Here is a 288,358-nt window from a genome sequence, read left to right as displayed (position 1 = left end):
AAAACAAATCAGCCAGTATCATAATGCCCCTGTATAAATCGATGGTGCGGTCTCATTTGGAGTACTGTGTGCAGTTCTGGTCGCCGCACCTCAAAAAGGATATTATAGCTTTAGAGAAGGTGCAGAGAAGGGCAACTAGAATGATTAAAGGGCTGGAGCACTTTCCCTATGAAGAAAGGTTGAAACGCTTGGGACTCTTTAGCTTGGAGAAACGTCGACTGCGGGGTGACATGATAGAGGTTTACAAGATAATGCATGGAATGGAGAAAGTAGAGAAAGAAGTACTTTTCTCCCTTTCTCACAATACAAGAACTCGTGGGCATTCGATGAAATTGCTGAGCAGACAGGTTAAGACGGATAAAAGGAAGTACTTCTTCACCCAAAGGGTGATTAACATGTGGAATTCACTGCCACAGGAGGTGGTGGCGGCCACAAGTATAGCCACCTTCAAGAGGGGTTTAGATAAAAATATGGAGCACAGGTCCATCAGTGGCTATTAGCCACAGTGTAATGGAGCACAGGTCCATCAGTGGCTATTAGCCACAGTGTATGTGTGTATATAACATTTTTTGCCACTGTGTGACACAGAGTGTTGGACTTGATGGGCCGTTGGCCTGATCCAACATGGCTTCTCTTATGTTCTTATGTTCTTATGAACCTCTATTTCCCCAGTTTGTGCCCATCCTTAACTGCCAGTGTCCAAGAGTCTAGCTGCAAGGAGCATCTCCATTCCAGAGAGCCACTGCAAGACCATCACTGCAACCAAGGAGACTTGGCTGCTTGCAGTTTGCATTGGGCGGATGAATTGACCTGGCAGCTAGGGGGGCATGAGTTTTTAAAAAAACACAAAACAAAAACAAAATATAGATATGGTTAGTAATAACAACAACAACAAAAGGGATTGTAATACTCAGGGCTTCTTTTGTAGAAAAATCCCAACAGGAACTTATTCCCATATTAGGACATACCCCCTGACATCACCATTGTGTCACACAGGGATTTTATGTAGAAAAAGCCCAGCAGGAACTCATTTGCATATTAGGTCCCACACCCTGACACCAAGCCAGCCAGAACTGCATTCCTGTGCATTCCTGCTCAAAAAAAGCCCTGGAAATACTGTGGGCGTTGGTCTTTAAGCTACAGCTGATGACTTTGTGCTGTTTATGGTGGGCTTTTTGTCAGGTTTTACAAAGATTATTTGCTTGGCTTATTATTAATTCTTGTTGACTAGTGCTTAGTGTTTGTTTATACTACCAGTTAGTTACCCTCCTGATCTTGTCTCTGGGATCTGGTTATTATAATTGTGAGCAGTTACTTTTTCCATAGGCTCCTATGGGGTCTCCAAGGATCTCTAATTCCTTCCCCCCCCTCAGTTTTAGATAAATTGTGCATTCTGTTGGTGGCAGCGTATATATAGTCTGTTACAAGTAGTGATAAATATTTTATTCAAGCTTCATATATCTAACCGTTGGATTGCTGTAAATTCAGTTGGCAATATGCATTCAAAATGAGCTGCCCCACTGGCAAAAACAATGCAAATTTATGGCAAGTGCCCTCTGCAAGGAATGCTACTAAAGACAAGTAAGGAACAGCTGCCGTTCAAGACTGGGTCTGTTTTGGCTTGTTGGATTGGCTCAGCCTGTAAGTCATGGCAGACCTTTGGATGGCTCATTTCTTAATTACATCTGGCTGCAGGCTTTGCCTTTTCAAGACAATCATAATAATATAATAATAATAATAAATTTTATTTATATCCCGCCCTCCCGCCTAGGCAGGCTCAGGGCGGCTAACAACAGTTCAATAAAATTATACAATATAAGGTAAATTAAAACAACAATTAAATTATACAGTAGTTTAAAAACAACAATCTAAAACCAGTTCCAGTTGTCTGGGTCGTTCCATAATTTAGACGGCAGTGATCTTCTTGATGTTATTCTGTATATTTATATTATGGCAGGGGTCACTAGATAAAATCGTTGGTGGATTAAACAGCCATCCTATCAATGGTCTACAAAGGCCTGCTTGAAAAGAGTGGTCTTACAGGCCCTGCGGAATTGGTCCAAATTCCGCAGGGCCCGTACCTCCTCCGGGAGTTGATTCCAAAGGCACGGGGCTATAACAGAGAAGGCCCGTGCCCGGGTACTCTGTAATTTTGCCTCCTTTGGCCCAGGGATAGTCAGCATGTTCTTCCCTGCTGACCTCAGTGCTCTCTGGGGCTCATATGGGGAGAGACGGTCCCTCAGGTAGGCAGGTCCTCGGCCATATAGGGCTTTAAAGGTGATAACCAGCACTTTGTATCGGACCCGGTATGTAACTGGCAGCCAGTGCAGTTCACGCAGCCCCGGCTGTATATGCTCCCTTGACAATCATCCTTGACTGTCTCCCTAATTTTTCTCAGATTCTTCATGTTTGTTGGCTGATCTGGTTCCCCAGAATGTGTCTTTTGCCTGACCACTTTTCAAGTTTTGGCAGCTGAACTAGGGGTTCCCTTCGCTGAGGGGAAAACCGAGAGTCCTACCATTCAGCTCACAAATCTGGGAATATTACTGGACTCCAACCTAGGCGTTTCACATCTTCCAGATTAAACTTTCTGCTCTTTGTTCTTTATCACACCATAGGATTTTTTTTAATGCACTCTTAAGGAGGTGCTGTCCCTATTAGGTCATCTCCATTTCACGTGCAAGGTAGTTGCACCTGGCAGGGCCTTTTCATTGTGTGGAGATGATGGGAGGCTTTTCATTGTTTGGAAATCTGCGCTCCTTCATGCTGCAGTTCTGACAATCACCTCCTTTCCTTCAAGGGCATCGGTGTTGTTTCCAGCAAGTACCACATAATGCTGCACTGCTCTAAAACTGACCAACGGGTCCTTAATTTCATCATGCCAGCCCCTCTGGAACCCCATGCCTAGTACAATACACGATTCAATTCATCTCTGTTAGACTGCCCATGCTTGGCACATTTTTCCATCGTACCAAAGGTTTCTACCTCTGTAGATTTCAGTTTGCCAGCATGCTGTATAGGTGTGTGGCAATTTGGTACCCATTCCTTCTGTATAGGCATGGCCACCCCTGCATTCAAACTGGGGGTCCCATCCCAAAAATCCAGGCCATTGGCCGCTGGCACTCTGCTAGTTTTTGCTCTGACATTTGGCCATGGTTATTCTAAAATTCTGTCTTATTCCAGTCCATACAGGTCAGCCCAGAACAGTCTGGGTTGTTGGTCATAATATTGTTTATTGGTCACAGTATGCATCTTCCGGAGTGGGAGGGATTGCTGGGTGTTGGTGATCACCTGCATGTCACCTGGCTGTACCAGAAGAGAATGTACTGGGCTTCCCTGTTGGAAACTGTGTCACAACAGCTCATTTACTGTGGCTGCCTGATACCTTAATCATCCAACTGGGAGAGAATGATCTAGTAATAATGTTGGTCACCAGGCAATTCTACCTAGGATAAAGTGAACCATGCACTCCAGATACCTGATCCCTATTCTATCTAAGTTCCTAGGTAGATCAGATCAATTTTACACATCCCTCTTCCTTGCAGACCATTCAAATGAAAGCTCCATTAAAGTGGCCAAGTTCTGTGCTAAGGTTTTATTTATAAAGAAGATGATAATCCAAACTTTTAACACCTACTAGGTATAAGAAGTTTTTAAAACTTTTTAAATTCTAATTTTCCTTAATGTTTATGCCTGTATGCAGTGTGTACTAGATGCAGACTCTATCATTATAATGCTGTTTGATATCTGGGTTGTAAATAACGTATGTAATGTAAAGATCGTATGTAGAAAATGTGTTCTGTTGCCCAAAGATGGCATTGCATCAAACCCAGGGTATGACAAAACTCATTTGCTAGAAAATATTTTGATAAAGCTGCATTACCCCCAAACCTGCTGTCCCTACTCATTATTGATATAATTAAATACTATATTTTTCCTCCTATACCTGCCCATACATGCATTAGGCTGCTTCAGCTTCTTTCCATCTGTACAGATACCTTGTGAAAGAGGCTATTCTTTATACAGTTGGAAGTACCAAAAGCAGAGTCTATATATAGCCTTTGAATGATAGCTTTCCATGATCTGCAGCCAATTCAAGTATAGCAAGTATCTTTGCAAGCATCAGGAATCCGTGTCCATCAGTGCTAGCTTGTCTGACAGTTTCTTGTCCCATTATTAATGCTTACTGCAATTGTTTGGCCATCTGAGGTTGTCATGCTCCATCACAAATGACAGTGTCCCATAACTCCTCATGGGAAATTTTAGCATTCTTGAAGACTTGATGTATCTGAAATTTCAAGGCTGTAGTCTATCATTTTGTAGCCAAGGGACAGTCAATCTCAGGTCTTTATGATGCAGTTTTTGTATTATGAAGCTATTTGATATTCCAGCCTTGGAATAGCATTAGTTGCCAATCTTCAGCACAACTTTTAACTACTTAGACAAACTGATAATGAAAACAATTCAAAATGAATCTGGTCAAGTCTGAAATAAAGATGGTCGGCACAGCAGTATACCTAGAATATTTGAAACCCGGAGCAAATAATTTTTAACACCCCTCTTCTCTATATGACAAAATTATTTTCAGTAATCATCATGAAATAAATGACAGTACCTACAATGCCTCTAGTACACAAAACCAACAAGTGTAACTTTTTAGCATAGATTGAAACTTAAATATGAGACAGTCGCAAAGTCCCACAGATGAGCTCTTCTGTCTTGTTAGCATCATTTTAAAACTGGTCTCCATGCAGAGTGGCTCTCGTGGGGGTAAAGAAACATGCCAATCTGAGCCCATGCTACAAAACAAGATCATAGCACAGTGTATTATAAAAGTATATGCTTTAGGATTGTTGCCAGATGCAACCCAAGGAATTTAAAGCATTTGTGGAATTTCTTTGGGGAAAGGATCTTTAAAAAAAATTGCAAGGGAGAAGGAGAGGGAGAAAGACAGAAATGGTTACGGATATGATGTAGGAGGGAGACTGCCTTTTGGATACGTCTCTTCCTGCAAGCACAACATAAGAACATAAGAGAAGCCATGTTGGATCACGCCAATGGCCCATCCAGTCCAACACTCTGTGTCACACAGTGGCCAAATTTATATACACACACACATACACACACACACTGTGGCTAATAGCCACTGATGGACCTCTGCTCCATATTTTTATCTAAACCCCTCTTGAAGGTGGCCATGCTTGTGGCCGCCACCACCTCCTGTGGCAGTGAATTCCACGTGTTAATCACCCTTTGGGTGAAGTACTTCCTTTTATCCATTTTAACCTGTCTGCTCAGCAATTTCATCGAATGCCCACAAGTTTTTGTATTGTGAGAAAGGGAGAAAAGTACCTCTTTCTCTACTTTTTCCATCCCATGCATTATCTTGTAAACCTCTATCATGTCACCCCGCAGTCGACGTTTCTCCAAGCTAAAATTGCAAGGGAGAAGGAGAGGGAGAAAGACAGAAATGGTTACGGATATGATGTAGGAGGGAGACTGCCTTTTGGATACGTCTCTTCCTGCAAGCACAACATAAGAACATAAGAGAAGCCATGTTGGATCACGCCAATGGCCCATCCAGTCCAACACTCTGTGTCACACAGTGGCCAAATTTATATACACACACACATACACACACACACTGTGGCTAATAGCCACTGATGGACCTCTGCTCCATATTTTTATCTAAACCCCTCTTGAAGGTGGCCATGCTTGTGGCCGCCACCACCTCCTGTGGCAGTGAATTCCACGTGTTAATCACCCTTTGGGTGAAGTACTTCCTTTTATCCATTTTAACCTGTCTGCTCAGCAATTTCATCGAATGCCCACAAGTTTTTGTATTGTGAGAAAGGGAGAAAAGTACCTCTTTCTCTACTTTTTCCATCCCATGCATTATCTTGTAAACCTCTATCATGTCACCCCGCAGTCGACGTTTCTCCAAGCTAAAGAGTCCCAAGCGTTTCAACCTTTCTTCAAAGGGAAAGTGTTCCAGCCCTTTAATAATAATAATATAATAATAATAATAATAACTTTATTTTTATATCCCGCCCTCCCCCGCCGAAGCGGGCTCAGGGCGGCTAACAGACATGGAGATCCCATGATTCATATAAAACAATGTAAACAATTTTAAATATATCAATTGCATAATAAATTATTTAAAATAGATAAAATGTATAAAATGGGTGCTAAATTCTGTAATCATAATATCCACAAGATGGCTAGATGTCCACATGTCAGATTAATCGGGTTCTATCTCGAAAGCAAGCTGGAAAAGAAATGTTTTGCAAGCCCTGCGGAATTGGTTCAGGTCCCGCAGGGCTCGCACCATCTCTGGAAGGTGGTTCCACCAACGAGGGGCCATCACTGAGAAGGCCTGCTCCCTAGTAGCCTTCAACCTAGCATCTCTTGGCCCAGGGATTGTTAGTAAGTTCTGAGAGCTAGATCTCAGTGCTCTCTGGGGCACATATGGGGAGAGGCGGTCCCAGAGGCACCCACTTCATTGTGGTGTGCCCCAGGGAGCAGTTCTCTCCCCGATGTTGTTTAACATCTTTATGCACCCCCTTGCCCAGATTGCACGGAGGTATGGGCTGGGTTGTCATCAATAGGCAGATGACACCCAGCTCTATCTATTGATGGACGGCCGGGCTGGTGATGTCCTCGGCCATATAGGGCTTTAAAGGTAATAACCAGCACTTTATAGCGAACACGGTACACAACCGGCAGCCAATGCAGATCCCGCAGCCCAGGCCGCACAGGTTCCCACCGTGGTAGTCCCTCCAGCAGCCTGGCCGCCGCGTTCTGGACTACCTGAAGTCTCCGTGTTCGGTATAAGGGCAGCCCCATGTAGAGGGCATTGCAGTAGTCTAGTCTCGAAGTGACCGTTGCGTGGATCACAGTTGCTAGGTCGCTGCGCTCCAAGAAGGGAGCCAGCTGCCTCGCCCTCTTGAGATGGAAGAAGGCGGATCTAGCAGTGGTGGCTATCTGGGCCTCCATTGATAGAGAGGATTCCAGTAGCACTCCCAGGCTTTTGACTTTGCGCACTGGTACCAGTGGCGCACCGTCAAAAGCCAGTAGGGTAATCTCCCCTCCCGGTCCGCCGCGGCCCACGCAAAGGACCTCAGTCTTCGCCGGATTCAACTTCAGCCCGCTCAGCCTGAGCCAGTCAGCCACGGCTTGTAATGCCTGGTCCAAATTTATAGGGACATCACCAGCCCGGCCGCCCATCAATAGATAGAGCTGGGTGTCATCTGCATATTGATGACAACCCAGCCCATACCTCCGTGCAATCTGGGCAAGGGGGCGCATAAAGATGTTAAACAACATCGGGGAGAGAACTGCTCCCTGGGGCACACCACAATGAAGTGGGTGCCTCTGAGACAGCTCCCCCCCAATTGCCACCCTTTGTCCCCGACCATCAAGAAAGGAGGAGAGCCACTGTAAGGCTGCGTCGGCGAGGCGGCGGGTCAGCAGCCGATGGTCGACCATATCGAACGCAGCCGATAGGTCTAGCAACAGCAATACCGCCGAGCCGCCTCGATCCAGTTGTCATCGGAGGTCATCCATGAGGGCGACCAGGACTGTTTCCGTCCCATGGCCCGGGCGGAAGCCGGACTGGCATGGGTCTAAGATGGAAGCGTCCTCCAGAAATTCCTGTAACTGCAGTACAACAGCCCTCTCGATAATTTTGCCCAAAAAGGGCAAATTTGAGACCGGCCGGTAGTGCGCCAATTCGGCCGGGTCTGATGACGGTTTTTTCAAGAGAGGGTGGACCAATGCCTCTTTCAGGGGTGTTGGAAAAACACCCTCTGAAAGGGATCGATTTATAATATCCCGTATAGGATATCTTAATTCCTCCTGGCAGGCCTTAATTAGCCAGGAGGGGCATGGGTCCAGGTCACAAGTCGTGGATCGTGCAGTACCAAGAATTCTGTCGACCTCCTCCAAGCTGAGCGTGTCAAAGCAATCCAGAGTTAAATCAGAAGACACGCATTGGGCTTCGAGTTCACTTACTGCCTCCAAATTGGCAGGGCAGTCATGGCGGAGCGATTGGACCTTATCCGCAAAAAATTTCGCAAAAGCCTCACAGCCAATCTTCAATTCCTTAGCTTTTAAGTTGCCTTGAGGCAATGTAGTCAGGTTCCGAATTATTCTAAATAATTGGGCTGGGCGCGAATTTGCAGATGCAATCTTAGCCGCAAAGTATGTTTTCTTTGCGGCCTTGATTGCCATCTCATAGGACTTCATAAACTTCCTATAAGATGTTCTAGTCGCCTCGTCACGAGTACGCCACCATTGCCTCTCTAGCCGTCTAAGGCCTTGTTTCAGCTGGCGTAATTCCGAGGTATACCACGGAGCCAGCTTAGTCCGAGGCCGCAGAGGGCGCCGAGGTGCGATCTCCTCGATGGCCCTAGAGAGCCGGCTATTCCAGGTCTCAATCAGGCCATCGAGGGAGTTGCCAGAGGGCCAGGGGTCCCGCAGAGCCATCTGGAACTGTTCCGGGTCCATTTGGCTCCGCGGGCGAGCCATAATCGGCTCCTCGCCTAAACAGGTTTGGGGAGGCATATCTACACGGGCCTTGAGGGCGAAGTGATCCGACCATGGCACTACCTCTGCAGTTATGTCGCTCACTACAATCCCAGCCGCAAAGATCAGGTCTAACATGTGTCCGGCCTGGTGGGTGGGGGTTGCAACAAATTGAGAGAGTCCCAGTGTCGCCATGGAAGACACTAGGTCCGCCGCCTGACTGGAGGACGGATCATCAGCATGGACATTGAAGTCACCCAGGATTATCAGCCTTGGGTGCTCCAACGCCCAGCCTGTCGCCGCCTCGAGCAGGGACGGTAAGGCGTTGGCTGGTGCGTTAGGCGTACGGTACACCAGCCAAATCGCCAACCCCTCTCCATCCCCCCACGCCAGACCGGCACATTCAATGCCCTCAATCTTTGGGGCCAGGAGCGCCCTGAAGGAGTAAGCCTCCCGTGCAAATAATGCCACTCCTCCCCCCTGCCCGCTAGTCCGCGATTGGTGGAAGACTGAGTAACCTGGGGGAGCTGTTTGCGAGAGGGCTACTGTATCACCCTCCCGGATCCAGGTCTCAGTCACGCAAGCCAGGTCCATATTCTGCTCGAGCATAAACTCTCGGAGAATTGAGGTCTTATTATTAATGGACCTGGCGTTGCATAACACCAATGACGGAGGCGGGTTACACCTGGCCCTACTACCTGTCACCCTTGGGATGGGCCGCAGATTGGAGGGGGGCCGAGCACCAACTTATCTCTGTCCTCCTCCCTTATAATATCTGCTCCCACCGCCATACCTCCCCCTCCCCAGGAGCACTGGAATCCCTGAGCCGGCCATTCCTCGCTGGCAGCAGCTGCTATAAGCCACTATCAAGGCTGGTATCTAATCGCTCTCTCCTCACTCCGTCTAACTAGACCCTAATTCTAATCAACCCAAGAACCCCCCCCCCCCCCAATTCCTTATATATATTTGATATAAATTAATTCCAGTAGCAATCAATTTAACTCCCTCGCTAATTCCAATCAATTTGCTAAAAATATTTATATAGTCCGATTCAAATATATAGTAATAAATAATCAATGAGTTAATTAGTAATAAATGAATTTTAAACTAGTAAATTCCGGAGTGGAGTTAGCAGTTATTAAAGTGCGATGTAAGTGCAGCTTTAGACGCTCCTTGTGAGGCAGCAGACACCAATGAAGTATAATGGGGTGTTGCCGATGAAACTACAATCAGCATGGAGTAAAGTGCACAGTGCAGAGTCCAGAACCGAGTCTCAGTAGTTTGCCCAGAAGGGCCGTGTGAATGCGCCAGATAGTTCCGAGAGGTTGCAGGCTCTGGGTGCAAGTGTAGGTCTCGTGGTTGGGGACTTACTCGTTGTATCTTGCGCAGGCTGGTGAGCCCGCGGTGGGTAGAAACCCCCCTCGTAATCATTCTAGTTGCCCTTTTCTGGACTTTCTCCAATGCTATAATATCCTTTTTGAGGTGCGGCGACCAGAACTGCACACAGTACTCCAAATGAGACCGCACCATCGATTTATACAGGGGCATTATGATACTGGCTGATTTGTTTTCAATTCCCTTCCTAATAATTCCCAGCATGGTGTTGGCCTTTTTTATTGCAAACGCACACTGTCTTGACATTTTCAGTGAGTTATCTACCACGACCCCAAGATCTTTCTCTTGGTCAGTCTCTGCCAGTTCACACCCCATCAACTTGTATTTGTAGCTGGGATTCTTGACCCCAATGTGCATTACTTTGCACTTGGCCACACTGAACTGCATCTGCCACATTGATGCCCACTCACCCAGCCTCAACAGGTTCCTTTGGAGTTCCTCACAATCCTCTCTGGTTCTCACTACCCTGAACAATTTAATGTCATCCACAAACGTGGCCACTTCACTGCTCACTCCCAACTCTAAATCACAACATTTCTTCCCTGGTCCAGCACAACTTTTCTCGATCTGTTGCTTTCCCCACTAGACTATGCTTCCCACAGAATTAACTAAGCATCACCAACCTCAAAGACTGGAGTTCTTCCAGAGTTATAATGGATCTCCAGACTACAGACATCAGTTCTCCTGTTGGAAGGTGGACTCTATGGCATCACATCCCTCCTGAGCTCCCCCTCCCTGGACTCTGCTCTCTCCAGGTATTGCCCCCAAATCTCTAGGGATTTTCCAAACTAGAGTTGGCAACCCAAGAGGCAATTAACCTGGGGCCTCCTAAAACCTTCTGATGCATACCTAGGAGAAAAAACAAACAAGTAGAAAGGAGTTGAAGCCAAAAGAAATACCAAATTGAAAAGCAGTTGAGGACAAAAACCACCCTTGGGAGATTCTTATCGTCTAATAAATTTTGCCCTTCAAAAAGGCCTGATTCAATTTATTCATGAAATAGAAAGCAAATTCTGTATTGAATATCACCTAAAAAGCAGCAACCATAGTGGTTTCACAAGGAAGTTGCTGGCATGTTAATGCTGTTTAACAGTGTAAAAGTTGTGGCAACTCAAGTCAGAGCTGGGTCCCCTAGAACCCCAAAACTTTGTGGTGGTCTCCATGTGTTTCTTTTCAGGCTCAGCCTGGGCAAGCAGTCCCCCCCCCCCGCCGCTCCACACACAGCTGCTCCCTCACACTGGCTGCAGTAAGCCAAAGGCAAGTGAATGGCAATTTAAAATGTCTGTGGTTCTGAGGAGCAATGGGCAGTGGTGAGTCTCTAGCCACAAGAGTAGTCTGGCCTACATGGCACTCAGATTTACCACATTGGCCATGTCCAGCCAGAGCAAAGGATGGCTAGCACACACACCCCTCTTCCAATAGCATGAGCCTTAAAACTGTGTGGCCAGAATGGCATTGGTGTAGTCCAGGCTCCCTGCAGGACATGGACCTGCATCAGCCTCAGCTCCTAGCCTCCCACTAGCAGTCAGCAGTTTTGCACTCCTCTTTGTGGGTAGCTAGCCACATGTGAGAAATAATTCAGGCACTAGTGTATGTGTGTGTGTGTGTGTGGGGGGGGTGTTTGGCTCAGCCTTAGGTAGCTCTAGTATTTTTAGCTGAGAGACAGGAGTTTCTGGGAGGTTTCTAGGTTCATTTATATTGATATGGAGATTGAGCTTCTGGGCACCCCCCTTATTGCCTGCACCTGGGGCAGAGGGCTACTACCACCACACCTTTAGAACACCTCTGAGTCAGCAGTTATTATTGAAGACAATGTAGTATAGTTTTGGATTTATCCCTGACTTGTTATTTATTGACTATCACCGCGTAAGAGTAAACTGCTGAAGCAGTTTCCCTGATACAGTCCAGAATAGCTTTCCCTCATGAGTGTGCATACATATTCAGTATGCTGTGATATTTTGGCATGTAACAGGCAGGGCTGTTTTTGTAGTAGGCCACACACCCCTGATGTAGCCAATCCTCCTGGAGCTTACAGTAGGCCCTGTACTAAGAGCCCTGTGAGTTCTTGGAGGATTGGCTACAACAGGGGTGTGTGATCTTATAAGCAAAGGAGTTCCTGCTACAAAAAAATCCCTGTAACAAGGTAATGTGAATCCATCCTAAAAAATCAACACTGGAACAGAATTAATCAGAAATTAATGATTGCATCTAGGAGTCATCCAGGTTTTGGAACATTCATAAGGTACAGTAGTTCTGGAAATATGTATAAAAGTGATCTCTTCAGTTTCTCAAATCTGTGCCAGTATGAAAACCTAATTTTCAATATGAAATATTTGTAACCTAGCCTTGTCCTTGATATGAATCAAGATTTTGACTGCATTCAGACGTCATGGCAAAGTACAATGAAACTCAGTTCAGACAGAAACATATTTGAATTCTACCCTTATTCTTCTTTTTTATGTAGAAATTCATGGAAAATTCTTCAGTGTGAACAAGTTCTAGTTTGCTTTGCCATATGAATACAGGAGCTGGAGTTTACTTCACTGTCTGGAGTTTATTTCACTGTCAACTGAAATTTTGAACAGGGATTAATGTATGCATGCTAGAAGAAGACAGAGGTGGGAAAGTAGAGGAAAATGTCCAAGCATAGCAACCTGCTGCGTTCATGTCTGATCAGAGTTTAGTTGCATCTTGCCATGACATCTGAATACAGTCTTTGACAGGGAAGCACATTCATACAACAGTGAGAGACCTATATTATTTATAACAGCTCTTGCATATGTGAGGAAAAGCATCAAAACTTGAAAATTTCAGGTGGCTCCCTAATTTACCAGACCAATTAATTATGTCTGAGCTCTTGCTATTGTCATCTGCAAAATGGGATTCACTCAAATCCCTTAACATAGTTTCCATTAAAAGGTAGCAGCTTATTATTGTCATTGTAAATGTTCTAGTTTCTCAAATGTTTCCTTCATCTTGAAGGTGCCACTAAGAACAGTTTGCCTATGATTCACAGGAGCTCCTTACTTAAAATCACAGCTGCTGAAGTTTACAAGGCAGAAACTACAGAGCTGCAAGAAAGCTGGGGCCTTTTCCTGGTGCCAGAGACAGTTTCAAAGTAGGAGTTTCCTGGTTGTTGTGTGTGACAAGTTACAGGGGAATGAGCTGGTGATAACAGTTGCATGTCAATATCACAAAGATCCCACAAGATCAGCTAAAATGTCATCTAAAGTTTCACCTGCAGATCCATAAGTATTTTAACATTCTGCAGTTTCAATTTGATTGATAGGGTCTTAACTTTCAAAATATTTATTTTTAATATGAGCATTTCTCAGTCTCCTCCAAATTAGATCTTGGCAAATAAAGAAGTGACTGCTTTCTGCAGCTTTTATTGAAAAGAACTGGGAAAATCTCATAAAGACTTAATGTGCATGTTAAATGCAAGGGGTGGGAGAGACCTTTCTTCATTTTCTTATAAAACAAAGCAATCATATAAAATCTTTCATATGTTTTTTCCAGCAAGCAGAAAAATACAGCCAGAGAGTCAGCCTTGCTCATATATTTTTCCGTGGATGTGTTTTGTTGATGTGTGTGCTGTAGTTAAAATAATCAAAAGTCCTATTGAATTAAAACATAGTTGAATCATCCAGGGGTTTTTATACTGATGGACAGGGAATATTACTTCTACTTAATGGTCTGATATCCTGAGCTACAGAGTGTCTGAAGTTGCAGGAGGCAAATATCGGTTGTATTCCAAAACTATTATTTCTAACAAATGGGTCAGGGCTTTCTCAGCTCCAAAGAACACTTTGGGAATCTATCATTCATTATCCAGATGGCTGTGGCTGATATAGCTAGTTTAATGTACTGCTAATTAACACAATTTTTACAAAAGTTGCAAGAACGTGTATTTTACCTTCCCAAGGTTAAAAAGGATTATTGAGAAAGCACGGGAGTATCAGAAAAACGTATATTTCTGTTTCATTGACTATGCTAAAGCCTTTGATTGTGTGGATCACAACAAACTGTGGCAAGTCCTTAAAGAGATGGGAGTACCAGACCACCTTGCATGTCCCCTGAGAAACCTATATAAGATCAAGAAGCAACTGTCAGAACGGGATATGGAACAACTGATTGGTTTAGAATAGGAAAAGGAGTTTGACAAGGATGCATATTGTCACCTTGCTTATTTAATTTATATGTGGAATGCTGGCCTGGATGAAGCACAAGCCGGAATTAAGATTGCCGGGAAAAACATCAACAACTCAGATATGCAGATGACACCGCTCTAATGGCAGAAAGTGAGGAGGACCTAAAGAACTTCTTGTTGAGGGTGAAAGAGGAGAGCACAAAAGTAGGCTTGAAACTCAACATCAAAAAAACTAAGATCATGGCATCCGGCCCCATCACACCATGGCAAATAGAAGGGGAAGACATGGAAGCAGTGACAGACTTCACATTTCTGGGATCCAAGATCACTGCAGACGGTGAATGTAGCCATGAAATTAAAAGACATTTGCTCCTTGGGAGGACAGCTATGGTGAACCTGGGCAGTATAATAAAAAGTAGAGACATCACCCTGCCAACAAAAGTCCGTATAGTCAAAGCGACGGTATTCCCCGTAGTAATGTATGGCTGTGAGAGCTGGACTATAAGGAAGGCCGAGTGCAGAAGAATAGATGCTTTTGAGCTGTGGTGCTGGAGAAGAATCTTGTGAGTTTCTTGGACTGCAAGAAGATCAAATCAGTCAGTCCTAAGGGAAATCAACCCAGACTGTTCCCTGGAAAGTCAGATGCTGAAGCTGAAGCTCAAATACTTTGGCCACCAAATGAGAAGGGAGCACTCACTGGAGAAGATCCTGATGCTGGGAAAGACAGAAGGCAAAAGAAGGAGGGGACGGCAAAAGATGAGATGGCTGGACAGCATTACTGATGTAACAAACACGAATTTCAGCAGATTTCGGAGGATGGTGGAAGACAGGAGGGCCTGGCGTGACTTTGTCCATGGGGTCGCAAAGAGTCGGACTTGACGGTGCAACTGAACAACAACAAGGTTAAAAAACCCCAAACTATACTACTTCAGCATAGGGATCAAAGTGACCCCACCTTACAGCAAAAAGCAATGGAAACCTGATAACTCTCTCAGTCATAGCATTAGCTACAAAGAAAAAAAAATCAGGTCTCAAGAATAATTTTCTTCAGAAATGCAGGACAAAGGAGTGACAAATTTGGAATTGGCATCAAAAATACCCCTCATTGAAAACATCAAAAACTCCCCAAAATGTAAATGGGATTATTTAAAACAGAAGACACAGTTGGGAATCTATAAAGCAATCATTGTAACCTCTCTCACTCTCTCTCTCACCCTCCCCCCAATATATAAGGTTGAGAAAGTGACTCAATTCAGTTTGCAAAGACTGTTTTCCCTTGGAGTCACTGCAACCCCAAATTTGGGAGCCCAATTTAAATCCACATAAATAAATAAATAATTCCAAAAGTGTTCTAAATCCTCAAAGCCAAAAAAAGTCTATAGATGTAAATTATGAGATTTATTTTCATGGTTTGCTTCACCTTTCTGTAAAATGGAGATAATAGATATTGGTCCATCTATTTAAACATAGGAACAGTGCTAAAATAATTTTTCCAATATTTTTGGAGTCAATAGAATCCCAAATTATGATTATGCATAGTGCTTTCATTTTGAAGCCGAGTCTATTGGGGCCAGATTGACCACGTTCCCTTTTGATGAAACTCAGAATTAAAAAAGGGAAGGTAGTAGGGAGGGGAGAGAGGGACTTTAGGACAGTGCAGTTCAGTGAGGAGAAGGCATAATAGGAAGTTGGTACCTGTAGAAAGCTTTAAATGAGTTAATCCCATTTCCCATGTCTCTGGGGGCAAAAAATACCCCGATTCCTTGAGAGTGTTAAACCCTTGCCTGGCAAACATACATCAATAGGATTCCAGGCCTGGCCTGGTGACCAGCAGGGGACTGGTTGTGTGTAGAGGGGGTGGCGAAGGAAACAAGTGGGCACATGGCAGCCCTAATCACAAGGCAAGGGAGATCAAGGATGAACATCTGACAAGAGACAAATCCTATCACTCTCAAAGTTTTTTCAGCCAGTTGAAGTACATGAGAAATGCTTGATCTTGGTAATTACAAGCATCCCAAAATCTTAAGATAGCTATGCAGTCATTTCAAGATCTGAGATACAATAAAAGCTGTGATCTGGCTAAAGCTAAGCACATTTATGTACAGTTGATTTCAATTAGATAGTTAAGCAGTTCAGTCTCAGAGCAGGGTCTGAAGGCGATTTGTGGAAGCTTGCCTTCAGACCATGCCCTGAGATTTAATTGCTTGAGATATTCTGAATGTTTGAATGGAATATGTCCTTGTTTTCCACAGAAGAAAGGTACATGCCATCAATAAATAAATTCATGTAACTACTACAGTAAAATCAATTTACTTTTTAAAATACTTAATGATTGGACTGTATCCACACACACATACACAACCCCTGAGAGTAGATTTCTGCTATTATTTACACAGACAGAACCATTGCAAACATAGCAATTCTGGCAAAGAACTGCAAGGGATGATGCAGTTAAGAAGGAGTTAATACTTGAAGGAGAAGCCTCTGTTTCCTGGGAAGAAAAGACTGAGCTGTTGTTAACTTGGCTGTTGGAGTTCTTGCAGTTAAAGTCTCTGAGCCCAACTTGTATAATAGGAAAATACACCCATTAGTTCATAAAATCATAGAATCATAGAGTTGGAAGGCACCTCCAGGTCATCTAGTCCAACCCCCTGCACAATGCAGGACACTCACAAATACCTCCCCCTAAATTCACAGGATCTTCATTGCTGTCAGATGGCCATCTAGCCTCGGTTTAAAAACCTCCAAAGAAGAAGAGCTCACCACCTCCCGAGGAAGCCTGTTCCACTGAGGAATCGCTCTAATGGTCTTCCTAATGTTGAGCTGGAAACTCTTTTGATTTAATTTCAATCCATTGGTTTTCTGGGGCCACAGAAAACAATTCCACACCATCCTCTAGATGACAGCCCTTCAAGTACTAGAAGATGGTGATCATATCACCTCTCAGCCGCCTCCTCTCCAGGCTGAACATTCCCAGCTCCTTCAACCTTTCCTCATAGGACTTGGTCTCCAGACCCCTCACCATCTTTGTCGCCTTCCTCTGGACCCGTTCCAGCTTGTCTATATCCTTCTTAAAGGGCACAGGTGACTGGGATCTATGGTTGCCAACCTCCAGGTAGTGGCTGAAGATCTTCCACTATTACAACTAATCTCCAGGCAACAGACTTCAGTTCACCTGGAGAAAATAGCCACTTTGGAAGGTGGACTCTATGATATTATACTCAATTGAAGTTTCTCCCCCCTCCAAACCCCACTCTTTGAAGGTGCTACACCCAAAATCTCCAGGTATTTCCTAGCTCAGGGCTGGCAACCCTACTCAGATTAGTTCTTGGAAGAACCTGGAAGATCTTAAGTTCCCATTATAATATGAACATGCCTGCATAGACCTCATAAGGTACTCAACATATCACCAATTAGCTGTTTGACAGAGAGCAGACAGGAGGGAAAACAACTCCACTCTTTTCCCCATCTCAATCAGCTGATAGCATTTGTAGTATCTAAGTTTAGATTCTTACACACAAGGACCTATGTGTTGCACATGTCACTATGTGAAGCACTTTTTTGGACTATATAGACATAATAATAGCAACAATAATTTATTATAGTTAGTATAATTAGCATATCAATATGGCCAGAGATCTGCAGTGTGATTGATTGAGCCTCACAAACTTAATCAACACAGCAGAGCTATAGAGCCAAGCTCCTTCACTGGCTGAGGCTCCTCCTCTCTCCTCCTCCCTTTGGGAAAAAGGAGGGGGAAGAGGGAAAGAGCAAAGAGAGGCTGTTTTGCTGGCTGGTTTAGCACAGGGGAGAACCACCAAATGGCAATTGAAGAAAGCAGGCAAGGAAGAAGGAAGCAGACAATGGCCAGTTGCTGGTGGGCCAGCAACTGGACCCCTCTGGGGATGGATCAGGCCCATGGGCCATATGTTTGACACCCCTGCCCTACCTGATGTGTCACTGGCAACCATGATTAAGATCATTCATACTACAGTATTCCCTGTTACTATGTACTGGTGTCAAAGTTAAACAACGAGGAAAGCTAACAGGAAGAAAGTTGATTCATTTGAAATATGGTTGTGGAGGAGAATTTTATGGGTACCGTGGAACACCAAAAAGACAAATAAGTGAGTTCTAGGCTATTTTACTTTGGTCACATTATGAGTAGACCAGACTCACTGGAAATGATCAAAATAGTAGGAAAAGTTGAAGGCAGCAGGAAAAGAGGAATACCCAACATGAGAAGGATTGATTCTATAAAGGAAACCATGGTCCTCAGTTTGCAAGATGTAAGTGAGGCTGTTGACAATAGAATGTTTTGGAGGACAATAATTCATAGGGTCACCATGAGTGGAAGGTAACTTGTTGGCACCTAACAGACACACAATCATTATATTCTAAATTAAATCTGACCACATTTGGAGGACAGCTATGGCGAACCTAGGCAGTATAATATAAAGTAGAGACATCACCCTGCCAACAAAAGTCCATATAGTCAAAGCTATGGTATTCCCAGTAGTAATGCATGGCTGTGGGAGTTGGACCATAAGGAAGGCCGAGCACAGAAGAATAGATGCTTTTGAGTTGTGGCACTGGAGAAGAATCTTGAGAGTCCCTTGGACTGCAAGAAGAACAAATCAGTCAGCCCTAAGGGAAATCAACCCTGACTGTTCCCTGGAAGGTCAGATGCTGAAGCTGAAGCTTTGGCCACCAAATGAGAAGGAAGCACTCACTGGAGAAGATCCCGAAGCTGGGAAAGACAGAAGGTAAAAGAAGAAGGGGACGGCAAAAGATGAGATGACTGGACAGCATTACTGATGTAACTGACACAAATTTGAGCAGACTTTGGATGATGGTGAAAGACAAGAGGCCTGGCGTCCATGGGGTTGCAAAGAGTCGGACTCGACTGCGTGACTGAATAACAACAACAAAAAACATTAATTAATCAATCTCTAAACCAGGGGTGGCCAAACTTGCTTAATGTAAGAGTCACATAAAATAAATGTCAGAAGTTTGAGAGCCGCAAGACATGAGCACAGCCAGACTCACTCTGGCCTACCAGCTCCCAAGATGCCAACCACAACCCATCCAATTCACTGTAAAATTATATATTATTACACATTTGGTGGGGGGTGGGCAGAGATGGGGAAAAAATGAAAAAAGAATGAAGAGAAAGAGAAAATAGATGGAGAGGGAGGGAGGGGAAAAGAGAGAAAGAAACAAAGAAAGCAAATAGATATGGGGAGGAAGGGAAGAAAGAGAGAGAGAGGAAAGAAGGAAGGAAGAGAGAGAGAGAAAGGTAGAAAAAAAGCAAATTCCAGGCAATGCCCAGGGAAATGCTGATTGATATTTTGGGGTCAGTCAGCAATTTTTCTCCAAGCCAGTTTGGCCAAGGATCTGGGAAGTTTTTTCTATCTTCTGGGCATGGAGCAGGGGTCACTGGGGATTTATGTGTGTGGAGGAGGTATTTCTGAAATTCCTTCAGTTGTGTAGAGGGCTGGACTAGATAATCCTGGAGTTCCCTTCCAACTCTCTGATTCTATGAAATAGATGGGGGAGGGAGGGAGGGGGGAAAGAGAGAGAAAGAAAGGTGGAAAGAAAGCAAATAGATGAGGGGGAGAAGTAGAGGTAGAAAGAAAGCATCTTTAACTTTGTGTTCTCCAAGCCCCCCATCCCCATGCCAGTTAGCTTAGCTTGAAGAAATTTAAAGAGACAAATGCCTTCTCTGGGCCAAGCCAGCACAGCAATAGGGAATGACTTGGAGAACACACATGGCCAGTCCTTCCACTAGGCAAATTAGGCATTTGCCCCTGGTGCTCTAGGCAAATGCCCTGCTTGGTTGCACAACAGTTGGGTAGCTTCGCTTCACCTCCCTTCTGATTGGAAGGGAGGTAGAGTAAAGTCAGCAGTCAGTTGTGCACCAGCCTGCTGCATAGCCATTAGCTTTGTTCCACCTCCCTTCTGATTGGATGGGAGGCAGAACAAAGCTAGCAGTTGTGCATTGGCTGGCTTGGCTTTGCTTCCTGAAAGGAAGCAAAGCAAATCTAAGCTGCCAGTGCGGAACTGCTGGCTTCACTCCAACTCCCTTCCGATCAGAAGGGAAGAGGAGCGAAGCCAGCAGGTGCAGACTTTCACTTCCCAGTCCCTTCCCGGGTGCTCTCCCCACCATACCTTGCCAAGGGGAATGGCGGGGGGAGGGGCAGTGGGTGGTGAGTCTGCCTGGGCTGCCGTGCACCCTAGGGTCAGCCCTGAGAACACATATAACTTTGGGGGGGGAGGGAGGGGAGGGAGAAAAGAGAAGAAGAGGAGGAGGAGGAGATTGGATTTATACCCTGCCCTTCACTAAAGGTCTCAGAGCGATTTACAATCTCCTTTCCCTTCCCCTCCCTACAACAGACACCCTGTGAGGTAGGTGGGTCTGAGAAAGCTCTTTCCAGAACTGCTCTTGAGAGAGCAGTCCATTCATGAACTACTCTTGAGAGACTGACACAAGGTCACTTAGCAGGTGCATGTGAAGGAGTGGGGAATCAAACCCGGTTGTCCCAGATTAGAGTCTGTGCACTTAACCACTACACCAAACTGGCTCTGAAAGGAAGGTGGAAAGAAAGCAAATAGACAGGGGGGGAAGGGAGGGAGAGTTGGAAAGAAAGCAACTTTAACTTTAAAAGCATTCTCCAAGCCCCCTACACTGACCAGCTTGTCTTGGCAAAGGGTTTAAAGAGACAAATGCCTTCCAACCACCCAACAAGGCCATGGGTGATATCCAGGAAGACACCCCTGTACTTATTCCCAAGCCATGCACCCCTGGAATGTGATATTGCAATGTAACCCTAGAATATTAATATGACACAGCAATGCCCATTTGAATTGGGATGGTCTTTCTTGCACATAAGGGAGAAAAATCCAATTCCTTCTTGGCCCAAGGCAGGCTGGAATGTGGTTCTGGTTCACAAGCCAGACAACCATGATGGCCAGCTGAAAAGTTAAGAAGCAGCCATCTTTCTGCTCCTGGAAATGAAGAATTCCAGGCCCAGAGAGGGACAGATGTGGGCAGAGCTGTAAAAAGTTCCTTCATGCTTTGTCAACCCTTTAAGTTCTGTTATCAAAGCATAAAGAAATAAGTAGACCAGGGACCCCGCAACACAAATAAATGGCTTGTGTGTGTGTGTGTGTGTATATATATATATATATATGTATGTATGTATGTATGTTCTGGTATTCTTCAGGGCAAGACAGCAGAAACACAAAGGATAAAGGTTAAGTGCTCATCTTGTTGTGAATGTGTGGTATAACTGCAAACTGATCTCACAATTTTGACTTTTAACAAAGTTTCTGTTTTCCTTTAATTAACTGCTAAGGCCATCAAAGTCAACCAGTCTCCTGAATACCTGATGGATGCCTATCCATGTTTGACACTAAGGGAGAAATCTATCACTTTTGGGGAGCTTCAAAGGAATCAGTTTTGGGAAAACAGGGCCATAAAAAGTCATGTGGCCATTGTAATTAAAATTCCTATGTTGGGGTGTGGATGTATGACATGAATGATCTCTGATTGGATATTCCACATATGATATTCTGATTTTCTATTGGTGTGACACTCTGCCCCCTCATTGGGTAATTGAATTGCTTGATGTGACGTAATTTACCCTAGAAAACAGGCCACCCCACCTGTCAGGTTAGGAGCAGGGTTGAGAGAAAAGAGAAGGAAAGCCATCCCTCCTACCCTCACCCCCCCCTTCTTCTCAAGAGAAATCTCCCTCCAGAGGCCTTGCATTTCCTCTGACTGAGCCTACCCTGCAAGATCTAGGTATTGTATCACCTTCCCCCATCCTGCTTATTCAGCTAACCAATTGTATTCCTCTTGTATGCTTGAAATTGTTTGATTGGGATGTAACTATTTGAACCCTTATTCCTATAATAAAACCCATTATTAACCGAAGGATTTTCAGTGGTCTATCTCCGTAGACATAGACAGAGATCCTGTTCACCTCACCTCTCGTAGGCCTACCATTTTGAGCTAAGAAATATTAATATTCCCCAATAAAAAGTTAGTTGAGGTGTAACATGGGGACTTCAAGAGCCACACAATATGTGTGAAAGAGCTGTATGTGGCTCCTGATTCACAGTTTGGCCACCCCTGCTCTAAACTCACTAAGAAAACTATACAAAAAAAGGCTCAAAATGGAAAAAGTGCTGCAGAATTTCAGTGTTGTTTTTTAAAGGGTGATTAAAGAGAGAAGAAAAAAGAAGCAATGAAACAAACAGAACTTCCGCTAGTGCCAAAGCACATAAGTGACCTGCCACAATCAGATACCCTGTTGGCTCTTTTGAAAGGTCAAATAAAATTGTATTGAAAGCCATGTAGAGATATTTTAAAGTAGTGATTTAAGGTAGTGGGGTGCCTTTTGGAGGTAGCGCCCTGACAATGCTTCACTGTGGTTTTTAATCAGACTTAATTTGTTTAATGCTAGTATTTGGAGTGACTCTGCTTGGAAGCATTAATCGAAAATGTTCAGCTATTCATAGTTTTAAGGGTGGGTTGGGTTGGTTTTTTTGGGGAGGGGGGGATAACCACTGATTCCTTATCATTGATGCTAATAAAAGAGAAACCTTTATGTTTCCAGGTTGCTCTGGTTCCTCCGGCCTAATTGCTGGCTTCGACAATTACAGAATGCTTGCTATGGGCTAGTGAAGCTATGGAGAAAATCTGTGAGGAGAGAGCTTTGCAAGCATTCACTGGGCCAAATTCAACCATAGTACATACCCTTTTGATAAGCTGTTTGTTTCAACTACAAGGTAACCCATATTTGAGCCTTTGAACTGTTGCTTGCAGCTTGGTCTGCAATCCAGCTGAATTGGGGGTAACCTTCTAAAGACTCACAAATGGATATAACTTTACCTTTTTAACATAACCATATGGTTATTCTTGTAAGACAGGACCAGTTTTCTAACTCACTTATATTAGGATTGTTATGAGGTTCCACTGTCAGTATTAACCTAATTTCTCAAAGGCTGGCATTGTTGCTACAACATGATCACACTCTTCTCACATTGTTTGGGACTTCTCATGCCATGGCAGCATAGGAAGCCACTGCATTAAAGCAGTCCCCTTACCACTGAGTTAAAGTGAGTATGAACATATATGTGAAGCTGCCTTAACCTGAATCAGACCCTTGGTCCATCGAAGTCAGTATTGTCTACTCAGACTGGCAGTGGCTCTCCAGGGTCTCAAGCTGAGGTTTTTCACACCTATTTGCCTGGATCCTTTTTAGTTGGAGATGCCGGGGATTGAACCTGGGACCTTCTGCTTACCAAGCAGATGCTCTACCACTGAGCCACAGTCCCTCTGAGTCACTATACCAGGCATAAACATTGACTTTCAGGCCTATAATATGAATATCATCCATGTAGAAATGCGCTTCCCTCGTGTAATTGATCCTCCTTTTAGAAGGCCTTGGATCGATGCTGTGCAGTGTTTGAGTCAGATTGCTAGATAGTAAGTATCTTTTGATTGCTACCAGATACGTGTTAGCTACAAGTGCTGTGAAGGCTAGCATCAGAACCTTGGCTACCCTTAACAATTGATTTTTCAAAAAGTAGGTTCCTGGGAGGAACTTTCTAATCTGTTCTGCAGAGTAGTCAAAATGTACCTTGCTTTTCACAAAGTGATATTTCATGGGTAGCAGCATTATTAGCTGGCAAATTTAATTTATTCTGTAAAACAAGTTTAAATTCTATTGGGGGTGTGCCCTGGATGTATGTCATCTTTGAATGAGAATGCCACTGCCCTGCAGTTCAGCACTAGGCAACGATTATGTTCTGCTTAGTGACATACATATAAGGCTAGTGACAGTGGCTAGTTTTTTTTTTTAATGGATATTAGAAGGCTGAATGGCAGAATCCAAGCAAGAGTCTTGAAAAAAGTATTAGCAATATTAGTCCTTGCCGTTACATATAATTTAATATCATACATGACTAACTTAAAAATAATTTCATGGTTATTTTATTCTGCACTGTTTATTTTGAATCTGTTTTTTCTGGTTCACTTTATCAATATTTAAATACTATGTATTTACCCTTACCCTTTTAAGTATATTAAATATGAGTTGCAAGTGCCTGACTTTGAAAGGTGCTCCTTCATAACTGTGCAAAAGTAGTCATTCCTGCTGAACATCTTTGACCTATAAAACATAGCATCAGTTTCTGAAACCAGAGTAGGACATTCTTGCATTAAACATATGTCAAGAATTCAGTGTTATAACTAGGATTGTTGTCAGAATTTAAATTTATCACATTTCAATGCTCTGATATTTCTTATCTCAGTCCCTCAGTTTTGTTGACTAATCTGCAAATAAAATGTGTCAAATTAATTGATGGTATTTTCTTGATCTTCACCAGCTCTTCTGCATTCTTGTGTTCACATATCTTAGGCTGCTGTCAGACAAGCAGTTTGATCTGATGATGTTGCGGTTCCCATCCAGATTTAAAGGGCATGATCAGACAGTGACATCTGCCTCCCATTCCCCTGTTGTTGGCACCCTGTTCTAACCCACCTTTGAATTGGCATTATTAGGCACCAGAGAAAGTACAGTCTTTACAGATGTCTACGCTTTCACCTTGCATTTCTGGGTGTCTGAACTCCCCTGTTGTGAACTTAAACTGATTGAGAAGTGTGAATCTTCCTGTCCATTTCTGCCCCCTCCTTTTGCCCAGATAGCAACATGCACAAAAGCCTGGGTCATCAATCACCACTTGTGTGCTTATTTTCTACAGACACTTTACAGACATCTCTCTCTCACACACACAGGGGCTTCTTGACTGTGTTTTTCTTAAGAAAACCTCTAAAGCAAAGTTTCAAAACCATTTTTCCCATGCTGTGCTACATATTCCAGACAAACCAAAAGCCCAAAGGGCACACAACCTATAATGCTGCAAACACTTATATACACAAACTTATAAAAACCAATAGAACCTGTCCCTAAGTTGCTCTAGTGTCCTTTCAATTCCCAAATGTCCTAAATCATCATGTAAAGCACGCATCGCAGTCCATCGATACTGACTGGGCAAGATCAGTTGCTTGCGCTGCCCTCTTACTGATTCAGATATGACTCGATATATATCCCATTAATGATCTTTAATTTCCTTCTTTCTCTCCACAAGAGGGTGGCCCCAGCTGACAGGGTCACATTGTTTGATAGATCCTGTTCATTCCTTTTCACAAGAAAGAAAATGTCTCTAATATCAGGATCTCTCTGCTGAGCCTCACTCCTGTCTATAGCATTTAAGTGTGGTAATGGTGACTGTTGTAGTGCAACGTAGTTGACAGACACAGAAGGTATAGTTTCAGGTGGCAAACCAGTGGTGGGATTGAAATAAATTAACAACAGGTTCTATGTCCTACGTGCCTGGAACCTTTTTAGTGGGAGAAGCCGGGGTTTGAACCTGGGACCTTCTGCTTAACAAGCAGATGTTCTACCGCTGAGCCACCAGCCCTCCCCTAAAATATCATATATATGAACATCTGAAGCTGCCTTCTACTGAACCCCCCTTTGGTCCCTCAAAGTCAGTCTTGTCTACTCAGACTGGCAGCGGGACCTTCTGCTTAACAAGCAGATGCTCTGCTACTGAGCCACCATCCCTCTCCCAAAATTGAAACTACAAATGCAGCCCACGCTACTCAGAGCAACAAAACGAGGGCTGCAATCCCCTCTTAAAGCTGGCTATGCTTGTAGCCGCCACCACCTCCTGTGGCAGTGAATTCCACATGTTAATCACCCTTTGGGTGAAGAAGGACTTCTTTTTATCCGTTTTAACCTGACTGCTCAGCAATTTTACTAAATGCCCACGAGTTCTTGTATTGTGAGAAAGGGAGAAAAGTACTTCTTTCTCTACTTTCTCCACTCCATGCATAATCTTGTAAACCTCTATCATGTCACCCCGCAGTCGATGTTTCTCCAAACTAAAGAGCCCCAAGCGTTTTAACCTTTCTTCGTAGGGAAAGTGTTCCAACCCTTTAATCATTCTAGTTGCCCTTTTCTGGACTTTTCCCAATGCTATAATATCTTTTTTGAGGTTCAGTGACCAGAATTGCACACAGTACTCCAAATGAGGTCGCACCGTTGATCTATACAGGGGCATGATGATACTGATTGATTTGTTTTCAAGTCCCTTCCTAATAATTCCCAGCATAGCATTGGCCTTTTCTATTGCAGTCACACACTGTCTCGACATTTTTCAATGAGTTATCTACCACACACACACACTCACAAAATAATGCACTTTCAATGCATTTCCCAACTGGATTTTACTGTGTGAACAGGCGAAATTCAGATGGAAAGTGCATTGAAAGAGGATCGAAAGTGCATTGTTTAGCGTGTGTGTGACCGCAGCCTCAGTTAGACCCTTCCAGGTGGACAGCCGCGTTGGTCTGAAGCAGCAGAACAAACCAGGAGTCAAGTTCCACCTTGAAGATCACTCTCTCTATATTTAGGACTGCTGGTCATTGCATCCTATGAAGTGCGCTTGGAGCACACGGAAGCTTACATTCTGAATAAAAACTCGTTGGTCTTAAATGTGCCACTTGACTCCCACTTTGTTCTTCAGTTAGACTGTGAAAAGGCAGCTCCTCTTTAAGGGAGAATTAAGTTCCAGGAGAAGCCCGACAGCCGAAAGGCAGGGGGAGGCCGAGGATTCGGTCGATCGCGGCAGGAAAGCTTCGCGCCCCCATCCCGCTCCGGTTTATGCATCGCTGATCCCTCTCCGTAGACTCTGAGCTGTCAAGTCAAGGCGGAGAGGTGGTTTTCAAAAGCATGGGCTTTCCTGATCCCGGGCGCTTCGGTCCCGCGTGGATAGGGAAGGAGAACTGGGAATGGCGAGGGGCCGGGGAGGGGGGGCAGGGAAGGGGCTTTCACGGCCACGCAGCCACACCTGGATCGCGGCAGGGGGCGCCCAGCGGGAGTGCGGCTTCCTCCGCCCACCTGAGGCCTGGGTCCATCGGCAGAGAAGCCAAGTGCTCCGGGGCCGCTCTCGCTCCAGTGTGGGAAGAACCACCAGAGCCCAGTGGGCTCTGCTTTGGGGCCCATGCAAAGGAGGTCCCCCAGGTGCGTCTCAGGGAGTCCCTCGCTTCAATGTCGTTTTCAGCCAAAAGAGGAGCGAAGCTTCATCTGCTTTCATCTGCACGCCGCTTTTAACACAGAGCGGAGGCTTCTGAAGGAACACAGAAGCCCCGCCCCTTGCAAACGCGCCAAAAGCGCACTAGATTGGCCGCTCTCTCCTCTGGAGGCGGGAAAATCTCCCTGGCAGCCGCGCCGCGATGCGGCGGGCTGCTGGAGGCGCCTTCGTGGACAAACAAAGTAATAAAAATTAAAAGCAGGCACCTGGCCAACAACCGGTTCTGCAGAACCGGTGCGAACCGGCTGAATCCCACCACTGTGGCAAACCCAGATTCTCTGCAACAATACCCTCTAGGGCTCCTGCTGATTGCAGCCCATCTTCTCCACACAAAGTCTTTATGCCTTCAGCAGGAATTACTACCAGCCTGTCATCTTGCTGCCATTGGGATAAGGCATCTGCATCCCTGTTAGCCTTTCCAACTTGATAGTGAATGCTGAAGTCATAGTTGGACAGGGCAGCCACCCATCTGTGACTAGTAGCATCTAACTTGGCAGTTGTGAGCACATAGGCAAGTGGATTATTGTCAGTCCAGACCTGAAATTTATCCCCATATAAGTAGTCTTGGAATTTCTCAGTGGTAGCCCACTGTAGAGCAAGAAACTCCAGTTTATGTATATGGTGTCTGGTCTCACTATGGGTGAGTCCCCTGCTTGCAAAAGCAACCAGCTGTTTCTTCCCATCAGTCCCTTGATATAATACTGCACCCAGTTCATTTATGCTGGTATCTGTATGCAGAATGAATGGTTTACTGGGGTCTGCATATGCTAAGACTGTGGCTTCTCTTAGACATTTGATAATCTCTTTAAATGCCCTCTCAAAATGTTCCCCCAAAGGTTCTAAAGGGTCGTGATAAAATTCCTCTATGATCCCTTTCATGAACCTCTTTTTATTGCCACTTTGAGGGGTCATCTTAGTTGACTGGTAACCTCTAGTTAAATCATTTAGGGGTTTCATAATAGCAGAGTAGCCACGGACAAACTGCCTATAATAACCAGTAAACCCTAAAAAGGTCTTCAGATCTTTATAATGCCAAGGACATGGCCATTGAGTGAGCACACTTATTTTTTCTGGATCTGTACTAACCCCCTCCTGTGACACTATATGCCCTACATATTTGACAGGTGTCCTGCAAAAACAACATTTCTCAAGTGACAACTTAAGTCTATAGGCTTCCAATCGGTCCAAAGCCTTTAAAAGCTATTCCTCATGTTCTTCAAGTGTTTTCCCAAACACTATGAGATCATCTGAATAAATCAATACTTGCAGCAGATTCATGTCCCCCACAGCTTTTTCCACGAGCCGCTGAAAGGTGGCAGGGGCCCCAGAGATATATATGTTACAGTAAAGTAGCACCATGGTCAAGACCATTTAATTTTTATTTTAAAAGCAAACAAAATACTTCTTTTGGCTTTAATATCAGTTAGTAAAAAGCCTTTTTCCTGTGCTGGAGGAATAGTATTAATGTAATAGAAAAGTGTGGTAGAAGAGACAGGAGATAAAAAGTGGGAATATAGCCACTGTTTGCAAAAGCTTACAAATGGGGAGGGGGGGAACCCTGTCAGTGGAGGATTTTACTATACTGATAATGGTCCCCATCGTACCAACCGGCTAGTCTTTGATTTATTATCATAAGGAGCACAATAGCTTGGAAGTAAAATACTCTAATTATAAGAGAAACTGTTCTGCAAATCTGAAGATTAGAACAGGATAGCTGGCACCTCATGCTTCCTTCCCAACAAGCCGTAGCAAAGACTTTTAGTAGCGAGTATTAAATGTTGCCTGATGGTTCCAAACTCCACAAAATTTGAGACTGATTGCATTGGATGTTCCCTCCTTTTCCACATCAACCGCCTTTTCTGAGTGACCTCTTTTCCCCTTTAGTTTATGGTGATTGATTTCTGCCATAAACTGGTTAGTGATGCTCTGTATGAAGGACATAGTATATAAAAATTGTGCCCTATCCAAGTGTCAATTGCCTTAAAATTAAACTCCAGGTAAAACAAAACAAAACAAAACTCCCAACATTTAGTGCTGTAATTGGCCCACCAAATGCCCTATTTGTTATTATAAGGGCTAGGGAATTATTGCCATCCTAAATAAATACATGTTATTCTTTCAAAACACAATTTTGCTTTCTTAGCCACACATTTGCATACAATGATGCTTGGATGGATGAGGCTTTTGCATAATGCACATACAGCAGAAGTGGTTTCATTTCTAAATATGGCCTGAATTTGCACTGCTTCCAGTAGGCATCATCACAGGAGAACATACGCATACAGAAAGAGAGAGAGAGAGGTAGAAAATAAACCTTTATTTAAACTACTGAGGATGGTGCCTAGAAATGGGCTCCTTCTACTATACAGAGAATATTACTTTACTCCTTGCAAACCTCAGAATATCCAATTAAAGTAAATCTTTGACACAAAAATAACCATTCTGCTAAATTTGCTAGAGATAAGCTGCCATGCCATCAGCCAATGCAACTTTGCATCGGGCAGCCCAACACCGTGACAAAACCTTTAATTGTCCGATTAGACTGCAAAAAACCCCCCCACCCTTTTTGCCATATTGAATTTTGCATATAGCAGATGCATTGCCTGAGCATATTGGCTGGCATGTATTCTTCCCTCATGCACATAAGTGAGAGAGGGAAAGCAGATTGGCAGGATATTGGCTTTTCAATTATTAATTTTTTTTTCAAATACTATTGATGCTTTCATCATGTTACTCTAAACAAAAAACACAACAGATTTCAGGAGCAGGCAAGAACAGGATGGACATTAGTGTGACAAGCCAGACTTTTCCTTTTGCTGGTGTTCAGTGCACTTTCATGTCTCAGCTCTTCGTGAGGTCAGTGGGGAACAAGAAACAAGGAAATTTGTATCCAAATAATAAAATTTCCATGTTGGAAAGTACCTGAAAATAATAAGAGCATCTGGGTAAACAAACTATGCCAAAGAAAGTCCAATCTAAGTTAGGACATGACTGTGTATCTTGGGCACAGTGTGTCTTTCAGCAGTCATGCTAGAATATGGGATTATCCCCATACTGGTATCTCCAGGCCACAAGGGCACTGGGTTCAGCTGCTGGGCAGTAGTTGGTAGGGTTGTGCCACTGGGCTGGTTACTGGCACAGGGCTCTGCTGCTTAGCATACTGTACTAGGATACTGTACTATCCTACTGCGCTGTTTTGCTGCATCGTATTGTTATGTCATCTGGTCCTGCTGAACTATTCTGTTGGACTAAAGATTGAAATTGGTTTTTACTGTTATGCTGTTTTATTGTTATGTTGATTTCATTGTGATTTTATTATTCATGCTGTGCTCCATTCTGAGCCCCTATGGGGAATGGACGAAATATAAATAAACAGATAACAATAATAATAATATTATATTTCCCCAGGATTTATTTATTTGTATTTGATTTTATTATATTTATATCCTGCCCTCCCCTAGTGGACTCAGATAACATTTAAGATTTTCAAGCTGTTCACCAATAATATGCTTGCATGATTCTGCAACCAGTCCTTCCCTGCAATCACTATTCAGTGCTCACAAACATTTATGGCCCCCAGCTCCTCTGATCACCTTCTAATGCCAACTCCACCTACTGCCTTACTCACTGGAGTGGTTCTTACCCCTATCCTACCACTCCATTGACCAAAATTTATTTATGTACTGAAATATTTATACCCAGTCTTTGCTTTTGGCTTCCAATCTAAAGAGACTTCTTCCAAATTACCAGTGTAATTTCTAAAGAGAGTTAATCCAGTCTAAACCCATACATGTCAATGGGTTTAGGTTGGAGTAACTCTGCATAGGATTGCATTGTAAGTGGCTCTTCCGTTAGAGAAAAAGCTACTTAAATTGGAAGAAAACTCCTTAGGCTGGAGGAAGGTGGACTGTGAAGCCTCCAGGTTGTTGTTCAGTTGCACAGTCGAGTCCGACTCTTTGCAACCCCATGGACAAAGTCATGCCAGGCCCTCCTGTCTTCCACCATCCTCCAAAGTCTGCTGAAATTCGTATTTATACATCAGTAACGCTGTCCAGCCATCTCATCTTTTGCCGTCCTCTCCTTCTTTTGCTTTCTGTCTTTCCCAGCATCAGGATTTCCTCCAGTGAGTGCTTCCTTCTCATTTGGTGGCCAAAGTATTTGAGCTTCAGCTTTAGCATCTGACCTTCCAGGGAACAGTCTGGGTTGATTTCCCTTAGGACTGACTGAATTGTTCTTCTTGCAGTCCAAGGGACTCTCAAGATTCTTCTCCAGCACCACAGCTCAAAAGCATCTATTCTTCTGCGCTTGGCCTTCCTTATGGTCCAGCTCTCACAGCCATACATTACTACGGGGAATACCGTCGCTTTGACTATACGGACTTTTGTTGGCAGGGTGATGTCTCTACTTTTTATTATACTGCCCAGGTTCACCATAGCTGTCCTCCCAAGGAGCAAATGTCTTTTAATTTCATGGCTACATTTACCGTTTGCAGTGATCTTTGATCCCAGAAATGTGAAGTCTGTCACTGCTTCCATATCTTCCCCTTCTATTTGCCATGGTGTGATGGGGCTGGATGCCATGATCTTAGTTTTTTTGATGTTGAGTTTCAAGCCTACTTTTATGCTTTCCTTTTTCACCCTCAACAAGAGGTTCTTTAGGTAGATCTCTTTAAATTGTATGACTGTGCAAACATCCGGCAAATGAAATTCAACATGGGTAATTGTAAATTGATACATACTGGAACAAAAAAAAAATCCTAATTTTAAATATATGCTGATGGGATTTGAATTGGTTTAGGATGAGATTGAAAGAGAACTTGAAATTGTTGTCGAAAGATCAATGAAAATTGCTTAATTACAATCTTTACACTCATTACAAAACTCAGGGCAATGGATCCCGGAAATCTCCTGCTCCAGTCTGTTTCTGAAATGGTGTTGCAGTAAAACAGGTTGCTCATCTTTGTGAATCTTGATTTCAGATGTGTGTCCATTCATCTTTTGGTATCCCCAAGCCACAAGGGCGCTAGGTTCAGCTGGTGGGCAGTAGTTGGTAGGGTTGTGCCACTGGACTGGTTACTGGCACAGGGCTCTGCTGCTTAGCACCTGTGCATTCAATGCACTGTTTCTGTACTGCAGTCCTTGCAGAAGACACCCCGCTATGTTTGTAATGCAGAGAGATTCTCAGATTTGAACTAAAGTCCTGTGTGTGTGTGGCACTGGCACTACCTCAGTGGCACTCATTCTGCTTGGGCACATAGCACTGTTATGCTCCTTGCAAACAAGCATCCTCACCACAGTTGACATTGCACTGCAGAGATTCTCTAGGAGAATCTGTCTACCACCTGTGTTTGCAAGTATTTCCCATTATAGGCAACAATGAGCAATGGGAGCAACCACTTCGGAGTCGAATCTTTTTGAAACTTGAGGGTTCCCTGGGGGAGAAGCTCCTGCAACCACACTGCATATTTGGTGCCTCTCCCTGAAACCCTCTCCCCCCTAGATCCCATACAGGATATCTCAGAACTCGAAAAAGTACTAAGGAGAGTTACCAAGTTGATCAGGAGGTTGAGCCACCTGTCGTATGAGGAAAGGTTAGACAGTCTGTCTCCCCTTAGCCTTTTTTTCTAAACTGAAGACATGATAGAGTAGTGTTCCTACACCTGGAGATCTCCTGGAGCTACAACTGTTCTCCAGAAGACAGAGATCAGTGCCACAAAATCCACCCTCAGAAGCACCTGTTTTCTCCAGGGGGACTGAATTCTGTAGTTTGGAGATGAGCTGTAATTCCAGGGGATCTCTAGGTCCCACTTGGAGGCTGGCAACCCTACCTGATGAATATGGATGGTGGACTCCGTAATGTTATACCCTGCTAAGGTCTCCAGACTCCAGCCTCACCAGACTCCATCCTCAAATATCCAGGTATTTCCCAAGACAGCAGTGGCAACCCTCTGACAGAGGTTTATAAAATTATGTATAGGGTGGAGAAAATGGATAGAGGGAACTTTTATCCCTCTTCCATAATACTTGGGGACACACAATGAAATTGTTGGAAAATAGGTTCAGAACATAAAAATAATTTTTTCTTTACTCAATTAATAATTAAACCGTGGAATTTACTGCCAGTAGCTGTAGTGATGACCATGAGTATAAATAGCTTTAAAATGGAGTTAAACAGAGTCATGGAGTAGAGGACCATCAATAGCTGTAGCTATGGTGATTGAAGGGAGTCTCCATACTCAACAGACCTTTGGCCATCAGTGTAGAGAAGCAGCAGGAGGTGCAGGCCTCAGCTTGTACTCCGTGTTTGCCCTTCAAGGCAACTGCCTGGCTGTAGACTTGGCAGTATCCAGGTCCAGGTGAGGGATTGCCCAGTTTTGCAAGCTCCTCCCTGCTGCAGCTGGCCAGTGGGGGGAAGCCCCATCCCAACAGCCACAATGTGCCTTTAGATCTCAGGCAGGTTCAAAAGCTTACAACTGCTTCTGTTTTGGAAGGTGTGTGTGTGCCTTTAAATCTCAGCAAGACTGAAGCTGTGGGGGAGGGAAGTTGGAAGAGCCATGTGTGTGTGAGAGAGGAAGCCAGAGAGCCCAATCCCTGTTTGTTTTGTATTCCTTTTAGAAGCTGTTTGTGTAGTAAAATTGATAGTAAAGAGTTAACTAGAACCTGAGTATGAGATAGTGGAAAACTTCACCCCCTTGACCTCTCACTCTGTAAATTGGTTCTATTTTAGGTAGTTTTTCTGTCTAGAAGATATTGTCACAGATACTTGGTTTTGCAGTTCTCAAAAGGGTGATTTGTATCTTCAGACACACCATGCCTCTTCTTCACAACAAAAATGTTATAAAATAAACATACAGAGTTGAGAAAAAGACTTTAATCTCATTGTTCCTCTGCAAATCTATGTACACAGATTGTGAAACAGGATGCTGCACTAGATAGACCACTGGTCTGATACAGCAGGCTTTTCTTATGCTCTTAGGGCTATTTGGAGGATGGTCAGATCTGCCTGTTGTGTACTGCTTCTTTAAGAGGCTATCCCAGTAGACCTCAGAGTGAGCAGAAGGAACTCAATGCTTCTCTTTGCAGTCCACCTGCTGGCAGTCTGCAGGTGTGCAGGGCCTACTAAGAATCTGAAGAACGATACCGGGACAACCCTGCCATAGAGCTCTAGAAACAGCTTAGGTAAGTATTGTTCTTCCTTATTCCAAAAGCCATGTTACCTGCCGTACAGTTACTGTTAATAAAAAGGCCTTCAATCAAATAGAATTGGGTGTTTGTTGTTTGCTCCACTACACAAATCATCCTACTGCTTTGACTGGGAAGACCAGCGAATCACCTTTGTGCCTACTTATGCACAGCATAGAAAGTGTAAGTTACTAAGGTCCTGTGATTTCCTTCCAATGGCTTTTCAAGAAGACATTGTTTCCTAGTGGTAGAGTAGTTCTGCCTACCCTAGAACTAGAAAAGGGCTGGCTGAAATAAAGCTGAAATGATGTGGAGGGTCTTTCCAGCAAACCAAGTTTTCTGTCCTAGAAGCTCGCTTGATGGTAAATTCACAAATTCATCTCAGGTTTTTCTGAGGCCAGGGATGGGAAGCCCTCAGGTAAAGTTATAGCTTGGCCTGACACTTCCAGGCAGTATAAGAGTATGCAAATTATCATTAATGGTTTGAAATTCTGAACAGGCAAATTTGACATTTTAAATTATCAAATGTCTCAATTGAACAATTTCTAACAGGTGCTTGAAAAATCCATGAGGAATGTTATATTGGAATTAGCATCTGATCTTGTCCTTGAGCAGTCATTACAATCCAGTCCTTGAGCAGTCATTACAATCCAGTCATTACAATCCAGATTCTAAACTTCCATCTCTGCATGAGTAATAGTAAACTTGGCTTTGCATAAACAAATACATACATACATTCCTTTACTTAAAAATATGGAATTGCTTAATATGAGACCCCAGGTGACATGGGTACTATCAGACACAAACTATCTTGTCACCCTTGGGAGGCAAAATTTATAGAAGCAATAATTAAACACAAGGGAAATAACATTAAGCAGGGCTTTTTTTGAGCAAGAATGCACAGGGACGCAGTTCTGGCTGGCTTGGCATCAGGAGGTGTGGCCTAATATGCAAATGAGTTCTTGCTGAGCTTTTTCTACAAAGAAAGCCCTGACATTAAGTAAGGCCTTTTCTATTTTAATTTTAATTTCTGTTTAAGATGATAGCTGTATGAGCAGTACTAGATAGAGAGAGAGAGATAGCCATTATATATGTATATAAATTATAACTATTAAATATATATATATATATATATATATATATATAATAAATTATAACTATTAAATATATATATATATAAATAAAAATAGTAGGAAAGTAGAAGGCATTTATCAGAAATGAAAATGTTTTTTTTTTAAAAAACAAAAAACCTGACAGTCTAACTTTCATTCTTCACTTACTGGAGTCAGAAAAAAGGCCAGTCAATAATTCTGCCAGCCCATCTGGTACTGTGCATATAAAAGGCAATAACGTAAAAACGTTCTATTTCTTGCCACAAACTGTAATAAAGAAAAACATTAGAGACTTTGTCAATGGCAATTTCACTGAGAGCTTTCCCTGATAGGGTCACTACAGTCCTATGTATTTATCTCCACAGTACTGTAGCAACAGCGCAGTCCAGGTTTAGTGCAAATTCCCTCACAGTAAGAGGTGCCCCATCATTAAGCATACTCTGGTCCTTAAGGGACCATCTCTTCCAGAAGGGAGAGGCAATTTAGAGTCAATAATATATCAGTCTCCAATTAGTGGAGCAGACGTCAATTGTGCTGAATTATGTATCGTATTGATGCAAAATGTTGACCATCAGGGAACAGGATAAAAACAGGTTACTCACCTGTAATTGATGATCTTCGAGTGGTCATCTGTGCAGTCACACACATGGGTTTTCCCGTCAGGACGAACCCTACCTCGGAGATTTTAAAAGCTAGCCTAGGCGTTATTTTTGGCGCGCACTCCCTTCCGTCCTGGGGAGCAGGCATCCACTGCGCATGCCTGGAACGGGAGGGAGGCGCCCCACCCAGCCAGTTTCTTTCCCCGCCGCCGATATAGTAGATGAGCGGTTGCAGAGTACCAGTGGCCAGCAGCGGGGATGGTTGGGCGGGCGTGTGTGACTGCACAGATGACCACTCGAAGATCATCAATTACAGGTGAGTAACCTGTTTATCTTCTTCGTGGTCTCTGTGCAGTCCCACACATGGGTGACTGATAAGCTGAACTGCACGGTGGTGGGTGCTGGCACTAGAGTAGGAGAGAAAAATTAATGCAATGTTAATGCAAATCAGTCAAGCAAGTATTGGACTCCAAGGTAAGTTGGTACTTACCGGATCCAGATCGTATCTTAGTCGAAGATAGAGCGGAGTACTGCCTGTCCAAAGGAGGCATCTTGCCTAGCACGAACGTCCAGAGCGTAGTGCATAGCAAAGGTCGAGGTGGAAGACCAGGCGGCGGCAGCGCAGACGTCTTCCATGGAGACCCCTCTGGCTAAGGCAGATGATGTTGACAAAGCTCTTGTAGAGTGAGCTCGTAGTGTAGTTGGAACCGGCTGCTTTGCTAGTCTGTAACACAGCTTTATAGCAGCAACCAACCATTTCGAAAGTCTCTGAGGAGATATCTTTTGTCCTTTATTGTGCCGTCCATAGGCCACAAAGAGTCTGGAGTCCTTCCTGAATGATGCTGTTCTATCTATGTAATAGGCGAGTGCCCGTCTAACATCTAGGCAGTGTAGGGCTTCTTGGCCCTTATCCGTAGGACGTTGAAAGAAAGCGGGTAGAGTTGTGACCCTGTGGAGGTGAAACGTGGATACTACCTTAGGCAAGAAGGTAGGATCTGGTCGTAACACTACCCTATCGTGATGAAAAATGGTGTAAGGCGTGTCTGCTCTAAACGCACAAATATCGCTGGCTCTTTTAGCGGAGGTAAGTGCGACTAGCAGCGCCGTTTTCCACGAGAGGAGATGCAAAGGGATTGAAGCCATGGGTTCAAAAGGTGGTTTCATTAGCTGGCTTAATACTAGAGATAAACTCCAACTGGGGTACAGTTGTCGTGATGGTGGATGCAGGTGTAAAATTCCTTTCAAGAAGGATTTCGCAGCGGGGTGTGAGAATACAGACCGTCCTTGTATGTGAGGGTGAAAAGCTGAGATTGCTGCCAGGTGCACCTTTAAAGACGAATGAGTTAGCCCCTTTTCAGATAATGACAATGTATAGGCCAAGATTTGAGGCATAGAGGCAGACAAAGGTTTAAAGTTATGCTTGGTTGCGTAGATGGAAAATCTTTTCCATTTCATGGAATATGACTTTCTCGTTGATGGTTTTCGTGCATTTAATAGGACGTTTCTCACTCCCTCAGGGAATTCTGAGAAAGTATCCTCCAAGCTGTCAAGCGGAGTCTGTCCGGGTCGTGATGAAGAACCCTGCCGTTCTGTTGCGAGAGGAGATTCTTGGCCCGGGGGAAGTGATGGTAAGTATTGTCCGATAGGAAAAGGAGCGTTGTGAACCATGGTTGGCGAGGCCACCACGGTGTGATTAGAATACAATTTGTATTGTCCAGTTGAATTTTCTGTATTGATCGTGTTATCAGTGGAAACGGTGGGAAGAGGAAATGTAATGGACCTGTCCATCTCTGAATGAAGGCATCCCCTGCAGATTGTGGTGAGGGCGGACCTCTCATAAAAAAGAGAGCACATTGTGCATTGTCTGGTGCAGCAAACACATCTATTGATGGTGTTCCGAATTTCTGGAACACTGGTAGAAGGTATTGCCTGTGGAGTGACCACTCGTGGTCGTTGATGAGGTACCTGCTCAATGTGTCCGCTTGTGTGTTCTGGGCACCGGGGAGATGTACTGCAGTGAGATGGATCTGATGCGCGATACTCCAGTGCCAGAGGTGCATTGCTCGCTTGCAAAGACGGGTAGATGCAGTCCCTCCTTGCCTGTTTATATAGAACACAGTCGCCACGTTGTCGGACGCTATTTGAACGTGACGGCCGTGAAGAGTTGGCAGGAATGATTTCAGAGCTCTGTGGACGGCTAAGAGCTCCAGGCAGTTGATATGGAGCGACTGTTCGTATGGCGTCCATTGCCCCTGGACTGAGAGGGTGTTTAGATGGGCTCCCCAGCCCCACCTTGATGCATCTGTTGTGACTACCGCTGACGGGCTTGGTCTTAAGAATGGCATGCCTGTCAGCAAATGATTTCGAACTGTCCACCATCCCAGAGAGGGAAGGATGTTGTTTGGGACAGTTAGGAGGGTTTGTTGAGATTGGCGTTGGGGACGATATGCACGAACAAACCAGATTTGTAGGGGCCTCATACGGAGTCTTGCATGTGGTAGAACCGCCGTTGTCGCTGCCATGAGTCCTAACATGCGTTGAATGGTGAAAGCTGTCTGTTTTGGCTGTTGCATGATTTCTGTGGCTAGTGTGTGAATAGAGGCTATTCTGTCTGTTGGGAGGTACGCCCTGTGGTCCGTGGTGCAGAGGCGAGCCCCTATGAATTGAATGTCCTGTGAGGGGATTAAATTCGATTTTTGCTGGTTGACTTGGAGACCCAGGTCTGCTAAGAGTGCAAGGGTTATAGCAATGTCTTTTTCCAGTTGTGGCCTTGAAGGCCCCACAAGGAGCCAATCGTCTATGTATGGGTAAGTTGCAATTCCGCGCTGTCTGAGGTATGCAGCGACCACCGCCATACACTTTGTAAAAGTCCTGGGTGCTGTGGAGAGTCCGAACGGAAGCGCTCGAAACTGATAATGTCTGTTTCCCACGGCAAATCTCAGGAACTTTCTGTGGCCTTGATGGATTGTTAGGTGAAAATAGGCATCCTGTAAGTCTACCAGCGCCATCCAAGCATTTTGAGGGATTAGGGGCAAGATGGATTGGAGGGTGACCATCCTGAATTTTCTGTGGTGGATGAACTTGTTGAGAGCCCTGAGGTCCAAAATCGGGCGCTGACCTCCATCCCTCTTGGGGACTAGAAAGTACCGGGAGTAGAAGCCTGTCCGACGGTACTGATCTGGGACAGGTTCTATGGCCGCCTTGGCCATAAGAGTGATGATCTCTTCTTGGAGGGGAGGGGATGGAGGGGTTGCAACAAAGTGGTGTCTTGCAGGGGGAGAATGAAACTCTATTGAATAACCTCTTAAAATGATATTCAGGACCCATTTGTCTGTGGTAATTAACTTCCAGTTCTCGTAGAACGGTAGGAGTCTGGAAGTGTTGTGAGGTGGCAGAGGTGGAGAGTCAAAGAGACTGCTTGGATGCAGTTGCAGTCTTTTTAGGTTGTTGTGGTCTTTGCTGCCGCTGGGTAAAAGGTTGCTTAGACGGTGGAGCCTTACGCTTCCAGTATTCCGATTGTCGAGGGGACCTGGAGCGTTTGAATGGCATTGGCTTCCATGGTCTGGCTTTGTAGCCCTGCTGTTGCTGTTGGGTCACACCAAGTCTTTTTGCCCGTTTGCGGCTGTCGTCGACTGTGGTGAGTATGTCGTCTGTCGTGGCATTAAAAAGGCCTTGGCCGTCGAAAGGGAGATCTTCGATTTTGAATTTAATGTCGGGTTGTAGGGAAGAGGAGCGAAGCCAGGCGTGCCTTCTCAAGGCAATGGAGGCAGCCATCGCCTTGGAGGTGCATCCCACGGAGTGACGAATGGTATTTATCTGTTGTTTGGAGACTCTATTGAGCTCCTGTAATAATGTGCATGCCTGTTTTTGAGCAGGTTCTGGTAGAGCCGAGACAAGCGTGCCCAGTTGGGAGGACAGATTGTGGGAGTAAGCAGCAAAATATGCCAAATAATTGTTGATTTTGGCGTTTGCTGTGGAGATGGAATACATCTTCCTTCCCAGTGTGTCCAATTTCCTGCCCTCCTTCTCCGGGGGTACAGGATGACGAGTCTGCTTCGATTTGGAGGAAGAGTGGACTATCATCGAGTTCGGAGCCGGGTGACTGAAAAGAAACTTCGACTCCGTAGCTTGGATCTTGTATAGGGATTCGATGCGCTTTGACGTGGGAGGAATAGATGCCGGCTTGTCCCAGGCTTCTTTAATGGCATCTAGATGCACCGGAAGCATTGGCAGAAAGGAACCGGCAGGTAGGTCCGAATGGACCAAATCGTGAACTACATCCGTGACCTTGGGCGCGTCCGATGTCAGCTTTACATTAAGAGCAGAAGCCATGTTTGCAACCAAGTCCAGATATGTTTTGGCTCCGTCGGATGGTGACAAATCTGCAGGCTTTGCAATATCTGAAGCTGGGGATCCAGGAGAGGACATCGATTGCATCGAGTCCGATGACGCGTCGGATTCGACATCGGAGTTGTCAGGTTCGGGTGCTTGCGGGTCCGGTCTGGTTGGACTCGTGTTCTTAGGTTTAGAGGTCGAAGTGGAAGGAGTCGGAGATGGCTGTTTCGTTGGCTGCTTACTCCGTTGGACGGGAGTTGCTTCCTTGGATTGGTTCCTGTGGTGATCTGCACGGTACCGAGAGTGGTGGTAACCGCAGCATTGATGGGAATCCATTGATGGAGACCTCGAGGTGTAGTAGCGTCTTCTCGGGGACATGGATGGAGACCGAGATCTCGGGTTGTAGCGATAGCGGTCCCTCCCCCTGCTAGGGGATCTCTCCGGGAAACGTGTATGATGGTACCGATGTCTCTCGATGCTCGGAGATCTGGCTGGGAATCGATGAGTATCAAAGTAGCGATGAGCATCGTGTCTATATTGGATGGGATTCGACATATCGCGGAACGATCTGGGGTTGATGTGTTGTTGAGTCCACTGCAGCGGGTCTCGGATCTTCTCCAGCGAAGGGTCTGGTATGGATCCTTGCAAAGAAGGGGATCGGGACGGAACCGGGATAACTTCCTCCGTCTGCTGATGCGGTGAGTCCGTAAGCGGAGTGGCCGCTTCCTGGGTATCGGATCCGGGTGTGGACGGGTCACAACGTATGTCAGACTCGTGTTGTTCCGAAGGTTTGTTCGGAGCGGTAGGTTTTTTCGAGTCCTTCGGGTCGGTAGATTTTTTCGGTTCCTTCGGGTCGGTAGGTTTTCTCGAATCCTTCGGGCCCTTCGGCTCGGAGTGCTTGTGTTTCTTGGTGTGCTTCCCAGTTTTCAATTTAATAGGCGCGACCGTTTGTTGTGACGTCTTCGCGCCGTCGCCGGTTTTCGCGGCATCGCCGGGCTTATGCTTGCTGGGAACAGTGGCCACTGAAGCTGCCGACCTTGCGCCGTCCCCTTGGGGAGACAGAAGGGGAGGCGACTTACTTGTAGTAGAGGATTGCGACATTTCAGGGTGAAGCACAGACTCCATAAGATGACTTCTCAGTCTAGCGGCCCTGTTTTTCCGCGCCTGTTTGCCGAATTGAAGGCAATGCGCACAGGCGTCTACTTTATGGGCTTCTCCCAGGCAAAATAAACAAAGTGAATGTCCGTCCGATGTAGGGATTTTTGCCCTACAACGCGAACACCTTTTAAAGGTTATTCTACTATCCCTTCCTTCCATACGCCCGGGGGGGGAGGGGGGGTAGGGGAAGGGAGGTCTGAGGTAAAAGCAGGAAAGATATTTTTTTCTTTTTTTTTTTTTTTTTTTTTTTTTGAAGAGTAATGAAGAGTATAAGAATATAAAGAGGAAAATGGAACAAAAGAGAGGAAACGACGAAGAAGCGAAGGCTAGGATCTGAGGTAAAAGAGGAGCGCAACGAGGTAAGACTATCCCGGGCGACGGTTGGAAAGAAACTGGCTGGGTGGGGCGCCTCCCTCCCGTTCCAGGCATGCGCAGTGGATGCCTGCTCCCCAGGACGGAAGGGAGTGCGCGCCAAAAATAACGCCTAGGCTAGCTTTTAAAATCTCCGAGGTAGGGTTCGTCCTGACGGGAAAACCCATGTGTGGGACTGCACAGAGACCACGAAGAAGATCATTAACTATCTCATTTTGCCAATGCCCTCAGGCCCAGCGTCTTCATAAACAGACAATGCCGAATCTTCCAAACCATCTGCTTTCAAGTTTATCCTTTACATACTGTTGCTGTCATATGTGTATATATTTTGCCACTTATATAACAAGTAACATCCCCCTCATGCAGTTCTTCAGATAATTATCAGTTTGAAAACAAAGTAGTTAGGGATTAGAATACAAATTCTAAATTTTCGCTAATGAGAGTTCCTTAGAGGAGCAGGGGTGGGGGTGGTGACACCCCTCAGCAATGGTAAACAATTACTAAATTATTTCCAGGCAATAATGTAAGCATATAAAATAATTACTCAGTTTTTATATGATCATTTGCACCTTGCAAATAGCTTTCTATATGAACAGGATAGGCAACCAACTATCAAAAAGCATGCCTTGATAAATACAGCATAACAAGAATGCAATCCCAAAAACACTTTTCTGGGAATGAACTCTGATACATAACATAGAGCTAACTTCAGATACATAACATAAAGCTAACTCCTCAACTGTGCAATCATAAGCAAAGTGACACCCTTCTAAGTTCATTGAAGTCAACAGGTTTAGTAAAGCACTGGAAGCCTGTCTTTCATTTTATTATTAGCCAGGGCCTTTTTTTTAGCAGGAATGCACAGGAACACACAGGAACGCAGTTTCGGCTATCTTGGCATCAGGGGGAGTGGCCTAATATGCAAATGATTCCCTGCTGGACTTTTTCTACAAAAAAACCCTGTGTGAAACAATGGTGATGTCAGGGGGTTTGGCCTAATTTGCAAATGAGTTCCTGCTGGGCTTCCTTTGCCCAGCTTCCTTTGCCCAGTTCCCTGAATTCCATGAGAGAAATACAAAGAAAGCACCTTTAAGACCAACTTCATCAGAGTGGTCAAGTAAAAACTGAAGAAAGTCCCTTAAAAACCAATTGATAGTACATGCTTAAAAAGCAGTTATGATCACCTGTCACTTCCCTCCATCTCCCTCTTAAACTCCAGTTCTTAGATGCTCAAACCCCTGCAGGTTCAACTCAAATCATAATTGATTCCTGATCAAATCATGTGATCACTGAGACTTTTGTTAGAGTCCACTAGGCAGCTGCACATCTACATCTAGCACAGGTAGGGTTGCCAACTCTGGATAGGGAAATATGTGGAGATTTGCGGGGTGGAGCCAGGGGAGGTTGGGGTTTGAGTAGGGGAGGGATCACAGAAGGGTACAATGCCATAGATTCTACCCTACAAAACAAACCTTTTTGCCAGGGGAACTGATCTCTATTGTTTGGAGATTAGTTGTAATAGTGGAAGATCTCCGAGTCCCAACTGGAGGTTAGCAAACCTAAATGCAGCTCTCACATGCACGCGTGAGTGAGCAAAAGGGCATGGATATTTCCCCCCTTGGTTGCTTTAACACTGAAGATTTTCTTCTGTGGGTGGATTACTTTTTAGCTTAAGGCAGTTGTCCCCCCTACCTCCACTGCTCAATATCAATTTACAGTACAAATGCTTTCCATTGGGAAAGCTGAGCTCAAACATGATCCCATCTCCCATTTCCCATGCTTTCTTCCCATTTTGAAGCCCTATTTCAGCAGGATGCCCTTCAAAGCTCACATTCTATGCAACTCCCTGTTTAAATTTAGTAGGCACTAGTTGAAACATTTGCAAAAGAGGTTAGTCTGTCCCTTCTTCCCTGGATGGGCAAGAGGAAGGCCTTAGGTGATCTGGAAAAGCAAGAAGAGTCCTTCTTTACTTTTAATAAAAAGGCTGGATTTTATTCATGCCACTATATAACTGACTAGAAAATACTTTGCTTCTAAATCTGGGATGGAGGAGATTGCTTTAATTTCATCCCTCTCCTCCCTGCCACCCCTCCTTTGGGCAGGGATGGGGCAAAACCCTTGCAAATCTCTCTAACTCATTGCAGATTTTATTTTAATTACAATGTATAAATATTATACATACTATATACAGGTCAACAGTTTTCAGAGTATCAGAATTAAGTAAGAATACATACAAACCCAGGCAACTTTATTACTAAACAAACTTTAAAGCAAAATATGGATATTATTATCTTTGATTAATACCAGAAGAGTAAATATAATCATATTGTCTGTTTCCATATGCCTTAACACATATCTCCAAATAAGTTCAATATCTGTGAAATCCTAATTTCTGTAAAGCTGATTTATGTTGTGATATTCTTTTATGTTTCCAGAGTTTAGCAAATACCAGTCTTAAAGCTGTTATTACAGAAGAAATGTTCTCTGTTTCTTTGGAAAGCAAACTACACGGTTCAATAGAAAGAGTCCAGGAGAGCCAATAACATTATAATCTATCCCCCTTGCCAACATAATTGTCACCATTTTCCAAACTTTTGTAGCTCTAACACAGCCCTACCACATGTCAAGGAAGTCTGCTAAAGATGTATCACAGAACCAAGAGTGGTTGTTAGCACCTTTACATATTTTAGCTAGTCTAATAGGTGAAGATGTCATTGAGGTAACATTTTTATTACATTTTTTTCTCAGACCCAAGCTGATTCAGAAAGCTAATTCTGTTGTGAATTTAAAAAAAATTATGCGTATCAGTTTAATAATTTAGACCAGAGGTGTCAAATATAAGGCCCAGGGGTCGGAACCAGCCCATCCAGGGCTGTTATGTGGTACATGAGCAACTGGCATAACGGAGGGAACAGGAGGCTGATTGGGTGGGTGGAGCCACTCTAGTTGTGGCTCCAGCACAGTGGGACAACCTCATCTGCAGCAGTCAAGAAGAACCCCTTCACTTAAGGGACTAGTAAGTTGGGAGCTGCTGCAATTATGCAGGGAAGTCATACCTCTGCACTTGGCCTACAACTCCAGGGATGCTCTCCTGGATGGTCACAGGGGTCCACATCATGGTCAGCAGTCATGGTTCATGTTGGCACCAATGATATTGGGAAATATAGTTGTGTGGTGCTAGAGGGAAAAAAATAGGTTACTAGGCAGAAAGTCAAAGGCCAGGACCTCAAAGGAAGCATTCTGAAAACTGCTGCTGGTTCCATGCCCAGGGTCAGTTAGACAGGCATAGATCAGGGGTCTCAATGTGTGAATGAGAAAATGGTTGGAACAACTTCCCTATGAGGAAAGGTTGAAGAATCTGGGACTTTTCAGTTTAAAAAAGAGATGACTGGAGAGGATATAATAGAGATTTATAAATTTATGCACAGGGTGAAGTGAGTTGAGAAAGAATTTTTTTTTGTCCATCTCCCAAAATAGTAGTTCTCAAAGGCAATTGGTGCTGATGGGCAATAGGTTGAGGATGGACAAAAGGAAATACTACATTACATGGAGAGTGATTAAAATGTGGAATTCACTGCTAGAGGACTAGGGATGGCCAATGGCCATAGAAATTAATAGCTTTAAAAGAGGATTAGAGAGATTCATGGAGGATGTCTATCAATGACTACTAGCCATGGTGACTAAGGGTAATATCCATGTTCAGAAGCACTAATCCTCTGAGTCCCAGAGACAAGAGACAACATCAAGGGAAGGCCTTGGCCTCTGTGCCCTATTGTTGGCTGTCCAGAGGAACTGATTCACCACTGTGTGAAACAGGATGCTGGATTAGATTGACTGTTAGTCTGATCCAGCAATGCTCTTCTTATGTTTATCAAATGAGATAAATTTTCCTGTTGAATTCATTCATAGAGAAGATTGCTCCATTCCTACTCTTCAATTACTTCCTCCAGAAAGCTTCCCAGCCATGTAGCCGAAGTCTTCCTACTCCCATTGTGAATCCCCCAGCCTTCCCAGCATCCCTAATCTATGTCCACATATTCCCAAGTCACTCCCCTCCAAGCCTCCATCTATATGTTGTGCACATGGAACAGCTACTTCTGTAGGGAACACACCAACCAACCTCTGTGCGTTTTAATAAAGACTCTTCATGTGCTAGTGTTGGATGTTGCTGCATGTCAATACACCAACAGTGCCATTCTAAGAAGGTCTACTCAGAATCCTATTCAAGCTTATTCAGTGGGGGTCATTTATTTTATTTATTTATTTATTTGTAATTTGTATCCCGCCCTTCCCACCAGGTGGCTCAGGGTGGCTTACAGCATATAAAATCTAACATGAGAGCATAAAAGTTTAAACATTTCATACAATTTACATGATTAAAATTTAAACAATTCAGACAATTAACATAATTAAAATTAAAACATTCTGCAATCTTATAAACTACGCTTGATTTCAAATTTCAGTGCCGGTTAGTTGTAGGCCTGCCGGAAGAGGGTTGTCTTACAGGCCCTGCGGAATTGTGCAAGATCCCGCAGGGCCCTTACCTCTTCCGGCAGCTGGTTCCACCAGGAAGGGGCCATTACGGAGAAGGCCCTATCCCTCGTAGATTTCAAACGGGCTTCCTTTGGCCCGGGGACAACAAGGAGGTTTTGAGTTCCCGATCTCAGTACTCTCTGGGGAACATGTGGGGAGAGACGGTCCCTCAGGTAGGCAGGGACGGTCCCTCATCATTCCTGGGAAGATGTTCAAAGGATCTCACTGAACAAAGTTTTAGTCCAGTGCATATTTAGACAAACAAAATATTATTCAAGGCTTTTCACTGGAGACAATCTGCACATTCATTTATGATTGACCAAATGTTTAGAAATCAATTGTGTATGTGTGAACTGGCACTAAGATTAGCTGCAAATAAATGCTTAGGGTAGAAAAGGAAAACTGCTAGTGTCACTATTGCAAATTATGATGTTGCATTGCCATTGTGGAAACAGTATCCCAGATTTCAAGTCTTTAAAATCTTTTTAACACAAAAAGAAAGTCTAGCTTTCTAAGGTTTGGCAAATCCTGCCATTCTAAAAAGAGATGAATAATTATCTTATATTAGAACTAGTATATAAAAATATGACATTCATTGGCAGACTATGTGTAAATACCCCCTTTGGGTTACATTCTAGTCATTACAAATTATTATGTATGACTGCACGTATTAACTTTGTATGCTACAGTCTATCAGGCTTCGGTGACCCTCACCAGGTGATTTATAACCCAGAGTCCTAACATTCTATGTACCTAATACTGGCAATTCTGTGGTAGGTACAGTATCTCCTGCTGCCCAGCAATCTCCCTGTCGAGCTGACTGATGTGGGTTTTTTTTTTTTAAATTGAAGATCCTGAGGTGTGGGTTCCTTGGGGATTTCAGCATCCATGCCTAAACCATCCTGATGGGAACAGCTCAGGACTTCATGGCCTCTACAAAAAAGCTATGGAACTATTCAAAAATATTCTGATCTCTGTGCATAAAATGAGCTATGTGCTCACTTTGGTACTCTCTAAAAAAAAGATTTGATTTGATTTATTGAATGTATATCCTGCTCTCCCCCATGTCCAGGCTCAGTTCAGGTAACTTCATTGATAAAAACATTTAACAATTCAATATTAATTTGCGGTCATGACTTCATCCTGTGGCAATGAGTTCTACAATTAACTCTTTGTTTTGTGAATACTTCCTTTTGTCTGTCCTGAATTCCCACTCTTCAGCTTCAGTAGATGACCCTGGGTTCTAGTATAATGGGTGTGGGACAAAAGTTTCTCCCTGTACTTTCTTTCTGACCTGCAGTATATATTCTAACTAAGCCTCTACTATTGAGGTTTTGGTAACCATCAAGCCTTTTCAAGAGATTGACCTTCTTGCCTTTAATATCTTTTTAACCAAAATTTTACCACTTCTATCAAATTCCTGGTCAATTTGTGTAATGCAGTGATGATGATCTGGATTGTGGGCATCATAGCTCCTGTGTGCATTTCTCCCACATTGCTCAAAAGTGATAAAATATTGGAGTGGGCAGATAGTTACAGCACAAGTTGAGGAAGCTCAGGGTCAATGTGACTGGACATGGGTGAAAGCACATTATTGTGTCCACTCTGTAGTAGTGGAAGGAGGATGATGTACAGCTGAGCTTTTCTGGGTTGTGAGTGGGTTTGTGTCTCAGATCTTCGAGGATGGAGTACTGGAAAAATTAGAAGTTCACTGTGATTTGGAAAGTGTTCCGCAGATAAAATTGCTTGTATGCAACAACCTGAATTCTGTAATTAACTGATTTGCATCTCAGGATGCTGTCTGAGTACCAGCTGGACTCAGCTGTGTAGATGACTTTTAGCTGATGAGTTCTCATAAAGTGTTCAAGTTTCTTATGTATGGAATCAATTTAAATGCAATCAGATGAATCCAAGAAGTTATAATTGGTGTTGGCTACCGTGTAGAAAGCAGTCAGGGAACCTCTACTAAAGAAGGCAATACTGGCCTTGTATGACTTCAACAATTACTGCCAGTTGATCAATATTTTACTCTTTTCAAGATGCTTCAGTATGTAGTAGCCATGTGAAGTAGTTTTTGTGTAGTGTAGCAGTAGCAATGCTACTTCATGTGGTCTGTGAGGAAACTAATTATCTAGACTCATTTAAATCCTAATTCAGGTCTGGTTTTGTAGCACCTTTGATCACCTTTGGGCACCAGTCAGAATGATAGTATTTAAGACCCTAAATGGTTTGGGCCAAGGATACCTCAAAGAACTGCATCATATTGTATTGCCTATCCATCTTAAGCACTATTCCTGATGCCTTCCCCCCATAGAGGTGAGGCAAGCAGTAGCTGGAGATGGAGCTTTCTAACAGCGGTGCCTCACCTATGGAATGCCCTTCCTTTTGAAGCTTGCCTGACACCTTCTTTACTGGGTCTTAGGTTCCAGGCCAAAATGTTTTTCCTCAGATGGGTTTTTAATTAAATCTTTGATTAAATTAATTAATCTAAGTCTTTGTTTTTCCCGCTTTCAAGATGCTGCTTTGATAGCCACTTTTATGCCAATTTTAATGGATGTTGTTTTGACTCCACTTTATTTTAATTGTTTATGATATATAAACAATATATAAATCACACACATACAAGGAGTGATACAATATTTTAGTGCCATTTACAAACTCTACTAGAAAGGCTTTTGCATACATATAGGAAGTTATATGTGGAGTGCCCCAAGGGGCGGTTCTCTCCCCGATGTTGTTAAATATCTATATGTTCCCCTGTGCCCAGGTTGTCCGGAGATATGGGCTAGGGTGTCATCAATATACGGATGACACCCAGCTCTATCCTGATAGGTGGCTCATCCAGCTATGTCCTGGAAAATCTGGACCTGGCACTGCAAGCTGTGGTGAAATGGCTCAGGCACAGTGGACTGAAATTGAATCTAATGAAGACAGAGGCCCTGTGCTTAAGTTGCGGCAGTCTGGGAAAAGAAATCTCCCTACCAAGTTTTGATGGGGTGCCTTTGGTGCCAGCATCTAAGGTTAAAAACCTGGGAGTATTTCTTGAGCCTTCATTGACAACGGAGGCTCAGATAGCGGCCACTGCCAGATCAGTCTTTTATTATCTTAGGCAGATAAGGCAGCTGGTCCCCTTCCTAGAACACAGCAATTTGGTGATGGTGATCCATGCTACGGTCACCTCCAGAATAGACTACTGTAACTCCTTCTACATGGGGCTGCCTTTGCCGCAAATCTGGAAGCTGCAGATGGTGCAGAACACAGCAGCCAGGTTGTTATTACAAGAACATATTCAACCTGTGCTGAAAACACTGCATTGACTGCCTGTGGCATTCTGGATTTGTTTCAAGGTGCTGGTTTTAACCTTTAAAATCCTATATGGCCTGGGACCTGTTTACCTTTGAGACCACCTGTAGTGTATTGCTAGGATGCCATTACGATATAACGCAAGGACGATAGACCAAGCAAACGCGGCCATGTGCAGAGGTGACTGGGCTGCCCCCAGGCGACTCCGCACAGGGCGCGGATCACCCCGCCCATCACAGGCTGTGGCGGGAAGTTTAACTGGCCAGGATTGGGCGGGCCAGCCTGGGAGGTTGTTCCGGGATATTGTATATAAGCGGGGCCCGGCCCGCGTGTTCTCTCTCTTGCAACGTGCTCCTAATAAAGAATGTTGCCCTACTTGCATCTCCCGTCTGAGTACGTTACACCACCTTTCCCCACATGTGCCCCAGAGAGAACTGCGTTCAAGATCTCAGAACCTTTTAATGATCCCTAGGCTGAAGGAAGCCCAATTGACTACCACTAGGACTCTCTCTGCAGTAGCTCCCATGTGGTGGAATGCACTCCCCAACAACATCAGAGCCCTAAGGGACCTTCCACAGTTTTTCAGGGCTTGCAAGACTGAACTCTTTCATCTTGCATTTAGCGAATAATGGAAGACAGCTGCCACACCATAGAACTGACATTGGTATCATGAGTGTCATAACCATTGAAGATCTTGGATTGTGCTGCTTACTGCTTTGTAATTTTACTGACTGTTTTATTGCATAGTATTGTTTTAAGTTTTATATTTTGATGTTGTTTTTGCTGGTTGTTAACTGCCCTGAGACCCTTAAGGGGAGGGCAGGATATAAATGTAATAAAAAAAATACAAAAAATAAGTTGTGGAAGTGCACACTGTTTGCAGGAGAATTTATAGCTTGCCCATGGCACTGTATTTTTAGTGTACGTTTCCCTACCTAACATAGCTATCCCTGTTTACTTCTCTCACTCCTTTATTCTAACCTCCTCCACCCCAAATAATGAATGTTCTTGAACCAGAATATATTTTTTGTTGTTATCTGACCATTACTTTTGATATAGGTCAGGGAGGCTGTTGGATTTTTATAAGCTCACCTTGAAGTACCGAAGATAACAAATGTAATATAATAATCTAACTTTTCTAAGATAGAATAGTGAAGGGAGAGAGTCCTATAGATTTCTCTATCTGTAGTCAAACACTACACATTAAGGACTTTTATCTTTTGATGCAGGCAGGTCTGCAGAAATAATTTTCAAAATACTGCCATGCATTAATCATACTCATTGAGAAAAAGGTGGGATTTTTTTGAGGGGTTTTTTTGCCTAAACACAATATGTAGACTCTGTATTTCTAAATGGAATATAATTGTTCAGTGACTTGAAGGTAGCTTTATTCAATCATAGTTATACAAGCATGAGTTTATTATAGCATAATTTTATAAAAATACAGTCTTAGCAGGAGTATTTGATTCCAAGAAATCAAATTGGAAGTAATTAAAAAAAAATCCAAGTGAGCAAATGCCAGTTTGGGAAAAAAATGCTTAATTGAAACATGAAATAATGCTGCCTCCTGAAAGAATAAACGCATAAATCAGTTGCATTAAAACACTGACACTTTTAAGTTTACAAAATGCTTCTCCAAGATCTGAGCCCTAGGAAGCAACTTTTTATAAACATATAGCCAGAAAGAAGAGAATACAAAAACATAGCCAGGCTTGGCAAGAAAAGATAACAGCAGCATAAAACATACAATATGGAAATGAATGCACTTAAGGAGAAGGATGGCATTTGTTTTTTCAAATGCCAAGATTTATTTATCTGAATTCCCTGTGACTGAAAGCATGCTACAATATGAACACATACATGCTTGCTCATGCATGTCCAGAGGAAAGTCAGAATCTGGAAAGTAGAACAGCATAATAGGAAAAGGTGATAATTTTTGAACCGAATAACTCAAGGCTGATTCACCCTTTTTGGTGTCGGGGTTCAGATAGAAATTGCTTGTTCCCCTCAGTTCCAGAATTTTAGATAACTGATATGAATTGTGATCATGCTGCAGATGAAAACAGTTGCTTACCTGTAACTGATGATCTTCAAATGGTCATCTGCAATACTCCCTCTAAGCTGTGGAGTCTTGTGAGCAAAAATTCTACTTTGTGAGCTATGGCATTGAAGTTGTGAGATATTGCATAAATGAGCTTGCTCTGCGATCATTTTTCCTGAGCTAAGAGAAAAATGTGTGAGCTGGAGGCTAAAAAACTGTGAGCTAGCTCACACTAACTCAGCTTAGAGGGAATACTGGTCATCTGTGCAATCACACCTATCGGATTAGGGTGCCTGTGCAGGAAGGAGGGTGGGTGGTGTGAATGCACAGATGAGCACTCAAAGATAGTCAGTTACAGGTAAGCAACCTGTTTATCTTCTTTATGATCTCTGTGCATCACACCCCTGGGAGAATAGCAATCTCAGGTCTACCTGGAGGTGAGTGCTGGCAGGTACTCAGGCACAAGCAAACTGCAAGACATATTGCCCCACCACAGATTGTCCATTGATGTTGACAGATGTCCGGAACATAGTGTTTCACAAAGGTATGAGGAGTAGGCCAAGTGGCTGCCTTGCAAATCTCCTATAGTGGTGTGCCCTTGAGGAATAAAGTCAACATAGCCAAAGCCCTAGTAGAATGGGCATGAACAGGACCAGGAAGTGGGCCTTTAGCTAACAGATAACACAATTTAATGGTCTCCACTAACCATTTGGATATCTCTAAGAAGAAATTTTGCAGCCGTGTCTATGAAAAGATTAGGATCCTTGCGGTACAGCTGTGTCCTATGCAGAAAGAAGAGCAACGCCCTTTTTACATCTAGTGAGTGCAATCTTCTCTCATTCTCATCCCTAGATGAAAGAAAGAAGATCAGAAATGAAATGTTTGTTCAGAGATGGAACTCTATAACAACTTTCAATAGGAAGTCCTCATCAGATACACCATCCTAATGGAAATGCAGGTAAGATGCATCACAGCAAAGCACCATAAGTTCCCCTACCCTTCTAGTGGAAGTGATGGTCACAAGAAAGGCTGTTTTTCAGGACAAATGTTGAAGAGCACAAATGGCCATGGTGCTGTAGGTTGCTTAACAGGGGGATGCAAACAGAACAAACTATTCAAGAAATGCTTAGTGGCCAGGTGAGCAAATACAGAATAACCATCCACAGGTTGATGGTGTGCTGAAATGACATCCAGGAAGACACCCCTGTACTTATCCCCAAACCATGCACCCCTGGAATGTGATGTTGCAATGTAACCCCAGAATATTAAATATGACACAGCAATGCTCATTTGAATTGGAATGGTCTCTCTTGCACATAAGGGAGAAAAATCCAATTCCTTCTTGGCCCAAAGCAGGCTGTGGTGTGGTTCTGGTTCACAAGCCAGAACAGCAGGTGGCCAGCTGAAAGGTTGAGAAGCGTCCATCTTTCTGCTCCTGGGAATGAAAAAGTTCCGGGCCCAGAAAGCGGCTAGTGGTCAGAGCTATAAAAATTCCTTCACTCTTTTGGCAACCTTTTAAAGTCCTGTTATCAAAGAATTACCAAGGACTCTGCAACACAAATAAATGGCTTGTATCTGGTACTTTTCAGGGCAAGACAGCAGAAACACAAAGGTTAAAGCTTAGGTGCTCATCTTGTTGTGAATGTGTGGTATAACTGCAAACTGATCTCACAATTTTTGACTGTTAACAAAGTTTCTGTTTTTCTTTAATTAACTGCTAAGGCCATCAAAGTCAACCAGTCCCCTGAATACTTGATGGATGCCCATCCATGGCTGACACTAAGAGAAAAATCTATCACTTTTGGGGAGCTTCAAAGGAACCAGTTTTGGGAAAAACAAGGTCATAAAGTCATTTGGCCAGTGTAATTAAAATTCCTATGTTGGGGTATGGATCTATGATACGAATGGTCTCTGATTGGATATTACACATATGATACCCCGATTTTCCATTGGTGTGAACATAAGAACATAAGAGAAGCCATGTTGGATCAGGCCAATGGCCCATCCAGTCCAACACTCTGTGTCACACAGTGGCCAAAAAATTTATATATATATTATATATATATATATATATATATATATATATATATATATATATATATATATATATATATATATATATATATATATATATATACACACACACACACACACACACACATACACACACAAACACACTGTGGCTAATAGCCACTGATGGACCTCTGCTCCATATTTTTATCTAAACCCCTCTTGAAGGTGGCCATGCTTGTGGCCGCCACCACCGCCTGTTGCAGTGAATTCCACATGTTAATCACCCTTTGGGTGAAGAAGTACTTCCTTTTATCTGTTTTAACCCGTCTGCTCAGCAATTTCATCGAATGCCCACGAGTTCTTGTATTGTGAGAAAGGAAGAAAAGTACTTCTTTTTCTACTTTCTCCATCCCATGCATTATCTTGTAAACCTCTATCATGTCACCCCGCAGTCGACGTTTCTCCAAGCTAAAGAGTCCCAAGCGTTTCAACCTTTCTTCATAGGGAAAGTGTTCCAGCCCTTTAATCATTCTAGTTGCCCTTTTCTGGACTTTCTCCAATGCTATAATATCCTTTTTGAAGTGCGGCGACCAGAACTGCACACAGTACTCTAAATGAGACCGCACCATCGATTTATACAGGGGCATTATGATACTGGCTGATTTGTTTTCAATTCCCTTCCTAATAATTCCCAGCATGGCGTTGGCCTTTTTTATTGCAAACGCACACTTGCTTGACATTTTCAGTGAGTTATCTACCACGACCCCAAGATCTCTCTCTTGGTCAGTCTCTGCCAGTTCACACCCCATCAACTTGTATTTGTAGCACACCCTGTGTTCCCTTTTACTAATCTCACTTGGACTGGTTTTCCACTGCTTAAAGGAGTCCTTTAAGTGTGACACTCTTCTTCCTCATTGGGTAGTTTAATTGTGTGATGTGACGTAATTTACCCTAGAAAACAGACAACCCCACCTGTCAGGAGCGGGGGGAAAAAGGAGGGTCCTGAGAGCAGAAGAAGAGAAAAGGAGGAATCAGCAAAGAAAAGGGAATTCCCTCTCCACCCCCCTCCAACCCTCACCCCCCCCTCCTCTCAAGAGAAATCTCCCTCCAGAGGCCTTGCATTTCCTCTGACTGAGCCCACCCTGCAAGATCTAGTTATTGTATCACCTTACCCCACCCATACTGATTCAGCTAACCTCTTGTAATTCCTCTTGTATGCTTGGAATTGTTTGATTGGGATTTAACTATTTGAAACCCTATGCCTATAATAAAATCCATTATTAACCAAATGATTCTCAGTGGTCTATCTCCGTAGACATAGACAGAGATCCTGTACACCTCACCTCTCGTAGGCCTACCATATTGAGCTATGAAATATTAATATTCCCCATTAAAAGGTTGTTTGAGGTGTAACAGAAATGGCAGTTAGATAAATGTGGAGGGAGGAGTGGCTCAGGCCAGAGTCCGCAAGGGAGAAAATAAAATTAAAAAGAGTGGCAGGCCAGCTTGATCTGGAAACTTAGTCATCAAAGAAGCGTGCTGTACAAATTTGGTCCATTTATAAAAATAGGATCTATGTGTGGACAGTTTCTGACTGTTTAGCATGACCAGTCTCAACCAATTTGAGAAAAGGATAGGTCTTTCCCAAGCTCTGAGTTTCAGGTGAGGGACAGTGTGGTGTAGCACCCGACCCCCATGGGTGAGAAGAACGTGCAGGTGGGGAAAAGTGATGGAAGATTCACCATGAGAATTGAAGAACTACTAGAAACCTGTCTCCTTTTTAAAGGACTTCTGAGATATTTGAGTCACTCATGTTTGGATCCTGTGACTCCCTTATGCTAAAATGATAACATTTATCTGGGAGGAAAGAGTTGTGCCCTTATGGAGGACACTTTCTCCATCAGAAAAGAATCCTTCCACCAAAATAAAACTCATTTCTTAGAAGAAAGTCTGAAAATAGGTTATTGTTACATCCCTCCTTACACACAAGCCCAAGCCATACATAGCACAGAAATGTTGTGTAGGGAAAGTTCCCTCTGGACAGGGGATTTCCAGAACAGAGAGAGAAACATTTACTAATAAACCCCCCAATATTCCACTGAAATGATTGTTTTTGTTAATGTCCACACACAACACACACAGCATATTTGGTTCCTCTTCTCACCTCACTGAAAATCCCAGAACACAGATTATGGGAATTTTCAGCCATGTTTTCAGGAACCTCTCCCCCACTACATTGGAAACTCATGGGATGGGGGAATACGCTGTCATGTCCTTAGAAGAAATGGATAGGCAGAGAAGAAGAGAAAGCAAGGTCAGTTATTTTAAAATAAGCTGAGGTAAAATTTGTTGCAATACTTTCACATATTCACAGTCTTTCCCTTCATATGCTCATCCCACTACTCAGTGTGTATTAGGCAATTTAGCTTTCATTTCTCCAGCCAAACCAATGCAAGGCAATCTCTGCACAGTTGCAGGGCTTGCTGAAAGCTTTCAGTCATTATCAGCCAATTCACAGCTGTGGAGACCTTCAGAGATCCTAGCACAAACTTTTTCCCAGGCTCTCCCTTAGTGTCAGTTTCCAATTGCTCTCTTAATCTCTTTGCTGGTCACTCCACTTTTACTGTCGTGCTGACTCAGAAGGTTAAACAAACAATTTACATTTCTAAGTCTAGTTCCCTGGTTCCCATGGTTACTGCAGCCAATCTCAGAGTTCATTGTTCTGGGCATGCTCTGAAATGACAGTGCTGGCAAGTCTGAGGATTTTTTGGGGGGGGGGGGGAAGTATCTCTCCTCCCATTGGTTATTACATCACATGTTCCCGAACATATTTTATAGTATGTCTGTAATGCTGGATTAGTATTCAGCTTTGAATGAACTGGGGCAAGTACAGGGGTCATTTTGTAGAAAAATAAGTGGTGGAACTCATTCAGGGATTGTTATGCAACTGCACCTACTATTCAATGGACAAGAAGGTGGAACTCTCAGAAGGAGGCGGCAGAACTCTCAGAAAGTATATTATCTTATTACTCAAAGCTGGCTTTGCCTTATCAGAAGGCAAACTTTACTTACTAGTTTTGTATATTTATTTGTTTATTCACTTCATTTATGCCCCATCATTCTTTCCAGTGGGGACCTGAAGCAATTTACATCACTCACTTATTTGCCATTTTATCATCATGACAACCCTGTTAGGTAGGTTGGGATGACAGTATATGTGACTGTACCAAGGTCAACCAGCAAGCGTCTGTAGTTGAGTGAGGATTTGAATCTCGGTTTCCCAGAACCAACACTCTAACTAGGGTTGCCAAGTCCAATTCAAGAAGTATCTGAGGACTTTGGGGGTGGAACCAGGCGACTTTGGGGTGGAGACATAAAGTTGTGACAAGAACAAAGGGAGTTCTGGCCATCACATTTAAAGGAACCGCACACCTTTTAAATGCCTTCCCTACATTAGAAATAATGGATAGGGGCACCTTCTTTCAGGGCTCATAGAATTGGATCCCCTGGTCCAATCTTTTTTGAAACTTGGAGAGCATTTTGAGGAGAGTCATCAGATGCTATGCTGAAAATTTGGTGCCTCTACCTCAAAACACAGCCCCTCCAGAGCCCCAGATACCCCCAGATCAATTCTCCATTATACCCTATGAGAATCAAACTCCAGTGAAGTGCCAAGCAGACATTTCCCTCCCCCTCCCCTGTTTCTGACAACTCTGAAGCGGGGGATTGGCATCTCTACTCACAAGTTGCTGAACTTCAAACTTCTTCAAAGTAACACAAACCAACCAAAGGTTCAAGTTTACCTTTCCTCAGGGGTCGTTTTATAGAAAAATAGGTGTGGGAGCTCATCCAGGGATTGTTATGCAGCTGCACATACTATTCAATGGACAAGGAGGTGGAACTCTCAGGAGGAGGAGGAACTCTCAGAAAGGTTCAGGAGTTGCACTTCTGTGAGCTCCCACTGAATCTGAGGCCCGCCTTTCATATGAAGCTGCCGTATACTGAATCAGACCCTTGGTCCATCAAAGTCAGTATTGTCTACTCAATACTGACTTTGATGGACCAAGGGTCTGATTCAATATAAGGCAGCTTCATATGAAAGGCAGGCCTCAGATTCAGTGGGAGCTCACAGGAGTGCAACTCCTGAACCTTTCTGAGAGTTCCTCCTCCTCCTCCTTTTCTATGCAAACAACCTCTGAAAAGATTGTGCAACCAACGGAGGGTCTGGCTGCTTTCATAGCCACTGGGAGCAGCCATGTTGTTCTGTCCCCACCCCCCTTCAGCCTTAAAGACACAGACACACCATCCCAAGAGGAAGCCTTTCTAAGCGGAGTCTGAAGCCTCCGGAGGGGGAATGGTGGCTGTGTGGGTGAGGCTTCCCCCCGCCGGCCAGCTGACTGGAAGCAGGAAGGAGCCTGGAAAAGCGGGAGAACCCCCACAGGAACCTGGGGACCAGCAAGCCTAACTCTAACCACTACACTGCACATACTATATATATCATCTGCCCTTCTAGCTTGCAGCAGAAAAGCTTCTAGTATTAGAAAATCTATGGCACAGTTATTCCAGTAGGAGCTTCTAGCTCTATAGGTTTGTTGGGTTGGAGCTAAAAGTTGCCTTCTGCTGATCAATGGGAGCATCTGTGTGGTGGAGATCATGATTTTTTGTATAATAATTTTGAAGGAGACACTTCTGACAAGAAAAGACAGTTTATTTAGTTTAAAAGCCCTAAAAACTCAGGTTTTCTCCACACAATACGAGAAACAACAGTCTGCTCTTGATCAGATGAATAGATATCATCATCCTTTTGTAATAAAACCTATGTTATGGTGGCAAAATGGAGCAACCTGATTTGTTGGAACTGAGTGGGCCTGTGGGGCATCAACTATGGGCTCATCACACATCCATCACCCCCTCTAGCCTTGCATTGGCTGACTCTGCTTTCCCCTGCCCATGAAAGTTGAACAAACTACAAACTACAAAAAGCAATCTTACCTCAGAGGCAGCCACATCCCCAACTCTTCTCTGTGTGCTCTGTCAATTGGCTTCAGAAAGGGCTGCAGAGCCACTGTGGCCTCACAAAAGGCTTCCCAGCACACCCAAAGGCCACAGATATAGCCAGGGAGGCCAGGTCCCACTGGAAATGTTTCCTTAGAGCCCATGGCTGCCCCTTGGGAAGTGCTAGCCAGAGGCTGTTGCTAAGCAACACAGCCTTTTTTGAAAATGAATGGATTTCTCAACATTTAATCCTTAATTCAACTGGAGGAACCAAAGACCAGTGGAATCGACACATTTGTTAGATTGCATACTGAATGAACACCCCCCCCCAACCCCAGTAATTGAATGGGTTAAAAAACGGCCCCTGTGCTTTGACCAAATCCAGGTTAGATTATTGCAATGCATTCTATATAGGACTGCCTTTGAAAGCTGCCCAGAAACTTACATTAATTTAAAAGGCAAGATAAGCATTGCTAACTGGCCTTGAATAAAATTTTGATGGTCTTAAAGGTGCCACTGGACTCAAACTTTGGCCTGTAATATATCACATGAGTTTTCAAAGAGCTATAAACTGTATTTCCAGGCATGATGCAATATGTTGGTTCTTATTGTAAAGTCTGTGACTGGTATACTTAAAGACCACCTGCTCTCATATATACCCGTCCTTCAAATGAGATCTTCTCCTGAGGCCATTCTTTGTGTGCTCCTTCTTTTGGAAATGAGTGGATGGCTATGAGACAGGGCCTTTTCTACTGTAGTTTCTTGACTGACAGGCTCCCTCTCAGCAACTCTGTCTGGCACTTAGCTTGCTTTCCAACCTTTATTGATTTTGATGAGTTTAGTGGGTGCTCCTGGAAGGGTGATGCACACTGAGTGGCCACGGCTCAGTGGCAAAACATCTGCAAAAGGTCCTAGCTTCAGTCCCTGGCATCTTTGTTTAAAAGGATTAGATAGTATGGGATCTAGACTTACACCAGAAAACCCAAAGGGCTGCAGCCAGTTTCGTAGACAATACTAATCCTGATGGACTGAGGGTCTGAGAATCAGGATAAGGCCACTTCAGTGACTGGGGACACTATTCCCTAAACCTGCAGAAGGGCTGAATTTGACATGTACAGTTTGAGACTGATCCTTTGTCTACCAAGAATTTTGTTGCAGCAAAGGCTATAATCAAAATTTGATTCTAAGGGCATTGGGTGAGCTTTCTGAGCATGCAGTATCCCATGCTATCCTCAATAGAATTTCACAAGAATTCATGGAATGTAGGCAGCTTGGTGCCCTACATTCTTAAGATATATCAATATAGTTATCCTTGAGGAATAAAATTATACCAATTATACTTCAAAAGAAAAGCCCAATAAAAATAACAATTTGAAACATGACTGAATAAACAAACCAACCTGATCTTACTAATTTCTAATGGCTGTAGCAACTGAGGCAATTGTTTCTCCCCCTATAGCTGCCATGCTACCATACAATGAATTACAAGTGAAGGTTTTATTTATTGATTTAAACATTTTTATCTGGCCTTTCTGCTCAAGGTGGTGAACAGTTAAAAAAATAAATTAAAAGCAATTTAAAAGCAATACACACATAGAAACATCACTTGAAACAAAGAGGAAGGAAGGTCAAGAAAGGAACACCAAATGAAACAAAAACATCTTCAGCTGCTGGTAGCAGACAATGATAGAGAGGGACAGACAAATCTCTGTGGGGAAGGATTTCCAGTTTTGGTGCCATGACTGGAAAAGCTCTTTCTGGGGTTGCCAACCATTTCACCTCATGTGATAGGGTCCCCCACAAGCAGGGACTCTAGCAACTTCAGAGATAGTGAATGCATAATGTCGTTATGGCATATTGATAAGAAGGTGGTGGTAATGGATGGATTTATATCCCACCCTATACTCTTGAGTCTCAGAGTGGTCACAGTCTCCTTTACCCTCCCTTCCACAACAGAAACCCTGTGAGGTAGGTAGGACTGAGAGAGCTCTTACAGCAGCTCCCCTTTCAAGGACAACTCCTTCGAGAGCTATGGCTGTTCCAAGGCCATTCCAGCAGCTGCAAATTAAGGAGTGGGGAATCAAACCCTGTTCTCCCAGATAAGACTCCACATACTTAACCACTACACCAAACTGGCTCTTAGGGTGGAAGGGCCTCTGCTCAGTGGTAGAGCACATGCATTGCTTGTATAGGTCCCTGTTCAGTTCCTGGTCTCAGAGCTAGGAAAGACCTCTCCTGAGAACAGTGCAGGATTAAACCCTAGGCAGTCAAAATCTAGGCGGCCCCCTTGCAAATTATCTCAGCGTGCCCAATCCACCGCTGGTGGCCCCCGCTGCAGCCTGTGGGGCACCTTTTCAAAAAACCCTTTGACAAAAGCTGCAGGTCAGAGGCAGAGAGAGGCAAACTTGGCAATGACACCAGCAGCAGATGCACCAGGCAAGTTGGGCAAAGAGCGGCTCAGTTTCTGGCTGCGTGTGCAAGCTGGGAGGGCTGCATGCAGGGGAGAAAAAGGGGAGGGGGAGAAAAGCCAGCCCGAGGCCCCTAAAGGCATGGGGACCCATAGGCCAATGTCTACTTGGCCTAATTGTTAATCCAGCCCTGCCTGAGAACTTGGAAAGTTACTTTCTGGCAGAGTAGCTGGACCTCCTTCAGTCTAATTTAGAGGTGTCAAACTCATTTGTTACGAACGCCAAATTTGACATAAAGGTCACTTTGTTGGGCTGAGCCATTCTTACCACAAGGTACCAAAGATATAAAGGTGATTTCAGATGCCAAATGGCAATAGCAGACTTTATTAGATTAGATGTGATATGCAGAGAAGTGATAATACTTGTATTTGTAAGCTAGTGGTGTTGGGGAATCTGCTTAAGAAAAGTTTTGCAGGGGTCAAAACTAGGGTTGCCAACCTCCAGGTGATGATACACAATAGGCTACACAGAGGAATGAAGTTGCAACCAAATAAATCAAAACCACTCTGTGAATGGTTTTGATTTATTTGGTTGCAACCTCCATATGATGGTTGGAAATCTCCTGGGATTACAACTGATCTCCAGATGACAGAGACATGTTCACTTGGAGAAAATGGCCATTTGGAAGGTGGGCATGCATTATACCCCAATGAAGTCCCTCTGCTCCCCAAACCCTGCCCTCCACAGGCTCCAGCCCCAAAATCTCCAAGTTAAGCTCCATTCACAAACTTCAGAGTTAATACTCAAGAGTAAGGCTGTTTAATATGTCAAACAATAAAACCCAAAGTTGAGAAATTCGTTCCCTCAGCAAGCAGCCCAGGAACCTTAATTCTGCACTGTAACACAAGGGAAAAGCAACTACAAATAGAAACTCAAAGCCAACTGAAGGTTATTACAAAGGAGTTTTCAGCTGCCTGAAATTAAAAAAAAAAATGTTGGTCTTAATTTAAAGGCACCATGGTTCTCAAAGGGAAGAGACAGCCCACAGAGGAAAGGGAAGCAGTTTGCAGGACTGAGAGCCAGCCTGCAGCCTCCTGGGGAAGAAGAATCCTAAAGGTGGGGGAGACAGCCTACTGAGGAAAGGGAAGCTGTTTTCTCTCTCCTGTGGGACTAAGAGAGCCAGCCTGCAATGCAGCAGTCACCCCAGAGAAGTGTGCATACACGCAAAAGCTGATACCTGGAATAAAACTTTGTTGGTCTCATGTGCAGTGGGATGACTTGAACTTTGCACTTCCTCAAGGCCCTGCTCTCTCTTTTTGTCCTCTTCCCTTCTTCCCCAAAAGTGGGGGGAGGAGAGAACCAATAGTAGCAGCTCTGGAGAAGGAAATAGGAGAGAGGCACATCTCATGGGCTGGGTACGAGGCCTGCATGGGCCAGTTCGATCCCGTGGTCTTTGACAACCATGTCTAATTCATGATACATAGCTTCAATATTAATCAAATCAGGGGGATTACTTCTTAACCAAGTACCTGGTAGAATAAGGGTTGCCAAAAACTATTTTGATTATATTAAAACAATCCAACAAAAAATTGGAATTAAATGAGTTTCATCAAGTCACTTTAATTCTCTTCTCAATAGAATTTATTTAGTTTTGGGAAGCATCCCAAAGTAACACACACACTATCTTCCTGGGGAAAAATATTTTAATGAATACTTTCACTACAGGAGGTAGGTTTCAGACCCTCCCTAAGGTGACATTGAATTCTGAAAGCATGTACCAGTTCTGTGTCTCAATCCCATCCATCTCCTACAGAATTTAGGACTGGTGGTCCTCATCTTGTACGTGTGTTCTGCTTGCATTCCTGCACACTCCCAATAAGGCAATTCCAGGACAAGCACTAGCTGTTGAACTAGACATCAAGGGGCATACTTCTGTCCTGGAAAAATGGTTGGCTATTTTTCAAGATTCTTGCTGTGTCCCATTTTTCCATTTCTAGCTTAATGTGAAAGCACAAGGTCGAGACTGTGAGAAGCAATCTTCTGAATGTATCCTGAGTCTGACTTGCATGGACTGCTCTCTCTTGAAAGATCTGACAATATGTAGAGCAGCAATGAATTCTCGAATGAGGTGGTCTTTCCTGGGGTCTAAATTCAAGATGCCTTTGGATCCTCTTTGTGAAAAGGCTCATCTCTTGCATATAACTAGGACGGATTGCAGATGACTTTAATCAAAATGCAACGCTCTATACTGGAACAGAAACATGAAAATAATAACCTGAAGCAGCTGTCTAAAGTGCTTTCATTTACAATTAGAGCAGCTTGTCCTCCTCCCAAACTGGTGCAATCTTGACTTTAAATTAAACATATTTTCATTTAAAAATTTAAAGGAAACTGTAAACCTTTTATAAAAAGCAGGCTCAAGATCAACTAAAGCAAAAGAACAGAGCATGTTTGTGAGAGTTTATAGAATGGCTCAAGATAAAACATTTTAATGCTTCTCATTGGGAGGGGCACAGTTAGCCTCAGAGACAAGCCCATGTTGGCATGGGCTCTACAACTCTGGACTTATTCATTTCCTGGTCTCCTCTCTTTACTTCAGTTATTTATGTCACACTTAACCCACTGCTCTTCCAAAGGGGCTTATTTAGTCAGTACATTCCTTTGCAATAAAGCTGTATCTGGTCTGTTTTATAAGGCCATTCACAAGACAATGGCAGGGAAGCTTTTCAAACCAACAGGGACTTGACAGTTCCTCAAGACCACCTAAGCGGAAACATCATGTCTGTTGCAATTAATTTTTTGCAGAACACAGCAGTAACAAAATTTATACTAGGACTTACAGTGCAATCCTGTGAAGTTACTCCAGTATAAGCCCATTGACTTCAATGGGCATAAACTGGAGTAACACTGCATAGCAAAAGTAACACTCTTATTCACTCAAGTTTCCTTAGGGTCTCATATTTCAAAAAACAAAACAAAAAAATCCAACACATTTCTGCAATCTCATCAGATGTGCTACAGCACATCAGTCAAAGGAAGAGGAGGAGCAAACACCTGAAATTAATTATTGGGATTGTCCAAATTAACCATTAGGAAGGTACAGCAAACTGTGGGGCAGAGTAAACCCACCAATAAACAAACCAACCTGGCATGGTATGGGAGAAATCTGCTCATTCCCTATCGGAAAACAGCGCTTAGCATCACTGAACGTGCTCTAGGCAACGATGTGGGATCACAACAGCTGTGTGCATTCTTCTGCTATACTCCTGATCCCTTGGATTAGGGCCAATATGTTGTTTTGCACAGAGTCATGAAATCTTTAATATCCTCAGCCAGTCACTGTCTTCTGTAATTTTAGAGTTTCTGAAATAGCACTGCAACACAAATCAGTGCTATTGACTAATTTACATCTATGGACTCTTGACATTCTTGGCACGCCAATTTTAAACACTTGTGCCAGAACATCTGCCAAGAGAGATAGCGTTATGGTCTGTGATCATGCACTTAATTGCTTGTGATGTGTCCTTTTAATTCAATATAATGCAATGATTCACAGTTATCTTATTTCCTTGGCTTTGGACTGAAGCACACATACATTTTTCTTATTGAAGGCTGTGATGAGCCTTTACAGATAACACCACAGAAAGTAGTTACATCCTCTTGCATCTGCTCTACAGTACGTTTCACAATGGAGTTTGTTCATAGAATTAACTACTAGTGATCAGATACGGACAAACCATGTGATGTACATACACGTGTGAACCAGGCCTATATTGTAACCCAGAGGGGTACAGAGAAAGAGAGAGACCTCACCTCTACTGCTGTTGTAAAGCTATGATGTTGCTGGGATTTATATAAAAAATGTAGAATTCTACAAAGTTGTTTCACAGTCAGTGATGTGAAGTAGAGAAGTTTCCAAACCAGAAAATGTTCTGATGCTGTCTTTTTCTGTGGAAAATTGTCTGCCCTGCATATGTAAATATGCTCTGTTTTATTTATAATTGTCAAGGCTTGCTGTGCTGCAAATCAGTCATGGAAGATGTGCTAAATGTGGGATATGAAGCATGGACAAAGTCCAGTTCTTGTCGCTAGCATTATTTAAATTTTGCTAACATTGTTTAAATATTGAAATGATATATTTTAATTGGAAAATTTTCCAAATCCATTTTTCCAGAAAACAAACACACACCATAGATATGTTTTCTTCCTCTTCTTGGACCACTTCATACTATTCACAACACACAACATTTACAAGTGTAAAGATCTAGCAAAGCAAAAGCTAAGAAATATAAACACAGTCTCATGCCTTAGTCTGAATTGTTCATGCTTTCTAATATCAGTTATTGCCTCAGCAAATTATATGCAGTTGCCACCCTTGTTATCACGAAAACTGGGCATTCATAACATGTGTAAATGTATTCATGGGATCAATACAATTCCATTTGAATTCTCTTTAAGGGCCGGTCAATCTTTTGCTATGTCTTTTCCCTGCCCTACAATGCACATACTGTTCTCTGTCATATCCATTTTGTCGCTGTTTAGAGATGCAGAAATACGAAGGAGCCATTATTACAAAGCATATTTTGACATAAATTTATGGATCCTGGAAATACAACATACATTCATACAATTTAGAGAGATCAGTCATCTCTCTGTTATAATTTGTAATTATGAATCTAGCTGCCTCCATTTCCTTTTGTTTACTTGACTGTTCACTTGCCCATGCACAATTCTATTTTCAGTCTCTCATTTAAACTCTGCCTTCACCCTTCTTCACATTTCACTTCCATATAAACAGACTTTTTTTATCATGACCGATCTCAAGTCTCGGTTGCAATGTTCCATATTCCTATTGAGAAGTCCCACTGAAATCAACAAAACTAACATCTGAGTAATCCTTTTTAGGAGATGTCTAAACTTGATCTTTTTAAAATTAAGGAAATTAATATTTTGTATTCCTACCTTATGAATGCAAACAAATGAAAAAAAATCTTGATGGATTCATTACAGGGTTGTGATGTTCACACCATATTAAGAAAAATGGGTTTTCTCTTCTATTTTTAGTGAAGAAAAACTACTGAATTTTTCTGTTACATTAAGTGACAGATTTGGAAACCAGAAGAAGGAACAATACTTCTAAAAATCATAACAAATGTAAATGAAGTCAAACAATTCTCAGATTGTTCACTTAGAGGATTTGCCAGCTGGCACATTAACATTATCTTGTCTTGTAATTGCTGCAGTATACTGAAATATTATCACCACCACCCAGTTTTCCACTCCTCCTTCAGTGGAATCCATCCTGGTGGTATTTCTAAGCATATTTTATGCCCAGATATATCCTCCTAGGACATAATCCATCATGTTGGCAGACTTTTATGTAGGCTTACCAACTCACTTCAGTGATAAGGATGTATCTCTGAGTGTAAAGGCATGTGTGTGACATGAGCAGGTAGTTCCTTGTTGGTTTGAACTTCTGTATAGATCCTGGAGTCCTCATACCCACAATAACACATAGGGCATGAATACAAGATTGCACTAAGTATTCTTGCTACTCTTCTGAATGAAATGTTAACATCTTTGTTAGTGTTCACTGATTTCTTTTTCTAAATTCCAATTCAGGCTGTTCAAGTAGAAAGAAGATCAATTCAGGCACAAGATCCAAAATTAGCATTTTATTCAGAACATTGGGGTCAGGGGTGTATCATTTATATTCTGGTACATAATACAGAGGCAAAGCTGTTGTCAAACATCTCTCTGGTTTAAAAGCTCTTTTTAACATACTGTGTAATTACTCGAGCCATCAGCATCAGGCCACCCCTTGAGGTTTTTTTTTTTCCTGTCCTTTTTCTGTTTGTTTTTGGTACAAATTATGTAAAACATTTTGTGCTAAGAACTTTTCTGCCTCCCCAAAGAAACAAAACAAAACAAAACAAAATAATTAAAAAAATCAAAACCAAAACCTTGAGTACTCTAACTACAGCTCAACAATTGAATCAATATCACTTGTTTGCAACCTGTTTGTAAATACTTTATCCATAACGAAAGATATAAACATGCAAAAACCTGAATCCATAGTCCAAATAATACATACACATGTTTGGAAGTCTCTGCACTTCTCCATAGACTATGCCAATAAAACATTATGTACACATACTATTTTTACAGTGAAGTGGGAAAAAAAGTACTCGAAAATGATTTTCTTAAAAAAATGTGTATATGGATTAAGACCAAAATGTGTCTAACATTCTATCATAAGAAAAGAAAAGCAGTTCTGCTACAAACTGGTGATATGAAAACTCCCTTTATTTGCAACCAGCTGCATAAGTTTTAGAATTTTAGTGAAAAACCCTAACATCTAAAACTAGAAGTATTGTACACTTTTTTTCCATGGCCTTCTTTCCCTCCCTCCCCAATAACAAAATTTCCCCATGAGGTCTCCCCTCCCTCACTTTCCTTATTTTAATAAAAGCAATGCCATGTAACAAAAGCATGTAGAAGCATATTGGTAATTTAACTTTCTCCCCACCCCAATGTGGTTTGTCTCATCATTTCATAAATCAGTACCATTTAAAGCCTTAAACATAAAACTAATTCCAATCTGAAAAAGGTACAAAAAGGCACATAAAATCCCAGTGCTTCTGTACTGTAAAATTCAAGTGTAACTGAGCTCAATTGTTTGCTTTCCTTTTCCAAACAGCATTGGATGACTGATATTCCCAGTGAGCCCAAATTGGTTTGCAGCCTATGCCAAAGCCTTCAGCAAGCACTTGTGCTAGTAGACTACAAAGTTAAAGCCTAGCTTCTGTATGCTTGTTGGGAATACCAGTGGAAAGATTTGTACTTGTCCAAAAGCAATGTTGGCCACCTTGGCATTCAGTCATCGCCTCCACCGTACATGTCAGCAAGTTTCTTGAAACGCGGGCCCCAGTCATTTAGGTAGTCATAGTCTTGCTCACCACCACTACTTGAGGAGTTGAGGGAGCTTAAAGATCCAGCAGTAGAACCGCTCCCTTCATAGTCAAAGACTAGGAGGGAGTCATATGGAGGTGCTGTGGGATCATTGTCCGCTGCTTTAAGTCCCTGCAACAAAAGAGAAAAGGGTTAACAACAGGAGAAAAGCAGGAAAACTAGATTCTTGTCCCTTCTACTTTGTAAAATAAATCTGAGAACCCCAAAAAACCTTTGGAATACTGCTAAATGGTCTCCTTAAACTTAACTACTTATCTATGTGTGAAGCAAGTACAGCTGTCAACAAAATGTGTGTACAGTAAGAAATATCTAGTACCAAAACATGCAAAGTTTTTTGCTTATGTGAATCCAGTTTCAAATATACAAGGCAACATAGCAATACAAGCACAGTTTACACTTCTCAAATTAATCAAACAGGCCAAATTTGGACTGTTATTGTACATGGCAAGCTCTGTAAATGAAGTTCTCAGCATCCATGAAATTTCTAAATGAAACAATTTGTACACCAAGCTAAAATAGAAGCCTCCAAATGAAACAATCAAAAGCCACTACTACCCCCTCCCCAGCCCTGACTTGGATAGCTCAGGCCAGCTCAATCTCATCATATCTCAGAAGCAAAGCAGGGTAGACTCCGGCAAGTACTTGGATGGGAGACCTCCTTGGAATACTAGGAGTCAGGGGCAGGCTTTATTTAGCCACCTCTCTGAACATCCTCCAGGCCTCCAGTAGGGGTCAGTCACCAGAGGTTCACCATGACTTCCAGGTGCGTGCACACACCCACACACAAATACCAAAAATACAACAAAACAAACTACTCCGAATAATATCTACTAAAGTAAATTTTTGAAGGGCTAATGCAATTGTCTGGATTCAACACCAGTAGCAGATGAAATAATATGTGGCAGCAAAACAGGCCTATCTCAATAGCAGGCTTAGGACTGATTAAAAGCAGGCAGAGCTGCATTCAACTGCTCCCCCTATTCCCTGGTAATTATTTGTAAGCATGCAAAGGGTATGTCACAGAGGCAGAAGATAACCTCCATTTGCGCTAATGCAGAGGACTTTCACTTTGTATGGGAATAAGGCAAAGACCACAGCAAATAAATGCTGTGATAACTCTGTAGGATAAGTGGCATCAATTGGTTCTAATTCATTAGTTCAAGTTGTTCAATATACAGCCAATTATAAGTAGCTAGATTCAACATCCCCCTTTGCTCAATTAAATGGTAGTTTTTGTGTATCCTTCTGTCCTGAATTTTCATGACAGCAAAAGTGAAAACTGTCTGCAGTGCACCAGCTGAGAAGCAGCAAGCGTCGTTGGGCCAAACCTCAAGCAGATATTTAAAAACCCTAACCAAATCAACTGAACAGAGAAAAACCACACCAACTGAACCAACTGAAAAACCAAAGTAAGTGAACAGAGAAAAATCACAAAAAGTTTAGCATTTCCATTTTTTAAACAAAACCACACATTTCTCTGTTGAAAGGGGAACAAAAACTTTCCCCTGAGCTACAGCCTAGAGAACGTCATTGTGCATTGCAATAGGGGCCTGAAGTATAAGCTGTCATTTCTCTCCTGTTTTCTTGATTGTCAGTATGGCTAGCTTGTGTATCTGGCTCAGGGACAGAAGTTTAACAGGCTTCAGCAAGCAAATGCATCGTTTTCTAAGGCAGCAGAAGTGGTGTTTTGTGTCAGCCATCTACATCAAGCAGGAACCAAGCAATCTTCTTAAGGCTTTTCAAGCTGGGAGTCAGATGCTCCTGGTTCAACAGCCACTGCTGGCAGTGGATGATATAAAGCCGCTGGTGGTGTTACATTTATAGGATAAAACCGCAATAAAAATTCAGTGTTCCAGAGGCTGCACTTAACATGCAAACTGTCTGCTGGTGAAGAGGACCTGAAAAGTGGTTTTACAGAGGTATGACTCCACAGATAAAAGTTGCCTCAAATTTACATTTTTAGAAAAGCAAATATTTCTGCATTTCATAGACTAAACTGCTTAATTTTGTACCTAGATTTAATATTTAGAATACTGCAAGAGACAGCTTAATTTTCTTCCTGAAAATAAAATAAAATGTTTTGAAGAGGAAATACCTCAAAAATAAGCTCCTTTACTGTGTTGTAACAAAGACAACTTATAATACAAAACATAAAGGTGTTTGCATTTCATTATTAAATGTAAAAGTGCTTTTTGAAAAGGAAGAAAAATGTAACTGATGTGAGTTGACCCTCTCTTGCATTATTGTCACGGCTGAATGATACTTTCAGCCTACAGTATAAGAAAGATACTGGTGAGGTGATCTGTTTCCCCTATGTGTAGTTTGGCAAGTGAAAGTGTCCAGCCAAATCTCACACAGTTCAACCCCATTTGGTCTGCAAGCACATGTCTGCGCTGTACTTGCTCTCTGTCTGTAGCCAAATTTGAAATGTGGGCTGAATGGTCCTGTCTTCAGTTTGTTGGGTAGTAATATTGTGTGTTCCATTTAAAACAATGACAAAGGTAAGTAGAAATGGACAAAGAAATGGAAGACAAAGCTAACTAAGTAGAAATGGAAGTTGGTTAATCCAGAGAAATATGTAACGGTCGGGGTGAAGGGTATGTGTAGGGCAATTGCCCGCCATAATCAGTTTTTGCAAGAACCATCTTGCCCTATGGAAGTCAGTATTTCAATAAAAGCCATTTCAATGAATGACATGTGTTGATAGCTGAAAAACTGGGGACTTGACAGAATCCTCCTTTCAGTTTCCTTAAAACCTCTTGGGAATGACCTGTGCAACCTAAATAGCGTTGCCAGATTCCCACTGGGGGAACCCCCACTTTTGCAGGAAATCCCACCAATGGGGTTGAAAGGTGACATGATGACATCACCCAGAAGTTGCATCATTATGTTGCTGATGCTGCATGGTGATGCTCTAGTTTTTGGGTAAAACTCTATGGTAAAATCAGCTACAAACCATAGTTTTGCCCAAAAACTAGAGCATCACCCCCCATGTCTGTGATGACATCATCACATTGCCTTTCAGGCTAGTTGGGGGTCCAAGGCAGAAGATCTGAGAGAAACAAGGATCCCCCTGCTGGCTGCATGGTAGGACCTGACAAACATAATCCTAAACCTATGACATTTTCTTGTAACACAAACTGTACAGTGATGAGATGCCTTATATCCAACAAAGTCTATCCCTGTTATGTTCTAAACAGCAATCTGGACTTCACTGGCCTAGAATCCTCATAATGCCTTTCATTGTAACAACCCATAAACAAACAAGGTGATCGAATATCTGAGTTAGATTTAGTGCCTATTACAATTCCTGTCATTTAACTTGTCATTTAGAGATTTTGGTTCACATATCTCCATCCTGTTCTCCCCCCACAGAATTTACTGTCACTTTTCTTATACTGCTTATTCAACACATGTTGATTACTTAGGTATCAAAGAAGTGACAGTGCAACATTAATTAGTTACACCCTTGTAAGTCTAATAATGCAGAGTGAAATCTTACCTTTTATGTTTTAATTTATATTCTTATTTCTTCTTCTGTTAAATATTAGTATAGTTGCCAAAGGAAATCAGATCAAAGCCTCTTTAAATTTTATTAAACTGGGATCATGCATACCATACATTTTGGCCAATGTTAAAAAATAACATATAAACTATTAAACACACTGGGCATCCAATGCTGCTTTTAAAGACATGTATCTGTGGCCTGTTTTTAATGAACAAAGAAAACTCTACAGCTAGTTGAGTATTTAACATATTAATATGCTCTTTCACTTTAACTTATTTGATAGAATCTTTTTGCTCTTTTTAGAGGTATTGAATTTCTACTATTTGGGGGATTCAAAGGATGACATATGAAGAAAATCTAAATGAACTTGCTCTATTATGAATGGGAAATAATATATTAATTTAGGCTAAACTATCACTTTGTTAGCCTACGTATTATGTGGAACTCAATGCATAATCCCTCTTGGAGATATTGTGGTTAAGAACGATAACTTATTACAGATGTAATTAATACCGATGCACAAAAGTTAATTGATGCATTTTCCTTTTTCTGTCTGAATGATTTAATTACATTTTCCTGTGCTTAAAAACATTTTCAAGTCTATCATCCCAGATGCTTTTAATTGTATGAGCAACTTTTAAAAAATTATTATTCTTTGGATGTAGCAGCTATTCATTATATGTGCAGATGGTGTGTAATAAGCTGCTCAAACAAATCTTTTCTTCCTCCTCCTCCTGTTTTACCTCATTAATAAAGTCCCCAATGTCTCCAGGATGAGGTGCTGCTGATCTGACTGGATATTGAGGTTCTGCATGGATAGGCCTTTCATCAAGTCGTCTTATTCCAACAGGCTTTATGGCATCGGGTTCTATAGTGTCGGGTTGCTGGAGCTGGCTCAAGTCGTAGTCCTGGAAATTAATACACAATAAAAATAGTTTGGGATTTTAACAAAGTTTTTTTGGGGGAGGGGAGTCCCCCATCCCCAAAACATGACTTCTACTGAACAGTGAGAACCATAGTATGGAATCAAGAATGTTTTTTGAATTATCTTTACCATTTGTTCCTCCTACTCAAATACAATGCCAGGCACTATAATTTTGAGATACAAACAGGAATGGAATTCCATAGATTTGAATAATATCTTTAAAGAACACATGCTAATTTCACACATCTACTATATTATGAAAACCATCTAGGAAAGCAATGTGAACAGTAAAAGTCCTTCTCATTTGGCCTTAATTCTAAGCATTTTTCTGATTGACCATTAAACATATTCTGCAGATGGCATACATACATCCAAGAGTTCTTAAAAAAACTCAGATGTAAGGTCGCTGATCTACTAACCCATATATGTAACCTATCTCTAAATTCAGCCACTATACCATGAGACTGGAGCATAGCAAATGTGACACCAATTTTTAAAAAGAGATCTAGAGGGAAACCATGAAATTACTGGCGAAGCAGCCTAATGCCTATCCTAGGCAAATTAGTAGACACTGTAATCGAAACAGACTTGTTAGGCACATAGAGAGACAAAGCTTGCTAAAGGAAATTCAGCATGGCTTCTGTATGGGGAAGTCCTGCCTCACCAACCTCATGGAGTTCTTTGAGAAAGTGAAGCATGTAGACAATGAGGATCCGGTAGGCATTATATACCTAAACTTGCAGAAGGCTTTTGACAACTCCTGTGTAAACTTAGTAGTCATGGGATAAGAGAATTGGTTCTCTTAAAGATTAAAGACCGGTTAAATGACAGGAAACAGAGAGTAGGAATCAACAGTTCTCACAATGGAGGGAAATAAGTAGTGTGGTCCCACAAAGAAGAGATGACTAAGGGGGGGGGGGGACAATAAGGTTTATAAAATGGTATGGAGAGAGTTGACAGAACATTTTCTCCCTCTCTCAAAATATTAGAAATTGAGGTCATCCACTGGGCAATAGATTCAGGAGGGACAAAATGAAATACTATGTTACACAGAGAGTGATTAAAACTTGGAATTCACTGCCAGAGAATGTAATGATGGCCAAGGAATAAACCTTTTTAAAAAGGGAGTAGATAGGCAGATTCATGGAGGGTAGGTCTATCAATGGCTACCAGCCAAAGAGACTGAGGGAAATCATTTTCAGAGGCACTAATCCTCTGAATCCCAGAGCCAGGAGGTGACATCTATGCCTTGTTGGCCCTTTAGGGGAACTGGCTGGCCACTGTGCGAAACAGGATGCTGGACTAGATGGCCCACTGGTCTGATCCAGCACTGCAGAGTGCTTATATTCTTATTTTAGATTGTAGCATATTTGCTGTGTTTTAAGGAGTGAAACATTGTAGAAGTATTTAAATGTTCCTGCATTCAAGCAAACATTCCTGACTGCAGGCTACCTCATGAGCCTTGTAAGTTGGGAGAGAGTCCAGCAACCTTCTGATGACCATACTTTTGCTGGAGAGAACCAACTTAAAAGTTCTTGAGGAATCAGTTCTTAGTGACTTTCTGGTGACCTGAATATGCTAATTACCAAGACAATACTACATCATTCACGAGTAACATCAAAACAATACCATTTCTTAAACGCCAAAATGATGTGTCTATTGGTTTTACTTCACCTTCAGATAGTATCACAGGTCTATTCCACTGATTAGTTTGAAAAGGCAGCCTTGCCACACTTTGCCCTTCTTATTTCCTAAACAAGGCCTTTGGTTTCCTGACTTAATAACTAAAGGGAGTGGAATGCAGCTCAGCAAGTGCATGTTGGGCTTACTAGAAAACATAGTGGATTTCCAAGTGGTGCTCCAAACACACACAGAAGATTAGCATGGCAGAAAAGGACTAGGTTAAAACACTTTGGCAGTTTTCTATGTAAAGGCAATCTTTATTTGTGAAAGCATAGAATCACTATGTGAGACAGATGGAGCAGGGAAGCAGAGAGGTATTGCCACACTGACACTCCACCCCTGCCTCCTGCATATTTTCTACAGAAGGTGCAACAAGTTGCTGGTTGTGCAGGTGTGGGAGGGTAGGGGTCTCTGATCGTCTGGCCTGTCTCTTGCTGCTGATAGGTATGCCCATTGAGCAACTCCTGGAGTGGTGGAGATGGGCAAGCAGGCCCAGGTAGGAGACAAAACATGGTGCTTCCAGGCTGGCCTGAGTTGGAGAACAACGACGACAATGACGACTGCATTTATACCCCACCCTTCTCTCTGAACTCAGAGCAGCTTACAATCTCCTATATCTTCTCCCCCCACAACAGACACCCTGTGAGGTGGGTGGGGTTGAGAGGGCTCTCACAGCAGCTGCCCTTTCAAGGACAACTCCTATGAGACCTATGGCTAACCCAAGGCCATTCCAGCATCTGCAAGTGGAGGAGTGGGGAATCAAACCCGGTTCTCCCAGGTAAGAGTCCGCACACTTAACCACTACACCAAACTGGCTCTCAGCCACTGCTCTGCAAGCTAAGACATCCACCTGTCCTAGTGTAGCAGAGAGAGATGTGGCAAGCAAGGCAACTGCAACTCAAGGTATAGGGTAGCCTGTAGGTGTAGTGGGGGCCAGCAGGGCAAATGATAGTGCAGCTGGAGCCCCTCCCAGCCTTCATTCATTTCCTTTGTCATCTCCCTCCTGGATGTAGCTGAATGCAGAAACTGCCGTGACACTGTAACTCCATTGAATGTGTGAGGGATGGGGCTTTGCTACAGTGACTGCTGCCTGGGCAACTGAAGCCACAACTCAAAGGCAGTGTGCCTGGTAGTTGTCAGTTCCCCATCCTAGTATCATGATGGCAGCTGCAAGGAGCAGTTGCCAGGGTGGTGGCCCCATTCCAGCATAGGGTCCAAAACAGCTGTCCTGTGCACAGGGCTTTTTGCAGCAGGAACTCCTCTGCATATTAAGCCACACCCCTGATGTAGCAAATTCTCCTGGAGCTTACAGTAGGCCCTGTACTAAGAGCCCTCTAAGCTCTTGGAGGATTGGCTACATCAGAGGGGCGTGGCCTAATATGCAGAGGAGCTCCTGCTACAAAAAGCTCTGCTTGTGCATAAGCCTACTTTTGGCTATTTGCAGTTTATAATACAGCAAGAGAATAATTAACAGGCTTCATGTTGTCATATCTAATTATGTCTAGAAAAGCTGTGAGACCTCAAAAGAGAAAAGGCAAGGCTGAAGCAACTGCAGGGGCATAGGGAGTCTTAACAGAAAATAATGTCATTGTATTGGTTTTGTACAGCATGCTGGCCCTTTTTCAGAGCAGATCACTCTACTGCCAGAACAATTTCAACAAACAGGACATTACAGACACAATATCAAGACAAAATGTCTTCCAAAGTATTACTGACAGGATTACGTATTATTGTTGAAGACAGAATGCAAACTGCAACAAAAACACCCAGGGGTCTGCTTTCTATTTAGCTTTTGCTGAATTACTTGCTTATAGCATTCTTTGAGTGATGTGATAATGGTAATGAGTTCTAGTGATGGAAATGGTTTTGTCTGATGTAATGATGTAAACTTAGTGAGCATACATTATGTTACACAGATCTGATAGCCACATGGGAAACATTTTTATTTCATTGTTAAAACAATTATACCCCACTTTTCCTCATGGGTCAAGGTGCCTTACAAATTTAACCCTAAATAACTCCCTTCTCCCATTAAAAATCCCTGCTGTCTATATCCCATAAAAAAAAGCTCTAGCAAATAAAATGAACTTGCAGAATCACAGATGGCACTCCAATACCTCCTCAGATACCCCTCTCCACAAGATAGGAGGTACTATGGAGAAGTATGGGCAAGCTACCTTAAGTAACTGGACTGTAACTGGCTGTCCAAGGAAAAAAGTTGGTGCACAGGGACATATGGGAGAAGACACTACCTTAGGTCAGCATTAATTTGTGAAGCCCTTTAAAGTCATAGCCAGCACCTTAAACTGAACTCAAAAATAAACCAGCCAATGAAGCTTTTACAATAGGAGAGATGTGTTCCTGCTGTCTAGCTCCTGACAATAATTTGGGCACTGAATTTGGAACAGCCCAAAATAGAGCTCATTTAAGTATTTGAACTGTGATGTTACACAAGCAGCGATTAGGATGGCTAGGGCGATTGAGTCCAAGAAAGGAGAGAGATGTCAAAAAGAACTGCAGTTGACAGAAGACACTTGTGGCCAGTACAGCTAATTCATTTTTCAAATAGTAAGGTTGGATCTATGAGCTCCCTTCTTCACAGGTTCTGCGTCTGTTCTGTAAATACCAACTCCACTTCATCTACAAGTGGATCCAGTCCATCCAAAGCATAAACCTTCACAGTTGGCATTTCCTTTGTCTTTTCTGGATTCAGCTTGAAGCTTCCTTATATGTGAAGTGTGGAGATGTCATGTAAAGGTCCCCTCTTCCACTTACTCTCATTCACCAATCACACCGAAAGTTAAACCACTTTCAAAGTGGAAGAACACATTTCTAATGAATTTGCATTCCTTTTTATGGAGCACTTTCACAAGAATGGAACATTTCTCACTGTGATGGATATGCAGGCAATCCATTAAAGGTCACAGTAATAATTTTCTTTTAATGGTAATATCTGAATTCCTGATCAAACCTTTTCAAAACTGATTGGCTTCAGATTTGGTCAAGATATAAACACTGTGTGTAGATTAATTAGGAAAAATTAGTTTATTAACATTCAAGGAGGTCTCTTGACTGATCTTATTTAATATAAAGGTTAAAAAAAAAGAAAATGTGATAATCTTACCTACGTAATCTTGCTGCTAGTAGATAAATTAAAATAGTATAAAATGTGACAAAGGGGTCTTAAGAGTTTGACAAGAGGGATGAAAAACTATTGTGATATATTCCAGATGAAGGCCACTAGGATACACACAACTAAACTAATCACATTTGTTACATTTAGAGCAATTACCGGTATACTGTTAACTGCTTCATGTGTATTTCTTGTTGAACACATCTGAAGATTGAGCTCAGTTAATTCTTCCATTTTATCTTATATATTTATATGTTTTTGTGCTTTGGGAAGCATGACTATCTAGAAGAAATTTTGCATATTGCAGGGCTCCTGATAATGCATCCATCTGGGTGTCCCTAGCAGATAGGCTTGTGGTGGTGGTGCAGTGAAAAATCCTGAAATTAACTGTTTGTGCAGAGAACTAAACTGTTCTCTGGTTAAAAATCCTGACAGGAGGGCATCAGCATTGCTTCATTCCTCTCTCTTCCTGCAAGAGAAATGATGAAATGCACACTGAGAACCTCTTGTGTACATCCCGTGGAATGGGTGACAAGACGTATGGGATCTTTTCTAATACAGCTTGCAGAGGGGAGAGACAACAAAGCCTCATGAAATCTGTTTCAGAATTACCTTTGGAGCTGCTTTCTTCCTACTAGAACTGGAAGCAAAAGGATCTGAATCAACTTTGCTCTAGACATAGATCTGTGCTGCTCAGGCAATCCCTACTCTGTTGGGCCACCTGAGCTTCACATTTATTCAGAGATTTCAATACTTTCGCTTCTGAAACCCATTCAGAGCCAAATGGACTCTACCAACCATGGCTTGCTGATATCACTGAGGATCTGCAAAAACCAAGCAAATCAGGCCTAGCTTCTCAGCTGCAGCCGAAGTTTCGAAAGCAGAGCTGAGTCCTTGCACAGCAGAATTCTATAGTCTGGCTGCTTAATGAATACGTTTATATTTAAGTTTGTTACTTAGAACACATACGTTTTACATTATGAGAGAACTCCATACTAGATAAGAAAGGCAGAGTAAATGCATCAAACTACAATGAAAATTGTAGAAAGCATGTTCAGTTATTATAGGAAGGAGGGGAGAGGGAGAAAGGTGAGAGTGAGAGTGAGAGAGTGAGAGAGAGAGAGAGAGAGAGAGAGAGAGAGAGAGAGAGAAGGGAAGTGACTGACCGGAATGAAGGAACCCTTGAGAATAGCATTCTGGGTAACAAAGGGATAGCAGCAGGAGTGGACAAAGGGAGAGGTCAGACAACACCTTATCCATCCCATACTAACTCTCTACTGCTCCCCCCTCTCTCAAGACTCCACAGTCTGTTCTAGCATTAAGCAACATTGCACAGTCCATTCCTTCCAACAGGTTTCCTCCCAGGATCTTCTTTAGCAAAGGTCTCTATGTGCCTTTTATGTGAAATGCTGGCAAATCAGGCTGCCTTCTCGGTTATGGTCCTTGCTGAGCTAGACTGCAAAGGTTGTGCCTGTTAGTGAACAGAACTTTCTTTCCCCACTGTCGGCACTCCTTGAAAGTAGTATGTTGCTCCACATGTGTAGGGATACCTTTTCAAATAAAATGGGTGCTTCTACTCAAGCCAACCGCTAAAAATGATCAAAAACTAACTATGCTCAAGAATAAAGGGAAGAAATAATGCTTTTTTGTGAGGAAGAGACTGCCCCAAAAGATGATGAAGGCAGTCAGAAGAGAATTGAGTATAAAGTCCCTAGCCAAGATAAGAATAAGAAGCATCTAATTCTTATCAGAAGTATTTCCAAAGGGTTACACTGTGGACTGTGTGTACCCAGTCTCATGTACATGGAAGCAAAACCAAACAAAATAAAAGCTGTGTGTACCACTATTAAGCCTTTTCCATTTATTCTTCCCACATTTTTATTAACAAGCATGAGTTTGAGGTAGTGCTGCCATGTCATTAATCAGATTGTTGAAAATACTGTTAATTAGGGTACTTTATCTTAGCCAAGTATTAGGTCAAGCGATCTGCATTAATCAATTAAACCACTTTTCAGTGTATTCCCACTGACTTCAAACTTATTTTATATACCAAGGGGGTTTATATACCAATGTGGTTTAAAATTTGTTTTTACAATGCTTAATTGTCTCACCATCCAAAAGTTTCTTTATATAGAATGTCACTTTAAGAAAATTCACAGAAAAAGGAAAACAGACTGGATGTGGAAAAAATAATGGCAAATAATTGAACTGGACACAAAGGGAAAAATATGTGGAAAGAAGGTCCAGCACATGTAAAGTTTTATCCCTTTGGCAGCTGTATCAAGAAATTTGGAGGCTCTTCTATACAAAACTACTTGAGAGTGCCCCATCCTATTTCTTTGATTCTTTATTACAATTTTCAGCAGTGCATATGGTAGAAGATCCTCTTATCCTTCTACACAGAAAAGGGAGCTTTTTTTCTAAGTAAGGAAGGAACAGTAATAACCTGTCCAGTATGAGGAATTGAACAATTCCTTATTTCACTTGTTCAGGTAGGAAAGATGGTCTTCCTTGACACTCTTTTTGAATTAAAAAGTGAAGTACAGAGTTGAAATCCCAAAAATATGGCTGTGCCCTTAATGTTCATTGGCTCCATGTACAGAAAATACCTGCAAATATTTTCTTCCATTGAACAATGGTCTGTCAAGCTCTAAGAAAAGGAAGGGACACAATTTCTATTTCCAGAAGCGATTTTGCAGATTCCTTCCATGGTTCAGCATTATTAAAACAGGAAACTCACCATGCCTGTGAACATATCTGAAGTGAAGCAATAGATTCAAGCATCTTTTTTCAATCAATCTCACCTCTCATCTTTAGTATTTGCTCCAATGCAAACTAGTTTTTTTCCAGGCATGCCATAAAAAAGGGGTTGTCTTACGTTCACACAGAAGTTACACTGGCATCCAATACCTTTTTGAAGGATATGTAACTTTTTTAGAGGGGTTGTCTTTCATTCAGACTTTCAACTAATGGTAATTTCTCTCTTTACTACAACCTCCATTCTACATGGTTTTTATGCATAAAGGTCCCATGAGCCTAGCACAGGGGGTTTTTTTGGTAGTCAATGGAACTCTTTTTTTCTCTTTAAAAAGCTGAAAAGCTAGTTGGATCCAACCCAACAAGTTGCAAAATCTATATACGAATAGTTAAGGTGGCTGAATCTGAGGATACTTAAACCCAGTGACTGGAGCTGTGAACACATAAGACAGATTTATTTATTTATTTATTGGATTTATATCCTGCCCTCCTCGCTCAGAGCGACTTTCTACAAACTTAAAAAGGGTACCAGGTTTGCAGAAAAATGTGAACTCTAAACTATTAGATAGGTTTTTTTAAAAACACACACACAAAACGCCCCTACAATGATAAAGAGAATCTGTAGCTTTAAAACAACAGATTCCCTCAATTGCTGTTGCTAGTCAACCACAGTATTCCAGGCTGTGTTTATGTGAGTAGAAAGGCAAGGGGAGAGACCATGGTACCTTCCAGTCCCATTCTGGACTTTCAGGGAGGACTCAGTGGGGTCAGGTCTGCTAGGATTGCCAGCTCCAGATTAAGAACATAAGAGAAGCCATGTTGGATCAGGCCAATAGCCCATCCAGTCCAACACTCTGTGTCACACAGTGGCCTAAAAATTTTTATATATAGATTTTTTATATAGATTGGGAAATTCCTGGAGATTTTGTGGTGGAGTCTGAAGACAGCAGGCTTGGTGGAGGAGAGATGCCTCAACCGGATATAATGCCATAGAGTCCACCCTCCAAAGCAGCCATTTTCTCCAAATTGAAATCCTAAAATCAGCTGTAATTCTGGGGTATCTCCATGTCCCACCTGTAGGCTGGCAACCCAAGTCTTGGAAGCAACTTCTGGGTGACTCAGTACTCCCTAACTTGCATGACTCAACTAGGCCTGGCTATTTGTCACTGTTCAACAGACAATTTGAAAGAAATGTGGTGTAGCAGTTAGAACTTCAGTGTAGGGTCTGGGAGACCTAAGTCTGAATCCTCATCATGCTGTGGAAGTTCATTGGATGGCCACAAAAAAAGGATCAATATAATCAAATGTATCATATAGATGTCATATCTGTATTCCAGGTGGCCGTGAGGAAGTAATTATTCTTATGAAATACACAGACAGACTTTAGGAAGTGTATCACATAATATTTCTGGATAGTAAGACATAATACATTCAAGTTGGTTCACTGAAGAAGAGGACCAAAATGAGATAACCATTACCAAGATTTCTCGTGTGACATTTTGATATGACATCTGTATTGACATTCTGATATGACATCTGTATGATACTTTTGAAGATTCTTGATTATATTGATCCTGTTGGACTAGAGAAGTCTGATTCTGGATATCTTCTTGGACATTTTTGATTACTCTTGTTACTGTGAAGATTCTCACAGTGTGAACACTGAGTATTGTATTCTGATTATCTAAAACCTTTTGAGCTTTGCAGATTTTAGTTAAATAGCACCATTATAACAAATTGTTTAGTGTCTTAGTACAACATTTTTTGGCATTTGTTAGTATCTTTCATTTGTTGTAATCCTTCCTACCAAAAAGTGAAAGAGAAGGACAGACAAGTAAGTCTCCTTCCTTCAACTGCTATGAATCATTTGCAGATTCCTAACATGTGCATTATGCTGAGTGCTGACAAAAGACTCAATGGAGGCAAATGTATTATTATTATTCCTCCTGGTGACCATTTTCCCATGTGGCTTTCATGGCTCCGTACCATTGCTGAAAACAAGCACCTTTGCCTGTGATTATGCAAGAAGGATAGGAGGTGGAGTGAACTTATTATCACCATTTAGTACTCCCAAGAGTCCCACAGCAACTTTAATTGTTATTTAATGATTATGTCTGCATCCAAAAGGATCAAGTGGCACTTGCAAAGAGGCTGGGAAAAGCCAGCCATAGCAATCAACAGCCCTTTCTTTTTCCTTGCAGAGAAAAGAAAACACTGGTCTGTTTCGATGCCAAGTTGCAGATGCCTTTGTAAAATAAGATAGACAATTTTTATACATGCCAGTGAACTTGTTCTTTACTTTGTTTTCAATCCATGTGAAGCTGTCCTGACAAAACCTTTTTTTTTTTGAGTTTATAATGTTTTTATTGGATCAACCCAATCATATAAACAAACGAAATGATATCAAACATTACCCGAAACAAATAAATATAACATCATCATCTTACTGTCACAGTTTACAGACCCAAAATAGGATTAACCTCATCCTAACACTGCTTCTTAAATACAGAGTGAGGTAGTACTATGGTATTAAAGTCATCAGCTCTACATTTAATAACTTTCTTTTACTTCTTTCTCCTCATGTCGGAGTATCCGTTTAAATTAATAATAATAGTGATAATAATACAACAGTTGATATTACTATTATCATAATAAATTTTAATTTCTTTCCATCCATAAATATACTTTTTCCCATCTTTTTTTTGCTTCCTCCTTCGAGTTTCCTTTTATCACATTAGCTAAAATATCCATTTCGGCCACTTGCATAATTTTTTGAATTATTTCTTCCCTCTTTGGGAGCGCTTTAAATTTCCAATTTTGGGCAAATAAGATTCTAGCCGCAGTTATAATATATACTGTGATAAATTCGTCCTCACGTGGGACCGTCTCTTTAACTAGCGAAAGCAGCATATATTCTGGCTTAAGAGAAACATTGACTTTGAGTATATCCACCAATATTTTATGAATCTCCTTCCAGTACTTTTTAGACACACTACAGGTCCACCATAGATGGTAATAAGTTCCTACCCTCGCATCACATTTCCAATAGATAGGTGGAATTACATGATTAATTTTATTTAGTAATACCAGCGTAATATGCCATCTGTAAAAAAGCTTTAAAAAGTTTTCTCGAAAGTTGACAGGCTTAATAATCTTGTAGTTATTTCTCCATAACATCTCCCATTGTTCCAGGGTGATATTAATCTTTAAGTTTTTGGACCATTTTAACATAACATTTTTGACAGTTTCGTCCTCAAGTTTTATTTGTAAAAAATAATTATAAACCTTCCTAATCAGTTTTCCAAGTGTCGTTGTTATTAACATATCAAAATCAAAGTCTTTCTTGGTAAACCCAACTATTTTATCTTTATTATACTTTGCCAATATTTGTGTCATTACCCACCAGTCGGAACTAAACCCTTTTGCTTCCAAATCCTCCTGCTTTCTTATTTTATTAGTTTCGTCTAATAAATCTGCATATCTTATTGTCTTTCCATAGGACCACAACTGCGGTCGAATTGCTGCCTCCGCTGGGGATAACCACCTGGGCGTTTTGTCGTATATTTTCTTCTTTACTTTTGTCCAAACTTGCAATAAAGCTTTACGTATTAAGTGATTTTTAAAGTAATTTTGAGGTTTTTGAATGTACCACATATTTGCGTGCCAACCAGCTTGCAAATCAGCACCTTCTAGTGTTAATAAACGAGTATCTTCCAACATTACCCACTCTCTCAACCATAAAATTGAACATGCTGTGTGGTAAATCTCATAGTCGAGGAGGCCAAGGCCTCCGTTTTCTTTTTCTGACAAAACCTTTTAAAAGGTTTTAGATGTTGCTATGTATATAGTGTCGTATTTAAAGATACCTCTCTGGAAAAAAAATCCCATCTCTTGTCCGCTGTTTGCTCAGAATATCAGTAGGAACACTAGATGCACTTCTCACCTGATCTTCTTCTCCACCACCTTCTTCATCATATTTCAAAATATTGTCTCTGACATCATCTTCAGGGTCAATGAGCAACTGTTTGGCCTGACGCTCCTTATCTCGACGTTTCATCCATACTACAAACATCAGAACTAGAACTATAGGAGAAGAACAAAGGCAGAAGTTATTAGATTGTCTTCACGGAGAGGGCGGGGTATAAATTAAAGGTAATAAATAAATAATAACCTGACTGTTGGTTTTTAAAAAATGCATGAAAACAAATTAAATGATAGGAGCTGGTTGGTCATTGCCTTCCCCTGTTCACATTTAAACACTTAACAAGGGAAAGGAGAATAACACACACACATTATCTGCAGGGTCCAAATTATCATATACACGTCTGCTATACAGAATCTGCAGAAGTCTTGTACCTTGATAGCAAGTGATGTTCAAAGAACCTGTATACTGAAAGCCTATCTTGCTGATGATCAATTACCTAGGAATGCAACAGTCCCCTTATAGTTCACTTAGCTATGGTTGGTGAAGAATTGTGTTGCCTACTAATAAACCACTGTAGACCACACACCATATATTCTCAATACTGGCTTTCTGTAAGCTTCTGTACTCATTTCAAGGTGCTGGTTATGTCTCATAAATCCTAAATAGAGTCCAGGATATATTTAAGGTCTCTATGGGCTTTTCCAATTATTAATGTCTTTTTGATAAGCCCCACTAAGGATTCCATACCCACTGAAGACTCAGGCTGTGTCAATGGTGTATGTCATCCCTATTGTTACATTCCTGGAACTCACTTCTTAGTAACGGTTACTCATCTACATTTCTTTATGATATTAACTTAAAAGCACCTTCATATTTCTCTTAACTTTCTTGAAGGAACTATGGGGATGCTTAAGTTTATTATTAAGAAAGAAAGAAAGAAAATTATTAAGCTTCTAATAGATTTTGATGGTTTACTGTTTTGCTGTTGTAAAATATAAGCACTATAAGTGGATTCAGATCAAATCAAGCCTGAACTCTCCCTATAAGTCAAAATGACCAAACTGAGGCTAATGTACTTTGGTCACATCATGACTTCTGATTTGAGAAGACTCACTGAAAAAGCCAATAATGCTAAGAAAAGTTGAAGGTAGCAGGAAAGGCAGAAGACCCAACATGAAATTGATTGTCACAATAAAGGAAGCCGTGACTCAGTTTGCAAGACGTGAGCAAGGCTGTCAACAATGGGATGTTGGGGAGGTCATTAATTCAGAGTCGCCCTAAATCGGAAGTTACTTGATGGCATTTAACACACACGCACACACACATACACTGACACACATTCTTTTATGTATTCTTGTGATGAAAGTGATATATCTAAAAAATATAAATAATTTTCTCTCTCTCAGTTGAAGCTCCACAGAAGTCATATATAATGTTCCTGTTGACATTCCTAACAAAAAAACAGTAGTACATGAAATGGAGCGAGAAAGCCAAAGATTAAACCATAAATATAACATGGTTAGAGATGACTTGTCCTATCTCTGGATACTCTGTTGCTGATAGCAGACAGTGAACAATCTGTTGCTGGTAGCCTATCCATGCACAGAACTAGATTTTCTCCTGTGACAATGTAATTGTTAAAAACAAAGACCTGTTGTATATATTTTAGGAGGTACAACAAATATCAAAAAGGACAGAAGACTCACTGAGCAAGATGATAATGCAGAGGAGAATGGCAATGATGGCACCTGTGCCCAGTCCTGCACCTACAATTCTGTCTGCATCTGTACAGTCTCCATTTATGTCACACTGGCAAACCTTCACCTTCAAAATAGAAGTGCTGGACTTGGGAGGATTTCCAGAATCAGTTATTATTATTGGAACGTCATAGATGCCAGCTTCAAGGAATTTGATCCTTAATGCCAGTTGGGCACGATCACCTGCCCGGGGTGGGGGGGGGGGGGAGAGGAAGCAAAAACAAGTATGTTTTACTCATGTGGACATAAAGCAATTAGAAAAGTGTCTGCTCTGGTTGCTCATTCAGAACTACATCTTGAGTTACTTGTGATAACACTTTCATTACAACATGGGAGAAGTTCCACGGCCTCATACTGAGTTACAGAAATTACAGAAAGCTATGAATGATGCTGAATCCTGCCCTGCCTCATCTCACATTTCAGAATTTTGAATATCTCATGCTGTAAACGTATCATTTAAATTTTATTCAAGGCAGTATTCGCTCAAAATATTACAGGAAATTAGCCCTTGAGTAAAGTCATCCCATCCCAAGAATCTGTTCTAGAAAAGAGCTGTGCATTACCACTAATACGAATAATGGTCCAGTTTTTCCTAACACTGGGAGGATTAATTGGCAGTTCAAAGGCAAAAGGTCCAGCATTTGGATCAATGTCATCATCTATCGCTGTGATGTTTGTTGCATTGGGCTGCAGAGTCTCACAAGTTGTAGCTTCTTGAGGATCCACCCGGGGAGCGTTATCATTAATGTCAAGCAGGATTATCTGAAGTGTGCCAGACCCACTCATTGGAGGGATTCCTGAAAGAATATGGAAACGTAGCATAAGACTGTTTCCTATTAAGTACTCTCTTTTTAATTCATGAACAAACACATTAATTTACTATGTCACATACTTTATTTATACCACACCTTGCTCCTAATTGAGGAACCAAAGCAGCTTACACAGTTGTCCTCTCCTACATTTTTTTTTCTCACAACAACCCTGTGAGATAGGTTAGAGTATGTGACTGGCCCAAGGTCATGAAGCCAGCTTCCATGAGCCAGTGGGGATTTGATTTTACATTATGTGTATGAATAGTTTCCAATACCTCTAGTATCTCAAGATAACCCTTTTCCCAACTGCAAGCCTAACTGTGTCAACTCAGAAGTAAGTCCCATGGAGCTCAATTGAGGTTACTCCCTAGTAAGTGTATTTAGGACTACAGGCACAGTTTGTCTTCTATGAAGATATGTTGTTACAAAGGACATTTTATTCAAGCATACCTCCTTAAGCAAGAAGGCAAGCACACTCAAAAGGATAATTTGTATACTTGAACATCCTTATGATACATATTTGTTTTAAGCTGCTCATCAGAGTGAGGACTGGAAACACAAATTTGAGGAGAAGGGCAAGCAGATATTCTCTACTTTTCTCCACAGATCCATGTGTATCCACAAATTTACTACCAAGGGTTCAGGAACCTTAATAAACAGCATGGTAGCAGACCTGCTGTGGGCAGAACAATTTTAAAAAATATTTATACTCAGAATAATGCATATTAAAAGCACTCTTTCAAGAACAAACTCCTTTTGCCAGATGCTTTAAGAAGGCATTAGATCTCCAATATATACATGTACTAAATATACCAAGATCCCACCCCCATAGTTTTGCAGGTCTGCCCACTCAATGTGATGCAACTGCTCTGAAAGCCTTCCCATTCCTTTTTGTCCTAGTTAAGAGCACTTGCAAAAAATTTCTATTGCATTCCTTGACCTTCCTTCATAAGATAACAGCTTGTGGCTATTAGGTGCTTCCAGCACCTCCAGACTCCCTTGAGACCAAATTAACTAGGACACATTTTCACAGGATGTAGCTTCTTAGAAGAAGCTGTAAGGACATGATGGGAGTTTGAGATTTCTGTATCTCACATAGAAGTCAAGGGGCTGCTATGTAGCACTGTAAACCCAATAAAAGCAAATGATTGGCATAGCAACTGTCAGCAAAGGTGGCAGGCAGACTGCTGCTAAGGGTCCAGAGAATTATAGGAAACTCAGAAGCCCTGGGTCTCTTAAGCAAGGGTGGAATTCTAGCAGGAGCTTTTTTGCATATTAGGCCATACACCCCTGATGTAGCCAATCCTCCAAGAGCTTACAAAAAAGAGCCTTGTAAGCTCTTGGAGGACTGGCTACATCAGGGGTGTATGGCCTAATATGCAAAGGAGCTCCTGCTAGAATTTCACCTCTGCTCTTAAGTATTGCAAGAAAACTTGTGAAGAGGCTCAGGGGTGAACTAGATTGCTGCTTAGCACAATTACAGAAAAGACAGGTAATATTTGCTTAATTTGTAAGATCACTGCATTAGTTTAGTACATACAGAATCTTTGATGCTATACTTTACTGTCATGTTAACACCACATTTACATTTATTCTTTTATGTGATCCTTTTATGAAATGCATAACCTTCAAATATTGATTTCTTTCATTAGGTACATACCAGTGTCTGAAGCAAGGAATGTAGCATTATACATGTTATTTTTAACATGTGGAGACTCTCTGTCCAGAACACCAGTGGTGGTGATTTGACCAGTATTAGGATCAATCCTTAGCCAGTTTGCAGGATCTGAAAGTTTTGAATACCTACAATTGAACATAAAACACAGTATTCTGTAAAAGAGAATAAAAGAAAGCAAAACCAAAACGTGCATTCTTGTCCTATGAGGTATATAGCTACTAACTTTTACAACAGGTTTTGCTTTTTCTGTATGCCTGGGCTGTAGAATACTCAAAAGACCTGCCATGTAAGCATTATGTCACCATGAGTGTAGGCCCGTAATGATCTTGGAGGAGCAGCCATCCTATTCTCCCTATTTTTGATTTTTCCTCTCTCCCTCCACTTCTCTAAGTGTCTTTCTCTCCCTCACCCTGCTTACTTTCTGTCTCTCTCCATGTCTGCAATTACCATGTCACACAAAAGTGTGTGCTTGCAAATTCTGTTTATTTTGGCTGCTTTGTGTGTGTTCACCTTCATTTACTGGAATTGCAGCTACTGGGGGACGAGGAAATGAAGACTAGTCAGGGGAATTGAACTGCTGTATTTTTATTTATTTTAGGGAATGGGAGAGTCTCCTGGCTCCACCCCCAAAATCCCCAGGTATTTTCTAAGTTGGATCTGGCAACCCTACTTGCCTTGCTGCTCGGGCTCTTCCCTGTTGTGGTGGCTGTCTCCCCCCCTCCATAGGTTCACCTCCTTGGTGGCTCTATTGGCTCTCACCTGGTCTCTTCACTGTCTCTGTGGCTTACCTGATCATTCACTCAGTCTTGGCAGGCCTGCCCAGACCTCACCTCCATAGATATTCTTAGCAGCTTACCTGGAGCTGCACTGGGCGGGCACAGAGGCTTCCTCTTTTCCCATAGCTGCTCTTTGCCTCCCCCCCAGCCCCATCTCCTTGGCAACATTAGCAGTGGCTTGCTCAGCCCCCCCCCCCCAATTTTACCCTCTGGCTGATCAGACTCTTCCATGTTGCAGTAGCTACTGCCCCCACCCCTTCACCTTAGTGGGTCTACTGGCTCCTCACTTTGTCTTTTCACTGCTTCCACAGCTCTCCTGATCACTCACGCAGCCTTGGCAGGCCTGCCCATGCTTCCCACCAAAGCCACCTGGCAGCTTGGGCAGGTCCACCAGGGCTTCCTTCCCGATAGCCATTCTTGGTACCTTACATGGTGTGGCTCTAGATGGAATGGACCCAATGGCAGCTCCTGGACTCTGTGGCTATAGCTGCAGTAGTAACATCTGAGGTCCTCCAAGGTAAGTGCGTTGTCTGCTCATGTACAGACAACACTCTTACTTTTGGGGGAATTAACCCTTCCCTTAAGATTTTCTGCCAACCTAGGAGGTTCCCCCAAGTTTGTAAAAAAAAAATCTGTTTTGTGTAAGCGTGGCCCCCATTTGCAGATTTAGATATCTGTAGACAGAGGGCACACTTCAGAAATATAGATTGTACATAAATATTACCTCACTGGCTCAAAAGTTAGTCCCATGAATACAGATATATACAATCTGTTCACCACCTGAATGAACTTCATTGTGTTCAAAACATTTCATAGAAATGCTATCCAGTTGGGGTTTACATAAGGATGAATATGAGGCTCCAGTCCTCAAATAAGCCTCAGAGTAGCTAACTCTGCACACTCTTGTAAACAGAGATACATTTGATCCAGATGGAACTTAACTGAAAACCAGAAAGAAGAGCACTCCTGGGAAACTGAAGTGCATTTAGAGTTAGTAGTGAGGGATGTAAAAGAAGAAACGACTAAATGAAAAAGCTGGGAGAGGATTAGGGAATAGTTCATAAAGGCAGAGCTAGTGTGTTCATAAAATCATATACGTATTCAATAATAAAAACCTGGAATAAATTGAACTAACTTCCCCCAAATTCCTGAACATTACTCCATGTATCTGGTTGTATTTTTTTTGTATTTATATATAACACAAGTTAGCTGACCTTTAAACATATTCACAGCACTCTTCCTTGTGTTCACAGTACCTGTGCAAAATGTGTTCAGATTTTCTCAGCTCTTTCAAGGCAAATACATATTCAACAATCCAACCCTAATCAAGTAATGCACATTACTGGAATTGATGTCTGATCTTATCAACCACTAATTAATCACATATGACTGGACTTTATACTCTCAGCAGCTATGTACTGCCCAACTCCTGGCTTTGCAGAAGAATAGAAATGTAACCATATAGAAAGAGCATAGTGACCACCAGAGAGAAACATTTCCCTTACCCCCCGCAATGAATCATGTAAATTTTCAGCAGTACGAACTAGGCATTTGTTTGAAGGTTTGAAATTGAAATTGCTGGTAACATTTATGCATCTGACCTAGAATTCCAATTCATCTAGCAATAAGATACTTCAGCATCATTTAAAGTAAGAGGGAAATAAGGCAGGATGGATCGCCTGTCGAAAGTTAATCAGTTTTGAGGGTTGCTGTGCTAAGAAGGCCTACAAAGCCAGAGTCATCTAGAAGATGAAGATAGAAGAAGATATTGGATTTATATCCCGCCCCCCACTCCAAAGAGTCTCAGAGCGACTCACAATCTCCTTTACCTTCCTCCCCCACAACAGACACCTTGTGAGGTGGGTGGGGCTGGAGAGGGCTCTCACAGCAGCTGCTCTTTCAAGGACAACCTCTGCCAGAGCTATGGCTGACCCAAGGCCATGCTAGCAGGTGCAAGTGGAGGAGTGGGGAATTAAACCCGGTTCTCCCAGATAAGAGTCTGCACACTTCACCACTACACCAAACTGGCTCTCTAAGGTCTATCGAATCTAAGGTCTATCGAAGAGTTAAGCAAGTGAAGAGATATACAGAAATTATTTGAGGTACCTGCTGTGGTAAGTTGCTTTTAAGGTTCTGTTATAAGAGTTAAATACTACAGAATGTTTGAATGTACAAGCGAGAAGAGGAATGTCATACCTTAGAGCAGCCTGCTGCATGTAACGATCTGGGTCTTGAGCGGTAAAAGTTGTCAAGATGGTACCAGCAGGCAGCCCTTCCTCCTTACGCTCAGTCTTTGGGTCTGGGACAAAATATGGACTCTCATTTACATCAATGACTGAAATTGATACAGTTGCTGTTGATTGAGGAGGATGCTGAATTCCTTTTGCCAAAGGCACTTGATTTTCTGCAGCTACTGTGAGTACAAACATCCTATTGGTCTCAAAGTCGATAGGCTGGCAAAAACAATATGGGAAATACGTCAGTAGTTGTAGCAGTCAAGGATTCCAGAATGTTTTAACGATTTCAACATCCAATCTGTTGGCATACCAGAAGTATGTAAATGTATCTATTTATTTCTAGCATAAGAGAAAAATAATATACACTTTCCCCTACGTGTGTTTAAATGTCCTGACAACGCTTAAGTGCAGTAAGCATAAGCTTACCCCTAAATAGCTTTTTGCACTGTGTTCTGTTTGGGTCTATTAATTATCTGGAAGTCTCATTTGCACACTGAACCTGAGCAGTAAATTCTGCACTCTGCTCCATTGTTTTTCAAGATTCTTGCAACAAGCTGGGTTCTACCTGGGAAGATGCAAATTGAACACTGACTTGCTGTGAAAGTCTGTGTTCATGCCTAAGCTAAACAGTGAACAAGAGCTTATTCTGGACACTATGGCTAGATTCTGAATCTCTGATGCAGTAGAAAACTTAGTGAAGCAAAATAAATGCTCAAGCTTATCCCATTTTTGAAAAGTCACAGGGTTCACCTTACAACATTCACTCATGTATTCAAGTTAGGAATTAGTAGTTCAAAAATAAAAAGTAGACAGAAGAACAGAAGAACAGATAATCCATAGCATGTTTTTGTGCTGAAATATGGATTGTTGACCAACTGATGTTTCACTTTGACTTGTGGAAGAAACTTCTTTAAAAAACTGTGCTAGTGAAAGCTGTCCTTTTTGAAGCTGACATGGATGTATTGCCTCTTTGAGAAAGAACTGAGAATTGCACATGTCGACGTACCAGTCAGAGGCTTTTCTGGATCAATGCTCAGGTCATATTTGGAAATGAAACAAGGTTACAACCATTTGACATTAACAAAGAACCAAATACAAGAACTTTACAAGCACTTTACTGTATTGAATAAAGACTAGCACAAACACTTTAAATTTGCTCTACAGAGTGGGTGAGATGATGTCAGAACTTTATGGATTTCGGTAACAATTAAATGGACCTTTTGGAGCATTTATGAATGTATTCTAGAAATTGGACTTCACCCTATGGAAATAGCAGAATATTTATAAAAAATGTGTTCATTATTTTTTCATGGTTGTTCTTTACTTTGGACAGCATTAGCCATCAGAAGCCCAGCAAAAGCAAGAGGCATCATACTGGCTGGCTGGAGAGATGGGACTGGGTATGGGTGTGTAATTAAGATGGAGGTGTATGGTGGCTGAGGAGGAGAAATTTGCCTTATGGGTGATGTCTATTAAATGAGAGTTCTGGAAAATCAAGTGCTGGATATCAAAACTTTTACTGTTCCATGACCAGATGCAGATAAAAATACTGAAAAGATCTGGTTATACTCTTGGTTATATTGCTAAAATCAAATGCCTTTTCATATAGATAGTTGAAGGACTGCTTACCAAATACAATACAACTCCTTCAAGAGTCATTAAACTGGATTACTTCTATTAAGGGTTTAGTGCTTCTCTGGAGAGTTTCCACCACATTTAATTTATTTACCTAGTTTTACCTTTCCCCCTATATTCAGACAGGTTTAAAATAAAGAATTTAATTTGAAACAAACTGAGCTACTTCCAAGAAGATTATACTCTGGAGGCCTTCATTTGCCTGTCTTAGAGAGATTTGGTTTAATTTCAGTATCTCTGTTTTGTTTTCTATTTCAGTGCATTCTAGTTTGTAACTGTGCAGATCATTTGTGCATGAATACAAAACACATAATCATGTGCTTCTTACCAGCAGATCCTACAACAATTGGTACCCTTGAAAAGGTACAGTTACAGAGACTGGAAACATACTCTGCTCTTGGGCCATAATTCGCATTCCACTGAAACAAATGGCAAAGCTCCACTTGAAGAGGACTGTCTTTCAGAGGGGCAGCTCAAGTGTACTGAAAGCATTATATTCATGTTCATCCAGTTTTCCATTACTTCCCAAACTAAAATGTGACCCTCTCTGGGATCAATGATGGATTTAATTTTGTGCTGTTCTTGAATGTCACTGAGGACTTATGCCCAGTCACATCCATATGTACATGGATTGCATCAACAACAAACACTTATAATGTTTTATTGTTATAATGTGAATTTGTTGCCGAATTGTGACTGTTGTTAGCCGCCCTGAGCCCGGTTGGGGAGGGCAGGATACAAGTACAATAAATAAATAAATAATACCATCAAAAAGCAGCTGTGATGCTGTGTTTTGGCTAGGGATTTCTATCCTTTGATCCTGTATCACTGGCTACCTTCCAGGTGATTAGGTTATCAGGCTAGAAAAGTTATAGTTATAGCTAAATAGGAGATCATCTACACCACTTGTCTATCCTAAATCTGTCTACTGCTCACACACCAATCACTTATGAAGTAATTCTTATAATCCAAAATATACTCAAGTACTAGAAGCAAGAACAAATAATATACAACATTATCAAGCCATCCTCAAAAGCAACTGACCCTCTTCCCAAGATCACAAACCAATCAGATCTGGTTCTAGTCCATCGGTTTGAGGAAGGTTATACATTGATGTAAATAAAATTAGAAGGGTGTAACTCTGCTCAGCATTGTGTTGCAAACTTCTGAAATGCAGGAACCAATACAAAATACCTTGTTGAATAAAGATGAGAAGTAGGCAACAAAATATGTTTTACTGGCCCTAGGTTGTATATATAACATGGCTTTATATACGTCTAGCTTGGGCCTTATAATGTATACTCTAGAAGTACATGTAAGGAAGTTTTCCAAAACATGAATGTTTCCAAAAAACCCTGGGATATAGATATTAATTCTCAATATCGTAAAATCTGTGGCTACTTAAATTCAGAAATTGGAGCTATAAATAGACGACACAGATCTTTCTGCAAACTGAGAAAAAAAAACAGCACTTCAGAAAAATCTGAAATCCAAATAATAAAATAAAATACATGAAGGGAATTTTACCCCTCCCTCCATGATAAAAGGAACTCCTGTAGCTTTAAACAATGGATGTCCGTGGTGGCTAATGCCAGACAGCCATGACAGTATTGCCAGTCTTCAAAACTTGGTGGCAGAGGGGGCAGGGCCTTTTCCAGGGCTGTTTTGGCCTTTGAAGGAGGATTCAAGGGGGTAGGTCTGGCAGCAACCGCCGAATGACTTGCTACCACCCAACTTGTCACTCTCTCTCTCAAACTTATTTATCACACAGGGCTGTTGTGAGGATAAAATGTAACAAAGGAGATGGAAACTGCTTTGGGTTCCAGTTGAGAAGAAAGGTAGGGCATAAATGAGTAGAGTGGGGGCAGATAAAAGATAAATAGGTTAGTGTGTAGGAATGAAAGAAGGAAGTATGGAAAGGAGAGAGGATATGGTGACTGTCTGGCAGACAGAAAGAACACATTGCGGATAAGCAAATACAAGAAAAAATGAAGTGACAGCCCCACAAGTCACTTTTGACATCTATTCCTCTTCTGCTATTTAGCTATAACTATAGAAGTTTACTCAGTGGTCTGCCATTTGTTTGTCTCTGTGTGATTTGTTGAGTTGTATGACTTACCTTTACAACAGTAACCAAACCATCATTACTGTTTGGATCAGTAAGGATGGCAAACCTTCCTGAGGGATCCCCACTAGTCATTCGATACATTGCATTCCAGGCAGCAGTGTGTGGCTGATCCTTATCAGTTACAGTTAGATTAGCAACTATAACATCCACTCTGTTTTCAGGAACTTCACCATAGAACTGCAATCCAAAGATACAAAATGTTACAAACAAGCCAACAAGTGCAGCAGCAACATGCAATCATCACAAGATTACTATGCAGCCACACCAAGGAGCCCTAACGGCCAGCTTAATACACTGTGACCCAAATAACAGATAATAATGTTTTGTGGCCAGTAGTACTTTGGTACAAGGGAAACAACCTGGCAGTTTGCCACTACCATACAGTAACACGAGCTGTTAAACTCAGAAGTTCCTCTCAAGCTATTTTGAAAAATCATTTGATTTTCTTCTTCAGCTAGAATGCTGGGGTTAGAGCTAATTTCAGGGTGCTTTGAGGGGCAACTAAGGTTTTGGTCAAAGCAGTGCAATCTTCTAGAACGTCTAATAAAGTCTGAAACATGTTCATCTATTCTAATCAGCAAATAATTTTTTTTACTGAAGGCCATTCACAAACTTCATCCTCTTTCTTTCCCATAGACTTACAATCATGGCAGTGAACTCTGGAGGATTGTCATTGACATCTGTCACTGTAATGACAGCAGTTGCTGTGTTTGAAAGACCATATGTTGGATTTCCTTCCATGTCTGTAGCTTGAATTATTAATGTATACTGTTGTACTTTCTAAAAAACACAAAATGACACCGACAGGAGTTACAAACAGAGCCAACACTCCAACAGGACAGCAGGTGTTCAATAAAAATGTGCTTTGCTATGCAATGAGCTTATCATGCTGCTCATTCTAGTTAACATCACTTAAACTGCGAAGTGCTAGGTTTATGACAACAGGTTTTATCTTACTGCATTACACTCCTTGAAAGTTTGGTTTTGAATGGCTTACAACAATGCATGCAATACTGTTTCCTCAAATAGCAAAGGAACACCATCTTATTAGTGTAAGGAACATAGGTTTTTTTTTAAAAAAATGGTCTCACATTTAATGTATACTGTTGTACTTGCAGAAGTTCAAACTGAATCAGGGATGAGTGTGAAGAAAAGGTTCATGAGAGCAGAGTATGGGACAGCACATTCTTGGTCAAATGATACAAACTGTCGTGGCTTTGTTGGGGGATGCTCAAGACTAACAGAGTAGTGACAGACTCCCAGTATCACTATGGAAACTGGTGCAAGCAGAGCTAACGGGAATGAGTAACCATTACTGGAACAGAAACCCAAACCCTAATTATTTCCGTAAATGTTAAACAGTACAAACTAATAACTCTCCCCCTCCCTCCTAAACAGCACTGCCAAATTCCGTTGCTTTTTCTTTTGTTAAAAACAACCCCTGGTACTTGGGAATTATTCCTAAATCACTGTTGAAATTGAGCCAGAAGCTCACTCTTTTTTAAAGAAAGAAATGATCTCACTTTAGGGATTTTATATATTTCCGTAACAGTAGACAAATCAGTTTTAAATACAGCTTTTGCTATGGACACCTTGATAATTTCTGGCTTTATTCAGCTTGTACGCTGTCAAGTGTAAACAAATGTTACTTTCCCATCTACTTTTCTGGTTCAGAACTGAGCAATTTAATACTTCTTAGATTTGTGGGATTATATTCTTATAAAAATTCACTTCATCCTCCATGCAGAAAACTGGTAAAGATAAGCACTTTGTTATTATTCTGAAACATTACTGCCTGTAGTGTTTTATTGCTGGAGGGTTTGTGTGCATGCATGTGAAAATGAGTGCATTTAGAAGAAAAATACCTTTCCTTGAGAAAATACCTTTCCCCCTCCACAAAAATATTGTCATTTGAATCACATTTTGAATATGTTGTGTGTCAAAAGGTGGTAAAGACAACAATTATTTTTCTACAAAGGGTGCTTAATATGTGAACAAACTGAGACGACTAAATGAATTAAGCCACAGTCCAAGGAGAACAGAGACCCTCAGAGGATCATTGCTAAGATGACCTTAGAGAATATTTCTTCCTCACTCACTTTAAATGTGGCAGTTTGCCAGATTCTAAGCATGAGAAAAACCTTTCTGGCAAGAAATCCCTAGTGCCATCTTAGGGATGCATCTCCATCCTATCCTGAGTTCTCAGTATCTTAGATGTGGTAAGGGGAATCAAAAGTTATTTGCAGAGTGCTCTTTCCACTGGGCCCAGTTTTGCACTCAACCCAAACTACCATGAGAGATATGCTGTACTGCAAGTCGGTTGTATCTCAGTTAATATGTATATATAATCTCTAACCTGTCAGAGACAGCATAAAAACTTTTCTTTCTTTTTTCAACACTTAACTTAGTTAACTGTATAGCATACTGGGGCAATATGAGGTTGATGCCGACTTTGTTAATATTCTTTCTCAAGCCACATCAAGCAAAGGAAATCTGAGAGCTACACATTCCATAAATGAAATAAATGAGGACCAATTTTTTTTTAAAAAAAAAATCTTTCATGAATAAAATTAAGAAGTGGGCAAACAAACCGATTAAGTAAATCTGGTAATAATAAACTGCTTTCAGATTTAATAACGTGAAATGAGGTTAACAACATGTGAAAGAAAATTAGTAATCTATCATTTCTCCAGAAGCTCTCAGCAAGGTCATATGAAAGGAACACAGCAAGGCTTCGAGCTGAAAATGATTCTGGAATACCCAAGTGGCCTTCATTCTGGCATGCTATACAGTAGTAACAATTTTACTACCATCACCTACTAAAGCATCCGTAAGGGCATGCCATATTGTTAGCCAGAATAGAAGGCTTATACGTAAAACGTTGCAACACACAAGACTTGCCTTACCTCTCTGTCGAGCCCAGCAGCAACTGTAATGATGTCGCCTGTTTCATTGTTGATTGTAAACATATTTGGAGAGGGAGTGCTTGGGGCCTGGGACAAGATTCTGTATCTCAGCATTCCATTCAATACATTTGGGTCATCAGCATCAATAGCAGTGACAGTCATCACATATGTTCCTAAGGACAAAACAAAGTAATCTTCAGGGTTAAATAAACAATTGACTTAGTTTGTACAAGGTCACACAGAAGCTCCAAACATTTACTTCCTCTGATTAAACACTTCACATTCTTTCTCTTGTTTTAAAACTCACATTATACCAAGACCCACAACTAATAAGATGAGGCCCCAGATAAAAACAAATGTGTTTATAAAATACCAAAACTCACTTATTGGTTAAAACATGGCAATGATGTTATTAAACTACATAACATTTTAAATGAACATATAAACTCTCACATTTAGATAACTATATCCATGACTCCACTCAGATGAATATCATTGTGCATAAGCAAAGGGGATACATGTTGACTTTATGTAAAAAATAATGCTTGCCAGTTCAACAGAAGCTACCACAAATAAAGTGAATTTTAGTTACTGTATAATTCCCTTAACAAAGTGGACTTTTGCAGTAATGACAGCTACCGGAATTTGATAGTGGTACATTATGTTTTTCAAGAGACTGAAAGGCCATGTTGCAAGGTTGCAATGGGAAATTAAGAGGGGATATAGCTTTGTTTTGTACATGTAGACATATATCTGAAAGACTGAGGATGACTGGAAAGGATGTGCTATCAGGCTAACATATCTTCTACAAAGGAAGACTAAATATTTTAAAGAAGAAGACTGCAGATTTATACCCCGCACTTCTCTCTGAATCAGAGACTCAGAGCAGCTTACAATCTCCTATATCTTCTCCCCCCACAACAGACACCCTGTGAGGTGGGTGGGACTGAGAGGGCTCTTACAGTAGCTGCCCTTTCAAGGACAACCTCTGCCAGAGCTATGGCAGATCCAAGGCCATTCCAATGCTTGTTGCTTCTGATTTGGAGCATGTATGTATGTAATGTATGTGTATCTCCAAACAACTTTGTTTAAATCAAGATTATTACCTTTGAAGATAACAGCTGGACTTCACTCACTCATGGCATCTGCTTGAAAAAGCCACTTAAAGGGAATGCTTGGAAGCAGGGGGGTGGGGAGAACAAGAGGAATTGCTGAAATGGCTTGCATCTATTTCAGACTAATAGGATGAAATGGATGCAAGCTGTTTCAGTGATCCCTCTCACTCCCCCCTCCCCAATTCCCAACACAACCCCCATGAAACCACGTGGAGGGTCATGGATAGGGATGGGCATGAACCTCCAGTTTGCAAACCATGAACCAGTGATGTTCATCATGGAATTAGGTTTGTGCTCATCTCTACTGTTAGCTTAGTTTGGCTATTCCCTTGCTTTTTCATCAACATGCCATCTACTCAGAAGTATGGCTTATCAGACCACAGTTTAACAGCTAGCCATGATTCAATGAGCATGATGATATTATCACAAGGTGTTGAGGTTTGAGGCTGCATCTACTTCTGTAAGTTTAATACAGGAGTACAACTTTAGTCCAAAAAGTCCAACTGCCTGCTTAGAGCTGGTATGTCAGCATCTATACTCAACTAGACTGAGCAGCTCCAGTTTTTTTATCCATGAAACACTACAGATACAACAGCTACTATGCATGCTTGATTAAAACACTCCTTCTCCAGTAAAGCTCCTAATGTGGAGCAGTCTTATTTCATGGGGGAAATGAAGAACCTTAATAGTGGTGGAATTCATGCCATTAATGCTGGGGTATAGTTTAGCTTGGTCCCCTAGAGACAAGGAAAGCACAAGATCTTATTGGGCTGCTGCAGCAGTTAATCAGGAGGATTGATCTGGCCTCATATATTCTGACCATGCAAGCTACTGTCCCATCCACCCTCCCTTTAGCATCATGGGATTAGTTTGGGGGCTAAGCAGGAATTTTTTTGGGCTCCTCTGTTTGGCTACTGAGGGGGCCTTTTTTCATCTGCTTAGAATCATAGAGGTGGAAGGGACCTCCAGGATCATCTAGCACTATGCAGGAAATTCACAAATACCTCCTCCATACACACACTTCCCCAGAGATCCCTGCTCCATGCCCAGAAGATGGCAAAAACCTTCAGGATCCCTTGCCAAACTGACCTGGAGAAAAATTGCTGACTGACTCCAAAGTGGCAATCAGCATTTCCCAGGGTATGTAAGAAAGGGTCATGAGAACTAAGCACTGATACAACTTTTCCTGCCCTTCTCATGGTCTGCCTAATTCACAGAATCAGCATTGCTGTCAGATGGCCATCTAAGCCTCTGCTTAGAAACCCACAAAAAAGGAAAGCCCATCACTTCCCAAGGAAGCTAGTATTCCACTAAGGAACCGCTCTGTCAGGAAGGTCTTCCTAATGTTTAGCCGGAAACTCTTTTGATTTAATTTCAACCCGCTGGTTCTGGTCCGACTTTCTGGGGCAACAGAAAACAATTCTGCACTGTTCTCTATATGACAACCCTTGAAGTACTTGAAGATGGTGATCATATCACCTCTCAGTTGTCTCCCCTCCAGGCTAAACATACCCAGCTCCTTCAATCTTTCTTCATAGTACTTGGTCTCCAGCTTCTTGATGCTGGGGTAAAAGGGTTTAAATAGGCCTGGTCCTTGGGACTATTTAGGCCATAACTAGTTTGCCAGAGATACGATGGTCTGATCATAGGGATGACTGGCAAGCACCCTGAAGCATCAGCAGTGATGGAGCTTAGATCTGGAAGAGCGCATCACTGTCTGTGGGGCAGGGTGTGCCTGGGGAGGAACGCTGCTGGTACTGAGCAATATCTCTCTGGACCTGGTAGGGGTCACATGGAACATCAGGGGAAGGGGATGGTGCTTAGCACCTCATGGCACATTGTGTGCAGGTGATGATAAATGAGGCCAGAGGAAAATACAGACCAGGTTTGGAGTTATGGTGGGTCTGCCCAACAAAGGCCACCATTGCTAGGCTGCCTAACACAGCCCACCTATTTAAATATTTTAGCATATTTAATGCTATCATGTGGATCTGCAAAATTAATTAATTAACTGAATAAACTAGTTAAACCAAATATTGTTGTCTTGTGTCTTCACTGGGAGGTGCCAAGGAAAACATTTTTGTAGATGATAAAATAAAAGTCATACTTAACAACAGTTACCATCTTCTTGCTAAAATAATACATAGATGAAATTTTCCCAGTATTTTACCTGGCTTTGATCCTTCAGGGACTGTCCCATTCCAAACCTGGTGTAAGAACTCAGGTCTATTGTCATTCATATCAATGACATTAATAACAATGTCAATGGGATTTTCCACCTGGTTTCCATTTACATCCACGGCGTGTGCCCTCAGCTGCAAAAGTCATTAGGAATTGAGAAAACTTGCAAAACATGTCATCAGCACAGTAATTAGTGTTGCTGACAGGACATTTTAAATGAAACTCCATTAACTTGATTTATTTCAGCATTTTCTTTTGTTACCATATCCCAGTCACTTCAGCACATTTGAGGGAAGCTTTAAAAAAATAAGCAAACTGAACAAATAAACCACACAGCCCTCTGAGAACTAAACCTTGTCAATGCCCAAAGGTAGTAAAACAACGTATTGCTTTAGAACAAATTTTCTCAACATCAAACAATAAATTTTGCATTTACTTAATATTAACCCATATCCACATTCTTACATACAAACTTTTTGTTCCCTCCCCGCTTTATTACATTATGTATGTAATCAGGGCTTTTTTTGCTGCAGGAACCCTTTGAATAATAGGCTACACATCCCTGATGTAGTCTATCCTCCAAGAGCTTAGAGGGCTCTTAATACAGGGCCTACTGTAAACTCCAGGAGGATTGGCTACATCAGGCATGTGTGGCCTAATATGCAAAGGAGTTCCTGCTACAAAAAAACCCCCTGTATGCCATTCTTCTAGGCACTTATACTTTATAGCTGTAATGCCATCAAAAGATTTAAGAACTGCTCCAAATGAATGTCAACTAAAATAATTCAATATTTCTCCATTTTTAAAGTTATAACTGTCACTATTTTTAATTTAGATAAGGCTACTATATTTAAAAAGTAGTAGCCTGAATAGCCCAACTTTGCCCAGGATTGACAGAACTTGGAGCTCAGTTGAGTTGGCCATAGTGAGTATTTGAATGGAAGACCACCAAAGAAGACTGAATTTCTATGCTGGTGCTAACTCAACCAATTCCTAGGCAACACTGGAGATGGACTTCCAGGAGCCCTAGAAACACCCATAGCAGTTGTCCATAGCTTGATTGGCAGCTCCAGTAGCCATTCATGGAGCTCCCATTCTGCAGAATGGATTGTTGTTGTGAGATCTGAAGCTGAGCTTTCCTGGGGACACCTGCTTTTTTTGGGGGGGGGGGCTATAACTTGGACATTTCAAATCCAATCTTCGCCAAACTTGGAGGTTAAGTAGAGGAAGGCTTGCTGAAGACTCCCAGTGAGTTTTATACCTCCCAAACCAAACAAACCAACAAAACACAAACTGGTTCAGAAATCAAATGAATCATTAAATGATTCATGCCGCTCTCCAATTCTAATTTATGCCTATTTTTAAAATTATAACAGCAAAAAAATGGAAAATACAAAACCATAATCATTTTATTGATTCAGTAAATTTCAATAGGAAATCCTATTATTTTATATGAAAAGGAACAATGTCTAGAAAGATAGATCCAGTACAAACACTTTACATCTAAAACTGAGAAAACAGTACCAGATGTACTGTTCAAATTCAAAGCAGATGTTTAAGAACACTGATTTAAAAATCTAGTTCCAAAGTTAAACAACAACTTACATGGAAAGAAGCTATTTGTTCCCGATCTAATGGTTTTGTCACTGATAGTTGACCTGAGATGGGATTGATGATGAAGATGCCTGTTGGGGGTTGATCAGCTCCTGGCCCAGTAACACTATAGCGCAGGGAAAGGCTTTTATCACGGTCAGATCTGATCTATGTGCCAAGAAGATGATAGTTTTGTTAAACACATGAGTAATCACAAGTGCTAGCTTCTAAAAAAATGCAACCTTGCAGCTTTTTACACAACAAAAAAATCTAGTCTAATTACTTATTGCAAAAGTCAATTCAAGTTAACTTACTCCTTCCTTATTAAAAAGTGAACTGTATTCCAGTCTCTTCTGTAATGAAAAAGTGGAGCTATCATTTAAGATCTATGGAATGACAAATGTGGATTTATCAAATAACACCACTGAAGTCCACAGCTTATTTGACATTCACTAGGGAGGCAGCTGCCTTGATTTCAGGTATAACATGTTGTGACCTAAGAATTCTCTAACATAAGCTTTTGGGGGGTTATTTGTAATTACCAGGTCTCTGACAAAACAGTGTAGTTGCACTGGTGGATGAATTCTACCTCATGCAATCATCCTGAAACAAAGAAATGTTTAGCATGTAAAGGGCATGTCATAGTGGTGTGACTGGATGAACATGAGTGTTTTCTGCAATAGCTTGTGGAGATTTTGCTGAACTCCTGAAATGTTTCCTTTGCATGTGTCTCTGGTGTGAGTATCCATGGCCAATATGTCAAGTCTGATGTTTCAATAACGAGACCTTCTTGATAAAAAAGTTTCTAGTTTATTGTAACATGTTGCAAGACTATAGAAGCAGATTGAGAGACTGGCGAGCATGCACAAAGAGCAAACATTTAAGGTACGCATCAAAGGAATTCCTTAGGGGGGGCACTCTATGCAGGGTACATTCACACATTGTTATTATTTTATCGTTCTCAAGCGCTGGCTGGCCTTGGGCGCTTTCTGAAGCACCGGCTATCTCTGAGAAGGCACCACAATCTTGTTCCCATATTCCCATTTCCAAGCATTGCTACATAACAAAGGAGGGAGGAGGGGGAAGGAGAGTTCAAGCTAGCAGCATCTGAATACAGAGTGGTTTTACCCAGGATCCTTTTCCTGAACCAGAGTTGGTAACTAAATTACTTGAGCATCATAGCAGACTTGACATACTGCCCCCCCTAAGCCCCCTCCACCGCAGGGGGAAGGAGTTTGGTTGATTTACACTCCATAGTGTCTTGCATGGCGCGGCAGCAGTCGACCAAGGCAGGGGCGGGCCCCGTGGGTGGAGGATGCCAACTGGACGGCCCGGGGTCCCGACGAATCAAACTGCAATGAAACACAGGGTGGATTTTACCCAGGGAGGCCGGCAGGTCTAATTCCACAGTCACCGGATTGATCACTCTCTTGATCCGGAAGGGTCCTACAAATTTATAAGCCAGTTTTCGTGAGGGCTGGCTAAGGGGGAGGTTTTTGGTCAACAGGTACACTGAATCCCCCACCTTAAATTCTCCCGCCGGGGTGTGGGACTTATCGTACTGTCTTTTGTAGGATTCTTTGGCTGCCTCAAGGTTTTCTTTTATGACCGGCCAGTTGCTGCTTGGCCCTCCCCACCATTGTTCGAAGGCGGTTGGAGTGTCTTGGCGGCCCCCCCCCCCCGGGAGTAAAGGGAGAGGCTTCCCCTCATAGCCAAATACAGTGGAGAAGGGAGAAGCCTTGGTGGAGCTTTGCATGCTGTTGTTGTAGCAGTATTCAGCAAAAGGGAGCAAGTCCACCCAGTCCGATTGGCGCTGGTTTACAAAGCATCTCAAATATTGTTCCAGCACCCCGTTTACCCTCTCCGTCTGGCCGTCCATCTGGGGGTGATAAGCTGAGCTCAGGCCCTGTTCCATCCCCACCAATTTACAAAACTCCCACCAAAAGGTGGCAACGAACTGCGACCCGCGGTCGCTAATGACCTTGCCTGGGAATGAGTGTAATTTTATCACATGGTCAAAGAACAGGGCCGCCAGTTTCTTAGCTGTGGGTAGCTGGGTGCATGGGATGAAGTGGGCTTGTTTGGAGAAGGTGTCCACTACCACCAGGATGACTGTTTTACCTCGGGAGGGGGGCAGTTCTACTATGAAGTCCATGGAGACTATCGCCCAGGGCCGTTTGGCTGTCTCGAGGGGTTGCAAGAGCCCGGGTGGCTTTCCCCCTCGCCGTTTAGCCATGATGCACACTGGGCAACCTGTGACAAACCCAGACACATCTTTACGCAGGGATGGCCACCAGAATTGTCTGTTTACTAAGTGCAGCGTTTTCACATAGCCGAAGTGCCCCGCTAGCTTGGAGGAATGACAGAGCTGCAGTATTTCCCTCCTCAAACAGCTTGGGATGTAATGTTTGTCTCCTTTGTACTACAACCCGTCTTTCCCCGTCTGCACTCCCTCGGGTCGCTCCTTTCCCTCCCTTTCGGTTTCTAAGGCGATGCGCTCCCGACTGATCTCGTCCAACTCTCGTTTCTTTTGGGAGCGGGTGGTGACCATGGCCGCCACTTGCGACGGGGAGATTAGTGAGTCCACCACCTCCTCCCTCTGGCTCTCGTGCTGCGGGAGCCTCGAGAGCGCATCGGCCAAGAAATTCCTCGTCCCTGGGATGTGCTTTAGAGTGAAATCGAATTTGGAGAAGAAGCCGGCCCACCAAATTTGTTTTTCACTCAACTTGCGTTTCCTGGTCAGCGCTTCCAGATTCTTATGATCGGTCCACACCTCGAAGGGGAGCTTCGCTCCCTCTAGCCAAGATCTCCAGGTTTTCAGAGCGAACATAACGGCGAATGCCTCCTTGTCCCAAACTGACCAGTTGCGTTGTTCGTCTGAAAACTTGCGGGAGATGAAGGCGCAGGGTCGCAGTTTCCCCTCTCCGTCCCTTTGCCATTTGTATTGCTCCTACGGCCACGTCGGAAGCGTCGCATTGGACCACGAAGGCTCTCTGCTCGTCCGGGTGGCTTAGGACGGGCTTGCTAGTGAATAGGCGCTTCAGGTGGTCGAACGCGTTCTGGCACTCGGGCGTCCATTTTCACCCGGCCCCCGGCCGTTTGGCCTCCGGACCCTTGCCTTTGGTCTTTAGGAGATCGGTCAGGGGCAGGGCAATCTGGGCGAACCCCTCTATGAATTGTCTGTAAAAATTTGCGAACCCGAGGAACGATTGGAGCTGTCTACGTGTCCTTGGGGGAGCCCATTCCAGTACTGCTTGGACCTTTGCTGGGTCCATGGCCAGACCGCGTTCGGACACCCTAAACCCCAGGTAGTCTAGTTCCGTCCGGTGGAACTCGCATTTGGATAGTTTGGCGTACAGTTGATGTTCCAGCAACGTGCTGAGGACCTCCCTCACTAATTTTACATGCGACTGCTCGTCTTGTGAAAAATAATGATGTCATCCAGGTACACCACCACCCCCTTATACAGGTATTTTCTCAACACATCATTGATAAAGTTCATAAACACCTCCGGGGCTCCCTGCAGCCCAAACGGCATCACCAAATATTCAAATTGTCCCACCGGTGTGTGCCAGTGAATGCCGTTTTCCACTCGTCCCCCTCTTTGATGCGCACTCGGAAATACGCGTCTCGTAAGTCCAGCTTGGTGAAAATCTTCCCCCCCCGCCACCGTGCTCAACAAGTCTCGGATGAGGGGGATGGGGTAGGCGTTGGACATGGAGATCGCGTTAATCCCGCGAAAATCGGTGCAAAGTCTAAGTGAATTGTCCTTTTTTTTCCTAAATAGGACGGGGGCGGCGTGAGGGGCCGTGGCTGGCTGAATGAACCCTCTTGCCAAGTTCTGGTCTAGGAACTTGCGGAGTTCCTTCTTTTCCGCCCACCCCATCTGGTACAGTTTGGCTTGGGGTAAGGCTTCCCCCGGGATTAGTTCTATGGCGCAATCCGTGCTCCGGTGGGGGGGCAATTGGTTGGCTTCCTTTTCACTAAACACCTCCATTAAGTCCCGGTAAACCTCTGGGATTGGGTGTATCTCTTCCACCGTCACGCACGCCCTCTCCTTCGCGGCGGGGGCTTTCGGCCCCCACGCTGTGTTCCAGAGATGGGCTTTACACCCCGGGTCCAAGAACCTGATAGTCTGTGCCCTCCACCGGATTAGGGGTTCGTGCTTCTCTAGCCAACCCACCCCCAGCACCACCGGGTACGAGCACGAAGGGGCAATCACAAAGAACTCTTGATCCCAATGTTCCTCGATCCCCATGGGGCATGGTTGCGTCTCCCGTGTGCAGGGCTCCCCGCACATCACGGAACCATCCATCTGCTCAAACAGCATGGGGTGAGGTAGCTGCGAGCTTTCTAGTCCCAGGGCCTCCACCACTTTAGGGGAGATCAGTTCTCTGTTACACCCCGAGTCTATGAGGGCTCTTATCTGCAGGAACCTCCGCAACTTGGGGTTCAGCAGTTTCACAGTCACAAAATACAATCTCCCCGTCACTCTCACTGTCAGCGGCGCCTTGTCTCGATCGACCTGCTGGTGGGCACCCTTCAGAGCAGCAGGTCGGGCTCGTTTCCCGCCGGCTCTTCCAGCCAGGCCAGGTCGGTTAGCTCCGCGGACAGGAGCACTTCTTCCTCCTGCAGCTCCTCTTGCAACGCTACCGCGCTGCTCTTCGCCGCATCCTTAGGGCGGCCGGGGGTCTTCTTCGGGGCAGGAGCGACTGGCTTAGGGGGCCCAGGTGGTGGTGCCCGCTACGGCGGGGGGTGTGGGCAGTTGGAGGCCCGGTGGTTCGGATCCCCGCACCTGAAGCACCGGCGGGGCCCCACTGGTACTGCGGCAGCTGGTTTCTTCCCTCTGGGGGGCTCGGCCTTCGCGGGGCTCCCTCTTGCCTGGGTCTTCCCGGACTGTTGCTGGCGCAGCATGGCCACCCGCTTGAGGTTGTTCTCCACTTCCCCAGCCAGCTGGATCCACCCCACCAATGTAGTAGGCCGAGCTTGGGTGAGGGCCCGATCCAGGATGCTCGCGTTCAGTCCATTCGTGAACTTGTCTATTTTCATCACCTCGTTCCACCCTCGCACCCGGGCCACGTTGGCCTGGAAGTCAGCTGCGTACTTGCGTATGGACCGGGCCCCTTGCTGCATGTCGCGCAGGGCTGCCAGCGCTCGCGACTCCTGCAGTGGGTCTTCATACTGGGTCAGCAGGGCTTGCAGGAAGGTGTGCACATCATCCAGGATCGGGCTCCTGGTCTCGCACAGGCTCACGTACCACCGTTTCGCGGCTCCCCTCAGCTTCGAACCCAAGTAGTCGACCCGGCTGAATTCGTCGGGGAAGGAGTGGCCCCAATAATGCATGTGGCTGTTCGCCTGGATCCCGAAGTAGTTCCGGCCCCCTGGATCGACCTGGTGTGGCGGTTCAGGATGGCTTCCCAGCGTAGAGGGGCCTGATGCATGATGGTGGTCGAGGTCCTCGGTTGATACTGCCGGGGGGACAACACCAGCTGAAACTCGGGGGGAGATTCCGCGGCTCTTCTCGGGTCTAAGACGTGCCACGGGGTCGCTCCCTCCAGTCCCGCATCGGGTGGGAGTTCTCCCTTGTCCGGAATCTGGTCGGCCATCGGGCTTTTCAAGTTGCCGGAAAGGTTGAACTCCAAAAAGGGAGTCTCTCAAAATGTCAAGTCTGATGTTTCAATAACGAGACCTTCTTGATAAAAAAGTTTCTAGTTTATTGTAACATGTTGCAAGACTATAGAAGCAGATTGAGAGACTGGCGAGCATGCACAAAGAGCAAACATTTAAGGTACACATCAAAGGAATTCCTTAGGGGGGGCACTCTATGCAGGGTAAATTCACACATTGTTATTATTTTATCGTTCTCAAGCGTTGGCTGGCCTTGGGCGCTTTCTGAAGCACCGGCTATCTCTGAGAAGGCACCACAATCTTGTTCCCATATTCCCATTTCCAAGCATTGCTACATAACAAAGGAGGGAGGAGGGGGAAGGAGAGTTCAAGCTAGCAGCATCTGAATACAGAGTGGTTTTACCCAGGATCCTTTTCCTGAACCAGAGTTGGTAACTAAATTACTTGAGCATCATAGCAGACTTGACACAATAATAATATTAATAATCCTTCAGAAGTGGACTAGGTTGATGGAGTATGTTGAGGCACATAAGCCTGGACTTTCAGTGTTTCAAGTCAGCATGACTAATCTCCAGATGCATGGTGAGTGGAGGGAAGACATTTGTTTTACCATGACATCTTGTTATTGAAACTGTCAGATGATGAGCCAGATCCCGCCCCTTATCCCTAGGTACTTATTACATTCACCTGCCAAGGTTGATCCTTGCCTTAGCTCCTTCCCATAATTTTCTAGGGGAAGTGAGTCCTTGCAATGTATCCTATTAGAACACTGCTAGCCACATAAATACTATCCTATGAACCACAGCTCTTATTACTGGTCCTAATAACTTTTATAGAGTGAAGTACTACATACCAGACATGTGATTTACCATCTGTGTTACAATTATTTTTTTTAAAAAGCTGTGCATATGAATGAGACCTCTGACATGCAAAGAATGGTTATATGCTGGTAGTCTGTCTGCAGATTCTAAATTCAAGAAACAAAACCATTTCAGTGCACAGCTACAAAAATCAAAAGTTTCTCCCTAGAATTAAAATAAGTCCTAAAGGTGCTTTATTTTCTCAATTTATTTCATAAAAGATGACGCCAACTATATCTGCTATCTTCTTATAACAAGTGATTCAAATCCAAAACACATGAAAAGCATACATGTTAGAGGAAATAAAATGTTTTCCCCTTCTATTATGTTTTTGTAAAAAGGGAGATAATTTTGCCTTGGAAACTGAAAAACAGGCCTTTTCTTATATTATCCTTGGAGTTCCAGAACAGGATGTTCTTTGTTGTTATTAAAAACTGTATCTTCATCCTTAACAGCTTTATATGCATGCTGAGGTAATAAATGGAACACGTGTAGAGAAAATGTATTTTAAAATCACATACGAGAAAATCACTTTCTCCCTTACTTGCCTTCCAGAACCAAGTAAATGATTCCGCATTTCTCTAAAAATACTTGATGATATTGCAACTGCGGAGGTGCCTGCAATCTCATCAAGTGCTGCAGGGAAAACAGAATTCTCAAATTAGGCCTTGGCTGACAAGTAAAGAAGAAAGTGATTTTGAAACACTTACCAGCCAACAGTGTAAAATTTATTCTATAATGGATAGTAGGAAAAAATGCTGCATGATGAAACTTCATGAGGTGGTATCTGAAACTCATGTTGATTTCAAAACAACAATCTCTAGTTGGTTCATGAAGTCCATAAGGAATACAATGAAAGGACATGTCTCAGGTCTTTGGGGTTCTGAAAGCCAGTCCAAAGAACTGGTTTTAGCAGCAATGGCATACTGTGGTACTGACTTGTGCCACAGTCACTGAAGTTCACCCCTATTCTGCAAGTAGGGCAGAATGGCTGATAGCAGATGGCCAGTATGGGGTGGCCTGAAGCTGCCCCAAAGACAGCCGGCCAGAAACAGAGCACCCCGGAGCTTCCAGACTGAAAAGGGACAAGTCATGGGGGCCTGGGGAGCATCTGAAACATTCATGGTCTTGTCTACAGCTCCCTGGGCACTTCCTGGCCTTCCAGCAAAAGCCAGGTCCCTGCAAGCTGGGAGCAGGATGGGAGGCAGATGTGCGCATGTGGATGTGCTTTTTTGATCTGCCTGCCCCCCGCCCCCCAGGCAGCTTTAAATGCCCATCTGTTCTCAGCCAATTGGTTCTAATAATTAATATATATATTTAAAAGATACATGCAAGAGGTTTGGGGGGGGGGAATGGCTATCCTTTCCCTGCTACAGCTGCAAAGGCACAGATGCTCTAGCACATATGACTCCTTAAAAAAAAAGTAGCTCCCTGTGCAAGCACCAGTCGTTTCCGACTCTGGGGTGACGTTGCTTTCACAGTGTTTTCATGGCAGACTTTTTATGGGGTGGTTTCCCCAGTCATCTACACTTTCCCCCCAGCAAACTGGGTACCCATTTTACCGACCTCGGAAGGATGGAAAGCTGAGTCAACCTGGAGTCGACTACCTGAACCTGATATGACTCTTTAGGTAAACTGAAAATTACCTTTTGTTGTAATTAATGATCAGTGACAATGATCCAACTTAAATAATGAATTCTGTTATTTCTTTTCACCTCTCTTTTTTGCTGAAATACCAGCTGTCATAGCACTGTGTGGGGCAAGTGCACTGCTGAGTAGCTAATGGAGCCCAGTGTCATGAGGCCTGTGGAGGGGGAGCTGGAAGGGTTAACAGACCAGGAAGAACCAACAGCTGGCCCATCAATCACTCTCCCCACATTCCAGGCACCTGTGCCGGCTGCTGACAATCAGTCTCCTCCAAGCTCTCCCCCTCCCATCTCAAGAATGCGTAGGCATCTTCAGAAAACACTGGCAGAACGCAGGCATGCAGCACGCCAATGCTTCTGATCTCTTAGCCCTGAGTTCTAGGAGAATTACAGCCACCCAGGGAGCAGGCTGATTGAGGCTCCCATATAACTCACACCCGGGACTTGGGCAACCTCCTGGAAGCAACAAGTCAATTCCCTGGCTTGCATCCATGCTCCTTCCTGATTCCAGTTCCTGACTGGTTTGAATTCCTTGGCACCCTGACCCTTTGGCTTTGGACAATGACTTCTGCTTCTGATTTGTGATTTTGCTGTGGTGACTCGGCTCCTGCTTGACTTTCTGAACTTTGACTTCAGACCGGCTTTAGACTCCCTCCTGCCTGTGCCCTGAGAATGTGACACCCAGCACAGATTGCAATCACCTATGCAGGACATTCCTAGCCATTGTCTGCACAATGCTGTAATAGCAATCCCAGTTCTTCCCCTACCCCCTTCAGTGGCATTAAGCAGTGGTAGCTGATAGTTCTTCAGAGGACTGTAAGCCTCTCCCATCTCTGTTTCTTTGCTCTTCTATCATCTCTTGCTATATACAAACTTATCCTCCAATGCAGAACTATCAGTAATTGTAGTTTTTAGATGTTTTAGGAATGTTTTCCCATTGCTGTTTCTAACGAAAGCATTACTGTTCAGGGGCAGGATGGACTTTCAAAATAACTTCTTGATGTTGTATTTCCACTTGCTGCTGCAACATCTTTTTTGGTAGTTATGCAAGTAAAATGTTGATTTTGACTTCTTGGAAAACAAAACCATTCCTGAATTTGTCCAAAATATATTTTCAGACCACATGCCTATTTTCTCTGCCTTACCCTGACTAATTCCTGAGGAAAGGGGCCTCTGGAGTTTTCTGGCAAGTTGATTGGAGGGATGACCCAGTCTCTCTTCTGTCTTTGCAGATGACCGCTGTGCTTATTTGGCTGCCTTGGAAATACAATATCATCCATTTTCTTTTGCCCCTCCTGTTAAAAATTGAAATAACGAACAGTTCACATAATGAAACATGATCAAGGTGCTGTAACATGTGCTCAAAAGACACACTTCAGACCCTGAACGATGTTTACCAAATTTACAGCATGGCACGATAAAAATTATAGACAACATGTTTTTCCTGTAAAATATTATCAACCTCTTTGTTTTCTAGCAAAGCGCTAACAGGAAGAATATGGTACTATAAGAAATTTATTATACCTCTGTGCAGTGTAAACTACCTTCTACTCTTCATATTCCAGCTGGAGGGTAGTTAATACTGTACAGAATTTAATAGCACACCTTTAGGTATTTCTCATTAGTTGGAACTACAGTTAAGGTAATGTGCTACTGTACATTAAATTTGGATCTGGGTGTGCTAAAATATAATTTGAGTTGCAGGGGAAGTTTAATACATAGTAGTAAGGAATGTCTCAAATATTTATGACCCTATTAAATCCCATAGAATTAATGCTGTAATTATTTTAAACCTATGTCAGCCATGATGGATGCTGTGGATGACCCACTTTGCACAGGGGGCATTAATCTCTATAGGGTGCCAACAATTCTTCTCTGCATCTGCAGGCAACCTAGCTTTTAGCTTTTGATGCCTGTATGCAAGCAAACATGCTAGGTTGCTTCTGAATGTAGAGAAAACAAAGCTAAACTGTCTTTCTTTGAACCTTTAGAAACAACAGAGCACAGTTAAATGAATTGCAGGAAGAAACAAGGCATTTTCAACATCATGGCAGTCAGATGTTTGGACCATTATGCATAAGTAATCCTGACTACTCTACAAAAAGCACCTTAATTAAAATAGCTAGGAATACTTAAGTTCCAACTACTAAGCTCACTTATTGGCAAACAAGTCCTACTCAATATACAGGGTCTGAATGTACATTAGTGGTTTAAAAAGAGACTCACAGCATGTATGGTTTTCTTAAGCACTGTCTCTTTAGCATTGTCTACTATTTCTGATGCAGAAGCTCCTTGCTAGGATACTTTTTGGTAAGATTAGAATATAGAACAAAGAACAGGACTGAGGTAATTTGTGCCCTACCAAGCAAATAGCCAGGTATATATTGCAGCTTGCCAGTTCCTTGGAAAATACTCCTGTGTTTGATGCCTACCACCCGGGATGGCAGCAAAAACAACAACAAAAAAACCCTTTATTAGACTCTTAGAGTTTAGTGGGCCACCATCCATCCATGGCTGCTTGTGTTTGGCTTAGGTTTAAATATTGGGAAGACATGTCTGAGAACAAGCGATATCCTGACTTGACAGGTAGCCAAACTGTGGGCATGCAAATGACTACCATTAGCTTCTTCAAGCTTGTTCTGGTCAAGTTGCTCCTTTTTGTTGAAAAGGGGCGGGGCAACTCGCCAGCTCAGTGCAACTTGTGTGAAATCCAGCAGCAGCCCTGCAGGGAAAAGGAGCAACTTGATTGGAACAAGCTTGAAGAAACAGGGACACTAGTACAAACCTGTTGACTCTTATGGATTGCTGGCTTCACTTATTTATTAATTGGACTGATTGAACATCTACTATTCTCATTGGAACTTTCCCAAAGAAGTTTGTGCATTGATTTGCTGAAAAAGGAGGGACTGGTGTTCTGATATATTTGTTCCTTGGACTGTATAAGAGACTGAGTTATCTATTCATTCATTTTTGTGGAACTTGACTATATTATACATTTGTATTTATCACAGTGTTAATAATTTGATTCATTGGAGGCTGCATTTCACGGGAGCTTTTGCTTTGTATTCCTCTGCCTTTCGTTGCTGTGATTCTCTTTTTTGGTTACACAACCTCCAGGTGGCAGCTGATGATTTCCAGTTATTACAATCCATAGATGACCAAGATCACTTCTCCTGGAGAAAATGGCTGCTTTGGAAGGTGGAGTCCCTCTTCCTGCCCTCCCCAGGCTCCACTCCCCAAATCTCCAGGTGTTTTCCCAACCCAGAGCTGGCAATCCTGCTGAAGAAGCAGGACAAAATTTGAGTCCAGTAGCACACATAAGACGAACAAAGTTTTATTCAAGGTATAAGATCTCTTATGCACACGCACTTTTTTAAACCAACCAAGTTTCATTCAAGGTATAAGCTTTCATATGTACATTTTGTACATGCACATGAGAGACTGTACATTGACTAAAACTTTGTTGGTCTTAAAAGTGCCACTGGACTCAAATAGTTTCCACAAGAGGGAGACCTTCATTCCTGAAAGCAGCACTGGTGTCATGAATAATTTACACACATGCACAACCCCCCTTCAACTTGGTTATGGAAGGCCAAAGCAAAGCCAATATTCCCTGCCAGAAATGCTTTCTTGCTTCTGCAGTAAATCTGCAGTTCCAATATAATAAACTTGATTGATGGGTCCAAGCAAAGAATTGTTTATTTGGTAGTTATATTTAACTGCTTGAATAAATACTGCAATGCTTTCAAGGAGTTTAAAATAAAAGAATGACCACTTCCAAATTCAATTTGAGTATAAATATATAGCTTTTTAAAAATGCACAGATACAAAGCTCCAGTGCTTGGGAATGCTTGAATAGACCCTGGTTTCTATGGTAGAACAATGGATTAGGAAAAGTTACTTTCCAAATGGATGTTACAATTATTTTATCTATTTAGTTACCCAAACAAAAAAATGTGTTTGTATGAAACTTATTTGTCAACATAACTCAAATGCAACTTCTGATATTTTACCTTTTCTGTATTTTCTGGCTCAGGAACTAGTTTCACTGGTACTTCCCACTGTTCCTGGGTTTCTTTGTCTTTAGCATACAGTAGGAATCTAGTAGGTTCTGGAGAAAGTTGAAAGCTTCTAGCTGCATATACCACACCATCTTTACCCACTCTAAAATCTGCTGGTGCACTGCTTTCAAAATGGACTTTTCTGCTTCCTTCACAGCTTCGAAACTGCACTGCAAACATACAAAACACAGAATTAAGGATCAAAAGAGGAGTTTTAAAAGGATGTTCCCATTCAAACTAATTTTCTGTTGCAATTAGGTCACAACCAGAATTCCACTATATTAAGAGACTGTTTCCAAGGATAAAATAAAACTTGCAGCCTTTTACCATTATATAAGGGTTTAAAAATAAAGCTATTACTTTAGCTCACATACTTAAAAAAATGAACATAAGGACAAAACCTCTCATTAAGAAAAATCTCAATTGCTTCTTAGTCATTACCTATGAGTATAGCCTCCAAATGTATTTCCTATGCAAATGCTGTTGACTTAAAGGGAGTTGTACACAATGCTCTTCTGAATTTCTCATTCTTTTTAATAGAGTATTTTAAAGACCCGGTCCTCTACATCTGAGTCCAGAAAACACACACATACACACAAATATCAGTTTTTCCCAATTAAATCAAACAAATATTGAGATAATCTCTCAAGATGGCATTTACTCCAATACAATTTTAAGACTGACATTAATCCAGAATTTTGCATATCTCTGCACAAAAACTTTTCAAATTACACAGCAATGGCTTTATGAATAAACACCAAATAATTCATAACAGAAATGAGCAAATGATAAAATGTTGTGGTGACCTTAAAACTACAATTCTAAGCAGTGATCTATAATCCTGTCAGTTTTAATATGCATGTCTGAATCACAGAAAATGCCCTCTCCCAATTGTCCCAGGCCAGAACCTGAAGCATATGTACAACTTCCACTGAATTTCTGACTTTTCCTCCTTTGAACTACTGGGTAGCACCAAAGCAGGCTGCCATGAGGCGCAGGGAAAGGGCTGCTGTTAGAGAAACAACAAGCTTAAAGAAGTTCAATGGATCCAGGCCCTTGACAGCTCAGCACTTGGTGTTGACAAAGTAGCCCTTTGTGGCATTATTCTGGAATGAATCAAGACACAACAAAACCCCAAAAGGCCAAACTATTTGTTATTGATAAAACCTTGTGAGATGGATCACAGAAGTAGTCTCATGTTTACAGTCTCGTGAGCTGTTTTTTTGTTTTAAGGAGAATCATTGATGCCTGGTGGCATATCTATCTTACGAGAGAAAACTGTAAGGTCAGTTCACCAATGAGATACCTAACGAGATTAGCTTAAATGCTTCTTCTTGACAAGAAATTGTTGAGAAGCAACTAGTAGATTGTTAAAATATATGCTGCCTTAGGGTAGCTGCTCCGATTTATGAGCCACGATTTCACATCTCCCACAACAGACAGAGCTGTTATGAATCTGGACGATCATTCCTTGGATCAATAAACCATAGCTCTTTATTGAGCTGAGCCTTTTAAGTTTCATTTTCACTTTCGTCTCCTGAAATGCACTTCAATGTTTCAGTTTGCTTTTACCCAGCCCAGAAAAATTTGAAGAGGTTAAAAAAAAAAAAAAAGGATTCAGGGAACTAACACAGTCCCTGAGTTTATTAATCTATCTTGGTAAATTCTATAGGTGGACTAAAGCTTAGGCAGAGTCCCTTAAGGTTTCATTTGCCCCTAACCCATGAAAATCATAAAAGCCCTGTCCTCAAGGACCCCTCTCCAGTCCTGCCTGCAGTTATTAGCAGTATACACTAATACACCTCTAACTCCTTCCATTGCAGAGATAGGCCTTTTCCTTTATATTTCAGCAATTCAAGAGGCTGGAGACTAAAAAAGAAAAAAAGAAATCTGGGAATTCAGACTTATATATATATAATAGGCAGGTGAAGGTAGTTCCCTGTGCAAGCTCCAGTTGGGTTCTGCAACCACCTAGTTGGCAGCAGGAAAAAACTTCAGTAGGGGCAATGCCAACATGGTGATGCCCAGGCTAGTTCAGTCCTATCCCTTTATAATTTAAATGGTCATGTGTGGAGGCCAGGTCTCCCTGACCAACAGTTGTTAGTCAAAGCCACTCTCTCTTTAAAGTAGGAAACAGACCTAACAATTGCTTCCTGGTTTCCTTTCTTTCCATTCCCACTGCTGTGACTCCTCAAAATCTGAAAACACTCCTCAAATATTGGTAGATAAATTTTCATTACTCCTGGAACTTCAAGGAGTGTTTTGAGGAATAATTTAGGCTCAGACATACGCAATACACATCTCCACCAGATATATTTTAGGAAAAAACAAAAATGAATAAAGAAAGGAATGCCGACTGTTAGCTCAGTCTAGAGGATAATCAGTCTCAGACAAATTCTGAGTCTGCACAGTTCCTTTGTTTTAAAGGCTCTGGAACTTCCCTGTCAGGTGTTTGTGCCAGGCCTGTAGCCATGCCCCTCCCCTGAATCTGTCCCATCTCCCAGTCCCCCAAACCCCCTCTCCCTTCCTGGGAGACTGCCATCCTGGGGTGATGATAGGGTGGCCAGACCGTCCCGGTCACCCGGGAAAGTCCCGATTCTGGCCCCCAATTCCCGCCTCCCGGGCTGGCTATACCGCGACCATTAGAAGTCCCGGTTTAGCCAGCGGGGAGCCGGCGGGCCGTGCGCGCGGGTGGGGAAGGCGGCGAGTGAGGGAGCCAGCGTCCCTGCGCGTGCGCACGGCGGTGTGGCGGGCTCTGCGCATGCACGGGGCCCGCCACAACGCCGTGCGCACGCGCAGGGATGCTGGCTCCCTCACTCGCCGCCTTGCCCGCCCGCACGGCACACCGGCTTCTCTCACTGGCGTAGGGCCCCGGCCGCGGCAGAGGGGGAGGCGGCGGAGGAGGCGGAGGCGGGCCAGCGGCGCCTGCGTGGCGGGAGGCCCCGGGTCGGTGGGCTCGGACGCCTCCTCCTCAGCCGCCGCCAGCCCCGCCAGCAGCGCCGCCACCAGCACCAGCCGCCGCTGTGCCTCCTGGCCAGCCCGCCCGGAGGGGAGGCCACCCACGCCCTGGAGAAGGTAAGCCCCCCCAGGCAGGCAGGCAGGGAGGGAGGGGGCCGAAAGCGGGGGGGAGGCGGCTGGCGGGAGGGGGCGGCCGGCCTTCCTTCCTTTCTTCCTTCCTCCCTCTTTCCTTTCTTCCTTCTTTCCTTCCTCCCCTCCTTCCCTCCCTCCTTCCTTCCTTCTTCCTTCCCTCCCTCCCTCCTTTCTTCCTTCCTCCCTCCTTCCTTTCTTCCTTCCTCCCTCCTTCCTTTCTTCATTCCTTCCCTCCTTCCTTCCCTCCTTCCTTCCCTCCTTCCTTTCTTCCTTCTTCCCTCCTTCCTTCCCTCCCTCCTTCCTTTCTTCCTTCCTCCCTCCTTCCTTCCTCCCTTCCCTCCTTCCTCCCTCCCTCCCTCCTTCCTTCCCTCCCAGTGGGGTGGGCTCCCGACTCCCTCCGCCAGCTGTTTCTGATAGCCCTGCGCCCCCTCTTTCATTTGATATGTGTCCCGTGCGGGTGCCACCCTCCTGCCAGGAGATGCCCGTCGTTGTGGGACCCAGGGGGCCGGCGCAGCAGCCCGCTGAAGCAGCCTGTCGGTCACTTCCGGGTTCCTGTCCTGCATCTTGACCTGTGTTATTAGTGACAGGCTGCTTCGGCAGGCCGCTGCGCCGGCCCCCTGGGTCCCACAACGATGGGGCCGATGCCACAGGGACGGGCTCGAAACACTCTATAACCCCTCAAAAGAACAGCAGTCTAGCTCGCTTCTCCCGAGCCCTGCCGCCATAAGCCTCAAGGGGGCTCATTTTGCGGCATCTCCCGGCAGGAGGGTGGCACCCGCACGGGACACATATCAAATGAAAGAGGGGGCGCAGGGCTATCAGAAACAGCCGGCGGAGGGAAATGATGTCATTTGGGGGGAATGATGTCACAGGAAGTGATGTCACTTCCTGCTTCTGGCAGGTGGCATGGGGGAAATGATGTCACAGGAAGTGATGTCACTTCCTGTTTCCGGCAGTGGTGCGCCGTCACCGGAAGTGACATCACTTCCTGTTTCCGGCAGCATGCACGCATCATTCCCCCCTCAAGGTGTCCCTGGCTGGCCTCCAGCTATTATGGCCACCCTAATGATCATGCTTGCTTCTAGAAGCCAAGCAAGGCTGCTGGCAGAGTGCAAAATCTGCAGCCTTTGCCCACTGGGCTCTCCCTCCCTCTGACTGCCAGCATGGAGAAGGCAAGCAGGCAAGGCAGTGGTGTGTCCAAATGTCGAAGAGAATGGTGCAGGCAAGCAAGGCAGAATAGCCTGCCCTGGCTCCTCACTGCACCTGTTTCTAGGCTGGCCTCACTATGCCTGTGGAGGAGCTTGCTGCCAGTATCATGCGACCTGGTCAGCTTTGGATGGGCAAGTCAAGTGCAACTTTTCTTTCTGCTGTCTGTGGCTGGCAATAAGCTCCTACAAGTGCTGGACTTGCCACGGCTCTTGCTGCCTTCTCTGAGCACCAACAGTCCTTCCAATTTCCTTGTGCCTTCCTCCTCTTTCCCTTCCCCAGCCCACACAGAGGAGACTGTAGGTTTCTGTTGTGGGGAGAGGTCTGTTTCTCTGGCTCTTGTCATCATTCTTTTATTTGATTTATTTGATTTTATTATTTTTGTGACATCAGCAGTGGCATCATGCCTCCTGGTGCCCCCACCACCAAAAATGTCCTGGCTAAAGGCCTAACTGGTGCACTAGCTGAAGAAAAGTACATTTTCCTGATTTAAAACTATTAGTTCTGTACAAATTATGATGAGTCAAGAGCAGAAAAACACTTGATTTTCATAGGATTTGCTTAGCTGTTAGGCACACTGCAAATTTCAGAACAGAAATTCAAAGTGATGAAAATTAAATGTATCTCTTTCAGGGTGTTCTTTTGGATTTTCCCATGATCTCTTGTAAACTATGTGTAAAACAGAAGAATTTTAATAACTTTTACAAATGACAGGTTGCAAGGACCATCAAAATACATGATCCAGAAGCAAATAATAATACACAAATCAGTTATAGTTACACAGCATTAGGTAGGCTCCCCTTTTTCTCCATCTTCTATAATGTATAAAATAACTGCCTAAGTATGGGCTGTATGGTAAATCAAGAATTCCATAATGTAAGAAGAGGAGTTCACTACCCAAGGAGTCTCAGAGCGGGATCACCTTTCCTTCCTCCCTCCCCAACAGACACCCTGTGAGGTAGGTGAGGCTGAGAGAGCTCTGGAAGAACTGACTGACCCAAGATCAGCCAGCCTCGTTCTCCAGATTAGAATCCACCACTCTTAACCCCTATACCAAACTGGCCCTCAGTCCATTTAAACAACCTATAATTGGATACTTCCAATTTCATATATTGGTCCTCATAAGAAAGGTGGTATTAAAAAAAAACACACAACCCTTTCTCCATAAGGCAGAATAACTAAAAATGAAAGCTGGTATCTTCCTCATTGATATTCTTCCTTCAGGCAAGTGAATACTGTGAAATTCAATGAAAATGGCTCTCTTTTGACAGCCCCTTGCTGAGACTGTATAAAATTGTCAGTGCTCTGGCAGAATTATTCTACTGTGCAAAGACTACATATTAAGAAATTATAGTGATATGTATAACTAGCCATAATTAAATTTCCCAAACAGACCACATTATTGTGCTTTAGGTATTTTTTTAGTTCCATGATTTGGCTATCAGGTTTGCAAACATGATTCTGATCTGAGCTTAATTTGTTTCCACACTCAGAAAGAGAAATAATGGTAATCAGCTTTCAATTAATATTATTGGCCACATTCTGTAGAAAAAATAAAGACCTTTTCCTCAGTAAAAAAAGAAATTTGTAATGTTAACATTTTATTTATTTAAAACATTACTATGCTGCCTTTCTGCTCAAACAGAGTACACAAGAGGGTAAACATCAAAAACACAGCATTTAAATAATATAGAAAACAATTCAATGAAAACATATAAACATACAACACAACACCAAAAACAAGAAGGCAGGCCAGCGTTACTGAGCATATGACAAACAAAATAGAAAAAAATCTTCGCTTGCTGGCAGAGGACAATGATAGAGGAAGACTGACAGATCTCCCTAGGAGGGGAGTTCCAAAGTTTCAGTGCCACAACCAAGGACTTTTCTTGGGTTGTCACCTCTTTAGCCTTAGATGGCAGGGGCACTTGAAGCAAAACCTCCAATGATGACTGGAGTGGCTTTAAAGGTCAATACCAGCATCTTGATTTGAGTCTGAAGAAAACTGTGAACCACAGCGTAGATGGAACAAGATTGGACTGATATGGTCCCTACAACCTACTCCAGTCAATATTCTGGTTGCAGCATTCTGTACCAACTTCAAGGGTAGCACCATACAGAGTAAACTGCAGTAACCTACCTTGTTACCAGAGCATGCACCATAGTGGCAAGATCTGTGCCAGGAAAGACTGCAGCTGGGTCACCAAAGCCGGGAAAAGGCTTTCCTGGTCATGTCTGTCACCTGTGGTATTATCCAACTTGAGGCCTGGGTCCAGCAAAACTCTTATGCTATAAGTCTGCTCTTTTAGGGGGTGTTATATATGTATATGGGTTGTAGCATATGATTCCTGCCGGGCTCATTGGAGCCAGGAGAGCAGAGCTTGGGGACTTGGGAACTATGGACAGTAGGATCCAAATACCTGCTGCCCTACACCAATCACAGGCTCCCTGTCTGTTTGAATGAACCAGTAACATGCTTGCATGGGAACCTGGAGTTGTATATAAGTTTGGCCCATGGGCCAGTCTTGTTAGTGCAGCCATCTACCATGCTGCCTCTAATAAAGAGCTGTTATCACCGTTGCAATGTCTCCTCAATGCTTTGAACCCACTATATTATAGGAGGAAAGAAAATCAATCCAAAACAGGAAATATCACATTTCATAGGTCAAAACTTCCCCCACCAGTAACACCTCAGTTTTGTTGAGATTAAGTTTCAGTTTCTTAGCTGCCATCCATTCCAAAACAGTTACTTGCTCATGATTTCCAAAGCATTCTTGAGATCTGTTGGAAGCACATGACAGAGCAGATGTGGCAACGCAACCTGAATCTCCAGATCATCTATCCCAGTGACTTGATGCAGATTTTGAAAAACATGGGGGATAAAGACAAAATCTTGCAGAACCCTGTAAGGCTAAAGGCCACTAGGTGGAGCAGCAGTCCTCCCGCACTATATTCTGAAACCTGCCTTTGAGGCAGGACTAAAACACCACTGCAGACCAGTCCCTTCCAGTCCCAACCCCAAAACACTGTACAGAAGGTTACCATTATACCAGTGGTATCAAAAGCCAACTAAAGGTCCAAGAGAATTTACAGGGTTGCTTTCAGTGCTTTTTTTGAGCAGTTCTGGCTGGCTTGGCATCAAGGGTTGCAGCCTAATATGCAAATAGGCTTCTGCTGGGCTTTTTTCTACAAAAAAAGCCCTGTGTGAAACAATGGTGATGTCAGAGGATGTGACCTAATATGCAAATGAGTTCCTGCTGCGCTTTTTCTACCAAAAAAAGGCCCTGTGTGAAACAATGGTGATGTCAGAGAATGTGACCTAATATGCAAATAAGTTCCTGCTGGGCTTTTTTTAAAAAAAAGAAAAAGGGGGGGGAAAAGCCCTGGTTGCTTTCCTTTGCCCATCTCCCAGCACAAGTCACCCAACAGGACAACAAAGGCTGTTACATCCCCTATAAGCAAGCCTGAAAATATTGGAATAGATTCAAGCAATTTCCCTCAAAACTCTCTTAAAGGGTGGCATTGGAATATATCCTAAGAAAAGGTATACATATAAATGTTGTATAGGAAAGAACAGTCGTTCTGAAGCATCAAGCATGCTTTATTTTTAGATGAAGCACACATTGTGTTGTAGAAGATGTCAACCTATAAGAGGCCTTCCCACATCCTGTATGAGATAAAAGGGCAAATCTTCTTTCAAGATGCTCTTTGTAGCCTGTAGTTTTCCTAACAATTTGGTTTTTTTTTTTTAAAAAAAAACAACAACTTCTTAGTTAACAAGGACACCATTTTTCTCAATTCAAATGTTTTAATCCATTAATTTAATCTAATAATTGAATAAACACTGCAGCACTGAAATTTTCATAACATCATTTTATGGAACATTTTAACCATACAGAATAATTTAAACACATTACCTCGGTAATAATGACAAGTAATTTAAGGCAGTCCACAATTTTTATCCTATATTATATATCAGGGGTGGCCAACACTAGCTCTCCAGATGTTTTTTGCCCACAACTCCCATCAGCCCCAGCCACTGGCCATGCTGGCTGGGGCTGATGGGAGTTGTAGGCAAAAAACATCTGGAGAGCTACCGTTGGCCACCCCTGTTATATATTAAGGGGGACAAAGAGCTCAGCCTAACCAAAGAGAGGCCTGAAATTGCAGTTGAGGTGGAATTCAAATCAGAAACTTCCTGACTCATAACTCACATTTTCATTCACTACCTCAGCTTTCAAAAGGAAGTTATGGTTTAAGATGCTGATAGGAATACTACCAGTCCATCCTCCCCCATACTGATAATTCCCTTTTAGATATTCACTATCAAAAATATAGATACCAATTGAACAAACTGATAGTTTTATCCTAAGAAGCGTTATACCCTTCTAAGACTATCATAGTCAATGGGTGCATAGGATGGCATTATGTAAGACCCAATTCCTATGACTCTTAACTACGCTGCTGAATGCGTATTTTCTATGTAGTGTTCAGCTTGGATTCATGCTTCCCCTCCCAAAAGCACTGCATGATTCAGCACATGAGTGCCCCCCACCCAAAGCAGCTTATAATAAAGCGCATCAAATAAAATACAACAGATAACACTGAAAAACACAGTGGAATGAAACAACCACAACAGAGTGTAAAGCCTCTCAATAAATCTGACTGTCACCTTCACAATAAATTGGACTGTCTGAATCAAACATTTTCCAGATTCAATTTTTTCCTAGAAAGTAGTGATTCTAGAGTGGCCAGCCTCCATCCACACAAACAATCCATGATTGTAACTCTTCTCATGGCATTTCAAAACCATTAGCAGTCAATGTTTTCTGTCTCTGCAGTTGCCATTTTGTTTTCTGCTTCTTTCTTCCTCTATAAATAGGGGTCTTGTATCACTTTAAAGATTAACTACTCTTGGGGACAGCATAAGCTCTTGGGGACTAGAGCTCATTTCTTCAGATACATAAACCTGACTGTAGCCTATAAAAAACTGTTAGTCTTTAATATGCCACTACATTGCTGTTTATTTTAATACAACAGGCTAACAAATCTGGAATTCCTCCTCTACTGGTTTCAACCACTTAGGAATGAGCCCTAGATGTACTGATATCATAGTGTAATCTGTCTATCATCATCATCATCATCACATTTTATTTATATCCCGCCCTCCCCGCCGGAGCAGGCTCAGGGCGGCTAACAACAGAGATTCAATACATACATTGTGCAATATTTAATATATTAAACTACAGTTGATTAAAATCTATTAAAATTCTAAAAACGATAAAATTAATATGTTGGTGCTATTATACAGATGGTGAGTTTACTTAGCAGTTTTAGTCGGTGAAGGCCATTCGAAAAAGGATGGTCTTGCAGAGCCTGTGGAACTGTTCAAAGTCCCGCAGGGCCCGCATTTCTTCTGGAAGCTGATTCCATAGCTGTGGAGCCATAACAGAGAAAGCCCGAGTGTGGGTACTCTGGAGTTTTACCTCTTTTGGCCCGGGAATAGTCAGCAGGTTCTTCCCTGCTGACCTCAGTGCTCTCTGGGGTTCGTACGGGGAGAGACGGTTCCTAAGGTAGGCAGGTCCTCAGCCATATAGGGCTTTAAAGGTAATAACCAGCACTTTGTAACGAATCCAGTATGTAACTGGTGGCTCAGTGGTAGAGCATCTGCTTGGGAAGCAGAAGGTCCCAGGTTCAATCCCCGGCATCTCCAACTAAAAAGGGTCCAGGCAAATAGGTATGAAAAACCTCAGCTTGAGACCCTGGAGAGCAGGGGAGGGATGGTGGCTCAGTGGTAGAGCACCTGCTTGGGAAGCAGAAGGTCCCAGGTTCAATCCCTGGCATCTCCATAAAGGGTCCAGGCAAATAGGTGTGAAAAATCTCTGCTTGAGACCCTGGAGAGCCGCTGCCAGTCTGAGAAGACAATACTGACTTTGATGGACCAAGGGTCTGATTCAGTATAAGGCAGCTTCAGATGTTCAACTGGTAGCCAGTGCAGTTCACGCAGCCCCAGCTGTATGTGCTCCCACTTTGGGAGCCCCAGCAACAGTCTGGCAGCTGCTTCTGCACTAGCTGCAGCTTCCGGGTTCGGCACAGAGGCAGCCCCATGTAGAGGGCATTACAGTAATCTAGTCTCGAGGTGACCGTTGCGTGGATCACTGTTGCCAGGTCCTGACGCTCTAGGAAGGGAGCCAACTGCCTTGCCCGCCTCAGATGAAAAAAGGCTGACTTGGCAGTGGCTGCTATCTGGGCCTCCATTGATAATGAAGGCTCCAGTAGAACTCCCAGGCTTCTGACTCGATGAGCCTCTTTCAATGGCGCCCTGTCAAAGACCGGGAGAGATATTTCCCCTCCCAGAGCACCCCGACCCAAGCAAAGGACCTCTGTCTTCGCTGGATTCAGTTTCAGCCCACTCAGCCTTAACCAAGTTGCCACAGCCTGCAGTGCCAGGTCCAGATTCTCTGGGACGCAGCCAGGCCGGCCATCCATTAGCAGATAGAGCTGGGTGTCATATGCATACTGGTGACACCCAAGCCCATACCTCCTAGCAATCCGGGCAAGGGGGCGCATATAGATATTAAATAGCATCGGCGAGTGGACTGCTCCCTGAGGCACCCCATGTAGTGTGCATCTCTGGGAGAGCTCACCCCCGATTGCCACCCTTTGTCCCCGATCCTCGAGGAAGGAGGAGAGCCATTGTAGGGCTGACCCCCTAACCCCAACATCGGCGAGACAGCGGGTCAGTAGCTGATGGTCGACTGTGTCGAACGCGGCTGACAGGTCTAACAGTATCAGCACCACCACACCACCTTGATCCAGATGCTGCTGGAGGTCATCTGCCAAGGCGACCAGCACTGTCTCCGTCTTATGGCCCGGGCGAAAGCCGGACTGGCAAGGGTCTAGGATGGAAGCGTCTAATCAGATTTAGTGATGTGTTGACATCTCTAAATGTCAAACCTATTAGAATGAGAGCAATGCTTCCTATACTGGCCACAAGAATGACCCTAGTTTTTCACAAAAATTATCCTTACCAGAACTTTGGCTAAACGCTAGTGAGTGATACTGATTATCAACCAAATAATAAATACCTTTTAAAGGGGAAGTTTCAATCAGCTCCCCAAATGGAAAAAAAAGAGGTGGCCAGCTGGGCATCTTTAGACAAGGTGTTCCATAGTCTGAGCTCCTTGAAGAAAGCGCTTAGTATGAACGTGAATGAACAATTTATCTCAGTCTGGCTACGAAAGGCCATGATGAATAAATTTGTGCTTTTGAGAGAAATCCATGGAGTCAAATAGCTTATTCAGTAGGGCATATTTGAATGCATGTGTCATACAAAATGGAAAACAATATGTAGTTAAAGTCTATATGAACTTCTTTTCAGAAGAAAAGCAGTGCCAGATTAAACCCTGTGGAGGCTCCTAGGCAGTCAAAAACTAGGGGCCCCCTCACAAATTATCTCAGAGTCAGAGTGCCTGTCCCACTGCCTGCAGTCCCTGCTGCAGCATGCAAGCCCCTTCTCAAAAGCCCCTTTGACAAAGCTGCGGGGGAAAGGCGGAGAGATGCAAATTTAGCAATGACTCCAACAGCAGCCGCATCAGGCAAATCAGGCAAAGAGCAGCTCAGTTGCTGGCTGTACGTGCAGGTTGGGAGGGCTGCAAGCAGGGGGGAAACTGGGGGGTGGAGCTGGCTCAGGGTCCCTAAAGGCATGGGGGCCCATTGGCCAGTGCCTACATGGCCTAATTGTTAATCTGGCCCTGAAGAAAGGCAATATGTATCAACCCAGGCTAATTTGTTCTTTTTCTAACCAAAAAACCTAGGAATCTGTTCTTTAGTGGCCACTACAGTAAGCCTGTCACTTTTAAAACCCAAATAAAATATTAATAACAAGATGAATTTAGGGGGAGGTGTTTGTGAGTTTCCTGCATTGTGCAGGGGGTTGGACTAGATGACCCTAGAGGTCCTTTCCAACTCTATGATTCTATGAGAAGGGAAAAAGCCATGTAGACTAGTGTATTAATGTACAAAAGATACAGCTGTCTGTCATTATACAAAAGCTTCCTACTCATTCCTATATGCATATGTACTGAGATATAAAGTACAAAACCAAAAGTATGAAGCATGCAATCTCATTTAGAGTACACTAGAGAACTAAACTATTTACACTCATATTATATGAATAATTCATAATAGTTATAACATTCATCTCTAATCTCACGTACTCTACCAGTAATATTCAATTAACCAGCTTCATTTATCAGGCAATTAACGTATATGTTCAGCAACTCTTATTATCATGTCACATCTCAAGGTCATATTTTACTTTTTTTGTCTGTTCAAAGGAATTTCCTCCTCTTTTCCTAGCAGCCCCCAATGTCTCATACAAAATGACTGAAGGGGTGGAAGAAGAGTGCCCACCCCTTTTAAAGCATCGTGCACATTCTACTATATGACTACTGAATTAGGACAATAAGAGTTCTGATGTTCTCAAGGCAATTAATGTATATATGTGGGTTTGTGTCACTGCACTGAAAATAGCTACCTACCTAGATACCAAGCAATCAGATACAAAATGTTCTGGAAATCTTTTATCAAGCAAACAATTAGGTACTGAAGGGGTAGAATCATAATGGGCACAACACGGGATAATTAATTCATGGGCTTTGCTTAAACATCTCTTTCCATGGAAACAGCAGCCCTGAATGCCAAACATTTGGTAGTCATCTTTCATAATGGGAATTGCATTGCACACTACACTGTCCCAGCTGTCAAGTATAGGATAAAGTTAGTTGGGCAAGCACCTTCGTAGCTACATATAAGAATACTGTGATGCCATATAAAGTGGACACACAAACAGAATAAAAGGAAAAGAAACACTACAAGATTACCGATACTATGGGAAGGACAATGAACACTAAGTTGTATTCATAGATTTCCTGATGATAATCACAGAATAGATGAGAAAAGCAGCAACTGATACAAAGAAGAAAAGGTGAATATTGACGAGACGGTGGCATCTGGTAAAGAACTGAATGTGAAAGAAAAGGGGAAAGGAAGTGTGTAGGATTATCCCATGTGTTCAGGTCTAGGAAAGGGGCTAACATCATCAAAAGTGATAGAGAAGATAAGAGTATGAATGATGGAATGAGGAATTTAGTCTTCACCATGAACATTTTGAATCAACAATGGAAAACTCGACTCAAGATTTGACTGACCATGAAGTGTCAAGGTTTTTTGGGGAAAATAATTTACCAGTTTTCATCATAAAATTAGTAGTTGAAATCCTAATGATAAATACACAGTCCAAGGAGTTAGTGTACAGAACAGAGCCCCAAATGTTACACTATATAAGGTATCACAAGGAACAAAGGAAAACCTCCAAACAGACAGAAAGCTCCTTTACTATAGCAGAAATCAAAAGGCAATTTTCTGAAAACTATGTTGAACAACAGGAAACTGAAAACATATGCTATATAAAATTCTGATGGAAACTTTTTAAGGAATGTGAAGGTAATTATTTGCATTTTAATATGTGCTATGTTTGTGTTTTCCACAATAGTTATTACACATGCTAGCGATCAATCCTATTTATAAGCTATATAAAATGCCCTTGCATTTTTAAAAAACATTTAACATATCAAATCATATTTAATTGTAGAAGTCAGAGGCTGTGAACAGGGGCAGGTTTAAAGAATCATGGCCATTCTACTTCTGATAACCCTCTTTGCAGAAACCATAAAAAAGAATGCGTAATTTAGCCACTTTCCTCCACAATTTTAAAATGCCTTTGGCATTCTTGCATTAAAGAACTATTTAATGAAACACTGTCAAACTTCTTTGAAAATTACCAATGCACTTGACTACTTAGGGAACAAGTCATTTGTTTATCAAACATCATAAACTGTTTAGACAAACCAAGTTGAAACACAAAATATTATTCAGCTTAATACTCCTGGGGGGCAACATATCTCGTCCCCAGCATAAATGGAAGAGCAATCACACAACTTATATGTGCAATCCCTAAAATAACTTGCTGCAGCCCCCCACACCAACTTCCTTGCTGTTACTGAGTTTCCCAAGCCTCAAAAGTAGTTTTATGGGGGCCACAGAAGGAAGACAAGAGTACAATATATATCAACAATGATCCATTATATGACTGGATCTCTGCTGAAGGTTTACCAGAACCAAGACACTATATATTTTCACATGCTTCTGAAAACATTTTTGTAATAGTTTCTGAAATTTGGATTCACTTATTAAAGAAAGTTTCTCCTTAATCTTACGATGGTTGTGATACTTTGACTCTCTCTCTCGGCTTGACTTCGCGAACGAAGATTTAAGAAAGGTGCAGTAGTCCACGTCTGCTGCAGGCTCGCTGCTGGCTGACAAGACCAATGCGGGACAGGCAGGTCCGACCACAGTGGCTGCAGGGAAAAGTCTGATTTGGGGTTGGTGCTGTAGCAGTGCGATTCTTCCTCAATCTCCTTTTGTCCTCAAGACCAGCTATGCGTGCATTCTCAAAGGAAGAGACAGCCTGGTGGATGGTGTGCCTCCATGCTTTGCGATCTGAGGCTAGGTCAGACCACTGGTGGTGGTACCAGGTACCAAGGTATTTCTTCAAGGAGTCCTTGTATCTATTCTTTGGTGCCCCTCTATTTCGATGGCCGGTGGAAAGTTCGCCATACAGGGCAATCTTAGAAAGGTGGTGGTTTTCCATTCTGGAAATATGCCCTGCCCAGCGCAGCTGCGTCTTCAACAGCAGTGCCTCGATGCTTATAACCTCCGCCTGCTTGAGGACTTCAGTGTTGGTCACAAAGTCACTCCAGTGGATGTTAAGGATGGTGCGAAGGCAGTGCTGATGAAAGCGCTCAAGGAGTCGCAGGTGATGACGGTATAAAACCCATGATTCGGAGCCGAAGATAAGGGTTGTCATCAAAACCGTTTTATAAACCTTGATTTTTGTGCCTTTTTTCAGATGCTTGTTGCTCCACACTCTTTTGTGCAGTCGGCCAAAGGCACGGTTTGCCTTTGCCAGCCTGTTGTCAATCTCCTTGTCGATATTGGCGTCTGAGGAGATGATGCACCCCAGGTAGCTTAACTGCTGGACTGTCTTCAAAACTGATTCACCCACAGTGATGCAGGGAGGGTGATAATCTTCCTGGGGTGCAGGCTGGTGGAGAATTTCTGTCTTCTTCAGACTAACTTCTAGGCCGAATAGCTTGGCAGCCTCTGCAAAGCAGGATGTCATATGCTGCAGAGCTGATACCGAGTGGGAGACAAGTGCAGCATCATCAGCAAACAGTAGCTCTCGGATAAGTTTTTCCATTGTCTTGGAGTGGGCCTTTAGTTGCCTCAGGTTGAACAGGCTGCCATCGGTGCGATAGCGGATGTAGACACCATCATCATCATCTAGATCTACTGCGGCTCTTTGAAGCATCATGCTAAAGAAGATCGTAAAGAGAGTTGGCGCGAGAACATAGCCTTGCTTTACACCTGTGCCTATTGGGAAGGGCTCCGAGAGATCGTTGCAGTGTCTGACTTGGCCTCGCTGATCTTCATGTAGCTGGATGATCATGCTGAGGAACCTTGGGGGACATCCTAAACGTTCCAAGATTTGCCACAGGCCTTTCCTGCTAACAGTATCGAAAGCTTTGGTAAGGTCGACAAAAGTCACATATAGACCCTTGTTCTGTTCCCTGCATTTCTCTTGGAGCTGCCTGAGAACAAATACCATGTCGGTGGTGCTCCTGTTAGCTCTGAAGCTACACTGGCTCTCTGGGAGGAGTTCTTCTGCAATGGTGGGCACCAGTCTATTCAGAAGTATTCTGGCAAGGATTTTGCCTGCGATGGAAAGCAGGGTTATCCCCCGGTAGTTGGAGCAGTCTGACTTATCCCCTTTGTTCTTGTGTAGAGTGATGATGATTACATCGCGAAAGTTCTGTGGTAGTTTGCCTTGTTCCCAGCAGGTGACAAGTACTTTGTGAAGTGTGCTATGTAGTACTGTGCCCCCATGCTTCTAGATCTCTGGTGGGATTCCATCAACTCCCACTGCCTTGCCACTTTTCAGTTGCTTGATGGCTTTAACAATCTCTTCCAGGGTGGGGATCTCATCCAACTCTGTTTTCACTGGTTGAAGTGGGGTGAGGTGAATTGCTGAATTTTGAACTACGCGGTTGGCACTGAAGAGAGCCTGAAAATACTCCAACCACCAGTTCAGTATGGATGCCTTGTCTGTGAGGAGCACTTGGTCGTCTGCACTATGTAAGGCACTCGGAGCCTGATATGATGGACCATATACTGCCTTCAGGGCTTCGTAGAACCCTCTTAAATCACCAGTGTCTGCACACAGCTGGTTCTCTCTGCAAGCTTGGTCCACCACTCGTTCTGAATGTCTCGAAGCTTGCGCTGGAGGTTGCTACATGCAGCTCGAAAGGTTGCTTTTTTCCCGGGACAGGAGAGCTGAGCAAGATGTGCTTGGTAGGTAGATCTGTTTTTCGCCAGTAATTCTTGGATCTCGATTGTTCTCATCAAACCAGTCCTTGTTCTTCCTTGTGGAGAACCCGAAGACTTCTTCAGAGATCGACAGGATGGTAGTTTTTAGGTGTTCCCAGGGTGCTTCTGGAGAAGGGTCTGTGGGGCAATTGGGGTCCTCAATTCTAGTCTGGAGTTTTGCCTGGAAGGCAGCTTTAACTTCGGCTGACTGAAGGCTGCCAACCTGAAACTTCCTCCGAGGGATACCTCCTCTCCTGAGTGTAGGTTTAAAACGAAGATGGAGATCGCAGCGTACAAGACGATGATCCGTATGACATTCTGCACTGGGCATTACTCGGGTACGTAAGACATCTCGAAGGTCTCTCTGGCGCACCAGAATGTAATCAATAAGGTGCCAGTGCTTGGACCGTGGGTGCATCCAGGTTGTCTTCAGACTATTCTTCTGCTGGAAGATAGTGTTGGTGATGGTGAGCTGGTGTTCCGTGCAGAATTCTAGCAGGAGGCGCCCGTTATCATTGCAGTTGCCAATGCCGTGTTTCCCAAGTACTCCTTTCCAGGCTTCCGAGTCTTTACCTACTCTGGCATTGAAGTCGCCAAGGATGATCATCTTGCGCTCTGTAGGGGTCTTTCGTACCAGGTTGCGTAGATCAGCATAGAACTTGTTCTTTTCTGCAGGATCTGCTTGAAGGGTTGGGGCATACACACTAAAGAGTGTTGCATGCTGCTTGTTTTGAAGTGGGGGGTGCATGGACATGATGTGATCTGAGTGGCCTGTATGCAGGTTTTCAAGTTTGGAGCCAATGGAGTTCCTGACCATGAAGCCAACGCCAGAAAGGTGGCTCTCAGCCTATCTGCCCAGGTTTGATGTTAGAGTTGCCTTCTCTTGGCTGGCGAGGTTGGTGAGCCCAGCCTGCCCATCCGGTTATACCGCCGGACATTCGGTCGCACCATGACGTGGCAAACTCTGTGAAAAACGGGGGGGGCAGCGAGAAGGTGTTGCCACGGATGCAGTAATGTAGGAGAGGCCATTGCAGTGACCATCTGCCAGGCATAGCCAGACAGTGACCATGCGGCGTTCACTACACCGGGAAAGGAGAGGCGATGTATTGCGCATACACTTTCCCTGACTCATAAAGTACAATAAATGATTTTGACTCATAAAGTACAATAAATGCACAAAAAATCCTTTACACATAACACAGAGAAAAGTGAACAGAAAAGCTGAAGTGCATAATTTTATTTTCAGCCATTCTTATTCTTTTTGTTATAAACGGAAACTGTGAAATCTTGATGCTTAAAACATACCTCACAGCCAACATTTTAAGTTTAAAACAATTTTTTTTGGTAACATATGGTAATAAATCTATTTCTTACATCTTTAATAACTTCTTTTACCTATCCCCTCCCCCCTCCCCCCGTTACTTGACCCCTGCCGGTGTTATTTATTTAAAATGCTAATATCTAAAGATACCTTTAACTATTAAAACAAAAATTTATATTCTTTTTCTTTCTAAAACTTAATCATTATCAAAAATTGTCCAATGTCCTCTTATTTTCCACTCATTTTCTACATAACTTCTAAACTTTTTCCACTTCGTCTTAAAAATTTCTAAATCATAGTCTCTTAATATTCTTGTTAATTTGTCTATTTCACTCCATGTCATAACTTTTATAATCCAATCCCATTTCTCTGGTATTTATTCTTGCTTCCACAACTGCACATATAATGTCCTAGCAGCTGAAAGCAAGTACCAAATTACAGCTCTATCTTCTTTTGGAATTTTTTCCATTTGTAATCCCAACAGAAAAGTCTCTGCAACTTTCTTAAATTCATATCCCAAGATCTTAGAAATCTCTTGCTGAATCATCTGCCACTACTTTTTTGCTCTTTCACAAGTCCACCACATATGGTAGAAAGAACCTTCATTTTTTTACATTTTACATTTTACATTTCCAACATCTATCTGGCATCTTATTGTTCATCTTTGCCAATTTTTTAGGAGTCATATACCATCTATACATCATTTTAAAACAGTTCTCTTTAATATTATGACATGTCGAAAGCTTCATAGAATTCTTCCACAAGTATTCCCAAGTTTCCATCTGTATTTCTTTATTTACGTTAATTGCCCATTTAATCATTTGAGATTTCACTACTTCATCCTCCATAGACCATTTTAAAAGTAATTTATATATTTTTGAAATTAATGTTTCATTGTCTCCAAGCAGAACTTTTCCATTTCTGTTTGCTTTTTTCTTATTCCTTCAGTTTTAATATCATTTTCCACCAAGTTCTTTATTTGTTACATTAGGAACCAATCATATTTATTATTCAACTCTTCAGCAGTTTTCAATTCTATTTTGTCACTTTATATTTTTAATAATTAATTATATGACAACCACTTTTCTTCACCTATCTCAGCCATTATTTTTATTACTTCAGCTGGCACCATAACGGTCTTCTCTCATCTTCATATTTCTTATATTTCATCCACATATTTAGCAAATTATTTTTATATAATAGTGAGAGAAACAACCGTCCATCTTCTTTTTTACATAATACAAATATGCATGCCAGCCAAATTTATTTCCGTGACCTTCCAGCACTAAGAGTTTTTTGTTTAACAGTGTTATCCATTCTTTTATCCACACTAAACAAACTGCTTCCTGATATAATTTTAGATTCGGTAGTTGAAATCCACCTCTCTCTTTTGCATCTGTCAAAATTTTCATTTTGATCCTTGTTTCTTCCCAGCCCACACAAATTCTGAAATTTTTCTTCGCCATATATCAAATTGTTTACTATCTTTCACAATGGGAATAGTTTGAAACAAATACATTATTCTTGGTAGAATAATCATTTTAATTGCAGCTACTGCCTTCCACTATCAATGTCTTTTTAAAGTTTTTGTTCATGATCTTTCCCACTATTTCTTTTGCCATATATCTTATGACAACATCTCTTGGTAAATTATTTGTCTTGGCATAGAGTGAGTTCACCCTATACATATAATCATACATATTTTTAGTCTCTTCAGGATCTTCCTCCAAAAATTCTGCAATTATTTTTATTATATATTCTTTCAGGTCACAATCTTCCTTTTCAGGAACTCCTCTCAGACATATCTGAGTCTCCATCAGTTTGTAGTCATGGATTGTCACGTTTTCTTGTATTTTCAACAAAGTGGAGTCATGTACTTTCATTCTCCCCTCAACCTCCTGCACTGGCTGAGTAATAGGAAGCAGAGAGTGAGTATAAATGGGCAGTCTTTGCAATGGAGGATGGTAAGCAGTGGGGTGCTGCAGGGCTCGGTACTGGGTCCCATGCTCTTTAACTTTTTCATAAATGATTTAGAGTGAGCAGTGAAATGGCCAAGTTTGCGGATGACACTAAATTGTTCAGGGTAGTGAGAACCAGAGAGGATTCTGAGGAACTCCAAAGGGACCTGTTGAGGCTGGGTGAGTGGGCGTCAACATGGCAGATGCGGTTCAGTGTGGCCAAGTGCAATGTAATGCACATTGGGGCCAAGAATCCCAGCTACAAATACAAGTTGATGGGGTGTGAACTGGCAGAGACTGACCAACAGAAAGATCTTGGGGTTGTGGTAGATAACTCACTGAAAATGTCAAGACAGTGTGCGTTTGCAATAAAAAAGGCCAACGCCATGCTGGGAATTATTAGGAAGGGAATTGAAAACAAATCAGCCAGTATCATAATGCCCCTGTATAAATCGATGGTGCGGTCTCATTTGGAGTACTGTGTGCAGTTCTGGTCGCCACACCTCCAAAAGGATATTATAGCATTGGAGAAAGTCCAGAAAAGGGCAACTAGAATGATTAAAGGGCTGGAACACTTTCCCTATGAAGAAAGGTTGAAACGCTTGGGACTCTTGGAGAAACGTCGACTGCGGGGTGACATGATAGAGGTTTACAAGATAATGCATGGGATTGAGAAAGTAGAGAAAGAGGTACTTTTCTCCCTTTCTCACAATACAAGAACTCGTGGGCATTCGATGAAATTGCTGAGCAGACAGGTTAAAACGGATAAAAGGAAGTACTTCTTCACCCAAAGGGTGATTAACATGTGGAATTCACTGCCACAGGAGGTGGTGGCGGCCACAAGCATGGCCACCTTCAAGAGGGGTTTAGATAAAAATATGGAGCAGAGGTCCATCAGTGGCTATTAGCCACAGTGTGTGTGTGTGTGTATATATATAAAATTTTTTGGCCACTGTGTGACACAGAGTGTTGGACTGGATGGGCCATTGGCCTGATCCAACATGGCTTCTCTTATGTTCTTATGTTTTAGATGTTTCCTCTGTCTCCTTTCTGAGATCTTCCATAACTTTTTAAATCTCTTCTATAATTTCTTTTTTTGATGCAGTTATCATCTTTCTCATGCCTTTCATCATTCTGGTCTCCATTGCCTCTAATTGATCCTGCATTTACTCCTATGAAGCAGCCCTTGTACGGGTTTGCTTGTGTTCTGACATTTAAAAACACCGAAAATTTTGATCTCACCAATTTGAAATTTGACTATCAAATTCAAAAGATTAGAGCTTGCTTTTTACAACAAGCCTAATTTCGGCATCCTCAGAGCTTCCCAGACTGAAATATTAATTTTTAAAGTTTTTAAATCCTTCAAAATGGTGGTTGCGACTTTTTGCTTCTCGCTAAAAAAATTTTTCCTTTTAAAGGCTTCTAAAGTCCATTATAAACAATATGTCCAATAGTATTTATACTCTATCATCATCTCAATTATTTCCAACAGTTTTTAATGTTCTGAACACTTTAAAAATATTATTTATTTTTGACCTCCTTGCAATGGCCGCCGATGTTTCTCAATGGTATTATAATGCTAGAGTAGGCTTTTTGTCAGCTACTTCCTGCTTTGCTTGCCACCAAATCTCGTTTTCACTGGTAAAGAGATCTCACAATACTTGACGTACTTCCTGTGTTGATTGTATATGCTGCAGGTCTGTGACGATGGTGCTCTTTTTTCAAAACTGCAAGTAGACCAAACAATAAATTCCTTTCCAGTTTCTAGCTCTGTCCTTTAAATTTTCAAAGTCCAAATTTCACCTCTTCTTCCCTTCTTCTTCCAAGTTTTCTAGATTTCCATTTCCCACATTCTGAATTTATTCTGTTTAACTGTAAATAGTCCCGGAATGAAAGATAGTAATCTGTACCTTTTCTGCCAATTAACCAGATCCACACCGGTCTTCTGTAGCTTTAGATGTTTAGCAATGTCCAAGAAGGTTAGGATTCTGTCGAGCTTATGTCAAGACTCTGAGAACTTCTGCAGATGATGAAAATGCAACTCTTCTCCGGAGACCCCTCAAAGCCTCAAAGGAGCCCCCCCCCCGGGGACTCCCTTTTAGCCAAGGTAAATCTCCTCAAAGTTTTCTGTGCATATCTTGGACTAATCTCTGAGAAAAGTAGGCAGTAGGCATTAATTTGCCTTCCACTACCCGGAATAGAAGTTCCAGCCTGCTCCCGTTATGAGAAGCAGCTCAGATCGTCATTTTCCTCCCCCGGAAGTCTCATCACAGCCAACATTTTAAAAAAGGATACCACAATCCATGATACTTTCTATTCTCCCAGAGATAATTAAAATAACACAAATTGTCTATTTTTAAATATACCTGCAAGGAAACTACTAAAACAAGAATGTTCAGTTCCCATACTCACAGTGCAAGTCATTTACACATGCCACCAAGTTACAATTACCATAAACCTCTTTGCTTATTGAACTAAGTCATCAGAGGCATACCGGAAAGTGGGGGGGGGGGGAGGATAAAGTTCTATTTAATAGAAATGCCTATGCAGCTTTTCAAAACAGGAATTGTGGCTGTCAGCAAAACACAGACTTGGAATCTCAAACACAGCCCAAATTATATCTGATTCATTGATCCTTTTCAATTCTTGCCCCTACCATTCACTGACACAAAAACTTCCTGAGCAGTGACATTTCTTTTGTCTTCATTCCAGTGGAAAAACGTTACAGAAAGAGGAATGCATCTAAGGCGAAAAGATAATGGTTGTATTTAGATGAGTGGTTTTGTTTTTTAACACACAGTGCAAAGACTGCAGTCTCATTTGTGATATTCAGATTACAAAATAAAATGATAGCAAATATAAATCTGGATACTATTCCTGCTTAATTCCAGCAGAACATTTTTTTCTAAACCAGTAAGTGTAATTTCAGTAACAATACTGGCCACGCAAACAGAAGTACTTCCCCAACATATGATTCTACACAATGATGAAAGCAGGATTAAATGTGAATGCTATGTACCAACAGTGCACCAAATCCATTCTTGTAATTAAAAGAAGCAGAGTTCAGCGCTCAAGAGAACTCGTGTAGCTTTGCTCACATATGGTTAAAGTAACCTAGATAACCACCAATGTTTTGAAGTTCCAGAGAAGTGTTAATATGGATAAAAACATTGTTAAAATCAAAGACTACCTATTTTCATATTTTAGTATATAACCAATCCATACAGGTCAGAGAATAATTTAATACAATTTCAAATACTTTTTTTATGTGGCTTAAGTATTTTCTATATCAAAAGTTCATATATCAAAAATTCATTAATTTCATTTCCACTTACATGCGAAAAACTCAGTAGTCATAGTTCCGCCCCCCTTCCAGTCTAAGAATTATTTTTCAGAATGATATTGAAACTACTCCATACTAAATAATGATATGGGTTCTCTTATGAGACTTGTTGTCCTGGATTATACTCCTTTCTGGCCAGCAGAAAGTAAGTATGCATAGTATAATGAAGTATAACATAGAACAAAGCAGTTGACAACTGCACCTTTTAAGACCAACTACGTTTTATTCAGAATGTCAGCTTTTGTATGCTCTTAAGCAAACTTCATCAGACAAAATGGAAATGGAAGCAGCAATTCTTAATATAAGTGGGTAGTGTAGAATCATGGGAATGTTTTTAGCAAATTAAAAGAACCACAAATAGGGATCTGTGTTTGTTAGTGTTAGGACAAAGCAGGGCTGAAAAAACACTGGAGAGTGATAAAAAGCAGACTACTGTTGTAGGTGCAAAGTGCCACAAATCTAGATAACATTCTGGCTTTGTTAGTTTAAATAGAGAGCATGGTTTCTCAAGAGATTATAACATCCTTTATAGTTTGCCATTAGGAAAAAAGGAAGACATGAAAATACAGTGGAGGATGGGTTGGTATATGCAATAAGAGAAACAGCCAATATCCCCCATTTGAGTATGTCAATACAAAAAAACAAAAACAAAAACCCCAACTATTCTGATACACTGTTCTAAAAGAGAAATAATATAACTTAGCCATTAGAAAAACAGGGTGCATTAAAGTATAGTGGAAGGTGGGTTAGTATATGTAACGAGACAAACAGCCCACATCCCTCATTTGAGCATGTCAGCACAAAAAAAAACATGTCTCATCCCTCATTTGAGCATGTCAACACAAAAGACTACCTATTTTCATATTTTAGTATATATAAATACTCATCCCTCATTGTATATATAAATACACATACCTCATTTGAGCATGTCAACACAAAAGACTACCTATTTTCATATTTTAGTATATAACCAATCCATACAGGTCAACACAAAATCCATACATGTCAACACAAAAAAAAAATTATTCTGATACACTGTTCTAAAAGAGAAATACATTGGAACACTGTGGATGCAAAGCTATACTCAGTTAGAGTTGGTGTGGCATATGTAATGAGATAAAAAACCCAATATTCCTGTTCAGTCCTGGGGAGGTATTTGTTCCAAGTTTCATGATAATTCGTAATTCAGCAATTTCTCTCTCCATTCTGTTCTTGAAATTCCTTTGCAGTAAAACAACTACTTTGAGGTCACCCATTGAATGCTCAGAAAGGTTAAAGTGTTCTCCAACAGGTTTCTCAGTTCTGTAATTCTTGATGTCAGATTTGTGTCCATTTATCCTTTGGCGAAGGGTTTGTCCTGTTTGCCCTATGTAGAGAACTGAAGGGCATTGTTGGCATTTAATGGCATATATAATGTTGGAAGATGAACAAGTGAATGAGCCTGAGATGGTAGAGTTAATGCTATTTGGCCCAGTGACTGTGTTGTCTGGGTGTATGTGACAGCAAGGTTGGCACGGTTTAATTGCAAACTCTGGTCCCGGTGTTCCTGCTCAGATGCGATGTTGTATTGTTGTGGGTAAGGAGTTGTTTGAGATTGGGGGGCTGTCTGTGTGCAAGCAAAGGTTTACCCCCCAGTACTTTTGAAAGAGAGCTGTCACTGTCTAATAGAGGTTGTAAGTTGTTGTTGATACGTTTAACTGTTTTCAGTTGAGAGTTGTGTATGACCACTAGTGGTGTTTTGTTATTGTCTCTTCGGAGTCTGTCTTGTAAAAGGTTTCTCTGGGTATCATTCGGGCTTTGTTAATCTGTTTCTTGACTTCATCAGGTGGGTACTTTAGTACCAAAAAGGCTTTTTGTAGATCCCTCAGGTGAGAATCTCTGTCAGTAGGATTGGAGCAAATCCGGCTGTAGCATATAGGCTGGCTGTATACAATAGATTGTTTGATATGTTTGGGATGGTAGCTGGAGGCATGCAGGTACGTTTGTTGGTCAGTAGGTTTCCTGTATAAGGTAGTGTCTGTGCATCCATCATGTATTTTTACAGTGGTGTCCAGAAAATGTATTTCTTGCATAGACTGGTTCATTGTCAGGTTGATGGTAGGATAAAAGTAACTGAATGCTTGGTGGAATGCATCCAGGGCTTCTTTACCATTAGGGATGGGCCCAGACCAGAAAATGCTGGTTTGGTTCATGAACAGAACGGGGCTGGTTCCTGGACCAGTTCACGAATCGAACCACAGCTTGATTTGCAAACCAGTTCGCAAACTGGTTGTTTTTAAAAAGCCACACACAGGGCTTCGAGGCTCCAAAATGGCAGGTTGTCTCCAGATCACTCTCTTCAATGTACCCACCAAGTTTGGTCCACATTGGACTTCGGGGGGCTGAGTTACAGACCCCTAAAAAAGGCTATTCAGTGCAATGCTTTTCAAAGGGATGTCACCTCTGCTGGTTCAGGAGTAACAAAAACTGACCTGGGTGAGCTAGAGGCCTTCAATGCACACAATTCCTCCCTGGGGTGACCCTCCATATGGCCCACATGTTACATGCATGTCAGATTTGAGGGGATCCAATTAGCAGACCACCAAGCAAGATGCACCCAGGAAACTGTTTTTGGGGTAGTTGTCCAGCGCCATTTTGAGACACTACAGCATGGACCTGGTTAAGCTACAGGAATCAGACTCCCAGAGTACCTCCCCGGGTACCACCCACATGGCTGTAGGTGGCTGTGTCTTCCTGGGACCAGCCACCCAGCCCTGGCAACAAGATAACTGATTGGAGCCAAGCCTTCTATCCCACCTGGGAAGGTGACAGGGACAATCAAGCCTGGCAACTGGGACTCACTGCACGGCTGTGGGAGAGGGCACTTGTGGACTAGCTAAGGGAATGTGTGGGAATATGTGGCAGAGAATAAATGATGCTTTTTTGGAGGAGCAGAAAGGGTACCCCACAGCTGGGGAAGAGGGCAGTTAGCCAAGCCCCCCAGAAATCTGTAGATAGTTTGGGTGCCTGAGTGGGAGAGGAGAGAGGAAACCCCCCAGGCAGAGACTCAAGCAACGCAGGAAGAAACGAGGTGCTTTTTGGAGGAGCAGAAAGGGTACCCCACAGCCAAGGAAGAGGGCAGTTAGCCAAGCCCCCCAGAAATCTGTAGGTACTTTGGGTGCCTGAGTGGAAGAGGAGAGAAGATACCCCCAGGCAGAGACTCAAGCAATGCAGGAAGAAACGGGGTGCTTTTTGGAGGAGCAAAAAGGGGACCCCACAGCCAGCATGCAGAGAAAGGGCAATTTTCAGAACCCACAAAAGTGAACAGTTCACCCCCAAAGCAAATAAAAAACATGCTTTAAAAGAAAAAAAAATCTATCCATGTTTCCCACTCCTCACAGCAAAGAAAAAGGAGTGTGTGTGTGTGTGTGGGGGGGAGAAATGTAGTTCTGAATGCAAGGAAAGGAGAAAAAAGAGAGAGGTGATGCTTTTACTCTGACAGTTTGTATAGAGGCCAGGAGATTAAACAGGTTTCTCCACCCACCCCAGTAATTCCCCTCCCTCAGTCCACCAAAAGATATTCTTTCACGCGCAAGGAGAACAAGACTCGCAAAAACCAGATGCATAGGGCAGAAATGCGCCTCCAGTGATTATATACATCCCCTCCCCCATCCTGAGCAAGTCAGATCGATGCCTGTCATTGGAAATCAGACTTGCCTGTCAGCTTCAGACTGTCTCTATGGGTCCCTCAATGGCTGGAAATATCCCACCATACCCACTTTTCAGCGCAAAACTCCATGGGTAGTTTCTTTGCCAAGAGTTTGGAAACTTCCTTGTCTGAACATGTGACTTTCGAACCAAACTGTCCAAACCTCGAACAGGGTAAAGTCCGGGTCTGTTCAGTGTTCGGGTCTGTGCCCATCCCGATTTACCATGTGGTCCAGACCATAAAGATGTCATCAATATAGCGCAGGTATAAGGTAGATATGAGTGGGTGGGAGTCTTGGAAGCATTGCTCCAAGTCAGTCAAAGATGTTAGCATATTGTGGGGCCATGCAGTTGCCCATTGATCTGTAGGAAAAGTTAACTGCCAAACCTGAAGTAGTTATGGGTGAGAACAAAATGGCACAGTTTTGTGGCAAAGTCAGCTGTGTTTTTATCAGAGATTATATTATTTACGGCTTGTAATCCATCTTGGTGTGGGATGTTGATATATAAAGATTCCACATCCATGGTAGCTAAGATAGTGTTCTCTGGAAGGTTGTTCCAAGTTTGTATTTTCCTCAGAAAATCTATAGTGTCACGAACACCTGTGTCACTACTTCAGGTTTGGCAGAAACGTGTGTCACTACCTCAGGTTTGACACCTGTGTCACTACTTCAGAATAAAACTTCATTGTTCTTGAAGGTATCACTGGACTCAAACTCTATCCTGCTGCTTTAGAACAACACAGCTACCCACTTGAATCTATAACAAAAAAAAGATTGGCTTGGCAACTGCTTCTTCTGAAGCTTTCTCAGATGAATCCTTCAGATGGAGCAAGTGTCCTAGTAATTCTGCAATAAAGATAACTTGGAGGGAAATGAACTTTGCAAAAAGGAAAGGATTGTAGACATACATAAATGGAAGGAACAAATCTTTACAAGGGCAATCGTTGCATGGGCAAATTCTCCAACAGTGTCTTGAGACTAGTATCTATAAGACATTGTGCTCAGAGTAGTTTCCAGTTTTCTGTTCTTTTTCTATCTATCCTAAACATCAGTTATTGATTCGCTTTTCTCCAACATGACTCCAGATAAAGCTGTAGCATACATCTTGGATACAGAGGACACAACCCATTATCCAATGTGAAGGGTTAGAGCCTGGGAATTAGATTATTAAGGTTATGATTTATGGAATTCTGTTTTTCCTATGGCAGGAATGGTGGGAAGGACTTGTTAAATTTATTTATTTATTTATTTTACTTCATTTATACCCTGCCCCTCCTCCTTCCTGTGGACAGCTTGGGAAAGATTAAGAATATCTTTCTTTAAGAAGAATGAGTTAGCAGTTGAAAAGAGAAAAACAGAAGGGAAATGGGACAAGATTTTTTAAGCTAACTCTCATAACACACTGAAAGTGAAACTAGGGGCAAAAAGTGACAATTCTGCTGTCACTATTCAGGCAGGAAGCAAAAAGACCATCAATACAGGAAATTAGAAAATGGTCCTGACTCCAGATCATAATAAGAGGGATCACCTGTCAATCAGGACACAAACCACATTTTTGTGGTTTGGTATGTGGTTGAACTACAAACCTAACCACAAACCACTAGACCAGTTTATAAACTGAACCGCTTTGGATAGGTTCATAAAACATTTAAAGTTTAAACCCTTGCTTTCTGCTCCCTGTGAAAAGTGACAGGAAGCACAAAGCATGGGGGACAAATGGCTGAGGCTGAACCATTTAAACCAAACAGCAGAGATATTTAAATCAGCTGTCTCTGATGAAGAGCAGAAAGCAGGGTGGGGGGTTTCTGCTCTTCACAAACCTCCACAAACTGCACTAAAACATGTGGAAGTTCATGGAAGCTCTTCAGTTCACGAACATTACTTCATGAACCACAAAGCAGTCAAATTGTGTGACTAACTTTAGTTTCTCAGCAGGTGTGTGGCCATCCCTAGCTACCCCTCAAGTGAGAACCATGTTTTTGTGTACACTATCCACACCTTACGAAACGTCAAATCAAGTGTGTAAAATTTTTATATTTTATTTTCAGGGGTTTTTATTTTATATGCATATCAGAAATCTATGGTAACAGTAGCAGTATGAGAGAACAATATGAATAGGTTAGGTATGTTTAGAACTGCATGCTTGGAAAGATATAAATAAAAATAATGAATTCTGAATATTATTTTATTAGTCCACTGGCTGATGAATAAAGCTAGTTGAAGTGGCAGCTTCATGTTATCTAGACAACCTTTATGGGATTTTTCATTACATGTTCACTTGGATATCTACCTTTGCAATCAAATATTATCCAGTAAATTGATGCCCACAAGTGTGATAAATTTCACATTAAAATATCCTTTCAAAAGTTCACTGTTTCTAATATGTTAATATCCTGATACTTAAACATAGGGACAAAGGACAAGTAACAGTGGAGTTCTTAAGACTATAGCTAGATTTTTCTATCAATTGACTGAAGTGGGCAACTTATTCTTTAATAATATGATGAATGGATCATACCCACTTAAATATAACAGGATAGACAGGGTACATTGCAAAGGATACTCTTCTTTTCATTGTCACACGAAAAAGCTTTATTTAGCATTCGTGGACCTAGGTGCTGTATTCGATTCAGCTGATATAGACTTTGTCATAAGCTTCAGATACCTCCTTTTTTAAATTACAGGAACTCCATAGCAACACAATTACTAAAGTAAGAGTGGCTCTCTAAAGAAGACATCCTAATAAGTAGAGGATTTAAACAGGGATGAGTTTTAGCCCCATTACTTTTTAATCTATTTCTCAATAACATCATAAAAAGGCTGTCAACAGGATTGTGAGTTCAGTATAAACCGAACTGAATAAATACCTGAAAAATACCTTATCACACTGTCCCAGCTGATCCTCCCTTGCCCACAGGTTCAAGCCAGACTGCCCAACAGAGTCTGCAAAGGAACCAATCATGTGAGAAGAACTCAGTTTGGTGTAGTGGTTAAGTGCACAGACTCTTAAGTGCACAGACTCTTATCTGGAAGCACCGGGTTTGATTCCCTACTCCTCCACTTGTACCTGCTGGAATGGCCTTGAGTTAGCCATAGCTCTGGCAGAAAGGGCAGCTGTTGTGAGAGTATTCACAGCCCCACCCACCTCACAGGGTGTCTGTTGTGCGGGAGGAAGATAAAGGAGATTGTGAGCCGCTCTGAGACTCTGAGATCCAGAGTAGAGGGCGGGATATAAATCCAATATCATCTTCTTCCCTGCAGTTTTGGCTGGGGCTCTGCTGGGCTGACCAACTGAAACAGAACTGCCCAACAGAACCCTTCCAAGAGCTGATCCTGTAAGAACTCTTGCAAAGCCCAGCAAAAAAGATTGGGGGGGGGGGGGGTAGATCTGAGATCTTCCCTCCCTCCTTTCTGATGGTTGGTTGCCCAGCAGAGTACCAACTGAACCTTCAGGGAACTCATGCCACTTTGAATTCATTCAAACATGGTTTGGCTTGCAAATGCCATTTAAAAGGAACTTTAATAAATTCAGTAATCTCAATTATTTCCCAATTCTCAATATATTGGAAAATACCTTCCCCTCTCCCCCCACTTCTAGTTGTTAGAGCCAAAGCCACCTTTGACTGGTTCATAGATTTCCATTCTTTTATATGCAAATGACATGGTTTTTATTATCATCCCTTACTCTAGTAGGGCTTTGGAGGCTATTCAAACTTAGTGACTTCTGTAAAGAAGAATCCCTGAAGAGGACGAGGAGGAAGAAGAAGAGGAGAAGGAGCAGATTAGATATATACTCCACCCTTCACTTGGAGTCTCAGAGCAGCTTACAATCCCCTTTCTTTTCCTCTCCCCACAACAGACACCCTGTGAGGTAGGTGGCGCAGAGAGAGCTCTTTCAAGAACTGTGACTGACCCGAAGTCATTCAGTAGGTGCATGTGGAAAAGTGAGGAATCAAATCCAGTTTTCCAATCAAATCTGGCTCTTAACTATGCCAAGATAAAGGTGATGGTCTTTGGGGAAAAAGTTCTACAAATTCCAGTGGTCCACTGACAGTGATCCTATTGATCAGTATAGGAACTTCAAGAATCTCAAGAGTTACCTTCTGTGAAACACTTCTGGAAAGTCCATTTGGAAACTGTAAAACACATTGTTCTTCAGTCACCGAGGGTAGTTCTAAACGTATGACTTGTCAAAGAAGGCTTTTTGATTGATCCTGCCCTTTTTTATCAGAGCATATCTCAACTACTACATGGAGTAGAAATTTGGGGCTGTACTAATCAACAACCAGGAGTTTTTTCAAAAATCTTTTTTAAAAACAAAGTCTTAGCTCTGCCTAACGGCACTTCAACTGCCTAGATATGGGTTGAACTTGGTCTTCCTTCAGAAAGGGTTTGGGCACATGGTGGTTTAATTAATTTTTGGTGTAAGCAGATTAAAGCCTCAGTCTTCCAAGTCTCAAAGCAATATTTCACCCTTGTTCAGAATGATAACACCTAAAGTCACTAAATACAATAGTATTGCTCATCAATATTCTTTTCAAGTTGACTTCCAGGGAGTTCCCCAGGTTAGCTCCAAACTCTGTGAACTGGTATATACCTTTGATGGTTTGCTGGATAGAGATACAATAACAGACTCCAAATTCTCTCCTTGGTATACATGGCTCAAAGTGGAACACAACAGAGTCCATTACTTGTCTAATATCACATTTTACAACCTAATCTAATATCACAAATTTTAAACTGAAGATCAGCCTTTACAGCCATTCACTTTCAAACCATGCAATCTGCCACACTAAAAGAATGCTTTTCATGCAAAGAGGTTGCTCAGCATATTTGTGTCTGTGGTATGGTAGAGACTGAGGATCTTCCTCACTACATGCTGCATTGTCCTCGCTATCAAATCGAATCAAATCAAACTTATTGTACGGTCAAAACCCAACATAGATAAAATACTATAAAAACACAAGGTTAAAATTATTAGTAAAATAGGTCAAAATTAAAATATACAATATAAATAGTTATATAAATGAGTAGTACTTACATAAACCCTGATAACAAAAGCAGCTGATGGATTTTATAGGCTGTTGCACAAAATTTTGCGACTGAGGTTATAGTAGTTGGATTTCCATCTTCTAGGAGTAGCCTAACATATTCCAAAGATGTTCTTCCACGTATTCTATTGATCAGAGCAGCGATGGTCTTAATGCAAGCATCCTGATAGAAGGGTCAATGTAGAACATGATCTACAGCCTCAATTTCACCTTTATTGCAGGGGCAAAGCCTTTTCCCATAGGGAAATCTATTAAACCACCCATCTAAAACAGCAGAGGGGAGTGCAGCACATCATGCAAGTGTAAAGGCCCTCCTGTGACTATGCACCTCCAAGAGGGACAAATAAGCAGCCGGTTTGACTATATATCTGGTGTTCATAGGAGACAAGAAAGTAGGGTCCCTCCCCTAAATCAAGCTGCTGTTCAGTATCCTTTGTTTTGTGGCCTGTTTTGCCTGATCAAAACCCATGGTTAAAATCATGGACGGTGAAAAGCCTATGCTCACAAGTTTGCAAAGGACTGTCTTAAGCAATACAGATTGATGTTCATCCAGGAGGAGCAGTGAGGTCAAGCCATGATGAAAATAGCTGATTTTAAGCCAGTAATTTAGGGAAGCAAAGGACATCTTAGCTTACATTTTGACAGTGCCAGTCTCCAGATGTAGCAACGCAATTGGTACACAACTGGGGACTTGTAATGCTGCTGTTAGGAACTTTCATTGGACATGCTCAAGGCGGGGGGTGGGGGGGCAAAAGAAGATGATGTTGCCCCTATCATAGTTCCATATAAAAGCTGGTCCATAGTTTTGGCTTGGAAGAGTTTTAGAGCAGCAGGGATGTAATGTCCACTGTGAGCTGATTTTTGCCCAATATCTGCTGCATGAGCAATGCACGCTTTTTTTGAGCTGGAGGCATGGAATACTGCACCAAAATATTTGAAGGTCTGTACCTGTTCAATCAAATAGCCATCAATAGTCCAGGTTCTAGACTTCTGTTTCTTGCTGAAGGCCATTATTTTTGGGGGTTTTGATAGTTTAAGAAAGTATTTGCAATGCTGTACTAAAGCCTTTAGGGGTCCCTGACAAAGAACCTGTATCATCTGCATATAATGATAGATATCTGATGATGCTGTAGTTTTGGAGGATGGAAGGCCTAGTCACTAAAGGACATGACCATGTCATTTATATACAAGTTGAAGACAGCCAGTGCTAAAATGCAGCCCTGTTTCACACCTCTCAGAGTGGGAATGGCATTTGAAAAATGTCCCAGCTTACTGCACCTGACTTTTAGAGAGGTATTTTCATGTAGGGCACAGATCAAGAAAAGTAGTCTGCAATCAATATTAGTTTCCTCTAACTTACCACAGAGCTTATCTTCTTTCTTCTTACAGGCAAGCAATTGCTTATAATATTTCTTTTGGTTTTGAAGGAGTATTAAAGCTCTATGTCTAGCTGTTCTTTCCGTCTGCCTAAAGAGACAAATTGCAGAGATAAGTGCCTGTTTTGCTTTATGACAATCCTTGTCGAACCATGGTTTGGATGGTCTCTCAACTCCCTTTTGAATTGGCTGGACCTCTCTTGTTAACAGTGGTTGGAGCCTCTGTATTATCTTATCATAAGCTTCAAGTGGGTCATCTTCTATATTGGGTGAAATCAGAACTGTATAATATTTCTGGAAATATTCTCCTCAACCTCCTTGATTTGTTCATCAAGTTGAAGTGACCATTTCACTCGGCAGTCCAGCTGAGTTCTCTGAGTAATGCAAGATCTAGAGTGCAATTTCCAAAACGGAGGGAAAATGTGAACCAGGAGAGGGAAGTGGTCTCCATCCATATAGGGCAACACTTTGAAATTTTTTTGACCAGAGATGATAATGGCCCATTCACCAGCATGTAGACGTCCTCATGCTTGGTCTTGTGTCAGACAGGTAGATGGAAGATGGCAGCAAAGAGGCAGTAGCACCAGATAAGAGCTCTCCACTTCATATGGAAATAAAACTATTGGAGAGTGGTGGATTTTTATCATCTTTTGTTCTCAGCAAGCAAGCAAGAGAAGACTGACTCTGGCTGAAAACTCGGGCAGTTATAACAAACCTTTATTTTATCTATTTTCTCTCCTTAGTCTCACACAGTATAATCAGCCCAGAAAAGGAGGTGTTGTTAGAGGGGAAGTGAAGCAAGAAGTAAGAGTTAAGAAAAAAGAGGGTTTTTAAAAACTAATTATGAAGAAAAAAAGGTAACAGGAATAAGAAGCATCCTAGAACACATTCTGGATTTGGAGCCCAGCTATAAATTTCTGGTGGCCATCCTAGCCAATCTGACTGCATGCACAGCTGAGGAGAAAATATTCCTTCTTGCAGATGTAGACTCATACATTACACACATGGCAGCCCTATACAATCTGGCTGCCAAGAAAATATATACATAAATCGTTTCTGTAGATTTGTTACATTCTAATTGTGTGGCATCTTATCTTGATTATTGTTTCTATTCTTCTTGTTCTATCTTGTTTATTTAGACCAACTTTGAAATGTCCTTTGGCTAAGCACAATAATCATTTACCACTACTATTATTTTTACTAGTACTATTATATTGCCAAAAGAATGCACATATTTAATGGTCACTAATAATTATTTGCACACACACCCCGTAAATATTGCATACATGTTACTCTAGAAGAGAAAGCTGAAAGAGCAAATAATCTAAATTTATTTGGGAAAGGAGTGGGACTGTGAGGTAAATTGTGGAGCCTTAGGCACTGGTTTGCAAACTCCTATTCTTTGCCATTTTTACTGCTTTCTGGAGGCCTGTTGCTAGTATGCATATATAGAAAACAAGGGAGGTCTTGCTACTCCTTGCTCACATATTGAGTTCAGTGAGTCCCCCTGGTGCCACTTCAGTATTACAGTTGATTCCTGGTCTGGAAAAGTTGAAGATCACTGTACCACAATGACTGCAAAAAAGTCAACTAGTAGCTTTATTAATGGTGTGACGGAACCGGCCCGATTCTGTCTTCAGACCCGGTCCCGTCAACTCCCTATTGAGTCGCCAACTCCTGGAGGGAGCTATTTCTCCTCCAGCCACTTGGGCTCGCTGCCACCACCTGCTCAGTCTAGGGGTTCAGATTGAGAGGAACAGGACTCCCAATCCCCCTCTCCAGCTATGAGGCCAGGCCTCAAGGTCCTCTGCCACCCTGTACTTGGGTATCACAGAGACCTCAGCACTTCTTTGGGGAACCCCTGGAGGATTGGCACCTTTTCCAACTGCATGCCTTCCCCCTTCCCCGGGGCCCCCTTCATAAAGCAGCGTGGTCTAAACGGTCGGGATCTATGTGGTACAGAGTTTGACTGCCAGCATTCAAAACAGCAAAAATATTTATTTAAAAGAGAAAAAGAAAAGAAAAGCACAACGAAAACAGTTGCATGTAAAAGGTTAACACAGCACAGCACCCGCACAGCAAACAGCATGGCAAAGAAAAGGTGGTTATAAACGCATCCTACTGTCCCTGGTCTAAACTTGCCCTGCCTTGAGGGTGACTTACTTGGTCTGACTGCCTAGGGGCCTCCTTTTCCTCTGTAGGCCTATCCCACAGTCAGGAGCCCCCATGCTCACAACCTCCTCCTTTGAGCACCAGTTGAGGACTGCTTCTCTTCCTGCCTAACTCACATACCAAGAACAAAAGAACTTCCTGCTGCTCTAGGAGGCTTTCCCCCTAGAGTTGTTGGTTTGGCTCTGGAAGGGAGGGGGGAATGAAAGGAGGGCTAGGCCCCAAAGCCTGCTTAGCAGTTTCATGTTCCCTCCCAACTAAGATGGCGTTTCTCCAGAAATGGCAACAAAATCTTATGAATCAATTCTTCCTCTTCAACTGTTAAAGATAACAAAATTTTATAACATCTCTTTTTCAAAAAATTGACATTACATCTGCTAATGATGATCTTTGTTCACATACAAGGAAATACTAGACATATATAATCCAGTGGTAACACCTGGAGCTATGGAGGCCCTCCTTCACCCATTTCTTCCTTAGCTTCTTTTCAATTCCATCTCCTTTCTCATACCTTCTCCCTATTTCTCTTTTACCCCCTCTTTCATCTCACTATTATTCCATCCCACCTTCCTTTCTTTTCCTTCTCATGCTGGCTTCTCTCTTTCTTCCCACCCCACAGCTGGATACACAGCTCAGCTGGTTCCTTGTTCCTTGCTCTTGAGTTCCTTGTTCTAGTCATCATGACTGTCTCATCATTCTTAGTGAAATAATTAGTGAAATTATTTCTCATCATAGAAGTGATGTTCAGGCCTGCTGTTTAATTTTTGTATTTTCTCCTACTTAAGCCTGTTTTCTCATTTTAAAATAAAATGTTTGCCATTTTGACATGCTTGTACAATCCGTAATCCAGATATATTTTTGCAACATCCTTAACAAGCAAACTAACTACACCTGCTTTTTCTTTTAGAGGTGCACTGAGACAAATATGTTTGTCCAAGGAAAAACAGAAAGAAGATACAAGCAGAAGCTTTATTGACAGTAGAGAAGAAATATTATTTTTTAAAGAAAAAAAAAACAACCAAAACTTTCTGGCATCTTACAAAATGTACTGAGACATAAAGCTTTCTGTGGACTAGAACACTCATTAGTTGCAACAAGTGGTCACCAAAGTAGTAGGTGCTAAGTGTATACAGCCAGGTTAAACATTTTAAAACTTTTTATGGTTTACATCATTCTTCAACTACATATATATATATATATATATATAAGATTCTGTTTGTGAGGGAAAGGTCAGTTATTCATACTGTATAGAGTCAGCATTAAACTTAATTGATAGTACAATTAAAACATTATACTTGTTATGCATGAGTCTATCTCCTAATTTTTCATGCTGACTCCCAGTTTCAAAGAAAATGGAAAAGGGCTTTACTGATTTAAATCAGCATTTCATGCTACATGGATTAGAGGACCTGGTACAAGTGTCATAGATTCTCACGGCCTTATTACCAATCCACATATATCTTTTATTGGAGTACACAGTAATACTTGGACAAAGTGAAGGAGACAGTAATGTAAAAGCAACACAGAATTGTAAACCAGATATTAATTTTATCTTTAATTAGTCAAACTTGGTATCACAGTAACACAAGAAACCTCTTAAACCTGACTAAATATATGCATTTAAATATGCACAGGGTGGGGCTGTAAGTTATATTTTGTACCTGCATAGTACATGATGTTAAAAGGAAGGCAAATACAAATACTCAACAATCCCACTAATCACATTTGGTCATGATCCAAAGAACTACTTAAGCTTACAAAAGATTTGCAGTAACTGTGTGGTATTTCTGACTCTTCCTTGAAAAGATGATCTATAATGTAGAGAAGACAATGCTGTTTGAGAAAAACAAATCAAAAGCCCCATGTAATTATTTCACTAATTTGGTCCTGGCCCAAATTTCAGAGTGACTTGCAGTCAAGCAATTTGAAAGCTTGTTGGCATTTTCTGAAGTTTTTCAATAAAGTTACCAGTTGAAAAAAAAAAGCAACTTGAAAGTCTGGGTGGAAGACCATTACTTGGGTTCAAAATAAATTATCTGACAGAGAATAATGAAGAGTGTGGAAGGGAAAGAGGCGTGGTATTGCCCAACTTCAGAAGCTAAGTAGGGTCAGTACTTGGAAGAGAGACCACCAAGAAAGACTCTGCAGAGGGCAATGGCAATGTGCTTCTCACTTGCCTTAAAAGGCCCTCGGTGGGTCACCCCAAAATGGCTTGACTTGATGACACATAATGAAGAGTATAGAAAGAATTTACACACTTTACTAAGTAGTTTTCAGATTATGGTCTTTCTGTCTCTCTCTCTCTGTCTCTCTCTCCAAAGTTCAAAAAAAGGCATAGTTAAATTAAAACTACTAAAGTGTTATGACAATCAAACATCAGATAGAACTGCTTCCTTGTTGAAATGCATATGAACACAACAGCTACACAACACAAATATATATGATAATGCATGAGAGAAGAAAGATGTCTGGATGTGAAGTGTTGATAAAAGAGAAAAGATGCAAATGCTATAGCATCCAACTAAGGAGTCTCTTTTGTTACAATGTCAGCACAAATTCAGACATATTTTAAGACATGATGCCAAAGCAATGCTATGTAATTTTATGCAATGTATTCCAGGTAGCACCCGATTTAAGAAACAGGCTTCTGCAGCCATGGCTGAATCACTATCAAAATTTAGCGTAACTTTGACAAATAAAAAGGGAAATGAGCAGACAGTTTGATATATAGATACATTTGTTTCCTGCAATAAATCAAGTAAATTTTTAGGGAGTGTGTGAGGTCTGGACTTTCCAGTAGCCTTAGCTAAATGAAAAATACAAAAACTTGAGTTTCAATCAGAGTTAGATTGAGACAACACACTAAAATGGCAAAGAGATTGATTGATTTTAGAAGAACTAAAATTATACTTTTAGAAATCGGAAGATTGGAAGCTCTTACCATGAAGCTTCCTTCTCAGTGGTCCTGGAGTGGGACGGTCCGAAACTGCTGGGAGTTCTCCTCCGGAAACAGGGTCGTTGATCATTTGATCCGGCCTGGGAGAGGGGTCGCTCCATTGGAAACTCTCCAGTCCATAGAAAAGCCATGCTCTCCCATCAATAGAATTCTAAAAAACAAACTCTGCATCATGGTAACAAACCACTCAGAGACCATAATGATGCAACGCCATTTTAATAACTGCAATAGCAGAAGTAACTGCAAATAATAAGAAACTTCCACTACCAGCGCCCCGGCACCTCCCACAACCAAGCTCCCACAGCTACCAGCTTGGAGCAAGGTACAACACCGGGTGGGATGGACTGTCCCACTCCAGGACCACTGAGAAGAAAGCTTCACGGTAAGAGCTTCCAATCTTCCATTCTCTGGTGGTTCCTGGTAGTGGGACGGTCCGAAACTGTTGGGACATACAAAAGCAATATGTACCCCGGACGGGAACCACTCTCTCTCGGCTTGGCTTCGCGAACGAAGATTTAAGAAGGGTGCAATAGTCCACATTTGCTGCAGGCTCGCTGGTGGCTGACAAGACCAATGTGGGACAGGCAGGTCCGGCCACAGCGGCTGCAGGGAAAAGTCTGATTTAGGGTTGGTCCTGTAGCAATGCGATTCTTCCTCAATCTCCTTTTGTCCTCAAGACCAGCTATGCGTGCGTTCTCAAAGGAAGAGACAGCCTGGTGGATGGTGTGCCTCCATGCTTTGCGATCTGAGGCTAGGTCAGACCACTGGTGATGGTTGATGTGACAGGGGCTAAGGGATTTCTTCAAGGAGTCCTTGTACCTCTTCTTCGGTGCCCCTCTATTTCGATGACCGGTGGAGAGTTCGCCATACAGGGCAATCTTGGGAAGGCGGTGGTTTTCCATCCTAGAAATATGCCCTGCCCAGCGCAGCTGCGTCTTCAACAGCAGTGCCTCAATGCTGGTAACCTCCGCCCGCTTGAGGACTTCAGTGTTGGTCACAAAGTCACTCCAGTGGATGTTGAGGATGGTGCGAAGGCAGCGCTGATGAAAGCGCTCAAGGAGTCGCAGGTGATGACGGTATAAAACCCACGATTCGGAGCCGTAGATGAGGGTTGTCATCACAACCGCTTTGTAAACATTGATCTTTGTGCCTTTTTTCAGATGCTTGTTGCTCCACACTCTTTTGTGCAGTCGGCCAAATGCACGGTTTGCCTTTGCCAGCCTGTTGTCAATCTCCTTGTCGATCTTGGCATCTGAGGAGATGATGCACCCCAGGTAGCTGAACTGCTGGACTGTCTTCAGAACTGATTCACCCACAGTGATGCAGGGGGGGTGATAATCTTCCTGGGGTGCAGGCTGGTGGAGAACTTCTGTCTTCTTCAGACTAACTTCTAGGCCGAATAGCTTGGCAGCCTCTGCAAAGCAGGACGTCATATGCCGCAGAGCTGATACCGAGTGGGAGACGAGTGCAGCATCATCAGCAAACAGTAGCTCTCGGATGAGTTTTTCCATTGTCTTGGAGTGTGCCTTTAGTCGCCTCAGGTTGAACAGGCTGCCATCGGTGCGATAGCGGATGTATACACCATCGTCATCATCTAGATCTACTGCGGCTCTTTGAAGCATCATGCTAAAGAAGATCGTAAAGAGAGTTGGTGCGAGAACGCAGCCTTGCTTTACACCTGTGCCTATTGGGAAGGGCTCTGAGAGGTCGTTGCAGTGCCTGACTTGGCCTCGCTGGTCTTCGTGTAGCTGGATGATCATGCTGAGGAACCTTGGGGGACATCCTAAACGTTCCAAGATTTGCCACAGGCCTTTCCTGCTAACGGTATCGAAAGCTTTGGTAAGGTCGACAAAAGTCACATACAGAGCCTTGTTCTGTTCCCTGCATTTCTCTTGGAGCTGCCTGAGAACAAATACCATGTCGGTGGTGCTCCTGTTAGCTCTGAAGCCGCACTGGCTCTCTGGGAGGAGTTCTTCTGCAATGGCGGGCACCAGTCTGTTCAGGAGTATTCTGGCAAGGATTTTGCCTGCGATGGAGAGCAGGGTTATCCCCCGGTAGTTGGAGCAGTCTGACTTTTCCCCCTTGTTCTTGTATAGGGTGATGATGATTGCATCGCGAAAGTCCTGTGGTAATTTGCCTTGTTCCCAGCAGGTGACAAGTACTTTGTGAAGTGAGCTATGTAGTACTGTGCCCCCATGCTTCCAGATCTCTGGTGGAATTCCATCAACTCCCGCTGCCTTGCCACTTTTCAGTTGCTTGATGGCTTTAACAGTCTCTTCTAGGGTGGGGATCTCATCCTACTCTGTTTTCACCGGTTGAAGTGGGGTGAGGTGGATTGCTGAATCTTGAACTACAAGGTTGGCACTGAAGAGAACCTGAAAATACTCCGACCACCGGTTCAGTATGGATGCCTTGTCTGTGAGGAGCACTTGGCCGTCTGCACTATGCAAGGGACTCTGAGCCTGATATGATGGACCATATACTGCCTTCAGGGCTTCGTAGAACCCTCTTAAATCACCAGTGTCTGCACACAGCTGGGTTCTCTCTGCAAGCTTGGTCCACCACTCGTTCTGAATGTCTCGAAGCTTGCGCTGGAGGTTGCTACATGCAGCGCGAAAGGTTGCTTTTTTCCCAGGACAGGAGGGCTGAGCAAGATGTGCTTGGTAGGCAGATCTCTTTTTTGCCAGTAATTCTTGGATCTCTTGATTGTTCTCATCAAACCAGTCCTTGTTCTTCCTTGTGGAGAACCCGAGGACTTCTTCAGAGATCTGCAGGACAGTAGTTTTTAGGTGTTCCCAGAGTGCTTCTGGAGAAGGGTCTGTGGGGCAACTGGGGTCCTCAATTCTTGACTGGAGTTTTGCCTGGAAGGCAGCTTTAACTTCAGCTGACTGGAGGCTGCCAACCTGAAACTTCCTCCGAGGGATACCTCCTCTCCTGGGTGTGGGTTTAAAGTGAAGACGGAGATTGCAGCGTACAAGACGATGATCCGTATGACATTCTGCGCTGGGCATTACTCGGGTGTGTAAGACATCTCGAAGGTCTCTCTGGCGCACCAGAATGTAGTCGATAAGGTGCCAATGCTTGGACCGTGGGTGCATCCAGGTTGTCTTCAGACTGTTCTTCTGCTGGAAGATAGTGTTGGTGATGGTGAGCTGGTGCTCCATGCAGAATTCTAGTAGGAGGCGCCCGTTGTCATTGCAGTTGCCAATGCCGTGTTTGCCAAGTACTCCTTTCCAGGCTTCCGAGTCTTTACCTACTCTGGCATTGAAGTCGCCAAGGATGATCACCTTGTCCTCTGTAGGGGTCTTCCGTACGAGGTTGCGTAGATCAGCATAGAACTTGTTCTTTTCTGCAGGATCTGCTTGAAGGGTTGGGGCATACACACTGAAGAGTGTTGCATGCTGCTTGTTTTGAAGTGGGAGGCGCATGGACATGATGCGATCTGAGTGACCTGTTGGAAGGTTTTCGAGTTTGGAGGCAATGGAGTTCCTGACCATGAAGCCAACGCCAGAAAGGCGGCTCTCAGCCTTTGACTTACCCGACCAGTAGAGGGTATAGACAGCACCGTGTTCTTGAAGACTACCTTCCTCAGGGAAACGGACCTCACTGAGAGCTGCTATGTCGATATTCAACCTGTGAAGTTCGTGGGCAACTAGAGCAGAGCGTCGTTCAGGGCGACCACTGCCTACTGTGTCAAGCATGGTTCTGATGTTCCAACACGCAAGCTTTAGTCTTTGCACACTTTGTGAGGCAGGTGCATGCCTTTTCTTTGTTGTTATTTTTCGACTGCAAGTAAGGATGCCCGTTGACCGCGGCTAGCCAACTGGGGTGGGGGAGACGAGCTTTGTTTAGGCCACCTTTTCTAGGCCCCTCTCCGTGTGGAGCAAGCAGTGCTGTCCCTAGATAAGGCTGCTTGGTCGTTCAGGGTGCTGCCGAAAAATGCTTTCGTCTCCGGGTTAGCATCAGGCGACCAATACCCTGAACCGCCTACATGCAGGATTGGGACTGCGGCTTCCAGTGGCACCTTCCACCTGCCGTTTCGCCCCTTGCCCATCGCTGCAGGACTTGATGCGTTGTGTGTTGTGTGTGTGGATATGCCCTTCAGGCCTGCGCAGAGGAATTTTTTAGGTGAAGCGCAGTGTGCGCGGTACTGGCTCCACCCTTTCACCTGGGGGTCATCTGCCATGGCCCAGTAAGCCGGGACGCCGGCAGCGAGTCCTCCAGGTGGTAGGTGTTACATTAACGAGCTCTATCTGCCTGGGTTTGATGTTAGAGTTTTCCTTCTCTTAGGCTGGCGAGGTTGGTGGGCCCAGCCTGCCCATCCGGTTATACCGCCGGACATTCGGTCGCACCATGACGTAGCAAACTCTGTGAAAACGGGGGGGACCAGCGAGAAGGTGTTGCTACGGATGCAGTAATGCAGGAGAGGCCATTGCAGTGACCATCTGCCAGGCATAGCCAGACAGTGACCACACGGCGTTCACTACACCGGGAGAGGAGAGGCTATGTATTGCGCATGCACTTTCCCTGGGGGGGTAGGATTCCCAGAGGGAACCCACCCCCCACGGGAACCACTACATTTAGTGTATAACCTGTTGTAGCACCCTGCGGCCAAAAGCCGCTTCAGCGGATGCCCACCTATCCACCTTTTAATGCCTGGTGAACGAATGAGCAGAACTCCAGGTGGCTGCCCTACAAATGCCTTCCAGGGACGAGAAGGACCTGTACACTGCTGATGTGGCCACTCCCCGTAAGGAATGAGCCGTAATTCCTCCTGGAGGCTCTAACCCTGATGCCGAGTATGCTGCAGAAATACATTGCCCCAACCACCTGCTCAGGGTCGAAGAAGTAACCGGTTTTCCCAGAGAGGGCAAACTAAAGGAAATAAACAAGGACTCTGACCTCCTAAAATCCTTGTTTCTGTTTATATAAAAACTCAAGGCACGCTTAACATCTAACCGGTGCCACTCCCTTTCCTTCTCGTGTTTGGGATTGGGACTGAATGAGGGCAATACCAAGTCCTGATACCGATGAAAAACTGAATTCACTTTAGGAATAAATGTTGGGACAGGTCTCAACACCACCCTGTCCTCATGAAAGGTACAAAGATCTTTATCCACGGACAAAGCCTGCAGCTCAGATACCCTGTGAGCAGAGGTAATCCCAACTAAAAACAGCGTTTTAAGGGTAAGATCTTTCAGGCTACAAGTAGCCATGGGCTCAAAAGGTACATGACATAACACCTTCACCACCACATTTTTTTTTATTTTATGAAATTTATTGTAAACAAGCAAACAAGCAAACAATACATTCAACACCAACACCAACAACAATACAAAACAAAATCATCAAATAACATAGACATAAAATATCTTCCACCTCTCCACCCACATAAATAAGGAGTTGGACGGGTTTTACCAAATAACTATGTTAGTGCCTCACCACAATACCAATACTTTCTGCCCAGAAATACATTGGTTCCCAAGATTTCATACATTCTTTCCAGTTACCGTCTCTCAATCTTACTGTCAAAATATCCATTTCGGCAATCTCTAATAACTTAACTAAAAATTCTTCCTTATCCGGAATTTGAGGAAGCTTCCAATATTTCGCGTAAAGTATCCTAGCCGCTGTTATCATATGCATCAATAACTTTTTTTCTCCCCAAGACAAGTTTTCTTTACATATGCTCAAAAGGTAGAGTTCAGGAACATGATTGATCCTTTTCTTTCTAAAAACCTTGTGAATCCAAATATTAATGAGGGTCCAGAATTTTTTAGCGAATTCACACTTCCACCAAATATGGTAGAGTGACCCTTTAGTTTTTTTACATTTCCAACATTTATTATTATAGGTAGGATTTATTTTGGCTAATCTTTCAGGGGTAATGTACCACCTGTACATCATTTTATACAGATTTTCTTTTAAAACTATTGCTTTAGTCAGTTTAATATTACTTTTCCAGATTTTTTCCCACTCCACTAGATCAATCGAATAACCAAAATCCTGTAGCCACCTAACCCAACTTTCTTTGACCGCTTCACTCTGCATCTCATACTTTAGTAGCCACTCATAAATTTTAGAAATAAGTTTTTGCGGCTCATAAATTATACTGTCAAATTCATTTACTTCCGAGTCCTTCGGAAAGCCCACACCTTTATCCGACTGAAACATCGTCTTAACCTGGCACCTAACCCACCAGTCTGAGATTGTACCTTCCAGTTTTAAATTATTATCTGCGTCTAATAGCGTAGCGTAATTATGGGACTTTCCCCAATCATATATGTTCGGGTGTGTAGCCGCTTCCACTGGCGATAACCAGAATGGGGTGTATGTATAAATTCTCCTCTTAACTTCAATCCAAACCTTATAAATTGCCTTGCGTATTTCATGCCTTTGAAAGTTACTGTCTCTCTGGGGTGGGTGGTACCAAATATAAGCGTGCCAGCCCTTAGTTAGTCCTGCACCTTCCAATACTAACAATCTTTTATTATCCAACAAAAGCCATTCCCTAGCCCAAGCTAGACACGATGCTTTATAATATAATATCCAGTCCGGTAAGGCCATTCCTCCTCTTAATTTGGCTTCCTGAAGGACTTTTAACTTAATCCTTGGCCTTTTGTTTTGCCAAATAAAGGCCAAGACTATTTTGTTAAGCTTCTGAAAAAAAGAGTTGGGTAATTCGATTGGAATCATTTGAAATAAAAATAAAATTCTAGGGAGAATATTCATCTTAACCATTGCTATCCTCCCTAAAAGGGAGATTTGCAGATCTTTCCATTTCTCCAAGTCCGATTCAATTTCCTTAAAGATCTTCTCATAGTTATCTCTATAGAGAGATTTCACATCATTTGTTAAAAATATGCCTAAATATTTAATTCTCTTTTCATATTTAAATCCAGTTTTAGCCTCCAATTGCGTTATTTGTTCTTTACTCATGTTTTTGGTTAAAAATTTAGTTTTTTTCGTGTTAACTTTAAATCCAGAGACTTCTCCAAACTGTTGTAGCCTTATTAATAATTTATCAATAGCGGGGATGGGGTCTTCTAGAATAAACAATAGATCATCCGCAAAGGCCTGGGTTTTGAATTCTTCTTCTTTTATTTTCAAACCCCTAATTTCTTTATCCTCTCTTATCTTTTTAATTAAAAATTCTATTGTCATAACAAAAAGTAGAGGGGACAAGGGACATCCCTGTCTCGTTCCCTGTTCTATCTAGACAAATTCTGAAATGTTCCCGTTTATATTAATTTTCGCGCTTTGTTTGGTGTATATAGCCTCTATAAATCTTTTAAAATTCTTGCCACAATCTACGTTATCAAACGCTTTCTCAGCGTCTAGGGAAATACCTGCGAATTGCTTGCCAGGATGTTCTTTATAATACTCTACGATATTTAAAAAGTATCTTAAGTTCCGCCGCTTCATTCTTCCAGGTATAAATCCAGTTTGGTCTTCGTGGACTATACTTATGATAACTTTCTTAAATCTATCTGTCAGTATTGTCGCAAAGATTTTATAATCTGCGTTCAGAAGGGAAATTGGTCTATAATTTTTTATATCTGTTGGATCCGTTCCTTCTTTATGGATTAGAGATATCAAAGCTTCCCTCCAGGACACAGGGATTATGGCCGATTTTTGAATTGCCTCTATCACCACCACATTTAACTTCCATGCAGGAAACCTATGTGCAGTAGGTGGATTCAACAGGGCCACCCCCCTCAAAAAACGCTTAACATGACGATGCAATGTCAAGGAACCCCCTTTTTTAGCTCCACGAACAGCAGAAATAGCTGCCACCTGCCTACGAAGGATATTAGTAGCCAACCCTTTATCCAAGCCCTCCTGCAAGAACAGCAGCAGCTTCCGAACTGGTAACTTTAAGGGGTCCCAACCCCTTTCCATACACCAGCTGGAAAAGACACGCCAAGTGTTATTATACACCCAAGTGGTAGAACATTTTCTGGATGCCACATAGTGTCAATCACAGATTTGTCAAACCCCAACTTAACTAACTGTGACCACTCAACCTCCACGCAGTTAACTGTAACATGTCCGGCTGAGGATGGCAAACTGTCCCTTGTCTCAGCAATGTCTCAGATGCTGGGAGACGCCAAGGCTTCTCCGTCGACAGCTGCAAGAGGTCTTGAAACCACTCCCGTCTCGGCCAGAAGGGAGCAACCAGGACCAGCTCCACTGCTTGCTGAAGAATCTTGTGAACCAACTGGGGAATCAGCTTCAGTGATGGGAAGGCATACAGAAGACCGTCCGGCCAGTCGCAGTTGAGAGTGTCTACGCCCTCCGCCTGATTGTCCTTCTGTTTGGCAAAAAACTGTTGCACTTGATGATTGTTTGCGGTTGCAAATAAATCCACAGTCACTCTGCCATATCTGCGCTGAAGAGACTGGAACACCGCCTTGTCCAGCGACCATTCCATCTGATCCAGCCTCTGTCTGCTGAGCCAATCTGTCAGCCCATTGTCCTTCCCAGCCACATGAATCGCCTTTAAGGACAGCAGATACTTCTCTGCCCACTCCAGCAAGCTGTTGGCCTCACTGCACAGTTTCCTGATTTTGGTCCCGCCTTGCCGGTTGACATAAGCTTTGGCTGTCACATTGTCTGTCTTCACTAACACGTGACTCCCCCGCAGCATCGTCTGAAAATGTAACAACCCCAGACGAATAGCCCTCAAGGAACACTGACCTTGAATCACCATCCCTTGAGAATGTGCTCCCCGGCTGGACAGGCTGGAGTCTGTAGTCACCACTATCCTCTGCGGCTCCTTCATTGACACTCCTTGCTGAAAACGGGATGGTTCCAGCCACCACTGAAGTTGCGTCCGCAGCTCCGGTGGAAGAAACACTAGCTTGTGCAGCTTGCGGGCTATCACATGCTGATAGGGGATCAGCAAGCATTGTAAGGGACGTAGGTGGAAATGCGCCCAAGACAGCACATCCTGGCACGACACCAGAACCCCTAAAAGCTTTGTTAGAGTCATCACAGGCACCCGATTCAGGGACAATACCTCCTCCAACAAGAATCTGAGGTTCACCTGTCGTTCTTCCGACTAAAACACTATGTGCCTCTGAGTATTGATCAGGACACCCAGATGCACTATCTCTTGTGTTGGAGTAAGGTTGCTCTTTGTCCTGTTGACCACGAAACCATGGTCCTGCAGTATTTGAATAGTCCGAATGGTGTCCTCCAGACTCTGTTGGAAGGAAGGGGCCCTGACCAAGTTATCGTCCAGGTATGGATGAAGAGCCACGCCCCCCATCCGTAAATGAGCCACCAACGCCACCAAGATCTTTGTAAACACTCGCGGGGAAGACTTGAGCCCAAACGACAAAGCCTGGTACTGGAAGTGCTTCCCATCGTAGGCAAACCTGAGGAACCGTCTGTGACTTGGTCGAATGGGAACATGCAAATACGCCTTGGACAGATCGATGGATGTCAGGTATTCTCGTTCTTGAACTGCCAATAGAATGGAACGCAAAGTCTCCATCCAAAACTTTTTTGTTCTCACAAATCGATTTTCCCACTTCAAGTCTAGAATGGCCCGAACATCGCCATTCTTCTTTGGCACCAAGAATAAAATGGAGTACACCCCTTGACCCCTCTGAGTCACAGGTATGGGTTCTATGACCCTGATGTCCAGTAGATGTTGGATAGCGCACAACATCTCCTGCTGCGTGGTCATGTCTCGTTTTCTCGGCATTGAACGAAACCTCCGACATGGGAAAAATTCCAGTTCTAATGCATAGCCCTTGGATACCGTGTCTATCACCCATTGGTCTGCAACCGACACTCTCCATCGGTCTGCAAAAAACTGTAGCCACCCCCCGATAGGAAGCAGCTCTGGACTTCTGGCATAGTCATTGTGACCCTCCCTTTTTGGAGTCACCTTTGTTTCCCTTGTTGCTACGGCTAGGAAAGGATTTAGCATCCCAACTGCAAGACTGCCACTTTCCTCGGAAAGGCTTAAAACCCGAAGGCCAGGAGAATTTTTTGGAGTCCTGAAAGGGCTGGAAGGATTTCTTGAGCTTAAAATCCTTCCTCTTGGAAGGCAAGACTTTCTTTTTGCCCTTCCCCTCAATCAGGAAGCGTTCCAGTTCATCCCCAAAGAGATTAACACCTTTGAATGGTACAGCTGCCAGTCTAGCCTGTGCAGCTGCATCCGCATCCCAAGGCCTGAGCCAAACGTTCCTGTGCGCTGCCACACTGCAAGCCACTTTCCCTGCGGACAACTGCATTGTGTCCAGGGTTGCATCTGCAATAAATGCTGTGCCCAAGGCTATTTTCTTAAGCTCATCCTTGAATTCCTTTGGTGCATCACTATCCGCTGAGGCCAAATTGGACGCCCAGGTATATACTGCGTGCACAAACAGCGACCCCGCTGAAGACGCCCGGATGGATCCAAGCTGAGGCTTCAAAGTCCTTTTGTAGTGCTTGTTCCATCCGCCTATCGCAGGCATCCTTGGGTAGCCCATCCGCATCCATGGGAAGCACTGATGTGGATAATAAACTATTTACAGGATCGTCCACTACAGGCAATTTCAGCTGTTTAGTAGCCTCTGGACTCAACCCATACAATTTAGAAAACAGATGTGGGTTAGATTTTGGCTTAGCCAGGTGTTCCCACTCTGCAGGGGGGCAGGTAAGGGCACCCTGGGTCTGAGAAACCCCCACCTTGGGCATCATCTTCCCTGAGCCTGTGGGCAGGTCAGGGTCCAATTCTGCCTTATCTCTGGGTGTGGCAGTAAAGTTCAGTTCCCTGAGGACATTAGGGAGGAGTTTAGAATAATATTCCACTGGAAAGATCCTAGATTGCACTGAAGGAGCAGCCTCCTCCTCCTCCGAGAGCTCCCCTTCCTCTTTTGCAGAGGAGTCTACTGAAGAGTCAGGTTCCTCCTCCTCCTGAGAACTATCACAGGGAGAGTCCAAGCTCATACCCAATTTTGCTTTCTTTGGGTCTGTAGGAGCTGTGGCAATATCTAGAACTGCTTTTCTCTTCCTTTCCTGAGGGTGAGAAGGCATAGTACAGCCTTGGGCAGGAGCAAACTCCTTGCTCAATTCTCTTTTTAACCAAATGAGTAAGTTAAGCTTGGCAGCCTCCCCAGTTAAATCTGGTTCAGAATCCTCTCGATCTTTTTCGGAAGCTGATCCTGAGTACTTTGGGATGGAGAAATCACTGGTAGAACCTGTCTCTCTAGTCTGTCCCCGTCTGTCAGTCATCTCAGCTACAGCAGAAGGCTGAAATGAAAGTGAAAGGGGAGAGAGAGAAGCCTCCGTTACCAGGCTAACTGCCTGAAATGGCGACCCCTTCTGCGTAGTAAAGAAACTGCCCCCCCAGGCCACGCTAACCGCGCCTGAGTTGGGGAAGGCCTGCTACAGCATAAACCTTCCCCCACTCCCATTCTGAAGGGGTTCTGGGAAACGGCTGTAAGCTATCGGGTGGGTTTCCCTCATCCCAGCGGAGCCCATCCTAAGCAAAAAACAGTCCACGCGTCACAAAGACCTTTCCTGCTCTCCCTCAGGCAGCTTACCGCCTCCTCTCGAGTAGACACGCTGTCTAAGTGAGCTGCCAAGAGCTTTCTTACTCTCGACCGCGCTGGACTGCGTGGGACCGCAAAGGTGGACTCGCCACTTCCCCCCCGCCTCAACAGGCTCAGGAGGGGTGGCCTTGCTCTCTGCGGCAGTCCCCAGGTGTGTCGCCTTTGTTGGGTAAAGCCCAACGCTGGCGGTAAAATGCTCTGCCTGCCGCCGTTGCAGCTGAGGAACAAGGTGGCAGAGACTTTCTCTCGAGGAGACCTCGTTTTGTGGATCATTGTGCTCCAACGCACGACGAACATGTCCTGTCGACGAACATGTTTGGACTGGAGAGTTTCCAACGGAGCGGCCCCTCCCCCAGGCCGGATGAAATGATCAACCACCCTGTTTGTGGAGGAGGAGCCTACTCCCAGCAGTTTTGGACCGTCCCACTACCAGGGACCACCGGAGAACTAGCATACTACATTTCAGGAATCCATTGTAAAGAAAAATCACAAAAATTTGGAGATCACAGACTATAAAATATACACCATAATGAGAGCCTTGAATATGACATGATTCATAAATGGATTTCATTAATGGCTTTTGAAATGATCTAGAACATTGGTCACAATGAAACACCCTTACTTATAAACTGTGCCTCAATAGATGAATAAAAAAATCAGAAAGTCCCCTCCTTACAAAATCTGTTTTTACATGGGAAAGAACCATAACCTTTCTGTTTAAAAATTATTTTATGAAAAACAAAAAGATACGACTAGCTTTTATTTCCTAGGGAATAAAAATTTTCAGGCTCAAAATCAGTATTTTTCCAAATAATTGTCATTTTTGCAACCGTAGAACAGCCCAGTTAATTCTGTCTTCTGACCTACAACCTTCTCTAGTCAATTCAGACACATCAAACTTTATGGACAATAGTGATTTTTGTGGGATTTTTTCCCTGTATTTTCCTGTATGTGTGAATTGTATCAGGAAATCCTGATGAAACTTAACTCTATGAGCATGTCACTAGTTAGCTACTGGTAGGTAGAGAGGGCAATCAATGCTGAAATGGCCATCCTACTGGTAGATGAATTCAGTATTGTGGTTTCATTTCCCAAAGGACTCTTTGGCTCCTCTTACAGCATACTTATGTGTCCCACCACAAATTTTGGAAATCGTTGGCCTAACAAAACCCATAATTGTCAGCATCTACAGAAAACTGAAGTTGATTGAAGACTGAGATTCATAGTTCTTTACTGGAAATACATCATTTGTAAAGATGTATTTACAAGATTCTGAATAATTAAATAAAAATGGATAATATGATTTTGACAAGAAGCCTACAAGTATTTACAAACTACAACAGTTTACATGCAGGGGTGTCAAACTCATTTGTTTTGAGGGCCAGATCTGACATAAATGAGACCTTGCTGGGCCAGGCCATGTCAGGCCCGGACATGTGTGTAGCTATTTAAGATTAGGTAGCAGAGATATAAACTTTATAAACACAACTTTATAGACACAGACAAACACAATCAAAGATTTTAAAAAGCCAACAACCTTAAAACATGCTTAAAAAATTGACACTCATTGGTCTTAAAGATGCTTTCTTTGTATTTCTCCCTTGGGACCCAGGGAACTGGGCAAAGAAAGCTCTGGCTCTTTCCTTCCTTCCTCAGGAGATCAGGAGGGAAGAGCCTCATCCAATAGAAGGAAGAGAGGCTTGGCTCAGTAGTTCTACTGTGCAATTGAGAGAGCCTGGCAAAGCAAGCTTTGCCATCCCCCTTCCTCTCCAAGGGAGGAGCCTCAGCCAATTGAGAAAATAGACATTTTGCTCTGTAAGCTTCTGTGTAATTGAGCAAGCCTTGCAAAGCAAGCTGTTATGCAGAAGGAAGCAAGAGAGAGGGAGAAGGAAGCAGATGACAGCCAGTTGCTCAGGGGCCTGATAGGAGCCCCTCCAGAGGCCTGATTTGTCCCCCAGGCCATATGTCTGACACCCCTGGTTAACAGTTTTACTAAATAAAATAACCAACTTGCACACCTAGTTGAAGTGACTGTTAATGAGCATTTCTTTGTTTTTAGGAGTTTTTTCTCCTCAGATGTGACAGTCTCATGAGTATCTTGAGCCTAATAGAGAATCTTAAAAACCAGGCAAAGAAGATCATGATCTATTGTTACAACTTTTGAAAGTTATTAATATTGGACTCTTATCATCCAATACATGAAGTATGGTCCAAATTATAACAAGGTGATTTTTACATGTCTACAATACACTTTCAACTAGATAGAACACTAAAACAATATTCAGAATTGCAGTTTAGACCAAAACTGCAAAGCATGAAATGACAACCTGCTATCAGCCACTGAGAACCTGAATCAGCACTGGCAACTAAAATAACTGAACTCTCCCACTGCCGCTTCAGCAAAATGATGACACCATCTGCATGGCACTCAGAACAAAAGACTTGTCAATTTATTTACTAAAAGCCAAAGCTGTGCAATAGTCACTTATGTCATTCTTTTGAGCCTTCCAAACTACATTGATAACTAAATATACAAGCAAAAATTATCAATGATGTCACACAACATTGTGGAGAATTAGGCTCTATTTCTAGTATTCAGTAATCCTGACTTGATAATGTGGGAACAAACCTCAAAAAGTGCAAATTATATTAACAATAATATATGTTCTATTGTCTTAATATTTCCAATTTTATTTCATCTCTTTGTCCTGCTCTCCTTCTAACTCAGCTAGTTATTTTATTACCTATGAACAAAGTTTATATCTGAAATAGGGGTGTGCAAAGGGGGAAATATTTTTTTAAAATATTTAGGTATCCTTTCCTTTTATTGGTCAGCTTCCTTGTCCACTGATCTTAAGCTCAAAAATATTTAGGTACATTCAATCAAGCAAATATTGGTATTTCCCAATGTCCCCAAATCCCAACACTAGTTGATATTCAGATTTGGTAAATATTCAGGATTCCCATCCTGCCTGCCTGCCCCCCCTCCCCAACCAGGTCCATTATACACTACAGAGATCATTAAAGTCCTGGGGCATTCTTGAATATATTCAGTGGTCTGAGGGACACGAAATCTGTAGCATAGCTGCTGGAGCCTCTCCTCAAAAGAACCCCCAAGTTTCAAAAAGATTAAACCAGGGAGTCCAATTCTATGAGCACCCAAATAAGGTGCCCCATCCTCTATTGTTTCCAATTGGGGAAAAATAGCAAGGCCAGCAGAATGTCCGAGAATCTCTGCAGCACAAAGTGAAGGGGGGGGGGATGATTTTTGCAAGGCCAGCAGCAGAATCAGTGAAATATGCCCAACAGAACCAGTGTAACTATGCCATTAGGACTACAGTCAAATCTGAGAATCTCTGAAGTAGAAACTGAGAAGGGGCATTTCTGCAAGGCAAACAGAACCAGTGCAATATACTAGTGGCAGAACCCAGTGCCAATATACTAGTGCCCTGCAACGGAATCTAATGCCATTGTTTTAAATGCCAGCTCAACAGAACTGATGTAAAGCACAGAATCACAATCAGCAATGGAAATCCAACAGAATGAACCAATATCACAGCAAAGAGCAGAACAATCAAAACTGCAGGGTGGGCAGGCACTTTTGCTAGCCCACTTGGACCAAGGCCACACCAATACACAGTAGTCTGGTAATGTTTTGTTTGCTTCCAAAGCCAAGGGCAAACCCAGAGAAAACTTATACACCATTTCCTCAGGGAAGGCCTCAGAAAGTGAGAGGGAGGGGGTTGTGTCCACCCTGACCCTCCTCTTTCACCAGGTGCAGTACACACCAGCCATCACTATCTCAGTGTAGGAGCCTTAGCCTCTGTGCTGTGACTGCCCTTCATCACAGGCTGCCAAGCGGGGGAGATGGGGTATGAACAGCAGCAGAGCTGCTGTCACTCTCCTCTTCCTCAGCATGTGTGCTGCTGGAACCATATCTGAACATCTTGCAGCTTGGTCCAGAAGGGAGGCCAGGCCTCATGAGCCATTTGGATCATGGATATAACCAGGGCTTTTTTGGTAGAAAAAGCCCAGCAGGAACTCATTTGCATATTCTGCCATACCCCCTGATGCCAAGCCAGCCAGAACTGCATTCCTGTGCTTTCCTGCTAAAAGAAAAAGCCCAGTATTCACACACACGCACATACACTTTATTCACAATGCACATCAGCTGCCATATGCTGTAATAGTTGGAGAAAAAATTGGATTAAATTTCAGCTGCAGATCCATGGTTATATCCAGCCAGGGGTTTTTTGGCAGAAAAAGCCCAGCAGGAACTTATTTGCATATTAGGACACCTGTGATGTCATCATTGTTCCACATATGGCTTTTTTATAGAACAAGCCCAGCAGGAATTCATTTGCATTAGGCCACACCCCGACACCAAGCCAACCGGAACTGCGTTCCTATGTGTTCCTGCTCAAAAAAAGCTCTGGATATGACCAGAGTCAGATTTGCTGTGTCAGATGCCATCTCTGTGTAGCTCTTAAAGAGCATTAAGAACTTCCACAATCTGTGAGATGGTTGACCACTCTTCCTGGGTAAGCCAGCTGTCCTCCTGATTGACTTCCTGGTCTCAAAGATCAGGGCAGTCAGGGTTTTTTTTTCCTACTCTACGAAATTCTTGGGCATGGCACAGGTGGTGTTCCAGTGAGTGCTCATGTAATTGATCAGGCAATGCACTGGCACACCTGTAAGTGTCTGGTTATCTGAACCCAGCTTCTGCCGGGATTGAACTCAGGTTGTGAGTAAAGTTTGGACTGCAGTACTGCAGTACAGGTTGTGAGTAGAGTTTGGACTGCAGTGCTGCAGTCTAAGCTCTCTGCTCATGACCTGAGTTCAATCCCGGTGAAAGCTGGGTTCAGGTAGCTGGCTCAAGGTTGACTCAGCCTTTCATCTTTTCGAGGTGGGGGGGAGTATAGATGACTGGGGAAGGCAATGGCAAACCACTCCGTAAAAAAGTCTGCTGTGAAAATGTTGTGATGTGACATCATCCCAGAGTCAGAAATGACTGGTGCTTGCATAGGGAACTACCTTTACCTTTAACGAAAGATACGTAACAAATGTCTGCAAGTTGGAATGCAAGCTTGGAGAAGAGTAACCCTGGAGTCTGGGAACTAATTCAAAGACTTTTGAGCTGGAGACATTTAGGTGGGAGAAATAATGGTTGTTAACCCATAACTTATATTTGGACTGTAACTTTTGTTTTATGCCAGTCCACCAAGACAAGTAGTCCTGCGTGCACACGCTACAAGTGTTTGCTACCTGATTCTTCATTAAAAGCTTCTTTTGCATTTACTCAAGAGGTCTTGTGATAGATTCTGTGCAAAACCTTATACACACAATCTTGCCACTTTAATATCCTCCTAGTACTGGCCTAGTTAGGGAGGAATTAAAGCCCTATGCTGAAATTTAATTTAAAGTGTTTAAAAGTTAAACAATTCCTAAAGCAGCCCCTAATTACTAAAAGCCTATTTAGCAGCACCTAAGTACGGTACTCAATAGCCCTTGAAACCAGAAGTGAAAACATGGAACACAGAACAGTAAACCTCAATACCCCTCCTCCCCCCAAAAAACAACCTTCTAGAAATTAAAGGGAAGAAATATTTTTGGGTGGGGGCTATTGGGGGAAAAGACAAGAAAAAGGACTTAAGATAGAAGTGCAAGCAAGAAAAATCCTGTGAATATAGGGGGAGGTATTTGTGAGTTTCCTACATTGTGCAGGGTGTTGGACTAGATAACCCTGGAGGTCCCTTCCAACTCCATGATTCTATGATTCTAAGAACCTAAACCAAAAGTCCCTCCCCCCACCAGATAAAAAGGGGGGAAGGGAGCACAGAAAACAAGCAACAGAGCCTCACCCCAATTCCCCAAGAACAACAAAAAGAAAAAAAAGGATGGAGACAGAGAATTCAAGTATAATAATATAAACATGCAGCCAAGGGATGGATCAGGCCCCCAGAGAATTCCTATCAGGGCCACGAGTCAATCTGCTCCCTTCACCTTCTCTCTTGTTTCCTTCTACATCACAGCTTGCTTTGCCAGCATTTCTCAATTGCACAGAAGCTACAGAACAAAGCCTCTATTTTCTCCATTGGCTGAGGCTCTTGGGGAGAAGGGAGAGCTTGCTTTGATACTGACCACAATATTGCAAGAGTGCTAATACTTTAAGCATGTTGTATTTAAGAGGTTTTTTTAAAATCTTTAATTGTGTTTGTCTGTGTCCTTTATAAAGTTTATATCTCCACTAACTGGCACTACATTTTATGACACACATGGCCCAGCTCGACAAGGTCTCATTTATGTCAGATCCGGCCCTCATAACAAATTAGTTTACCCCTGCTCTAGACCTCTCTCAGCAGTGGAGTCTAGCTCAACCAGACCCCTGCTTTTATGCTCTTTGCCCATGCACAGAATTTTGAAAAAGAACTTCTGTGATAGGCTAAAGAGCAGTGTTCCCCATAATCTGAAATCCTATTTCACAAATTGCCACTCCTCCTTGTCCCTTCCCTCCTGTTCCCTAGGAAATGGGGTGGAGAAAGCAAGTTTAGTTGGACTTCACATTTGAAGACAACAACCTTGCAAGTTGCAATGTCATTTGCAAAAACACTGCAATGATTGGCTCTAAGTCACTACAGTCCCACTTAAGGTGCTTTTGCCATTGGGCTGCAGATGCCCCTCCCCTCCCCTCCTGTTGCCCTGGAAATCGAAGAAAAGGCGGAAAAGAGACCTAAAAGAGAATTGAAAGTTAATTTTATAGTTCTTTAAACCTCTCCACTACCGGCTATTTGGTATAGCCAAATATACCTGGAAAAATTGCCTTTATTCAGGCTCAGCTATACTGGTAGCTGGTCAGATTCTTTGATCGGTATTTGGCTGAAATATCTGAAAAATACCAGTAAGGTATTTTCTGGGTATTTTTCTGGCTTAGGTACAGCCAAATGCATACCCCTAATCTGAACTAAAGCTGGATGTGTCTGAAGACTGGCACTGCTGAAGTAAACTAATTTATCAATTAGGATTCTTTGACCAGAACACATCATGGATTGGATGACAAAAATAGTAGATGAAATTATGCTTCTTGTGTTTCCCCTAGGCTGAACACATCACTAGTCCATTGAAGAATGCAATAGTAGAGTTCTGAGTATGCAAGCAATAATTATACTCATTACTTATAAAGTTGAAAAAATCAAAATATATTGTCAACCACAACAAACTGATATTACTGGAATGAAAAATGACTGAAACATGTGCAAAAACCAATATGGTGGTGGTGGGGGGTGGAAGCATCCAGGACCATTTTCCCAGTTTGACTTGGTATCACTATGCCAAGTTAAAGATCTGCCCTGCTAGTCTCCAATGACAATGGTTCGCTGCTTCCTGCCTCTTGCCTCCCTCCCTCCCCCCTCTCTCTGTCTCTCTCTCTCTCTCACACGCACACATACACAGCTCCATGGCTGCTTCCTGCTGGAGAGATCTCCAATGGGCTTACTTGCTGAATATGTGAGCAGGAAATGTACACAGTGGGGGGCAGTGGGATGAAGAACAGCCAATACACTGCTGGGTTGAAACAAATGTGATAACTAATTTGTCAGGAACCCAATTTTATTGGGACCAAAATATATTAATGCATGTCTTGCATTGGCTACTTCAAAAAGGCTACATCACGTAGCAGCAGTGGGTTTTAATGGAGGCCCAGATAGCAGCCACTGCCAAGTCAGCATTCTTCCATCTGAAGCGGGCAAGGCAGCTGGCCCCTTTCCTTGAGCGCCGGGACCTCGCAACAGTGATCCACGCAACGGTCACCTCAAGACTAGACTACTGTAATGCCCTCTACTTGGGGCTACCTCTGTGCCGGACCCGGAGATTGCAGCTAGTGCAGAACGCGGCGGCCAGGCTGTTGTTGGGACTCCCAAAACGGGAACATATACAGCCGGGGCTACGTGAACAGCACTGGCTGCCGATTATATACCGGGTCCAGTACAAAGTGTTGGTCGTTACCTTTAAAGCCTTATATGGCCGAGGACCTGTCTACCTGAGGGACCGTCTTTCCCCATACGAACCCCAGAGAGCACTGAGGTCAACCGGGAAAAACCTAATGACTGCCCCTGGGCCGAAGGAAATTAAATATCAGAGTACCAGAGCACGGGCCTTTTCGATCGCGGCCCCTACCCTGTGGAACCGACTCCCAGAGGAGGTGCGGGCCCTGCGGAACCTTGAACAGTTCCGCAGGGCCTGCAAGACCACCCTTTTTAAATTAGCATACTCGGACTGCTAGGAAAAACGGTAACCAAGGGTCCGCCAATGCGGTCTAAAGATCTATACCGCATCACAACTGTATTACTGGATTGGTTTTAAGTTAATATTTTAATGTTTTATTGCTCTATATTGTAATTTTAAGGTTTTACTTGTTATTGTATGATTGTAGAATGTTGTTAGCCGCCCTGAGCCTGCCGTGGTGGGGGAGGGCGGGATATAAATGAAATAAATAAATAATAAATAATAAATAATATTCTTAGATGCAACACTTATCACAAATTCAAAACCTCCAAGTTTTTAAAGAGGTCTTCTCCCCAAAAATTCACAGGTATCTTCATACCCCTGCTCCCCAATTTCCCTTTTACTTCCAATAATATCATTCAGTAATACCATTATATAAGAATTGTAATAACAGCAGAAGGTACCACATATTGTCACAAGCAAGTATCAAGTAAAAAGAGAATGGTTGGAAGCTTCCATATTATTATTTTATTATTATTTATTTATTGCACTTGTATCCCGCCCTCACCAACCGGGCTCAGGGCGGCTAACAACAGTCACAATTCGATAACAAATTCACATTATAACAATAAAACATTATAAAACATTAAAACAGTTTAAATACAGTTCAGAAGGCGTTCTGTCTGTTTTGAATTAATGTGATGATACTGTGGGGTAGATAGTACACCGCCCCCCCCCATAGATGTTAAAAGTACTTCCATTTAGTTATTAAAAGCCTGCCTGAACAGATATGTCTTACAGGCTCTGTGGAATTGTGATAAACCCTGCAGGGCCCTAGTCTCCTCAGGGAGGCCATTCCAGAGGGCAGGCGCGGCCACGGAGAAGGCTCTTGCCCTTGTAGTGGTTAAACAGGGGACCTAGTCTTGTAAATTTCACTGAAATTGACTTTTTTTGTAGAACACAGTTCTCCCCTGTTTCCCACCTGGGAATTGGCAACCCTAGTCAGAGCTCCCTCAACCCCACCTACTTCACAGGGTGTCTGATGTGGGGAGAGGAAGGGAAGGAGATTGTAAAGCAGGGGTGTCAAACATGCAGCTCAAGGAATAGATCAGGCCCCTGGAGGGCTCCTATCGGGCCCACCAGCAAGTCTGCTTCCTTCTCCCTCCCTCTTTCTCTCTCTTGCTTCTTTCTTTGTCACAGCTTGCTTTGTCAAGATTTCTCAGTTGCACAGAAGCTACAGAGCAAAGCCTCTATTCTCCCTATTGGAAAAGTTGTGTGGTGACAGTCACTGGGTCAGGTGCCCTTGCATGGTAGGGAAATCTCAATGACTTGTGAGGGGGTTCCTCATTTTCTCTTGTATCCCCCTTCCCACACTATTTCTCTTTCTCCTCCCCCTGGCAACCCCCCACATCCTCCCCCTTTACCTGCCTCATTCTCTTCTTCTCCAACCTATCTTTTATTTGCTTCCCTTCTTCAGCTCTCATATTTATTTACTTCATTTATACTCCACCTTTCTCCACAGTGAAAACCCAAACAGCTTACATTATTCTCCTTTTTTATTCATGCAACAACTCAGTGTTGGGGTTGTCTTTAAATATGTGACAAAATCACCCAGTGAGCTTCCACAGCAAGACAGGGATTTAAATTTGGCCTAGTTGAATCAAGCAGCCAAGCTTTGTTGAATCATGCAAGTTCAGTGGTATCAAGTCACCCAGAGACTGCTCCCAGGCCTAGGACTGCCAACCTCCATGTGGGATCTGGAGATGTCCCACAGTTACAACTGAACTCCAGATGACTGAGATCTGTCCTCCTGGAGAAAATGGCTGGTTTGGAAGCTGAACTCTATATTTGGCTGAGATTGCTATCCCCCAACCCTGCTGTCAAGTTCCACCACAAAATCGCCAGGAACTTCACTAACTAGAACTGAGAAAACTAGTAAGCCTGGTCCTAATGAGTCCTCCCTCAAAAGCCAAAATAGTCTGGAAAGAGCCCAACTTTTAATGACAGTACCCAGCCTGGAATACTGTGTTTGCCTAGCAACAGCCTCTGTAGCTTTAATCTGTTGCTTAAAGCTACAGGCACTCCTTTTATTATTTTCGGAATTTTTAATGTCTAACTTTTTTTTAACTTCACATTTTTCTGCAAACTTGAGGACTTTTTCAGGTTTGTAGAATGATATGTCTTGCCTCTCTGCTCACTGGACTTATGTACCCAAAGACTGACTGATTCACTACTGACCAACTTCACTATTAGAATGTAATATAATAAATACATGGGATAACTGACCGGATTTCATTCAAAAATGCTGTTTCACTATTAAACATGTTTTTATTTTCTAAATCACTGTTTCATCTCAAAATACAAATTCATAATTGGTCACGTAAAAGCAAATCAAATGGAAAATACAAAAGGCATGAAAATGGCACAACTTGCTGCTAAAACAAGCTATGCCAGATATGCAGGCCAGGAGACCACCTAGGGCAGCAAAATATGAAGAGCAGTAAACTGTTTAGAGAGTGTTCATTTTTTTTTCCCAAAAGGACAAAACACTCATCTCATCATGCTTAGGGCAGTAACATTTCTAGATATATTTGCATGTAAAGTAGAGAAAATTAACATGGAGAATTTTAGGTTGTCAATGTAATGCATCTGCAAAGACTTTCAGACCTGTTTATTTTACATTTATTATTCAGAAAATACCAAGCCATATAACAAGAATAGTGGCAACTCTCCCCATATTAAAGCAATGTATTATGCACTTGTAAGATTTTTTTTGCCAAAGGGGTTGCTCTTTAAGCAAATCAGTTAGCCCACTTATAAAATAAAATGTAACAATATGTAGATTTTCACAAACTCCTTTTAAAAAAAACCCTAAGGCATGTTTAAAGTAAGTTGGGAAGTTATGCAGAATAATGATGTTTTAAAATTGGCAGACGCTTAACTGTAGCTGTATTATTAAATACTGATTCCACGGCAACAGTAATAAAGACTGGTTTTGTTATTATTGTCAATTTAATTTACTTCTGAATCACATTTATTTCTTATTTTCAAGTGAAACATCACAGTGCAGCGAATGATGAGAAGCAAATTTCAGTACTGTCTTTGAGCTATCATTTCATCTTTTTTTGCCCCTAAAATCTTAGCAAGAAAGCTGTTTTGAAAACCAAAAATACTGAAATTACCATGTGTGAAAAAGCAAACCACTGATGACTGAGAAGGTGACTGATAAATATAGATGTCTACTTAACTGGAAGAGAGAACCCCCCCCCCCCTTGCTTCAAAATGAAAATATTTATTTCATCTCAAATAGAAGCAGTATATCATAGTATATTACATTTGAGCAACAACATTTCTATGAAGACTATGAAAACTAATGATAGTCTTGTGGTCTTCATAACTGTGGGGCTCAACACATAATACATAGGGTAAATCACTACAAACTGAAGACATACACAAAATAAGTGATTTATTGTGCAACTGAACAGCTAATGCAGGGCAGCCATATTATTAGTGTGAAATTATGCAAAGGTTGATAAGAAAGCTTTCCTTTCCTTTAGTATGATTAAAGTTCATTGACTAACAGTCTTGAGCAGTCAAAAACCAATGGAAAAACTCACAACAGCAAGGGTAAGTTTTGGAAAGCTGTCAGATAAAAGGAGTAAAACTAGCTTGAGGTGAGACAAAAATGAAAAATTATCTAGGTGCTGTGTTAAAAACCTATTTCTGAGGCTAATATGAAGAGGCCACCCCAACAAAATATGTATTAAAGTCTCAATTTTCCCCTGAGGACAATCACAAAAGCGGTCTGAGTGAGGAATCTTCCCTTCATAACAAAAGTGGGCTGCGTATTGAATCAATAAGAAAGCTGTAAAATACTGGGTTTGATGCATTATTGTTCAAACAGGAACATGCTTTATTACTAACTACATATCAAAGCAAAATGGCGGGGCCGCAACCCCACTTATATGCATGCAAAAGAACCACCCCCAGATCCCCACACCAAATCACAGCAGTCAAGCTTTGCACCAGAACTGCTCATTGGCTCCCTATTAAGAGTCCAGATCTCATAATATATCCCAGTGACTCTAGCATTTCTGCAGTAGCCTGGGTGTGCAAAAGCTATTTGCCAAACATGAAGTCCAGTACATAACAAAAACTCTAAAGTAATTTGGGATAAAATGAATAGGAAGGCAGCAATTTTGGTGGAGGAATACAAAAATGCAGAAGAGCAAACCCTGTAGGTATGAGACTATGTGCTCAAGTAATCCCTTTCTTGGATACTCTTCTTGATATAGGACAGCTAATGAAGGGCAGATATTATTGTGAAATTACGCAAAGATTGGTAAGAAAGCTTGCTCTAAACCAGGGGTGTCAAATGTCTGTCCCACAGGCCTGATCTGCCCCCCCCCCCCGAGGGCTTCTATGTGGCCCACTAAGGTCTGCTTCCTTCTTCTTCTCTCCTGCTTCTGTCATTGCCATTTTTGTTTTTCTCAGTGGGATTAAGGCAATTGAACAAAGCAGCCTCTCCAAACTCTTTCTCTCTTCCCCAAGGAAGGGGGAGGGAGGAGGAGTTTTAGCCAACGAAGGAGCTTGGTTTTAACAGCTCTGCTGTGTGATTGAGATCTCATGATCCAATCTTTCTCAGTAAGAAAGCAATGTGAACTGTTTAGATGAGAAATAACAAAAACCAGTGAGGTGGAGACTAAGGATTTTGAACTTAGGCCTCCCAGATAGTAGGTTGATACTGACCACTATACATTGCTGTCTCTCTATTCTCACACTGCCTCATGGGAGTTGCAGTTTTTTTCTGGAGAAGACTACAGCTTTGTAGATAAATTTATAGTCCTCCATCTGTTTCATGGTGCCTTCACATGTTCTTAACCAGAACACAAAGCAACTTATGTACAAAAACTCACAATGCCCAGACATTTCATATTTTCCCTTGGGTTCCAGGGCACAGAGCATTGACCGTGAGATTTCTATAATGAATGGCAATAAATCAGAAGTAGGTTTGCAACTTGCAGATACACACCTGAACAACACATGAACAGCATACTCAAGATTGCTACAACACACTGTCTCCAGATTTTGATGCAATAATTCAGAACAAGTGTTGTCAATTACCAGAGATTGCTAAATAAAAAAATATTCAAGACTGCTAATCTTCGAAACATGTTTTATTTTAAGTTTTGAAAAAAATCTTTAATTGTGCTTGTGACCTTTATAAAGTTTACATCTCCGCTATGTGGCATTATGACACACATGGCCCAGCCCAACAAGGTCTCATTTATGTCAGATCCATCCCTCATCCCTCATAACAAATTACTTCGACACAGCTATTTAAACAGAATCAACTAGAAGAAGGCATTTGGAGAAGGCATTTGCCTCTTTAAATCACTTCTCCAAGCCAAGCCAGCTGGCAGCTTGGAGAATGCATTTAAAGTTAAAGTTGCTTTCTTTCCTCTCTCTCTTCTTCTTAATCTTATTTGCCTTCCTTCCTTCCAGCTCTCAGACATCTGTCATTTATTCTAAGTATCTCTTACATTAATCAAGTTTGGCCACCCCTGATCAAATCCCTAAATTTTTCACCAAATCTCTAAAACGAGGAGTTTCTTAAATCAGAGTGCCTAAACAAAATACTCGTTTTCATAGCATTATTTATTACAAATGACCATGTAGTCTTATATTATAAAATGGTAAATGGAAATGGCCTCCTTCATTTTCCTATTCATGAAAACTCTTGAATCTAGGAAGTCTTTTTTGAGTAGGGTTTTTTATTTTCAAAACTGATTACCTATATGTTTATAGAAAACAAAGAAATGCTGGGTCACTGAAGTTAAATTATAACCATATTAGTGCAACTTTTTTGCTTCTGTATTCCAGCAAATAAAGTTGTGACGTGCAACTTTGGAGAACATATGGTGAAACTAAAAGGAATACTTATATTACTGGTTTCCATATGGTAAATTGAGACCAAGCTGAGAAGGGTGAGGCGACAGTGGTGGTAATGAAAATGGCAACATCACTCTTTTGTTAGTTTGCTGGGGATTTTGTTCTTTCTTTAAAAAAGAAGTCAGAGAAAGAGAGAGAGCAACAGAGAGAAAGCAAAAGAAGTGCTTTCCACACAGGGACAGGCTAGTGTTGTTATCCAATCATTGGTGCAGCTACCAATATAGCACTGTGGCAGTTTCCTTGCCCCAGACCCCAAGCAGTGGCCATCCCCCCCCTTCAGTCACTAGAACTTCTTGATTTAAAAAATTAATGTCATATTTCTACACTGATATACTGTTATAAAAGTAAGTTTAACAGGTCATGTGAATTTTCAGCTTTCATTGAGAAAAAAAAGTTTCTAGCTTCTTAAAGCTCCACAACAAAACTGGCTAGAGGCACACTTTAAAAAAAATGAAAGCCAGGGTTTCAAAGAACCTGTTACATTTATTGTTAAAATAGTGTATCAACATAAAATTTTGAAAGTGACGATTAAAAACAAAACAAAAAAGCCCCTTGCCAAGGTGAGGGCATACAAAGGACAAATGGTTGCCATGTGGGCAAGAAAATCCTATTTTTCCCACCAACTAGGGTTGCCAAGTCCAACCCCAGAAATATCTGGGGACTTTGGGGGTGGAGCCAGGAGACTTTGGGGATGGAGCCAGGAGACACTGGGGTGGAGCTAGGGGGAGGGGGGGAAACGGCGAGCCGCCCCGTCTCGGAGCGGGCGACGCCGCTACCGCCTCTTCTCCGCTTGCGGTGGCTCCTCCTCCGAGATGGGCTCAGCCTGAGCCCATCTAGGAGGAGCAGCCACGGCGAGCCCTGGCTCCACCCCAAAGTCTCTTGGCTCCACCCCCAAAGTCCCCAGATATTTCTGGGGTTGGACTTGGCAACCCTAATTGGCAACATCAGGGGGCCATGGCCTAATATGCAAAGGAGTCCCTAATATGCAAAGGAGTCTCAACACCTCACAGGGGTGTTGAGATTAAAACAAAACAGAGAGTTGAACCAAGCATGCTGTCCTGAGCACCTGGAAGGAAGGAAGAGATGTAATAAAGTGTTCTAATGGAGAAAAAAAAATCGATGCCCAGCCCCGGCGCTGATGTTTCCAGCGCCTCAGGCCGAAATTTACCCCTGCCCCCTCCCTTTAAAAAAAACCCTTTTAAACATCATCAGGCTGTGCGCGGGGGTGGGAGAGAGCCGGGCACCCCCCCCTTTGCAAGCCTCGGCAAGGGTGGGTCCCCTCCTCCCTTCCCTTTGCGGCGCTCCGTTGCCCACCCACCCCAGGCCGATCTGTTGCTTCATCACCCCCTCCCTCTGTTGTGGCTGCACTCTCCCCCCACCCCTGTCACCGGTCCTTACCATCTTCAATGGCTGCTCCGCGGCTTCTAAATGTTTGAAGGGCCCGCGGGAGGAGAGTTTGCTCCCCCTCCTTCCTGGAACCGGAAGTAAGGGGGAGCAAACGGGATCTTCAAACGCTTAGTAGCCGAGCGCAGCCATTGAGGCTGGTAAGGACCAGCCTAGGCTCGGGGGGGGGGGTGAGTGGAGGGAGGCAAGCAGTGGCAGGTGGCGGGTGGGCGGGCCGAGCGCGGCGCTGGCTTCCAGCTCCATGGAGGGAGGGAGGAGGGCGGTGACGGAGGCTCCTCGCCCGCTCCGCCTCTGGGGTGGAAGCAGAGTGGGGGGAGGTGGGCCGGGGGTGTGGCGAGCCGCAAGTCTGGGTCCTAGAAGGGCCCGGATTCGCGGCTTGCCATGCTCCTGGCCTGCCTCGCCCTCCCCTTCTCTGGTTTTGCCTGCGTTGCTCTTGGCTGCTCCTCTGAGATGGGCTCAGCATGGGCCCATCTCGGAGGAGCAGCTGCGGGGGGCAGCAGCGGCACAGTGGCCTCGCCCGCTCCAGTTTCCCCCTCCCCCGCTTCCGTTTTTTGGGGGAGCGGGGGAAGAGGGTGGAAATCCTGGGGTCCCCCGCCAGGGCGGGAGGGTTGGGAAGCCTACCACCAACACAGCTGCCATCTGGTATTACTAAGACCTGTTTCAAAACTCTGCATTAAAGGAGATTTGAGAAATATAGAAGAAAAGCTGAGGAGACCTTTGGAAGTTCATGAATGTACTATAATGCCATGGCAAGCGGGGAGGGGGACCCATACTTCCCAATAGCATTGAATATAGGGAGATAACCCATGAAGAAATGGATGGGGGGATGTAACTAGATTCAAGGGGTTTTTTTATCTTTTGTAGTTCTGTGTTTTGTTAAGTGTCACTATTTCAATCCTGTATGATGAGATGCATCTAAATATGGGCCTACGCATATAGTTACTCCTAATCTCCTTTGCATCGGGTCATCTTAAAACAAGGAGGAAAATCAAGTATACATAGTAGAAAAATACTGAAGGAGAATGCATTTTGCAGTATGAAATACTATAAAGGTTCTGGATCTGAAAACACCAAAATAATGGTATTATACAATCTGCAACCACATTTCCTTAACTCAGTTGAAATCAGTAGGGTTAGCACAAATGAAAGTTAAATTATAAACACAGTGGAACTATAGTGGAATGATTGTAACGCAGCATATGTTTGTCTTCTTAATGTTTTGTTATCCTTTCAGCTCTCCTCTAGCTCATAATGCCCCCAATGCACATTACTTGCTAGCTGTAGAGCCTTGATAGTCCTCACAAACATGTGCAGTTAAGTCATAAAATACAAGAAGCAAGTCAAAATATTCATGGTCATGTTCATACCCACAAATATGATGGATTATTTTAACCACTGTCAAGAGCCCTAAAGTTTCATTAGCACATTCTAATAAAAAGCTTTTCAAAGGCACACATTTCTTTCATCTAGATGCAAAGCTGAAAGTTAGCAGGAGACTAGAAACTTCAAGAGACATTTTCAGGTATTAATGATTTCTACTATGATGTAGATAAATTAAATGAGCATAAACAGATTTCAGAATAATATTTCACCAAGAAATAAAGCATATATAAAGCATATTTTTCACTGTTAGTATTGGCTACGTTGGCCATAGAATAAAATTCATCGCTTATTTCTTAATGTTTAAGCATCAGCTTGCTGTATTAGTTATGCAAATCTATCAAATATATTTAATGTGCATTTGTACCTTCTTTATTTTTCCACCCCCAGGTTGCCTTAACTTCATATCTCAGCTATTGTGGTGTTCTTAGTGGCTATAAATAACAACATTAGAAGCACTGTCTGATGGAAGATGCAGTACACTAGGAAAGGAAACAGGAAGTAAATGGGAGGAGACTTGGCGTTGGCCTACCAGGTTATGCTTGTTTAAAATGTACAATAACTTTAACTGTACTCTATTGCTTGATACAACAGCAGCCCCCACTTCCTTATCTCACTCAGCTTTCTCTGCAACCTTTACCATCTTTTTCTCTTTGCAGTCCGCGAAACTTATTTGTGCAGAAACCATCTCATACAAATAAGAACTAGTAATAAACTTTATAAAACTGAAAACAGTAAACCTTTAATATTTCATTATCTTTCTATAATGACAGCATATTAATTGTGAACAAAATTAATCATGGTTAAATAAAATATATATCCTTGAAAGAACTGCATCTACCTATAGCATACACAGAAACTATCATATATTTAATTCTAAAACATCCCATAGAGAAGGGTGTCAAACAGCCGTCCTGTGGGTTGCATCCAACCCACGCAGGGCTCAAACCAGCCAACAAGCAACCTCCTTCTCCTGCTTGCTTTTCCAGGGCCTAACCTACCTCACAGGGTTGATGTGCAGATCAAAAAAATTGGTATGGAATGGCTTCCGATTGAAAGGTTTTCAGATATGGTACTCTATTAGTTTTCACTTTAATGTACTTCTAATCACTCTAGCCTTTGGAATGCAAAGGGATGCAAATGTAAACAAAGTGCACGTGAGGTATCAGAAAATAAAACTATCAATGTATTTTTAAAATTCAGGGAGGTCCAAATTAACCAAGAAATACATACTGAAATAATCAAAGTGTAAGCCAGAAACGCTATCAACAACAGTCACGAGAAACAGAGGTGCTTGCAATAATTATACCTTAGATAAACAGCTTCAGTTTCTTGCATCATTTTTGAATCCAATTGTTTAGAAAAGTCAGCAAAACCCTAATAGGTAGGAGTTTGTGTGTGTGTATAAAAATATGGACAAATGTTGATTACTGGTTGCCTGCTTAAGCAGACATCAACAATTTGAAGTAGAAGCCATGAGAAATAGAAATCAGAAAGCTTTCTAGATGCTGTTGTCTAGGAGACACCAAAATCTACTGTATTAGTGACAAAAGAAAGAAAAGGCCGAGTGCAATCACTAAGGCTTTAAGCCAGCTCCCTTTCATGTTCAGTTTGCTGAGAAAAGGGGGATGGGTGCATGACAAATGCTAATAAGATGAACAGCTGATTAAAGCAGAATTTAGCATTCATTTTACAAGTTAGTAAATCAGGGATTCATGGTACCATCACATCCTGTGAGAACATAACAGTCATGGATCTATCAGTAGGATGAAACTAGTTTTCAAGCAAAGTTTAATTTCACAAGCAGTATAATCTCAAAAATTAAAATGACTCAAAACTAAATGCCATTAGTATGATTAATCTGTATGGCTAGAGAGAAAAGAGTAAAACTGGTTTTTAACAATACACATTTATAAGAGGACTTCAAAAGAACTAGATTTTTGAATTCTTTTTTACAAGCGAAGCAGACATTTTCGCAACCATGAAAACAGGCTCTGGAGCCATAATCCAATACAAATACTTGGCAGTTTAGTCATCCACTGCAAAGAAAGAAAGAAAGAAAGAAAGAAAGAAAGAAAGAAAGAAAGAAAGAAAGAAAGAAAGAAAGAAAGAAAGAAAGAAAGAAAGAAAGAAAGAAAGAAAGAAAGAAAGAAAGAAAGAAAGAAAGAAAGAAAGAAAGAAAGAAAGAAAGAAAGAAAGAAAGAAAGAAAGAAAGAAAGAAAGAAAGAAGTCAGGATTACACCTTTAAATCAGTAAAGGTTAGTTCTTGAAAACCACAGGAAATTTAAATCAAAGTAATTTAAAAAAATAATAATAAATTACAGCCAAGCTTGAAGTCTGAGTGGGATGGCTTCTGCAATTAGAACTACTGAGCTAAGACTGCAATCCATAATTGGGTAACTCCTTCATCAAAGTATTCAATGAATGAGCATATTGTATCTTCAAATATCTTAACTTGATTGCATGAGGGGGAGTGCTATGCAAACAATTATTGTGCACACTTTTAACTGCCAGGAAATATTAAGGCAATAAACCAACATTCAATTTGACTCAACTGCCTGGGTGTTCTGAGCTTTTGAGAGACTTAACATAAGTGGCTGAAATCAGAGAACCTTTTTATGAAAATGGAATAGGTTTGTTATCAAATTCAAGGAAAGTTGAAGGATTCAGATGTTCATACTTATCTTTGGAGACTCATATAAATCCTCAATTTTAGCATTGGGATTGAAACTGGAAGTTTCCCTATGAACTTCCTCCAATCAGGTTTATGTTGGGAACCAGGTAATACTAATAATTCAGCAAAATAAGTCTTGAAATCCTGAAAAAGGGGCTTGATTAACTATTAGTAGTTACATCAAACTATAGGTACTTAGAAATTCTTGAGAACTGCTGAAACTGATGAACTCTTACTGCTTATTAAAAATAAAGGCTCATGACAGATGCACTGTTCTTCACAAGGTCAGGTCCAACATTACCCTTATCTATGGAGCGCTACTATCTCTGTGTCAACGTAGAAGCAATTATGCTGTCAAGAAAATCTTATCTGATCATAAAATATTGTGAAAATATATACACTACATCCTCACCAAGTGGAGTTACGTTGAATTAGCCTGTGCAAGGAAAGGATAATGTCTGAACAGCCTTAGAATATACTGTGGAAAGCAAACACCAGGTTTATTTTAGTAATTACCATTTTAGCTGTCTTGGAATGACTTTAGATCATACATTTTCCAAAAGAGTGAAGTACTTTAACTAAGACTGTAGTCAAAATGTATTTGTCTTCCTTTGATTACACTAAGATGCTACTAATGTGGGTATTCATCCAGTGCTTGTTGAATTGCCTCTATTGATTGACAAGCTATATAAAATCTAAATTTCAGCATGGTAAGGTGAGAAAAGGGAGATGATCAGGATACCTAAATATTCATCATTTCTATTTTTCACAGTTGGAAATCCATAATGTTATCATTTTGTAGCATTTATCGGAATACCCAATTTCCAAATACTTTTATTTGTAAAATTTTCTTCGGAGTGTGGTAAAATGGCCTAGAATGCCTAATTCTGTATTGGTAGACCACCTACAAAGCTCCAGCACAACCACAACAAAAGAATGTAAGGAAAATGAAAACAAAACATGGCATAATTATAACAACTGGAATCAGGAAAGTATTTTTCGCTTTTCTTTCTCTTTGCACAGAAGAGAATAAACTCATGAGCAAATTAACATTTAGATTAAAAGACTCTGCATGCTTTCTGTAACAGCAGGAATCAGTTAGCCAATCTGCCAAATCTTCCAAAAAGTGGTGAGTAAAATAAATATTTGCAAACTAATGTCTTGGGACTTCTATTGTACAGAACGAAATAAATGTAGTGTAGGGATTCCTACACTTGAAGTCTCATTACAAAAGAGATTAAACATTACTTCGGTTGAGAGTTACCACCTTGTGTTTCATGTCTGACCATGATTCACCTTCAAAATAGCATGTGGGTGGGTGAATGGGAAATCACACAGCAGGAAGGGGTTGAACTTCCCTCTCTTCCATCCCACACCACTTTTGACACCAAAAACTGCAGGAGCTGGGCAGACATGTGGAAGCAGAAGTGATACAAACAGCCCCGACTTTCTGCTATTGAAAGCAGAAGTCCCTCCTTCCCTTGCACCATGCTCCACAGCTGATCTCCCTTTCCCCCACAATGCTCTGAAGTAGAGCTCCAGTCAGGTGTGAAACACAAATGAAATGCACTTCATATCTCATGTAACAAAACTCCAACTCAATAAGGAATCATGCAGCGCTCTTCAACTTTAGGTGAGTCACATGCCCTCCTATGGCTGCCACTGCGTTCTTTTTTTGTCACTTTGCTGCTTGTACACATGGTTAGAGAGAAAGGATGCTATGACTGTTGCTTCACTTTGTGAGGATGCTGAGATAAGCAGCAGGATGGTGAAACAAGATCACTCTGTAGAGTAAATTCTTCCATGGTTCTTATCCTTGGCTTGCTCTTTCTCACACTGGCATATTTCCTTCTGCTTGGGTTGTTTCCTGTACCTGGCATCCTTAAACCTGCCACCCCCAGTCTCAGAATTAAAGCTGATGAAGTCATAACTCTAGCTACTTCTACTGTGTGATTGTAGGGTCCTATACTTGCAGCTCATGCTAAGGATAAAAGTGAGTAACTGGCTTAGCAAAATTTATGACCACTAAATTAATGGACTAGGAATGGGCACAAATTGGTATACGAAGCAAAGTTCATGCCTCACTTTAGCTGGTTCACGGGTTATTAAGCGATGTTCATGGAAGCACGTGCATCACAAAGATTTCCTGAACTTTGGAGGCAATTCAAGGCAGTTTGAGAAATGAATATGTTTTCCAGAAAACCTGGCATTGAACAATCAAACTCCAAGGCAACAGTGGGGGTGGAATTCTCTCCAGCCTTGGAAACACCACTAGGGATCCTCCAAGGCTTGACAGACTGCTGGCTGCCAATTACACAGCTCCCATTCTGCTCTATGGTATCTGAAAACTATATGAAGTCCAAACTGAAGGCCAGCCCCTCTGTTGGGTGTTGCAGTGAATTAGAGAGGACTGGGATAAAAAGAGACAGAAGGAAGTTGATCAGCTTTGCTGGGCAGGGGATTGCTCTTTGCTCTATGTGTGCCAGCCAGCCTTTCTGCTCATGTGGAGCACTGCGTTTCTCTGAAGAGTACCTGCATTTCTACACCCCACCCCTACGTTTTTTGATCAACTGTCTGGGTGTGTTTGCTGGGCCAGTGCTGTGTGTCATCCAGCTGTTCTGATAGTGGAGCTTCACTTCTGCCTGCATTTCACCCCCACCCCACTCCTTTTTGTGATCATCTATCTTGCAGCTGGCACGCTTTGAGTATCTGGTGGATTCAGGGCTCTGTTTGCCACCTAGCTTTTCTGCTCATGCTGAGCAATGGGGCTCAGCTTCTGCTTGGGGCTCTTCGGCTGACATGTATATATCCCCACCTCTCCTTTTTGTGATCTTCTCTCTCTCTCTGCTGGTGGGCTTTGGACTGTCTGCTCACACTGAGCAGTTGGGCCTAGCTGTTGGGTACCTTGGCTGAGGGACTACACTTATACAAACCCCACCCCTCCTTTTTGTTATCCCCTCTCTCTGCTGTAGGCCAGGGGTTGGGTGTAAGGACACAAGGATGGTCTCAAGGCTTCAGCAGCATGAAGGTAAGAGTGAGTGGAAGGGGTGCTCGTCATGGCGGAAGAAGCCCTCATCCTCTCTTGCACCAGAGGGCCCTGTCCCTGAGCACCAAACAAACCCTCCCCCCCCAAGAGAATGCCTCCGCACATCATCAGCAGAAGTCTCAGAGCTTCCTTGCTCAGCTCCAGCCAGGGGGCTCTTACAGGATGTGGAAGAGTTTTTGGCACTGCCACAACAGCAGCAGTTGCTAACACTGGATGGGAGGACATTAACGGTAGTGATTCAGAATGGGGAGTAGTGAAGCACCTGCCCCTTCCACAACCCAACTCCCTGCTGCTCCCTGCTATCATTGGTAGCCCCACCCCCTCTGGTACTGGATGAAGAGTGGCAGCCAGTGGGAGGTGGAAGAGTCCCACTTCCTCTCGGCAGGGAAAAGCAGGGGAGGCTCATGAGGCTCCTCAAAGAATGGCTCTGGGCGTGTGGTTGGGACCCCACAGCTGGCCACCCTCCAAGAGGCCATACCCTCTGGGACATTGACACAGCCAGGCAAAAGGGAGAGGGGGAGGGCTGAGGAAGCAGTCACTCATCTTGTCTGTGAGATTATTGTTGTGGATAGACAACCCTTCACCCTCATGCAGGACATAACGTTTTGCTAGCTGCTGCATCATCTGGTTTTCACTACTCTGTCCCCTCAAGGAGGAACATGACCTGGTGAGTCCTGCCTGCCATGCACCACTCTGCAGTGGCAATGGTCAATGCTGAGCTCTCCAGAGCACAAGGCCAGACTGTCCACTTCACTGAGGACCTCTGGAGCAGCCAAAAGTATAGCTACCTCTCCCTCACCCACTGATGGCAACTGAAGTATCTCTCTGTCCGGATTGTTGGGGCCAGGAGGGAATAGCTCCACCACCCGGCTACAAGATGGTTCTGATCCACATGCAGGTGATGAATGCATACCACATGGTGGCAAACATTGCTGTCACAATCCAGAGTAGTCTTAGAGTGCTGCCACAATCCAGAGTGTCTTAGTAGTAGAAACATTGGCTATGGCTCTATGGTCACAGACATCAGTACCAACATGCAGGTAGTATTGAGGGATGCACCTCTAGCACAGTCTGCCTGGCACACATGATTCACCTGGTGGTGAGGGACATTATGAGCGCTTAAGAGCACTGTCAAGCCCACCTAGGATGCTGCCACCTTTGAGCTTAGGTTCCTGCTCAAGACCTGCTAGCACCTGACCTCCACTTCTCGCACAGCATCAAGCCTGTGTGTCTGTTGCCTGAGGGGCAGAAGAAGGGGGATCAGTATGAACTCTGGCTCATTCAAAACATGGCCACCTCCTGGAAGTCCACCTATGCCATGATTGCACATTTGGTGGAGCAGAAGAGCATGGTGCAGGATGTCATCTCCTCTGTGACCATTCTACACAGGAAAGAGGAGCTCAGCATCAGATCCAACAACTGGCTGACCCTCTCCCAAATGGTGTGCATCTTCAAACCATTGCTCTGCACCCATATGGCCAACCTGGCAAGTCATCCCCCTGATTTGAGGACTGCACTGGGCACTGGCCACTGCACTGCAGCTGGGACCAAGGGGACAGCTATTCTTCTGCAGGTCAAAGCCTTGGCAGAGAGGATGCAGGTGGCCATCACCAGCACGTTGCATCCTCTCTGCAATGAATGGGAATACAAGCTGGTCAGCATTTGTGACCCCAGATCAAGGACAGCATCATTCTCTGTAATGCAGACCTCATGGTGTAGAAGCATGAGCTCTGCGGAGAGGTGTAGAGGTTTCAAACCAGCAAATGTGGCCAGAGGGAACAGTGGGTGGAAGAAGCTGGGGAGTAGGAGAGTGCATACCCTCTAGGAGACAGGAGAAGCAGAAGCCCCACTACTGGTTGTCAATGGTGAAGCAGGAAGTCAGGAATAGCACCGAGAGGTTAAGCAAGCTATGATGGAGAATTCCACTAAGCTTATGGTCAGGGAGTACCTTACTGAGTCACCTGAGCCCACCAGCTCCAATTCCCTGGTGTACTTCTGCTTGGCTATGAATCTGCTCTTGTACCCTCCCACCAGCATCTAGAGCGAGTAGGTGTTTTCCCCCCAGGGAGACATCCTCAACCCCCACTGCTCCCACCTGGGCCTGGCCAGGGTGGACAAGTTGTCTTTCCTGAAGGTCAACTTCCCCCACCCCACTCTGGAAGTGGCAGACTAATAACCAGGCCTCCCAGTGTTGTTTCCCCCCCCCCCCATTCCTCCTCTCTGTGTGATCCAGCATGGGGCACACAGGTTGCACACTTGGCATCTGGATGCAAGGAAAGCCACCTCTGCCATGTGGGATTGGGCTTGCCTCATACCAACCCAAAGAACATCTACTTCACAGGCAAACACCTACCCCGGAACCAAAATCTACCTAATAAGGAAACATCTCATGAACCAGTCAACCTCTGCCTCATAACACAACACTCACATCATGGAACAGCATTCACTTTACCAAACATCCACCTCTTCTAATATCTGCCTGTACAAACAAGCACCAGTGTGACTGCCCCTCTCCACTGCATTTGTACAATTCACAAGGGCAACAGACAACCTCTTAGTTGTATGATGTGCTCCTGTAATGGCAAAGAACCATTTAGAAATTTTACTCAGGGGTGAACAGTTACCAGGGGATTTTGGTCTTTGGGCCTGAGGGGGTGCCTGCCAAGCTGCTATGGTGTCATTGTGGGGATTTCTGGTCTGCTTTTCTTCCAAGTATCTGTGGAGTTAGGGACTCATCATGGTTCATTGGCATGCTCCAGTCCCAGGTGTAGAGTCGAATAATTCATCCCTGTTGATGGGTGTTCTCTGCATCCTTCTGTTTCCACCCTAACTAATGGGTGCCTTGGTTGAGTACCCACATCCATTACACCCTCCCTGCTGCCATGGGAATTCTTTGGGTAGCCCCCATCAAAAGCCTGGGGGTGCTCATCTTTCCATGCCCATCTGTTGCATCTTCAAGCCTTCACACATGGATGGTTCTCGGTGTAGAGTATAATCTACACTGAGAAAATATTTCGGCTTATTCTGAAAAGTTTTTTTTAAAAGATTTCAATTTCTCAGTTCCTATCAGGATTTATTTTCTTTCAAAAAGACCCTGATTACGAATTAGAACACTTGGATTGGTCCTTGTGTCTTGGAGAGTGGAGACATTTCAGATTCCAAATGATAATAGTACACATCAATAATGAGACAGGAAAACTAGCTCTCAATTCAGTTCTGGAAGATGCGTTGTCTTCAGCTTCATTATCAGCTGCAATTCACATGGGAATCTGCTACTGGTATCTATTACTGGCCATGGGCCTTTAATAAATCTAAATCTGAAATCTACTGGTATCCATTCTCTTGTAACTTCAAGCATGAATTATTGCAATATAGAATTATTGCAAACCTAGAATTCTCTTTGATAATGGGATGAGAAACTTCAGATTGTATTGATTGTATGGTTTGAGCCTCTTTGGTGATCGCTGTAGTTGTGGAAAGTGCGATCAAGATGCAGCTGACATGGTGCCCCTGTAGAATTTTTAAATCAAGAGACTTGAGAGGTAGTTTGCCATTGCCTGCCTGTGCATAGCAACTCTGGACTTCCTTTGTGGTCTCTCATCTAAATACTAACCAGGACCAACCCTAGTTGGCTTCTGATGAGATCAGGCTAGCTTGGGCCATCCAAGTCAGGACAGTGATGTAGGGGCAGGAAATTCATGCTGCCCCTGGTCTTCTGCCTAATTTTCTACTATGTGTGGGACAAGTATCATCCAGTGTTAACATGCCAACAGAACTCTGCCACCTTGGTTACAAATGTACAAAACAGCCCTTCAATTGATGAGCCCATGTAACTTGTAGCCAAGATTACTGTTTAAAACTGCTTTCCCATTCTGAATTCTTAAGCTGAAATCATTTCTACCACCCCCAACCCCACACCCAGTGTCTTTAAATGTAAACTTTTGCTCAGCTGCTTTTGCATGCTGTCATACATTGCAACCGGCTAGCAAAGCATTCATTTTCCTTTAAAGCCTATCTGTGGGATGAACACTAACAGTGTGATTCAAAAAGGAGCTCTCTGCTTCCCTCCTTACACAGCCTCGTGGCACTCAGCAGTACTACTGAAAACACTGAGAAGCTTTTAAAGTTTGAATTCTATTATACAAACTTCTATTAGGAGGTGATTTAAGGCTCCCAATTCAAATCCTTTTGATGAAAACTTCAGATGGAAGAGGAGACATAGAGAGAAGGCACATCATCCAACTGACAGATATCCCCCGCTTCTCCTAATTTATTCTTTTTCTTTCAAGCATTAGAACTGGAAGTAGCATGTTAGGTGATGTGAACTAGTTACAGTGCAGTCCTAAGGAAGTCTACCTGGAAGAAAACTCCACTATGCTGAAGGGTGTTTATTTTAAAATTATTTCAGAGATTAGCTGTGTTGGTCTGCGGTAGAAGAGCTAGATTAAAGTCTAGTAGCATCTTAGAGATCAACAGTACTTTGGATACAAAAGAGTTTTGACTCTTGATAGCTTATACTCTGAAAATATAGCTGGTCTCTAAGATTCTAATGGACTAAAGACTAGCTATTTCAAGGTAAGTGTGCATAGAACTGCATCCTCAGGGAACAGAAAACAGAGAGAGACTTGATCAAGATCTAACTGAATATTTCATGTGGAGAAGGTTTTGCTGTTGTTGCATGGGTCATTATAACACATGTTACAAAGCTCCGTCTAATTTTCTTGTTTATCTCCAGCTTGAATCAAAAGATTAGACCTCTAGCAGTACAATCCTAAACAGAGCTACGTCTTTCTGTGTTCCTGACTGCAATGCTTTAAATGCAGTAAATTTATTTAGGGTCATTCATTGTTGATTTTTGAAGTATACCTTAAGTAATAAGTTTAAAATACTTTTTTTACTATTATCAGTTAGGCTTCAGGTTCTCAATACTGATAGTCATTCAAAATGCTGGTTTCTAGTTTGCAAATAATCCTTAAAATGCAGCTCTCTAGTTACAGTGTTCGAAATACATATAGAATCACACAAAATTAAGATGCAATGTACTCCTACTGTTCATATATTAGTTCCTGATTCAGTGGCAGCTGGTTAGGTGGGTCAGCTGCTATCAAGCATTTGATGTGGCTCAGCAGCATCCAGTGGAAAAGGAAAGAGTCTTATAAGCTTGGGTGAGTGTTGCTTCCAACTGTGTGGCTGGTTCAAACAGACTAATTTTCATCTGATATTCTGCAACTCCCCTGTATGCAGCACTGAAAAATATCAGGATCCTGGCTCTATTTAAGATGAATTTAGTTCTAAGTAATGATTGCAGTGCAAGGAACTGGATATGAACCTAATAGCACAAAACTTAACAATGCTTTCCTGGGAATAACGCCTACTGAATGGACCTGGATAGGATTCTGAGAAGACTTGGATGGCTTCTATATGGATGTTTTGCTCTGCCTTGGCTTCCTTACAACAGCACTAATTTATTTATTATTTATTTAATATCCTGCCTTCTTCGCCAAAGCAAGCTCAAGGTGGCTTACAAGGCCAGTAGGCAAAACAATAACATAAAAAACATTAAAACAACTATTAACACTAAGATAGTACAGGTGCTATATTGGTACTATATTAATATGCTAATTGGTGGCGAAGTACAGCAGATCTTCTTCATATCTTCATAACTGTTACATCCAGATATTCCAGATGGACACAGGATCCAGGTCCATGCTTCAAGGTGGCCAATACAATTTTTTTAATACATAATTTTTTAAATTAATTTTTCAAAAATATACAACACAATTACAACAACCATCTTCTTCACAATTATTTGTCATAGTGGTAATGAACACTTTTATAATATATATATATACACATATAAACTAACTCACAAAGCACTACCATCATATCTTACCATTATCATTGTTTACCATACACAGAAATGAAACACATATCAATATCATAGAAGACAATGTCAGTAAAACAAAAAATTGAGATATTTTTTAGGGATAGAAGATTTAAATTCTGTACTGGTGTTAATATATTCAAAAAAGGGGAACCATTTTTCTACAAAATTATTCTCTTTAGTAGGGGTTTCTGTTACATAGATCTGTGTTGCTATTTTGTCCATGGCCACAAGTTCCCAAACCTTTGCCTACCATTGCTGTATTGTGGGATATGACATTGTCTTCCATTGTTTGGCTATTATAATTTTGGCCACCATTAATAATAGGGCTGCTAAGTCCTTTTTTGTGGTGTAAGCTTCAGTTTTGGCCAATAATTCAAGAGAATTGCATCTGGGATACAAGGTATTTCACAATTTAACATATTATTTACTAGTTTTACTATTGTTTTCCAAAAGACATTGATTCCAGGGCAAAGACACCAAAAATGGAGAAAAGATCCTTGTTGTTTACAACCTTTCCAACAGCCATGTAAGGGTTTCATTCTACAGAAGAACATTTTCCTAGAAGTTAAGTACCATCTGGAGAAGAGTTTATAATTTTGGAGTTATGTTCAGTGAGTATGTTATAAAGAATGAAGAGGACCAGATTACTTTCCATTGATCCTAAGATTGATGCCACAATCCTTATGCCAAGCTTTCTGTTATGCAGTAACTTCGTTCCAGTTTTTCTGGTTTAGTAAATTGTATATAATGGAAATCTGTCCTCTGGATTGCTTGGGGTTTTATATATTAATGTTTCAAATGGGGTTAACGGTCTATAATATCTACATTATGTAGAACATAACTGAAACCAAGGGATACTAAATTATATTTACCTTCCAATTGCATTTTAATTAACATTTTCTTATTCTCTATTATGTCTTTCAATCTCCAACAAATAACAAAGTTTAATAGTCTCAGTAAGCCATTTTGAGAGTCTCTGAGACGAAATCCTGGAACCTAACTTGGGAGCAGCATATGAAACAAAAAGCTGCTTGTCCTTGCAAAAATTCTTTGAACGGTTCAAATAAAACAGCAGAGCACGCTTTACGTCCAAAGCATGCAATCTACGTTCCTCATCCGAGGAAGGTGCAGGGAAAAAAGTGGGCAACCAAACCTCTAAGTTGAGGTGGAACTGGGAGACCACCTTAGATAGAAAAGTAATGTCCGGAGCTAAAGAAACACCAGCCTCCCGAAAAACAATGTAGGGATAATCACAACGCATCGCCGTGAGCTCCCCTACATGACGTGCTGATGTGATAGCAACTAAAAATGCAGTTTTCCATGATAGGAGCTGCAAAGAGCATGTGGCCATCAGCTCAAAGGGGCAACCAGTTAGTTTGTCCAGCACTAAGGTTAAGTCCCACAACTGCGGGGGTGATCTTGATGGTGGATGCAGCCTAAACAAACCCCTCAAAAACTTTTTGGAATGAGGGTGTGCAAAAACAGAATATCCCTCCACTGGGAGATGAAAAGCAGATATTGCTGCCAAATACACCTTAATGGAGGAAAAAACAAGACCAGCAACCTTAATGGAGGAAAAAACAAGACCAGCATCCACTAAGGATAACAAAAAATCAAAAATTACTGACAGCCCCACCCTACTAGGTGGGACTAAAGGGTCAACTATGAACTGAGTGAATTTCTGCCACTTCCTGTCATAGGAAGCACGGGTGGAAGGCTTCCTACAGTTCATAGGGACTTGCTGGACCCTGTCAGAGAACCCCAAGGATCGATGAGCCACGCTGTCAGCTTCAGGTGGGGCACATTGTGATGGGGTATGTGGCCGCCCTGAGCTGACAGAAGGTCCTGTTCTGCCGGGAACTGGTAGAAGACCCCCCCCCCCCCGACAGTTGAAGCAGGATCAAAAACCAGTTCTGGCAAGGTCACCAGGGAGTCACCAGGATGCAGCACGGCCTCTCGCTTACTATTTTGTTGACCACCTTCGTCAACAACAGCAGACGTGGGAACATGTAGAGGAACCGGCCCTCCCAAGGAAGCAGGAGCCCGTCTCCCAGAGAGGCTGGATCCGCTCCTTCTCTGGAACAGAACATGGGACATTTCTTGTTCTCAGCCATGGTGAAGACATCCAGCTGCAGGTACCTCCAAAGCTGGAATACAGGCTTCAGAAAACGCCACTGCAGTTCCCACTCGTGTGGGGAAGCCCCTCCCCTGCTGAGGGAGTCTGCCTGTATGTTGAGGACCCCCGGAAGGTGTGCCACCTTCACAAAGATGTCGTATTGGAGACACTCCAACCAGAGATCCATCGCCAATGTGCAGAGCCGACGAGACACTGTCCCTCTAACTATCTACGCTAAGAAAACAAACAGGCTATATACAATGATAAAGGCGAAAAAACCGATATCTCACTGACCGGGGACACGAAAGGCAAACCTCTCCACACAGTGGTCAGAAAGGAACTGGCGGGATCCCCACGCTGGCGCTGGTGAGCATGCGTACTGGGACGCCTGCGCATGCCCATTGGAGCCGAGCGTAGAAAAATCCCCGACTTTTCAGATACCGATTCGGGGATCGGCGCAGGCGCTCTATCCCATGCGTCTGAAGCACAGAGACCACGAAGAAGATGGTGGATAGTTTCTTCCGGCATCATTTTATAAGAAGTTTGTTGAATACTTGGAAAAGATATTTTAAATATGGTGATGAGAGGAAACCACTGTGGATTGTACCAATGGAAGTTATAAAATGGATTTCTGACTCACAGGAAAACAAATGGGTTACATACAAACAATTGCTAAAAATTAAGGGTGGCACAGTAGAATTAAAAGCAGAGGAAGAACTGCAGGACAAATTTAATTGGTTCCAGATGCTACAAATTAAAAGTTTAGTGGATATAGATATCAGGACTAGTTATAAGGCAAGATCAGACAGAAATGGAAAAAGTGCTATTAGGGGAAGATAAAAAATTGATTGCAAAGATGTATAAATTGTTATTAAAATGGTCTACAGAAGACGAAGTAGTAAAATCTCAAATGATTAAATGAGCAATAAATATGAATAAAGAAATTTCAATGGAGACATGGGAACACCTATGGAAGAACTCTATGAAAATATTGACATGTAATAATATAAAAGAAAACTGTTTGAAAATGCAATACAGGTGGTATATGACACCTAAGAAGTTAGCAAAAATGAACAAGCAGGCATCTGATCGGTGTTGGAAATGTAAAAAGCATGAAGGCTCTTTTTACCATATGTGGGGGACATGTGAAAAAGCAAGACAATTTTGGCAAATGATTCAACAAGAGATGTCGAAGATTTTGGGATATGCAGTTAAAAGGGCACCAGATACCTTTCTGGTAGGATTACAAATGGAAAGCTTTCCGAAGCAAGACAGGACTTTGGTGTGGTATATGTTGTCAGCTGCAAGAACATTGCTTGCACAAAGGTGGAAGCAAGCTGAAAGACCAGATAAATGGGACTGGATTTTAAAACTTTACATTGGAGTGAAATGGATAGACTCACTAGAATCCTGAAAGACAGTGATGAAGAAAAATTCAAAGATGAATGGAAGAAGTTTCAGGACTATATTGAAAAGCAATGGAGAGTTAAGAGTCATCTGGTGGTTTTTGAAAGTATAACCTGAAATTGGGGGAAATGGGGGGGGCCGGTGATTAGAAAGAATTTTTTGAATCAATATACGATAGCTCCTTTTATTAGCAGTTAGAAAAATATAGTGATAATTACAACAAACAGTTATAATTAATTGGATAATAGATCGATGAAAGATAAATGTAATATTTAAAAAGAATTAAATAGCTATAACTGGTGTGATAATAGATGAAAGATAAGTGTAATACTATGGGTGAACTTAAAGGTTAAGGTGATATGATTTAGTATATTGAGATAAATAAGTTCAGGATGTGCTAACAATGTCCTGAAGGTAAGCTAGAAGACCGAATTATAAATAGAGATATAGACATGTTATTAGATTTTATGTAAGTTTTATAGTGCAAGATTCTAAAACGGATGGTACTTTAATTGTTCTTTCTCAATAGTTTGAAGCACCGACGGAGGTCAAAGAAAAGAGGTGGGGGAAGTGAGGAGGGGGGAGAAAATGTGTAATGTATTGATAAGGATTGAAATATTGCTTTCTTCCTTTTTCCTTTTTTATTATTTGAAATACATTTCAATATATAGCAAAAATTTAATAAATTTGGTTAACACACACAAAAAAGAATTAGGTAGGGATTACGAACTCTGTAGAAGCATCTGTCCTTAGGTTGGTTCTATATAGCTTCACACAGAATATCTCCATTCAGACAGGATGATTCAAGATATACCCATGCTTTAATTATACTTTGAGATGCATAGTTGATTATGCTTTTTAGATTAGCTACAAACGGAAGATTGGAAGCTTTTACCGTGAAGCTTCCTTCTCGGTGGTCCTGGAGTGGGACGGTCCGAAACTGTTGGGAGTAGGCTCCTCCTCCGGAAACAGAGTCGTTGATCGCTTGATCCGGCCCGGGGGAGGGGCCGCTCCGTTGGAAACTCTCCAGTCCATAGAAAAGCCATGCTCCCCCATCGGCATACATCTATAAACAAACTCTACATCATGGTAACAAACCACGCAGAGACCATAATGATGCAACGCCATTTTAATAACTGCAAACAGCAGAAGTAACCGTAACCAATCAGACAACTTCCGCTACCAGTGCCCCAGTACCTCCCACAACCAAGCTCCCACAGCTATTCGCCTAGAGCAAGGTACAAAACCGGGTGGGATGGACCGTCCCACTCCAGGACCACCGAGAAGGAAGCTTCACGGTAAGAGCTTCCAATCTTCCATTCTCCGGTGGTCCCTGGTAATGGGACGGTCCGAAACTGTTGGGACATACAGAAGCAATATGTACCCCGGGCGGGAACCACTACATTCAATGTATAACCTGTCGTAGCACCCTGCGGCCAAAGACCGCTTCAGCAGATGCCCACCTATCCACCTTATAATGCCTGGTGAAGGAATGAGCGGAACTCCAGGTGGCTGCCCTACAAATGCCTTCCAGGGACGAGAAGAACTTGTACACTGCAGATGTGGCCGCTCCTCGTAAGGAATGAGCCGTAATTCCTCCTGGAGGCTCCAACCCTGATGCTGTGTATGCTGCAGAAATACATTGCCCCAACCATCTGCTCAGGGTCGAAGAAGTAACTGATTTTACCAAAGAGGGAGAGTTAAAGGAAACAAACAAGGACTCTGACCTCCTAAAATCCTTGGTTCTATTTATATAAAAACTCAAGGCACGCTTAACATCTAACCGATGCCACTCTTTTTCCTTCTCATGCTTGGGGTTGGGACAGAATGAGGGTAATACCACGTCCTGAGACAGGTGAAAAACTGAATTCACTTTAGGGATAAATGTCGGATCAGGTCTCAACACTACCCTGTCCTTATGAAAGGTACAAAGGTCTTTATCCACGGACAGGGCCTGTAACTTGGATACTCTGCGAGCAGAGGTAATCCCGACCAAAAACAGCGTCTTAAGGGTAAGATCCTTCAGGCTACAAGTAGCCATGGGCTCAAAAGGTGCATGACACAACGCCTTCAGCACCATACTTAACTTCCAGGTAGGAAACCTATGTGCAGTAGGGGGATTCAACAAGGACACCCCCCTCAAAAACCGCTTAACATGCAGATGCAATGTCAAGGAACCCCCTTTTTTAGCTCCACGAACAGCAGAAATAGCTGCCACCTGCCTACGAAGGGTATTAGTAGCCAGCCCCTTATCCAGGCCCTCTTGCAAGAATAGCAGCAGCTTCCGAACTGGTAACTTTAAGGGATCCCAACCCCTTTCTACGCACCACCTGGAAGACCCGCCAAGTGTTATTATACACCCGAGTGGTAGAACATTTTCTGGAAGCCAACATAGTGTCAATCACAGATTTGTCAAACCCCAACTTAACTAACTGCGACCGCTCAACCTCCACGCAGTTAACTGTAACATGTCCGGCTGAGGATGGCAAACTGTCCCTTGTCTCAGCAATGTCTCGGATACTGGGAGACACCAAGGCTTCTCCGTCGACAGCCGCATGAGGTCCTGAAACCACCCCCGTCTCGGCTAGAAGGGAGCAACCAGAACCAACTCCGCTGTCTGCTGAAGAATCTTGTGAACCAACCGGGGAATCAGTTGCAGTGGCCGAAAGGCGTACAGAAGACCATCCAGCCAGTCGCAGTTGAGAGCGTCTATGCCCTCAGCCTGATCGTCTTTCTGTTTGGCAAAAAACCGCCGCACTTGACGATTGTCCGCAGTTGCAAACAAATCCACAGTCATTCTGCCATATCTGCGCTGAAGAGACTGGAACACTGCCTTGTCCAGTGACCATTCCGTCTGATCCAGCCGCTGTCTGCTGAGCCAGTCTGCCAGCCCGTTGTCCTTTCCGGCTACATGAATCGCCTTTATGGATAACAGATACTTCTCTGCCCAATCCAGTAAGCTGTTGGCCTTGCTGCACAGTTTCCTGATTCTGGTCCCGCCTTGCTGGTTGACATAAGCTTTGGCTGTCACATTGTCTGTTTTCACCAACACGTGACTCCCCTGCAACGTCGTCTGAAAACGTAACAACCCCAGACGAATCGCCCTCAGCTCCAGCAGGTTGATGCTCTGTTGGGACTCCATCTGGGACCACTGACCTTGAATCATCATCCCTTGAGAATGCGCTCCCCAGCCCGAGAGGCTGGAGTCTATAGTAACCACTATCCTCTGTGGCTCCTTCATAGACACTCCTTGCTGAAAACGGGATGGTACCAACAACCACTGAAGTTGCGTCCGCAGCTCCGGTGGAAGAAACACTAGCCTGTGCAGCTTGCGAGCTATCACATGCTGATAAGGGATCAGGAAGCATTTTAAGGGCCGTAGATGGAAACGCGCCCAAGACAGTACATCTTGGCATGACACCAGAACCCCTAAAAGCTTTGCTAGAGTCATCACAGGCACCCGATTCAGAGACAAAACTTCCTCCAACAAGGATCTGAGGTTCACCTGTCGTACTTCCGACAAAAACACTCTGTGCCTCCGAGTATTGATCAGGCCACCCAGATGCATTATCTCTTGCATTGGAGTAAGGTTGCTCTTTGTCCTGTTGACCACGAAACCATGGTCCTGCAGTATTTGAATAGTCCGACTGGTGTCCTCCAGGCTCTGCTGGAAGGAAGGGGCCCTGACCAAGCGATCATCCAGATACGGATGAAGAGCCACGCCCCCCATCCGTAAATGAGCAACCAACGCCACCAGGATCTTTGTGAACACTCGCGGGGAAGACTTGAGCCCAAATGGCAAAGCCCGGTACTGGAAGTGCCTCCCGTCGTACGCGAACCTGAGGAACCATCTGTGACTTAGTCGAATGGGAACATGCAAATATGCCTCGGACAGATCGATGGACGTCAGGTATTCTCGTTCTTGATCTGCCAATAGAATGGAACGCAACGTCTCCATTCGAAACTTTTTGGTTTTCACAAATCAATTTACCCATTTTAGGTCTAGAATGGCCCGGACATCGCCATTCTTCTTTGGCACCAGGAATAAAATGGAATACACCCCTTGACCCCTCTGAGTCACAGGTACGGGTTCTATAGCCCTGATGTCCAGTAGATGCTGGATGGCGCCCAACATCCCCTGGTGCGTGGTCGGATCTTGTTTCCTCGGGACTGCGAGAAACCTCCGACGTGGGAAAAATTCCAGTTCTAATGCATAGCCCTTGGATACCGTGTCGATCACCCATTGGTCTGTAACCATCACCCTCCATTGGTTTGCAAAAAACTGTAGGCGCCCTCCGATAGGAAGTAGCTCCGGCCTTATGGCATAGTCATTGTGACCCTCCCTTTTTGGAGTCACTTTTGCTTCCCTTGTCGCTTCGGTTAGAAAAGGGTTTAGCATCCCGACTGCGAGACTGCCACTTCCCTCGGAAAGGCTTAAAGGCCGAAGGCCGGGAGAATTTTTTTGAGTCCTGAAAGGGCTGGAAGGGTTTTTTAGACTTAAAATCCTTCCTCTTAGAAGGCAAGACTTTCTTCTTGTCCTTCCCCTCAATCAGGAAGCGTTCCAGTTCGTCCCCAAAGAGACTAACGCCTTTGAATGGTACAGCTGCCAGTCTAGCCTGTGCAGCTGCATCTGCATCCCAAGTCCGAAGCCAAACGTTCCTGCGCGCTGCCACACTGCAAGCCACTGCCCTTGCGAACAACTGCATTGCATCTAGGGTCGCATCTGCAATAAATGCTGTGCCCAAGGCTATTTTCTTAAGCTCATCCTTGAATTCCTTTGTCGCATTACTATCTGCTGAGGCCAAATTGGATGCCCAGGCATACACTGCGCGTGCAAACAGCGATCCCGCTGAAGACGCCCGGATGGACCAGGCCGAGGTCTCAAAGTTCTTTCGTAATGCCTGTTCTGTCCGCCTATCGCAGGCATCCTTGGGTAGCCCATCCGCATCCATGGGAAGCAAAGATGTGGATAATAAACTATTTACAGGATCGTCCACTACAGGCAATTTCAGCCGTTTAGTAGCCTCTGGACTCAACCCATACAGTTTGGAAAACAGTTTGGGTTAGATTTCGGCTTGGCCGGGTGTTCCCACTCCGCCTTAATAAGACTAAAAAAGGGAGCAGGCAAGGGCACCCTGGTCTGAGAAACCCCCACTTTGGGCATCATCTTCCCTGAGCCTGCAGGCAGGTCAGGGTCCAATTCTGCCTTCTCTCTGGGTGTGGCAGTAACGTCCAGTTCCCCAAGGACCTTAGGAAGGAGTTTAGAATAATATTCCACTGGAAAAACCATAGACTGCACAGAAGGAGTAGCATCCTCCTCCTCCTCAGAGAGTTCCCCTTTGCAGAGGAGTCTACTGAAGAGTCAGCCTCCTCTTCCTCCTGAGAACTATCCCAAGGAGAGTCCAAGCTCATGCTCAATTTTGCTTTCACTGGGTCTGTAGGGGCTGTGGCAATGTCTAGAACTGCATGTTTCTTCCTTTTCTGGGAGGGGACAGGCGCAGCAGAGCCTCGGGCAGGGGCAAACTCTTTGCTCAGTTCTCTTTTTAACCAAGCAAGTAAGTTAAGCTTGGAATCCTCTCCAGATAAATCCGGTTCAGAATCCACTCGATCTTTTTCGGAAGCGGATCCAGAGGACTTTGGGATGGAGAAATCACTGGTTGAGCCTGTCTCACTAGTCTGTCCCCGTCCGTCAGCCATCTCAGCTACAACAGAAGGCTGAAACGAAAGTGAAAAGGGGAGAGGGAGAAGCCTCCGTTACCAGGCTAACTGCCTGAAATGGCGACCCCCTTCTGCGCAGTAAAAAAACCTGCCCCCCAGGCCACGCTAAGCGCGCCTGAAATGGAGAGACCTGCTACGACATAAGCCTTTCCGCACCCCATTCAGGAGGGGACCTGGGAAACTGCTGTAAGCTACCGGGTGGGCTTCCCTCATCCCAGCGGAGCCCGTCCCAAGTAAAAAAACAGTCCGCGCATCACAAAGAGCTTCCCGCTCTCCCTCCGGCAGCTTACCACCTCCTCTTGAGTAGACACGCTGTCTGAGGGAACCACCAAGAGTTTTCTGCTCTCAGTCGCGCTGGATCTCGGTCGTCTGCTCTACGCCTGACAGTGCTGCGTGAGACCGCAAAGTTAGACTTGCCGCTCTCCCCACCCCCGCCTCAACAGGCTTCAGAGGGGGGACCTCGCTCTCCGCGGCAGTCCCCGGTTGAGCCGCCTTTGCTAGGTAAAACCCAACGCTGGCAGTAAAATGCTCTGCTCGCCGCTGTTGCAGCTGAAGAACCGGGTAGCAGAGACTTTCTCACAAGGAGACCTCGTCTGCGGATCAATGTGCTCCGACGCACAGCGAACACGTCCTGCCTCATAACAGGGCCATTTTGCCCCGGAGAGTTTCCAATGGAGCAGCCCCTTCCCCCGGGCCGGATCAAGCGATCAACGACCCTGTTTCCGGAGGAGGAGCCTACTCCCAACAGTTTCGGACCGTCCCATTACCAGGGACCACCGGAGAATAATATACTTCAAGGTTTGGGAGACCTAAGCCTCCCATCTTAATTGGTCTGGTCATTAGAGAATATTGTATCCTGGGCTTTTTCTGGGACCACAGAAACTTACAAAATGCGGCCTTCCATGCGAGGAAGTCTTTAGAAGGAATAAAGCACAGTATGTTCTGAAACAGATATAGATATTTAGGAAAAATAAAAGTTTTCAGCATATCTATTTTTTCCAGTAATGTGAAATTAAGTTTACTCCATTGATTTTAGGTATGTTTTATACAGTCCTCCAGGGGTTTAAAATTGGAGCTATAAAGCTCTTGTAGATTTAAAGGTATATTTATTCCCAAGTGCCGTAATGATTTTTGTACCCAATGAAATGGGGTACAATTTATTCAATGCAGCAGTCACCAATCTCAGCAATCAAAAGCTAGGTGGAAAAGCTCAGTCTTAAAGGCCCAAAAGCATTGAAGAAGATCCCACAGGGGGACATCTACCTGACATTATCATCTATTTGTCCTGTGTCCCCCAGTTTGCTGCACTTTCACAAAACTCATTTGGTATAGGAAAGGAAAGATCCCCTGTGCAAGCACCAGTTGTTTCCGACTCTGGGGTGACATTGCTTTCACAACGTTTTCACGGCAGACTTTTTATGGGGTGGTTTGCCATTGCCTTCCCCAGTCTTTTACACTTTCCCCCCCAGCAAACTGGGTACTCATTTTACCAACCTCGGAAGGATGGAAGGCTGAATCAATCTTGAGCCAGCTACTTGAACCAGCTTTCGCTGGGATAGAACTCAGGTTGTGAGCAGAAAGTTCAGATCACAGTACTGCAGTACTGCTGCTTTACATAATCAAAGAGTTTTGGATATTGTGTGGATGAGAAGGCACACATTTTTACAGGTCCTGCCCATGTTGGTGCAATTTTCATTACCTTCATTTCATTACCATAGCCATTTTCCCCCCCTCCCCACCACCACCTGGACCTTATAAAAGGCAATATCACTATCCCTACTACTATAACGACAATCTACTGCAACTTACTAAGCTCTTCTTGATTGCAGAATCAGGAACAGAAATATAGATGTTGAACGTTTTTCCATATAACTCCACAGCCAAAAGGGATAGAGAGAACTAATTAAAAATAAATAAAGGCTGGGAATTAATACATTAATGCAACAAATTGTTATAACACTAGTGGTGCAATCCTAAGGTGAGTTTCTGCGTTCTAAGCCCATTGAAATGAATTGGCTTAGACTGGAGTAACTCTCCTTAGGATTGCACTGTAAATCTACTGCTTATTTTTTTATAAGTCTTAAAAAATCCTCCAACAGCATCAGGCAAAAATGGCAGCCATGGAAGTCTGGGGCCAAGGAAAATGCAGGAAAAACTTTGCCACATAGATGATCTGATGCCACTGTGAATGTCTCTTCAATTGCAGCAGCTGTATGGATAACAGATTCTGCGTGGAAGCAACCCTGATTAGGATTGTTTTATAAGCTAGTTAATAACCAATAATACTTTCAATACATGTTTATTTAATTAACAATTTTGAAAAAATGCATTAAATATTAAATGTATTAAATATATATAATAAAATGTACTATGGCAGTTGTATGAACACAAATCTATTTTGAAATAGGTTTAAGTTCATATAACTGCCATAATAGAAACTGCATGTGTTCATGTGTATTTTATATTTAAAGAGTTTTTTCTCTGACCTTCAACATTTAAAAAAAGTTTTTTCACTCCCAACACTATTTGCAATTTTGACATCTCAACATAAAATAATCTTTTCTACATATAATACTTAAATCCCAAATATGTGTATAGTAGTAATAGTCAATGGTAAGTGATATAATTCTTGAGTATGTTTTCATCTAACGAATTGCTGTGTCCTCTGGACTTGCAGAATACATACCACCTTCTTTTTTGTGAAGAGGCCAAATATATTAATTTACATCTAATTAACAAAATGTGAGCCATAAAAAACTCTTTTCAACATGATTTGAATGTTGAGTGTCCAATAACCAATATAATTAATTTTTTTTAAGTCTTGCTTCATCTTAATTTTTCTTCACTGTGCATCAATTCACTGTTCCTACTTTACATACAGTCAAAGGATTTGAGGTTATCCCCACTATGGAATTCTTAAGAGGGTATGTACAAAGGGATTTAGCAGCATGCCACCAGCTTTGTTATTTCAGCAGAGCAGCCATGCTGAAACAGGAACACACTGATTCATCCCACCTCTCAGAAAATGTCAATTCCCCCTCCACCTTTGAAATGGAATCCTTTCACCAGTTACTGAATTTGATAGCAATCTTTATGCACCAATTTTCAAGCAGAGAGAGAGACAGACAGACTGACAGACAAAGGGCAGGGTAAAAAGAAATAAGGCACACAAAAGGTCTGTGGAAATATGTAAAGCAGATCATGTGCTGTTACTTCTTGGTTGTGAACATAATCTTATGATGCAAATACAAGATCACAAGTTTCCTGAGACGTGCTCTGCATATTTAGGCTTTATGACAGGCAGATATGATGTAACATTCCATCACTACCATCAGTTCACTCCCAAACTAGGCTGTTGCCCATTGGATTTCTGCATGTAATATAGCTGTTTAAAAGGATGCCTCAATACCGCAAATTTCACATTCAGAATCAAAAGGAATTAACAAACAGCAGATTAAAACATATCAGTTTTTGCATATACAGGAGGAACTATAATTAAAAACATCTTCATTTCTTATCTAATGCAACCCACACAATCTTGATCCTGCAGCCTGCAGCGTAGCTGCTAGGCTGCTTGGATCTGTTTGCCCACCAGGGGGGGAAGGGACGGAGTTCGCCCGTTTGGGCGCACTTTGCTGGGGGCGGGGTTTAGCCGTGTTATCGGCTAGCTCCTCGTTCCTTCTCAGTCCCTCGGCGATCGGCAGTGCGCGGGCCCAAGGATGGATTTTTGTTTATACACCTGGACGGTAAGCCATTGACGAAACACCAGTTTTGGGCTGTCACGTCCAGGGCTTTGGATGAATTAGGGTTATCTGGGGTGCGGTTTGGGACCCACTCCTTTAGGATCGGGGCGGCTTCGACAGCGGCTGCTATGGGGCTTCGTTCCACCTCCATTCAGAGGTTGGGGCGTTGGCGTTCTTCGGCTTATAAGGCCTATATACGCCCCTTTTTCGGGCAATGAGTGCTCTGGGTTTTGGAATGTTTTGGTTCTGTTTGTGTCTAATGGTTTTTCTCTTTTTAGATGCTGCTGTTCCTGGCCAGAGGAGCCGGAGCCGAGTTCTCATCTGCGGCCATAGCTACGTGTTTTGGGCTGCTCTTCAAGCACGGAGAACTGCGGTCGGCTCTCAGCTGGGACTCAGCCAGCATGCAGTTATCGAATGGCAGGGGCGTCGGGGCCTTCAGTGGCCGGGCTTGCTGCCATTGTTATTTAAGGGTAGAGCGGGTCCTCCTCCTCAGGTTTTAATGGTTCACCTGGGAGGTAATGATCTGGGGTTATTGAAGGGTAAGGCCTTGGTGTGGCAAGCCCGTGATGACTTCCAGTGCATTAGGGAGCGATGGCCGGAGACTATTATAGTTTGGTCAGCCATGCTGCCCCGCCAGGTGTGGCGTTATGCTTTGGACCCCGCAGCCATAGAGAGAGCCAGGTATAAAGCCAACAAAGAAATCAAAAAATTACTGGAGAGGGGATTGGGCCACTATTTACCCCATCCGGATATTTCAGCGAGATGTCCTGACCTCTACAGAGGGGATGGGGTCCATCTCTCAGAAAAGGGTAATATGCTTTTCCTGAGAGATTTGCAGCAAGGGTTGCGGGTGGCTTTGGGCCTCCCAGTGGGTGCTAAGCCCTAAGTAGAGACTTGGCCTTATTAGTGGCAGGTTTTAGGGGTTTAGGACACTATGCGGATAGGGGAGGACTGTGAAGCATCCCCCTTTTGGGGAATTTTGGGGTCTGGCATGACCGACCTTGGGGTTTGGAGACCCGGGTTTGGAGAATGCAGACTGTCCAGGAGGCTCGGCTAGAGGGTGCCTTTCTGCCGAGACGTGCGTCTGGGTTTGGGCCCTCTGGTGCGGGCCTCCCTGCTGGGCCTGCCTGGAGGGAGCTGAGTCGCTCAGCTCCGGCTGGGGGGCTGGGTCCCTCGCCCGTTAATGGCAGGGGAGCGGTCGCGGTGACCCCTAGCCCTGGCCAGGCCGCTGGTAGGGTGCCCTTGCTGTTCATGTTGTGAGTTAATAAAGTGGCCCAATTTTATTCCAATGCATTGTGTCTGTCTCTTTATTCTGACCTTGGTGGGCAAACGTATTTAACACTGGCACATTTGTTTGCTTCCAGGTTTTCAAAACAGATCTGTATTGAAGGTGAAAGTGAGAAAGTGAGTACAAACTCTGTTTAGCTGTGAGAACTCCCATGCAAAGACTAAATTCCACAAATCAGGTTTTGGGATTGAGTGGTTCCTCCTTCAAAATTTCCCACATCAAGTGCAAGTCTTCCCCAGTTTTTCCTTGATAAACTTAACTATTGCTAAAGGTTACATCAGCACTAGTCTTAACCATGGTTAACACTAGCCAGGGTTGCAATCTTAATCACAATTTCACATCAGTTTGGTTAGTGTAATTAAAACTAAAAACATAACTACTAAAGGAGATTGTGGAATGTGAAAGGCATCCACTGACATTCAAGATAGAAAGGGCTGAGAAAAGAACGTGTGATCCCATACCCTTCTGTATACAAACTCTTAAACATGGTGTCACGACTCAGGGGGGTCTTACCAAGTGTTGCCACCACTCTGGGTTAAGGGTTCTCCTTGAGAAGGCCCAGAGTACACTCCCAAGCCCTTCAGGCCTTCTGTAGCTTAGGCCAAATAATAGGCGTGAGGACCACGTAGAGTGAACAACAACAACAAAAAGGTTTATTTCAGTGCAATATAAATTAACAAGTGCAATAAAACAGTAAAAGGGTGAAGGGAAAATAAACTTATGTCCTAATGCGCCTGAACTTACTGTCCCTACTGTCCCAGCCAGCCCTAGCCTACTCACCCTTCCTCTAAGGACAAGGGTCTCTTCCTGGCAGCAGCTCCTCCTCAGCTCTGCCTCCTAGGAAAAGAACACACCCTGCCTGGGCTTGGTCTTTATATATTCTCTTCCCAGGCCCCACCCCTATCTGGGCCTGTTTTCCCTCCAAAACCCTTGCTACCCAATCAGAGGGATAAAAGGAATCCTGGGAAATGTAGATTCTTCTCAGAACTCCTAAGCAGGCTTCCCTGGGGCCTGCAGGCCTCACTTGGCCCAGGATCATGACACATGGTTAACTGAGCAAAATGCTAAATTGACAGATGCTGTATTAGTTGACACAAAACACACCAAATCATGAAACACTGTGTGTCTTCTTTCTCTCTTCTATTCTCGTGCTGCTGAGTACTGTCACTTAAAGATACTCCCAGATTACTGTGTGTGTGTGTTTCATACTAGTAGTATTTAACTAGCATCTTTGTCTAAACTAAATATTCTTCTGATTAAAAGTATTCCATGGCCGCTAACAGACAGCTGGGTCAGGGTGGCATCAAGCCAACCTGGAAGTGAGCTGACCGGAAAAGGAGCACCCCGGGATCATCTCATGGGCACCCTAGGAGCATCTGGAACGCTCACGTGCCCTGTCTATGGCTACTCTCTGGGTGCTTCCCGGCCATCCAGATGGCTGGGGAGGCACCTCAGAGATGCCCCAGTGAAAAGGCACCACTCAGCAGCACAAGCCAGCTCCTGGTAAATCAGGGATGGCTTGGGGGCAGGATGGGGATAGCAAGCAGATGTACACATGTAGACATGCTTTTTAGATCTGCTTGCCTGCTGTACCTGAGGCAGATTTAACTACTCATCTGTAAGCAGCCAATGCCATGAGTATTTATTTGGGTTGTCACATTTATGTGGTCTCACCTGCTGCCAGCCTTTATACTGATTTGGCTCCACTGATTGTAAATATTTCCCACACTTTCTCTTCAGCAGGCCTTTCCAATTTCAAACCATTGTGGGGGGGGAGCAGTAATGCAGGACACACATGGACTAACAGTAGTTTCACCAAATTTAGTATAGTGGTTAAGTGAGCAGACTCTCATCTGGGAGACCTGGGTTTGATTCCCCACTCCTGCACATGCAGTTGCTGAATGACCTTGGGTCAAAGTTCTCTCAGAGCTGTTCTCTCAAGAACAGATCTCTCAGAACTCTCTCAACTGACCTCACAGGGTGTCTGCTGTGGGGAGAGGAAGGGAAGGAGACTGTAAGCTGCTCTGAGATTCTGAGTGAACAGCAGGGTAGAAATCCAATGTCCTCCTCCTCTTCTTCTCCCTTTCCCTCATCCCACTGCAGGCACATGACTGTTAGCCCACAAAGATATCAGGTGAACATGTGGCTACATGCTAATGGGTGTTTTACTACTAACCACACTGCTGAATTTGAAGATTTTTAAAAACTAAGCCTTAATACCGTATTTGCCGGCGTATAAGACGACTTTTTTGCCCAGAAAAACATGCCTCCAAGTGGGGGGGTCGTCTTGTACGCCGGGTGCACTTCAGTTGGGATACCGTATTTCCCCGAAAATAAGACCTACCCAAAAAAATAAGCCCTAGCAGGATTTCTATGCATTTGTGATGGGCTTATTTTTTGGGTAGGTCTTATTTTCGGGGAAATACGGTAGATCCAAAGCACAAGGGATGCGGTCACGGGGGCGAGAGGCTGTCTTTTGCTGTGGAGGGAAAAGGTGCTGTGCAAGCCCGATCCTTTGCATGCTTACTTGGAAGTAAGCCCTTTCTGAGTTCTGCGGTTGCTCGCTCTCTGGCTGCTGTCTTTGCAGCCTTGAAACGAAAACCCAAAGCAACCACCTATACATTACGGTATTTAGCGACCTTCTGTCTCCTGTTCCTAGGGATTCGCTGCCTTGCAGCTCTCGCTTCGGGGGAGAATAAGGGGGCAGTTTTCATTCAGCAGGAGAAAGGGGCCGTGGATGCTCTTCGAGCCTTTCTCCCTTTTCTTGCTGGTGGGCAAACCAGACTTGCATTTGCTTACAGGCTCCGTCTGTCGTTCTCTGTTTGTACGGGGAGGGGGAGAGGCAAGAGATCTGCTGGCCGGGTGTGTTTGTCTGTGACTGTAGCTGCACGCAGGCAGAGATGTGCTCCCCCCACCCCCAGTTTCCACCAACGATCATTCCCCCTTCCCTCCCCTGTATCACTTCGGCTGTAAATGCCCTTATTGCAGATGGTCTCCCATTTCTCCAGCTTCCAATTTTGCCCCAGAGATGGAGGATGGGAAAACGCAGTAAAAAGATATTATCCAGGGCAGGGAGGATTTCTACTTTTAAAAAAATATTGCAAAGATGGCTCCTCCCCCCCCCCCCCTCTTTTTATTTGCACCTTGACTCCCTGCATCCTTTGGCCTGCTGGCTGGTGGGGAGAGAAGCTGACGCATCTAAAGCGATGAGCGGCCTCCCAGCTGGCATTTTTAAAAAGGGAAAAAAGCCTCACGAAAACCAGTGGCTCCTCTCCACACATGCTGCTTTCTGGGGTTGGGGGCGGGGGCTGTCTTTGAAGCGCGCGAGCCTGTGGGTGCTCTTGCGTGCGTGTGCAGGCATCCTTCTCTGACCCGGCCGGGTAACAATGAGAGAGGGAGAGACAGAAAAAGTGGCCCAACACCACCAAATTAAATTCCTGAAAGATTGGGGATTTGAACTCAAGTCTTCCAGATTCTAGTCCAGCAACCACTATACCACACTGGCCAGGAGACTTTAGTTTATTCTACCTGAATATGCCTGTGTTTGAACTTCCTTTCCTCCTTGTTAAACTCTCCCTCCTCTTCTTCTGTTGTTTCTGTACTATTGAAGTTCTAACTATAAGATTGCTTCAGGTGGGGACTTGCTTTCTGTGTTTATATTATGCACTACTACAACTCCCAAAACACTTTCTCCCTACTCAGCTGCCATATTCTGCCACTCTTCCTCTCCAGTGAAGGCTAAGGGTGGGAGCTCAGGGGGCGAGAAATCATCCCTCTTAAAAAGGCCACGCTTATTCGGTCTAGAGATAGACTACTCTGCAAGCTCTGCCACCCAGCGCTAAATGAGGCAGGAACAAAGAGGAGAAAGTGTGTGGAAGGTGTGCGGAAGAGGGGGTAGTCTTAAACGGCGAGTATATAACAAACTCTATATTTTGAGTGGAAATGTTGGGGGGTCGTCTTATACGCCCAGTCGTCTTATACGCCGGCAAATACGGTAATTGAGTGTGGTGAGCAAAAACAGTAAAATAAATCATTTAATTTGTCTCAGAATGAAAGAGTGTCCAGAAAGAACAAGAAGGTTTAGAGTTCAAGCATGATCTTGATCAACTGCTTTTTTAGAATTTGGTGAAATATGGAACTCCTGTTTTGTAGAATTTGTCTGCACTTTCAATAGTTATTTCCATCACAAGCCAAAAAGCAGCAATGTAAGGCAATATGAGATGAACAGAATACCAGCTGTCTATCAAAAAATAGTTGCTTACTCAACCTTCCTAATTTCAAAATGTTCTCAAATACCCCTACCAGTTAAAGGGACAAAAGTGAAACTTCACATATGTGTATATATATTGGCAAGCTTTTCACATGTCAGTTCTTTGATTATTTATTTAGTCACACTAACATGTAAATGCCTTCATAGCTTGTAATCATCTTTTTGAAACAGCTGTCAAGTCGGACTCATTAACCAGACTAGACTCATTTGGCCCTTTTATCCTTTTAGCTCCAGACCCTGTGTTTTCCTAAATAATCTCATCTGTCTAGCCTAAAATGATGATGTCACAAAGATGATTTTTATTGAATTCTAGAATATCCTTAAAACCTCCACTAGGGCGTCAAGATTCTTGAGAAGTACAATTTTAAGAACTACTCAATGCAACTGAGGCTTCCATGTCAATTAGTAAAACACACATTCTGCCCTCCACAAGTGCAAGATGTCATTTGCTAATTCAAGCCCCTTATTCTATGTAATAAACTGGCAAGGGAGATAATTTTCAGCAACAAAATATTCTTTCAAAATCAATATTCTTTTAATTGTACTACTAATTCCAGTCGAGAAATTTTTGCTTTTGTTTAGAACCATCTATCACTTTCAAGTTTCTACCTGCACATTAGTTTTTTTCCCGAATCCACATGTAACACATAAGTATTTGGCTCCTACTGCCCACAGAGTCAAATGGTTATGGCTGATGGGGGGGGGGGCATTTTGCCTCCTTCAGAAGGAGGGAAAGGCATTCATATTGATGCTATGCATTGGTATATCAGGTGGGGCGGAGCCAGCAGATTTTAAGGCAGCTTCATCCCTGACTCTTCTGCATTTGCTGCATGCTTGGCCCACCCTCCTGCCTTGTATGTAGTGTAAGCTTTGGCTGGTTGCCCCTTTGGGGGGCCAGGTAGATTTTTTTGCCCTTCCTCTGATTGACTCCTAGAATAGAAGTGTTTTTGCCTACCTTGCACTGTTAACAGTGGATGATAAGAAGACTGGATGTAGTGTTTCTGTTAAATAGTTTTGGTCACTTGGCAGATGAGTGCGGAAAATTGGGAAGTGCATCCAGTGAGCACAATATAGCTGTTTGGGATCAGGAGGTTCCATCAACTCAGCCTTTGGGTTTTTCAGCCCTGGGATGGGAATGAGGACTGCCCTGTGGACCACCATGGGTAAGGCTCCTCCTCTGTAAGTGCTGTGGCTTGGGAGGAGAACTCAGGGCAATAGCGTGTTGCCCGATGTATGGCAAAGAGGTTGTCCAGGGAATAACACATGCCTTAGTCAATTTCCACACTTAAGGTTTTTCTCCTTGCCACATTAAATGTAAATTGTTAATAAACTGGCCCACAGTTTAACTCAACTTGCCGTTTTGTCTCTTTCTTCTGACTTGAGGAGGGGAGGAAGCAAACCCAACTACTCGTTTTATATGAGTTGCTTAACTCCTGCTGTTCTACCTCATTGGAAAGCATTGCTTAGAAGAATCTCAGATGGTCTTAAGGCAAAATAGGTTTTCATTGCAAGGCTTTACTGAATTGCTGATCCCATGGATAACGAGGCATAGCTCATTGTCCAGTCACATGCCTGATTCAGTTCACATAATTATGAGTTAATTAATGCTGGCTACACCAACAAGGATCTGGCTACCAGTTTTCCCCCCATGCTCTATTTTCTGCCTCATAAAAAACCAGACAGTACTGAGGAATTTCAAAATGACTGAGGAAGGTCGCATTGCATCCCTCTGTGTTTATAATGTATTTAAGTTTTGTCTACTGTTTTATCTGGAGATGTTTTTAATTATATGTACCCAGAGACCTGCAGTATGGGATTGGATGATTCACGAATTGAGATGGATGATAATGATGATGTACATTAATGACAGATTAGCCACCTAGATCAGGGGTGTCAAACTCATTTTGTTATGAGGGCCAAATTGGACATAAATGAGACCTTGGCGGGCCAGGCTATATTGGGCGGGGCCTTGTGTATGCCTATTTAAGATTTGCAGAAATAGAAACTTTATAAAGGACACAGACAAACACAATTAAATATTTTTTCTACTAAACTTAAAACATGCTTAAAACTTTAGAACTTGTTGGTCTTAAGGTGCTTTCTTTGTATCCTTCCTATGGGATCCAGGGAACTGGGCAAAGGAAACCCTGGCTCTTTCCTTCCTTTCCCAGGAGACCAGGAGGGAGAGGAGCCTCGGCCAATAGAAGGAAGAGAGGTCTGGCTCAGTAGCTCTATGACTGAGAGAGCCTGGCAAAGCAAGCTCTGCCTCCCCCCATGGAAGGAGCCTCAGCCAATGGAAAAAATAAAGGTTTTACTCTGTAGCTCCTGTGCTATTGAGCAAGCCTTGCAAAGCAAGCTGTTATGCAGAAGAAAGCAAGAGAGGGGGAGAAGGAAGCAGATGACAGCTAGTCACTTGGGGCTTTTTTGTAGCAAGAACTCCTTTGCATATCAGGCCACACACCCCTGATGTAGCCAATCCTCCTGAAGCTTACAGTAGGCCTTGTACTAAGAGTCCTGTAATCTCTTAGAGGATTAGCTACATCAGAGGGGTGTGGCCTAATATGCAAAGGAATTCCTGCTACAAAAAAGGCCTGAGAGTTACAATAAAATATAAATTTATTTTATATTTAATATAATTAGAGCTATTTAATTAATGTAATGAAAGATAATAAAAACAGGACAAAGTATGATTAGCAAGTAATTTTTCCATTTAAAAGAATTAGTACAAAAATTTCTCATGGATTATGCTTAGCCTGTTTGGAAAAAAGTGGAAGCTAGAAAAGATAATCCAGTAAACAAACAAACCTTTCAGCTATTAAAAATTATGGGTGCCTCAAAACTACCAATAAGTCCAACAAAGTATATCTTAAATAACTGCTCTGCCCTTGCTATGTAGTGAAAAGTTGAAGCTAGAACTAACAACAGCTAGTTAGAGCTAGGGGGGGAAAGAACATGTGTATACATGGCAATATACTACCTATTTTTAAATGCTTTCCCAGCAAGAAAATAATGTACTGTAAATAATCTACTCTGAAGAAATTGTAAATATGACACTACTAATCTTTTCTTCTTCCCATGTGAATCAGTGAAATTTTTAGCCACTAGACCAGGGGTGGTCAAACTGTGGCTCAAGAGCCACATGCGGCTCTTTCACACATATCATGTGGCTCTCTAAGCTCCCACTGTCCAGCTTGAAGAAGGCATTTAAAGTTTCTTTAAATCAGTTCTCCAAATCAAGCCAGCCAGTGGCTTGGAGAATGCATTTAAAGTTAAAATTAAACCTTTCAGCTGTTAAAGATTTTTCCCACCACTCTCTCCCTCTTCCCTCCCCATCTATTCTCCTTCCTTCCTTCCTTCCTTCCTTCCTTCCTTCCTTCCTTCCTTCCTTCCTTCCTTCCTTCCTTCCTTCCTTCCCTGTCTTGCAGCTCTCAAACATATGACATTTGAGTCTTGTGAGTCTCAAACACCTGATGTTTATTCTATGTGGCTTATGTTAAGCAAGTTTGGCCACCCCTGCACTAGACAAAAACAAGCCAGCAAGTAGCCAGCTAAGCAACTCCAGCTGTCTAGATAGTAAACAGACAAAATATAATCCTTCACACTTGGAACACTGCCAATGTGAAGGTATCCTGGTAGGCTGTTACTCAGTTTTTAATCGAACAGCTGCTGCCCCGCTATTCAGAGCCTATTATAAGAGTTGTCAACAGTATACCAAACTCAGGGGATTATAAAAATCAAGGTTGCTCAAAACCAAGGGTGTCTACAAAAAAAACCCAGCAGGGACTCATCTGCATAATATGCCGCACCCCCTGATGTCACCATTGTTTCACACAGGACATTTTTTGTAGAAAAAGCCCAGCAAGGAACTGCATTCTTGTGCATTCCTGCTCAAAAAAAGTCCTGGTCAAACATATGGCCCATGGGCTGGAACTGGCCCACCCAGCGCTTTAATCTGTCCTGCGGCTCTCTTCTCTCCCCCTCCTCTGCCTGTCCTTACCCTTCCAAGCTATCTGGGAGTGCAGAGAGCAGGCTGTAGAGTGCAGAGAGCAGGGCTGGTGTAATGTTTGTTTAATTAGCATTATGATGTTGCCTGAGCTATCCAGATCTTGTCTAAGTTGAAGAGCCTCTGCTTTGGTATGCAGAGTCCCAACTTCCAGTTAAAAGGACAAGGTTGTGGCTTATTCGAAACACTTCATCCTGAGTCTCTGGAGAGCCATGGCCACTCTGAGTAGACTGGGACAGGGGGGAAGCTTGCAAGGCCCAGCCATTTCATGTTTCCAATGGGTCCTAGGCTGGCTCAGAGAACTGACCATGAGAGCATGCTGACGAAAGGGTTTGCTCCCCACTCCAGGCAGTATGGGGGCATCAGCCTAGTACTGCATTGCATCTTTAATTGGGTTTGAATGTCCTTTTCTCTCCACTACCTGGCATTACATTTTATGACAAACATGGTCTGGACCAATAAAATCCCATTTATCTGGCCCTTATAACATATGTGTTCGACACCCCTGCTCTAAACAGTTTACATCTAACAGCCTTATATCACAAATGTGCCTTAAGTCTTACAAAATACAGCAATATTCTTCATTCACAATAAGGCAGATTCACTTGCCTTGGTTTCCTCCAGAATTTACAGTTGACATTATATGGACTCACAAATTCCAGCTAAAATGGCAAGCCTGTTACTCACCCTAATGCTTTTCCAAACTGGTCAAATAATTCAGTCATTTCAATGTAACCTCTCACCACACATTAACAACCATTTCTATATCTGAACTTTTTTCAGAAGTTTTCTTAAATGTCAAAAAAATAAAATGAGTAACAGTATAAACAACAGACAGTTCTTTACCTGACTGAAATATTTTCAGAATATGAGTTATGTGATAGAAGTTTTACTCACAAATATTTAATTAAGTGGGAAATTATGTTTTAGCGGGTAAAATAAAACAACTTGAAACCTAAACTAGAGATCTTTAAAGGGAAAACTGCATGTTAAGTGAAGTTGTCATGACTTATCCCTTTGAACCGTTTATGTGTCCTTAATTGTTCATAACAAGGACACTGCTCCTATATAGTGCTTCCTTGAGAGGGACTCTGCTCACTATTGCATAACTAACATGAATCAGGAGAGGCATATAAGAGTTTCTCATGTTATGCTATTCAGCTTTGGAGGTGACAGAAGCATTTCTCTCAGCTCCAAAGCCCCGTCTGGGAAGAATATGGGAGATTTCTCATGCAGAACTACTGAGCTCTTAAGATAGAGACTGAACAAGACACTGGGTACTTTTGACTGCTCTGAAGCCTAGCAGTGTCTTCAGACAGAGGGCATTTAAGGCACATTCTAAATTTTATCTAAATGATGTACTTTTGAGTACACATGGTTAGAACTACAATCTGAAAAAGAATAACTGCAATATTCCATAGTAAAAGTGGATGGTTCCCATATGGATAATGAAGCAATACAATATGGTCCTGACAGACAAGGCAGGATTCCCTACTAAGCAGGTTACTCCCCAGGTAGGTAGAAAATAATGACTTTGTATTTTAATAAAAATTGTCAACTGAAAATGCTTTAGAAGGGGTGAAACGTTGAGAAAAGTTGGGGGGGTGGAGAGAGAACCAACCTATTCAAGCCCCTGGGAATGGAACAAATACCGAAAGGTGAGATTGGAGTAAAGTGGTATTCTCCTCCCCCCAAATAATGGCTGTGTCTTGTGGTGGTCGAACAAGCATACAACGCCCAGGCATGTAAAAGGAAGGGGTCAAATTAAACACAATAAGGGGGGATTTCAAAACAGGGGCAAAACCAAAATCATGCCTGAGCACAACTGTAAAATTCTGGCAGCTTGACAGCAAAATACAGGCACAAGCCTAGACTCTATTTGGTCAGCATTAAAGAGGAGCAAGCAGCTGACAAACTGCCTCTCTTCAGCTTCCTTTTCTTCTCCATCCAAAAGGAAACTGCCATTATCTCCATCAGCACTCAGTAGTAAAGAGCTAGCAGAGGAAGGATGATGGCTCTGACCAATCAGTCTCTCTCCATCCAACTCAGCAGATTGTCAAGCAGGTTCCTTGGCAAGCTGGTGGAAGAAGAAGGGGAAAGGGGATTATGCCTCCCCAGAAATTCCTCACAGGTCACCCACTTGTAATTGTCAGATATCCATTGGACATTCTCCAACATAATTTTTCTAAATCATCCATATTCATAATCCCTCTGGGAATAGTTCATCTGTCAAAGTCATACTCTACTGCAGAAAAACACAAATTTCTGCTAATTTTAAGGCTGAATAAAGGCTGACTGCATCCTGAATAAAACTGGTAGGACTTAATAGGACACTAGTTTTACATCTGCTGATAATTAAATGCCTTCTATGAATGTGTAATAATTTGATTGCTATCAAAACATTAACCACAATAACACAAAAATCTTATTTCTTTGTGAGGCTTTTTATTTAACATAGCAAGAAGGCTGCCTAATGTTTAGGTCACAGTAACAGAACTAATTTTTCAGCCTTTTAGGTGTTTTCTCCAAAATCATATCTGAAGCAAAATATATAAGGTGGTTGCTCTAGGGAATGAACAGCACTTAGAATTATTTGAACTTGATGTCAGATTTCACTTTCCACTGCTTTCCCAAGCATCAAATCCATGTCAGAACAGCACAAACACAGTATGCAAAAGCTGCAACTCAAACAAACCTGGATTTTTTCTCATTTTTTAAAGACATGAAGTATCTTAAGATTTTTTTCTAATGGCACTAATGTTATCACTTAATTTTATTTCTAGCTTTCCCCACAAGTACACTATATGGAATTCAAAACTAGAATATTATGCTTTCAAACGTAACTTTTGATATTCTGGTACTGAGACACCCTGAGTAGGAAATGGTTACAGATGGCTAAATTGTATGGTATTCTATGACAAATAAGGAAACAGACATTCTACTCACTGTTGCATTTAATAGATCTAGGAACATCAACTATTAGTAACTGGGGGAGGGGCTAAAGCCAGGTTCCCATTTGTCCTCAATGTGGGCATCTAAGGAATGAAACTGTTATGTCCTACATTCAAGTCACTATGTACAGCACAGCGCACGCTACAGAGGCGACCAGTGGAAACCCACTGGTCCCCAGATGTAGCTCGCTAATATGCTCTGCCAATCAAGATCTGTGGCGGGAAGTTTAACTGGCCAGGATTGGACCTGGCCAGACGGAGGGTTGTTCCGGGGCATGTATATAATCGGGACCCGGCCCGTGATTCTCTCTCTTGCGATGTACTCGCCAATAAAGTATGTTGCCTTCAACACATCTCATCACTCAGTACATTACAGTGGCGACGAAGGTGGGATGCTAGCCAGGTAACTCCCACAGCGAACTTCGCTGACCTGGCTGGAGACGAGGAAGGCAAACAGTCCAGGGAGACTGAAGCGCCCGCTGCCGCCACCGCCAACATGGCGAACCTGAGCGTGACAATGGGCCATCTTGCAGAGTTTGACCCGGCCAACCCCGATAGGTGGGAGACCTAAATGGAGTGGGTTGACTGCTACCTAAGAGCGAACCTGATCATGGACGACAGCCATAAGAGAGATGTGCTTCTGCGGGGAGGCCACATTCGAGATCGCCAAAGGTCTCTCGGCCCCCGCGAAGATCACGGAGAAAATATACGAGGAGATAGTCAGACTCCTGACTGGGCATTTCTTGCCCCAGCCATCCCTCATCGCTCGCCAATTTCTCTTCCACAGGAGAGATCAAGGGGCAGGAGAGACGGCCGCAGTCTACCTGGCTGCCCTCTGCCAAATCACGGGGAACTGCAGCTTCGACAAGCTGGACGAAGCCCTGAGGGATCGATTCATTTGGGGCCTCCGAGATGAAAGGCTACAGCAAAAGCTTTTCATGAAAGAGGATCTCACCCTACAGAGCGCCTTCAACGAAGCCATCGCGTTCGAGAGAGCCACCAAAAGCTACAACAACCCGTGAGCAGAAGCCGTCCACCAGGAAGAAATGGCACCAGGCAACCCAGAGAAGGAGGCAAACCAGCTTCGTCACCAACTAGGAATGGGCCCAAGGGCACCCACAAGACCACGAGCAACGGAGAGCCACGAGCCAACACCAAGTGCGCCAGCTGTGGGGATTGCCGCCCTGGACACTGAGGAGTTCAGCAGAGGTCTGCGTGAGGTACTCCGCTGTTTCCAGGTGGTGGGACTCAAAGTTAAGCGGGAAAAGTGTTCCCTCGGGGTGTCGAGGGTAGAGTTCTTGGGGTTCACAGTAGATGCCACGGGGATCCACCCGACGGCTGACAAGACCAAGACAATTGTCCACGCCCCGGCCCCCATATGCAAGGCGGAGCTACAAAGTTTCTTAGGATTATTGAATTTTTACCATTCATTTTTGCCACACAAAGCAGCCATTGCGGAACCCCTTCATAGGCTCCTGGATAAAAACACCCCGTGGGTCTGGGGAAAGCAGCAGGCCGCCACTTTTCAGGCAGTCAAGCGCCTCCTAGTTTCTAACGATGTGCTCCACCACTTTGATGAATCCCTCCCAGTGATTCTGGCGTGTGATACCTCCCTATACGGGGTGGGCGCCCCGGACGGGAGGGAGGTCCCAGTGGCCTATTATTCAAGGACCCTGACACCCATTGAGCGCAACTATGCCCAGATTGACAAAGAGGCCTTAGCAATCGTGGAGGGGGTGCATAAATTTAATGACTACCTGTACGGTAGGCATTTCACGATCGCCACGGACCATAAGCCGCTCCTGGGCCTCCTCGCCCCAGACCGCCAGACGCCGCAAATTCTGTCGCAGCGCGTCCTGCGGTGGAATCAGTTCCTCAATTCATACACATATGCCCTGGTCCACTGCCCGGGCAAAGCTATGGGACACGCGGACGCCCTCAGCCTCCTGCCACTGCCCTCTATGGACCCAGCCCCGGCCCACCATGTGATGCTTATTGAGACGCTACCGGAGAGGCCCCTCTACGCCGCCAAGGTAGCTAAAGCCATGGGTCGTGACCGCATCCTTGCCCGTGTTTTAGACTGGGTGGGGAGGGGATGGCCTGAAGGTAAACAGACAGAATTCAGGGCCTTCACAGAGCGCAGGGAACAACTGTCCACGCACAAGGGGTGCCTTCTCTGGGGAAGTAGGGTGGTGGTTCCCCCCCCCCATTGTGGAAACAAGTGCTGGAAGCCCTACATGAAACACATCTGGGAATAGTGCGGATGAAGGCCCTAGCACACAGCTATGTGTGGTGGCCGGGAATGGACGAAGAGATTGAGGGGTGGGTTCGAAGGTGTCAACCCTGCCAAGAGTCCCAGCCTGATCCGCCCAGTGCCCCTGTCCACCGCTGGGAGTCCAATAGGAGGCCATGGTCCCGGTTACACCTAGACTTGGCGGGGCCATACCAGGGCCAAATATTCTTTATCTGGTGGACACATACACCAAGTGGTTAGAAGTTATTCCAGTAGCTACAACCTCCACGGCGGCGGCGGTCAGAGCCTTGCGTAGGGTCTTTTGCATGCATGGGATCCCTGATACCCTCATCACGGACAATGGGACTGCTTTCACCTCCCGGGAATTCTGGGAGTTCTTGAACAGATACGTAATACAACACATCCAGTCCGCCCCCTTCCATCCGGCCACCAACGGCCAAGCAGAGCGCATGGTGCGCACCACGAAAGAGGCCCTGAGGTGCATTGTAGAGGGGGATTGGGACCACCGCCTGGCAGCCTTCCTATTCAATAACCAAATCACCCCCAACCCCGTCACCGAGTTGAGCCCTGCAGAGTTGCTAATGGGGAGGAAGCTGATCACAAGGCTAGACCGGTTGCACTCCGACCGGGCCACAGACCTCCACAGTTCCCCCGAAACCAGGGAAGCCACTAGGGGGTTCTTTCCAGGGGATCCAGTGTACGCTAAAACCTTTGCGAGCGGCCCGGAGTGGTTAGCTGCTTGGGTGCTGCGGGTGACCGGGTCCCGCTCCTACGAGGTCTCGACGAAGGGGGGGCCAGATCCTTAGGAGGCATATCGATCAGCTGCGCCGCCGCACTTTGCCAGAGGAACCAACAGCCATGGGGGGCGGGGAAGCGGGCAAGAACTGACAGCAACACCCCCAGAAGATACCCTGCCCATGCTGGGCACACCGACTGCACGGGCGGAAGAGCACCACAGCGACGGAAGCAGCCCCACCAGAGAAGGCACTCCGGACGAGCAACAAGCGATGGACAGTCATCGTCCGGCATCACCCCAACACGGGGAAGCTGCTGCCCCGCCAGCCTTGGTGGCCGCACCAACTCCCCAATTAACCCCGAGGTCGACCAGGGAACTCCAGGCACCGGCCTACTTGAAAGACTTTGTGTCCTGAACTAGGGGGGGAGAGGAGTGTTATGTCCTACATTCAAGTCCCTATGTACAGCACAGCACACGCTACAGAGGCAACCAGTGGAAACCCACTGGTCCCCGGATGTAGCTCGCTAATACGCTCCGCCAATCAAGATCTGTGGCGGGAAGTTTAACTGGCCAGGATTGGACCTGGCCAGACAGAGGGTTGTTCCAGGGCATGTATATAATCGGGACCTGGCCCGCGATTCTCTCTCTTGCGATGTACTCGCCAATAAAGTATGTTGCTTTCAACACGTCTCGTCACTCAGTACATTACAGAAACAAAGCCAGTTTGTTATTATTACTGAGATTGGGAGGTGTCATTTCTACAGTTACTGTAAGAGTATATGAACTCTCAGCAGCCAAGGGGGGAGGCCAGATCAGCTCTCCATTTTCTCTTTATTATCATCATCTGATTCCTCTGGTTTATAATGATTTCATACTATCATGTGCAACTACTTTGCACAATTTTAGTACATTAGCCACCTGCAGCATGTCAATGTAAAGGCATGAGTATAAACCTGATAAACAGACAGGACACAGCCCACCATGAGAAGAAAATCTGATCAATTATGTTCTATGAGAGGAAAACACTAAGGATTTTCAAGTATGCACACTCCTGGAAGATGATCCAATTAGGTAATTTAATGTGTACACATGCACAAATACACATACTACAGTGGCTACAAACTGTTTGTGCATTATTGAACAGTGAATATATGTCCTTAACCCATGCACATTTGCATTAAAGGTAAAGGTAGTCCCCTGTGCAAGCACCAGTCGTTTCCAACTCTGGGGTGACGTCGCATCACGACATTTTCACGGCAGACTTTTTATGGGGTGGTTTGCCATTGTCTTCCCCAGTCATCTACATTTTCCCTCCAGTAAGCTGGGTACTCATTTTACCGACCTCGGAAGGATGGAAGTGTGAGTCAATCTTGAGCCAACTATCTGAACTCAGCTTCTGCTGGGATCGAACTCAGGTCGTGAGCAGAGAGCTCAGACTGCAGTACTGCAGTTTTACCACTCTGCACCATGGAGCTGCTTTCATTTCCATTAGGTATGGTTTAAACTTTGTCATTGTTCATTCCAGGGCTTTTTTTGTAGAAAAAGCCCAGCAGGAACTAATTTGTATATTAGGCCACACCCCCTCAAATCACCATTGTTTCACACAGGGCTTTTTATAGAAAAGGCCCAGCAGGAAGTCATTTGCATATTAGGCCACACCCCTGACACCAAGCCAGCAGGGACTGTGTTCCTGCTCAAAAAAATCCCTGGTTCATTCAGTACTTTTAAAGTCAAAGAAAGAAATATCAAATTTAGGAAAGGGACAAATAATATGTTTGTGGTTCACCACTACTAATGTCTGTGGTGATGTTCAAAAAAGTATCTTTGGAAAACATCTAACCATTGTTTTAGTAGTTTTATGTATCCTAAATTCAAAACTGATTCAAAAATTTGTTCAAAGTGTCTGAACTGGTTACTGAATAACTTCTTAAAGTTAGTATCTGAATTGAAATTAAACTGGAGAATCAAAAAATATTGCTGAACTGGAACAATTCCAAATTTTAATGGTTTGACTCCCGGTTTATTATTTAAGTCCAGCTGCAGTCATTTTTTATATGACACGCGGTAATATATGTAATAAATATGGATGGTGAATATGTATTATGACCTTGTAAATTTCAAAAGCACTGTTTATCACAGGTAATTGTTCTAATCTGAGAGCTTTTGACTTTCCTGAGACACATACTTGGTAGATTTTCCTCTGTGACCACAAATATATCTTGTCAAAACAAATTACAGCCACTATCTACTTACAAGCTCATGATGCCTGCTTGAAGTGCTGCACTGGGTGAATGCAATGACAAAAATTAATGCATAAATTATAACAACTGTTAGATGACCAATGGAAAGATCTATAGCTATATACAAGTTTGGTGGCTCCTTAAACTGGAAGCCCTGAATTTCAGTTTCACTACTTTTCAGCTCGAATTGTCTTTAAAAATAACTTCGGTTAAATTGAAACATTTATTAAATTATTGATTTTCTTCTTTCACGTATCCTGATGTTTTTATTATAGGAAGATTAAAATTCAAATTTACATTCTGAAATATTACTTTATTTCAAATTTCATTTTATGTCTTGAATTTCAGAGATGAATCTGGAAAAGAAGAATAATTATAATGGCGGAAAAAATCCTCTTTAGAATATCCCAAAGAATACCTCCTCTGTAAGAATTCTTTTTTAATATGCAAGGTTCTTTCACTACCTGTGTGATGAGAGGAGGTTATCTATGACAAGGCTTTACTGGACAGTATGAATCTATAGTATGGACAATGACTACGGTTACCACCATCCAGACAAGGGCCTGGACTTCTTCCTCTCCTGCCACCTTCCCTGTTGCCCTGGCCACTGGCTCAGCCTCCTTCCCACTGCTCTGCCTTCTCATGCACCTGCCCTTTGCCTGCCTGCCCTGTTCCCCTACCCACCTGCAGTACTGCTGCCTTTGATATAAAGTGTCCAACAGACATCTTTCCTCTGTTTTGAGGGATTTAACTCCCTGAGTTTTCAGAGACCCCCAAGTAAAGAAAAAGATGTCAAGTCTATATATGGTCCTTATCCATGGATTTAATTTTTTTTACATATGGGGCTATGCTGACTATTAGATTTATTGATGATACAAGATTCAAACCAATATATAACAGAAAAATTCAAAAATGAAGTATCCCAATATAGGGCATAGCAGATGAATAAAATAGCACATCAGTTAACTTTCATTCTTTAGTAATAAAATCCCTTTTGTCTCCACAAAAATGAGCATCCTGATTGGTTGGGGCTGGGTGGGACTGTGGTGCACTGACTATTGGCTCACACACCTTCTGTCACCACTTTCAACTTCCATAGGGTCCCCATCCTGTCTCCCACCCACTGCAGCCTTCACCATGTTCCCCAAACTGCCGAAACAACCTTCCCTCAGATGATGGCTCATCTCCTCATTGACTAATATTGATGGACCCTCATCTCTCCAAAACTAACAGTGCCAGCCCTCAGCCTTCTCCTCGAATTCACCCACGGAGGGCACTTCAACGGTCTTCTGACAGCCCTCAGCCTTCATGTTCAAAGTAGCCACTAGCCACCCTCTGATGATGACCAGCTGCTCAATCAGCCCTTCCATAAGCCCCGCTACAGTTCCTTCCACTACTTCAGCCTCCAACAGCATCCCTCTATCACAGATTTCAACAACAGACAAAGCCCTGCCCCCATATCTATCCCCTCATAGTAACTCCACTGCAGCTCCCACCAGCAGCAGGAGTCTCTCCCGATATGCTTCCTCCCCAGCCACACCGCCATGTAAGTGTCACTCTTGAGGAAGCCTTATTGCCTTCTTTAGATGCCTGCCCCACACTGCAGTGTCCGCTGCACCCTCAATGCCAGCCTTTCAGCACTTCAGCCAGCCCACCCATCAGCTGCTTGTTTAAGAGGCAGGGAGTCATCAGAAAGCTCCCTTTTGCTTCCCCCCGCCTGCAAGCAGGATGGAGCGAAAGGCAAGCTTGAAATGGCTCCCTGTCTCTTAAAGCCAACAGTCAAGCCAAGCAGGTCCACCCATCAGGTCCACCCTGCTTGCTAGCAGGAGGAAGTGAAAGGAACTTGTAAATTGGACCCATGCCCTTCCTGGCTTATTAAATCTTGCCAGGGGGATCTCAGATATCCTATACGGGATATCATAAACAGATCCCTAATGGAAGGGCTTTTTCCAGCGCCACTTAAAGAGGCTGTGGTCCGCCCCCTCTTAAAAAAACCATCTCTAGACCCGGCCCAATTGGCACACTATAGGCCGGTCTCAAACTTGCCCTTCTTGGGCAAACTTATTGAGAGGGCAGTGGCGAGGCAGTTACAGACTTTCCTGGAGGACGCTTCCATCCTTGACCCACTTCAGTCCGGCTTTCGCCCGGGTCATGGGACGGAGACGGTGTTGGTTGCCCTGGTGGATGACCTTCAACGGCATCTGGATCGGGGTGGCTCGGCGGTACTGATGTTGTTGGACCTATCGGCGGCGTTCGATACGGTCGACCATCAGTTGCTGACTTGCCGCCTCGCCAACGCGGGGATTCAGGGGTTAGCCTTGCAGTGGCTTTCCTCTTTCCTTGAAGGTCGGGGACAAAGGGTCGCGATTGGGGGGGAGCTATCCCAGAGGCGCTCACTTAACTGTGGGGTGCCCCAGGGAGCGGTTCTCTCCCCGATGTTATTCAACATCTATATGCGACCTCTTACCCAGATTGCCCGAAGGTATGGGCTGGGGTGCCACCAGAAGGTATGGGCTGATGACACCCAGCTCTATCTACTTATGGACGGCCAACCGATCTGTGCCCCAGAGAACCTAGATCAGGCATTACAGGCCGTGGCTGAGTGGCTCAGACTGAGTGGACTGACACTGAATCCTGCGAAGACAGAGGTCCTTTGTTTGGGCTGTCGGGGACCGAGGGGGGGAATCCCCCTGCCAACTTTTGGCGGTGTACCGCTGAGGCCAGCGGACAGGGTCAGAAGCCTGGGGGTGCTACTGGAGCCGTCCCTAAAGATGGAGGCCCAGATAGCGGCCACTGCCAAGTCCGCGTTTTTTCATCTTAGACGGGCAAGGCAGTTGGCCCCCTTCCTGGACCCCAACGACCTAGCAACAGTGATCCACGCTACGGTCACCTCGAGGTTGGATTACTGCAATGCCCTCTACATGGGGCTGCCCCTGTGCCGGACCCGGAAACTGCAGCTGGTGCAGAATGCCGCGGCCCGGCTGTTATTGGGCCTCTCAAGATGGGGGCACATTCGGCCGAGTCTTCGGGCTCTGCACTGGCTCCCAATAACATACCGGGTCCGGTACAAGGTGCTGGTTATTATCTTTAAAGCCCTATATGGCCTGGGACCTGCCTACCTGAGGGACTGTCTCTCCCCACACGTTCCCCAGAGAGTACTGAGGTCTGGGACCCAAAATCTTCTCAACATCCCCGGGCCCAAGGAAGTGCGTCTCAAGACAACGAGAGACAGGGCCTTCTCTACAACGGCCCCTATGTGGTGGAACCAGCTACCGGAAGAGGTGAGGGCCCTGCGGGATCTTACCCAGTTCCGCAGGGCCTGCAAGACGACCCTCTTCCGGTTAGCCTACCCCTGACTGGATAAATGTAGCTTTCTAGATTTCTGTGATAACTCTATAGTTAATACTAATTTTAAGGTTTTAGGTTTTTAAATGCTTGATTTTAAATGTAACTAATTTATTTCGATTTTATTGTTTTGTTGTCTGTTGTAAGCCGCCCTGAGCCACTCGTGGGAAGGGCGGGATATAAATCCCGGAATAAATAAATAAATAAATAAAGGGAGTCTTCCAACAGCTACCTACCTTTCTGCCTGCCTATCTTTCTGTCCTCCTGTCATTTTTCTCTCTCATTCTTTTCTCCACATCTTTTCACTACCTCTCCCTTCCTTCCTCTCTTACTTGCTGTCTCTCTGTCTTTTTCTTTCATTACATCTTCCTTCTTTTCATTTCTCTCTCTCATTTTTCTGTCTTTCTGTCTTCCTCCCTTTCTTTTTCTTTTTTGTCACTACTGAAGGACAAGATATAAATCCAATTTCTTCTTCTTTTCCTTCTTCAATTTTGCAGGCTGAATCCACTGCCACCTGGCATTCTCCTGCCCATCTCCAAGCTCTTCCACAAACACTGTGCTCCTCTTCCAAGTCCTTGTGGTTTCCTCAGGTGAAGAGACACTGTACTTTCTTCTCACCTACTCCTCCCCCACTCCGGGCATTCGCTGTCCACGTTCCTTGCCATTCGGGTGCCTTATCTGCACTTACACCACAACTTCAGGCCCTACCACCAAGTGGATTCAGCCTTCTACTCTCATATACTTTCATGCTCCCAGCTCCACCTACTTTCATGCAACCTTTTATGTGGGAATACAGAATGCAACACTGTAAGTCAATCTGGATATTCTTCAGGAACACTCTCTGTTCTTTTTCTTCTTCATTTTTACAGGCTGCAGCCGCTGCCACCTAACAACTCTCTCTGTGTTACTGTCCAACTAATGGTGTTTTCACCACATGGTGACTCTCCACGGAACTACTTTTATTCTCAAAACAACTCACCATGGTCCATGCTTCACTACTGCCAACCTTCGGAGATGTCTTTCTGACATCTTTACACTACTACTGAGCTCTGCTCTCTTTTGGGCACCTGCTTGCCATTTGGAGACACTGAGGAAATCCTGTTCATACCATGCATAGATATTGCTCCTACCATTCACTTTAAGACTACAACAGTTCCCAGTTAAACCAGCATTTGCAATGACCATTAGCAAATCTCAAGGCCAAACGTTAGAGAAGGAGTTTGAGAAAGCCAGTTTTTGCGCATGGACAACTGTACATTGCTTTCTCGAGGATGTGGCGCTTCCAGGACCTCAGAGTCCATATCATTGATGGGCCCCAACAAGGAAGAATACTACCAGATTGTGACAGTGTTCACCAGAAATGTCATCTACAAAGAGGTCTTGCTTTCCTCATGTTGCTTGCCTCTAGGCTCTCAATCCTTCTCCATAGGTTCTGCTTCTGCAAAGTGCTGCTCTTCACTATTTTTCTACTTCTGTCAGTGCTGCATCTTTAATATTCTACAACTTTATGCAACAAAACGATACTATTTTTCATTTGTTGCTGCACACTGGAAACTCTTGAAGATGCCTACACAATGCAATGTTCCCATAGATGCCTTTTATTCATCTACCTTGCCATAACATCTTGCCTACAACTCACTGACCACACACTGCCACTATTCATTCCTCACACTGAGCAGCTTACTACAACCACTCACACACTGTGCTTTCACTACAACCACTCATATGCCCATATTCCTTGATGGACTTCTGACTACTTCACTTCAGCTTTCTACTGTGACCACTCTCCTTCCACCCATCTTCCCTCAATACCTGTCCCCTAGCATAGTAGACACATCAAGTGGTTCATCTGAAACATTCCCTGGATACCAGATGACTTCCCAAACTATTTAAATGGAGATAGTATGTGGTGCTATATGCTGGACTCTCCAGCCCACATTCCCAAACACTGGAAACCACTAACTGGCTACAGTAATCAGGTAGGCAGTGCTTCATTTCCAAATTAGTCTACTGTTGTTATCAAATGGTACTGTGTGCTTGCCCTACCTGCCACCTACACATTTATTAGCCCCCCCCCCCCGCCGAATGTTTTTAGGGCATATTGTATCTCTTCTGACAATGGGCTTTACTGCTAGCTCTTAATAAGTTTCCCTCCAATTAAGATATGAGTAGCAGATGTTTGGTATAAAAACAGAGTATAAAATACTATCTTTCAATTGGGTTTTTATTCATCCTTCATGTGCACTTATCCCCAAATCAGAAACAAGGATGATGATATTACGATGGCCTTTTCACTTCAATTCCAACAGAGAAGTTATATAATCTTGCATATGATACATGACATTTTAAGTATGAACTTGAACAACACAGAATTAATTCCAAGTTCAGTTTTCATTTTTGTGCTGACTATAGAGTATAGAGTCCAGTCAGTAATGAGCTCTTACAATTTTCTGCAGTGTCTAGGATTTTAAGAAGTTAAAACCAAAATAGTGCTCCTAATGAAAGCTAAGCAATATAACCTAATGGATATTGATGGATTGTGTTATTATGTAGTTGATCAACCTTACTTACTTGCATTTGCTGCAACCTGCAAGTTAGATCAAATTATTTAGACCCAGAGTGGAATAATTTACTGTAAGGCAATTTTCCCAATAATTTTGAAACTGAAAAAGCTTCTATATCCGTTAGAAAAATCTTTGTAATACAAAGATGCATACAAAAATAAAAACATATTGAAGCCAATCAAAGAGCAGAACAAACTACCTTCCTGCCATGTCACTATTTCCATACTAAACTTTCCCACAGCTAGAACATAACACTATTACTTATCCACTCAGAAAACATGTCAAGCATTTAGCTAATATCACCATTTAAATATACAAAACTCCCAAATCAGGGGTGGCCAAAATTGCTTAGTATAAGAGCAACACAGAATAAATGTCAGATGTTTGAGAGCCACAAGACATGTCAGATGTTTGAGAACAGGCAGGCAGGCAAGAAGGAAGAGAGTTAGGGGAAGGGATAGGGAGGGAGAGGTGAAAAGAAAGCAGCATTAACTCTAAATGCATTCTCCAAGCCACCCATTGGCTTGGAGAAGTGATTTAAAGAGACAAGCTGACTGATGGGGTGGTTGGGCTTCAAGAGCCACACAATATGTGTGAAAGAGCCACATGTGGTTCCCGAGCCGCAGTCTGGCTACCGCTGTCCCAGACTGAGTAAAATCAAGGGACAGAAGAAGTGGTTAAGACTAAAAGAGTGTGTTCACACTACACTAAATAATTAATTTTGCAACTGGATTTTTGCTATTCTTACAGAATAAAAATCCAGTTGCAAAATGCATTATTTAGTGTAGTGTGGATACACCCTAATAAATGGCACAACTTATACTGCAAGGAACTATCATGGAGAACATGGCAGAGCAGAGTTCTGGGACGAGTCCTTGTAAAAGTATTTGGAAAGGGTAAATCAAAGAAAAGTAAGTAATGCTGTTTACTTCTATCTGAATAACTGAAAGTACACAGGACTGCAACAATCTATCTTTTCTTTTTTTGTTATTAGTTTCTGTGTATCCCAATTCTCCCCATGATCAAGACCCAAAGTGGTTTATCACATTATTCTTCCCTCTTCCACCTTATCCTTACAACATCAATCTTGTGAAGCAGGTTAGGGTGTGGGCCCACGATCACCTGGCAAGCTTCCATGGCTGAGCAGGGATTCAAACCTAGTTGTCTCCAGTGTAAGTATAACACTCTAAACACTATGCTATGCCAGCTCTGGTATCTGTGATACTTTCCTTCCATATATAGCTAGGATACTAATTTTGCACAGTTCTAGTACTGCTGATTCCTATTCTTCCTCCACCCAGCAGGGGGAATTATGTCATTTTACCTGAACAACATCCTAAAGCCTGAGGTCATCCAATTCTCTTTATGGTAACATCGAACTGGCTCCCTCATTCATTATACATGAATGAAGTAATACTGAAGCTAACAATATTGTAAAGGTTAAAATACTCGCAAGCGAAGCCCTTCCCCACAAGTGAATGGAGTTTTTTTAAAAATTTTATCTGTTAGGACACTGAACAGATCATTTTTAGAGAAATTCTAAGTTGTGGCTCCATAATTATGGTACTCCTTGTCAAACTGATCCCATCAAATAAGGACTGTGTCACCATAAAAAGGGACATGAAAATCTTACTATTTTGACAGGCAGTTGTGATTTTTGTTTGCTTCAAGACACCATGAAGTGCTTTAGAAATCTGTGGATCTTGGGGTTTTTTTTATCTTTCATTATGATTTATAGTTACCAGTGTTTTCACCTGATCAGTTTTAATTCCAAGAAAATACACTTTGGGATTTTAAATTCATATATTTAAGCCAGAATGCTGTCAATGAAAAAGGAATGGGTGTGAGGGAAGAGAGTTTTTTTTAAAGAAATAAATGCCACATTTAATTAATGTTTTCCTGTACCACTGGAAACATTTTTTAAAGAATCAGCTGAGGAAATTAAAATCGTTGGCAATGGAGACAGCATATAGAGAGAAGACCCCTCTGGCCACAGCTGTCAGCTTGGGCTTTTAGAATCAGAATCTGCCTATGCACACTCAAAGTTCATTACAAGTCAACTAACAGGTTCATTACAAGTCAAGGGCAAATCAAAACAACACAAACAAACAAAACCCTTCTTTGCAGTCTTACAAAATACAGTAAACTCCTAGTGCCACTCTCAGTATTCAAATTATTTATTTGAACATACATAGTAAATAGCAATGCTGTTTTAGGAATTGAAAGTGTACATGGGTTAAACACTGAGATGTATCAAAACAGGAAAGAAAACATATGACTTCTCCCTTAGTTGCAACAAAGGTTCAGGACAAAATAAGAACACATTTTTTCAGTCTTTTGATTCATGTAAGTATTCCATACAATGCCAAGTGAATAACTACTCAATTCTTAGTTTAAAAGGCCAGACATGCATTAGTCAGTCAGAAAACGAAATCATGCATCACTGAACCAACTCAAAAGTAGCAGTGCTAAGTCTGAGCAACTCACATGTCAACCAACTTAAAAGTGCCCTTGAAAAGGCTGTCATAGCTGCATGTGGGCCCAAACTGATGACATAAGACTCCTGAATGCCTGCTAGAGGACTGCTGAAGAGAAATCAACTTCTAGATTACACTGGAAAATGAAACAAGCAATTATTTTCTTTGTTGCATTGTCTCTGCTTTCATATTTCTTGCTTTAAAGCCAGGAAACGTCAAAGTACATCATTTTTCTTTTTTAAAAAGTTTTGCTAGACACATAGTAGTGTTAAGTGCCTTTGATTGGGGGAGGAGAATTCTGTTAAGTATGTAGAACCTAGTTCATTCCACGTGGGACCCAAATCATTATACACAATAAAAAGCTTATTATTCAATATTATTAATGGAATGCAAATTACCACAGATTGATTTGAGTCTACCAGTGATGGACTATAACTGCAATTAGATTCAGAAAATATAAAAGAGGAAACTTGAAATTAAATATGACTTCATTGTATTTCACGAGTGTTCCATTAATTGTCACACACAAACAATTTCTGAATTTATTGCAGTAATAGTAGAGAAAAGGATGTCTTGTTTGCATACTAGGTCTTCATCTCAACACTATGGCATATCTATGGCATTTCACAGAGCAATAAAATGAACAGTCCATTCAGCAATAGACAGAAAAGTCGTTTCATACTGAATTATCATATAAATCTTCACTTTATATCCAACCAGCCATTATGCACTTTTTACAATTCCTTCAGCATGTTCTGTAATATACTTTTACACCTCTATTTGAGCTCTCAGAAGTTTTCAATACAAACCTACAACCAAGAAATGAAACAATTATTTATTTATTATTTATTATTTATTAAATTAGACTTTTAGGGCACCTTCCCCTGAAAGACAGGGCTCACAGCGGTGTACAGCACAATATAATTCCAGTACAATTTATAAAATTACAGTTCATTATAAATGCATTTATGCGCAATAACTGCTACCCATAATTTGAATACTTCAGGGGAAATGAATCAGAGAGAAAATGGTGCCCATGCAGCAAGAAGAACATAAAATGTTGAAAAAGATAACAGAAAGCTCCAGATTTTTACAAAGAGGGCTTTAATCCTATGTTGCCCTTGCAATGCTAAAATGCGGGGCAGGGAGCTTCTAAAGGGGAGAATCAGCAGGTAGAAAAGGATGCTTAATCCTTCCTCCATCCATCAATTTCCCCCTGAAAATGCTCTCAGACATTTTTAAAAATAGTTCTGCCGCCATGCTTCAGAAGAGGTGAGATTTGCTAGGGGGGGACATAGTTTGGGAAGAAGCATTTGCAGAGGAGAAGTGGCATAAGCAGGATATGTTAAAACCCCATTACCAGCCACTGATCACCATGTATGAGTGCCCCTGCTCAGGACTTCCCTGTTATCTAGACAAATGAAGCTGATATAACACACACTTCAAATGCAACATCTGGTTTGTTTCTAAGCAAAATTGCTCTTTGTGGTCCCTGCCCTCCCCACGAAGCACCAGATACTTCCTTGACACTGTATACAGTAAAATAAATATTCGAACTAAGGTGATATCTGTGATGATTTACCTTATTCAAAAAATTAAAATGAGTTTGTGTTACAAGAGAAAGAGAAATAACAAACACAGCATTATTTACAATAAAACGCTGTTAAATGCAATATACTTTGGTTATCTAAATTCTGTTTTGCTTCCAACCAAAAAGAGGATTCTAGAATATTGTATTTTGACTTTAGACTTAAAACAAAAGAACATCAGTGCCTTTCTATACCACTGTATGAGCTTTCATGTGCATGTATACTTCTTCAAATACATAGAAATGGAAGCTAACATTTAATATATATAGGCTTCTGAAGGAGAGCCCCTGAATAATTAATACTCCCAATAATAATATTTGTCATATTGAGTAAAAATATGCTTTGTCTTCAAACAAAGGGGTCTGTTGTAAAACTGCCATGAGAAACTGACTATGCCGCCAAGTGGGTGTGAGCTCCAGCTGTAAGATTAGATAAGGGAACAGCCTCCTACAGGCGACTTGCTATATATAGATAAGTAAGGAAACTTCATCATGGAAATTTTACCAGGGGGAGCTCTGTGAAGGCGGGACCTTTGAAATCAGATAAGCCTATGTGCCTGCCTACTTGTTTTCTGTGTGAATAAACTGTCTGTATGTAGAATGATTGTAACTCAGTCGTTTTTGGGGCCCATGCCCAACTGGGCTCTCCTTATGGTACCATAAAGTAAACCTCGCTTCAAACCAGTAAGTCTGTGTGGACCTCGTTATTTCTCTGCGTCACTTCTACAAAGATGAACAGCAAATTAGCATACAACTTAATGAAGATGTTTTGACACATGCAAAGTCTAGATCACAATAAAAAGCTAAGGTTATAGGTCACAATGTGTTTGGATTTAATTACAGGGAAACCTTAGTTTTGTTACTGCTGTCTGCTCTTTGCATATGTCAAAACATCTTCATTAAGCTGTATGCTAATTTGCTGTTCACCTATGCAGGGGCATCTGCTTAGATATATGAAACATTAACTTCCACGTCTCTAAAAAAGTGTGCATACACACAAACGCTCATACCTTGAATAAGACATACAGAAAAAATTAATTGAAACATTATTATTGGTAGGCAAAAAAGTAATTGCTTTTCATTGAAAGGTCTCTCAGTTGCCTGATGTAAACGAATGGCATATGTGCCTGTGGGACTACATAATTTTTGATAAAATAAAGGATATTAAGAGGTCAAATGAATATCCTATGTTTGAGTCAAACTTCCTGAGTAAGTGGTACCCAGTTTGGGGAAAAAAATTAAACAATACCACCAGATAATACTAGTACCACCAGATATTGGTAGCAAAACTATAATTACATACATTTTTAAAATATGGGAAGGCATGTAAATTTCTTCCCCAGGAATTATTACATCTCATTTAACACTTTTATACTTGATCTCCTGCTTAAGGAGAAGACACTTATCTGATTTTTGCAAGTTCTCTTAATCAGCTGTGGTCTTGGTAGATTCTAAATCACAGGGTGACATTTCAGGGGGGAGGAGGGCTAAGAAAGCCTAAATGCACAAATGAAATGCCCACAGGTATTTCAGTTCAAGACACTGTATCCAAGATTAACACCCAATGATTTGTTAGACATATAAATTTTCACTTGCCCCTAAAGCCTTTCCTACTTTCTCTTTCTTCACTTCTTGATCATAGATTATTCCTGTTAAATCAGAGGCCTTCTCCCACTGTTCTCCAATTTTTAGACCAATTTATTGGGCAGTTGGGTGGGGGTTGTTCTCAGAAGACCAGGTCTTCAAAGCACAAATGAACACATGAAAACTCTTTGGGTCCAGATCTAGTCTGTTAAAATTCAAATGCTGGATTTTTTTTCATATCTTTTAATTCAACTGAAAATTTATTAATAATCTGAATGTTTTGTATTCCATTTATCTAATAAATTCATAACATAACAATCTGGATTTCTTTTTCAGTTTAGTGCCGAGACCCATATTGCTGCTTTAATCTGAAACCAGGAGTTAGCTCACTTGCATTACGACTGGAAGTGCTATTCAAATTCATAGCACAAAACCTTTACACCAAAATCTTGCCCACAATATGGGATTATGGTAAATCCTTACAAGCCACTGCTCTGCCATTAAGTGTGCTTTTTAATTTCAAAAACAATGTTTCAAAAGGATTTGTAATATGCTATCCGCTATATCCGAGGCAAGAAAATTGAAGCCCATAGGATTTCATGGGCTTATATATAGAAAAGCATGTGCATTTTGAGCAAAACAAACAATAGGAAGACATAGGTTCATTTCCTAGGGCACTTCAAAATCATGCAGGGAATTTCTGCAATTTGTACAGAATGGAGTAAAAAGAACAGTCCAATCCTTATATAATAGAAAAATCTTCAAACATAATGCTTGTTGTACTTTATAACAGAAAAAAGCAGACACCTTCATATCCTCTGCAGTGATCCTTCAGAGGGAATTGGAACACAGACTTCATTACTGTGCATCGATCTTACTAAACAAAGGGATCTGGATTTATTGATCTAGGCCAACTAAACCCTGAGCTGTTTGCCAGACCATGCATGATATGCAGTTCTGGCTTACTCAACAAGAAAGCAACATGACACTTTTTTTGTCCTTAGTCAAACAGCAGCATATTTTTTGCAGAATGTAACTAAAGACACAGATAGGTGGAATGTACCACTACAACCTTTGTCAGTCTCAGCTGAAGCTCATTTTGCCTCCCCATGGGTGGATGGATTGGGCCATATAAAATCCAATCCTCACCATGTAGAGGAGAGGTCAGCTACAGACTCACTGTGATCTTGGCAACTCTAGCCCACAAGGGGTCTGTTCTACCACATAACAAACCTCATGAAATGAACCAGTTTGGTAAACAGCAAGGTTCATGAAGGAATGTGGTTCATGAGACCTCCTGAACTATGAACCAGTGATCCTCTGTTAGGTTATGCCCACCCACTACAGACTGGATGCCGTCAGATCCTTCAGCATCATATTTCTTTATTTAATGCTATCATTATGTTTTTAGCTGCTGTTTAACAGCACAATCCAGAAAGTCTTTTGGGAGCAGACAAGCCGCTACGTGGGCGCAGGAAGGGTTTGCACTGACGTACGACTGGGGGAGTTACATGGGCTGGGGGCCACCAAAGCACCGCTCTGCCTGAGGGCAGCGGCGCCTGAGGGACAGAAGTGAGGCGGAGCATGGCATTCAGGCAGAGGGGGTGGAGTTGGGGGCATGGCCAGGCTTAGGCAGCTTCCTGAGCAGTTTGGCCCCTGAGAGGCACAACTTTACGCCTGCAAAAACAGCGGCGTGTCCCAGAGGCAGTCATTGAAACCAAAAACAAAGGTCACCTCCACCGCTGTGGAAGTTCGCAAATGCCTTAGCGAGTGGCATGATTGCCTCGCCAATACCCTCGCGCCTCGCACAACTCAGTTGTTAGGGAGAGGAGCGCGTGGTGGGAATTCTGCTGGCGAATTCCCGACCATACAGACTTAGGGTGAGGGACAGGCAGGCATGTTGGTGACGGTTTCGCACTGCGCGGTTGCTTTGACAGTATCTTTGACTTGCGAGGGGGAGAGAGAGGTCTCTCCCCTGAGGCTAACTGCTCTTGTTTCCAGGTCTCCACAGGTTCTGAGCTCCCAGAGGTTCTGCATGCGAGGACTGTTGCCCATGGCTGGGTAAGTTCCACTGTCCCCCCCCCCCAGCCACCTCCTCCCTTCGCTCTCGACCAATTTGTGTGCGAGTGTCTCTGGCACTTGAACCAGGCAGTACGCTCTGGCAGGGGCCATTTGCTGACCCCGCTCCCCTGTGCTGCCGCCTGTTCCCTTCCCTTGGTCTGCCCAATGCCGCATTCCCAACCACTCGCAGGGCATGGTGTGTGTGTGTGTGGTAGCTGCCCCATTGCGGGGAGGTGGGTCAGAAACTGCCGCTTTAAGAGAGCGCCCGGGTGAAACAGCCTGCTCTTCCAGCCGCCGCCTCTGCAGGTGCTCTTGATCTCTATCTTCGTTTTGCAGGTGGGATTCCAACACAGAGGCTTCCGCGTGTGTCACTCCACTGCCCCCCCACTCCCTCAGCTGTTTCTGCTCGCTGCTTGGAATGGAGCCCCACTCACGGCAAGACTGCCCAGTGCACACCAGGAAGACTGTTACACTCTGATCCGGAAAAATAAAGTCTGAGCTGTGCTCTCTGTTGTCTCTTCTGCTTGGCATCTGCTGCATGTTCTCTGGGCAACCCCCCACTCTGTCAGTGGCCTCTCCAAGGGAATGCCTGGGAGGGTGGGCAGACTTGGTTTGGGGGGGAACGGTCTATGAGCCGCCACGCTGCCCACCACGTGGCTGGACAGGTGAGGGGAGTGCCGCCTCGCAGCCTGCCCGGGCTGACAGCCTACCTGACCCGACAGGGCTGTTGTGCACAGGGCACAAAGGGGGGGCTGAAGTGGACTCAGAGTTCTGCAACAGATGCACTCACACACTGAGTTCCGCAGCCCCCGGGGGAGGTGTTCCGTGCACATGGCAGGAGCTTCAGGGCAACACAGGGGGTCTCTGGGTGTGAGGGTGTCTGCTGCTGGGCTGCTCACTCATTTCAGCTGCTGTTTAATACAGCGAACTCCTGCACTTGGTACTTCCTGCTTGTCTGCCTGCCATTGGCAGAGTCTCTGACAGCAGGAGGGTGTGAGGGGATTGGCGGCTTCTCCGTGGTCCCATGTGGCCCTGTCTTGCCCCCACCCCCGCCTCGCCATCAAGCCAGGCTTTTTGTGCATGCATGCCCAGCCTCACTCCCATTCCCTCCCCGTGTTGGTGGGACCTCTCTCCTTTGCCTGTGATGGTCTGCCCATTATTGGCTCCATTCTCTGTTTGGGGGTGGGTTTGGGATGGCTATCAGCCTCTCTGGGGTCCCCTTTCATTCCTGACTGTCATGAGCCACGGCGCATGCGTCAGGACTGGCCAATGGGGGGGATGGGCTGGCCCTCCCCTCCGGCTGCCTCTACCTCCCTTGTGCCTACGCCAGCAGCATTGCCATGGCAACCGTCTCCCTCACAGCAAGCTACGCCTCTCCCCATGCTCCAGTGTGCCAAAGTCCTCAGGAAGTCTACTAGCGGCACGGTAGCTACGCCGCGGCTGGCCGCCACTTATGTCTGGATTGGTCTGCCCATGTAATTTTATAAGGATTTGTATTGTGGGGCATTTTATTTCAAAAACAATTTCAACAAGAAGCTTTAGTAACTGCTTTTTGATATTAAAAGTCAACAAAAGATGCCATTGTAAAGTTAAACGACAAAACTGAACATAATTACATATACAGACTATGAAAATCAACAGGTTTCTATGTAGAAATTTGTGCAAATACACACTTTTGCTCTCCTACATTCTATCCGCTTGAAAAAACTTTAAAATTATTTTTAAAGCCACCTAATAATAGAGTGTGTACTATGTTGCATTTTCCTTTTTAAATGGAACAAGTCTAATGTATAGTTCCTTGACAGAAATTATCAGCAAGTGTAAAGTGAGGCAGAAATCAAGGTAGATTGATTTAAATAAAGGCAATTTAGAAAATATTAATTTAAATCAAGCTATAAAAATTGCCAAAAGAAAGATAAGTTTCCCATTTTGAAATAGGAACACATGCATAATAATTGTTTTTTTTTAAATAATTAAAGTATAATGATTGGAATCTAAATATTCAGCACAAGAATATAATTAAAAAACCCTTGGCCATGGAGCCCTACACAGTACTGCATTTTATCTCCTTACACAAGATTTCTGTTTTGTTTTCTCTGTGACCATGCAAAGCAACTAAAAGAGGTTTACCTACTTGAACATGAAGTCCTATTCAGAGTTATATAGACTGCCCATAAGTGAAGTGCACTGCCATAAGTGAAGTGTAGTTTAGTGGTTAGAGCACTGGACAAGATTGGCCAGAGCCAGGTTCAAATTCCTGCTTGCCATGACATTTATTGGGTGGTCTTGGGCCTGTCATTCTTTATCAGACCAATCTACCTTAGAAAGCCAGTTTGGTGTAGTGGTTAAGTGTGCAGACTCTTATCTGGGATACTGGGTTTGATTCCCCATTCCTCCACTTGCACCTGCTAGCATGGCCTTGGGTCAGCCATAGCTCTGGCAGAGATTGTCCTTGAAAGGGCAGCTTCTGTGAGAGCCCTCTCCAGCCCCACCTACCTCACAGGGTGTCTGTTGTGGGGGAGGAAGGTAAAGGAGATTGTGAGCCACTCTGAGACTCTTCGGAGTGGAGGGCGGGATATAAATCCAATATCATCATCTTCTTATAGAATTGTTGTGAGTTTAGAATGGTGAAGGGCAAAACCATGTACACCATTCTGCACTCTCAGGATAAAGAGCAGACTAAAAATACAATAAATAATGGCAAAGCAGGCAGCTGAGAGTGATGTAGTTACAGAGAGTAGTTGCCAGTGTAATGAATACATTAGGATATGAAATTTGAGAGAAGGGGAGAGCAAGGTTCTGAACCTTGAAGGTAAGGACAAAATGTTTGTGTGGGATCTTTACTGAACAAGAAGCCTGTATAAGGATTTAAGGGGGGGGGGGGATCTAAATGGTCTAACTCAGGGGTGTCAAACATGGCATTCGGGGGCCGAATCAGGCCCCCGGATGGCTTCTATCAGTCCCCCAAGCAACTGGCTGTCATCTGCTTCATTTTCCCTGTATCTTGCTTCCTTCTACATAACAGCTTGCTTTGCAAGGCTTGCTCGATTGCACAGGAGCTACAGAGCAAAACTTTTATTTTCTCCATTGGCTGAGGAAGCCAATTCCTCCCCTGGGGAAGAAGGGGGGAGGAATAGCTTGCTTTGCCAGGCTCTCTCAATTGCACAGCAGAACTACTGAGTCAAGCCCTTCTATTGGTTGAGGCTCCCCCACCCCAGTTCCCTGGGGAAGGAAGGAAAGAGCCAGTGCTTCCTTTGCCAGTTCCCTGGATCCCATGGGAGAAATGCAAAGAAAGCATCTTTAAGACCAATGAGTGCTAACATTTTAAGCATGTTTTAAGTTTTTTAAAAATATATATTTGTGTCTGTCCATGTTCTTTATAAAATTTATATTTCTGTTACCTAATCTTAAGTAGGTACACTCATGGCCCAGCCTGACATGGCTTGGCCCAACCCAACATGGTCCGGCCCAACAAGGTCTCATTTATGTCAGATCTGGTCCTCATAACAAATGAGTTCGATACCCCTGGTCTAACTGACAAGAGAGATTAATACTTTTGTGGCACATTTCTGAATATAACTGAGGTGCCTAGGGTACAAGAATGGAAAATCAGTTGAGACAGTGTTGCAACTATCACACCAGAAATTTCACCAACGAGAGAAGACTAGTTTGAAAGTACCAATGAGTTTATCACATATATATATTAACTGTATTATGCATTATACTGAATCAGATGCAGAGATGAAAGCAAATGTACATTTAAAAACTACTGTAAAGGGATACCAATACGTAGATAACATACAGTTAAGATGAACCACAGATTAAAAACAAGGAGTAAAGATGTGAGAAAAATCAAAGTAAAATCAAGGCTTTCTGCCTGTCACAGTGACTTCAACATACTGTAAGCTTTAAAATAAGAAATGCTTAGTAAGTTATATACCCCAATGACTCAAACAATCAAGCCTCATCACAGGCTTTAAGAGACAGTGATAAGAGTCTAACTGAAAATCCGTTTGGACTTTGAGTGAAATTCCTTCCCAAATATGGTGATTCGGTTAAACTCTGAGCACGCAAGTCTGTTAGATAAACTCTCCACAAGATAAATTCCTTACAGCACTTCAGTACCAAGATAACAGTTCATAATGTTATAATGTCAATCTCCTTTCCCTTTTATTTTTTTTAAAATACACAGTAATATCCAGCAGTAAAAAAAAAGATCCCTCTACTAATTATTCTATGTTAATATTTCAAAAGCACCCATGTGCTTACTACATACAGATATTTAGTCAAATATAGAATTGTGGACAAGCATATAGCTGAAAAAACTGAAACAGCACATCACATTGGAGAAAAAAAGGTCTGGGTTTTTTTTTTTTTTTGAAGAACCAATAATTGAGAACAAGTTAATCCCATCAAAATACTAAAGCTTAAAATCTTAAACATGCTTCCATGGAAATAAGTTCCAATAAAATCAATGAGAGTTTTTCAGGTGTAAACATTATATGACTACAACACTGGTAAGCTATAGAAGGCACAAAATGGTCAATCATTCAAGAAAACAGTTGAAACAATGGGCCCAAATCTATCATCAGAAAGTTTTTAAAAATGAAAGAGTATAAAAAATCCAGTGCTGTAACCGCACACTTAAAATGTTCTATTGTTCCTCTAGCAACAAGACAGCAGAACATTCAAGGACAAAATATTTAAATCTAGTCAACACAGCAGCTGATAACAGATGGGTGGTTTAAGCCGCCCCAGGGACGGCAGGCAGGTGGACCAAAAAAGTGCGTACAGACGTGCACATCTACCTGCCGTCCCCATCCCGCAAGCAGTCTGTCCTGGGGCGGATTGAAGCTGCCTCAGAAAGATACCACTTTCGAAGTGGAACCTAAATTCTGAGGTGGCCCAGAGGCGCTTCTCCAGCTGTTTGGACAGCCAGGAAGTGCCCAGGGAGCAGCCAATAGGCACACAAGCGCTCTGGAAGCTCCTCCAGGGCGCACACAGCCCGTTCCTGTTCCAAGGGCTGGACGTATGCCGTCCAGAGGCTACCAGCCGCTCCTTTTCCAGCAGGCTCACTTCCGGGGTGGCTTGATGCCACCCTGAGCCAGTTGTCTGTTCTCGGCCAACCATTAGCTTTTCCTATGTTATACATCTTCTCACATTTTCTGCTTATGCAGCCAGCTGTCATTGTCAGTATCTTTTTCATTCAAATGTTTTAATAAGCTTTCTGGTTTGGAAAACCATAGGAACCATCTGGTTTGGATAACCATAGGAAAACTTATTACAAAGCATTGTCTGCAGTTAATCTTTTTTCAGACCAGTCTCTAGAGATTTAGAACTCAGTATTTCTGATTCTATTCTTTCATGACTCCAGGTGTATCTTTCCCATCATTCTTTTAAGGTCCCATTAATAGTTCATTCTTCTTTTCAGTATTTCTTGGTTTCCCCCAAGTTTCCGGCTTAGAAGAAGACGACATTGGATTTATATTCCACCCTCCACTCAAGAGTCTCAGAACGGATCACAATCTCCTTTATCTCCCTCCCCCATCACAGACACCCTGTGAGGTAGGTGGGGCTGAGAGGACTCTCACAGCAGCTGCCCTTTTAAGGACAACCTCTGCCAGAGCTAAGCTGGAAAGAGCTCCGTGGAAAGAGCTCCACCCTGGAGTGTGACATATGCAAATGAGATATGATAATGAGAGAATCACAGAGAAAGAGAGAAAGCAAATAGATGGGGAGGAAGGGGGAGAAGGAAGGAAGAAATAGAGAGGAAGGGTGAGGGCGGAGGAGAAACAGAGAAAAAGAAACAAAAAAACAAATGGGGAGAGGAGGAGAAAGAAGATGGAGACAGAGAGAGGGAGGGAGGAACTGCCCTGCAAGAGAAGCTTGGGCCAGGATCTCCGTGCAGCAGGTAGTTTTCTCCTCACTGAATGGAGAGCCCGCTTACAGGCTTCTCTTGCTGGGCAATTTAGGCTCCCCAGGAAGACAAGCTAGCCCAGTATTTGTGTGTAGCACGGAGCTCTTTCCATGCTGCACGTAGACCCTGGGGCTGAAGGCTTCTCTCACCAAGCAAGTTAAAGCACCCGGCAAGAGAAGTCAGCCCTGGGATCTGCGTGTGCACAGACCCCGGCCCGGGGCTGGAGGCTTCTTTCACCATGCAGCTTAAAGCACCAGGCAAGAGAAACTAGTCTTGGGATCTGTGCTCACACAGACCCTGGGGATGGAAGCTTCTCTCACTGGGTGACTTTAAGCTGGCCAGCAAGAAAAGTCAGCCTCGCAATCTGTGTGCAGCAGGGAGTTCTCTCCCCACTGCATGCAGACTCCAGCTGGAGGAGGTTCAGGGGCTATGCTCCTGCTGAATTCAAGTCCTTGTTTTTACATACTCCCATCTGTCTCTGATTATTCATTCTTTATAGTGCAATTGTAAGGAGAGTTATACTCTGATAAGTTATTGACTTCAATGGACTTAGAAGGGTGCAACTCTTAAGGCTGCAATGTTAGTATTCTATATTATTTCTGTGATGATTCCCTTCAGCTCCACTATTCATCACCTGATCTCACTCTGCTTTCATTTTCCATGCTTTCTCTGCTATTTGCTCTTGGATAGCGTCTCAAAACCAAATTTTATTTTCTCATTATTTTGCTGTCACCTCACTTCCTCTTCTACTAGTTTATTTCATCACTTCAAACTTAACTAGTTTATTTCATCACTTCAAACTTAATTTAAGCCTATCATTGCACAGAATATGCAAAAAAAAAGTTGTTTAAGGGGCATTTTAATAAAAGAAATAGGGTTGTAGTTACTGTCTGAAATTTTAGGCAGTTTTCATTGCAGTGCTCATGATAAATATTATAATTTTTTGCTACAGCATTCATTTCTGCAATCATTTATTATATGTATTACAAAGTTCTTCCAGTACATTCTCTAATCCTGTAAAGCCGTCTATTGCTTTGTTTTATGTATGATTCTTTTATTATATTCTAATGCAATGTTTCTAATTGTGTAAACTGCTTTGAGTCTTAGTGAGAAAAGTGGACTATAAATGAAGTAAATAAATAAATAGTAAAATCAAAATTGCCAGATTTTGTCATTTCACATTCTTGTATTTATAATATATGCAGGGCTTTTTTTTATAGCAAGAAGTCCTTTGCGTATTAAGCTACACCCCCCTGATGTAACTATCCTCCAAGAGCTTACAGTAGCCCGTGAGAAGAGCTCTGTAAACTCTTGGAGGACTGGCTACATCGGGGGGGGGGGGGTGTAGCCTAATATGCAAAGGAGTTCCTGCTACAAAAAAAGCCCTGAATATATGTCATTTTCCCCTCTCTTGATTTCTTCAGTTCAATTAATTTGTTGAGTTGGTTGTTACAACCAGGCCTCATTTGGGCAGGAGCTCTGGAACCTCTAAATTTTATTGTGCTTTTTCTTTCTTATCAACCCTCCCCACCAATACTTGCTTCTGGGCTCCATTATTCAAATCCCCTGTGAGAATTTTGCTAAACTCTAAGATTTGACAAACTGTCTAATATTTCCCCACAACAATGGGGAAATAACCAAAACACACAAAACAGACAGATGGAAATCTTCCATCATCCACTATGGCCACAAAGGAGAAAGTAATTTTAAAAGTATGATGGGAGTAAGGTTTTATTATTACAATTATAATTCAAGAAGCATTTTAAGGTAGTTGCTGAGCTGATATAATTTAGTATACCTTCTGGTGATGTCAGGGGTGTGTGGCATATGCAAATGAGTTGTGCTAATGAGCTCTGGCACCTCTTTTTCTACAAAATGACCCCTGCTACAACCATATTACTCCTACTTTCTGTTCTCTATATTGGTTCCCTTCTTTGTCTCATATTTTCTAAAAACCCTAACTTTCAAATACCTTAACTCTCTTCCTCCCATGTGTTTGCTGTTCTCTCTAGCAATGTCTCTTTGTGCTTTGTTCCTCCACTACCCTTCTTTTCCATAAATCCAAGATTACATCATTTTAAACCCATACATTCTTGTTTGATTGAATCCTTTACCTCCTGACATCCATTTGATCTCTATCTGTGCATTTAAACACTTACTTAAAAAAAAAAACCTCACCTCTTCACTCTGGCACTTAACCCATCTCCACTGTCTATCATTTCCCTTTATATAATTTCTCTCATATATGTCTTATCTTTCACAGATTGTAAGTTTTAAGACAGGGCTTGAGCCTTAGTTGAATTTCCTGCAAATCACATAGTTTTTGCAAGTGTTCTTGAAATGACAATGCTTCAGAAGATTCAAGTGAAAAATAATAAAACCTTTTTTAAAAGCATGTGTTACCAGTCCTGTATTGTTAGCCCATACTTTAGTGCTCCTTCCCTTGAAAGAGGCAGAACTGAAATGTACTAGATAAATAATATAACAAAGTTAGAGTCTAGTGGAACCTTTAAGACCAGTAAAGTTTTATTCAAAGTAAGCTTTCATCAGACAGTGAAATGGAATTAGAAATAGCAATCTTGCATATAGAGAGTGGCCAATTCTGACATATTTGTTACCTATGCTATTCACCATCCCACTGAACCCAAACAGATAATAACCATAAACTAAACTTGTTATTCTTTTAATCTGTTAAAAACATCTTCATTATTTTGCATGCTAATTTACTGCCCACCATCTATATGTATGACTGCTAATTCCATTTCATTGTCTAACAAAGAATGCTTGTACATGAAAGATTACCTTGAATATAACGTTGTTGGAAGATATGGGAGATGCATACAGGAATCTCAGTTTCTTACTGATGAGACATTCAAAAAGGATATCTGTAATTAGGACTCCTGTCAGTTTGGTTATTCTATAGTTATTGTATTTTATTGTAGCTAACATGATAATAAAGCTTCTATACCTTAGGCATCAAACAGTATAGTCAACAATCTTTAAAATACTTCAACTTCACAGAAAATTCATAATAATTAAATTTCAAAATTCAGATCTCACATTGGTGTAAACACACATAAATTCCAATATCAATGAAAACACCAAGTTCTGTCATAGCTTATAATGTTTCTCCTCCCATGGAAGTAACTGTAATACAACTATACTTAACTTCTATTGTTAGATGCACCAGAAAATGGATTTCTGACAATAGTATTTCAAACTGACATTGTAATTAAATTTTACATCAAAGAGGTTAAATGATGGCCTGTATGCTTACGTAAAACCACAATGACATGCTTTCAAGCATACTGGTACTTTAAAAAGAATTATTAAAATAATTTCACTATGGAAGTGGTTGTAAAAAAAGCAACGATGCCCCAGGAAAAAACAATCAACTAGTTCATGCTAATCCACATAATGTGATACAGACTGTATGATCCTTTAAAACAAAAAGAAATAAAAACATTCTACTGCTCTGTTAACATTGTTTCACATGTACAGTAAATAAGGCACACTGGCTGTGATCTGCTAAACAGTTGTTCAGGAATACTTGGCTTTCAGCCCATATAATCCCATTGATCCAAGTACTTTGGCTTAGCTCATTTGTAGTAATGAATGGAGAAATAAACCTTTTAGCTTTTTATTAAGATTCAAATGTAACAGAGATCTCTAGCGACAGAAAGCCATTACCTCCAAATGGATATATGGTATAAATTAAATGCATACGTATTTGCGTTTTGTCTTAGCTGATATCTATATTCAGCTGAACATTTGTTTAAGAAGGACAATCTAAGATCATAGGAAGAATTGTCCTGCAAATTTAGAAATGTTTACAGTTCTTTAAATATTTCCTTTTATTTCATTTCACTTCAAAGCAGGGAGACTTTTTCAATGCTTGTTCCTTTGTTGTTTTTTAAGATATAAGCGGCTAACAATCATTCAAGATATAATACCAAAACCATAATCTGCTGCTGTGTGAACATGACCATCACTCTTTCCTCTGCACAAAAAGTTAATTAACAACTTCCATTTTAATGCAAACCAAATTGATGTTACATTTAAACCATCAAAACACTTTGAACTTCTCCTCAAAACCAGATTGTACAACAGTTTCAAACTATGATTTGAAATCATGTGTTGGAATACAAGTGCAAACCACAGTTCACCAATTCAGATAAAATAGCAAACAATGAAGTAAATCAGAAGTTCTGCTGACTATACTTGGGGGGAGGAGAAGAAATGTGATTATAAGACTCATTCATTAATCATCAAAACATAGTTTGGCATTATGCTGGAACTGAGCCATCAAATATTGTTATCAGAACTAGCATTATTTTTACATCAGACTAGATACTTACTCATATGCAAGCCTGAATAAGACAGCACTCATACTCATGTAAGCATATAAAGAATAATTATTTAAGACATTATTACAAAAAATCCTGAAGCTAGGAAATGTAAATTCTTAGAGAGCTGACTAACTGTTATGCTGGTGCATTGCAGTTATGCCCATGGCACTCTAGCAAAGTGGCCAGCCTCAGGATGTGGATGATAATGGCTTTGTATAGCACCTAACTGCAATGCTTATTTCTAAATACTATTTGACATATGCATAGAAAATCATAGTAAAATATAATAAAATGCTTACACCCAAAAACTACTCTGGCAGAATATTTACCTTATGTGATTTGCAAAAAAATCCTTGCTTTAAATGAAACATGGAAGTACTTTATTCAGGATTTTAATAAACTAAAACCAATCAATTCTTCTTGCATTTGGATTCAATTATTGTTATGAAAACACGAGGCAGGTCTGTAAAGCTATAATTATGAGATGATACTGCTGAATAGAATATGTTAAATACAGACAAAAGCTTTTGTTTCAAGAATCAATTTGATTTGCAGCTTCATTTTAAGAAGTCTTTTTCATTCATGTTAATGTCTTGATCTGTACAGCCATATTTTTAGAGAAGAAAAGCAATGAACTGAATTAAATTAGTTTTTCTTTAAGATAAATCTGAAACTCTCTGAAACTAATTCTCTTGATCAGATCCATAATTTTTAAATTAGCTAGAAAGTAATATCTATGATACACATAGCTTATAAAACAAAATTAATACATTTTTCTTACACTGAGGCCCTCTACTGACAATTAAAATTGCACCCAAGTATAGCTATGCTTTGGAATTTAGTCCAGCATTTCAACATTTAAAAATATTCTACTTCAGTCACAGTACGTTTTTCATAGAACAGAAATAAATAAGATCTTGAGTTTGATATTAAAGATCTTTACATCTATGGAAATTTCTACCAAAGTCTGTGGCATTTCAAATTAAGGCAATATAGACTGAATGCTGTAGGATGAGAGCTTTCTGTCCTAATCCCAGTTCTCATGCCCAAGTGCATCTGGAGCAAAAAAGACCTTAGCTTCTTTTGTTTAACACAGTTTTCAAAAATCATATGACAACTGGATAATTATTACACTACTTTGCACTTGCTTTTTAAAACCCAATGCAAAAGTCAGAAAAAAATAATATGACTGTTTGCTTTGACACTGGGGACAACTAGGAGAAGAAGGTGAGAATTAATGGTTGAAGTTAACCAAATATCCTGGACTGGGGCACAGTATAGTCTTCCAATAAATTGAAAGTTTTAGCACCTGATTCTTTGGGATAAGGCAAGACTTTACCATAACATGATGCCTTAAGATGACAGTTCTAGCAAGTCAGTTTGCTAAGAGATTTTATATAACAAAATCATTTCATTCAAGTTCTGTGCAGAAAAATGTTAAAGAAGGATAGGCATCTAAAAGCACATGCATAGACACATACCACAAGATTACCCTTTAGGAACACTGCAAAAGCTATTCTTATAGCCAACCATTTCTATTTGACCCATCCTACATCCCAATAATCAGAATGAACGAAGAGAACCATGCCAATAAATTTGAAGCAGCGATGCTCAGAACTAATTTATGTGCAAGATACATATAACAACAAGACACTGAACACTACATGCAACAATACCATTCAGAAGAGGCTGGCCTTCATGTATACCCCGGGATATGACTGCATTGTAAACGTCTTCAGGAAATCCAGTCTTGCATAATGTGCCTTCACAAGTTGCCTTTATTGGGGCCTGAAATGTGAGACAAAATTTATGTAATACTTGTGACCCTATTCAGCTGAGAAACATTCCACTTGGCATAAACCCTGATTTTGCAACCATCTTTTACAAACCACCTCTTTGTTTCCTAATGGCTGCAGTGAGAATTCTGGGGGCAAAGGGTTAATCTTTTTGATAACTGGAATGGAAAGAACAAATCCCACTTGTCTAGTAAGATTTAAATAATACACAATCTTAATTCTTTAAACAACTGAATAGCTCAACTAAAACAGTCATTCTGGCTGAAGTAGAATGGGTGGAGTGGAAAAGGCCAAACACATTCCTTAAATTAGAAAGAAATGTTCTGAGAAAAAAAATCTGATCAACACATTTATCAGATATGGATGATACATTTGAGATATTTCACTGCAAAATCACAACGTCGTAACTATTCCCATTTAGGGTCTTTGCTATGCAACTGTGTATTCACTTAGTAGTTAAATATATATGCATCTCTAATACATTCACATATAAACATTTCTAGTACCTTTGCTATAAATCAGTTACTGAGTTTTAATTAGCAAAATTGGTAATGGTTGGGAATCTGCTTTCTTAATCAAATTTTAATGCCTCAAAATATTCCTCTTGTATGCAGCACTCTTACTGTTGGAAAGAAATTGCATTTTGGTAATAGCATGCAACAATTGTTCCTTCTTAAAATATTACTTATATCCTCCATTTATAAATGTATTATTTTCTCCCAGTACTGTGTCTTAAGAATCATCAATAGGCAGGCTAATGACAAACGCCAAGACAGCTTTCTTTCACTGAAGGGTCTGATATACATACATTATACAGAATAATACAACCTTGCATGGTGCTATAAGCCATGTTGTTGTTTGTTCTTACCTTGTTATAATACAGAACACAGTTTAACAGCCCAATCAACCAGACTCATCTCAAGAACAGTTACAAAATCAGCATATCTGACTACATTTAGCTTTCATTAGTCAGCCACACATTTCTGAGACAGTACATTTTATTTCATTAAGGTAAGCACTTTGAAAAGGCTCCTGGTTGTCAAGTAAATCTGTGTCATGTTAACTGCACACCAGATTTGACTGCAACCATCTTAAGCACCAACCACCCTAAGTATATTTTATACACAGACTACAGTTCCTGTCAAAATATGACAAATTATATTTATAGTAATACATAAGTGAAGTTCTAGAAATAGGGAGCTTTCTTTTAAACTATAAAAATGGTAAACACAAAAGAACTGGTTTAGTAGGTTGGTGTCTCAACCCCAAAATACTGTGCAACTGCATAATTTAATAAGTAAACTCAATGTAACTAAGGGGGAGGTGGGGGACAGCTTTTCAAAATACCCTTGAAACAGTTAAATCCTGGGTGGGCAGCTGAGTAGATAACAGGATTTTAACAAGCCTGCCCTGATGTGCATGGGAATCCGTCGGCCTTTCCAGCACGCTATATCTGCTAAACAGTTCCTATAAACTGAAACAATGCTCACTGAAACAAAGGCTTGAAGACATGAATAAAGAGCCTCCTTTATGCTTTCATTTGCAACCTCTCAATTTTTCTCAGTAACAAAAGAGAGCACTCTGTTCCCAAAAGCAGTCTACTGTAAAGACTATTTGGTCATAAACACATGAGGGGAATCAGAGATTCTAACTTTGACAATGCTTTACCCTCTCATGTTTTGCATCTGAAATGAAATAAAACTGTATTGCCTTAATGCAATCTGGGTCATTTTGAGTTCAGTCTAGAGAATATTAAGTACCACTGCCCTGTCTTTTTTTAGTTTATGTCCCAGAAAAACAATCTAAAGTTAAACACTGAAACCTTCATATTTTAAAAAAGGAAGTGCTAACCAAGTCTTTCTGTCTATGGCAGTAGGAGGAACAAGAGAAATCACTGTGACAGGCTTTCCTCATAATTATAAAGTACTGACTAAAGCTTAGATCATTTAAAACAAAAACAAAAACCTAAACCACCTGACACAATTGTTGATGAACTTTTGTTTTCAATAAAGATATGTCCAGATCTATGTGAATCTACAAATCTTTCAAATAAATTATTCAGCTGAAGACTAATACTCCATTTGGAAAGTTTGTTTATGCAGGCTTGGCAAAGCTATAAAAGCAAGAGTAAGGCGGTGTTTTTTAATTACTGTATTATGGACTATTGCCAATTCTGAGTGTGCTTCCTGCCAGTCCAACTGCAACAGAATTGGCTCAGCTTTCAGAGGCTGGGTAAGAAACTTCGACATCTGCCCTTCTATCAATAAAATTTAGGTACAATGTACACATTACACCTGACAGGAGGACGACACTTGAAATCATTCCATAAGGCAGATATCATTGTATCATAAGCCCATTGAGTGTGCAAATAGATTGGACTACAGGCATTCCTCTATGGGCATTTATTGTGGCATTATATAAACGGATTAATCTGGGTGCTAAGCACTGTACTCAAAATGTTAACAGATAATTCAGGAATGAATTTAAATGGAAAGACAACATTTCAGAGCCTATTTTCACTATATTCTTTAAATATCTAGAAGGTGCAATGTGTATAAAGCTCAGATGTACTTTTTATACATGAGTAATTAAAGCTATAAGATAAATAACTGTTAATAGATAAGAACATGTATCAGGAAATAAAGCTTTTTTATGGCTAAGACATCTGTTATATTTATAAGAATGGAATTTTGCGAAAAGTGGTTTGTTTTTCACACATCTCAATATTATTGCCCTGCCCAGAGTCCCATATACCTGCTTGCCAGAGATCAATGTTTCCTTCTAAGATGAATCAGTGTGAGCTACCTCACAGTTTTTAGCCTCCAGCTCACACATTTTTGTCTTAGCTCAGGAAAAATGGCACAAGAGCAAATTAATTTACACAGTAGCTCACAACTTTAATACCAGTAGCTCAGGAAGTTGAATTTTTGCTCATAGGATTCCACAGCTTAGAGGGAGTATTACTAAAGATATCATATTCATATATATATATATATATATATGTATATATATGTGTGTATATATATATATATATATATATATATATATATATACACACACATACACACACAGTAAATTTAAGTGAGATTTTTGTTCTTACATATCAACGGACAGGGCTTTTTTTGTAGCAGGAATTCCTTTGCATATTAGGCCACACACCCCTGATGGAGCCAATCCTCTAAGAACTTACAGGGCTCTTATTAAAGGACTTACTGTAAGTTCTTGGAGTGCTGGCTACATCAGGGGTGTGTGGCTTAATATGCAAAGGAATTCCTGCTACAAAAAAAGCCCTGGCAATGGATAAATACACATGCAATACCTTCGCAAAAAAATTACACTTATTTTAAGTGTTTTTATCCTGTTTTTCTATAAACAGGATCCCAAAAAAGCAGACTTTACAATGTGTGATAAAGGGAGCAATACCAAGTAGGCCAAACCAAAACTCCTAATCAGGGTGGGAGTATCAGGTAAATAATAAAAGCCCAAGCATGGTGGCAATTCTCAGGATTTTTATTGGATGGATGTGGCTTGAGCAGGATTGGCTCACACTGTCTCTGCTGTGCCAATGGCTGAGTCTGCTCTCCCCCGCCCACCGCCAGCCCCATCAGGCAAGAACCCCAGCAGAAGGCCACTGACCTTCGACGGAGACAGTTCTCTCCTGACAGGGAGCTTACTAAGCAGGACTGCTTCTCCACAGGGCCTGTTATAGGAAGTCCAGGACAGTCAGTCTGAGAAAAGGCAAGGAGGTGTGAGGGTGTAAAACAGGGGAAAGATTTGTGGTGCCTGGCCCCTCAGCCCTCCCTCCCCCAGCTAGAAGCCTGTGTTCATGAGAAAACAGTTGGGTTCCTTCTCTTCAACTGAGGCAAAAAGAATGTTCATTCATAGCAGGGACGGGCCCTTTCCACCTGTCAATACTCTTCACTCTTTCTATTCCAATTAGGCTACAGTGGGCTCATATGACAGAATGGACTCTGAGGGAGAGGCCTTTCCTACTGGAGAACCACTGTTGCCAATCTCCTGGTGAGGGCTGTAGAAGCTTGACTGGGTGATTTCAAACCAGCCTAAACTGTCTCAAGGGGCTGTTGTTGTTCAGATTAAAGGGGGGAGGGGAGAATTGAGGAGAATGATGTAAACTGATGTAATTGCTGAGGACTCCTCCCTATTAAACAGTCTGTCAGAGAGAGACTGTTGGTCTGAAAGGTATCACTACAGGCCTCTAAGGGAGGCCTTTCCTCCTGGGGAACCACTGTTGCCAATCTCCAGGTGAGGGCTGTGAAGCTTGACTGGGTGATTTCAAACCAAGCTAACCTGCCTCACGAGGTTGTTGTTGTTCAGATAAAAGGGGGAGGAGAGGAGAGGGGACTACTGTAAGCTGATGTAATAGCTGATGACTCCTCCCTATTAAACAGTTTGTCAGAGATAGTCTGTTGGACTGAAAGGTCTCTAGGGCAGAACTCACTGGGCCCAGTGCTGACTACGGCTGTCAGTTCAGTTTGGTGAGAAATTCCTGGAGATTTTGTGGTGGACTTTGAGGAGGGCATAAGAGTTAGGGTTTCAGAGTGGGGTCTGCTGGGCCCAGGTCCTTGCTGTGGAAGCTGACTGACTGATTTCAGACCAGTCACAGACTTCCAGCCTAACCTGCCTCACAGGGTTGTTGTTCAGATCACATGGGGGGAGAGAATGATGTAAACTGCTTTGCCCCCCCCCCCATGAAGAAAGACTAATTTTCCTATATAGAAGCTGCAGGGAGGGCACAGGTGATGGAAAGCTGAAGTCAGAGGGGCAGATAAAGGGAAGGAGATAGGCTTGCCAACTCCAGGTTAGGAAATTCCTGGAGATTTAAAGGGCTGGGCCTGGAGAGGGCAGGGTTTGAAGAGGTGTGGGACCTCAGAGACGTATAATGCCATAGACTCCAAATCAACAATTTCCTCATGGGAACCACTGTTGCCAATCTCCAGGTGAGGGCTGGAGACCACAAAGAACTACAACTGCTCTCCAGATGCCAGAGATCAGCTCCCCCTTAAGGTGTGTGGGGGGGGGGGAGTGAATGCCTTCACTTTGGTGGGTTGGAAGACAGCAAGGGTGGCAGACACTCGCCCAGAGGCCTTCAGTGGTATCTTTCCATGTCGATGGGAAATTCCTGGAGATTCTGCAGTAGACTTTGAGGCGGGCATAGGAGTTAGGGCTTCAGCATGGAGTCTGCTGGCCCCAGGTCCTTGCTGTGGAAGCTGACTCACTGATTTCAGGCCGGTCACAGACTTCCAGCCTAACCTGCCTCACAGGGTTGTTGTTCAGATCAAAGGGGGCAGAAGAGAATTATGTAAGCTGATTTGGTTCCTCACTCCCCACTGTGAAGAAAGACAGCCTATGTAGAAGCTGCAGGGAGGGGGAAGGAGATAGAAAGCTGAAGTCAGAGGGGCAGATAAAGGGAAGGAGATAGGTTGCCAACTCCAGGTTAGGGAATTTGTGGATATAGGAGGGGTGGAACCTCAGTCAGGTACAATGCCATTTCTTCCTAGGGAACCACTGGCGATCACTCAGATTTACCACTGCTCTCTAGATAGCAGAGATAAGTTTCCCTTGAGGTGGGGGGAAGTTAATGCCTTCACTTGGGTGGGTGGGAAGACAGCAAGGGTGGCAGGCAGAGCCGCCTCCTAGAGCCCATTGTATGTTTTCCCCCTTAACGGGCCTTACTCCTAGTTACGTGATAAGACTCCATTTCAGGGTTATTTAATGCTGACTCCTAGGAAATGGTTCTTATGATTGCACCGAAAGAATCCCATGACTCAGAACTACTCAAGGTATACTTAAAACCTACTTATTTCACATGCAAGCACTCACAAGAATCACCCACAAATGTGAACTATTATGTTTAGTTCTCCTTGAGTTAGCAAATAGAGCTAAACAATGGTTAAACAAGACCAGTCATCAATTACTCCTCATTGGGAGAAGGGGCAGCTGCCAGGGCCCAGGTTTTCTAGCAGGGCCAGTGCTGCAGAGCCCCCCAACCACATGCTGCCAGAGAAGGACCTACAGGTGATATATCATGGTAGCACTCATGGAGGGTACAGTGGTGGTGTTTCTATCTGCACATACCACCCAGCACCATTGAGGAAAGGACAGTAGGAAGGTTCACAAATGGAAGGGGTGGGAGGAAGGACATTCAAGCAGGTGAGGATGTGGGTGAACTGGAAAGAAGGCATGGCTGGGGTCCTGGTAGCAGTAAGGAGAAGGGAGGGGCACTCTACCCAGGGCCGCCCCCACCCAACAAAAAAAAAAAAACTGGAACCAGCTCTGGTCCTCTCAGTGTCCAGCACAGCAAAAAATAAAGCAAATATCAACTGATGATTTTTTGTTGAAGTACACAGTAATAATTGCTAACTGTTTCTGAACTATTTCACCTAGAGAGGACTAGAACTGTCTGCTACTGACCAACAAGGCCAAATCAAGAAACATCTGAACAATCTGTTAAGATTTTTAAAAATCTGCTAATAAGGTTTTTATTTACAAATAAGGTTCCAATCTGCAAATAAAGTCTACATCAATTTCCAGTTTATCCTACTATTAGATTAAGAATCTGGCAGACATTTAAGTATCCAGCAATATTGTTTAGAAGTACTTCTTTATCATTACATATAACTGGATGTGCCTTTCCCTGAATCCTGTGCGCAAATATCCATTGAGCGGCATTCTGAGCCAAGATCTCAAAAATTCACAAGTCATTCCCATAAGGGCAGAGAAGTGCAAAAGACTGATTAAAATAATGGCTGCTCCATACAGCTCCAATACAGTGACATAAAATATCTCAATGGACAAGCAGAATTTGACGTTGAAAGTTGGTAAGCGACAAACAGTGCAGCCCAATGCAGTTCCAGTCTAGTCTAAGAGTTCAAAGGGCATAGAGTGGAGTAACTCTGCTTTGGATTATGTTAGTTGCCCAAATTTACCTGCAAACTCTGCTCACAGTAATGTTTGATACAAGCCCTACTATCAAAGATGGGAGGTTTTATGCCTTTACTCAACTACTTTTGTTACCAAACTTCGTGCATGTTGTAAAAACTGAACTGCTTCATTTATCACTAGCTGAAATTCAGACAACCATGTAGTTATTGGTAGGATTACCTCTCCAAGGACACTCTGCTGTGACAGCTTTGCTCATCTGAGCTAGCCTTTTGAAGAAACTACCCTACAAAACAGGTAAAATCAGTTACTTTCCGGATATACATATTCTCAGTTGTAGTCCCTACCTGGTGCAATCATCTACCCGGCAAGGTCAGAAAAGTTTCCACACTATCAATGCTCTGTAGTATGAGCAAAACAGAACTTTTCATGAAGACATTTTTATGACGTGATATTGTTATGGCTTTAAATGTTTGTAAATGAGTTTTATTGTACTTGTTGGTTTTTAATTTTTGCAATCTGCCTTGAGTTTCTGTGAGAAAGGTGAACTATGAAAGAAGTAAGTGAGCATGTAAGTAAACAAACAAACAGCTAGAGTGTTCCAGCATCTCTAGTTAAAGGAAATTAGACAGGAGATGAGGCAAAAGACCTCTACCTTGTCCCCTGGAGAGCTTGCTACCAATAAGAGTGGATGATATTGATGCTGGTAGACTAACAGTCAGGTTCTTGATGGGTTGACCCCAAAGCATCTTGTTAGTCTAAATCAGGGGTGGGGAACCTTTTTTCTGCCAAGGGCCATTTGGGTATTTATAACTTCATTCACGGGCCATACAAAATTATCAACTTAAAAAACAGTGCTCCGCTGAGGGAGAACGATTCAGGCCGGCAGTCCCCAAGGGCCAGACCAAGTTATCTCGAGGGCTATTTATAGCCCTCGGGCCAGACGTTCCCCACCCCTGGTCTAAACTACAAGGTTTATTTTCAGTTTCCATATACATCCATCCTTAATGCCAGGAAATGTTTAAGTAAAAACAGAACAAATGATGCATGACTTCTCAAATCAAGTGTTCTGTCTAAGTCCTGTTCACATGAATCAGAACTACCATCAAGTAAATTTAACAAATCTTTATACACATACCAATGGCAATTTAGAAGCCAATACTATGACATTAATGGCTGCTCCATACAGCTCCAATATATGCACAGGCAGAATTTGAAGTTGAAAGTTTGTAAGCGACAAACAGTGCAACCCAATGCAATTCCTCTAGTCTAGGAGCTCAAAGGGCATAAGAGCCCCGTGGCGCAGAGTGGTAAAGCTGCAGTACTGCAGTCGGAGCCCTCTGCTCACAACCTGAGTTCGATTCCAGCAGAAACTGGTTCAGGTAGCTGGCTCTAGGTTGACTCAGCCTTCCATCCTTCCGAGGTCAGTAAAATGAGTACCCAGCTTGCTGGGGGCAAAGTGTAAATGACTGGGGAAGGCAATGGCAAACCACCCCGTAAAAAGGCTGCCGTGAAAACATTATGAAAGCAACGTCGGAAACAATTGGTGCTTGCACAGGGGACTTCCTTTACCTTTTTACTATGACATTAAGCCATATTAGACACCTGACTAGTCAAATGGGCAGGAGAGATAGATATTTTATTCATACTACAATAGAAAAAATAAATTGGTCTATAAACTATTATGTCACTCACTAGCTGATACATATTTTTACTTTAGTTAGCACATATATCTCACTAAGCCAATGAACCCTAAATCTTACTGAGCCAATAAAAAATCACATCTGGACACAATGCAATCCTGTTCAGCTCAGGAAAGGATTTCCAATTTCTCTCAAAGTATCAAAGAAACAAAATGAGTATTTCCATTTATTGCTGGGAGGGAGTCAAATCTGAAAGCAAACCACAGCATGGGCCTGCTAGAGTCCCCATTAATTAGTATTTTAATTCATTATTTCTAAGTCAACCTTGTAACATCAGAAGCAGATGTAATTATGTTTGAAATATTAGAGAACTACTATTCCAAGTCGACAGATCAATCCAACCAGTTTCGGACAGCAGAGCCAAATCTCCAGGTGAGAGAAATTTTAGTGGTCACTCAGCTGGATAACTGGTTGGTTCCTCATTAAAACAGTGATTTTATCTACAGTAGGTAGTATCTCATGAAAACAGATTTTAAAACATCAAAGCTTTCACACCAGCTATCTTGTTTCTTTAAGCATTCTAAATGACAGTTTTTTAAAAAAACCAACAACCAGTGATCATCTAAGCAGAATTCCTGATCAATCACTCATTCACTCATCTGGGTGACTGTGACCATCACATGCAGCCACACCACCAAGCACATACAGAGAAACCACAGTGTTTTCAGCCAGCCAACTGTGCGGTGTAGATGTAGCAGCTGTGCTCTATATCCTTTTCCTTTTTTTGCCTAGCATAAGAGACTCAGGATTATGATGACTAGAGGGAAATTGTCCCAGTATACTCTCACTGCCATCTCTGTGGTTTCTTCATGTCTCTTCTGAATGAAACAGTAACAGGAAGCACAAAATGCTTTAGATCACAAAGCATGGAAGCAGAACTTTAGGAGAATGGTTGAAGAAGTTAACTGATAGAGTTCAAAGGCAAAAGTTGAAAAGGGTTACCATCTCTCATAATTTATTTAACTTTATTTTTATCCTGCATTTCTCCCCATTTTGTCCTCACAATAACCTTGTGAGATAGGTTAAGCTGAGAGTATGTGAATGGCCCAAGATCACCCAGCAAGCTTCACAATACTGATTTAATGTGAATAATGATCTCTTCCAGTCATGTGTTTCTTCTAGTTATGTAACCTGAAAGGAAGGTACAAAAGCAGTTCATGCTTATTTTTGTTCTATATTATTTATTATAGCTTCACTTGTCTGCATGAAGCTGTAAACTAAGTTGAAGCTCATTTCCCCCCCTACAAGTACAGCTAATCTTCTCGTAATTATTATCTCTGCCAGAGATAGTGAGGATCATCAGCAAACACAAAAGTACAATAAAAAGTAGCTGCTATCCTTTAGTAATAAAACCCATGTCATGGGGGCAACATGGAGCAACCTGATTCATTGGGACTCGGTGGGCCTGCAGGGCATCAATTATTGACTCATCACATGTCCGTCACCCCCTCTGGCCTCGCATTGGCTGACTCTACTCTCCCAATGCAGGCCCGGGAATGTTGACCAAACTACCAAAAGCAGTCTCATCTCAGAAACAGCCATATCTCCAGCTCTTCAAGATTATGCATGGGATAGAGAAGGTAGAGAAAGAAGTGCTTTTCTCTCTTTCTCACAATACAAGAACTTGTGGGCATTCAATGAAATTGATGAGCAGTTGGGTTAAAACAGATAAAAAGAAGTACTTCGTCACCCACAGGGTGATTAACATGTGGAATTCACTGCCACAGGAGGTGGCGGCGGCTACAAGCACAGACAGCTTCAAGAGGGGAATGGATAAACATATGGAGCAGAGGTCCATCAGTGGCTATTAACCACAGCTTATTGCTAGAACTCTGTGTCCAGGGCAGTGATGCTCTGTATTCTTGTGCTGGGGGGGGGGGGCACAGTGGAAGGGTTTCTAGCCCCACTGGTGGACCTCTTGATGGCACTTGGGTTTTTTGGCCACTGTGTGACACAGAGTGTTGGACTGGATGGGCCATTGGCCTGATCCAACATGGCTTCTTTTATGTTTTTATGTTCTCTGTGTCCTTTCTGTCAATTGGCATCAGAAAGGGCTAAAGAGCTACTACGGCCTCACAAAAGGCCTCCTAGCACACATAGCCTCCAAAGGCCACAGAACTAGCCAGGGAGGCCAGGCTCCACTGGGGAGTGTATGCTTAAACGCCGTGGCTGCTGCCTGGGAACTACTAGCCAGAGGCTGTTGCTAGGGAACCCAGGCTGCTTTTGTCAGTAAGGGGAGAGGCCTCAGGTACACAGAATGGCATAGAGTCCACCCTCCAAAGCAGCTATATAGTACAGTATTAATAATACAGTATTATTCTAGGTAGGAGAAAGGAATGATTTCTTCACGCAAAAAGGTAAAGGTGCAAGCAGCAGTAGTGGAAGGCTTTAACGTCTCTGCCCCTTCTGTGTGTTTTTAAATGCAACTGGTCTGTCACTGTGGGGAAAAGAACAGTGGGCTAAATGGAACCCTGGTGTACTCCAGCATGGCTTTTCTTAAGCTGTGTTCTTATACAAATGATATTACATAGCTATTATAAAAACTCTTTTTAAATCTCAAAATATTTACTGAACTACAGTAACCTTGAGAAATCTAGTCTGCATGCAGCAGACTCAAGTATCTTGTTAGAAAGACCATATAAATTCTATCTTCAGCAGCCAATTTAACAAGCACACATCATCATTATTATTTTTTAAAAGGCACAAAAGTGACAAAATGGTGTTTAGGCCAGATCTGGCCCATATTGCTTTCAGGTTTGGAATTCTTGAAGAGATAATTTGTTAGTTGGATGTAAAGGTTATAAGTATTGAATTAAAACCATGGTGACCAACATCCAAATTTTCATCAGCCAACAAGTTTGCTGGCCAATTCTGATACCAATTCCTCCTCGCTAGCAGTTGCTCTTCCCCCAGGTTTCTGCTTTCCCTAGCTCAAGCAACCAATTCCCCACCAGTTGCTGCATGGGTACATTTTGATACCAATTCCTCCTCACTAGCAGTTGCTCTTCCCCCAGGTTTCTGCTTTCCCTGGCTCAAGCAACCGATTTTCCACCAGTTGCAGCATGGGTGCATTTTGACCATCGGTTCCCTCCAATGTTTTCTTACGGCTTCCAGATCTCTAAAAACAAGACCAGGAAGCTGCGGGGGAAACTGGAGGGAGCTGTGGGTCAAAATGCACCTGCACAGCAGCTGGTGGAGAACTGATCATTTGAGCTGGAGAAAGCAGAAGCCCAGAGGCAGAGCAACTGCTAGTGAGGAATTGGTCTGAGTCTGTCTGTCTGTCTCTCTAAGCCTGACCTAACACACAAGGCTTATGTGAGCATAAAACAGGTAGGGTTAAACTATGTGCCACTTCAAGCTTCTTAGGGGGAAAGACAAATGCTTAAACTTAAACAAATACAGTGTTTACTTCTCATTGGTTTCTGTCATTAGAAGCCATATTAATGCTCAGTTACTGTTATGAAAAGTGCATGCTCAGTTATTGTTATGAAAAGTCTCTTACAAATAAGAAGTTCTAAAACTGAACTCCCAAGATGCTGTCCAGCAAAACCATTACTCTAATAGAAATTAGGATGAATCATATAAGGACATGTGATGGTCCTAAAAGGTTGCATGGATAAAAGAACACCAAGTTCCAATTCATCCTAACGCAGCAGTTTTTCTTGTGATATGACCCTATATTACAGGAAATGTCTCTGGGTTCACAGAGCAGTCATTTAGCATATGACTCTGTGGAACAAATAATATTCCTCAACATTTTAAAAAATGCAAGATCAACTCCAAAATGACACTTAAATCACTATTCTAAGCTGTTCCTTCCAAACTGTAACAGGACAGTAGATACATAGCTGTGGTTTACATTCAGGCAGCAGACCAATAATTTAGTTTAAACACAAATGATACTGCAAGTCGCACGATAGTTTATGTCTCAACCCTTGATCACATGCTTATGTATCTTTCATTTTAAAAGGTGATGTAATAACAGATTACATATATTCACAACAAGTGGGGGGGGGGGGGTTGTAGAAATGTCCTTAGGATTAAACCATTACAGACTGAAAAATTCAGAATGGCTTTGGTTTTCTATTACAATTTATTGTACAATGAACACTGAATGTTTGAAAGGAAAACTGGCTGGGTATTATAAACAGTACTCTACGATGAACTATACAGTCCCTAATTACATTAGGAAATTGTAGACACATGGCACCACCATGTTACACAATGGAGGATATATCATACATGTACCTTGTTCTCCTATTCCTCCTCCATTGTGATATATATATAATTATCTGCCAACCACACTTATTTGCTGTCTACACAGACAAACATATCAGTCTCTGCCCCAAACAATGGATGCAAATATGACACCAAAAATAGTAACATTCAGAAACCAGAACATTTTGCTACTGACCTCAAAGTCAAGATACTGAACAACAAAAGAAAAGTCTTCAATGTACAGGTGTAAGGGCCCAGAAAAAGGGGGGGGAATAAGAAAAAACACATTTTTCTGATTACTTTTTTCTCAGCACAGAAAAGAAACTCCTATGAACAGTCAGACCAATTTCTCACTAGCATTGCTCTGCCCCCGGGCTTCAGTTTTCCCCAGTGCAAGCAATGGATTTCTCAACAGTTGTTCCAAGGGCACATTTTGATACCCAACTCCCTCCACTTCCCCTCATGGCTCTGCAGTGCTGTCTTTTAAGGATTAAGAAATCACGAGGGGAACTGGAGAACTGGAGAACGAGGGGAACTGGAGAGAGCAACTGGTGGGAAATCAATCACTTGCACCAGGGGAAAACAGAAGCCTCGGGCCAGAGCAAAGCTAGTGAGAAATTGGTATCAATGTTTTAAAATGAATAAAATGTTTCTTATGACAAGGTTTCTCATATTTAAAATCTACAGCATGAAAAAGATCGGCAGCCTTTGGGAAAATATTTTTCCTTTTTTAGTGCGAAAAATCTTGTCTCACAAAGCATTTTGCTCATTCCAAATGTACTGCATGAAAAGGTCTGACAACTTTCTCAATTGTTGCAGTATAAAAATTTTGGGAAATTCGGGAAACATTGGAGGAAAAATCTTATACTATAGACATTTACAATATTTTCAAGACATTTTCTGTTTAAATAATTGTAGCAACAATTAATAAACTATAACAGGTGTAGTCAAACTGTGGCTTGGGAGCCACATGTGGCTCTTTTACACATATTGTGTGGCTCTCGAAGCCCCCACTGCCCTATTGGCCAGCTTGGAGAAGGCATTTCTCTCTTTAAATCACTTCTCCAAGCCAAGCCATCCGGTGGCTTGGAGAATGCATTTAAAGTTGCTTTCTTTCCGCCTCTCTTTTTCAATCTATTTCCCTACCTCCCTCCTTCCCTGTCTTTTTGCTCTCAAACACCTGACCTCCATGTCTTACAATTCTCAAACATCTGATGATTATTCTATGTGGCTGTTATGTTAAGCAAGTTAGGCCACCCCTGTACTATAATGTTTTAATGACAATACATTACTTCTTGTCAAGTTTAACTTAATATCCAAATATGCTGGTGATTCTACCCAGGGCTTTTTTTGAGCAGGAATGCAGATCCGGCTGGCTTGGCATGGGGGGGCGGGGTATGACCTAATATTCAGATGAGTTCCTACTGGGTTTTTCCTACAAAAAAAGCCCTGTGTGAAACAATGGTGACATCAGGGGTTGTGCTCTAATATGCAAATAAGTTCCTGCTGAGATTTTTCTACAAAAAAAACCCTGATTCTACCTATTGTGATTTTATGAGAAAGCCTCTGTCCAAATAATACATTTCCTTTTGTTTACTACAGACTTTGTTTTCTATCATCAACATTTAATTTTTTTACCTTTCAGACAGAAAACTAAATATGTATGTGGTAGAATAGGCTGCAGGAGTCTGTAAATCAAGTATTTGGCATACCTACAATTTTTCTTACAGAAAATGAAGATATTTATATTTTAAAGTCTATAAATGCTGAACAGTACAGGTGTATCTAAGGTATACATTATGAATTTTATGTTGTTCAATCAGTAAAAGAAGTTTAGATTTAATAGGAAAGTAAGTATTCCATATATTACTAATTTTTTTTTAAAACCAACCCCTGCCCCCAAAAAACAGAAAGCTTCTTTCTATAGCTTCAAAATTTCTGAAAATTTTATATATCCACTCCAGTATGAAAAACGATACCCTTAATTCTATTCATTTACAGCTTAACCGATATAAGGAGTTCTCACTCTGTTGCTGCTAAATTTGCACGCCATCAAACTAGGAAGCAAGTTCACAGATTACTATGGCTGTGAATGGAATATACATATACATATGATGTCCTGTAGTACTAAATCAGACCCTCATTATATCGAAGTATTGTCTTCACAGTCCTCCAGGGACGCATGAAAAGATGTTAGCACATAATTTGTTACCTGTCTCTTTTATCTAAATGTGCTGGGGTCTGAACCTGGGACCTATTGCATACAAGAAGAAATTCTGCCATACAGTCACAGTGCCCCATCCCACTAGTTTCGGAGTATATCTTGTATACATTTGAGTTTTGCATAGCAATGTCACATGCTGTACCTCAGAGTCCTTAGAGCCACCTACTTACAATTTCTCCTAGTCCCACCTATGTTGTGTGCAAACAAACATGTATCTACAAACTAAGGATATAACTCATGCATCTTATAAAGCAGATTTTACGATGTTATAATATTTTTGCTCTATTTTTCTCATCATAGTCATGAAAAGAAGCACAGAAAAACTGATCCATGTTAAACTTTAAAGAAGCTGAGAGAAGACGCTACACATGTGACCAATTCACTTTCATAAATGAGAACAAAGAGGAAATGTCACAAGACAAGGACTTAAGCGGAGCATGAGTCATTTCTGAATGGTCATCTTCACTCAATTTCCTCAAACTATTTTTATGTTTTACCCAATAGGTTTTTATAGCAATTGGAATCTGAACATTATTATGCTTTCTAATATTAGACTGTTCCCCAATTTTGACCTTGTTTGACAGACTTCCATCTAACATCTGACTGGGAGTTTTCCTTTCTACTGGAGAATACTTGGATACTGACCTATTTACTGGTATGAGATGATAACTGGAAATATCCTACAAACACTCAAATGTAGCTGAAAGTACAGAGCAATGGCAAAGCAAGGACAAATGAAGGACAGGAATAACCCCAGAGAGGAAAACTAGGACCCCAAAACAGAATAATTGTGGAAGGATTTTTTGTTTGTTTGCATATTTTTTGAGGAAGAGGGATGATCCTTTGTGAAGACTTTTGAAAAAAAAAAAAGCTAAAAAGAGGCTAAAGTTCTTCAGATACGCATTCTAACTGCCACTTTAAACTGAATGATAATTATTGACTTGTTCTTCAACTAGGTATCAAAGCCATTCAAACTATGAAATGGAAACAGACTGTTTAAAGTAACTTTTTATAAAGTGTAAATACAAATTTATTTGTATAGATTTATTTGCAATTTTGCTATTTACTATAATGAAAATGTCTTATAAATTGTTAATATATTCACCTTTAAAGGCATATCATCATGACTTTCAAGGTACAAGTAAGTAATGTGCATTTTATCAAATAATTTTATTGCTCCTTATTAGTCTCCAAAACATACTTGAGCTTCTAGTTTAAAATCTAAATAAAACATTCCCTGAGGAAAAAATGGTTTCTTCTACCCATCTGTCTATATATATCCCTCAGAAAATACTTGTGATATCATTAAAGGAAAAACCAGTACGATTACAGCTTCCTGGTTTGTCATAGACTAAAATGATGTCCAAGGCTGCTATAGAGTTAAATAGAATCTTGAACTCTTAATAAATTGTGCACTCCTATTAACTTTTTTATACTAAACACACACACTTAAATCATTAACACTAACAGACTACACTGTTTTTCTACACATTCTTGCAATCATTTGAATCATAATCTTTGGATGGAAAGCAACGAAGATAAAACAATAATTCATTTTTAAATATCCAAACTGCACAAGGAATTCCATACTTGGAATATGGCAAAGGAGAGACATAAAGGAAATATGCAGGACAGGGCATAAAGCCTAGAAGCTTTCAAAGAGAAAACATGGAGGACAGAAGGGTCAGTAGCATAAATAGACCCAAGCTTCCCTATATTAACCTACCAAAGGATCTTATGATTAATCTGACTGTAAAGCTCTGTATCTCTTTACTCTCTCTCCCTTTATAATGTATACAAAGCCTAATGTGATGCCATCACACTGTGTACCTACCCATCTCATCATTGACTGGCAGGGACAGCAATACATGCTGTGCAGTGACATCACACATTGTTTGTTTTACATAGTATGAGAAAGACGGTAAAGAGATGTGGCATAGCTGCAGCTCCATATCCTATATAATGTCTAGTTTACCCCAGAGTGTTAACGCAAATGACTCATCCTAGAAGCTGGATGGTAGATCTGCACACAGATTTTGGCCCTCAGGTGAAGACAGCAAAGAAAGGTGTTACTAGCCGTACGCATATCAGGGAAAAGTGAGCAAATGGCTTCCATTTCACGCTGGATTTGATCCTAATCGCTGACTCAAGCCTCTTGCAACTTCCCTGTTTTAACATGCCTAAAATCCATTTCTCATTTTCATCTGATCAAAGTATCTCAGGTTTTTTTCTCTCTGTTTTAATACTATTTCCTTTTTAGATTCTTATGGCTGTAATCCTAGTCATATACTGCAATCAATGGCTAGTCAACTGCAAAAATCAATTGAATGTACTAATCTAAGACTTCAAGCCTATATACACTTTCCTGGGAGCAACCCCACAAATGAAATGGGACTTACTCTCAAGTAGAGCTAAACATTGCTCTCTAACTTTACAAAGGGCTACAGTTTTAATTGATAACATGCACTTGTCTGAATTTGTTTCGCTTTTTAACATTTCCATCCTTTTTTCTCTACTTAAATTTCTCCTCTTGTCCCAACTGCTGCTTTTATTATAGTAAAACAGTTTTAATTTCAACTTCTTTTTGTCCTCATTAGCCTCAAGCTTGCACATAACACCTATATGTTTTATAAAGCATAAATTATCCAGGGAGATAGTTTTTAATCTTCATTGTTGATATCAACATTCAACATGTTCTTAAGTGCTGTATTTTCTGAACATATGAAGAGTTGATGTCTTGAATTCAAAGTGGTCATACAAAGTCTTAGATTCTGATATGTTTCTACTTCCATTGCCTTTTTGCATAACTAAATCATGTCTGCTTTAGAATATAAATGTTGAACAAAATAATATAAAATTCACAGAAATATTTACATGGTAAATAGTGAGAAAAGAAAAGCAATTCAAAGAAACTTCACAAATGTATAACTTCTAAGGCAACTCTAACATATGAATTTCTCCTACACAAACAATCAATAATATGTAAAAGTTCCAAGAAATTTCTGACATGCAAGAAGTTCTTGGCAACAAAAAGCCAAACTAAAAGTCAAACAGCATTCCTGACACAGATTTACAAAATTAATTCCATACCTAAGTGACACTTTTGCTATCCCCTGTTAAGAAAAACTCTTAACCGGATGTAACAGATAACAGGAGGGAAATTGGATTCTCCAACCATGACATGCCACTGACACTTATACAGAAGAGCAATAAAGCTAGTTCCTGTCCAGAATTCATAGAATGTACTTCAATTTAAAACCAGCCTTGGATTACTGAAACAAAAACTGAGTCCAAATTTTAATAGTTATTGAGCAATATTTTGTAAACATAAAAGAGCTGATATATATATTTAAGAAAAAGGGGAAGAATGCAGATACATCCCCATCCAGAAACAATCCTTAAAAGGAAGATGATCTTAAGGGAAGACTCTGCAGGTTAGACACAGACACCATGCCATCATGACAGACAAACTAAACTCCAAAGCTAAAGAGAAAATCTTTCATGAATTGTGGAATGCTAAAATCAATGTTTCCATGCTTGAAGTATCACAGTGAGGGGCGGGGGAGGAGAAGATAGGGACTACAGGGGATGGAATAAAACACTACAGTGATTTGAATAAGGATAAAACAAAGCTCTGCAATCTGCCAAGGCCATGTTTATTGCATTTCAAGGAGCCAGTTCACAGCCAGAGAGTAATCTGAGCTCTGCACCATGGACAGTGACTGTTACTGCCGCAGCTACTGCAGCTGCTTCCCTACACTCAACTGCCCAAGCCTCCAGGTTTTAAAAAGGCAGCCATCCACCACCAAAAGGCCAGTCTCATTTACTGTCTGCCAGCAATACTCATTTCTCCAGAGTGCAGGAAAAACACAGCTCTTTACCTCTTCTTGGAGAAATGGTCCAACCACTGATGCCAATAAGGGGTGATGATCTGCACCATCTGTCCCTGAGAATTATTCCTTTCTGCCTTTTGCACTAGGAAGAAGACTGGCTTTCACACTGACCAGAGCATCAATGTCCATCCTATGCACCCACTTCAGGAAATCTCAGGAGCCCTTGCCCACAGTATACACACATGGCTAATATTTTCACATCCACTTGCTCTAATGCAAAATGCAAATCATTCCAGAAAATATTTCATAACTGAGTACCTCTATTTCAGGGGTGGCGAACAGTAGCTCTCCAGATGTTTTTTGCCTATAACTCCCATCAGCCCCAGCCAGCATGGCCAATGGCTGGTGCTGATGGGAGTTGTAGGCAAAAAACATCTGGAGAGCTACCGTTGGCCACTCCTGCTCTATTTCATTCACTGTTCCAAAATGATACACTTTTAAAGTATCAAAATGCAAAACCCACCACTCAAAGAATATAACATGTGTCAACATATCCAACCTCATGAGACACAACCTTATCATCCTTCTTTCTATATCTAGAATGTCACAGACACCAAAGATATAACTTCATAGATTGCAGACATACAATGTACAAACTATGGTTTATTCTCTGCTTTCAGAAGCATAAAACCATGCTAAAGAAGCACCAGTCTTCATCCTCTCTTTTTGCCCAATTAAACTAAATTCTTGTTCCAGAAACCTTCTTAAATTTACCTCCTCCCAGCTTGTATTGTTTTTCAGCACAATAGCTCACTACTAAGACAAAAACATTAATGTACCAGCTGAGACACCTACAATATATAACAGTGACACACGCCCGCTCATGAACAACCATATAGCTACAAATTCCATTCACCAGAGATGCCTTTCCTGAACAGATTCTACTATAGGTTAGCACAAATAAACCCCTCATAAACTTACATTCTTCTTTCTACTATCAACCCTTTCTTTAAAAAAATAATATGCTGCCATGAAAGATATTGTCTTTTCCTATCATAGAGTAGCATAAACATACTCAGAAACATTAAATCTTACAAGAGTACCAACTCACTCCTTGCCACCACTATACTGGCTCAAACCAAAGACATTAATTTTCTTTTGCTACCCAGGCCAACCAACCTCTCCCAAACCCACAGCTGGGAGAGGATCTCCATTGAAGTCCTCTGTTACTACTTTCCGCTTTGCCCCCAGCGCCCCCTATTGGACAAGGTCGGTGGCAAAGGAAATACAGAGCAAAAGAGTTTGCCCCTAAGGAAACTCCCGTTAGCAGCAGCAGCAGCAGTAACAACAAGAGGGGGGAGGAGAGTCGGCGGAGGCTGATTAAATTCTTCCCGGGAAGGGATTAGTGGCTAGAGAAGAGGGGCGAAGGGAAGGCTCAGCACGTTCCTCTTCACCGAGCCTGAGGCCACGGAAGGGGGCGTACCAGACACGCTTGACCCTCCACTAACCTACGGATCGCAGAACAGGGTATGTTTAGTTAGGATACCTCATCCTGGATGAGTTTACATCCAGAAACAGGGACACATGATGGACGCCGAAGACTTGCAAAAATTCACGTTCTTGCCACCTTCCTCCAACATCGCACCATCTAATCTGTGCCATTAGACATAAATAGGCCCTGGAATTATCTGAAAAATCCACTTTTAACATTCTCCCTAGCGGCACTGGAAACGTAGTGAAAGAGCGTTAATCGCGAAAGGCAATTTCGTAATCCAGTCAAGGAGTTTGTGCCCCATGATTGTGGCTACGCACCCCTAAGGGGGACATCTGTGTAATTAGTCTAGAGCAGAAACAGCACGTATATTTAAAAAAGGGAGGCAACGGAGAATAGGACACCGGGACCCTTGGGACCAGCTACAAATCCCTGTTCCCTCTGACACTGGTGCGCGCGCGCACAGAGTTTGAGAAGATCCCTCCGACCAGAGGCAAGTCCTAACTTTCTCCAAGCAAGGTAACTCCCATCCTTATGAAAACCTCACCTGGTCTGTTTGTTTACCAACTGTTTACCCAGCAAGGAGTGAAGCATCCCCAGCTCCCACATTCCCACGGGAAGACGTGGGTGGCCCCAACCTCTTTCCCACGCTCCCCTCCAAGGCCCTGTCCCTTTAGAAACGCTCCTGCCCGAAGCGCAGCGACCCGATCTTCCCTGCACAACAGCACCCCAGAGCCCAGCCCCATTCACAAGCCCTGTGTCCTGGGTTGCCTTCGGTAAAACCCGCGCATACGATTGCCCCTCCCTCCATTGAAGCCGATATCTCCTTCCCCCTCCACGTAAGCCCCCACGACATAAGTGCGCCTGGGGGGCATCATTCATTGTAACTTCCCGGTGCAGAGCCCCTTTTTGCACCACGCTCTTTTCCCCGGCAAAAAGTCTGGGTTTTTTTTTTCCTGTACGGTTATTATGAAAGCAATAACGGCCACCTGCTCCTCTCCACCCTTCCAGCCATGAAAAAAGACTCCCTCACTCCCTTTCCCAGAAGCAGCAGCTATAGCCCGCCCTCTCCAACATCGGAGAGGCCAACGGGGGGGGGGGGGGGGCTTCGTTGTCCTCAGGAGCCCGAAGGACCCCCCCCCCCTTTTCGATGCACTCGCGGCTCAGTCCCCATCTTCCCGGCAGAAAGGGGTGCTTTCGCCAAAACCCTCTCGCTCCGGTGCTACGTGGCTGCGACCGCCGCAGTTCCAGCTTAGCAACCTGCTTTTCTCTTCCCTGCAGATTCCTCCTCGATCTCTATCCGACCAGGCCCCGCTTAGCTTGCGGGGTGCCTGGAGAGGCTGTTCCCCCTCAGTCGCCCCCCCCCCCTCCACTAGCTCGCCAGCATCTTTCTTCAGCCCTCGCCACCGCCCTTCCCCGGGACCGCCAGGAACAAAGAGCCCGAAGCCCGGCTGCTCTTCTCTCGCGCGCCATCCTTTTACCTGCTGCAGGGCCGCCAGCACCATCAAGAGCAGCGGCGGCAGGATCCGCGGCGGCGCTCCCGCTATCCGGCACATGGAGGCGAAGCGGGGGAGGAGAGAGGGGAGCCCAAACGGGAGCGAGCGAGGCAGGGCGAAAAGTCAAAGGGAACGCCACGGGCCAAGGTGGGAAAGAGAAGGGGCGGCAGAAGATCCCAGGGGCTTGCCTCGGAGCAGCAGGCGGCAACTGAGCTCCAGGTCAGGCTGAAGCTTGGCTTCTTATCCTCTCGTCCTCCTCGCCGATTAGCGCCCTGGATGCCGGGGATAGGCTGTACACACAAAAGGCGGCAGGCGACAGAGGAGGCAATAAACACTGCTGGGGATGGCTGGCGGCGTCAACGACTCCTCCGGGCTTTTCCTCGGAACATGCCCCTTCTTCTTGCTGCTGCACGACTGCCCTCGCCGGCGACTCGAAGCAGTCCCTTTCAGTGCGTCGCCAAGCGCTCCCTGGCACTGCCACTCCAAAGCCGGTGCTGCTGCTGCTGCATGCTCGCCCGGAGTCTCTCGCTTCCTTCACTTTCTTCCCTCGCCTTTCCCGGCCAGCCTGCAACAGCGGCAACCCCCTCCTCAGCTCGCACACAATGATAACAATACAGGAGCAGCCTCTGCCTCGCTCGCTCTGCGTGCCTGTGCGTGTGTGTGTGCGCCTTCCCTTGTGCCTGGCTGCTGCTGGCAGCTTCACCTCCTCCTCCTCTTCCCCCTCCTCTCTCTCTCTCTCTCTCTCTCTGTGCTGGCCACACGGCCAATGAGAAGCACCCGGCTTCAGCTCGGCCCTTGCCGGGGCGAGACAACCGCCCACAACTACCCCAGAGCAAAAGGTTAGCTTTAGCTGTCGCCGCTGCTAAAGCCGGAAAGGGGTACGCAAATGAGGCTCTAGAATTATCGTCGGCCGTTTACCTCTCGGGAGAAACTAAGGGGGCAGGGTGGGGCTGGTTTTCCGATATCCACACACGATAGCGGGAATTGCGGAGGGGGAGTAGAGAGACTTTAAGTAATTTTAATAAAACAAGTATGACAAAGCTTCGGCGGATTATATATGGGGTGGGAAATCGCTTACTAATGTGAGAAATGCCTTTGCCAAGGAACGCTAGCAAAGCCCGGCGACGCTAGGGAACGCTGTTCCAGCCCCCCCCCCCCCATTGTCTGAGACGCTTTGCAAGGAGCCACCTGCTGGGAAATTACGCTTCGCTGTTTAGGTTTTTACCTCTCTCCCGCCATAGCTGAGGAGCATGGAATTTGACCAGCCTGCCAATTAGGAAGTTTTTCACTCCCTGTGGTTATTGGGTTAGCAGGCCTTTTCTTCCTACTACCCGCATAATTTCGCAGTAAATGTTTTCAAAAAGCTTTGCCTGGCGATGGGCAGAGCGCCTATCCCTGTGTCCAAAAAGATGGCATGCTGCATAGCAGAAATTAGGAAGGTAGCTTAGTGTATATGTAACCTTAATTTGTGGGTTGTGGGGCAGAACTTGGAATGAATTCTGCAATAATTCAAAGAGAACAAAACATTTTTGTTTTTCATTTAACATAATGTCATGCAAAAATATAAAACAACAAAGCAATAATTGTTAAAAGTCCAAACTAGGGCTTTTTTAATACAAAAAAGCCCAGCAGGAACTTATTTGCATATTAGGCCACACACACCAATATCGCCATTGTTTCACACGGGTTTTTTTGTAGAAAAAGCCCAGCAGGAACTCATTTGTACATTAGGGCGCACTCTCTGACGCCAAAACAGCCAGAACTGCGTTCCTGTACATTCCTGCTCAAAAAAAGCCCTGGTCCAAACAATTAACTTTTCCCTCCTTCACAGCTTGCCACCTTCAAAATCCATCTCTTTCCCCTTGTGGGTGGCCCAGGAAGTCTCCAGCTGAGCACTTCGAGCACTGGCTTTGAAGATGAGGGTCACAAATGAACTCTGTATTACATAACACAGCCATGAAACAATAACTTTAAAATTTACAACTTAGAACAAAATTTTCCCTCTCTTTAACACTTTTCAAACACAAATCAGAGTTATCTTAAACAACCTATGATTAAGGTTCAAGCTCCCTATCAAGGCAGTCTTGGTTTCCTCTTCTGCTTTCCATGTATTCTGCACCCTCCTGCATCTAAAGGCTCCACCCCTTCCTGGCTCATTCCATTCCTAGCTAAGTTACATTCTCCCTTGCTAGAATTCTATCCTCTTGATAGTATCTACAAATTTAGGACTAATGGAAATATTAAAGATTACATATTACAGTGTTGTAATTAACTCTGGTTGGCCGTACTGAAAAGCTCAGAACATCCTTTTAGATTAGGAGGCTTGATTCTACCTCTTAGGCCTAGGAGGTGGACTATTAATTTCTCCAGGATTCATTGTACTGGGAGGAACCACAACTGGTGACTCTGGCAGCACCATTTTGTTCTTTTTCTTGCTCTTTCTTGCAAAGATTTTGAGCTACATTATCCTCATAAGAGGAGTTTGGAGTAAATTTCCTTGCTTGAGGTCTGAAAGGAAGCTAGACTGCAATATGAATTATTCTTCTCCTGCTGAGTCCACAAGATCAGTTGATTTCTGCCTCATTCTACTGTTAATAGGATCCTCTGGAATGTCCATATCATTCATGTCTACAAAGGAGGAAATAAAACCACTGGGTCTCAACATATCTTGAATCCAGAGTTTGAACAACAACTTTGCTATCTTTAGATTGCATCCTATGTACTGGAATATTTTCCTCAGGTTGATCCAGAATTATATGCAAACCAGGTTCCACCTATTAGCTAATTTTTGCATACCCCAGGGGTTTAAAATTACATATTAGAACTCTTTCAACTTGTCAAAATGGTTAATTTCATGACTTCAGCATCCTATCTTCTTTTGTTGGTTTGCTGATGCTTTTTTACTTTCTTGGGTGGCCAGATCATATGCATAATGAAGCCTGCATTTTAAATCTCTTGCAATTCCTGATGAGTCACTTCAGTTTGCCCCTTTGGCTTTATCCCAAAACACAAATCAATGGGTAGTAATGGTTGCCTTCTAAACATTAAGAAGCAGGGGATTCTCCTGTAGTATCATTTTTTGTACAATTGTAAACATGGACCAGTGGTTTTCTGTACTTTCCCCAGTTAGATTTCTTATTTGTTTCCAAGGTGCCCAGTATGCCCAAAGAGATGTGATTGAAACTCTCAACTGGGTTTCTTCTTGGGTGCTATGGTATAGTATGTTAATTAGTTCCTACAATTTTATTCAGTTCTGTAACCAGTTCTGACTCAAACCATACTCCTTGATCACTGGAACCTCCTAGGAAACCCATAATGACATATAAAAATTTCCCAAAGAGTTCTTGCAGTTTGAGCTTTGGTATGGTATGTCTGTGTATTTGGTAAAATGATCAGTAATCACCAAAATATTTTTATGCCAGCTATTCAAGAGTCGAGATTAATTCAAAGGGAGCACATGCTTTTTTGTTAAGGAATAACACAAAAAGGAAAGCTGTTAAGAAGAGGAAAGCTGCTTTTTCTAGCTTTCCTCGTCATATAGTGGTCACAGTTATGGAATCTCTATTCTATTACTTGAGTCATTTTAGGCCAGAAGAATCTATCCCTAGCCAAATCCAAAGTTCTTTCAATTTCAAAGTGATCCAATTAATCATGGATGCCTTCTAGAGCTCTCATTCAATAAGTGTATTGGATCACAAGTTGCTCTACATCTTCTCCCTTACACTTTCCAGTAAAGAAGCAGAAGAAAAGATTGGATTTATACCCCACCCATCACTATTACCCAAAGGTGTCTCAGAGCAGCTTACAATCTCCTCTCCCTTCCCTCCCCTTCTCATAACAGACACCATGTGAGGTAGTTGGGGCTGAGAGAGCTATCCCAGAACTGCTCTTGAGCAGAACTGCTTTGAGAGAACTTGTGGCTGACCCAACGTCACGTCAGCAGGTGTGTGTGGAGGAGTGTGTAATCAAACCCAGTTCTCCCAGATAAGAGTCAGTGCATTTAACCACTACACCAAACTCCATCCAACAGAAAAAGTCGAAGCAGATACAACCTAGGTTCATACTCTTCCTTTTTCCCTTCATCCCAGGTGGGTCTATGATTCCTTTACAAATAGTTTATTATTCTAGCCATATACTTATCCCTTCTCTGCAACTTTTTCCAATCAGGAAGCCCACCATTTTGATCATAAAACTGTTTGATATGGTATCTTTCATTTTTAAATTCTTCCGGAATAACTATCCCTGAGGATAGTAGAGTTTCAATATAATTGTGGTCTCCTTTGTTAAATCTTGTTGCTGTAGAATATTCGTAACTTGCAGTATGCACTTGAATAACTGCCTTGCAGACTTCAGCATCCCATGACTTCCAAGCTTTGGGATCTTGTTGACTCCTTAAGAGCACTCCACCAATTCTTTCTATCTGCTTAATTCCTTCCTCATCTTCTGTGGGAGCATCATCATGTCTCCTGAAGAGAAAGTCACACTGGATTTTCTAGACCTATAAATGATTTCAAAATTGTATAAAGGTAGTACTGATACTGACCTCTGTCCTGCAGCATCAAGCTTGATGGAGATTAGTAAATAATTTAGTGGGTTATCAGTTATCACCTTAAACTCTGATCCATAAAAGAAATTCTGAAACTTGTCACAAACTGCCTACTTTAAGGCCAGGAACTTGTGCACTGAATAATTGCATTCACTATGGCTTAAACCTCTATTGGCATAAGCGATAGCACAGAGACAGTTGTGCTGCATTTCGTATAAAGCTGCTCCTAAACTGATAGTGCTGGCATCTGTATGCAATATATATAGTAATCTCCAATCTGCAAATCCCTGTACTGGTATTTATTTATTACTTATTTTATTTTATTATTCAAATTTATAGTCTGCTCTCCCCACATGCAGGGTCAGGGTGAATCACAACATAAATATAAAAAATCAATCAATGTAAATAACAAATTGCTACAATAAAACAATATACAAACATTTAAAAACATAGTGTTTCCAGTTGGACTTCATTGGTCTCCAACTTCATAAACTGGGCTACATACAGTAGTGGGTGATAATCAGGCCCTTAGCCAGAAAATGTTGGGTGGAGGGGCCCAAGAACTAAAAAATTTGATTGGGGGGGGGCTGCAGGGCTTGGCTATGCCTACTTCTTCCCTCCAGCGACCAGCCCGCCCGGCCCCAGCTCTCTCGCTCCCCCTCGCTCTCTCACTCTCCCCCTCACTCAGTGAAAAGCTGCGCCCGGCAGCCTCATTCCTGCTGCTTTGGAGCAAAAGCCCCAAGGTCCTCTTCTCCACTGGTTGCCCAGAAGTGCCTGTTTTCTGCCCGGCTCTTTCTCCTAGAAAGCCCCCCCCCCGGTGTGTGAGGAGCCGCCCGGCCCCCAGGGAGAGAGACTGCCTGGCTTCAGCCTCCTGAGCAAGGGAGGGGGCCCTCTGAGCAAGTGCACAGTGCATTTTTCAAGCAGTTGCTACTCCCCGGGGGGTTGGGGGCAGGCGCATCGGTGGCTTGGAGCCAAGCCAGGTGGGTCCCGGGGGGAGGCAGGTCCCGAGCTGTCTGCTGCAGAGAAACCCTCTTAAGCCTAGGCCTGGGTGCCACTTCAGCCTGGCCATTTTCCGGTTTGCAGCGGCAACCTCAGGGCATGGGCAGAGTGCCGGGCTGCCAGGAGGCGCACATTCCTACTTGGGTGAGCCTGCGCCAGTCTGGCAGGAGCGGGCAAGGGCACTGTGGGACAGTGACTGGTGGGTGCACGCCCTCGGGTTGGCTCCTGCTCACACCAGCCGGACTTCTCTGTGGCTCTGCTGCCGCCCGTGCTTCCCTTCGGGCTGAGGGGGGCGGCGGGCACCAGATCAGCGAGTCCCTACTGGACTTCACAGGGGATGCTGCTCCGTCCTTCCCCACAGGCTGTCTCTCGCTCTCTTTTCCTCCCAATGGAGGGGGCCTACAGAAGGAAGGGGGGTTTCAATAGAAGGGCCAGGCCCCTCCCAGGGGCCCCCCTGTGGCTACGGGCCTGGTGATACTTGAATAATATCACTAGTATCAGCTGCATTGAGGGGGGCTAGGATCTTCCTGGACACCCAGTTGGCTCAACCAAAGGCCTGGCAGAACAGCTCTGTTTTACAGGCCCTTCAGAATGGCAATCAACCCTGGAAAGCCCTGATCTCTGTCAGGAGCAGAGATGGCCAAGAAAGCCCTGGCCCTGGTCGAGGCTAAACAGACATCCTTGGGCTATGGACAACCAGAAGATCTTGATCCATACAGCACAAGGCCCTCTGAGGCACATATGGGAAGAGGAGGTCCCTCAGGTATATTGGTTCTAGGCCACACAAGATATTGTGGTCAGCTTTAAAATCTCAGAGGCCTCTTGGCAGTGTGTATCTCATCTGTCCTTGAGAGGCTGATTCCCTTTATTTTTACTCCCCTAAGGGCTACCTGCTAGAAATGAGTTTAATGGCTTGGCTATAACTGAATATCCTCACACAAACCTCCTATAATATCCAGCAAACCTAAGAAATCTCCAAAGCTCTCTGATATTTGTAGGCATTAGCCAGATACCCTTGTCTGACTCTATTCTAGATGCTAGTATTATATGACATAGGTATTTCACTGATGATTGAAATAGTTTACATTTAGAAGGGGCCAACTTCAATCCATGCTTCAGAAGTCTTTGTGAAACCTTGAGGAGACATTTCTCGTGTTCCTCTGTAGTTGCATAGAATATAATCAAGTCATCAAAAGAGGCAACTGTTTGTTACATTCAAACCCTGAATTCCATTTTCCATCATTCACTGAAATGTTTCTGGAGAATTGGTTAGTCCTTGGAGCATCATCTTAAATTGCCAATTGCCAAATGGGGTGCTAAATGCTGTCTTCTGGCGATCTGCTAGCTCCTTTGGCACTTTTTAATATCCACTTTTTGAATCCAAAACAGAAAACCACTCGGATCATGCAAGCAATGCAAAAGTCTCTTCTGTTCTTGGTAGAGGATAAACATCTTTCTCTGTCAAATTATTTAGTTTCCTGTAGTCCACTACCATCCAAAAAGCTTCATTCTTCTTCCTTACTAGCACTACTGGTGATGCATATGGGCTACTAGTCTCTTCAGTTATACCTAGAGCAGCTAGTTCTCTCAAATGTTGCCATAGATCTTCAAAATCTGCAGATGAAACTCACCTAATTCTCTCTCTGAAATGCATATTACTTTTAAAACAAGTTTTGTGAGTCACTCCTGAGGTCTCTCCCAAGGTCTAAATCATGTCTTGCAGAAACTCTTTGTGTTTCTGTTGTTATATGTTGTGAAATCCTTCTTTGCCCTGCTTACTTAATGCCAAAACTTCAGAATTTAGAACTGGAAATCATGTTCTTTTATATTTACAATGTTCAAGCTTGGCATGACCAGGGCTTTTGCCCACTCCACTTCATAAGCTTTAGTAATTACCATATGAGGATTCAATACAACATCATTTTGTGTCAATTTTTGATGCGGATCTCTATTCTCATATTAGATATCATGGATTTCACTACTTATGGGGAAATGGCTAATCCATAGATGAAAATGGCTAATGACATAGATGAAGTCCCCTTCTTCCCAAACAAATGGCTAATCCATAGATGAAAATGGCTAATGACATAGATGGTCCCTTTCTTTCCAAACAAAGGACTTCCCGAATGACAGAGGTGTAGAAGAGCTGATGTGCAGATCTCTTTTATTGTTTTTTCACATTAATGTGGGGAGGAGAAAACAAACCATACACCCCGTTCTCCTCCGTTCTCCTCCAAAATTCTTCCCCATAGTCACAACATCTTATACCTATTTGGCACTCAGACCATGCTCTAATGCAAATCTGAATCTATGTCCAACAACTTTTCTAGGTGGCGGCCAGAGAGACAGCACCATGAAGACGTCGAGCACTCTTAGGGAATACAAAGTTGTTGGGAGATGCCTTCCTACTCCAAAGTGTCCAACACCACCTCTCTGTCGCATGCGCATCTTTGCTCCTAATCATATTGTTGCAAAGTCCCATTTCTGGTACTTCGTTTCTCAGTTGAAGAAAATAAATCTTCTGGGGAAATTGTGTACTGTGGACAGGTTTATGAGAAGTCCCCCCTGAAAGTGAAAAACTTTGGAATCTGGCTGTGGTATGATTCTTGTAGTGGAACTCACAACGTGTACAGGGAATACAGGGATCTGACAACTGCTGGAGCTGTTACACAGTGCTATCGTGATACGGATGCCCTCCATAGAGCCCGTGATCATTCAATTCAGATTATGAAGGTTGAGGAGATTGCTGCTAGCAAATACCGTAGACCAGCTGTCAAGCATTTCCATGATTCTAAACTTAAGTTCCCCCTGCCACACAGAGTTCTGCGTCGCCAGCACAAGCCGCGTTTCACCACAAAGAGATCTGCACATCAACTCTTCTGCGCTTCTGTCATTTGGGAAATCCTTTGTTTGGGAAGAAGGGGACTTCATCTATGTGCAACACTCCTGATCCAGACACAGGTTCTGGGTCTTCCAAAAGGACTGTGGCTCCCAGTCTCCGTGGTGAATTTAGCAACATACACATCACTGTGCATGATCTTCTGGGTGGGACAGTGTCTTCTCCACTGCAACCATAATTTACTTCTGCGTTCTATTTCAGTCTTCTTCCTTTGACTTTACAAATAATAACTGCAGGCTTCTTTCTACCTATATCGCAAGCCTATGCTGATTGAGAAACTAACTCCATCTAGATATTGGCATCAGTTACTAATTTTAATATATTAGTACCAATAATAGCTTAAACTTGTTGATTCATGCATTTGATCTGGACACACTAGAATTAAAATCTCATATCCTTCTTCTGTACCTTCACTAGCATGTAGAATTTCCAGGTCTAGAACTGTGAACCCAAAATAGGGCACTGTCTGTCCTCCTGCTCCTTCTGTTTCAATAGATTTCTAATAGAGTTTTAAGCATGTTTGTATTTTATGTTAAAATATATCTTTAACTGTATTTATCTGTGTTCTTTTTTATTTTATGACACACATGGACCGGCTTCAAAAAGTCCCATTTGTGTAAAATCTGGCCCTCCTAACAAATGAGTTTGACACCCCTGTATTAAACAGTTACATTCCACCCCATCCAGATATACATAATCACAGGTCATATCAAGTTCTTTTTCACCCATGACTACAGTCTCCTTTCTGGATACCCACTGACTTGATGTACTGCTCTTGGTTGTTCCCATTGAACAAGTTCTTCTTGGTTGCCAGTAATATTTATTTTAATGAACCAGTGTTGAATTTAGTTGATAGATACAATCATGTTTAAAATGTCCTCTTTCCTTCCTTCCTTCGCAGAAAGCATTTCTCGCTGCTTCCAAAGCTATGTGCAATGTAAGCGGCAGCAAGCTCTCTATTTTCCTCCTTTTGATATTTTCAGGAATACTGTCATGTTCTACTAACTCTCTTGCATGTACTCTCCATACAAGATTATTTCCCCTGCTGGCTTAGATGAAATACTGCTGCTGAAATCTTGGTTTGCAACACTCCTGCTAACAACTAATGTAATTCAGGAGAAAAGTTTGCATCAGGAGTACAGGTTGCACATGCAGTCTTTTCATCCACATAACTACCACCCAGCATTCTTTCTTCTTCCTGTGCAAAATTATTTGCTTCTTCCCCAATAATTGTTGCACACTCTACATCTATAGGAATTACATTCCTATTTCCATGCAACTTGTGCTTCCAGCACTGCTTTCCTATTCTCCAGACCGAACCAGTTTCCTGGGATTAACACAGCAACATTTCTTTTTCCCTTTTCCATTTATCCTTTGCATCTTAGCAATTGCACCATACAGTTCTACCAGCAAAAACAATAAGAGGAAACTGCAAATAAATGCAAATGTGAAAACCAGAAAGGTTCACGGTTGTAAATTACTGGCACCGTATTCAAACTATTAAAGTATATAATTCAAAAAGTCTTAAAAATACATTTAGCACAAAGCTGATAACATCAGTTTACACAAGTGAATTTCTATGACATCAAATTGACAAGGCAAAAACCTGGCAAACTGGGAAAACTCAAATCATCAGTCTAAGATACCGTATATCAAATTCCACCACAATCATTTCTACACTTTATGAGGCAATCATAATGCCATTTTTCAGAGATTGTCAGTGGTGCAAGAGTTAAACCCTAATTCCATAAGTTGATCACGGGGCCACACGCTGGAGCCAGCCACTTCACACTGAATGGCTTCGTCAGATGTTCAAAACGGGGTCTTGCAGTATTTCACATATTCATTAATCAATACATTTAACATTCCAAGTCAAGATTGTTGGCTCCTCCCAGGAAGTCCAGTCAAAGAGAACAAAAAATTTTTGTTTTTCACTTACAATGTAACAAAAGCATAGAAATTAGTAACACAATAAAACAATGATCTTTAAAAGTCCAAACAGTTAAGTCTTCCTTCTTTCACAGTTTGCCACTCCCAAAGTCCATCTCTTTCCTCTTGTTGGTAGTTCAAGAAGTCCCCAACTGAATACTCTGTGCACTGGCTATCAAGATGAGGGTCACAAATGAACTTCCCATTAGGTAACACAGCCATGAAACAATAATTCTAAAATTTACAAATCAGAACAAAAGTTTCCTTCTTTTAACAGTTTCCATACCCAAATCAGAGTTACCTTAAACAAGGTATTAAGGGCCTATGATTAAGGTTTAAGTTCCCCAGCAGGGCAGTCTTGCTTCCTGCTTTCCATACATTCGGCACCCTTCAGCATCTAATGGCTCCACCCCTTCCTGGCTCATTCCATTCCTAGTTAAAGGTTATATACAATACCAGTGCTGGGTCATTTGACGAGCTAGCAAAGATTTTTCCTTATATTGCAGGTCACTAAGCAAACTTGTTTTGTGTCCATGCATCAAAGCCTCCAGCTTAAGTGAGAAACAGCAAATAGGAAGTAGAGGGAAGAGGGAAGGAATGCTAGGCGTTGGTCCCTAGAAAGCGTCATAGCTTTCTCTGGATTGAGACTGCGTGGCAAGAAGGAATGTTTGTTTTTCCCTCTGCTCTTATTCAAACTTTTCAGATGAATGTTAGCTTTGCCTGCATGTGTATCCAACACAGAAGTGAGCATGCTTAACCCGAGTGTCTTTAACTGGGTTAAATGTGTGAATGATGGCCACAAGCACAAACTCTCGATTTCAAAGCATTCTGATTTACTTACAGTGAGTCTGTTTCAAGGCAAGACTTTAATCAACATATACACCACATTTTGAATGAAGTTTGAGTTGGGTGGTACGTTTAAGACCAACAAAGTTTTATTCAAGGTATAAGCTTTTGTGTGCATATACATGAAAGCTTACACCTTGAATAAAATTGGTCTTAAAGGTGCCCCTGAGCTCAAACTTTGTTCTGCTGCTTCAGACCAACAGGGCTACTCACCTGAATCTATCACTATATGAATGTAATTGTCACTAGTTTCTTCCCGAGTTTATTCTAAGTGGAAAATAGCATAAAACAAGGGCAATATCATAGTTTAGCTTATGTTAGTGAAATAAATATACAACCTATGTACATGCAAATGAGTTTCAACTATTAACTGGCACTTCAGGCAATAAAGTGGATAAGATATCCATGGACAATGGAACAAAAAGATCCCAATTTTATGTATAAACAAATGGTGTCTGAACTTGCTGATGGTGAGGGAGAAAGAGACCTTGAGATTGCGGTGGATAGGGTAATAGAAATGTCAACCCAATGAGCCACACCATGACAAGGGAAAACTATGCTGGAAATTAGTAAGAAAAAATACATTAAGGAGCTGGAAAAAGTGCGAAAGAGGGCAACCAAGATGATTTAAGGGGTTACAGTACCTTTCCTATGAAGAAAGGCTTTTCAGTTTAGAAAATAGATGCCTGGGGGCAACATGACAGAGATGTATAAAACTACAAGTGAGAACCAACAAGAACTTGTGGGAGACATCTCATTTCCCTCTCCCTCACTATTTCCTTTTTTCTTCCCTGAAAGCTCCCATAGCCCCTCCCCTTCTCCTGCTTCCTTCTCTGCTTCGTACCCAAAAGGGAACTTACTTTTATATGCCTTTTGTCTTCAGCTTTCCCTCCCCCAAAACAGCCTCTGTCTAGGAAAACTATGTCCCAGTTGTATGCTGTTGGCCCGTGGGCCAGACCCATTTTCATTGTAGGAAACCTTAACGTACTTGTGAGGGGACACCTACACTTGCCCCTGTATCCCCCTTCCTGTACTATGTCCTGTTTCCTTTTTCCTGACAACCCCCATAACCTCTCCTTTCCCTGCTTTATTTTCTCCTTCTCATTCATTCTCCAACATATCTTTTATTGTATCTATGGGACCATCTTCTCCATTACACCCCTGGTAGGGCATTGTGCTCTGCTGATGACAATCTGATAATCTCTGGCTCTAAAGAAGCTCTTTTGTCCCCAACTAGGAAATCCCCTGCTGGAAATCTCTGCTGGATGACATCTGGGCCATGCAGGATCTTGCAGATGACAGTGTTTAAGGGGCGGAAGATATTAGGCTGCAGATATTCTCCAAGACTTTCAGAAGGAACAGTGATGGTTGGTGCCTTTCTTTTTTGCCTACCCCCCCCCCGCAAGGAGGATTGTTTATGTGGGGGGGGGGGATTGGGAGGTGGGCCAACAGTCTGGTGAGAATAAAACCTAAATTAGCAGGATGCCATTGGGGTTAGAATTTTTACTATTTTATATTTTAAAATTAATGTTTTAATTTTTGTTTATTTTTAACTTGATGTACATTGCTTAGTGCCCAGCCTTGGCTCAGATGGGTTGATTAATAACAACAACAATCAGCCTTCTAATTTCCAGCTGTATTTCTTATTTACTTGATTTATATCACACTTTTCTCCACAGTGGAGACCAAAGCAGCTTACCTTATTTCCCCTTTTCTCTTCCCAACAACGCTGTGAGATAGATTATGCTGAAAACATGTGACTAGTCCAAAATCACCCAGTTAGCTTCTGCAGCAAGATGGGTCTCCCAGATTCTACTCTGAAACTCTATCTTCTATACCACATTGGCTTTCACAGTGTGGCTGCTGTTCAACAGTAGCAAGTGGCCAGGCCTAGTTGAATCATGAAAGCCAGGTGGTATCAGTTCACCCAGAGATTGCTGCCAGGCCTAGAGTTGCCAGCCTCCAGGTGGTACCTGGGGATTTTAGATTACAGAAATCTGTCCTTCTGGAGCAAATGGCTAATTTGGAAGGTGGACTGTATGGCATTAGATCTGGCTGACGCTCCTTTTATCATTTTTACATTTTTTTTAAAAGCTCCAATTTATTTTTATTTTTTTTAGATTTCACATTTTTTGCAAACCTAGAACCCTTTTCAGGTTTGTGGAAAGATCTGTCTTGCCCATTCATAGTTTCAGTCACTGGATTTAAGTATCCAAAGATTTGGCCAACTTAGCTATTAGAACATAGATTCATGGGAAAGAGGTCTTGCAGTATTTCACTTTTTCCTCCCTCTCCCAAAATACTGGATTTCAAGAGCATCCAATTAAATGGATGAACAGTAGATTCAGGGCAGATAAAAGGAAATACTTCTTAATGTTTACTGATTAAAATGTACATTTCACTGCCAGAGGATGTAGTGATGGCCACAAGCATAGAAAGCTGTAAAAGGAGATTAGGCTGCCCATGACTGTTAGCTGCCCAGAGCCCACTTGCGGAGCGGGCAACATATAAATCCAAAGTAAATAAATATATAAATAAAATAGGCCAATTGATTGGTGGATAAGTCTATAAGCAGTTACTAGCCGTGATGACTAAAGGAAACCTCTGAATGCCAGTGCCAAAACGCAACACACACACACCCAGTATTGTTTGGATATATTGAACTAGAAAAATATCAGTATTTACCAATATCCCCAAATCCCAATACCAGTAAGGTATTCAAATTCAAGAAATATTTGAGAAACTCTTCTTCTTCATTTTGCTCTATTTTACCCTGTGGAGACCATTATAATCAATGGTCCCTATAGGGTATAATGAAAAATTGATATGGAGGTATCTGGAGCTCTGGGGAGGCTGTTCGTTGAGGTAGAGGCACCAGATTTGTACAGAGTGCTGATATCTGTCATTTAATAAAACACCCAAGTTTCAAAAAAAATTGGCCCTGGAGGTCCAATTATATGGGCCTCCAGAAAAAGGTGCCCCCATCCCCCATTGATTTCAGTAGCGGGGGAAAGGCATTAAAAGGGGTTGCAGTCCCTTTAAATGCCTTCTCCAAGCCACATTTCTCTGATATGAGATTTTGCTAGAATCAGAATTTAATATCTTTGCATGATATCTGATTGGAAGGTAATTAATCTTAATTCTGTTTTGTGTGTGTGTGTGTGGTATCTAGATTATGTACTGTTGTTCCATTTGAGCTCCATATATGGAAATCCTGTCAAGGAGATTTTGGTAAAATTGAAGTACTTTCTCAATCTTGGTACTTGAGCTCAAATCATTGTCAAGGTTTCCTTGAATGCTCATGCCTTGGGATTCTTTCTGCGTCTTTAAATCTTTTTGGACCAAGGAGGACAAAGAGTCCAATTTACTTATAATCACATTAAACTGGCCATGAATCTGGTGCAATAAATCAGCAATTAAAAAACACTGGTCACCAAGAGATTGGTAATCCAATTTATCACAAATGGCTCCTTTAATTTTATCATTAGATTTCTCCTGTCTCTGTTAAATTGCCAGACACTGAAAGCATATTTGAATCTAAAACTGCAAATCTATTGCTCCGTGAATCCACATGCTAGTCACATGGAGTTTTTGTTTGTTTATTAAAGCACTTAGTTATTGTGAAATTCCTGAAAGTTCATTATCCTACAATTATACAAACATTTGTGAGAATAACAAACTATACTGGAAACATTGGAAAGTGATTCTTTTTCACCTAACAAATTAATAGAGAATGTTGTTAAAGTACAGTTATAGGTAATCTTGAGGGAGGCGGGAACTCTAATTTTAAACTGAATTCTTCATTCTGTTCTAGTAATATTATGTGTAGAACAAAGGGACAGCCTAATGATACCCACAACATTAGTGTATATTAATTTATACAGTATAGTAAATCTAACCCAATTGGTGAAATTGAGAAAGCATTTCAGATGGATTCAGAATAAAACACAGGTTTAAAAATGCAGTTCCATTTACATACATATATATAGCGGATATAGAAGAAGAAGAAGATATTGGATTTATATCCTGCCCTCCACTCTGAAGAGTCTCAGAGCGGCTCAAAATCTCCTTTACCTTCCTCCCCCACAACAGACACCCTGTGAGGTAGGTGGGGCTGGAGAGGGCTCTCACAGCAGCTGCCCTTTCAAGGACAACCTCTGCCAGAGCTACGGCTGACCCAAGGCCATTCCAGCAGGTGCAAGTGGAGAATCAAACCCGGTTCTCCCAGATAAGAGTCCGCACACTTAACCACTACACCAAACTGGCTCTCCATATATTGTGGTGATGATGCACATTGCCCAAAATTATGAATTGAAAGTTAACAGAAAATGTCTCCACTAGGGCATATAAAATTAACAGCAAAGTCTTTCAAGTTTAAACTCATATGACAGAGAATAAACGCATTTAATCCACCGCTAAAGTTGAGATTATTGAATTAATCAAGGATACAGAAATATCTATTTCAGCATACTTCAGAAAACCAAACACATTTTAAGAGCCACACAACCTTTTTTGTGTTTTTCTTCAGTATCAAAAGTTTTCTTCTGGACATTTTGAAAAGTGCAGAATTATGTTTCATAATATCCTGGTATGTGAAATGCTGATCATATTGAAGTATGTCTAACAATATACAGGGTTTGTAGCCTGGGGTCACTGACATCTGAATGAGATACAATGTCACCTTGGCACTGAATATCCCATTAGAAAATACAGTTGAAAATTACTTAAAAAAAATTAATGTCTTTTTTCTGAATAGGCAGATATTGCATAAACCAGTGCTCACTGATGATCCCAACAGGTCAAAAAGGAAAACAAAATATTTTTTAAAAATAGTTTGCTTGCATTTCAGAAATTTAGCTAGGATACAGGGGGCGTCTTTCCAATGCTAGTTTTAGA

General features: G+C 42.8%; 1 protein-coding gene and 1 pseudogene across 1 annotated transcript; one reads left to right on the top strand and one right to left on the bottom strand.

Moving 5' to 3' along the window:
* Positions 1–66,951: 66,951 nt before the first annotated feature.
* Positions 66,952–272,364, bottom strand: CDH2 (cadherin 2). The gene is made up of 16 exons (XM_060243862.1): positions 272,229–272,364; positions 250,258–250,369; positions 115,160–115,377; positions 112,292–112,438; positions 103,025–103,180; positions 101,409–101,553; positions 98,124–98,296; positions 95,860–95,997; positions 95,209–95,394; positions 91,414–91,670; positions 88,424–88,566; positions 86,515–86,748; positions 85,901–86,134; positions 84,213–84,352; positions 72,515–72,679; positions 66,952–68,374 (listed from the first exon to the last, which is right to left on the bottom strand). Exons 1-16 carry the CDS (start codon positions 272,301–272,303, stop codon positions 68,168–68,170), a joined length of 2,730 nt encoding a protein of 909 aa, XP_060099845.1. The 5' UTR covers positions 272,304–272,364; the 3' UTR covers positions 66,952–68,167.
* A 7,751-nt stretch (positions 272,365–280,115) lies between these two features.
* On the top strand, positions 280,116–280,902 carry LOC132575539 (large ribosomal subunit protein eL20-like; annotated as a pseudogene).
* The last annotated feature ends 7,456 nt before the right edge of the window (positions 280,903–288,358 follow it).

The sequence above is a fragment of the Heteronotia binoei genome, chromosome 7 (genome assembly GCF_032191835.1).
Source record: "Heteronotia binoei isolate CCM8104 ecotype False Entrance Well chromosome 7, APGP_CSIRO_Hbin_v1, whole genome shotgun sequence".
Classification (NCBI taxonomy): Eukaryota; Metazoa; Chordata; class Lepidosauria; order Squamata; family Gekkonidae; genus Heteronotia; species Heteronotia binoei.
The sequence above is the reverse complement of the archived record's forward strand: the minus strand, read 5'-3'. Positions and strand labels throughout refer to the sequence as shown.

Excerpts from the sequence above, each read along its gene's own strand:
- CDH2 (XM_060243862.1), bottom strand. The coding sequence starts at position 272,303 with ATGTGCCGGATAGCGGGAGCGCCGCCGCGGATCCTGCCGCCGCTGCTC. Across the intron at positions 250,370-272,228 it reads TGCTGGCGGCCCTGCAGCAG|GCCCCAATAAAGGCAACTTG; the intron begins GTAAAAGGATGG and ends CTCACATTTCAG. Across the intron at positions 86,749-88,423 it reads ATTCCTTGCTTCAGACACTG|GAATCCCTCCAATGAGTGGG; the intron begins GTATGTACCTAA and ends ATATTCTTTCAG.